The 274,961-nt window shown below is 36.8% G+C and overlaps 1 protein-coding gene and 1 pseudogene across 3 annotated transcripts; both read right to left on the bottom strand.

The window, feature by feature from the left end:
* Positions 1 to 53,165: 53,165 nt before the first annotated feature.
* Positions 53,166 to 54,094, bottom strand: LOC110207051 (small ribosomal subunit protein RACK1 pseudogene; annotated as a pseudogene).
* A 21,256-nt stretch (positions 54,095 to 75,350) lies between these two features.
* Positions 75,351 to 254,692, bottom strand: EPC2 (enhancer of polycomb 2). Of its 3 annotated transcripts, XM_020984745.2 has the most exons (14): positions 254,239 to 254,692; positions 212,851 to 213,010; positions 153,148 to 153,293; positions 119,454 to 119,660; positions 114,670 to 114,818; positions 113,229 to 113,361; positions 109,109 to 109,300; positions 96,177 to 96,266; positions 94,061 to 94,206; positions 93,620 to 93,963; positions 81,774 to 81,910; positions 80,206 to 80,365; positions 77,844 to 78,177; positions 75,351 to 76,615 (listed from the first exon to the last, which is right to left on the bottom strand). In XM_020984745.2, the coding sequence occupies exons 1-14, from the start codon at positions 254,389 to 254,391 to the stop codon at positions 76,543 to 76,545; spliced, it is 2,424 nt and encodes an 807-aa protein (XP_020840404.1). In that variant the 5' UTR covers positions 254,392 to 254,692; the 3' UTR covers positions 75,351 to 76,542. The 3 variants fall into 3 exon arrangements, with proteins under 3 accessions (XP_020840404.1, XP_020840405.1, XP_078002965.1); XM_020984746.2 differs by lacking the exon at positions 109,109 to 109,300; XM_078146839.1 differs by lacking the exons at positions 212,851 to 213,010; positions 254,239 to 254,692 and adding an exon at positions 181,587 to 181,715.
* Positions 254,693 to 274,961: the final 20,269 nt, after the last annotated feature.

The following is a 274,961-nucleotide window of genomic DNA, read 5'->3' as shown; positions in this document are numbered from 1 at the left end:
AAACCTTTGTAGTGCGACTTCTGACTTTTCACCCCATTGAAAGTATTGTCTCCAAAGTTACCAATAATCTGTTAGCTACCAGATCTCTTTGGTCTTTCCTCAGTTCTTATTTTTCTTGACCTAGGCAACTGGTGATGCAGTAGTTTGGAGTCAGGAAAACTAGCTGTGTCACCTTAGGCAAGACTTAACCTCTTACCTTCCTCATTTGTAAAATGGTGGTAATAATAACAACTACTTCCCAGGGTTGTGGTGAGGCTAAAATGAGATAATATTTGTAAAGTCTTTTGCAAATCTTAAAGCACTATATACATAGCAGAACAAAGAAAGATATTCTCTAGGAAACTGTACCTCTCCATTCATACCATTTGCTTTTTGGGTTTTTTTCAAGAATACGATAAATTCCATACATTACTTTCAAAACTGTCTAGCTTATCTAACTTCTGAACTCTCTTCTATTCTCTCTTAGACATTTAAAAAAACAACATTATAATGGCCCTCCTTTTTTGCATCACAATTGCTAATACCTCTGCCCCCATCCTCCATCCCATTAATGGAGAAGAAAACAAAAAACCTTTGTAACAAATAAGCATAGTGGTCATGTCCAAAAATATATATATCTGTACCTTGTGTAACATCACTTCTCTGTCAGGAGGTAGGTAGCATGTTTCGTCATAGGTCCTCTAAAGAAATGGTTGGTCAATGTTTTGAAGAGAGCTCTTAAGTCTTTCAGAGTTATTTTTCTTTACAATGTCATTGTCTTTTAATAAATTATTATCCTGGTTTTGCTCACTTTATACTACCTAGGAATTCTCTAAAAAATAATCTCTTTCATCATTTGTTATGATAAAATAACATTCTATTATATTCATATGCCAGTTTGTTCAGCCATTCCCCAATTGTCTAATGGCAATCTAAGAAATTTCCTTAGATTCTGATTATTTTATTTTCCCCTTCTAATCAACCCTTTGTGTCTAGGAAATTTGTTTTGCTTGTGACTATTTTCTCCCGAGTATTATCCTTCCTCCCTAACTCTATTGTTTCCCAACTGAGTTTGGTTTATTTTTACTCCAAACTCTTGAGTGTGTATGTCTGTGTGTTCTTTTGGGGGGGATCTCTGCTCTTGTTTTTGCCACTTCTCAATACCTTTCCATTTCAGAAAAGAGTAGGGTTCATCCAATGCCCATGTTTTTTCTTCTCATACACCCCCAATTATGAGAAGTAGCAAGTTCCATTCCCTTCTTCCTCCTTTCTACATAAGTGTATTTCTCCTTTTATTCTACCTTCACTTCTGCCTCTTAAAATTTTCAGTTCAGAACCAATTCCACCACACATACCCCCAAGGACCTGTTTTTCTTAATATATTTCCCTAATATCCTTTGAAGACATAAAGGTTCTGAAAGGCTTCCTGTTTTTTATTCCTCTATTAGAATGTTAGTACTAAAGTCATCATGTATGCCTTTCCAATTGCTCAAATAAATTTACCTTTCTAGATTTCCTTGGACCTTTGTGTTTGTATTTCAAAGTTTCTACTCATCTCTGGTCTTTTCATTAGAAATATTTGAAAGTCATCTTCAATTAAAGGTCCATTTCCTAGCCTCACTCCCATTATACATAGCTTTGCAGGGTAAGTTATTCTTGATTGTAAACCAATCTCTTACCTTTTGGTATATTGTATTCTGATCTTCCTCAGTTTTTCGTAGAAGCTACCAAGTCTTCTGTGATCCTGACTGTAGTTCCTTAGTACTTGAATTTCTTCTTTCTAGATGTAGTATTTTTACTTTGATGTGGAAGCTCTATATTTTGCTTATGACATTGGACTTTTTCTTATGGAGTTTCTTTTAAGGTGATCAGTAGATTCATTCTATCTTTACTTTGCCCTTGGATACTAATAGATCTGGACAGTTTTCATTTATTATTTCTTAAAACAGAGTGACTAGGTTTAAAAAAAAACATGGTTTTAAGGGGGTCCACTAATTCTTAAATATCTCTCGACATCCCTTCCATTTCAATTGTTTTTTTAATATCAGTTATCTTACAATTTCTTCTATTTTCCTCAGTCTTTTGATTTTGTTCATATATATACACACATATATATATATTGCTTTGTGGTGAGGCAATCGGGGTTAAGTGACTTGCCCAGGGTCATACAGCTAGTAAGTGTCAAGTGTCTGAGGCTATATTTTAACTCAGATTCTCCTGACTCCAAGGACAGAGCTCTATCTACTGCGCAACCTTGCTGCCTCTTTTCCAGTATTTCTTGTTGTCTCATGGAGTCATTGATTTCTATTTGTTCTCTTCTAGCTTTCAAGAATTCAATTTCTTGCTTCATTTCTTCCTGCTATTCATGTAGTCCTTGTGGAAAATCTTTTTTTTTTCCCTTTGGATCTCTGCTTACAATTGTTATGGAGTTAAATTACAATATTTTTTGATACTACATGGCAGCTTTTTTTTTTTTACTCATCTTTCCAGCCTTAAAAGTTCCTGAATTGGGGCAGCTAGGTGGTGCAGTGGATAGAGTACCAACCCTAGAGTCAGGAGAACTTGAGTTCAAATCTGGACTCAGACACATAACATTCACTAGCTGTGTGACTCTGGGTGAGTCACTTAACCCCAATTGCCTCACTAAAACAAACAAACAAAAAGTCTTGAATTAAGTAACACTTTGTATCAGGGCAAGTCCCCTCCTTTTGCCTCACTTTGGGAGAAGGATGTGGGACCGGCTTAGTTTCTCCTTGGTTCCTCTCAGTTCTTGACCTTCCAAGATTAATTCCTATCCAGGATTTTTGAGGCTCAGAGCAATGCATTTTCAGGGCCTCTCTAGCATCTCAGGACAATGTTAGGGACCTTAGAGCCCCTGGGCCTGAGCTGTCCTGGTCTGAGGACTGTGTACTTCAGAGTGCTCAGGAACTGTGCTGGTAAACACTATGCTGGGCTAGTCACTGCCTGGTGCCCTGGGTTTTCAAAGTCCCCATACTGGGGCTCTCTTAGAGTAAATCTATGCTCTTGTTCTTGCCACTTCCCAATACCTTTCCTCGCAGGTTACATGTGTCTTTTCTCTGGTCATGCTGGTGCTTTCCTTGTTTGGGGACCTTCCTTTCCTATTGCCTCTGGGCTATTGGCTGACTTTTTGTGCAGTTCTGGGGTAGAAGATATCATGTAGTTTCTGAGTTTCTTCATCATTTTGTGTGGTACAAGCTTTAGGGGTTTGCTGTAGTAGGTGTGGGGAGAGTAGAGTGGCTTTCCTACTAATCAGGAAGCATATCAGCAAAGAAGTATCCTCTTGTTTTTAAAGCCTATTAACAGCCTCATTACCTATCACTCCCTTTCCTGCACCCCTATGGTCTAGCAAACTAGGCTTCTCTCTCTTCCTCACATAAGGCAACCCATCTCTTAACTCCTTCTTCACTAGTTGTCTGTCCTCAATACCTTGAATATATTTCCTCTACAATTCTGCCTCATTAAAATCCCATCACTTCCTTTGAGATACAGTTTAGTTAGTCACCATCAGTCTACGCAAAGGCCTTCTTGATCCATTAATTATTAGTGCCTCCTCCCTAACTACTGTGAAGGAAATTAAGATTTTCATATGAATTGATGCAATATGTGTAATAAACATGGTAATGATTTCGATTCCTCAGAATTCCCATTTCACTAGCAGATTCTGGCTTGGGGGTCAGAAGTTTTTGGCACAGCATGAAATGATCAATCAAACCCTTGACAATGTTCCCACAATCACTGCATTCTTGTGCCTGTGCCTTAAGTGAAGCAAATAGAAGATTAGACAACCTATTCCCATCACAGAGCTCTGGTCCTGTGCCCCACCAAGTAATGACCAAGGATTTGAAGCAGTACTGTTGCCACAGGACTCTGGAAATTTTATATTGTGTACTCTGTGGGCTTGTCATGGGAAACCACTCAGGCCCTGGAAATAATTGCTTTTAATCCACCTTCCCCCTCCCTTCCCACTTGTGATTTACCTGGGAGTCCACCTGCCAAAACAAACCCAGGAACTACGTAAACAAAATTATATTTTAAAGTTATACAAGTAAAATCAGATATAAATAATTGGAGAATGGATAGGCAGGGCCAATATAATAAAAATGACACTTTGACCCAAACTAATTTATATATTCATTGCCATCCATTACCAAAAAAGTATTTTACTGAATTAGAAAAAATAATAACAAAATTCATTCGGAAGAACAAAAAGTCAAGAATATCAAAGGAATCAATGAAAAAAAGTAAAGGAAGAAGGATTAGCAGTACCAGATCTTAAACTATATTATAAGGCAGTAATTATCGAACCTATGTGGTGGTGCTGGCTAAGAAATAGAAAGGTAGATCAATGGAACAGAGTAGACATATTGCAGCAGCAAACAAATAAAATAACCTTGTATTTTAGAAGTATAAAGACTTAAGAATTCATTATTGGGATTAGAATTCATTATTTGGTTAAAAAAATTGTTGGGAAAACTGAAAGCAGTATGGCAGAAACTAGGCATAGACCAATATCTTACATCATTTACCAAGATAAGTTCAAAATGAATATATAACCTAGATGTAAAGAGAGATATTACAAGAAAATTAGAAGAACATGAAACATATCACTTATCAGACTTGTAGATAGGTGAACAATTTATGAATAAAAAAAAAAGAGATAGAAAGCAGTTAGATGTAAAATGGATAATTTTGATTACATTAAATTAAAAAGGTTTTGCGCAAATAAAACAAATGTAGCCAAGATCGAAGGAAAGCAGGAAATTGGGGGGGGGGGTAGATTTTTAGACAGTTTCTCGGAGAAAGACCTCATATCTCAAATATATAAAGAACTTTGTCAAATCTATAAGAATATGAGTCATTTCCCCAATTGATAAATGGTCAAAGGATATAAAGAGGCAGTTTTCCAATGAAGAAATCAAAACAATTTATAGTCATATGAAGAAATGCTCTAAGTCATTATTGATTAGAGAAATGCAAATTAAAACAATCTTGAGATATCATTTTATACCTATCAGATTGGTTAAAATGATCAAAGGGGAAAGAGACGAATGCTGGAGGGGATGTGGAAAAATTGGAACTCGAATTAATTGTTGGTGGAATTGTGAACTGATCCAACCATTTTGGAGACCAATCTGGAATTATGCCCAAAGAGTTATTAAACTGCCTATATCCTTTGACCCAGCAATACCACTACTAGGTCTATTTCCCAAGATGATTAGGGAAAAAGAAAGGAGCCTATACGTTATAAAATATTTATAGCAAAGCTCTTGGCAAATACGAGCTCATTTTATCCTAACAATATCCCTGGGACATAGGTGCTTTAATTATCTCTGTTTTACAAATGAGGAACTCAAGCAAATAGAGGTTTAACGATTTGCCCCGGGTGAGCACAGCAGACTACAATAAGTATCTGAGTCTGGATTTGAACTCAGGTTTTATGACTCCAAGTCCTTTGCTCTACTCACTGCTGCCTAGTAGGGGCTTAGTAAGTGACACCACAAGGCCACCAACAGGAACACAGCAAGGAAGTGCAGCTAGATCTAGAAACTGAACTCTGGACTTCCAGGTTCATGGTAGAGTCAAAAAATATCTAATTCCATTCAATAAATAATTATTTCTTGAAACATAAGCACCAAAATACTGTGTGAGGTACTAGTGTTTCAAAGAAAAGAATGAGAAACAATTGCCTCTCAAAGAGAAAGGTAAAGGAATGAGCATTTATTAACCACCTTCTATGTACCAAGCACTGTACTAAGCACTTTATAAATATTATCTCATTTGATCTTCACAAGGTAGGTAGGTGTTATGAGCCCTTGGTTGAGGAAACTGAGGCAAATAGAAGTTAAATGACTTGCTCAGAGTCATACAGCTAATAAGTGTCTGAAGCCACATTTGAACTCAAGTCTTCCTGACATCAGATCCAATGCTCTAACCACTATCTATCACCTAACTGCCTCTCAAAGAACTGACATTCTGATGGGAGATGGGAGAATACAGAATGTACACAAAGAAGGAAATAAAAAATAATATGTGGAGGGGGAGAGCAGTAACAAAGGAGAGGATCCATGGAAGTTTTCTTAGAAGAAGTGACAATTGAGCTAAAGTCTGAAGGAAGATGACAATTCAACTAAGAAGAGAGTGATCTCCTCAGCTTCTATTAGTTCAGTTATAATCTTTATGTGAATAACTTCCAAATCTAGATATCCAGCCTGAATCTCTCACCAGTACTCCAGTTCAGTCTACATCACCAACAGCCTAATAAATTTACCTATCCCATGTCTGGTCAACAATTAGAAATAGGCACAGCAGGGGCAGCTAGGTGGCACAGTGGATAGAGCGCTGGCCCTAAAGTCAGGAGGATCTGAGTTCAAATCCAGCCTCAGACCAAACACTTGACCCTTACTAGCTGTGTGACCATAGGCAAGTCACTTGACCCCAGTTGCTTAAAAAAAAAAAGGCACAGTAGACAGCTTGTGAGAATGCATGAGAATGGGAGATGGAATGACAGATTTGGAGCTAATAGCTAATAGCTTGTAGGTTGTAGGTTGGCAAGCCAAGGGTCAACAAACTATGTCCAACCAGCCATGTTTTTGTATAGCCCATGAGCAAATCATATTTTTTTTTTTGCGTTTTAAATAAGGCAAACTAGATTTGGCCCTTGGATGGTAAGACCGGAATATAGAGAATATAAAGGAGAGTAATGTGAAATAAAGATAGAGAGGCATGTTGGGAGCACATTCGTAAGGCCTTAATGCCAGACTGAGAGGTTTGTATTTTAGCCTATAGGAAACAAGTCACTAAAGGTTGTTTATTTGGAGAAAGGAAGTATTGCAGATTTTTTTGACTTAAGAAGATTACTTTAGCAGCCTTGTGGAGATGGATTATGTTAGGAAGAACTAGAAGCAGACACCAATTAGTAGACTATTACAATAGTCCAGGTGAGAGTTAATGAGAGCCTGAACTAGGATAGTGGCAATATAAATAGAGACAAGGGGTTGTAGAAGAAGAATATCAAGACTTGGCAACGGGTTGTATATAGGGAAGGACAAAAGAGAGAAGATATGAGGAGGATTTTCAGGCTATAAACCTGAGTCAGAGGATGATAAGTGCCCTTGACAGAAACAGAGATACCTGAACATATAACATTTGAGATTCTCATAAGGCACCCAGGTAGAAATGTCTAGCAGGTAGCTGGCAACACGAGACTGGAATTCAACTGAGAGTTGGGCTGGTTATCTAGAATTTGGAGTCACCTGCATATAAATGATAATATTGAATTGGGAACTGATGAGCATACTAAAGGAGAAAATTGAGAGAAAATAGACTCTAAGACAGAGGCTTGGGATATATACATGGTTAGGAGAGGAGGCTAAGAAGGATTAGGCAGATACGTAGTCTTCCCATGTACCTAAATGTAAGCAAACCCTATGTGTGAAAATGCAGATTCACACAAAAATTGGAGGAGAGGATGATTCATGAAATTTAACAAATATTCATCAAGAACCTGCTAGTTTGATTTACAAAAGGATTGATTCACAGCAGCATTCTTTTAAATGAAAAGCAGCTACTGCAAATCATGATTCAATTTACAACAATTAACAATAATACAAGGAAAATACAAACAAATACAAACAATTTCAGGAATGTGCCAATTGTTTAAAGCTGGGAACATCTTTTCTTGCAGTCAACTTGGGAAGACAAAACCAATTCTCAGGGAAAAATGTGAAAATTTCTTACAAAGCTAAAAAGGAAATGCTGAAGCAAGCTAGTTCTCTAGCCAAAGCTGGTCTAGTTCTGGTCCAACCCCACTGAGATAATGACATTCAGGCAAAATCAGAAGAGCTCCCTCTTCATTCCCATTTGCTTTTGTCAGCTGTGGTCCTGGGGACACTGGACTCGATTATTCCTGGTCCTAAAACACATCCATGTCAGTTCAACTCTTCCACCCTCAGTCCTCCATTTTATTCCAGTGAAATTTCATTATGGACCTGGCCTCCTTGGACCTACCATACATTGGAACTTCCATAACCAACTGGAACTGATATGGAGCTGACCCACAGACCTAGGGATGAACTGGGTTTGACCCACAGGGTTCATTCATTCAACTGCATAATTGCAGTTTGCCATGGTCTGTCTCTAGGGCTGCAAATTCACCCTTCCTCAACACATCTACTCTACACTTGATGAGGAGATATGAAACAAGAAAAGGATCCTCTCAACCCTCAAGAAGTTTACAATCCAGCTGGTTAAAGAAGATGTATACTAGTGAAACATATAGAAATAACCCAATGCAGCGAATTATTAAGCAATTCCTCTCCTCCACCCCCCACCCACCCAAAGCACTCCAGACAATGGGACTTCAAAAGACTGAAAGCAAACAATGTGGACTCAATTGGTTGGGGAAATCTTGATAAAGGAGGCAGGCTTAGGTAGGATTTGAATGTGTAGAAGAGAGATCATGAGGAAAACCAGGGAAATGAAAATGAACTTGGCATGTTCTAAGGACAGTGAGTAGCTCCACCTAGCTAGAACAGAGATTGCAGAGATTGGGTAATAAGGTGGAAAGGCAGGTTGAAGACAAAATGCAAAAGGCTTTAAATTCCAAGCTAAGGGTGTTTGGACACTATATTGGGTAGGAACCTTCCCCATGGGATACAGGGAAGAGCTAGAAGAGACCTTAAAAGTCATCAAATATAAGCCTTTCATTTTTCAAGTGAGGAAACTGAGGCCCAGAGAGGGTAAGTGATTTGTTTATGATCACATAGTAAATGACAGAGCCAGCACAAACCTGGGCTCTCTATCTTCACATTTTCTTTCTATAATACTGCAATTGGCAAAGTATATCACAATCCCATGTATCCCATTTGGTGCTCTGTTGCTTTTTCTAGAATGCACTACTTTATTCTCAAATATACTACATGACCCAGTTCAAATATTGTATGTGTGTATGTGTATATATATATATATATATATATATATATATAAAATTACAATAAGTAGTCTCTATCCATTTTTTTCTGCCTCTTACATCTCTCTCCTGCCTTTCACTGCCAAACCCTAGCCCATGTCCTCATCAACCCACCCCTGAATTATTTCAATAGCCCCCTACCTGGTGGTCTTGAATCTATTCTCTCCCCATTTCAATCTTTCCTTCATTTTATTATCATTCAGCTGTTCAGATATGTCCACCTTTTCATAGGGTCATGGGGTTTTCTTGGCAAAGTTACTTGGAGTACTTTACCATTTCCTTCTCCAATGGATTAAGGAAAACAGAGGTTAAGTGACTTGTCCAGAGTCACATAGTTAGGAAGTGTCAGGCTAGATTTGAACCAGGACTTCCTGACTCCAGATCCAGCACTCCATCCACTGAGCCACCTAGTTACCACCTAGTTACCTCCTTCTTTCCTTCATACCACTGCCAAATTAATTTTCTTAAAACACCATTTTGTTTTGCTTCTTCACTCAGAAACTATCAATGACTCCCCATTACAAAGATGAAAATGTTTAACTTCCTAAACCTGGCATCCAAGGCCCTTCATAACTTAGCATTCCAAATATCTCCCTACTGCAACCCTACATGAACCTTCCACTCTAGCTAAACCGCAGACTTCACTGAGTATGATTATTTTTTCCCTCTTTTACTAATTTATGCATTTGGAGCAATAAATTTTCCTCTAAGTACTGTTTTGGAATCATCCCATAAATTCTGAGATGTTCACTATTTGGCAATAGTGTGGTGGAAAAAACACTCCTGCTGGTAATCAAGAGAGGCAGCATGAAACATAGCCTGATTGCCTCAGTAGTCCTCAGAACCAGCAGCACCTCCACAATTCCCTTCCCCAACTTATGATCCCCACCTTACCCTTCCTCTAAAGCTCATAACTACCCTTAGGCTGCATCTCCATTGGTTAAGCAGACAGAGAAGGGATAATTGTCTGGATTATTAAGGCAAAAATAAACAATCTCACTTTCACTTGAATGATTAGAGCAATTGAGGCCAAGTCAGGATTTTTCTCCCCTGAGTTATTGGACTAATTAACCAAGATCTCTGTTTCCCTTGATAACAGGACTATTTGCCAGGAGAACTCTGTAAAACCAGGTCTCCACTGCCAAAAGGAAGTGAAAATGGAAGCAATTTTCTAGATCATTCAAGAAGGAAAAGATCCACCCAATTCTTCTGCCTGAATGGTCCAGGTAATTGCTTCCATTTTCACTTTAGCTCCCTGACTTAGGAAGTCGCCAGGGCAATATTTTAAACTTGAACCCTGGAGCCTGCAGGTAATCCTTTATTTTTATATTTTACCTGAGTGTTCGTAGCATGCTGTGCATTGCCCATAAAACATGTGCTGGGTGAATAAAGAACAAGAAAGGAGGGAAGGTGGGAGGGTGGGAAAGGAGAAGAGAAAAGGTGAACACCTTAAAAAAAAGATACTGACTGAAATTTTTATTTTAAACCTTTAAGAAGGTCATAAAACAAAAACAAGTTTATTCAAGTTTTAAAATGTCCAGATGTCCCAACTTGGTTGGTGGGGGAGGCGTGTGGAACCAAAGAATAGTGGTGATAATGTGATAGCTGGTCTGAAGGGAGGAAGAGTATTTTGCTACCTTTGCATAATAGCAAGTTGCCTGATTAATGCCTTATCAAGGATTAGTTTATCTGATTGAATTCATTACTATCAGCCTCCACTTGCAAGGCCCAGAAAGAATGGCACAGTAGGGGCTGATAATGGTGGAGAAGGGTTAAAGACAGTGCGGTGTGGATCCTAGTGAATTTCTGCAATAGATTACTGCAAAAGCTTCTCAAAGCTAGCTCTGTGTGATTCCAATACATGTTCCCTAGATTAGGTCAGTAGAGAATCATCAGATTTACAGTAGGAAGATACAGATATCATCTATTCCAATTCCCATTGCTTCCAAAAGAGGAAACTGAAACCCTTAGCTTATCACTTCTACTCCAGAATAACACTAAGGAAACCTCTAAAACAAAGCTGGTCACGTCTATGGTACTTCCCATTAAATAAATAAAATTTATTTTATACATTTATTTATAAATTCTATTTTATTTTAAAAATTAAATAAAATTTAATTTATATTTCCTTATAGAAAAGGTACTAAATGTATAATGTGAATATTAGATATAGAATAGAATTTTTTCTTCTGTATATCAGAAGATGTTTAAGACACAAAAGAATGTGGATTAACAAATACAGAAAGCTATACAACCCTTCTTATGCTCTCCTGGGAGAGAAAGTTAACTTTGTGGGACTGCTGAACAGACATTTAGGGTATTTCATATTCACCTCAGATCTGCACCGTTCAGGAATTTCACAAGATCTGATGTTCTAGTTAGCCCCAGAGCATGATTAGGGCTTTCTTTTTGGTCCTTCCACTTCAGAATCCTATCAGCCTTTCTCCCCTGAGAAGCAGTGATGTTGTAGGCATCATTTTCCACTGGACAGCTGACACTTGAATCAGAAACTCTCAACCACATGAGATTATTTCAAGGGCTGGAAAGTCCATTTATCAGAAGACAAAAGAAAGCAGCCAGCTCTTCAGACTCAGGTTAGCACATGTTTGCTATGTGCTTGTAGTCACCATTGCCGCTGGGTGGGAAAGGGAGACAGAATACAAATCTTCTTCCCTCTCTATCCAGAGCTCTTTACTAGAAGTCCAAGGGAGAGAATGGCTGAAAGAGTTCCCAGAGGGGGCAGCTAGGTGGCGCATTGGATACAGCACCTGCCCTGAAGTCAGGAGGACCTGAGTTCAAATGCGGCCTCAGACACATAACACTTACTAGCTGTATGACCCTGGGCAAGTCACTTAACCCCAATTGCCTCATCAAAAAAAAAAAAAGAGTTCCCAGAGAAGCAAAGCTAGCTGTTTTCTTAGTACTACTCTACTCACACTTCCAATGAATGGTTCCTCCTGACTTTGTGGCCAGTCATTTTTTTAAAAAAAATTCTTATTTATCATTAACATTCTTTTATTTTTAAATTTTGAGTTCCAAATTCTCACTCTCCTTCCCACCCTCCCCCACCCACTCTGAAGACAAGCAAAATAATATCAATTATACATGTGAAATCCTGCAAAACATATGTTCACATTAGCTATATCACAAAAAAACTAAATTAAATTTAAAAAGAGAGAAAGAAAATTGTACTTCAGTTTGCACTCAGAGTTCATCAGTTCTCTCTGTCTGGAGGTAGATAGCATTTTTTCATTATGAGTACTTAGGAATTGTCTTGGATCATTGTAATGATCAGAGTAGGCAACTCTTTCACAGTTGATCATCATTACAATATTGCTGCTGTGCACAATGATTTCCCAGTTCTTCTCACTTCACTTTGTATCAGTTCATAGAGGTCTCACCATGTTCTCTTCTGAAACCATCCCCCTCATCATTTCTTATAGCACAGTAGTTGTTGTTGTTCAGTTGTTTCAAGTTCAACTCCTTGTGACCCCTTTTGGAGGTTTTTGTTGAAGATACCAAAGTCATTTGCTATTTTCTTCTGCAGCTCATTTTTACAGACAAAGAGTCAAAGAAGGTAAAGTGACTTGCTAAGGGTCACACAGTAAGTGTCTGAGACCAGATATGAACTCAGGTCTTCCTGACTCCAGGCCCAGTACTTTATCCACTGTGCTGCCTAGCTCCCCTTTACTCCATCACAATCACAAACTACGACTTGTTCAGCCATTCATTCTTCAATTGACAAGCATCCTCTTAATTTCCAATTCTTTGACACCACAAAAATAACTGCTATAAATGTTTTATGTATACATCCTTTTCTTTTTTCTTTGCTCTCTTTGGGGTACAGAGCTAGTAGTGATATTGCTGAGTCAAAGCGTCTTATAGCCCTTTGGGCATAGTTCCAAATTTTTCTCTAGAATGGTCAGATCAATTTACAACTCCATCAAGAGTTTATTAGTACATCTATTATCCCTTCTAGCATTTGGCATTTCTGATAGGCATGGGGTGGTATTTCAGAGTTGTTTTAATTTGCATTTCTCTAATCAATAGTGACTTAGAGCACTTTTTCTTATGGCTATAGATAGATTTGATTTCTTCTTTTGAAAACAGTCTACTCATATTTTTTGACCATTTATCAATTGGAGAATTGCTTTTATTTTTTATGAATTTGACTTAGTTCCCTATATATTTGAGAAATGAGACTTTTATGGGAGAAACTTGTCATAAATTTTTTTATATCTCTTCATTGTCCATGATATAGTTTAGCAAAATGTGGTTTCCCTGTGTATCTCTTTTAATTAGGTCTATTTTTGCTTGTATTTGTCTGAGACCATGATTATTACCCCTTCCTTTTTTACTTTTGCTGCAGCATAACAGATTCTGCTCCAGCCCTTTATTTTAACTCTCTGTGTGTCCTTCTGTTTCACATGTGTCTCTTGTAAACAACACATTGTTGGATTCTGGTTTCTAATCCATTCTGCTATCCTTTTCCATTTTATGGGTGAGTTCATCCCGTTCACATTTATAGTTAGAATTACTAACTGTGTATTTCCCTCCATATTATTTTCTTTTGCTTATCCTTCCCTGTCTCTTTTTCTCCTATCTCTTTTATCTTCTTCAAAAGTCTATTTTGCTTTTGACCACTGACTCCCTTAATCCATCCTCCCTTATATCATCCTCCCTAGCCCTTTCTCCTTCTATTTTCCTATTGGGTAAGATCAAGGATGTGGAACCTTTGGCCTCAAGGCCACATATGGCCCTGTAGGTCCTCAAGTGTGGCCCTTTGACTGAATCCAAACTTCACAGAACAAATACCTCTCCCTTCTCCTCTTTCCTTCCCTTCACTTTTTTTAAAGAGATCATCCCAACATAATTGACTCACACACACCCTCTGTCAATATAGACTCCTTCTAATTGCCCTAATAATGATAAAGCTCTTGGGAGTTATATGTATCATCTTCCCATATACAAGTGTTGTTTAACTTTATTGAGTCCCTTATGATTACTCTTTCATGTTTACCTTTCTATGCCTCTCCTGAGTTTTTTATTTGAATATCAATTTTTCTATCAGCTCTGGTATTTTTTTATCAGGAATTCCTGCAAGTCCTCTATTTCATTGAATATCCATTTTTTTTCCACCTGATGGATTATACTCCATTTTACTGAGTACATATCCTTATGGAATATTGTATTCCAGGCCCTCCACTTCTTTCACATGGAAGCTGCTAAATCTAAATCTACAAGATTTGAATTGTTTCTTTCTCACTGCTTGGGACTTGGGAGCTCTGGAATTTGGCTATAATGTTCCTGGGAATTTTCATTTCAGAATCTTTTTCAGGAGGTGATTGGTGGATTCTTCCAATTTCTATTTTACCCTCTGGATCTAAAACATGGGGGCAGTTTTCCTTTATAATTTCTTGAAATGTGATATTTATGCTTTTTATTTTTACCGTGGCTTTCAGGTAGTTCAATAATTCTTAAATTATCTTTCCTTAATATATATTCCGGGCCAGATGTATTTCCAATGAGATATTTCACATTTTCTTCTTTTTTTTTTCATTCTTTTAACTTTGTTTTGTTGTTTCTTGATATCTCATGGAATCATTAGCTTTTACTTGCTTAATTCTAATTTTTAAGAATTGTTTTCTTTAGTGAGCTTTTTTTTTTAACTTTTTCATTTGACCAATTCTGCTTCTTAAGAAGTTCTTCTCTTCATTGCATTTTTGTGCCTCTTTTACCATTTGGCCAATTCTGTCTCTTAAGTTGTTATTTGCTTTAGTATTTTGTGTGTGTGTGTATGTGTGTGCCTCTTTTTTACCAAGTTGTTGATTTTTCTTCATAATTTTCTTGCATCATTCATTTCTTTTCCCAATTTTTCCTCTACCACTTTTATCTCTTTTTTGAACTCTTCTAGGAATTCTTATTGGGTTTGGGTCCAATTAACGTTTTTCTTTGAGGCTTTGGTTGTACCCCTTTTCACATTATAGTCTTCTTCTGAGCTTATGTCTTGGTCTTCTCTGCCACCATAGTAGCTTTTCTGGGTCAAGGTGGTGTTGTTGTTGTTGTTTGCTCATTTTTCCAGTTTTTGTCTTTGAACTTACATTAAGGTTAGACTCTGCTTAGCTTGGAGTAGAGAGGCACTGTCTCAAACTTTAGACTTTTTTACGCTGCTGTTTTCAGAGCTAGTTCAGGGGCAGGGGTTGTCTTCAAGTTTTTGGTGCTTCTGAGGTGATATGATCCAAAGAGAGGTGTGGCCACTGCTCTTCTGGTCTGTGCTCTGCCCTTTACCCAGGAAAGGCCTTGCTCTCCTCAAGCACTAGCACTCCTCTTGGCCCTAGAACTATGACCACGTATCCTGTTCTCCTGTAGATACAAGCACTAGCACTCCTCTTGGCCCTAGAACTATGACCACGTATCCTGTTCTCCTGTAGATACAAGCACTAGCACTCCTCTTGGCCCTAGAACTATGACCACGCATCCTGTTCTCCTGTAGATACAAGCACTAGCACTCCTCTTGGCCCTAGAACTATGACCACGTATCCTGTTCTCCTGTAGATACAAGCACTAGCACTCCTCTCTGCCTTGGAATTGCAATTAGGGATCCTGCTCCCTTTTGACCAACAAGAAGTGCTCCTCTCTTCCCTGGAACTGTGACCCAGAACTGTGTACAAGTGATAGAATTGCCAGTCAGCACCAGCTGCACCTAGTGCCAGCAAAGGATCCCCTATCCTCACTTTCTGACCAGGTTTCTTGCCCCCTTACCATCACCTCTGGGCTGAGATCTGTTGAAGCGGCTGCTTCTGTTGTCACAGCCAACTCCAAGGCCTGCTGCTGCTGCTGGTTTTGCCTGCTACTGCATGTGCTCTGGGCTGGCCCACACCCCAGAGTCACAGACCTCTCTTGCCAACCTCCTAAGTTGTCTGAGGCTGAAAAAATGTCTTGCTCTGGAACCTTTTGTTGGCTCCCCAAAATTTGATTTGAGGAGTGACTTTATTTTTTTTAATAATTTATTTATTTTTAGTTTTCAATATTCACTTCCATAAGCTTTTGAGTTTTAAGTTTTCTCCCCCTCTCAAACTCCCTCCCCAACACAGCATGTAATCTGATACAGGCCCTACTTATACATTGATATTAAGCATGTTTTCACATTAGTCATGATGTAGAGAAGAATTAGAACTAATGGGAGGAACCATAACAAAGAAGAAATAAAACAAAACAACAAAAGGAAAGCAAATAATATGCTTCCATCTGCATTCAGACTCCATGGTTCTTTTCCTGGATGTGGACAGCATTTTCCATCATGAGTCTTTTAGAGTTGTCTTAGAGCCTTGCATTGCTGAGAAGAGCTAAGTCTATCAAAGTCAGTCATTGCACAATGTGGCTATTACTGTGTACGGTGTTCTCCTGGTTCTGCTCATTTCACTTTGTATCAGACCATATAAGTCTTCCCAGGTTTTTTTGAAGTCTGCTGCTTATCATTTCTTATAGCACAATAGTATTCCATTATATTCATATGCCACAACTTGTTCAATCATTCCCTAATTAATGGGTATCCCCTCAATTCTAATTCTTTGCCACCACAAAAAGAGCTGCTATGAATATTTTTGTACATGAGGGTCCTTTTCCCATTTTTATTATCTCTTTGGAATACAGAACTAGAAGTGCTATTGCTGGTCAAAGGGTATGCACAATTTTATAGCCCTTTGGGCATAGTTCCAAATTGCTCTCCAGAATAGCTGGATCAGTTCACAAATCCACCAACAACCATCTTCTTCAACATTTATAATTTTCCTGTTTTGTCATGTTAGCCCATCTGATAGATGTGATGTGGTACCTCAGAGTTGTTTTGATTTGCATTTCTCTATTCAATAGTGATTTAGAGAATTTTTTCATATGACTATAGATAGCTCTAGTTTCTTCCTCTGAAAACTGCCTATTCATATCCTTTGACCATTTATCAATTGGGGAATGACTTGTATTCTTATAAATTCGACTCAGTTCTTTATATATTTTAGAAATGAGGCCTTTAGCAGAGACATTGGCTATAAAAATTGTTTCCCAGCTTTCTGCTTTCCTTCTAATCTTGGCTGCACTGGCTTTGTTTGTGCAAAAGCTTTTCAATTTAATGTAATCAAAGTCATCCATTTTGCATTTCATAATGTTCTCTGTCTCTTGTTTAATCATAAATTCTTCCCTTCTCCATAGACCTGATAGGTAAACTATTCCTTGCTCTCCTAGTTTGCTTATAGTATCAGTCTTCATATCTAAATCATGTACCCATTTTGACTTTATCTTGGTACAGTGTGTAAGATGTTGGTCTATGCCTAGTTTCTGCCATACTATTTTCCAGTTTTCCCAGCAGTTTTTGTTAAATAGCGAGTTCTTATCCCAGAAGCTGGAGTCTGAATTTATCAGATAGCAGATTACTATAGTGATTGACTGTTGTGTCTCGCATACCTAACCAGTGGAATACCACTGATCCACCACTCTATTTCTTAGCCAGTACCAAGCAGCTTTGATGATTGCTGCTTTATAATACAATTTAAGATCTGATACAGCTAGGCCCCCTTCCCTTGCATTTCTTTTCTTTAGTTCTCTTGATATTCTGGACTTTTTGAGGAGTTACTTTAAAGTTGCTTGGAAGAGAATGTTGTAAGACTTAAGCAGGGTTGCTGCCTCTCCTCTGCCGTCTTGGCTTCACCCCCTGGCAATCCATTTTTGATGCAATCCTGTAGTTATGAGAATCACAAATGAGTTACTACTGTGTCATCTCAACAAGGGATATATTGCTCAGGAAAGAAATAGAGAGTATGTCCCACTCCAAGAATCATCCCTATTAATCTCTCACCCAGTTAAGTTATTTGCTATCCCCAGAAAAACAATTGGAGTGCTTTGGGATTTTGGGACCATATTTCCAGTTCTGCATAGTTCTCTGGGGAATCTTGAGGAATCTCAACCATTGTCCTTTTGAATATCTTCCTCTTTGCCTTGCACTAAAGAGTATCAGCAAATTTCATGTGTACAAACGTTAGACAATTTGATAACTAGGAGTCATTTATGAAGGTCCAAACCTATAATAGCTGGTGGTCCTGGAGATTATACTCATATTCACACACACACACACACACAAAATGTGTTTATGTATAGAAACAAACAACATTTTGCAAAATCCTCATAGGTTACCTTCTATCTTGGTATCTATAGAGTCTGGCTCCAACCCAATGACAATAAAGACATGAAAAGGAGGGGAAAATGAGCTTCCTCTCTCAGAGGTAAAGTATAGTTCCATATGAGCTCTGGGAGCATGTGAGGCTTTTTCAATAGGTATTAGGGACCTTAGGTGAATTGGAAGTCACCCTTGTAGCTTAAGGAAAACAATAACAACAATAAACTGTCCTGAGTAGAAATCCCTTTATTTTATAGGAAGTCCCAAAATTTTACCAATGGGTCCCTGCAAAACCATAGAGTGGTCCGAATGCTGATACAGATAAATATTCCTCTAATAGGTCTCCACAACACATAGGGCATCCCAAAATTCTCATTGGAACCCTGAAATACAGAAGCTATTCCAAATAGGGGTCCAAACTGCAAGCACAAAGCAGTCTAGATTAAAAGAAATCAAACTCAGAAAAGCCCCAGAGATATGTGTGACTCCTGAAAAAGGATGAAGTACTTGGCTCGATTACTTATTGTTTCTAGGTCAAGAGGCTGATTTTAACCTAAGGACTTTTAATCCATAATGATAAAGTTATCCCTTTAACTAGAAGTCCTTTGAAGGGGGTTTTAGATGCATTGCTAGGCACCAGTATTCCAGGGCTGCAACATCCATGCTTGTAATAGACACAACATTACAATAGACATCAGATTTTTTGTAAAAGAACTAGCAAAAACTGACTCTCATTAGAGTCTGAAGACAAAAGTAGAAAAAATGCTTAATTTTATCCAGTAGAATCTTGTGATATTAAGGTATCTAAGGAGGATTCCAGGTAAGAATCTCTCTCCAAAGGGACCCTAGAAATATATAGGGCCCCCCAATGGTATCAAACCAGCCCCACAGTGTAGCACACCTTTGGGCTCCAACTTACACCTTCATTTTGAGTCTCCCAGGTTCAAGTTATTTTGTGGGTCCATACTCTTAAAATTATATAGCTTATGATCCCTTACTTACTTGTTTACCTTTCAGTTTTCTGAGGACACAATTAGCTTGAAGCAAAAGCATCTATTTACTAACGTGGCCCAGGAAACTTAAACCACCTATGCAACCAAACTTCTAATGTCCTCTCATGATGTTATCATGCTGCTCCTCATTAGAGCATGGTATCTCTGCCAAGCAAGTAATTCCACCAGACTCCTGCTGCTGGTTGGTGTTCATAGCTCTTATGCTTGACTGAGGTCTCCACTGTCTCTGGCCCTGGGCTCAGTTAAAGTCTTCCTTGGGTTTCTAATATATATTCTTTGGAAGATGAAAAAGTCTATACCTAGCCAGGAAGAATCTTAGCTCTCAGGCCTGGCCTGCTATCTCCCATACCAGAGCCCAGCTCTGAATATCAACTTCTTGATTTCTCTTGCCAACTAGATTCAACTTTATAGCAGTACCCCCTCACCATTGGACCCATCATGAGTTTCTGCTAAAAGATATCATCTCTTATGTTGGTGGGAAAGAGGAGAGAAATCCTTTCCTCTACTTGCTGCATTCTCCAAGAGGTACAATGAGAAAAGATGAAACTCTTCTCCCAAAGCTGAATGATTTAGCTCTCTGGACAAATGCATCAATTCACCTGTTTGAGTCGGAGGAGAACTTGCCCATTCCCATGGGCAAGAGCATAGCCTCTGTTGAATTTTTTCATATATACTAGGCTACTCAAGGGCTCATGCCCTTACAACGTACAAATGGGCTATGAAAAGGCTTAAGCTCTTATTTGCTTTCTTTCAGCGAGAGAACTGTGGGGACTCAACTACCATACACAGTAACATATATTTATATCCCCATTCCTGGCACCTAATGGGCTTTTGACAAATATGTGTTGAATGGAATGGAGCTGAAGAATACCTAATGGCAAATACAAAGATAAATGAAATAAAACAGCAAAAGAAATACTGCGAATCCACATAGGCTAAAAATAGTATTGCCAGAGAACATCACCTGCATTCTAAAAAGGAGATGCATAAGGGATCTTTAAGGCTCTAGAATCTAAGAAGCAGACACAAACACAGAGGCTTTGCTTTTCCCAGTCAAGCAGAGTCAAACAGATGGCCCTTCTCTGCTGAACAAGATTGTGATGAACAGGTCCAGCTGTTTGGTTTCCTTTGATTGCTGACATTTGAGGACCAGTAGGGTGCTAGCTAGGAGCTCTAATAGGGAAGGAGACTGAATCTGTTTGTTTTGATTTATTAGAGCCACCAGAATTATCAAAGGGGCATAAGTAGAAGAGGACTAGAGGGTCAATCATGTGGAGAGAATGAGAAATAATAAATGGACAGCCTGTGTGTTCCATAGATATCCACAAAATATCAAAATATGATGAAGGCTCCACACTCTTGAGGATTTATGGAAGGACGTGAATAAGGATTAGGAGGTGAGACTGGTTGGCCACTGCACCATTGGAAGAGCTTACCTCGATGATATCTTAGATTCCTCAAAGTACTGAAGATTAGTATGCAACTCATCACCAGGCCTTTGTTGGTGCCTAATCAGGGCACTAATTAACAAACAACATAGATAATGAAAGATCTCATCTTTCCTCTATAAAATAGATCTTCAAATTTTTCTTGGTAAAATAAAACTCGAGCTCATAAAATACAATTTGATATAATATATCAGTTTATTACAGCTTATTACTGTCAGATAGAGACAGCTAGATGGATCAGTGTGTAGAGCTCTGGGCCTGGAGTCAGGAAGAACAGTTCAAATCCAGCCTCAGATACTTATTATCTGTGTGACCCTGGGCAAGTCATATAACCTCCGTTTGCCTTAATCCACTGGGGAAGGAAATGGCAAACCACTCCAGTATCTTTGCCAAGAAAACCCCATATGGAATCATAAAAGGTCAAACGTGACTGAACGACAACTGTCAGATTGAGCTATACCACATATCAAATCATGCTTTGCTCTTCACAAAAAAAAATAGCATGCCATAAAAGCATGATCAAATACAATTAATAGGTGGCCAAACGTTTACGGTGTTGGATTTAAGATCTGATGGTGCTGGGGGCAGAGGGGAGGAGTGAGCCAAGATGACAGAGTCACGAGAGGAAGTAAAGTGAGCTTTCCCTTCCCTCCCCTGAATGCTTCCAAACACATCTAGAAAACATATCAGAATCTTGATCCAGAAATCCAAGCAAAAAAATCATGAGTCATTTTTCCCACCCAGAATGGTCTACGGACATCGGTACTGGGGTTTGGCCAAGAGCATTCCAATATAGGGAGAGGTTGTATACCAGGGCAAGAAGTCCCAGATCCACCCGGACCAAACTTCTGTAGGATTCAGGGACATGTGCCAACTGGCAAATCTGTCACTTGCTACTCAGCTCTGGGTCACCGATCCAGAACAGTCTGAGGAAGGGACTTGCATCTAAGAGAGGCAGTCCAAGGTATGGGTTGGTCATAGGTAGAAAGCTGTGTACCTAGCAAGGAGCAAGCTCTGAGGCAAGCAGCAACTGTGTGGCTCAGACCCCAAGAGCAGAACAGGGTCTCAATTGCAGCTACTAGCTCAGTCTGAAGTATGCAGAGGAATAACCAGAATAGGAATCCCAGACCAAAAGGAAGCCTTCATACAGTTCTGTCACTCTGAACTAGCATGATAGTGCTAAGTCCAGCAGCAGTCTACCAGAACTTCAAGTGGGGCAAGCCCATAGATGTTGCTCAGACCCAAACCTAGGTCAGGTACTTGCAAAGCTCAGACCAGGCTTCGCACTGGATCAGATCACTGTGTGTTCATTGAAAGTTTGCAGGTCCCCAGCTTGAGCTGTAACTAACATCCTAGAATAATAAAACACTCAAAAGAGTGGCAGCAGGATCAACTCAAATATTCTCTCGAGAAGTACACAGGCCTGGTGTTCACATAAAATCCAAAGTCAGGAAGTAAGCTGGAACGATGAGCAAAGAGAAAAAAAGAATCCCACCATAAAATACTATTATGGTGAAAGGGACGCTTAAGACACAAACCCAGAAGAGTATGATTCCAAAACACCTATAAGTAAAGCCTCAAAGTAAAATAAAATTTAAACTATAATTCTTGGAAGAGATGAAGCAAGAGATTTAAAAAAGTTTAAAATGTTTTCATAAATCAAACGAGTTACTGGAAGAAACAGAATTTTAAAAAGAAATGAGAATGAAAAACAAACAAAAAAAGCTCAATCCAGAGGACTGAAGATGAAACATGGCACCTAATGGACTTAAAATGTAGGATGAGACATTTTTTGGAACGGCCAATGTATGGACTTATTTTGCTGAACTTTATATATTTGTTATGAAGATTTTATTTTCCTTTTTATTGTCCAATGGTTGAAGAGAGTAGCAATGGGAAGAAGAGATAATAAATTCTTGTAAAAATAAATAAGTTTTTTTTTCAAAAATGAAATGAGAGCTATGAAAGAAAGAAAGAATCGGAAAGGGAATTATCATCTTGACACAAGAGGTACAAACCTTTGCCATACAACTGACTTCCTAAAAATTAGAATGGACCAAATAGAAGCCAATGATTCCACACCAAAAAAAAAAAGCCTGAGGGGGAAAAAGGAAGAAAATATAAGGTATCTCCTAGCAAATACAACTGACCTTGAAAGCACACTGACGAGAAAAATTTAAGAATTGTTGGACTACTTGAAACTTACGATCAAAAACAAAGACAAAAAAAAAGAGCCTACACATCGTTTTTCAAGAAACCATAAAAGAAAACTGTCCAGATCTCTTAGAACCAGATAGCAAAATTGAAATAGAAAAGAATCTGATGTCAATTCCTGAAAGAAACCCCAAAGTGAAAACTCTCAAGAACATAAGAGTCAAAACCCAGAGTGTCCATGTCAAAGAAGAAAATATTGAAAGCAAACAGAATTCAAGTGTCAAGAATCCACAGCCAGAATCACATAACTTAGCAGCCATCACTTTAAAGGAATGGAGAACTTAGACAATCATATTCCAGAAGCAAAAGACAGAAGTTTGTAACCAAGAATAACTTACCTAGCACAACTGAATATAATACTGTAGGGGGAAAATATGCCTTTAATGAATGAGAGGACTTTCTTTTTTTTCATTTCATTTATTTTATTTTTATTAAATTTATTTTATTAAATTCATTTAAATTTTATTTATTTTATTTTTAATTTATGGAATATAACAAGCATTTCCACAGCATAGTAAAAATTTTTAAAAAGATGATTGCGCATGAAACTGCAAATCTGTACAACTTGCTATTCCTTTTAAATATGTAATAAAGTTGTCATGTAAATTTCTTTATCTTCCCTCTTCCTCCTACTCTAGAGGTGGCTACACTAGATGCAAATGTGTGTGTGTGTGTGTGTGTGTGTGTGTGTGTGTGTGTGTGTGTGTAAAATCATTCTATACATATTTCTATTTATCAGTTCTTTTTCTGGATCAGTTTCTTTTCCTTTATATGTCCTTTGTAGTTAATTTGGGTTGGCTGAACTAGAGGACTTTCAAACATTCCGGATGAAAGGGCCAGTGTTTCAGAGAAACTATGAAACACAAAGGAGTCAAGAGAAACATAAAAAGGTAAACCTGAACAAACAATCATATGGGATTAAAAAAGGATAAACTATATACATTATAATATGGAAAGATTATACACATCCTCTCCGAACCCTCTCATCACCATAGGTCATAAAGGAAGTCTAAGTAGACAAAGGGCCTCTGAGTAGTTACATTAAATCTTGATCATAAAAAAAGAATGGAAAGGGAGGGTAAGAAGAATATACTGGGGATAGGGGAAGGGAGAGAAAGATTAGGGGAAATTATCTCACATAATCAGACTGCTCAAGTGGAAGACTATATAAACAAAGAAGAAAGGGTGGAGGGAATGGGAAACAGTTCAACCTCATTCTCTTATAACATGGTCAAAGCAGGGAAGAATAACCACACACAGTTGGGTACAAAAATGCATTTCCCTAAAAAAGAAACATGAAGAAAAAGGAGGAAGGTAGAAAGGGGAACAAGAAAGAGGGTAGATTATGGGAAGGATTAGTCCTAAGCAAAACAAACAAAAATATTTATAGCAGCTCTTTTTGCAGTGGCAAAGAATTGAAAAATGAGCAAGTTGCCCATCTATTAGGGAACAGATGACCAAGTTATGGCATACATATATACATACATACATATACATATATACACATACACATATATATACACATACATATGAAACAGAAGCCTTTCAAACATTCCTGATGTCAAAATATACATATATACCTATTTGTATTTATATGTTGTATATATGTATACACATGTGGACATACACATACCTACATATACATTTGTGCATGTATGTATGTATGCGTATTTTATATATATATGTATATGTGTGTGTGTGTATATATATATATATATATATATATATATATATATACACACACACATAAAATGGAATACTATTGTGTTATAAGAAATCATTAACCATGATCCTAGAGGACTCAAGATGAAACATGCTACGTGATCACCTCTTACTAGAAAAGTAAAGGACTCTGTGCAGAATGAAATATTTTTGAGGGACATGGCCAATGTAGAAATTTGTTTTCCCTGACTATATGTTTTTTTGTAAACAAAGAAATTGCTTTTCTTTCTCATTTTAGGTGGGTAAGGGATGGAAGAGAAAGAAGGAAAATTTTTGTTGAATGAAAAAAAATTTAAAAAGAAGCCTCTTAGCTCCATTTCTAGAAATTGTTGTAATAATTTCTTTTATAAAACCACAAAGAGTATCACTAAATCTTTAAAAAAAAATCCATTGAGCATTTGTTTGGGTTTGAAATTCTTTACTAGTAATGAAGATTACTGGTGGCCCAGTCAATGGCCTGGGGTCAAGATTCAAACCTAGATCCTCTGACTCCAAGTACAGAACTTTTTCCAACTCCAGGTTTCCCTTTAAGGGGAAAGGAGAAGAGAATAAGCATTTATATAGTGTCTATTATGTGCCAGGCACTGAGTTGATCAATTTTTTTACAAATATTTTCACATTTGATCCTCACAACAACCCTTAGAGGTAGATGCTATTATTATCTCCATTTTGCAGTTTAGGAAACTGAGGCAGACAGAGTTAAAGTGATTTGCCTAGGATCACACAGTCAGTAAATGTTTGAGGTGGAACTTGTGTCTGAGATGGAATTGGAACTTAGGTCCTCCTGACTTACTGACTGTATAACCAAGGTCAGGGGTATATGGGTGCTCAGGAAAAACTAGTACTTCAGGTGTAAGGGCTGCTTTTCACCTCTGGTGTCCACCTGCCACCCAACTCTCACCTGTGGCTCCAAGGTGTAACGTGTGCAGTGGCCACACCCTGGTAAACCATTTTGGCAGACAGGTCAAACCAGGTTGAAGGTAACCAAGGGACCTCAAACCCATTGGTGAAGTCAGAGGGGTGTCTACCCCAAGCATGTGAAGATTTTCTCCAGAAAACTGGGCAGGTGAGAACAATTTGTGCCAATGGCCATGAAGGTGACTGAAGCAGGCACAGTGGAATGTCTAGAGCTTGGTTAGATATCAAAGACACAAAGTCATCCACTGTATCCTGAGCCAGGCATCTTGACTTTTGTTTTGCCAGTGGACTCTGACGACTCTGGAAGAGAGAGTGAGGCTTCGTGCAACTCTGCCTCACTTAAATCCAATTTATGCCTGAGTCAAAAGATATCACCCATACCATTTTACCATTTTTACCTACCTCAAAGTCCTGTGGTGATGGGCAAGTGACAAAGCAGTGGGTGCAAATACACTGGGAGCTACAGTCACAATTCTGCACATAGGCAGCACAGGTCAAAGTGTAGTCTTCTCACTGGACTGAAGCAGCAGTGGAATTCAGCAGACCCCCAGTATCTGAGCAGGCTTTTTTAAGGACCACATTGCTCACCTCCTGGCATGAGGAAGGGGCTATAAAAAGGTACCCTAAAAATTGTCTGCTTCACCTCATCTAACCCTGGCATACTTACCACGGCAGGGAGGGATCCCACCCTTTGGTTGAAACACATGCACAAAAAAAAAATGTACAAAAACTTTTATGAAGATGATTCCAGGGGCAGCTAGGTGGCGCAGTGGATACAGCACCGGCCCTGAGGTCAGGAGTACCTGAGTTCAGATCTGATCTCAGACCAGACACTTGACACTTACTAGCTGTGTGACCCTGGGCAAGTTACTTAACCCCAACTGCCTAAAAAAAAAAAAACAAAAAAAACCCAGGAAAACAAAACAAAACAAAAGATGATTCCATTCACATTGGTACATGGAAAGTGTGCATGCTTATGGGCAACATGAAAGTAGACCTGAAAAATGAACAGCTCGTGCTGGGACAGAACTCAGAAGATATTGCAACCAAATAGCAGCCCTAAGTGAAACCAGAAGAGCAAATGAAAGCCAGCTGACCAAAGTCAGAGCCGGATGCATGTTTTTCTGGAATGGCTGAAGTGATGGGGAACACTGTGAAGCTGGCATAGGTTTTGCAATCAAAACTAATCTAGCCAACAGGTGTGTATGCCTCCTAACAGGAATGAATAACAGGCTCATGACAATGCAAGCGCCACTTGTAGGAAAGCACCATGCCCCCATCATCAGTGCCTATGCTTCCACCATGACAAACCGTAATGAGGTCAAAGAAAAATTTTATGAAGACTTGCAGACCCTTATCATCAATGGGCCAAAAGAAGACAAGCTTGTAATTGTACGTTGTAATTACAACTCTTGTAATGCCAGAGTAGGCACGGACTATCAGACATATCAGGGAGTCCTTGGGAGGAAGGGAGTTGGAAATGACAACAACTTATTACTGAAGACTTGTGCAACTCATGGCCTTCTCATCACGAACACTATCTTGCCTTTAGCTAAATCCAATAAACTTCATAGATGCACCCTTGCAGCAAATATTGGCATTTAATAGACTATGTTATTGTAAGGAAAAGAGACAGGATGTGAGAGTGACAAAGAGTGATGTGTAGTGTGGAGTGCTGAACTGATCATAGACTTATTCTCTCCAAATTAAACATTCATGGTCATCAATAAAAGCAGCAGCCCCAAGGCAGGACAACTACCAGAAGAATCAATGTCAACAGATTAGAGCACTTCTCCCTGTGTGAACAGTTTGTTAATGACTTGGAGGGAAAGCTGAGCCAACACAAGATTGGCAATAGTGGAGCAGAAAAGAAGTGGGCAGGTTTCAGAGATCTGGTGTACAGCACTGCACTTATTCATCTGGGCCAGAACAGTTCACAAACATCAGGACTGGTTTGATAAAAACAATGGGAAAATTCAGAAGCTACTGAATGAAAAACGAGAACTCCACAGGGTTTACCAGCAGGACAATTCATCCATCTCTAAGAAGGTGGCATTTAACTCCATCAAAAGTAAAGTATAAGCAAAGCATAGAAAAAGGCAGGATTCTTGGCTCAGTAAGAAGGCAGATAAAATTCTGTTTTACGCTGATAGTAACAATCCAAAGCATTTTTATGATGCCCTGAAGGCTATTTATGTGCCAAAGACCTATGGTGCATCTCAACTACCCAGCATTGATGAAGCCACATTGATTAGTGATAAGGATATTATCCTGGAGAGATGGACTGAACATTTCCATAATCATCTCAACAGACCATCATCAACCAATGCTGAAGCCATTGATCATATGCCTTGAGCTGAAGTCCATCCCTCTCTAGCTGAACTTTCAACTGATGAAGAGATTTTGAATGCCAATAGACTCCTCTCCTTGGACAAAACACCTAGTGCTGATTCTATCCCAGCTGATATTTACAAGGCAGAGGGTCCACTGGTCATACAGAAGCTCACTGAAATCTTCCAGGTTCTATGGCAAGGGGAGGTTATCCTCCCAGGAATTCAAGGATGCCTTCATTGTCCACCTCTATAAAGGAAAAGGAAATAGGTTGTCCTCTAACAATCACCGGGGCGTGTCGGGGGAGGGGGGTGTTTTCTTTTGTCATTGCCAGCACGACTCTTGCCAGAGTCCTCCTGGATAGGTTGATCCTACACCTGGAAAATGGTCATTTACCCAAGAGCCAGTGTGGCTTCAGATAGGGCTGAGTAACAATTAATATGGTGTTTGCGGCCAACAATTCCAGAAGAGATGCCAGGAACAGAACAGAGGTCTATACATGATGTTTATTGATCTGACCAAGGCCTTTGATACTGTCAGTTGTGAGGGCATATGGAAGATCATGGCAAAATCTGGTTGCCCCAAGAAGTTCATCAGTATTTTATGCCAATTCCATTATCACATGTTTGCACGGGTTCTAGATAATGGATGATGTTCTCATGTCTTCTTAGTCACCAATGGAATGAAGTAGGGCTGTGTACTTGCTTCCATGCTTTTTAGCATGATTTTTTCAGTGCTGTTGTTGGATACCTTCAAGAAAGATAAAAATGGCATCAAGGTCAGCTACTGCACTGATGATAAATTATTTACTTGAAAAGCCTATAAGCCAAGACTGAAGTAGAGGGAGAGTTGTTGTGTGACTTTTTATTTGCAGATCATTGCTCTATTGCATCTCAGCCTCAGAGGCTCAGGGCAGCTTCTAAGGCTGAGATGCAACAGAGTATGGATCAATTCTCTGCCACTTGTACTAATTTTGGCCTGGCAATTGACACCAAGAAAACAGAGATTGATTCTCTACCAGCCAGCACCACAGCATCCATATATGCAAACATCGGTTACAGTAAATGGAAAAATTTTGAATGCCGTGGATAAGTTCACTTACCTTGACAGCATACTTTTCAGGGATGTACATATAAATGATGAGATTGATGCACATATTTCCAGAATTAGCTCAGTGTTTGGGAGGCCCTGAAGAAAAATGTGAGAGTGAAGAGGTATTAGACTGCCTACCAAACTGAAGGTCTACAGAGCCCTTGCTGACTTCATTGTTGTATGCCTGTGAAACCTGGACAATGTAACAGCCCCATGCCAGAAAATTGAACTACTTCCATCTGAATTGTCTTAGGAAGATTCAGAAGATCACCTGGCAGGATAAGGCACCAGACACTGAGGTCTTTTCTCAAGCTGAACTGCCAAGCATTCAAACTCTACCACAGAAAGCACAACTCTGATGAATTGGCCATGTTATTTAAATGCCAAACATATGCTTGCCTAAAAGACTATTTTACAGAGAACTCAAACAAGGCAAGTGCTCACTCAGAGGTCAGAAGAAGTGATACAAGAACACTCTCAAGGTTGCTCCAAAGAACTTTGAAATCAATTGCGTGACTTTGGAGTTACTGGCACAGGACCGCCCAGCATGGCATGCCCACATCAAAAAAGGTGTTACGCTCTATGAGCAGTTGGAGTAGCTCAAAGGAAACATGAGATGCACGCGTTTAGAGCCATCTTTACTCCAATTGTTTGTGTGGATTATTTCTACTCAACCTATTGTAGAGCCTTCCAAGTTTGTATTGGTCCGATCAGCCACAGTCTGTACCTTGACACTGATACAATGATGTCATTTTGGTCCTCTTCCAGCACAAAACAGAACAAACAACTAACCCATGACAAGTTATTTACCTACTATGAGCCTTTTGTTATTCATCTGTAGAAACAAGTGAGTTGAACTAAATGGATTCTCAAGGTCTCTTCTGTTTCAAAAAGTCACATTCATTCTCCACCGGCTTTCTAACGCATTTTAAACCATGTATGATTTTGGTGATGGCAGTGAGGCGTGTGCTGTTGTTGCTGATGTTGATGTTGCTAATGTTGTTGCAAAGTCATGGAACGCATTCTTTTATCATCCAAAAACATTAACCCTTCTCTGGGGTCTTGCTAGGTCTGTGCTATCCCTACAGGAGACTTTCAGGGATGTGAAGATAGTCAGTCAATATTAACTATCATTTATGAAGCTCTTCCTGTGCGCCAGGTATAAGGGATATGAGGATACAAGGAAAGACAAAGGACAGGCCCCTATAACCAATTTCATTTTTTTCCAAGGTCTATTCTCTTTTGTAGAAAGGAAGGATAAGTAACTTCAGAGACTGAGAAACCTTTTAACAGGATCAAAAGGAAAGGGCCTTGGTACTTTAACAAAATCCATCAATAGTGATGAACAAGTGCCACATGCTGCTTTTATAACACAAAACTGTGGAAAAGATCAGCTAACCCACTTGGCAACAAAATTTTCCAGTCTTATTCAAAGATCTTCTCACTCCTACAACCAATATGCTAACCAACCTTAGACTCTTACGTGGGTTTCATAAAAACTAACAGGATTAGGCATTTTCTGTCCCCAAAATACAGCCCTACATTTCTTGGTATAAATGAGGTAGTATAAAAGAGGGGCAAAAGGATGAAGTGGAGAGGGGATTGAATTTAGTCAGCTCTGTTACTTCTTTTTTTTCAACATTCACTTTATAAGATTTTGAGTTTCTAATTTTTTTTCCTGCCCTCCTCTCCCTTCCCCTCTCCCCAAGATGTCAAGCAACCTGATACAGGTTATACATGTATAAGCATATTAAACATTTTCCCATATTGGTCATGTTGTGAAAGAAGAATCAGAACAAAAGGGAAAAACCAAGAGAAAGAAAAAACAAAAACAAAAAACAGGCTAAAATGGTATGCTTCAATCTGTATTCAGATTCCATAGGTCTTTCTCTGGATGTGCATAGTATTTTCCATCATGAGTCTTTTGTAATTGTCTTAGATTGTTGCATTGCTGAGAAGCTGCTACTTACTTCTTGTATGACCATGGATGGGACACAGCCTTATGAGGTCTCATCCTTTTTCCCTCTGTCGAATAAGAGGATTCAATCAGGTGATTTCTAATGTTCCTTCTAGCTCTAAATCCCATGATTTCAATAGAGAGCAACCCTGCAAAAATTCTAGCCCTCATCCTCATCTTCAGAATCAATCTTACCTTATCTTTGGTTGGGTGAAAGGGTAGTCAGTCAGCATTAATGAATAGAAAGAACAGTACCGTGCAATAAAAGTTACAAAAATTATAATACTGCCTTCGAGTCCGGAGTACCTGAGTTCAAATCCAGCCTCAGACACTTAACATTTACTAGCTGTGTAACCCTGGGCAAGTCACTTAACCCCAACTGCCTAAGCAAAAAAAAAAAAATTATAACACTGGTACCATCTTTTGCTATTGTTTTATCTAACTCTTCATAATACCATTTAAGGTTTTCTTGGCAGAGACACTGGAATAGTTTGCCATTTCCTTCTCCAGCTAATTTTTATACATGAGGAAACTGAGGCAGGCAAACATTAAGTGACTTGCCCAGGATCACCCAGCTGGTAAGTATCTGAGGCCAGATTTGAGCTCAGGAAGATGAGTCCAGGCCCAGCACTCTATCATACTCTGTGCCACCTAGCTGCCCCATTGCTACTATTTACATAGTACTTAAAGGTTTGCAAAGCACTTTACATATATTATTTCATTTTGATGCTCACAGCAACCCTTTAAAATATGTGCTGTCATCACCCCATTTTACAATTGAGGAAATTGAGGCTAGAGGAGGTAGGAAAGGGGAGGGAATAAGATATGTTAAGTGCCTACTATATACCAGTCCCTGTGCAAATATAATCTAATTTGATCCTTATAACAACCCTTGGAGGTAGGTACTATTAATATCTTCATTTTACAGTTGAAGAAAGTAAGGCAGACAGAGGTTAAGTGACTTGCCCAGGGTCACACAGCTAATAAGTGTCTGGGGTTGGATTTGAATTAAGATATTCTTAACTCAAGGCCCAGCATTCTATATACTGCATCATCTATCTAGAAATTAAGTGATTTAACTAGGGTTCTGTAGCTGGTATCTGAAGTGGGATTCAAACTCTAAACTTCCTGTCTTCAAGACTAGCACTCTAATCCCCATGCCATTTATTTGCCTCAAAATTAATTATATTGTTTGAGCCAATAATTTTATTGTTGGTCTTATACTTCTAAACTGTTATATAAACAGGCTTCCAACCGGGTGTGGAGAATTTTGAATGCTGCTATTCTGTTCTGGTTTGTTTTTTTCCCTTCTTTTCAGAAGGAAACATGATTCCCAATTGGTGCAGAGAATGCTGGGCAGCTACAGAACTGTACAAGGGGAGAGAGCCATGTGCGATTCTAGAAACTATGAGAGAAGGACAAGCAAAAAGACTTTGGAAGCTGCTGACATGCAGGGCATGTGGGGCAACAGGTTCTTTTCTCCAGATTGGCTCTGTAGAGGCTTTCCCCTTAAATGAGAGTAGTACCTCTCTTTATTGAGTGTTTATGGTTAAAAAAAAAGTTATCTGTTCAAATATTTTCAAATGTTTCTCATAGCAGCTTTATATGTAATTGTAAAACAACAACAAACAAACCAAAAAGCATCCCAAAGTTCCAACAATGTGGGAATGGTTAAACAGGTCAAATAAATCATGGTTCATCAACATAACTGAATACTATAATGCTAACAAATATGAAGAATACAATGACATGTGGAAGAATCTTTATGAAATAATGCAAAGTGAACAAAGTAGAACCAGAAGGATGTGGTAGACACTAATTATGCCCATATAAACGAAATGAATAAGAAAATGAAGACTTAGCAGGATTAGCTGAAAAATTCTAGTTCTATAAATATGTGAATGAATTAATTTAAATATGATTACTAAGCAAATTAAAGTGGTTATACTGATATTCAACACTGTTTCATATAAAACATTTAACCAAAAGAGAAAGGGAGGAAGGGAAAAATGAAGGAAAGAAGAAAGGGAAGAAGGAAGGGAGGGAGGAGGGAGGAAGGAAAGAAGGAAGGAAAAAAGAAAGAAAAAACAGGACTGAATATTAAACTTTATGTTGTAGTTAGGTAAGACATGACAGACATAAAATATCCATTTCACTAAAAAAATTTTCATAGCCATTTTTTGTTTTCACATTACATTCATTTCTAAATATTTCTCTCCCTTCTCTTCTCCCCAGAGAGTTATTCCTTGTGACAAAGAATGGGGAGAAGGAAGGAGAAAGCAGTTTTTTAAAAAAGCAACTCAGCAAAACTAACCACCATATGAATCAAATCTGACTGTATATATTTAGTGTTTCACATCTATAGGTTCCTACCTCTGCAAAGAAGGGACAAAGATACATTCATTTCTTCAGAGCTAAGATTAGTCATTAAAATTACATAGCATTTAGTTTCTTGTTCTTTCCCATTGCATTCTTAAAGTCATTGTATATATTGTTTTCCTTGTTCTGCTTACTTCAAAGTCACATAACTCTTCCCAAGTGTCTATGGGAATTCTTCATATTTGTCATTTCTCAGTAATATTCAAATATACACATGTACCACAACTTGTTTACCTGTTCCCCAGTGAATGGGCTTCATTTTGTTTCTAGATTTTTGCTATCTCAAAAAGTGCTGCTATGAATGTTTTGATGCATATGAGACCTTTCTTTCTGCCCCCAACCTTCTAAGGGTATATTCCTAGCACAGGAATTTCTGGATCAAAATGTATAGCACAATTCCAAATTGTTTTCTAGAATGAGTGGCTGAATGCACAGCTCCACCAAAAGTGCATTTGCATGTTTATCTTTCCAAAGTCCATCCAACATGGATGATTCCCATCTTTTCAAAAATCTTTCCCAATTTTCTGTGTATAAAATGAAACTTCAAAGTAGTTTATATTTCTCTTGATATCAGATTTATATTTCTCTTAATATCAGAGAGATCTGAAGCAATCTTTCACATGGTTGTTAATAATATGCAGTTCTTCTTTGAATGTATTCATATCTTTTGACTATTTATCCATTGGGAAATGGCTCTTAGCTTTATGTATTTGTTCTAGTTTCCCAAAATAAGACTCTTAGAGATATTTGTTTTAAAATATTTTTTTCTAGTCAAGTTTCCTTCATTATCACAGTTGCAGTACTTTTATTTCATGAAAAAAATTTTCAATTTCATGTAATTCAAATTATGTTTCTCTAGAGTCAGAGAACCTGAGTTCAGATCTCAGCTCTGACACCATTTTTATAACCTTAAACAAGTCACTTAACCTTTTAGGGCTTCAGTTTCCTCTTTTGTAAAATGATGGAATTCTAGTAGATACCTCTAGATCTGTCCCATGTTTGGTTGAGTACTCCTTCCCAAGCCATAGCTATAAAAGGTATCTGATTAGGTTCATTGTTATTTTTTGTATTGTGATCTTTAATCAGGTTGCAGGTCCATTGAAGCAAATAATGGTATATAGTGTAAGGTCACAGAATTAGGTCCTGAAGGAACTGGCAGATATGATTTCTGAACCCCTTTCAGGGATATTTGAAAGATCATGGAAGACAGGGGAGCTACCATGATATTAGGGAAGGGCAAATGTGTCAATTTTCAAAAAAAAAGGGAGAAGAAGAGTGTCAGTGAGCTGGACTTCAATTCTTAGGAAAATTCTTGACCATGTCATAAAAAACATGGTTACCAAATATCTGGAAAGAAAAGTGGTGATGATGATGACCAAGAACCAGCAAAGCTTCATCAAGAATAGGTTCCACCTAACTGAGCCATTTCCTTTTTTGACAGGATCATGAATAAGGAGAGTTCAGTAGATGTAATTTTCCGGGATATTAGCAAAGCTTCCAATGAAATATTTGTTGCTTTTTTTGTGGAGACAATGGAAAGATATGCATCAAATGATAACATAATGAAGTGAAATGGTGGAATGTCTAGACTCAAATTGTTAATGATTCAATGTTAACCTGGAAGATCTCCAGAAGAATGCCACAGGAATCTGTGCTTGACCCAGAGCTATTTAACATTTTTCATCAGTGATGTGGCTAAAAGCATTGATAAAAGCTCATTAAATTTGTAGATGACACAAAGCTAATTCAAAGGATAGCTACTACAGAATCAGGATACAAAGTGATCTGGTCAGGCTAGAGCATTGTGCAGAATCTAATGACATTTAATGGGGATAAATGTAACGTCTTGCAGTTGGGTACCCAAAAAAAATCAATTTCCCAAGAAAAAGATAGGATGGCTATGGTTAGACAGCAGTTCTAGGGGTTTTAGAATTTAAGTTCAATAGGAGCCAGTACTGTGATGTGACAGCCAAAAACGTTAGTGCACTTTTCAGCTTCATTAAGAGAGACATAGCTTCCAGGAATAGGGAAATGCCAGTTCCACCATATTCTGCCCTTCTCATACCTTATCTGGAGAATGTTTTCAGTTTTGGACATCATAGCAAAAGCAGGACATTGATAAACTGGACATTTTTGGATTAGAGAAAAGAAGCCTCGAGGAGGCTTGGATGATTAGATATACAGGATTTGAAGAGTTGCCTGTGAAGGAGAGGTAAGACTTGCATTATTTGGCCCTAGAGGACTGCGCCTGGAGCAATGGGCGTAAGCTGCAGAGGTCAATTTAGCCTTGACACCAATAAAATCTTCCTAACCCTTAGAGCAATCCAACAGCAACAGCAATGGCCTGGAGAAATAATAGGTTCCCTCTCATTGAAGGTCTTTGAGCTGAGGCAGGACAATAATTGGTTGGGGATATCATAGTGAAAATCCCTTTTATATATTCATTGAACTGAGGTCCCTTCCATCTCTCATATTCTGTGGTTCTGTGATAATTGCTTTTCACTGTTCTATTTTTCTTTTTTAATTAATAACAAATATTTACTACATTAGAATATAATTTCGGTGATGAAAGTGCTATTCCCCCTGCATTCCTACTTTTTTCATTATTTCCTTGGATATTCTAATACAAATAGTTAATAACATTTATATAGTACTTTAAGTCTTGCAAAGTATTTTGTAAATAGTGTTTCATTTAATCCTCACAACAACCCTAGGAGATAGGTTCTATTATTATCTCTATTTTACAAATGAAGAAACTGAGGCAGACAGTGGTTAATTGACTTTCCCAATATCACACAGCTAAGTATATGAGGCTAAATTTGAATTTAGGTCTTCCTGACCCCAGGTCTCACATGACTCTATTCAGTATACCACCTACCTTTCTCTAGACTTTTTGTTCCTATAAATGAATTTTATCTAACTCCATGAAATTTCTTCTTGGTACTTTCATTGGCAGTGGGCAAAGTCTATAAGTCAATTTAGGTAGTACTGTAACTTGTATTGTATTGACATTTTGTCTAGCCCCAAGCCATAAAGAAACCTCCAACTATTTAAGTTGTTCTTTATTTATTTGAAGGGTGTCTTAAAATTGTATATTTCTTGAGTGTGCTTTGGTAGATTGATTCCCAAGTATCTTATGCATTTTGTAGTTATCTTTGTTATTGCTATACAGAAATGTTATTAATTTTGTAATTTTATTTTTCATCCTGCTGTTTTACTGAATGTATTCATTGTCTCAATTAGTTTATTTGATAATTCTCTGGAGTTATCTGAGTAGACAAATAGGAATAGAATCAAGAAAACATAGATTTAAAGTTAGAAAGGACCTTAGAGGCCATCAAGTATAACTCCTCCATTTTATAAATGAAGATATCGAGGCACAGATAAGTTATATGATTTACATGTGGTCATACAGCTCATAAGTGTCTGAGGCAGAATTTAAAGCCAGGCCTTCCTGACTCCAAGACCATTACTCCATTCACTATGTCATGCTGTCTTAGTATTGTCTCCTCTTTGCTCATCTTTATGCCTCTAATTTCTCATTTTGTCTTATTGCTATCAGTATTATTTCTAGAACCATATCAAATAAGAGTAGGGAAAGGAGCATCTTTGTTTTACTCCTACATTAATTGGGGAAAATTCTTGTGTTCTCCCATTGCAAATAATGCTAGCTTTTGATTTTCACATATATTCACATCCATACATACATGCATACATATATGCATGTACATAAATATACTATATAAACATATACATACTACAAATATACACAGATACATGGCTGTTTACATGTATATATACAGGTATATATAATACATATTATCATATTAAGAAAAGTTCTCTCTATAATTATGCTTTGTAGTAGGGTTTTAGCATAAATGAGCATCATACTTACTCAAAGGCATTTTCTGCATCTATTGATATAATCACGTCATTGGATTGATTATTCTGTCTTTAATATAATTAATTTTGCTAATTGCCTTCCTAATGTTAAACCATCTTTGCATTCTTGGTATAAATCCAAACCAATCATGGTGAATAACTTTTTGAATAGATTGCTTCTGGTTTTTTGGCTAGGAATGTTTTTAAATTTTAAAAATCAATATTCATTAGTGAATTGATCTATAGTTCTCTGTCTTTGCTTTAGCCTTCTTTGCTTTAGGTATTAAGACTATCTTTGTCTCATAAAAAGAGTTTGATACAGTGTTTTCTTTCCCAATTTTGAAGATAATTTGTTTAACACAGGAATTATTGTTCTTTAGACTTCTGATAAGAATTTGCCTTGTAAATCTATCTGGATAAAAAGATGAAAAAACTATTTTCAAAGACCTTCTAAAGACTCATAGATATAAGTGGAGATTGATTTTTGTTTTAAGTCAGTTCCCAGTTGTCTGAGAGTGAACATCTGGCTGAGCCTGCTAACAACAGAAGTGAAACAGGAAGGTTTTGATGCTGAATCAGAGAAGAAAGTTATGTCTTGCTGTATCCCAAATAGAAATTATTTGAGGATTTTCCATTTGCAGCAGCAATTAAGAATTAACTTGTGCAAACTGAATGTAAATGAGATGAGAAACAATGTTCTAGTTCCATCATCAGCTTTCAGACTCAGAGCCAATCTTATAAGTAGGCAGAGTGGGTAGCAGCCTACACGAAGTGATATAAGGGATATCTACAGATCTCCTTGTCTGAAGTAACCTCTTCCACTGTCCCTGCCTCAATGACTGAAATTCCCACATCAATTACTCATTTGGGTTAAGGTATTGAAGGACTTCGTTAAACTTAAAGCACCACCTTGGAGAGAAAATACATTAAATATGTAAGAAAAAACATAAATTGTAATAAGCAGAAAAGGAATGTCTGTAGGTAGAAATTCCATCCTTAGAATGTGAGAGCTGGAGGGGATCTTAGGGATTTTCATCTCACCATATTATAAATCCATAAATGGAGGCTGAGAGAAGCTAAGTTAGGGACTGATAAGGCCATTTACTCAGGTAACTTAGGGCCATTGGCCAGTCTGGAACCCAATTCTCCTAACATCAATCCCACTGTACTACACTGACATACACACAATTCAATAGCTGACTAAGACACTTTCAGTGAGTTGCCCCTCACTGGAAACCCTTAACTGGAGACTAAGTGGTATCTTGACTTCCCAGTTAAAGATATTATAGAAAAGATTCCTGGGTCATCATCCATACTTTGAGATAGATGTGTGAAATTGGAGATGCAAAATTAGGCCAAATCATAAGAATCAGGGACTTTAATCTCCTTACAGAGATTTGTCCTAATGAGGCATTTTGCCAGGGTGAAGGTGAGATTTTTAAATAGGACAAAGAAATATTCCTAGAACAGGCAGTTCATGAGCTCATGGAGAATGAAAACATTCTGGGCTTGGTTCTTACTAATGAATAGCAGCTGATCTAGGAGGGACAATCAGTGAATCACTAATAGTCATCACAACAAACAGTATTAAATTCACTATTCTAGTGGGAGAGCAATAGAAAATGGGTGAGCTGTACATTACAGCTAAGCTCCCTCAGCATCGAATCTGGCATAAATCTCAATGGCTGGAAATAGAACAGGGAGCAAGACAGGACTCCAGCCTCAGTGGGCCTAGCTTGGCTGCTCTGTGCTAGAGCAGAAACCCCAAAAGCCTATCACACTGTTCTTCAGTTTTAAGAGCATTATTACAAAATGTGGGCATTAATTAGGAAACTATTGAGAGGCAGAATTTAGAAAGCCAATAACTCACAAGAGGCTTGGAACTATTGAAAAACACCTGATTCAAAATGAAAAAAAAAATGCATGCCAACAATTAAGATAAACAAGCTAATAAATAAACAATTTATTTGTTGAGAACCACTCCCACACAATACCCTCCCACCTCACCTTTACACCCTTACCCAGCCAACTGGAAGAATCATAGTGCTTATTTTTGGGGCAAACTAGATTGGGGGAGTCCAGACTTGTGATTTAGTTGGTGGTCTGAACCCCAAGTATGTAAAGTCCCTCCATTAATGCACATGGGGAACCCCTCTCTGAATTAGTCTTAGAGAGTTGCCTGATGATACTGGGAGGCAGCCAACTTGCTCAGTCACACACTACAATATGTTGCAGTCAGCACTTGAGCTTGGGTTAGCCCGACTTCATGGCCAGCCCTCTATTCATTCTACCACGTTGTCTCTCCTTAGAAGCAAGACAGATTAAAAAAAAATCCTACTTGTTGTGCTTGTCTCCAGAATGCTAAAAACTAGGCATGGAAGTTCCAGAGATGGATGGAAGTTACTGGGAGGCAAATTTTGACTCACAATAGGTTAAAAAAATCCTTCTTAGTAATTAAAACTGTCCAAAAGTGAAATGGTAGCAATGAGTTTCTTCTCACTGGATGCTCTTAAGCAGGGTCTGAACGACCTTCCACCCTCCTATCTGAGGATGCTGTAGAAAGAATTTCTTCCCTTCCCTCACCCCACCCAAGGAAATTGGGATTAAGTGACTGGCCAAGGTCACACAGCTATTAAGTGTCTGAGGCCAGATTTGAACTCAGGAAAATGAGTCTTCCTGACTCCAGGTCCAGCACTCTGTGCACTATGGCACCTCCTAGCTGCCCATTCCTCAAACAGTTCCATCCTCTATAAGATCGCTCTTCTCTCTGAACTCTTCTACTTCTCATTTATAATTTTCTCAGACACGTCCTTTTACTTGTTTATTTTTTTTAATCTTTGGAAATGTATGGCCTATCTCCCAAGTAGACTATTGGTGCTTTGAAGGGAAGAGCTTCATTTCAAACCCAAAGTTTGAACATTGACATTACAATACCCAATACCCAATACCCAATACGTAACACTCCCCGGTTCTTATCTATACATTTTAGTGTCCACCTACCTCATAGCATAATTGTGAGACTCAAATGAGACTATATAGAAAATACTTTGCAAAGTTTAAAGTACTACATAACCTTTGCTATCGTTATTAGTCACTGCATAGTGCTAATTGCTTGGGATACAATGATAGGAAATGGAAATGAATACCCAATAATGAAAGCAGAGAAGGTCTACAGAAGGGTAGCCTAGATCAATGGAAAGTTTGGAGAGGGTAGAGGGAGTCTACTATATGAGGCTAGACTAAAAAGGTTAGGACTTTTGAGCTGGGAGAGACAGAGATTGAGAAAGGAATAGGTAATGATTTGCTCGGTCCCCTTTCTTTTCAGTCTTCAAGTGTCTAAATCACTCAATCCCCACTTGTGGGTTCAGCTCTGCCCCAGACTCAAGGACCAAGTCTGGCCCTGGGCAAGGGAAATTTAAGGAGAAATAAGTTCAACACCAATTGATTCTGGTAGTTAGCCCTACTTCTGGTCCTAGTAAAAGGGTTCCTGTCTTGTTTCCTATGACTAGACACAAGCATTGTGTTCCAAATCTATTAGCTATATTCCTATCTTATTATCTTCCTTCCTTTCATCCCAAAGCTGAGCTTTCTTGGCATCCTTCCATTACCTGAACTCTTCTAGGGGTAGGCTCCTGCCTCCCCCTGATCCTCAGTCCCTTCAAGGTCAGGAGTCTAGCCACTGAACACTAATTTCTGTGGCTGTTCCTTCCAGACCACTCCTGTATCAATTTGTTTCTTCATCATAAAATGGAGAGAATGATGCCCGTAGTATTTAGCTCACAGGGTTATTATGAAGGTTTCAAACCCAAAGTTACTAAAAAAAATACTGTTTTTCATTATTATTCCTGCCTGGACTCTGTTGCCTGCTGCCAATTTCCCACTAGTTCCCCGTGGAGACCCCCACTCTGTGCTGTATTCTACCTAACCACCTACCAAGCAAAGTTGTCAGTCCTGGATCTCCCTGACATCATCTGCCAGTCCTCCTGGTGTAACCAAAGGGGTGCCTTCCAAAGAACCCCAATTGGCCCTGTTTCTTGCTGTCTGGGAAAAGTAAACCATACCCCACTATCACTTGCTGCTGGTACCTTCTCCATCCTTTGCCCCTGAAAGTCATTCCCAGCTTCTAGTACCTTCCTCTCTAAGATCACCTTCTATCTACTCCGTAAGGAGCATGTATTCTTTACATGTTATTTCCACCATTAGAATGGGAGCTTTCTGCGGCAGCTAGGTGGTTCCATGGATACGGCACCGGCCCTGGAATCGAGAGGACCTGAGTTCCAATCCAGCCTCAGACACCATAACACTTACCAGCTGTGTGACTCTGGGCAAGTCACTTAACCCCAATTGCCTTGCCAGAGAGAGAGAGAGAGAGAGAGAGAGAGAGAGAGAGAGAGAGAGAGAGAGAGAGAGAGAGAGAGAATGGGAGCTTTCCAAGGTCAAGGGCTGTTTTTGCATTTCTTTGTATCCCCAGTGCTTGGCACATGACAAGCACTTAATCAATGCTTGTTGACTTGACATAATCTTTCCAGAAGCCAGTTATATTCTAGTTATACTGATAGGCCATGACTGAAATCTTGAAAACCATTGAATGGTGGTGTTAAAGTAAAATAAACTATTAAACTAAATTCCCAAATAATAACTTGAGGCAGCACCCTTTGTTTTGTTTTGTTTTGAATTTTTAATATTTTGTCTTTTCCTTAATTATGTGTAAAAACAACTTAATATTCACTTAAAATTTTTTTGGGTTCCAAATTTCCACACTCCCCCCTCATTGAGAAGGCAAGCAATTTGATATAGATTATAAATGTGTAGTCACACAAAACATATTTCCATGTGATTCATGTTGTGAAAGAAAATACAGATTAAAAAAAGAAAAAGAAAATGCTGCAATCTGCATTCAGATTCCATCACTTCTTTCTCTGGAGATGGAGCGCATTTTTCATCACAAGTACTTTGGAATCATCTTGGATCACTATATTGCTGAGAAGAGCTAAGTCACACCTGATAATTATACAATATTGCTGTTACCGTATACAATGTTCTCCTTGTTCTGTTCATTTAATTTTGCATCAGTTCACATAAGTTTTTCCAGGTTTTTCAAAGAGCATCCTGCTTGTCATTTCTTAAAGTATAATAGTATTACATCACAATCATACACAACAGCTTGTTCAGACATTCCACAATTAATGGCCATCAGAGGGGCACCCTTTGAGCAAGGCATAGGACAAACAAAAAGAAGGGTTGTTCATACAGAAAACATTTATGAAACTGAATATACCAACAGATAGGATTGGTCAGAAACCTATACTCAGTAATTGTTTAAAGAAGTTGTCTGAACAAGAAAGGCTCCTGTGTAGCTGGAACATACATCTATTTTAAGGTTGATATCAAGAAGGACAATGATAACTTACATGAGGTATCCTTCAAACCTCTATTAGTAAAAATGCCTAGGTTAGATGGACCACTCATTCAACTATAATTTGTTAAGCTCCTACTATGTAGCAGGTACTGTGTCAAAGTGCTTGGGATACAAAGGCAGACACAAAAAACAAACCCTGCCCTCAGGGAGTTTTCATTTTACTGACCATGGCTCTGAAAGCAATTTCAAAGTTCCAAAGCTATTGGCTAGAATTAGTTTATTAAACTTGCCAATAACCTGAAGAAATTTAAACACAGGAGACAGAACTTTTTGATAAAGAGAATGGTTAAAATGAAGGCCCCATAGAAAACTGCCTTGTACGATAGTCCTGGAAATACCTTCTGATGGATGTCTGGAGAGAAAGTAATAATAATAATAATAATAACAATAACAATAATAATAATAATAATAATAATAAATAACAACTCAATTTAAGGTTTGCAAAACATTTTACAAATATTATTTCATTTTTATCCTCACAACAATCCTGGGAGGAAGATCCTATTATAATCCCCCATTTCATAGATGAGGAAACTGAGGCAGAGAGAGATCAAGTGACTTGCCCAGAGTCACATAGCTAGTCAGTACCTGAGGCCGGTTTTGGTCTCCTTGACTCTAGGCCCAATATTGTACCCACTGTGCCACCCAGCAGCCAGGTACCAAAAACAAGGAGGGCCACCTAAAATAGAGAATAGAGAGAAACAAGGACAACTTATACAATTTTACCCAGGTGCAGCCCTGACTAAACCCACTCCTTTTTTTTCTGTTCCTCTAACTCTTCCTTTCAAGTTTATTATAAATCTACCAGAATGTTTTGCTTCTTCTTAGGCTTTCCCAAGTTCTCCTTTAGCCAGAATTCCATTAAGCCAGCCAACATTTTGCTTTCACTGACATGATTCCTATCTCCAATATCATTATTACTGCTGAAACCACAGAGCTACTTTTGCTTTAGGCATTCTCCGGGACTGGGGGTGAGGATCAGCAGAAACACCTGCTAGCTAGCAGCTTGCTAGCAGCAGACCAGGAGTTCTGTTCTCCCCTAGCCTCTCCTTGCTGGCTCACAGAATGCCTCCTCTCTCACCTTTTCCTTCTGAATTTGCACTCAAGAGAATAGCAAATATTCAGAATAAGGTGTATCCTGAAACATACTCCTTTCTCCCTGGGTAGACCTGCTCTACTAAACTTCCTCCCATGTCCATAACTATAGCATTGTCTGTACCTTCTCACTCTCTCCCTCACCTCCCACATCCAATCAGTTGTTATATCAGGCTGTTTTTGCTTCAGCAATATCTTTGGCATTCAGGCCCTCATCACCTCTCACCTAGATTCTTGTAAGAGCCTCCTAATTCGTTCCCTTGCCTCAAAGATCTCTACTCTGCGTTCTCATACGTGAGCTTTTACCTTATCTTTGCTGGAACAGACCTCTTCATCACTTTATGCTACCATTTGCAAAACATGCCATCTGCACTATGGCTATCATCCTTATTCCCCTACACACACACACACACACACACACACACACACACACACACACACACACACACACACACACACACACACATACAAAATGCAAAGTAGATTCTGAAGATGTGGACTTCCACAAAGTGCTACATTAGGTAAGAGGAAGCAAATCTTTTTAATACCCCTAGAGATTTCCCACAGAAACTTCAGAAACTTCTGTTTTCAGGCAACTGTCATCTGACAGCTGCTTAATACGATAACAGCATGAAGTATTTTTTTTTAATAGATCTGATCGCTCACTAAACACACCACCAGGTAAGTCAGAGTATTTCCTTCAGTATTTCATTCAGCTCATGGAGCTCTCTCTCCTATCTGCCTCCAGTCCCAGAAGTTCACAATTACCCTGCATGGAAATAGTTAAATTACATGTAGTCTCATGATGCCATCTTCTGGTGTCATTGACCAGCTGTGGAGAGAGACAGAATACCTGGCTAAGACTAGAGTGCAGACTAGATATCTTTTGGGTTTAATTTAGGAAACTCTTCCCCCCCCATCCCCTACTCCCAAGAGGGGCAATGTCTCACAAATTGAGCAAATATTCTTGAGGCTTCAAGTAACCTGGGGAATCATCCAGAGTAAATTCACAGGCACACAATCACAATTCTGAAGCAACCACATGGGTTTCAATATTGAATGCAAATTGCCCTATCTTAATGACAGACAATTTCCAACCTGTCATCTCTTAATGAGTCTCTCTGATCACAGAAGCAAGTTGGTGTGCACTTAGGGCCCCATTGTTTTTTCTTTTTAGAAGCAATACAGGATTTCTTGAAGAGTCTGTGTCTTTATTCTGTAATGACACCTGTAGTATCTACCTCATAGGTTTATTGAGAGGCTCAAATAAGATAATGTGTATAAAGTTCAAATCTTAAGTGCTCTGTAAGTGACAGTCATTCTCTTTATCCAATCGAAAATATGCAGTGGTGGGTAGTGATCAGTTTCTCTCTGGAGGAAAGCTTGCCTGATTTTCTTCCTGTGTTAAAATATTAAAAATGCCTGGGATGCTTTCAGCATTACCTCCCACCCCACCACATCTTATTCTCTGCCTATTTGAATTCTTCTCCATTCTTTAAAACCTAGCTCTAATGTCATTTCTACTATGCAGTCTTCCTTGATTCTCAAGTTATGTGGGATTCCTTCTCTTTTTGTCCCCTGGCACTTAAGGTCATAGGATCATATCTATGATTCTAAGTGTTCATGGACCAGGAAGCCAACTAGTCCAACCTTTTCATTTTTACAAACAAGGGAACAAAGGCCAAGAGAAATAAAGTGGCTTAAACCTGGTCACACAGGTAGTAAATGGCAGAGCTGGGATTTGAACCCAAGTCCACTGATTCCAAAACCAATGTACTTTCCTATATAATCCACAGTTGAGTACCATATTCCATTGTGTACTACAATCATTGGCATGTATGTCATCTTCCATATTGGATTCTAAGCTTCCTGAGGGCAGAGACCATCCTTTGTATATCTTTCTATCCCTAGAACCTACACAGAGTAAGTGCTTAATAAATATTTGTTGTCATTATTGAAAAAACTTTCATAGAATCAAATTCATCTTTTCAAAAAAAATTAAAGTAGAAAAGCATAATGTGACTGTTGGACTTTGTGTCAATAATGTACCAAATATGTTAAGTTAAATCTCATCTCTATCCAATAAGCTGATCTAAACAATTGTGAGACTTACTATTGTGAAATAAATCAAAATGGAGTAAAATACGCTCACAGCACCTGAGGCACAGTTCTTGTGTTGGGTTGGTGATTCTGATAGGAATACCTGAGAGGCTTTCCTCCTCTGTATCAGTGGTTCTTAACCATTTTTTTGTCATGGATTCCTTTGGCAGTCTTTTGAATCCCAGAGACTTCTTCTCAAAATAATGTTTTTAAATAATTGAAGGACATGTTAAGTTTCAGCTAGAGTTGGTGAAAATTAAGATGTATCCCACCCCAAAAGAAAATATTTATCCACAGACCTCCTGGGGATGGTCTTTCAATTGTGGTTTAAGAATTCCTGCTGTACACATTCTCCTTTGGCTATATCATCCACTCCCACACTTCCATTGTCATCTCTATGCAGATAGTTGCCATATTTACATGACCAGCCCCCATATCTCCCTTGAGTTCTGGTCCCACATCTGATTGTCTGCTGATCATACTTCCACCTGAATGTTCCATCTAAACCTCAAGCTTAACACATCCAAGGTTGAACTTACATTCTTTTCACACCTGTGACTCCTTTCAAAATCCTTGTTTTTATTGATGGCATAACCCTTTTCCAAGTGACCCAGGCTGGCAACCATGAAGTCATCTTTGATTCTTCCCTCACCTTCATTCCCCATACTCAAATCAATTACCAAGTCATGCTAATTCACAATAGCTTTCCCACCTATCCATTCCTTTCTATGCACACTGTTAACCACTCTAGTTCAGGCTTTCATCATCTCTTGCCTAGACTACATTAATAGCTTCCTAAGAGGTTTTCCTGACTCTAGCCTCTTCCTTCTCCAACTATCAGAGTAATCTTCCTAATGCATTGTTCTGATCATGTTGTTCCCTTGCTTCAAAATCTTCTATAACTCCCTAGGGCATGCAGCCAAAGGGCAAAATACAAACTTCCAGCCCTGGAATTTAAATAAATCAATTTATCTTTTCAGCCTTATTTCACATTATCCTCCCCCCATTTACATTTCAGTTAGACTGAACTTTTGAGTGGTCCCAGACCTCACCCTGCTCTCTCTTTCTTGTGGCACAGCTGTGTTGGCTGGCATTCTTGCCTGGAGAATCCTCCCTTCTTTAAGACCCAGTTTGTGTGCTGCCTCTCCAAGAAAGCCTGCCCTTATCCTTCTAGTTGAAAGTAATCACTCTCTTAGCTTCCTCTAAAGCATTTTTTTTCCTGAAATTTTCTCCTTACATCATGAATGTGTCATGTTATACATTCTGCATATCTCCTATTAATAAAAATAGCAAACATTTATATAGCACCTTAAGGTTTAAAAAGTCTTTTAAATATGTTATCTCATTTGATCATTAAATGTTACATCATTTAGCCCTAGGAGTTAGGTGCTGTTATTATCCCTATTTTATAGATCAGGAAACTGAGGCAGATACAGGTTAAGTGACTTGCCAGGATCACACAGCTAGTAAGTGTTTGAGGTCAGATTTGAACTTAGACTGACTCTAAGCCCAACAGTTTATCCACTGCTCTATCCAGCTGCCAGAACTATTAGGATGTTACACAATGAGATCCCTGAGGGCAGGAGTCTGTGTTATCATCGTTGTATTCCAGTACCAAACACAATGCCTTGCACATAGTAGATACTTAGTAAGTATTCACTTAATTAAATTGAGTAAGAGATATTAATTTAGGCAATCTGCTCCAAAATAGTTTGACCAGAGAAAGTGAAATTGTACCTTTAAAGTTACAATAAGCTATCAGTATTCATTTATTTCTTCGTGTCAATCAGTATATTGTCTCTTTTTTCAAGAGGAAATTTTAATGGGAGCAGTTGGGGGGGGAAGATCATTCAGCCTTTGGAATTAGAGAAAGAAAGGTGTAGAATGAGAAGGCTATGGATACAGAGGACAAATTTTGCAGACTTCACAATTGTCTAAGAATAAATTCTTTTGTAGAGCTTCATTTCTCCCGGGGAAGAAAAATGTTTTAAAAGTGTCTAGCGAAAGAGCAAAATATATGAGAGGTCACGGTCCTGGATCTTGTTTCTTGCTGAGTGGTGGACATGCTCAGAACCTTGGTTTAGTCTCTGTGCTTCCAACTACCTACCTTTGAGAAGGTACCATCCCTATAAAGCTCCTAGGAACCAGGCAGGCAATAGAGTCAGTCTGACTTCCTAGTTTGATGAAGAAAGGCAATTATGTAAATCAGTCATTTTATGCTAACTGGAAACTATTATGTACATATTGCCACCCAGAAGAAAAGCTACCTGGGATCATAGATTTATAGCTTGATTTCTAAGACATTTTAGCCTAACCCCTTACAGATGGGGAAATTGAGGCCCAGAGGCCTCATGAAATAACCAAAGTCTTGCTGGTAGGAAGTAGCAGATCGTGGATTTGAACCCAGGTCTTTCGACTCCAAATCCAGCACAATTTGCACTATGACATCATCATGGAAAAGTTATTTCTGAGAAGAAAAACAGTTACTGAAAATTCCTTTCCTTGGTAACTGACACCCCTTTGACATAAGACTCAGAAAGATTTGCAACGTTTTCTGACAAATACGGTGAAATCCAAAGCTCATCCCAGTGATCAGTAATTCTTTCTCCAGCCCTTTGATGTATTTGATGAATGGCAGAGACTGGACTAGAGAAGGGCAAACTGTTGGGGCATAGGAACAAGTGCCTTCAATGTTGCTGGGCCCCAGCCCACTGAAGGCTTGCTCCAGTTTCAGGGTGTTCTTGTGAGGGCGCCAATTCAAAGAACAGCATGTTAAATACAGTACTTTTCAAGGTTAGACCTTTTTTTTTTTGGCGACTTCATCCTTATAAATTAACAAGAAAGGCTCTTTGGCCCTGGATGACAGAGCCCTGTTCCTGTAGTCAGTGGGCGGGGAAAGCACTTATTCAGCTAATGGTGGTGGTACAGAGCTGCCAAGGCTCCCTAGGGTCTAATCCAAAGCCACCTGGCTAATGGAAATCCTGCTGCTGTAACAGTCAGCCTGTCCTGTCAGGGCGGAGCTGAGCAGCGGAGCTGTCCGAAGTCGGGAGGATCAGCATTCAAAAGCATTTTTTATTTACTGCAACGTATTGGAGACCATACTAAGTTTGGAGGTCAGTACCTTTAGGTAGGAGGGAGGAAGTGATCAAATTTCTTAATGGGGTGGGAGGTGGGGGGCAGTGGAGAGGGAACATTCATTTCTCTGGGAAAGATAGAATTATTTTAAATAGAACAAATTAGTTAATACACCTTTAAAAACCATTTTCTCTCTTTGCATTGGTAGAGGCAGGTCCAACATTAAAACTGAATATAACCATAAGCAATAGCATTAGATATTAATTAACCCTGCCCTAGAACACGTGCCAAAAAGCGATCAGTTCAAATACACTTTCCTTCTCAGTCTGACTCGCTCCACAAGGTACAACTGTAATGAAAGAAAACAGAAATCACCTTCTGAATCATTCACTGTCCTGACACAGAACGCCTTGGGGTGGAGGGTGCAAATAGACAGCTATGTCCAAGGATAGGTTAACCTCACCTAAGAAATTGTTACAGCAAAAACTAGAACCCTTTGACACTTGACCTTCCCCCCCCCCCGACACTGAAAGGGAGTGGAATAGAGACTGTCTTTATCCAGATGTTTATAGTACTTTGAAGTTTGTAAAGCACTATACATACATACATGCATGCGTGTGTGTGTATACACATGCGCACACACACAAACATACATATATATGAAATTTTATCTTCACAACAACCCTGGCAGGTAGGTGATATCATCATTCATATCTTAAGGGTGAGGAAACCTGAGGCAGGCAAATGTTAAGTGACTTGCCCAGGGTCACACAGTTACTCAGTATCTGAGGCAGAATTTGAACTCACATCTTCCTGACTCCAAGACCAACACCCTGTACACTACACCATCTGTATATAAGAATGATTTAGTATTTTTAATAAGCATCAGATGACCTAATTTTTGAGGCTAGAATTTTCACACATGTAAATATGTAGCATTTACAAGCCGAGACCTTTTTTCTGGCTAATAATTTCTTTTCTTTTGATTTAGGCTTTGATTCAAAGTACATTTAGTTTATTGAGCAATAACTTAGTAATTACTTGAGGAATGTGACAATTAGGTCCAATTAATTCTTATGTACAAAAAATTCTGTATCTGAAACCTTTCCATTCCTGCAAATGTAAACTTTCCTTCCATTTTCAATACTAGGCCAACTTAACAAGAGGTGGGAAGCACCAAGATTAAATTCAGTCAGCCTTCATGCTTACCATAGAAATCTAGCTTTCTTCCTAGCTCCTGATACCAATGACAAAAAGAAATGGATCCTTTGGTTTTCAGAACCAGCTTGCAATTGTGGTATTCCACCCCTTCAGCTGTAAAGGGAGTTTGGGGAAGGGGGAGGTGGTACAAAGGCCAAGGAAAATACATTTTTTAGGAAGCTTCTTCACTAGTTAAAAATCTCTTGGGATCCTTGAAGGGAACATTTTGTACCAGGACAGGTTTCCTGTTTTCTACCTAATTTGGCCAACTTCAGCCCTGTGCTAAATTTCATGTTTATTTTGTTCTGTTTTGTTGGCCTTTGACCTGCAACTTCTTTGGTGTTTAGAATTTCCAGTAAAGAAATTCCCTTTCCCAAATATTTATTGGGGCAGCTACATGGCACAGTGGATAGAGCACCAGTCCGGAAGTCAGGAGGACCTGAGTTCAAATCTGACCTCAGACCAAAGTATTTATAGAATTAGAGAGCTCCCTGGGACCCTAAAGTTAAATCAGTCAGTCAGTCAATAAACATTTCTAACTGTCTACTATGTGCTAGACACTGTGATAAGTTTGGGGGATATCAAGAATGGGAAAAGCTAATTTAGTGGGGAAGATAACATGAAAAACAGCTATGTACGAACATGATATATACAGAATAAATTAGAGGTAATCAACAGAAGGAAGGCACTAGAATTAAGGGGGGTTGGAAGTCAGGTAACTTCAGAAGTAGAGATGAGGAGGGAGAGAATTCCAGAGTGCAATACCTCACGTACAGCACAGCAAAGAGGCTGGTATAACTAGAACACAGAGCATGTGTCAAGGAATAAGAAGATTGGGAAAGTGGGGGAGGGGTAAGTTATGAGGAACTTTGAAAGCCAAATTGGGGCTTTCATATTTGATCCTGGCGGTGACAGGGTGCTACTGGAGTTTATTGGATAGGAGGATGACATGGTCAGACTTATGCTTTAGTAAGATCAATTTGACAGCTCTGTAGAGGATAGATTACAGTTATCTCTTCCACATCAAGACTTTCCCTAGCAATTTCACTATATGACCAGTTGGCATAATTAAATGGGAACCTGGGGGGAGTTTTACAGAAACCACAGATGATAGATGACACAGAGCCTATAACCAAATACCCCGAATTTTACAACAATGTATTATAGACACCACCAAAAAGAAAACATTCAGACTTCTTCTTTGGCATGAAGGGAGGGCCAAAAAATTTTATGAGGATTACAGGGGCACCGTGGCCCTGAACCTCATGATGTGGAGGGGATAACTATAGAGTAGGGGAGAGATTTGAGGCAGGGACACTTGTCCTGGGTTGCATAGCTGGAGTGTGCCAGAGGTTGGCCTGTATCCCAAGTCTTCCTGACTTGGAGGCTGGCTCTTTATCTACTACCCTAAGCTGCCTCTTGGTATCAAAGTAATAACTGGCATTTAGTTAATTAACTGACTTTTAAAGTCTGCAAAATGTTTTACATATACTGTATCTTTTGAGCTTCACAACAATGTAATGAGGGGGAATGAATGTAGGGTATGATTAATCCCATTTTATAGATAAGGGAGCTTTGGATAAGAGAAATAAAATTCCCATTGCTTGTGGTCATTTAGCTAATAAGATTCAGAAGAAAGATTTGGATCAGGGTCTTCTGGATGCCAAATCCAGGACTTAATGCACCACACCTATTGCAGATTATCTCCTTTTTAATTTTATTTTAATTTATGGAATAAAGCAACATTTTCATAACACAGTAAAATAAAAAGATGATTGTACATGAAATTGCAAATCTACTCTGCACAACTTGCTATTCCTTTCGAATATACTACAAAATGAACATGTAAATTTCTCCTTTTTTCTTCCCTCCTCCATCCACACCCTAGAGATGGCTACCATTAGACACAAATAGGTATTTATCTATGTATCTATCTAGCTATCTATGAGTGTGTATTGTAAAATTATATATATATGTATATATATATATATATATATGCATATTTCTATTTATCAGTTCTTTCTCTGGATGCAGATAACATCTTTCTTCTGATGCCCTTTGTAGTTAATTTGGGTCTTTGTAATAGACAAAATAACTTACTAGCTCAAAGTCATTCTTAAAACAATGTTGTTACTGTATGTACTGTTCTCTTGGTTCTGCTCATGTCACTCTTCATTATTTCTTACAAGTTTTTCCATGTTTTTCTACAATCATTGAGTTAATTATTTCTTATAGCACAGCAGTATTCCATTATATTCATATACCACAACTTGTTCAGCCATTCCCCAATGGATGGACATCTCTGCAATTTCCAATTCTTTGTCATCACAAAAAGGGCTGTTATAAATTTTTCTTTTTAAAAAAATCTCTTTGGGATACAGACCTACTAATGTTATTGAGGGGTAAAAAGGTATGCACAGTTTTATAGCACTTTGGAAGTTGTTCCAAATTGTTCTCCAGAATGGCTAGATCAGTTCACAATTCCACCAACAATGCTTTCATGTCCCAATTTTTCCACATCCCCTAGGACATTTGTCATTTTCCTTTTCTGTCATATTAGCCAATCTGATAGGTATGAGGTTGTACCTCAGAGTTGTTTTAATATGCATTCTATAATCAATAGTGATTCAGAGCATTTTTTCATATGACTGTAAATAGCTTTGATTTCTTCATCTGAAAACAGCCTGTTCATGCCTTTCTCCATTTATCAACTGGGCAATGACTTGTATTCTTATAATTTTGACTCTATTCTCAATATATTTATGAAATGAGACCTTTATCAGAGAAACTTGCTATAACTTTTTTTTCAGTTAGGATTATTATATATTTTCCTTCATTCTATTTTCCCCCCTATTTATCCTCTCTCTCTCCTTTTACCCTGTCCCTCCTCAAAAGTGTTTTGCTTCTGACCACCACCTCCCCTAATCCACCCTTCCTTCTACCAGCTCTCCTCTCTTCTCTTTTCCCCTTCCCCTTCTACTTCCCTGTAGGGTAAGAAAGATTTCTATACCCAAGTTAGTATGTATATTACTCTCTCTTTGAGCCAATTCTGATGAGAGTAAAGTTTGTACATTGTCCTCCACCACCACCCCATCTTCCCTTCCACTGTAAAAGCTCTTTCACATTTTTTTTCAGAAGGCAGAAATTAAGGTCTTTATTTCAAAATCTTAGTTACAGTTGATCCCTTTACTGAATGCCAACGGTTACTTTCCACATCCATACCAAGTTATCTATGTATCCAGCAAATAGAGTCTGGCTATCAGCAGATGAGGATAAGGAAGTGCACTGGAGAGGCTCAGCCTTGCTGCTGGTCCTGTTCACTTCTTGCTTAAGCGCATCCACAACGATTTTGCCCTCTAGATCCCAGATCTTGATGCTGGGCCCATTGACAGCACAGAGCCAGTAGCAATTGGGGCTGAAGCAAAGGATATTGATTATGTGTATAGAGTATAGAGATGCTTACCCTCGTTGGCCTGACCATCCTTGCCTCCAGAACCACGGAGAGAGACATCAGAAGAAACTATAACTATGTTTAGGTAGCCTGTGTGGCCAATGTGGCTTGTCTTCAGTTTGTAGTTGGCCAAGTTCCAGACTTGGACCAGCTTGTCCCAGCCACAGGAGGCAATGATGACACTGCTGCTATTGGGTGAAAAATAGATATGGGATACCCACTCTGAGTGGTTCTCAGCCTGCACAGTGTATTTACAGACACCCAGGGTGTTCTGCAGCTTGATAGCCTTATCCTAGGAACCAGAGATAATCTGGAAGTTGTCTGAAGAGAAGGCTACACTCAGCACATCCTTAGTGTGACTAACAAAGTGCCTGGTGGCAGTGTTAGTTGTGAGATCCCACAGTCTTAGTGTGCCATCCCAAGAGCCTGAGAGTGCAAACTGGCCATCAGAGGAAATGACCACATCACTAACAAAATGTGAGTGACCCCTGAGGGCATGATAGGGAATTTCATAGTTTGTTTCATATCTGGTAAGCTTCGAAATTATAATAGTCTTATCTTGGGATGCTGATAGGATCATGTCTGAGAACTGGGGATTCATGGCGATCTGGGTCACCCAGACATTGTGGCCTTTAAGGGTACCCCAAAGGGTTATCTGTTTCATTATGATGACAAGACCTCAGTGGATCACTCCAGGAGGAAGGATAGATAGATACAGATTGCATGGAGAGAGACCAGCTGGGTCTCTCACACCAGCAGCCCAGCAAAAAAATGCCATGCATCTTTTATGTGAGATAATTTACCCTCTTCTGCCTCTTCCTTCCCCTTTTCCCAATGCATTCCTCTTTCTCGCCCCTTGATTTTTTTTTGGATATCATCCTATGTCAACTCACATCCTTGCCTTCCATCTATGTATATTTCTTCTAACTGCCCTAATAATGATAAAATTCTTAGGAATTACACATATCATCTTCCCATATAGAAATGTAGCTTAATTTTATTGAATCCCTTATGATTTCTCTTTCTTGTTTACCTTTTTATGCTTCTCTTTAGTCTTGAAAACAAACTTTCTATTCAGCTCTGGTCTTTTCATCAGGAATACTTAAAAGTCCTCTAGTTCACTAAATGTCCATTTTCCCCCTGAAGGATTCTACTCAGTTTTGCTGGGTAGGTTATTCTTGGTTGTAATCCTAGCCTTTTAGTCTTCTGGAATATCATATTCCAAGCACTCTGATCCTTCAACATAGAAGCTGCTAAATCTTGTGTGTTCCTGAGTTTCACTCTACAATTTTTGAATTCTTTCTGGCTTCTTGCAACATTTTTTCTTTGACTTGGAAACTCTGGAATTTGACTATAATGTTCCTGGGAGTTTTCATTTTGGTATCTTTTAGGAAGCAATTGCTGGATTCTTTCAATTTCTACTTTACTACTGGTTCTGGGACATCAGAGCAATTTTCCTGATAATTTCTTCAAATATTATGTCTAGGCTCCTTTTTTTATCATGGCTTTTAGGTAGTTCAATAATTCCTAAATTATCTTTCCTTGATCTATTTTCTAAGTCTGTTATTTTTTCCAATGAGATATTTTATATTTCCTTTTATTTTTTTTCATTCTTTTGATTTTATTTTATTGTTTCTTGATGTTTCATGGAGTCATTACCTTCAACTTGCCTGATTCTAATTTTTGAGGAATTATTTTCTTCAATGAATATTTATAGATCTTTTTCCATTTAGCCAGTTTTGCTTTTTAAGTTCTTCTCTTCATTGGATTTTGTTCCTCTTTTACCATTTGGCCTTTGCTGTTTTGTAAAGTATTATTTTATTTAGTATTTTTTTTGGCCTCCTGTACCAAGCTGCTGACTCTTTTTTCCTACATCACTGTCATTTCTGTTCCCAGTTTTTCCTCTACCTCTCTTATTTAATTTTTTAAAATCTTCTTGAGCTCTTCCAGGAATTTTTTTTTTTGGACTTGAGGCCAATTCATATTTTTCTTTGAGCCTTTGGATGTAGCAGTTTTGACTTTGTTGTTCTGACCACCCAAAAATCATCTTGGGGCAGAGACTTAGGCTGAGATTCTTTGAGATTCATCCCCCAAAGAGACCACTATCAAAGAGGAGTGAATCACAAGCTCAGAAAGTGAGTAATCAGGGGAAATAACAGAAAGAAAAAGAAAACTTACCAAAGATCTCAGGAAGAAGAAAAGTCAAACATAAGCAGATAAATCAACAGGGAAATCATCAACAGCAAAAAGAAATATGTCCTCCAGATCCGGTAATTAAGTTCTGACATCTATGGACAAATACCAAAAAACAAAGGAAAAATTATCTAACACTTAATGAGACAGAGGACCCTGTGGAATTTGAGAAGAACATGGATCCACAACACACTGTTCCTGAGTGATTGGAAATAAAAATGAGAATTATGGGAGAATTTATGGCCTGCACAGGATGGGTAAAAAAAGAATAGAAAAACTGGAATCTGTGAAGATAGGTCTCACCAAAGAAACAAAAGTGTGAACAATAGACTAGGAATGCAAATACATGGAAAGATACTGACAGAAATCATATATGATTAGGGAAGAAAATAAGCATTTATCAAACACTTAGCACTTACTAAGTGCCAGGCACTGTGATAAATACTTCACAAATATTATCTCATTTGATCCTTACAACAATCCTAAGAGGTAGTGCTATAATCATCACCATTTAACAGTTGAGGAAAGTGAGGCAAATAAAGGATAAGTGATTTGCTCAAAGTCATATAACTAGTAGGTGTCTGGGACTAGATTTGAACTTGGATCTTCCTGACCCTAAGCCTATCACTCTATGCACTGCACCACTTAGATGCCTCTCTAGAAGGTATGTAGTTGTTCAGTCATTCGCTTGTGTCCAATTCTTCATGACCCTATGAATCATACTGTCCATGAAGTTTTCTTGGCAAGGCTACTGGAGTGGTTTGCCATTTTTAATCCAGTGGATTAAGGCAAACAGAAGTTAAGTGACTTGTCGAGGGTCACAAAGTTAGTAAGTGTCTGAGGTCACATTTGAACTCAGATCTTCTTGACTCCAGGTCCAGCACTCTATCTACAGAGTCACTTGATTGGAAGCAGCACCAGTGGAGGGGACATATTCATTTATTAATGAAATCAAATTATGGGTAGAAAGAAAAACCAGAGCAGGAATATGTCATCTATGTGTTGTTGGATATAAAATTGGTGATTGTTGGAGATAAAAAGTGGTAGTTTTTTAAATGCCTATAGTGTTGACAATGTGTTCTAATACCATGGCACTGAATTATATAACATCTTGAGGTAAAGTGGACGTACAGCTAAATGGCAATGCCTCTAAGTCACATGTGTGTGCGACAAAAATGCTTGCATTCAGTTATGAAAGCTAAATATGGCCACACTAGGTAAAATTGTTATGTTAAATAAATGTCACCAGTGTTCCGTCTCATTATTCTCTGGTCAGTGACCAACTCTCTTATCCTTCAAATACCTTCTCCTTCTAGTATTCTTCTTCCTATCCAAAAAAGGAAGAGTCTGATTTACTCTTTATTACTAGATTGATTTTTATTTTACTGTGCTAGCTAGACCTGGCATTTGTAGTTTAAAATATTTATCTCTAATTGTGAACTTCCTCTTCTGCCTTCTCCCTCATCTCATGTCTTCTCATATATCTTCTGCCACTATCTTCTCCTTTGCATTTATGTAATACTAAAGGAAACCAAATTATTTTAAAATACAATTATCAGAATGATTTTGAAAAACAAGTTTATATAGCCCAGGTTAAGAACTTCTCTCCTAGGCGGCAGCTAGGTGGCACAGTGGATAAAGCACTGGCCCTGGAGTCAGGAGGACCTCAGTTCAAATCCAGCCTCAGACACATAACACTCACTGGCTGTGTAACCCTGGGCAAGTCGTTTAACCCCAATTGCCTAAAAATTAAAAAAAAAATAAAAAAAGAACTTCTCTCCTAGAGTGATGAGATTGAGTCTTAGAACAACCATTTTTATAAAGCATGTAGCTTGGGCTCACAGTACTTCAACTGTAGTGTCAACATAGACTAATATTTTTGGTCAAACAGATCCCTCTCCTCTACCCAACTCCAGGATATGTGTCAAGCACAGCCGCAGAAGAATAAAAGGGAAGGGGGCAAGTGGTAGTGTGCCTTCTTTCTTCCCTGCTTCCCCTCAGTTACCTTCTCAAAGGGTCACTTACTCTAAAGGCAGAGAATTGTTGATGCTTTAAGGCAGAGGTTCTCAAAGTGTGGTCTGAGACTCCTGGGAGTTCCCAAGACTCTTCTAGGGAGTCTTCAAAGTCAAAACTATTTTCACAATAATATTAAGACAGTTTAATTTCCCATATGGCAAATAACAATAGATATGACCAACATAAACAAAAGCTCTTTAGGGTATCCTCAATAAATCTTATGAATGCAAAGGAGCCCTAAGACCAAATGTTTGAGAACCACAGCTTTAAGGGAAGACTATCAGTTCCTCTCTTCATAAAGAAGTAAAATCTGTCCAAAAGCCAATTGCAAGGGGTACAAAAATCAGTGCTTGGGGGCATAGTAGAGAAAGTAGTAAGGAAAATCAGGAGTGAAGCCTGGAGAGTAATTAGGCATCTTCCTTAAAAATCATCTTCCTTAATCAGAGGGAGAGGCCATAGAGATAGAGAGTATTTCCAGTGTGAACAGTCTAAGAGTAGAGTGAACTTCTAGAATGAAGAGGTTTAAGTAGCATGGCAGAGAAAATTTTGAGTCAAGAATGCAACCTGGAAAAAAATGAAGACCACTGGTTCTCACACTTTTGAATCTCAGGACTCTTTTACAATCTTTTACAGTCTTTTATTAAGTTTTAATCACTGGATGGGAGTTGCCTCCATCAAACTGAGACCTGTTAAATACCTTAGCTTGAAAAGACCAAGGTTTCACGCTGCATACTGGGCCATTTCCAGTTGTCCTGATCTATATCTGGCCACTGGACTCAGGTGGCTCTGGGGGAGAAAGTGAGGCTAGTGACTTTGCACAGCCCTCCTTCATTTAAATCCAATTCACTTGCATGTCATGACATCATCTCCCTGATGTCATGGTCCTCTTTGAGAAGGAAGGACAAATAAACAACAGTCGTAAAAACTATTGAGGACCCTGTCCCTCAAAGAATTTTGTGTATATGGGTTATATGTGTGTTCATGGGTTACCGTATTAGAAATAAAAATATTCTAATCTCCTTATGAAAATAGTTTTAAACTCAAGGACCCCCTGAAAGGGTCTGAGGGACTCCAGGGGTCTCTGGACCATACTTTAAGAAGCTCTGCCTTAAAGTATCAATAGCTCTCTGCCTTTACAGTATATCATCCACTGGGTGATCAAATGCCCAATCAATCCCCACTCTGTCACTTATTTTGAATCTTTTTATCTACTGGCTCCTTCTCCACTGCCTATAAATATACCCATGTTTCCCCATCTTGGAAAAAAAAAACCTCATTTGATCCATCCATCTCCATGAACTATTGTCCTATACTTCTTCTATTCTTTGTAGCTAAACTCTTTGAAAACACCTTCTACAATAGGTGCCTCCACTTTCTTTCTTCTCACTGCCTTCTTAACCCCTTCCAACTCAGTTTCCAATCATATCATTCCACTGAAACTGCTCTCTCCAAATTCACTAACATTCTCTTAGTGGCTCCAACCCAAGGGCCTTTTCTCAATTCTCATTCTCCTTGACCTCTCTGCAAGTTTTTGATACTGTTGATCACTCTTTCCTCTTGATACTCTCTTCTTTCTAGGTTTTCGGGCCACCACTCTCTCCCAGTTTTCCTCCTACCTAACTGACCTCTTCTTCTCTGTCTCTTTTGCTAGACTCTCCTCTAGATCCCACCCTTTAACCTTAGGTGTCCTCTGGGTTTTGTCCTGAGTCCTCTTTTCTTCTCCCTCTAAACTACTTCACTTGGTGATCTCATCAGCTCTCATGAATTTAATTACTATCTCTACGCTGATGATTCTCAAATCTACTTATCCTGCTCAAATCTCTCTGCCGACCTCCAATCTGCCCTAGTGATTCAGATGACTCAAAGTGGATATCCGGTAGACATCTTAAACTGAATATGTCCAAAACAGAGCTCATCTTTTCCCCTAAACTCTCTCTGTCTCCTACCTTCCCATTAGTGTAGAGGGCAAAGTCATTCTCCAAGTCTTTCAGGCTCACAATCCTGGATTCCTCACTATCTCTCAACTTCATATCCAATCTCTTGCCAAGGCCTATCAATTTCACCTTTGCAACGTCTTTCCAATAAGCCCCCCTTCTCTTCTCTGACACTGCCAACACTGGTGCAGGTGCTCATCACCTCATGCTAAGACAATTACAATAACTTTCTGGGGGTTTTGCCTGCCCCAAGTCTCTCCCTCCTTCAACCCATCCTCCATTTAGTCACCATAGTGATTTTCCTAAAGTGCAGGTGAGACCATGTCACCTCACTAGTCAATAAACTCCAGTGGCCCCCTATTGCCCCCAGGATCAAATACAAAATGTTCCCTTTGGCACTCAAAGCCCTCCACAACCTAGCCCTCTCCTACTTTTCTAATCCTCTTATACCTTCATTCCTCCCCTCTCTCCATGTACTCAGATCTATTGACACTAGCTTCTTTACTGCTTCAAGAGTAAGATATTCCATTTCTTAGCTCCCAGCATTTTCTCTGGCTGTCTCCCATGCTTGCAATGTTCCTCCTCTTCATCCCCACTTACTGACTTTCTGGCTTCCTTTAAGTCTCAACTAAAATCACATCTTCTACAGCAAGCTTTTTCCAACTCCTCTTAATTCTAGTGCCTTTCCTCTTAACTATTTCCTATGCATTCTGTATGTAGCTTGTCTGTAGATATTTGTTGATTGCCCCTTTAGACTGTGAGTTCCTTGAGGGCAGCGACTCTTGCCTCCTAACTATATTCCCAGTGCCTGTCACAGTGCCTGGCACATTTTAGGTGCTGTTTATTGTTGTTGTTCAGTTGTTTCAGTGATGTTTGACCCTTTGTGATCCCATTTGGGGTTTTCTTGGCAAAAATAGTGGAGTGGTTTGCTATTTCCTTCTCTAGTGGACCCAGTGGATGCATTTTGTCGGGCTATCAGAGGTTAAGTGACTTGCCCAGGGTCACACAGCCAGAGTGTTTGAACCTGTCTTTGAATTCAGGTCTTTCTGACTCTAGGCCAGTGCTCTATCCATTGAACCACCAGCTGTCTCTAAAAAATTGTTGTTGTTTGATCATTTCAGTCACATCCAACTCTTTGTGACCCTATTTGGGGTTTTCTTCGCAGAAAAGCAGAAGGGATTACCATGTCCTTCTCCAGCTCATTTTACAGAAGAGGAACTGAGGCAAACAGGGTTAGGTGACTTGCTCAGGGTCACACAGCTAATAAGTGTCTGAGGCCAGATTTGAACTCAGGAAGAGGAGTCTTCCTGACTCCAGGACCAGCAATCTATCCACCTCACCACCTGGCTGCCCATTTTGGTGCTAAATAAATGTTTATTGATTGATTGAGTTCCCCGAGGGCACTGAGAGATTATATGACTGGCCCCAGGTAATACAGTAGTGTCAGGGATGGGACTAGAATCCAAGTCTTTATTTACTGCTCTAAGTTGGATTTCAGAGATATATAGCTAAGGAAAAAAAGATGGACAGGTCACATAGGGAGAAAAAGTGATGGACAGCCAACCTCTTCTATAGGTTTCCATGAAACATGAAGAAATGTAGAGGAAAATCCTTAGAACTGTTATCATCTTCTGAGGAGAACTGGGCAGGGGGGTGTGTGGAAAATCAATGGACAAGAATTGTACAAAATGTGCAGGCATGAATAGGTTGTTATCTGTATCAATAGAGAGCATTCACACAGATGAGATGAAATCACAGATCCATCAAAGTATCAAGTATGTGCCCAAAGTATATTATTTCTTCTTGTAACAGTGAACTTTTTTTTTTTCGCTAGGCAATGGGGTTAAGTGACTTGCCTAGGGTCCCACAGCTAGTAAGTGTTACTTGTCTGAGGCTGGATTTGACTCAGTCCTCCTGAATCCAGGTCCAGTGCTCTACTCACTGCGCCACCTAGCTGCCCCAACAGTGAACTTTTTTATGTAGGAATTTTGTTCCTAGAGATTTTTATTACAGCCACTGATTTTTCTCCCAAACATATATTGCACTTTTCAGTCTTTGGGACTTTTCTTTTGTTATTAATCTATCTGAAATGCCCTATCCTCTCCTTTCCAAATCTTATCTGTCCCTTGAGATGCAGATAAAACCTCCATGACACCTCCTAAGACCACTGTTCTCACTGTTCTGAAAGAAGCAGAATGGTTTAGTAGAAAAATAATGAATTAAGTGAGGGAAAATCTTTGTGGTAAATATTTAGGAAAGGCTTGTTGTCGTTCAGTTGTTTTAGCCATGTCCAACTCCCTGTGACCCCATTTGGAGTTTTCTTGGCAAAGATATGGAGTGGTTTGCCGTTTCTTTCTCCAGCTCATTTCACAGATGAGGAAATTAAGGCAAACAGGGTCAAGTGACTTGCCCAGGGTCACATAGCTAGGCTGATTTGAACTCAAGAAGGTGAGTTTACCTGACTCAGGGCCACCACTGAGCCACCTAGCCACCCTGAAAGGTTTGATATCCAAGGTATCAAGAAAACTGATACAATTATGTAAGATCATGAGCCATTTCCCAGTGAGTAAGTGCTCAAAGGATATGAACAAAAGGTTTTCAAAAGAAGGAATGCAAGCTACCAACAATAATATTAAAGAATGCTCCAAATCACTAATAAGGGAAAGGCTAATTGCTATTCTGAAGTTTCACTTCACACCTATCTTCAGATGGGCAAAGATGAACATAGTAAATAGTAATGGGTCCATGGGAAGAGTAATCCATTTTAATTTGTTCAGCTATTCTTGAAAATAATTTAGAATCATTCAAAAGCAGTTATTAAACTGTACATATGCTTTAACGCAGCAACCACTACTAGGCATGTGCCCCATGGTCAAAGACAGAGATTCCACTGATACAAAAATATTTATAGTACTACGTTTTGTAGCAGCAAAGAACTAGAAACAAAGTACATGCTTATGGATGGGAAATGACTGAACAAATTGTGGTATATCCATTTAATTAGTATGTCTTGGGAATAGGGAAAGAGACTAAACCTGTGATTTCACTGTGATACGGAACTTCAAGATGAGGAAATTCTCCTTAACAGTGCAAGTTGCTATCTTATCTGTAAATTAATAGTCTTAAAGAGTTACCAAGAGCACAGAGACGTAAGTAAATTGCTCACAATCATGTAGCAAACATGCATCAGAGACAAGACTTACATTCAGATTTTCCTGGCTACAAGGCCAGTCCTCTTATTCACTATTCCACATTGCCTCTGTTGCAATAAATGAATACAAATAATTCAGAGAGACTTAGAAAGATGTGTTTAAACATAATGCAGCACAAAGTAAGAAGAATCAGGAGAATATTTCACACAATGATTACAATAAAAAAAAATAAAACAACAAAACAAAACACTTAAAGAACTCTGAACGATAAAATAGCCCGCTGATTTCAGAAGATTAAAAATGAAGCATGCCTCCTGACTAATGCGGATTAGACGTGGGAATGAGTATAAATTTTTTAAGACATCACCAATGTGTGGATTTTTCATGTGTGTGTATACATACATATACACATATACCCATACATGTAAAAAACCCATGTGTATATATGCATTTACATGTATACATATACACATATACATATATATGTGTGTGTGTATATATATATATACACACACACATATATATATACACACACATATATATATATACACACACATATATATACACACACACATATATATATATATACACACACATATATATATATATACATACACATATATATATATATATATCCCATCAACTTGATTCCCCATTGAGCTGTTCCAAACAGCTCAGCTGAGGGGAATAGTTTAAGAAAACAGCATCAGGAACTTCTGCTTAAGATGGCACCATGAAAATTATCGAGAAGCCCAACTTTCCCACATATATTCCAAGAAACATCCAAAAGGCCATCAGAAAGATCAATGATCTACAAGACCAAAGAGACATAGCAGTTCTTTCATCTAATACAGGACTACATATGGAAATGTTTATGTTTGTTGATATTTGTCAAGTTCATAACAAAAAAAATCTTTTTAAAAAGGAGCATCAGTGATGCATTTTTTTTTTAAAGAAAAAGCTCTTAATTCATAGTCAAAAGATCTAGGTTAAAAAGTCCTTTGGTTAATATTATTTATATGATTTACTTCACCTGTCTCTCAGTTGATTCCTATAGTCAGTCCTTTCTTGCTCTAGATCCTAGGAAGTCCTGTAGCTATTTTCTGCACCCTTCATTTGGCATTAGGGACATTTCTCAGATTGTTAGATTATTAACTATTGGACTCCCCTTCACACACACACACACACACACACACACACACACACACACACAAGAACATAAGCACTGTCTTTGTATTCCCCCAAAGTACTTAGTCATTTGCACATGATGGGCATTCAACAAACACTTATTATTGATTGATGTTTAATAAATACATGCATATTACTATGAGAATACTTACAACTTTGCTATAATGCTATCTTTGGGCATATCCTAGGATGTAAACTCTAGGCCTTCATTATACATGAAACACCCTTATAATGCAATCTTTTTAGTGTTTCAATAAAACTTCAACTGTTTTCAATGAGGCACAAGACAGTTCTTTCTTAATTTTCCTTTCTACCAAAAAAGAATTTATTGGAATTCCATTTATGCTATAAATGTGTTGTTTTTAAAATGGTTACAGGGACAGCTAGGTGGCACAGTGGATAGAACACCAGCCCTGGAATCAGGAAGCCCTGAGTTCAAATCTGATTTCAGACCAGACACTTGATGCTTACTAGCTGTGTGACCCTGGGCAAGTCACTTAACCCCAATTGCCTCGCCAAAAAAAAAAAAAGGTTACAAACTTGTACCATGATCTATATGAAAAGGACACTCTAGACTCTAAAGTTGCAAACAGGTGGCCTCACTATAAAATAAGCATTTATAAAGTGTCTTATAAGGTAGGTTCTAGATGCCAGGCACTATATTAGGCCCTAGGAATACAAAGAAAGATCAACTAAACAGTCCCTGATCCCAAAGAGCTTACATAAGTGGGATTGCACTATGTTTGGCTAATATGAATTGCCTTACTTATGTTGTTCTATTCTCATTATCCTTTCTCCTCCCCACCTACCTCCTACCCCTGGCCACATCCCATGCCAATTTTCTCATCATCCAATAACTTCCATGGTAAAAGTCAAGGTAGATAGACATAATAATTGGCATGAGCACACAGAATCTAGGCCTAAAATAAACAAAATGCATTAAAAAGTTCAATACTTTCTGGAAATTGTACATTTGTATAGAAACGTAGGTTTGTGAAGTTAGAGTGGTTCCCTTTGACCCCGCTGCACTGCACATCATTCATTATAATGCAGTGTGGGAGGGACCAACAGAACTTCATAGACAATTTATCAAATGTATTTTTTTTAAGTCTTAAAGCTATAATGTATGATTGCTAAGGAAAAGGGTAAGAAATGGTATATTTAAGGTTGCAGAACAAGGATAGGTCATGGAAGTAGGGCAGGGGTGGAAGTTGGGAAAGTTTTTAGCTCCATCACTATGTGACATGAGTGAGAAACTCTAGGGCCCTTTAGGGATTTTCTGCTTGAGCAAAGAAGATGGAGTGTCTACATTATTGATTTTTACATGTAAACTCATTATAACATTTTTGTATGCCTATAGTACTAATTCTTTGAGCTTGGGACTTTTCATTTTCTGTGTACTTTTTCCTTGCTAAAAAAAAAAATTACTGATTTGATGTCTGCAAAATCTGACTTGTGCAAATATAAACTAATATCTGCAAATCCAGTGACTTGCCTGCTACCTCTCGTCAAGAATTTCTGTGGTTAAGCTCAATTACGGTCTACATTTGTAATAGCAACTTGAGCAAACATCCTTAGTAAACATCCCAAAGTAGAAAACGAAAGCTTATGAAAGCTCGTAGCAGTATTGAGAGGTTGTACACAAACAGTACAATGTTGTAAAATCTCTGCATGTGCCTCAGTCATCTTTATCCACATCCCCTAAAACACAGAAATATAGTTAGTTTTCCACAATGTGACATAGCATATGCTCGATAAATGTTTATTATATGAATTGTATAGGCAGAGCCCACTAACTGTGCCTACTACTACTTAAGATCTTGTTAAGATATTCTCAATTAAATTACCTTACATGGGATCATAAATTCACAGATTAAGAAGAAGCCTCAGCATGTGCTTACCAAATGCCAATTTGTGGCATACTCTTATTAGTCCAAATACTTTTACCATTAAAGATTCTTAATCTCTTAAAACCTATAGACTTCAAAACCTGACTTCTCACTCTTCTCCCTACATCTTGCACCTGTATACAGAAGCAGTATTAGATATACAGCAACTATTCCTATAGTCACAATAGGAGAGGATTTTTTCCCTAATCCCTTTTCCTTTCTGCCCAGCTCATAGGTACCATTCTCCAAGCTGTGGACCCATATTTGATCTATTAATGGAAGAATCTCCTAAAACACTATTGTGAGCTTATATATAAAATTGTTAATGTATACAACATATCTTATTCTGAAGAATGCTCAAAAAGAAAATCCCCAAAGGGCCCTACAGGCCTTCACTCATGTCATAGACTAGTTGAGCAAAAAGCTTTTCCAACCTGTTTGACAGTGGTCAAAATCTCTGCTTAAATACTTCCAGTAATGAACTCACTATCTCATGAGTCATTAAATAATTTAGACTTCTGTGCACTTTTTCCTTGCTAAAAAAATCACTAATTTGATGTCTGCAAAATCTGACTTATACAAATATAAACCAGTATCTGTAATCCAATGACTTGCTTAACTGCTACCCTTTGTCAAGAGTTCCTGTGGTTAAACTCAATTATTGTCTACATTTATAATAGCCAACTTGAGCAAATGTAATATAATTTTAAAAAATTAATGTAATTTAATAAACTGTATTTCTACCTGCATAATAGTAATCTTAAATGCCATCTTAATAGCAGACATAATTTAAAATTACATATCATATTGCATTAAAGCATACATTTAGACAATACAATGAACCTATGTTATGCAGGTGATTTACATACGCAGTAAATTATTTAAATGCTAATTAGCAATATCCCCATGCTTTTTAAAGAACTGCCTTAACTATTTTCATATAGGGATTGTTTCATTTATTCTACTTGTATCCTCAGAACTTAGCACAGTGCCTGGCACCTAGTAAATGCTTAATAAAGCCTTGACTAACAAATACCATTGGCAGTATTAATTACTAAAGATGTAATATATGAATGAAGCCTATACACACAGCAGGCAACACAGAATCTCCTCCAAGCAGTAGGTGGCACTGAAGTCTACCACTGGGAATAATAAATAACAGCTGACATATAGTAAGGAATATAAATCTGCAAAACACTTTGCATATTATTTCATTCAATCCAATGGTATTATAAAGTAGGCATTATAGGTATTAGTATTCCCATTTTGTAGTGGAGAGGAAAACAAAGGTCAAGCAAGGCAATATGCTCTATTTGTGGCCAGAAAGAAGTTTTTAAGTTTTACTCGCTAGCTGCTCTCTTTGGTTTTTACATTTTGGTTTTTAGAATTAATATTGCCTTTTTTTCCCTTCTATTCTTCTTTTCTTCCTTCCATCCATCTACCTTACAGCATCAGGTTGTGTTGTACAGCTCTGTTACATCAGTGAAAGAGTAAAATTTTAAGCCCTGTGCAATTGGTTAACTCTGGTAACATTAACTCCTCTTCATCATCTTCAGGAAACATTATTTTACCTCTCGTGGAGTTTTGAGGTGCAGCTCTCCTGATGAATCTTAACAAGTGGTGTATAAAGAACAAAATAAGATAATTAAATTTGTTGATATATAATAAACTTTACAACTTTTTACATCTTAAAAAACTTTTAATGTGATATATTCTCTTTTTTGCTGCAATCACTCATACATGACTCGGCAGTACTTTCACAAGATTTTGATACATATTCTTTAACCCACCATGAAACCACACTTTTATCACCATATTGGATATTAAGTGTATCTTTAAAGAACAGTTAATTTTTCCAAATCTATCCTTTATTATAGAACATATTTTTAAGTTTAAAACACTGAACTTAAACACCAAATAAAGAACATTTTCATACAGAGCAGAGGACAAAAAGATTCTATATTAAACCGTGAATCACCATTTCACATTTTTTAATGTAATAAATTCTATATTACTTTCCAAACTGCTCCTTCTGTTCTCTTCTGTGCTTTTAAAAAAAGTATCAATAGTCTTTTTTTTCTTTTTGCTGGCCCAAATATTTTCAGTGAGTTTAAATCAGATGACTTCCCCGGCCATTGGGAAGCATGTATATGTCTCTAAACCTTTTGTAACATGTGGTATAGTGCAAAGCCATTCTACAGTAATCCATCTCTACTTGGGAATTTTTGTTGACTTTCGAACAACTTCTGCTTCTGAGGATATTGATATATTTATTAAAATTCATCATTACCTCAATGGAAATAAGACTTTCAGGCCCACTGGAAACGAAAAATTCCCAAAATATTTTTGGGGTAAATGTTTCACAATCTAATGAAGATGTTTAGATCTTATTGACCTTAACTTCTTCTGAAAATACTTTTGGTATATAGCTTTGAATTAAAAAGTGAGTTTCATCAGTAAAAATTACTTTTTCCAATTTTCAGCATGTCATGAAAATATTTATCATCTCGATGGTTTTTTTCTTCATAGCTATGGTTGGCAACTAGGTTTTCTATTTCTATTGGTCTTCTTGCTCATGCAATTTTAAGAAGCCTACACTGCAGAGGAATCAATAGCATCCCCTCCAGCTGTTAAGTCCCTTTAAAAGTCTTTTCTTGTTTTCTGAGAATTAATTAGTTTGGCAGAAATAACTGTTATAGACATTTTAAAAAATCTCAGCCATGTTTACTTCCCCATGTCAACAGGTACTGCAATACCTCTAACAGTTGTTGAAGTGTGCTCTTCAAGTGATATAACTTTTAGATATTTCCTTAAGTAATATTCATTTTTTAAAAATAGAACTGAGAACACAAGAGAGCAATGAAATGACATAAAATGCAGCACTCAACTACCAGAAAACCAACTAAAAGGGAAATCAGATTAATCCTGTTGTATCTGGTCAAGGTTAGAACAGTCTGGTCTAATTAGTGACAGTAGAAGAGTGTTCATAATGATAAAATGAAGTCAAATAAAAATTATTTTTTGCCCCAAGTAATTTGCAAAACACTGTACTTGAGTATGCAAGAGCTCTCTCCCTTTCCTCCCCTTAATTTAGGCAGAACCAGGGTTTATATGAAAACTAATAAAACCAAAAATTAGTGGAATTACAGGTGAACAGAGCAGATGAAGAAAATACCAAAAAATATTTTTATGAAAAAAAGGTGCTAAAGTGCCAAAATTCAAATCTAGAAATCATTCCTCATTTGTGAGACTATTTCTTTAAAGTAGTCAGAACCAGAATAATTAAAAGAAAAAATTAACCATATCTGATACTGAATGGGTGTGCACCACAAACTATTTGCTACAGTTGTTGTTTGGCAAGTTAATCATAGCATAGTTAATAACAGAGCACTGAGCTGGCTGTTATGGGAAAGACTGAGAACCTTATCTCCAGTGATAGGTCAAATAGACAATTCTACTGAATACTTTCCCAGGTTCCTGACATCTATGGAAAAATTGCTTCCAATAAAGTGGCAACCCCAAAATAAAATGCAGATAGAAAACAATGATCTGTCATAGACACGGAATTTTTAAAAAATAGATTTTATTGATATCTTTTATTTTTACATCATCTAGATTTCCCCCTGCATCCCTTCCCTTACCCCTCTCAGAGAGCCATCCCTTAAAACAAAGAATGTTTTTAGAAAAGAGAAAAAAAAACCCAGTAAAATTGATCAATACATTTTAAAAATCTGACATTATACACAATGTTCCACACCTGGGGACACCCTTCCCCTACCTCTGCAAGGATGAGGCAGGTAGGTGTTTTCTCATATTTTTTTTAGGGTCAAACTTGTGTTTTTTTTTTATAATTTTGCCATTCTTTTTTTCTTTTTTAAATTGTTTTGCAGTTGTTCTTTCCATTTTACATTATTGTAGTTATTGACTATATTGTTTTCCTGGTTCTGCTTACTTCACTTTGCATCAGTTCATTTAAGTCTTTTCATGCTTTTCTGTGTTTGTCTCATTCACTGTTTCTTATAATACAGTAATATTCCATTACATTCATGTACCACAAATTGTTTAGCCATTCTGCAAGTGATGGTAGCTAGGTGCCACAGTTGACAGAATGATGGGACCTGAGTCAGGAAGACTCATTTTCCTGAGTTCAAATCCAGCCTCAGACACTTATTAGCCGTGTAACCCTGGGCAAGTCACTTTACCCTGTTGGCCTCAGTTCCCTCCTCTATAAAATACACTGGAGAAGGAAATGGCAAACTATCTCTGCCAAGAAAACCCTAAATGGGGTCACAAAGAGTTGAACCCAACTGAAAATGACTGAATGACAAAATGTTTTTAGATCTTTGCTATCACAAAAAGTTTTGCTACAAATATTTTATTGTATGGAGTCTTCTTTTTGTTAATGACTTCCTTGAAATATAATGTGAAATCTCTAGGTCAACAGGCATAGGAGTAACAAGAATTTTAAAAACAATCACTGATAATAAATGTTATATCCATCAGACAGAAATTTTTTCCAAAGTCTTCTTACTTTTCAATAGAAGGCTAATAGCCCCTTACAATGTGGACGGAAAACTTTGGTTGAAAAAAGTTTTTTCTCTCACTATTTACTCATTATCATTTGTGCAATAAAATGTTCTAAGAATGGATTTTAAGGATTGTAAGATGACAAAAGTTAAATATTTTTAAAAGGTTCTTATAAACAATCTTCTAAAGGGGAACACTTTAATACCATAAACTACTTTAGATTTTAACAACTCTAAGACTGGCAAATAAAAGTTTCACCTTTCACATGAAGTCAACTTGATTAATTTAAACAAAATGCTGATCCATCCTCCTGATACTAAAAGGGATGAAAGAGAAAGGCTGCTACAATAACATGTCAACTATTATTATCTGTAGTTTAAATGTATTTAATGAATTAGCAAACGAGAAACATTAGGGGAAGAGGACATGACCAATTTAGTTTGTTAGTTAGTTCTTTTCTTCCTTAAAAATCTTTAAATCAGGCCTGAAGAAATCATTTGTTGTACTGGATTATTTTGTTGCTAAAAACCATGTCAATGAGGTATTACTTTTATGAGCCACTGAGGTGACATGGGCTTAGTTTGATTTTAGCTTTCATCATAACTAAGATTTTATGTGGAAAATGTGAAGTTCATATAATGTATGAACAGAACAGGTGTTTAATAAATTTTGGCTGAATTGAAGTTTGCATGGCTTAAAAGATAATTTCCCATCTCAAAAACTCTTAATAGTTTCACAAGTCATTAAAAGGGGAGAATATTGGACATTAAGGGCAGGGTGGAGATGGGTATTGTGAGGCTCCAATGAGTTAATGGATGTAAAGTACTTTGCAAACCTTGAACTATTATGTAAATGCCAGTTATTATTATTATTGCTCATTCATTAAGCTTTCTACTGTATCCTATTGAGCTCAAACAATGGTCATAGAGCTATACAGAGTAAATATTTAGCAACCAGGCTGGGGGGAAGAGGATCAGAGAAAAGAGGAATGTATGCACACACACTTTTAAGTTTCATCTACATTATTAACACTTTAACTCTGTATAATCAGCAAAATAATAAATTAAGCTCAGGTTATAGCCAATGCTGATTTATGAGGTGTTAATGCTCAGAAAGTTTAACAGTCTGCCTGAGAATTAGACCTGGCTCCTACACACCGCAGGACCTAGGGTTAATCTGACCTCAGAAACTTCCTAGGTCATGACATCATAGGCAAGTCACAGTCTCAATTTTCCTGTCTGTAAAGTGTAATAAAAATATTTCTCATAGAGTTATTGTGATGAAAGTGCCTTTCAAACTTAAAGTATAATATCAGTGTAAATTAGCATTATGTACTTACATTAACTATAGCACCGATACCATGTTTTTGTGTAACTGCCTCTCAGTGAAAATATCAGAGGGTTTTCTTGTTTCTGGCCCAATGCCAGTTGAGGAGACAGTTTTTTTTTTAAATGGGCAAATGGGGTAGACTAATCAATGTTTATTTTTTGAAAGAGTGACCACAGAATTCCAAAATGAAACATAGCTTTAGAAGAATACACATACATGGCTGGTGAAAAAGTCAGAAAACAATAAAGCTAGAGAAGGCTTTTTTTCCCCAGTATTCATTTATAAGCATAGTCTATCTCCAGAATTGTCTAATATTTTGGAATTTGCCAATTTTGGCAATGCTTTTCAATTTCTACTTAGAAAAGTGTCAGAGAATCCTTTCTCCCTGGGCTTAAGCAGAACAAGGACAAGCTGACTGATTTTCAAAAGACAGCATGCATAATTAAAAGGAGCATGGATTTGGAGTTGGAAGACCAGGGGTCTGAATCGTAGCTCTTCCTGTATGACCCTGGAAGTCACTAAGCCTCTTTGAATGTGTTTCTTCATCTATAAAATGGAAATTTGGATTAAATGGCCTCCAAGGTATCTTCCAGCTCTAAAATTAGATATTGAATGCTGAGTACAGGCTCCCTTCAGGTAAAACTGGAAATCAATCTAAAGGGTTTTGCTACTTACAGAATACAATCTAATGCATGGGTAAAGAAACATTTTTTCAGACTGCTTCTATCTTTTGTACCTGCAGTAAAATGTGTTTTCAAACCACAGGTTCGCCTGGAGGATGGCAAGGCTATTCATATTGTTAAATAACTGTAGAGCTTAAGCTGTGGAAACAAGTTTAGTGTCTTGTAATATTTTTTTAACCCAATGTTACCTCACTGATTCAACTGATAATGGTATAACTGAATGATGTAATAACATGAAATAATACTATGGAAGATATTTCAGGATAGTTGATTTATTATGTTAGTATTTAGGTATCGCATCTCACAAACTGCTTCTGCCTAGGTTTCTGTTCAAAACTAAACATTAAAGAAAATTTAAGAGAAAATTGTAGACTGATGTCATTTATAGAAATTACATCTGGTGATGAAGACTATCCTTAGGCTAAACCTTCCAAATTCTTCAAATGGTCAAGGGACTATGTCATATTGTATCAAAAAACCAGTAAGTGACATAAGAGAATAAGTACAAAATGATGGCAGTCTACTTTGTTAGTGATGGAGGAAGTCACTTCTAATGTTGATGGATTAAAGACACTGATCACAACAACGAAGAGTAGAGTGATTTTCTAGAGGAATAAAGTATCACTTAGGAGAAAGCTATTATTAACTGTGCTGAAAGGCAGGTATGTTACATATCCTAGTCAGTCATGCAAAGCTGTACATGCTTTATTCCACCTATATGAAAAGAGGAAAATAACCGAGAAGGAAACTGACATCAAAAACGTTTTGGAGAACTCAAGTTTAGGTCACTGCTAGGATCACTACCCATTTAGCCTTTTGTTCTATACCATCTACACTGTCATATTCAGTTACACCTATTGCATAACATGATAACTAATGTTCATAATGACCCAAGGAAAGGTTAGGTTATGAACTGTATTGTTTTTAAATAAAAAAGGAAACATAAGTACATTTTATAAAAGTTTCCCCAAATGGCAAAATTATAAAGTTCTAGGACTTACAGCTTTGTGCTGTAAGAAAACTTGACTGCTGAAAATGGCTCATTCTAGGGGCAGCTAGATGGTGCAGTGAATAGAGCACGGGCACTGGAGTCAGAAGGACCTGAGTTCAAATCCTGCCTCAGACACATAACATTCGCTAGCTCTGTGAATCTGGGCAAGTCACTTAACCCCAATCACCTCACCAAAAAAAAAAAAAGAAGAAAAAGGAAAAAAAAAGAGTCATTCTGAGGGCTTAAAGTAGCAGAGCATTTACTGTGAGAAATTCTGATACTAGTTAGAAAATCAACAGGTAATAACAGTTATCCCTTCCATTTCCCCATGGTTTCAATGTATTGCAAGTCAGCATAAGAGATTAAGTGGGAATTTTTTGGGGAGTTTTGCAGAAGCTGCAGACAACATGCAAAGCCCAGCAGACAACATAGAAAAAATTTAGAAACTCAGAAATGCATAACCAAAATTTTACAGTAAGGTAAACATCCCATAACAAAAAAAGAAAAAAAAAATCAGATTTCTTCTCCTTTCTCTGGACAAAAGGAGCGCCAAAAAATTTTATGTGGATTTACTAGATCACTGGGGCACCGTTCCCCTAATCCCCTTGATGTAGAAGGGGCAAGTGTATACTATTTTAAAATGTAGTTACTGTGCTGCACCATCTACCACATTTCATTATCTCAAAATGTAAATAGAATCCATCATTTGATTAGTTTTGAAAGATACTCTACGTATGTAGCAAACAAAAACACTGCCCATCAATCTTCTTTAATTAGAAAAGCTTACCTTTCGGCTTTGTTTTAAAGGAATGAAAATGGTATTGGTATTCAATTCTCTGCCAAAGTCTCACGACAGTATAGTGACAACCCTGGCTTCTCAAAGGTTTTTGCAAGGGGACCTAGACTCTGGTACATCCTATCTAACTGCCACCAAGTATCTCGTGCCAGGCCCAGATAGCCATCACCTGAGAATCAGTCTGGTTAGATCAGAAATCCTGGTCACTAGGTAGATTTCTTTTCACCACAGTAACTCATGAAGACCTCCTACTAAGGAACAGAGACAGTATAATCTGCATCAATGGAGGAAATGGCCACACAGGTGAAAACATGGACCTTTTGAAGTAGTACAGAAATAAGAGAAGTAACTGATACATTGTAGATCTTGGTAACATCCTCTTTCAAATATTGGCAGTCTCCTCATTTAGTAGAATTATGTATATTGTCCAAGGCAAATTACGTTCTTACTTTATTTGATGGGGGGAAAAAACCTTTTTCATCAATCTGTACTATATAGTTGTCATATTCCTTAGCAACAATTGAGACACTTTCACTGAAAGCAGAAAAACAGTCACAGGACATACCAAACCAAAGTTGCTCTGTTATGAAATCAGCAACCAGAACTTAAAAGAATTATGTAAAATGGCAGAAAAGAGTATGGATCTTGTCAGGTCAAACTGATGGAGGAAATTCAATTTATTTTTTTCTCTATTTTTTGCCCATAAATTGTTATACAAATTTAGGACCCAATTAAAATCACTCTCAACAGAAATTTCACCTGCTGTTCTAAAATCTTGGCCTGTTAATTCAACTGACACAACCATTCACAATTTCCAGGACTGTAGATAAAACTGTAAAGTATAAAATCATTAATGTAAGCTTAAAATGTAGTTTTCATCATTTCTCATTTAAAAGTAGTTATATTCCCTCCTCATGTGACAAAAAAACCCTTATAAAGTAACTCTATACTAAACTTTTATTCATAAAGAGGCTCATTTGCAATTTCCAATTTCTATTATACTGCAAATTAATTACGTTCTGTAAAATACTTAAGATCTTTCCATCTCAAAGGTAGCTTATACTGGATTATCAGGAAAACCATAATGCCCAATGATAGGCTTATAATTTTCTTTGTTAATGCTTGAAAAGCACTGTGAAAATGAAAAGTGCTGCTAAGTGCTATTATCTTTCTTAAATTTCCATTTATACTGTTTCATTTTGAAATAAACATATGCAACATGTTCATGTTTTGATATGTATTTTTATTTCCCTGCAGTTTTCACTTATCAAGAACAAGTAACAGGGAAAGTTGTCTGAACTAGTGCATAAACAAACATTCTGAAACACCACTACACATATCTAATTTACAAGAACCGTATAAAAAAAGTCACTAAAACACTACACTACGAAGGTGTCCAACACTTACAGTCAGACTTTTTCCAACCCGTTACTTGCCTTGTAGCCACAGGAAAATTCTCCGAAATTGAAAAGACAATCTTGCCACAACCCTCCCCCCTCCCACCACCTGGGATGGCTCGATATCTAGACATCCAATAATTATTGCAATGATATAATGCAATACATACCTGGTAAAATATTCTTTATGTGGTGTGTTACAGTTTTAAAGCCGTTAAAATATGTAGTCTTCAGATAAAATGTAATCAGTTGAAAAATTTTCTTATCTGCACAATTTATATGTGCTAGATGCATAATTTTTCCTAGTCAGTTTTTTTCTGTGTAATTATTTTTTATAAACTGGTATTATAAATAGAAATATACATTCAAAATATATGGAAAAGTGAGTTACTACATTAAATTTGCATGTATCGATCCATCCCTTTCCCCTGCACAGTAATAGAAAATACTATTTTGCCTTGAACTTCATATTTGACAGTGAAATGCCACTAAAGTATTTACCAAAAAGTCCATCTAGTCAAATTGTGAAACAAAATGAACCAAGTGAAAACTTTACAGTTCCTTTAGAAAAAAATTACAAGAATTTCATTTCCTAGCTATGAATCTTTAACTTTTTAGACACAAAGTTTGATTTATTTGTACAAGATACAAAATGTAAACATGGCAAAATAAATAGTTAAAACAAGTGATGCAGGATCCCATTTCATGCTCATGATCCCATTAAAGAATTATTTTTTAAATCCATTCAGTTGCAAATTCAAGTGCAAAAGCATGATGATGAATATCTACTATTCAAGTAACAGAAATAATATTGATGATACAAATAAACTATTTTACAAGGTAGTGATTTTCCCAATTTTACAAAATGTACATTATATATCGATTTAATATACGATATATTGATAGTTCAATAGGTCCATTTTAGTTCTCTGTGATCCACAGAGTGTTGTATTTTGCATTCATTTGAAAAGAAATTACTACACACCATCAGCACAGGTCAGCGCCACCAGCTGGAGGTTATGTCACTTCCATAGCTACTGTTGTTTCCGCTATTCCATTTAAACCCAATCTTTCTGGTTCATGGTTCTCTCTGAAACAAGAGTAATGATAATATAAATATTAGTGTTTTAAATATGACGCTGACATTGCTTATGTCCTGAGAAACCTTTATATGAGCACTAATTCTGAACACATACAAAACAAAATTAAAAATCAAGTACTGACATAACTAGACTGGAAAAAAGAAAGTATATTTCTTGTCACTGAAGAAATCCCTTTAATCTTCTCATAACTTGACTATGCTGTTATATTAATCAAAATAATATCTTTAGCCAATCCACTGTATTTGTAAAGAAATATTTAATAAAGCTGATGATATGAACAATTTCAATATGTAACATGAGGTAATTGAAAGGTCTTCCGAAATATCTTCTGTGGTCAAGACATATCCCAGAAACATCATGCATAGATTTACTTATAGTCTTTTAAAAATTAGTATGCATGACTGTATGCTTATCAATCTATTAAATATGGCATCCCTGTCTAACCACCTGGCTATCCTCAAAAGTTTCCCATTAATCAACTTAATAAATATCTGAGAATTGTATACTATATGCAAGTTGCTGTGCTGGGGGAAGAAGAATTAAGATATCATCACTGCTTTTAAGGAATTTTGTGTATTTTTAAGAGACATATAAAGAAGGCTGAAAACTTACTCTATAGTAAAAACCAATCAATTAATTAAACAAAAAGCATGTTTTAAATACCTACTATACAGTGGTGGGTACTGTGTCAAATGCTGAGGATACAAATACAAAGAATGAAATGATCCCTGACCAAAAAGGGCTTATTTTCTATAGAGAAAAACAACATATAACTATATAAAATGTTTAAAATTAATACACAGAAAGGGGGAAGGGTAACAAAAGCAGCTGGGAGGATCAGGTAACGCTTATATAGGAACCAGAATGTAGGGTGAGTTTTTTACAATACTAGGGAATCTAAGATGGAGATGAGGAGTGTATTGCAGGTATGGAGGTCCGCTGTACAAAGGCAAAGAGATGGAAAAAGGAATAAGAGTAAGGCCAATTTGTTAGACCAAAGGAAAGAAATGAAAGAAAATAATGTCTAATATGCTAGAAGAGGAAACCTGGTTTTCTAGTATGATTCTGACATTTAGAGGCTGAATGTCCTTATACAAGTCATTTAATTTTTCTGCACCCAGTTTCCTTATCTATACAATGACAGGACTGGAGTATAGAATTTAGAAGGTCCCTTATAACTCTGGAATTTATTCTGTTCTAGACAATGACACATACCTTGCTATGCTGCTGATGGCACTGCTAGGAGTCACCTTTGGCACTCTGTCCATACTGGCAGCAACTGTGGCAAGTTTTAAGGCTGTTGGCGATGGTGCTGAAGTCCTTGTATTGATATGCACATTGACTGGAGAAACAACACTGACATTGTTGAGGTGCACTGCATTTGTCAGGCAGGAATTGTTCATGGGAAGTGTCTGAGGACTGCTTGTGCACAATGCTGGGATTAAGTGGTTTGTGGTGGTGTGGCCAACTGTCCTTACAAGTTGTACAGTTGAAATCCCTGGGCTGGATGATAAAGCCATATTGGTGGAGTACAGAGTTTTAGAGGTTCCTAGGAAGGAAAGAAAGGTCATCTGGTGAAAAGGTGAATGAAATTATTTAAAATTAAACTATAACAAAACAAATATTTATGCTAGCAAATATTTTACTAGGATTGAAAAAAATCAATATCTTTATTAATGAAAACGTAAATTTTTTTAAAAAACAGGAAATGAAAATTTTATCATTTCTATAGTGAGGCTCTGAAAACTAGCAAATTATATTTAGAATTTTGCCATCTTTTCATTTTCATTATCTAGAAAGAGCATACAAAAAGTGAAATGCATATTGTGGGAAATTCACATTCTGTTGAAAATGGGTAATTATAATTAGATGAAGCAATGCACCCCCTATTTTAGGGGTATTTTGATAAAAATGGAGAGGGGAAATTAACCCATATTCAACGAACAGACATCTAAGACCGAATAAGGAACAAAATTAAATAAGACAAAAATAGCCTGCCCATTAAGTGGCCTACTTTTAAGTACTATTCCTTTCATATACTGGTACTAAATGTTTGCCAAGGAATCTTAGCCATCGTTCTTAACTACCGTAAACTCACCCAAAATTACTCCTGCCCAATCCTTCCTAACACTGTCACCCACCATTTTTCAAATGGCCTCTATACCCAATTCTTCTAACTTAGGCAGGCTGACAAAATGTTTTAAATTATACAGAACTAACCTAATCACCCAAACTGTGTTTATGCCCACATCTGACCTCATTATTCCCATCATTACCACCCTTCATTGCTATGTTACTTCTAAAGTAAATAAACATCTTTGCTACATGTAATACATTCACCTCCCACAAACCTAAAACTCACTGAAGGGAACCATGGAAGACACAGCTTCCAGTTGCCCTCAGTATTCTAGTAAACTAGAGAAAGTGGTATGTAAATTCTAGAAGTCGAGAGCACATTTTGGAGACTGAGGCAGATGGAAATGACAGTTTGCATTTTATTACTGTTCATGGAAGACCTGGCATGGGTACCAATATGGATGTATAATCTGTAATAAGGAATTCCATCAAATAAACAGGAAAAAGTTTTGGTGTTCTAGCAGATAGACAGAACATTAAAGGGTGACAGATGCAAAAATAATAGTCTCTGAAGACCCATGGCAGACTGGAAGGACAGCCAGGCTTCCATATCAATACTGATCAGGGTAAAGGTGAGCCACTTGTATACACAGATATTTATATATTCAAAGACTGGAGGTTTAGAACTGATTTCACCTCTCTAAATATCTCTCTCTTCAATTGTGGCTGATACATCTGACATTTATTGTCCCAAGTGTAATGCAGTGTTGACATGGTATATAAGCACAATGGGTTAGATAAATGGTGATGAGATTGTCAAGAAACTAGGAGGAATAAAGAATAGTAAGGATAAGTACAGAAAAGATTAGGCTAAATCTGAGTTCTAGGGAGAAGAAAAGAAGAAAGGAAGCTATAATTTTCTTTTCTTCCATCTAGAATACCAAGCTACTGACATTCTTCTCTATCTCATTATCTCCCTCCCACAGGTATAAACCTAATCCTCAGAAAATACCCAACTGAAGTATTTCAATTTTGTGACATTTCTCCTAGGTTGATAAATTAAATTCACATCACTAAGAGGCAGGAAGAGTATAATATTTCAAATTGTGTTAAATCTTTTAGCTAACTTTCGGACACTAGTCAATTACTGACCATTAATTATAACATGTATAAAAGTGGAAAAATTATAAATGATACGAACTATAAGATTTATTTTAAAAAATATCTCTGTGAATAAAGTTTTAATATATAATCTTTTCCATTCTATTGCCATAAATGTCATAGGATATTAACAAAGAGGAAATCAAAATCTAACTTCGTGAATAACATGACTGGCAATGTGGTACAGTGGAAAAGGTGTTGAACATAGGGTCATAGGATGTAAGTTTGAATCCCAGGTGTGCAACTTTACTTGGCAAGTCATTTATCCTCTCTGTTTCTTAGCTCTGGGTCTATAACCCTAAGTTGTTCCAGTCAAGACCATTTGAAACGTCAGCCTTACCTGAAGGCTGGACAACACCATTTATATTACTGTGGCTAGTGCTCTGTTCCTTGGTCACCTCACTGCGAGTTGGAACTGGTGCACTGACCACTGCAGATGCAGCAAAGTGGGCGCTGGCTGAGTCAAGTGTTTTAGACATACAGTCAGAGGTGCTTGAGCCCTACAAAATGAACAAAGTTAAATTCTTAATTCTCTGCTTGTGACTTCCAAAGCACACTGAAGAATGGGATGGCCCTAATAGGCTGTTGCCTTCCCCACTCTGGGACCATTTCAAAAATCATAAATGAAAACATCTAGATTCTGAGATCCCTTGAAATTCTCAGGTTGCTGGACTTAGGACCCCACAACCAGTGCAAATACTTCATGGAATAATACAAGTCCTTTTAAGAAAATACTGAAACTCCAGTCAACAGTCTTCATTATATGAAGATCACTAAAGGAAGTAACAGTCCATACAGTGGACAGAACTTTTGCTCTAGAACCAAGGACCTGGGTTCATATTCCAATTCCTTGTGATACCTACTATCTATGTGACCTTGGTTACATCACTTATACTTCCTGGGACAAAGTTTTCTTATCAGTAGGAGAAGGAAGTGGTCTGTGAAGTCCCTTTCAGCTTTGGATATAGGATTCCCCCAGATAAGATAGAAACTGTTGCTGTCTGAAAACCATAGTCAGCATCAATATGGGTAGATCCTACTAGGTTTGTCAACCAAAAGATCTGGATCCAAGATCATGATAGTATACAGCTGAAAGAGGTCTAGACTCAGATGTTTAGAAATATATTACAGCCATTTTATTTTCACTGTTGGCCAAAGTTCATAATCAAATTAATTTGTACAATTATCTTGGAATACTGACCAAAATAATGATAAAGTGAAGATGAAATCTGAGCAATTTTATTTCAATATGCAGATAATAAAACTTAATAAAACCCATATGTATTACTTACATTAAAACATCACAGTGATTTCAAATTTGAGGCATATGAGGGAAAAACAGTCCCAGTATTCTTATTTTTGTCCCTACTATATAGGCATATAGTCTTGTCTATGACTTACTAAAGACCCTAATTTCTGGTGACAGTAGATTCTGTTTTGCAAAGGACTCCTCATTCCTCCAGGGAAGGTATAATGACAGACAGAAAGGCAGCAAAACAGAGTGAAGTGACTGGTTGGTTCCTTTGGAATTATTGAACTAAGGCATAATAACCTTTCATTTAAAATGAGCATAACAATATAGTGTTTGTTTAAATAATTATTAGAAAATAATAAAATATATCAGAAAAGTTCTATTTCTGGATAAATATTTTCAGTTATACACTATCCTAACATCTTTAGTATTCTTAGAGTTTTTTTCCTCATCATGAAAGCATTAAAAATATTATCTGACTCAATGAAAAATTCTAAATATCAAGAATAAGTAAAGGAAATTTACTTTTTCAAAACATACAGATTAGTTGAAATTTAATGTCCCTTCTAAATCCTAGAGCAGCAGTATCACAGTAGTCTTTATGCTAAACAGAAGTAAAAACTTAGACAAAAAAGGAAAGTCATAGAATGATTTACCTGTGCTTTTGGATGTGTCTGTTGTGAGGAATGCTGAGATTGCTGTTTCTGCTGAAGCTGAGCAAGTTGCTGCCTCTGCATTTGAACTAACTGCTGTTGATGTGTCTGAAACTGCTCCTCTGTGATACCCCCCGTTACTGTGAAAAAGACATTAATTTCAGAAATAAGTAAACCATAAGAGGTAATTTTAAAAATATTCTCATAAAATAATCATAAATCAGAGTAAAAAAGTGAAATGATATTAAACCTTTATAATGAGATTATAAGCATATACAGGGCATATATTATAAGCATATACATTTATAATGCGAATATAAGCATATACAGAGAACACAGTTAAGATGAATCTTTTGAAAAAAAGCTTATTCAAGGGCCATAATGAAGTTTAGTAACAAACTTCCTAGATGTAACTATACTTACTGTTTCATCACTACTAGACTGCAAACTCCATGAAGGCAGGAACAATGCTGTATTCTTCTTTGTATCATCCCCAGTGACTATTACTTCATCAAGCAGGTGCTTGCTAAATGGTTACTGAATTACAACTCTATGATGTAGTTTTTACCTTTTGAGGTTAGTAGTTAATTCTACATTCTGTAAATAACTTGCTACACTTCTAACATTAAATAAAACCACTATGCTCCCCCCAACCCCACCCTCCTTTTTTGGTTAAGAGCTATGATTTCATCAGTGCAGCAAGCTTCTTGTGCAAAAACTCTATAAACCTAGGCAGATCAGCAACTCATCTTCAACTTAAAGAGTTTTTTGAGATTTGCCAAGAACATTTAACAGGCAAATAACCTGTGCTCACACAGCCAGCATGTATCAGAATCCACTACTCCATGCTGCTATTCTAAATTCCCTGTTTAACCAAGGGCAATGAAACAACAAATAAACTATACCTTCGATAATAAAAATAAAGCCATTTAAAAAATGTAAATGGTGCAAATTTGGCTTCCCAAATACTAACAGAAAATAGGCAGCATTTACTGACAAAGTACTTGGATACCATGGCTATTCAAATTAACTCACACTCACAAACTCAATGAATAAAAGAAATCAGATCTAAATCAATAATTCATACAATAAACAAGTTGGAATGTTCTAAAAAAGTGAAAATCCAATCCACTGCTTGATCAAATGTCTCATAGCTACAAAAATAGATGTAAGAAAGGCTAGTGGATCTAAATCAAAAACAAAAAAAATCACCTCCTTCAAATAAAATTCTCAAGATTTTTGTCTGAGGGACCACCTCTGGAAACTTAAACCAAGCAAAACTTCCTGGAAGAAAATGTGCAAATTGTATGTACTTAATGCCTGTTCACTGATAATTAAAACACAAGAATATATATAGACAAGAAGATATATAGATTCTCTCAGAAATGGAATGAGGGAAAACTAAGGTACACAGAAGTTAAATTACTTGCCCAAGGCTATCCAGCTAGTTAGGAACACAGCTGGGCCCAAAATCCTGCCCGCTCTCCTCACCTAAGACTCTGTCCACTGTCTTTTGTACTATACAAGGCTGAACACCCATTTAACACCATCATTTTTAAAATGACTAGACCCCACAAACTTATGACAATATCTACCCCAAAAGCACACGATTAAACACTGAATTTTGTAAAAATATTTTCCATATATATGACATTGGAATTTTTGTTTCACATTTTTTTCTTTATTCCTTCCTTCCTCCTCTTTACTCTTTGACTTGCAATCAAAAAATGAGTATTTGCTAATACTATGTACACGGCACTATATGAAGTACCAGGGGAGACACAAAGAAAAGCAAGCCTTCACTGAAGCAGTATAGTTGGTAAAATGACATACATACATACATCTATGTCTGTATATGTGTGTGTGTGTATATATATGTATGTGTGTATATAAATATATATGCATGTATCTATATCTATATATAGATGTGATATATAAATATAAATGTGTATCTATGTGTGTATATAGTGAAAAGATAAATTTAAAAACATGACAATACATGAAAAGTGACAATCAACACAATTAACTATATAGATTACTATCTACTCAACTTAGGCTAGTACATCCTGAATGCTTGCCAATCATTCCTATATCTACCACTGTCTATTATAAGAATGAGCAACAGCAGCACAAAGCAAAAGTTGTGTGTCTTAGTCTCCATTTTCATTAAAAGCATAGGCTTTTCCATTCCGTGAGTTCTATAGGCTCCAGATCTGGGTCAATGCTATTCTAAAGGGCAGATTTAGAAAATCTAGCCTCAGATTCAGTTGAATCTTTCTTTAATGTTATCACATCTCTAGAAACCTACAATACTATTCTAGAACATTCTCAACAGAATTTTTATTGAAAGATGATGGGAAAACAACTTTCAGGTAATATTTTCTATTTTTTAAAAACTCAGCAATCTGAGATTATAATACTCACTATAAAGATTTAATATCCACTATTTCTGTAACACATCAGTCATCCTTATGAACTATCAACAAAATGATTTCTTCATATCTTCCTTTTCTGGAATCAATGCAAGTATTAACATAAAAACTTTAAAACTACAACAAAAATAAGACTTTTTAAAATTTTAAATCCAGGACCTTGTAAATCAAATGGAAATTTCAAGTATACATAAACTTCCATGAACTTGGGAAAAAAGGTTTGAGAAATAGATAAACATACATGATATAAAAAGTAAACTTTTAAGTTACATTGAAAAACAATACACATAACCAAGGCCTAGAAAGGAACCTAATAAATTTTTAAGAAGTGTATTTGCAAGTGTGTCAACATGCATTCCCCTAAATACAATGCTTATTAGGTCTTTCCACAAACGTGCTCTAAGTTGTCACTAAAAAAGTGAGAAAGTATAGTTTGTCTTCTTTTGAGGATTGAATAAAGTAAGTAGGAAATGAAATGTACATTCAATGAATAACTTTAAATCTAAAGAAGAAGGAATACAAAATACATTTTTATATTTAAGATTTATATTTTAATAGAATTTTTTTGAGGGAATAAATTAGGATATCAATAGAATTTTCTTCTCTTTCCATCTTCTAAAAATGGGAGTATAGTAAAACTTTGCTAATTTGGAAAGAGGATAGAAAACTGAACTCTAACCTCTATCCAAATGATCATAGATTCTACATATATAAAAACTCAAATTGTTTTTAGGCTATCTCTGAAACCTGGCTTTTCTTGAACTAGGAATCTATCCACTTGGGATACTGTATTATTACTTTCCTCAAATTTTATTACTACAAGTAATTTGGGGAAGCGGTGGATCTATGATTTCATTTGTGTAAGGACCTTCTGGTGAGAAAACTCTGTTCAACAATGCATTTCAGCACCTGTTCTTCAACTTTGAGGTCTAGACTAGGTGACCTGTCCAGTCATAAAATCAGTCATACGACTTATGCCAAGAGCTTCTTAACTTTGAGGCTAGCTCTCTATCCTTTATACCATGCTGTCTGTCACTTTTAAGGAAAAAATGCTGAAATCCCTCCTCAGATAATTGCTTGCCAGCTATGTTATCCTAGGCAAGTCATACTACCCCTTGAACTTCAGTTACCTTATCTATAAAAAGAGGAAAAGAACAGCATTGTACCCCATAGGGTTGTGGTGAAGATCAAATAAAATAATATAGGTAAAAGTACTTTGTGAATCTTAAAAACTAATATAAAGATGAACTATTAGTATTATAATTGATAGGAAACAATAATTAGTAACAATCACAAAATAAGATATACACTTTCATCATCCTAGGATAGGAAAAATGAGAGAAAACTCTCCAGTGCTTACTAATCAATAATTCATTAAGAACATAGGACTTAGAGCTGGGCTTTTATGCAGAAATTTACTACTGGTTGTTTTTTTTTTTAACTATTCTTTGATATTCTTTCCTACCAAGGCAGCAATAGTTGGAAATGTTCTCCACTCCTACCATTACAGAATGATTGCTTTTAAAGTTTCTTGGTCTTTAGGTATTGCCCATTACAGGATAACAGAAGTTCCAGACTGAGATAGAACCTCAGAGATTGTCTAGTCCAATTCCTTCATTTCACAGGTAAGGAAATCAAGATGCAACAAGGATATGACTTGGCCAAGGAAGTTTATGTAGTAAACAGAAGATTCAAGCTTCAAATCCAATGTTCCTTCCACTACAGCATGGTTGTTTCCCATGCTAAAATAACTCTTTTATCAGGCAGCATGCAAACGGTCACTGTCTTAAGATCATGGCTGCTCTTTTCAATGGGCATTCTTTTGTTAGTTTTTTCCCCCAGAGAAATTTATGCCACTTGCCATAATATTTCTATTTTCTTTTAGTCAGCTTTATTTTGCTGGGCACGGCTTAAAGACAATCAAAGTAAAATATGTTTATTACATATCTGAGTACTAAAACCCTAATTCACTAGCATTTGTATGGATGTCACAGCAACTGAATTACTAACTACTAGCCTGATAAGGAAAGTGTAAAGGCACTAAATGATTAAGAAACACAAATACCAAAAAGACATTCAAATTTGGATGTTGGCTGTCTGATCATGTTAACATGTTTACACTATTCCTTTGCAAAGTTTTACTAATATAAGCAATTTTGCTTGTGTTACCAACATGAAACCACCTGTATGTTTCATGTTAAAATTGAAATTGAAATTATATGACTTACACCCTATGGCATAAAGAGAAAAAATTCTCTATGGGAGAAACTAAAAAAGTGATATAGGTTATGTTTGAGGTCTTTAATCAGTGTCATATCACAGGAATAATGAAGCAATTCTATTTTGTTTTCTTTCTACTTTAAACTACTGTCATGATTACCCATTTTGGTAAGTGAAATTACATATTGAGTTTTTACAGAAGTAGCAGCATCTAGTCAAAAAACTGCCAATTAAAATGGAAAAGGTTTTCCCCCCATTCTGTATCCAAGAATTTGCTTGGGATATTGCACTGAAGACATACCCATCCTAAACACATCAGACCCTATACTAAGCAAAATGCAAAAAACATTCCCATATATGTTCATGGCATGGATCAACCAATTTAATTAAATACTGGAAAGCTGCTACACTTCTGAAACAATATTAAATCTACATTTATATACTTCATCGGAAAAGGTCAGAGATCCCTTCCAGTTTTAAATCTGTGATCTTATGATTTCTTTCATGATTCAAACTATAACTCAAAACTAACAAAAGGGTATTAGCACCCCAGGTCACTTACAGAGTATATAATATTTTATTCTATTTATTTTTTTAAAAGTCCATGTCTTTTCTCACAATACCTCAAGAAAATATTTTTTTTAACTTATACTAAAGAAATTTAAATAATTTCTCCCAAATCCAAGGCAGAAAGGGCTATAATATAGATCTTGTTTCTAATTTTCATGCTAAGAGTTTAAGTTCTAATTTTCAATGGATGACATGTTCCCATATATTATCCTAAAATTTCTGAAATTAAAAACCTGGAAATAGCTATTCTGTATGAAAATTTATCCTATTTTTAAAAGATCATCCTCTCCTGGAAAAGGCTGATTTTATACCTCCCTTGATACTTCTTCTAGCAGTTAACTGTCAGGAAATATTTCTTTTCATTGACTAGAAAAAAAAATCTATCTTTTTATATGCCAATATCATAGGAATGTTTTCTACCTTAAATGTACTTTATATTAAATTTTATTCTTATTTGCCAAAGTCATTTGGTATTCTGAGCCCATTCTCCAAAGCCTTAGATACCCCTTCATCATCTAGCTGAAAGATATATTTAAAACAAACAAACAAAAAAGAAAAAAGCATTTCCAAGACAGCTTGGTTTAAATGCAAATACTTACTGGCTCTGGGACTGAACATGTTCCACTAAAAAAGGACTTTGCATTCCTTTAGTCAGTTTTAAACTAACTCAGTCTAGACCAGTTGTTCTTAACCTTTTTTGTATTATGGACCCTTTTGGCACTCTGTTGAAACATATGGAATCCTTCTCAGAATAATGTTTTTAAATGCATAAAATAAAATACATAGGAAAAGGAAATACAAAGGAAACTAATTATATCGAAATACTGTTACTGAAAGGGGTAGCTAGTGGGCTCAGTGGATAGAACACAGGGTCTGGAGTCAGGAAGACCTGAGTTCAGATCTGCCCTCAGAAACTTACTAGCTGTGTGACCCCAGGCAAGCTATTTAACCTGCCTTGATTTACTGGAGAAGGAAATGGCAAACCACTCCAGCATCTTTGCTAAGAAAATCCCATGGACAGTAATGGTCCACAGGGTTATAAAAAGTTGGGACACGAATGAACAACACTTATTAAAAAAAAAAGATTTGTGAACCCCATGTTAAGAACTCTTAGTCTAGTTCAGGGGTGGGGAACCTACAGCCTCGAGGCCACATATGGCCCAAGTGTAGCTCTTGGACTGAATCTAAACTTCAGAGAACAAATCCCCTTAATAAAAGGGTTTGTTCTGTAAAACTTGGACTGAGTTAAAAGGCCACACTCAAGGATCTTGAAGGCCACAGGTTCCCTATCCCAGGTCTAGTTCAAGTTTACCAGTTTAATAATAGATATCATTTTATAGTACAGAATTTCCTACTGTTGAAACAGATATAACAGGGAGAGAGGAAGGATAGTGTAGTGTAGCACAAAGTGTGTTGAAGTCAAAGAACCTGGGTTCAAGCACTAGCTATACTACTTGCTGCCTGTGTGAATCTGGACAAAACAGAAATTCTCTGGGGTTCAGTTTCTCTGTCTATAAAATAAAGGGGTTAGAGTATGAGATGATTGCTAAGGTCCCTTCCAATTTAAAAACTATGATCCTATTATACTAATCATTGACTTTTTTTTCCCCTGGATTTACCAGGCTTGTCACTATAATAGGATAGTTTGTGTTAGACATTCTTAAAAAGTAATGGCTATGCTAACTGAGACCAGTTTTCTGTTCTCTATGGAGTGTTTACAAATTTATTTTTTCATTAAAATATGGTCACAAGGATAGAGTCTCTTTACTGTCATAAATAAGACTGCATTGTTTGGCTCAATTTCAAACCTTCTGGTTCAGTGTCAAGAGCAAGGCTAAAAAAATTACTGAGCTAATGTGAAGGCCAATTCACATTAAAGGTTGCTGATTCCTTAAAAAGGAATTGTAATATATCTGTTACAGATAAAGACCAGAGTTCAACTAATAATAAAAAGTAACTGGAAGAAGAGAACTAGAAAACAAACTGGTTCTGCACTATTTTTTCATGCCAAAAACAAATGGAATATTTGGTTCACTGAGAACCTCTACATAGTAATAAAAGTTCTGCCCAGCTCCCCCGCTGCTCCCTGCCCATTTAAATAGTGAGTCATTGTTCCAGCCTACATTTGTATACAAATATATCTATGAACACTGGAGATAGGGTCTGGCTGGGAGCATAGAACACTCTAGCAAAGAAGGCAATGCACCATATCCAAAAGGAGGTCCCAGGACCCACGCAACAGGAATAGGTATCATCTGGCAGCTTTGTCACCCGCTACGTCAGTCCTGGGTCAAAGATTCAGAGCAGACTGAGAATGGGACTGTGCCCACAATGTCATTACAGGGTAAAGAGACCTGAGGTATATACCAGAAATTCAGAAGCAAGCAGCAGCTGTGTGACTCAGACCCCAAGAGCAGAATGCAGTCTCAGTTCCAGCTTCTAGATTAGCCTGAATCCTACAGAGGAAAAACCAGGGTAGGAATCCCAGACCAAAGGGAGCCCAGAGATCTGTATTTCTGAACCAGCAGAATTTCCTAGGTGGCTGACAAAGGCTGAGACCAACAGCAGTTTATTAGTGCTTAGACTCAAACTCAGGTCAAAATTTTGCAGTGGAAAGGGGGGTGGGAGGGTGGGTAGAGGGAAGATGATCATACTTTGTCCTGAATCAGACCATTTCAGGGGCACTGGAGGCCTGCAGGTCCCCAGCCTGAGCTGAGCTGTCCCTGAGGTCCTGGAAAAACACAACTCAATACCCAAAAAAGCCAATGACAAGATCAGCCTAGACCTTCCTTCCAGAAGTACTCAGAGTTTAGGCTTCACATAAAGTCTGAAGTCAGGAAGTAAGCTGGAACAATGAGCAAACAAATAAAGAATCCCACATTAAAAAAAACCAAACTATTTTTAGTGACAAGGACGCTTAAGACAGAAGCTTAGAAGAGAATGACTCCAAAACACCTAAAGCAAAGCCTCAAAGAAAAACACAGCTTGGCCACAAATTCAACTAGAATTCCCAAGAATTTAAAAACTTTCTATAAATGAAATAAGAACACTAGAGGAAAAAATTGGAAAAGAAACAAGAGCTATGGAAGAAAGAATCAGAAAGAGAATTATCAGCTTGGCAGAAGTACAAAACCTCGTCCAAGCAATAAGCTCCTTGAAAACTGAAAGGGGACCAAATAGAAGCCAAGTATTCTATGTAGCAACAAGAAACATTAAAACAAAATCGAAAGACTGAAAAACTAGAAGAAAATGTAAGGCATCTAAAGCAAAACAACTTACCTAGAAAATACATCAAGGAGAAAAAATTTAAGAATCACTGAACTCTCTGAACAACATAACACAACACAACACAACACAATACAATACAACATCATAACAAAAGCAAATAAGCAGAGGCAGCTACATGGTGCAGTGGACAGAGCACCAGCTCTGGAGTCAGGAGGACCTGAGAGTTCAAATCTGGCCTCAGACACTCAACACTCACCAGCTGTGTGACCCTGGGCAAGTCACTTAACCCCATTGCCTAGCCAAAAAATAAAAAAAAGGCAAAAAAAGAGCCTAGCTATCCTTTCTAGAGACTGTGTAATGTGAAAAGAACATGGGACTGAGAGCCAGGAAGCCTGAATTCTACTTGTCTTTGCCACTGAGTCATTGTATAACAAGCCACTTCTCCTCAGTTTTTTTTACCTATAAAACGAAAGGGTTAGACTAATTGATCTCTAAATTTCATTCTAGCTCTAATATTCTATGATCATAGTACAAAGATGGTTCCAGAAAAACTTCCAGTACCTTACTGATCTTATACTACACATACTTATACAATGCTTTATACCTATGATTAATAATTAACAGTGTCCTATGTTAAGGCTTATAAAATGCTTTCTTCACAGTAACTCTATAAGGAATATAATGAAAAGTATTATAATCATCATTTTCTGGATCAGGGCACTGAAGCTCACAGAAGTTAAACTACTTGCTCATAGTTAATGGCTCTCCTGTCAGCACTGCCATTCAGACCTAGGTCTTCTGAATGACTCCAGTGCTCCATTCCCTACAGAAGGCTGTCTCTTCTGTCTAGTATTACCTTAACTTGAGAGCTAAGGAAACTAATTCTTGGAAAAGATTAAGTGCTTGAGCCAGAAATTACACCTGGGTGGGTCTTCTGACTCCTACTCCAATATGCTTTCCATAATCCAAAGTTTATTTACCATTTTGCCGGGCCAGTTTGTGTTAAGGGGAAAAATAACTTACTCTACTGAATAGTAAATGGCAAAAAAGCTTATAGTTGAATCTCCCGACAAAAATATAACTTGCTACATCATGTCATGCAATTATAGTAGTATGCATTAGCTTTGTAGTTCTTGAGGGAAGCACAAAATCACACTGTTTTTAAGATATAGTACATATCATCTAGAAGAAAAAAAAATGGTTGTTCTGTCTAGTAGGAAAGATAAAACCTCTATTAGTCTATGATGCATTCTTTCACTTAAAGAAACATTAACTGCTGAGAAAGTTGGTGAAATTTACATTTCCTGAAAAGCACACATATACACACAAACATATGTGACATTTATAATTCTCAGTTCATGGTGGTACGCAATTAAATAGTACCTTAGAACTTTAACGCTAAATGTTACTTTTTCTACAGCTCAAGTAATCTCTTTTTCCTCTGAAATAGCATAGTAGCACTTTATACTTATCTTACTACACATTCAAGTCTATCTTACATTGCTGTTATTTGTAAAAAACTAACAGATGAAAGCAGTCTGCACCAAGAACCCTTGATCATCTTCCACTACACCAGGTTTCTTTCTCAATTAGGCTGTAAACTCTACAATGCCAAGAAGCTTGTCTTATTTTCCTATGTATTCTAACACTGACTAGTATACAGAAAACATTTAATAAATATTTGCTAGGTTAGTACTATGCAGGTTTAACATTTATTAGAAATGGACACTGCTAAATAACTGGTAAAATTATTAAAAGTATGTTCCCACAGTAAATTGCATTGTACTAAAAAAATACTAAGCTGCATTTTTCTGGCATAGTATAATTTCTTTACAAAACAGAGTTATAATACTGGTTAAACCTGATTACATTAAATATCCTTGTAAGACCAAAGCTTTTCAAGCTCTGCTAATGGTGATATTATATCGAAACACCATTTGATGTACTGTGGAAATTATAACAGTCCCTTGGAATTCAATGAAAGTAGATTTGACCTGTATTTAAAATAATACACTATACCTTCTTACTATATTTAGGTATTTTAAAACAAGATTGCATAAACCAAAGGCAACCTTATATCATAAAATGAAGCATGCCTATTTCAACTTCAGAATCTTATTATTCACTAAGTATATATTCAAACCTTAGGTGAGACAAGAATAATTCGTGAGGGTTTAAAAAAATTTGGACTGGCCATAACTTTATTAATTAATGGACTTTATGTACCATAATGTCATTTCCCCCCCTATATTCACTTAGGAGGGAAATAATTAATTTGAAGAATAATGTGCCTACTTTAAATTACTAAAATCCAATTTTTCATGAACATTTTAAAAGAAATACTTCTCCACCAAGTTTTAAATGTAAGTAGTTCAATGATAAATGATTGAACCCTACTGAGATCAAATTTCAAGCTAAAATGATTTAAGTCAATTTCAAGCAGTTTAATATAATGTTGCATACTAAAATGCACCATCACGTTAATAATTTAAAAATACAGGTACATATATGTTTCACAGAAACACAGTATTCCCACAGTATAAGGCAAGCCACAACTACTATAATCTCTGGATATCATACATTATTTACAATGTACATATCATAAGAATATTAATAAATTACACATACACATGTCACATAAAGAGGTTATCTACAGATGAAACAAAATTCAAGTTACATTTTTGAAGTCTTTGGATACCATGTTATTTACAAATGTACACAGCAGGTATAGTAAAATAAAACTGAAGAGCATACAGCTGAGCAACGTCTGAAAATTAAAAAACACTATTCAAAATTAGGTCAAAGGAGAGAAAATACTTCAAATAAAATTACAATCTTTTGCAGATTTCAAAAAAAGCATGCAATTTTGGGGGAATTAAAATATAATTTCTATGTTACTCACAAGGAGCTACATTCTGCTTGCAAATTTAAGCAATGTAGTATGATAAAAAGTTAACGGAACCCCAACAAACAGGTCAAAAGTATCTAGTTGTGTTGAGCTCCATGACTGGTTCTCCTATAATGGATCCCCGCTGGACACTACTGTATGCTGCTATACCAGGTAAGCATACTCAACACACAATTCATTTTGAAATCATAGCTTATAGTACACGTTAAAATGATTGGTCTCAATATGCTTATTTTTTTAATCTGGTTTGAACAGTAAAAGATAAAGGAAAAACATGGATCAAAATAGCATTTTGCTAGTAAGTAGGATTCAACAACTATATCTTTATATGAATAGTTTTCTTGGTACAAAGGAAAATGCAAAAATAAGCAAAGAAATATTTTAAATACTGGTTTGGAGCTTGTATTCCTTCAACAAGAATCATTATGCTAATACTGTAGGCACCCACTTCAAGCTCCACAACTCACATTCTTAACAAATTGATAGCCTACCTGATATGCCATTCCTGCTGGTGTTCAATAAAGCTACAGATGCTGCAGAAACTCTTTTATTGTTCACAGTCTGCCCTGGTTTCCTTGAGGTACATTCTTCACTATCACTGTCCTGTAAATTTAGTAGCCTTGGCTGGAAACACTGTAGTCGACATGATCTGATATTGCTTAGTATTTCAGAAAGGGACAGTCTGTTTTCACAATGTTTATTGGAAGCATTGGTCCATGAGAAATTAGAAGAAAAGTCTACAGTTTGGGAAGAGCTTGAAAAACCATTCAGCATTTCAGGGTCTAGCTGTTTCAGGACAGGGTCATGTTCTGTGGATATCCGGTCCATTATGACCCTGAAAAACAATATATGATTAATTACTAACTATAAGAGCTTCATAAATATTTTCTTTATTTTTCACTGCCTGAACAGATTGAAAACAAATAGTTTACCTTCCACCTCTGCCAATTCTCCTCCTTGCGAATCCTATACATCTTCTTGGGACAGTAAGAGTTGTAAGGCAGTGCCTATATCTCAACTTATCTAAATCTGCCAGTTCTGAATTGTCATTTGAATGGTTAGTTTGGTCCAAACGAGGCTATAACAAAAAGAAAAAAATAAAATGAAACATATAGACTAAGATGAGAAACAGTCAACAGTATGTTAAAAAAAAAAAACCTAATTTTAAAAACCTCTAAGTTTAGTAGCATTTAACAACCAAAACCTAAACAAAAGGTTGTTCTAAGCAGCTCACTGCATTTTTTGGACAGCTCTAAGTATTAGAAAATTTTTCTTTATCTCCAGCCAGATCAGCAACTTCTGAGGCACCTAGGTGGTGCAATGGATAGAGCTCAGGCCTTGGAGTCAGGAGGACCTGAGTCCAATCCAGCCTCAGACACTTAACATTTACTAGCTGTGTGACCCTGGGCAAGTCATTTAACCCTATTTCCTAGCCACAATTAAAAAAAAAAGACCTACAAAAAGACCTACAACTTCTGCTTATCATTTCTACTTTTGCGTTCTTGGGCCCAGTACAGTAGAACAAGTGTAATACCTCTTCCACAAGATAGATCTTCAAATATGTGACGCTAAATATCTCTTCCCCTCCCACCCACCTTAAATCATCTTTTCAGTAAAAACATACCCAATTTCTTCCATAGATCCTTATAGTGAATGGTCTTAAATTTACTTATCATCCTGATTCTTCACACTGGAATAGCTCCTGCTTGTGGGTACACTTCCTAATATATGCCACTCATCCCCATATACATTAAGTTTAATTAATGAGAAATGTAATTACACTAGTTTTCTTGGTTGCTATACCACACTGCTCATTTACATTAAGAAATTCACAGAATTAAATGAAAAATGCACTTACTAAAAGCCTCTACTTTGGGCTAATTATTTTAGAAGATACATATTTTTAAAAGACTAAGATGGTTCCTGATATTGAGGCCAAAGTTTGGGAGTAGTGCTATCACCAGATTATAGATGTCGTGGTTTAGGAAACTAGACAGAAAAGAATTTAATTTATAATTTATAATAACTAGGAATAGTCCTTGAAGCAGTAGCATTGGTCAAATTTAAGCTTTCTATACATTTACCTTCAAAACAATGATCCAACCAATTGCTTTTCAGTTCCTATTTCCCTTCACTAAAAAGACTAACCTCCTGTTATCCTCTGCCTTCTGTTCCTTTAAAAAATAATTTTTGTGTTACTGCTGTGGCTACCTCAATAAACAATTCCCAACTACTATCTTTTAAAAAATTTTAATAGGAGAGACAAACATTATGTGTGTGGGGCTGAAGATTACTGAGACTGACTGATTTTTCAAAAAGCACTTGAGAACTAGTCTAACTACCTTAACAGTCAATCATACCTTAAACATTAATTATATTACTTAAAATTAAAGCAACCAGAATTTTGGGCTGACTGGCAGGTTTTTTGCATCTTTTGTATAATTAATTCTTTGGGGTTATACTAAATGTATTTCAACCATTTTACCTGTTAGCACAAACTCAACAACACATGAATTTTATCTAAATACACACACACCTTCAATAGACAAACTCCTGTCTAGTTAAACCAATTAGCTAACCGAATGACTAGATAAAATACTGCCATGTAACAGCTTTAAAATTACCATGGTCACATTTGACACCCGAGTGGATATGCAGATTAATATCTTGCATAAGTCAAACAGTTTTCCAAAAGTGAAATGTTTTAAAAGTATATTGATGCTTTTTGTTTATGAAGTCATTTTTGAATATATAATAGCACTACGCTCACCCTGAATTGAACCCTAGAATTGAAATCTTCGATAAATTCTCCGCAGCCAATAAATCCATAGTTAAACCAAAAATGTAATGAATATAGATGAGAATCCACAAATAAAAGTGCCTGATGAACTTAGGAATGACTGACTTACTATTTTTTAGCTTCTCTTCTTCACCCAGTAGTTGCTAAATAAATATTGCTTACTAACATCCCACTGCCAGATCAAGAGAATGGTACCCTGATATGATTCTATTCCAGTTCACAATACCACACAAAAGTAAAATTCTTACAGCAAAATACTGGCATCCTGCCCTCCTCCTGAAAGCACAGGGACCATCAGGATCATTTTCTTCTTCAGGTTCTGAAACTGGTGATGGTACCTAAATGGAAAACACATTTCATTTTTAGGTAAGAATTCATTTCATAGTTCTATCTTTAAATATTTCTAAAATCAGAATTCTGGCCATAAATAATGATCACAAATTATAAAGACTTCATTTCTTCCCAAAACATTATTTAAATGCTATTATTTTGGTTTGAAATGTCATCCACACTCTTCTGAAATCTCCCAGATAAGTACATCAAGAAAAATAAAACATTTTAAGACATGTGATTATTTCTTACTAGCCTGAATAAAAACCTAGTTCATCTCAAGTGACTGGTGCTCTGTTGTTGTTGTTGTTTGTCCTTTGTTCTGGAATAGGACCATGACATCAGCATGATGATGTCATGACCTGCTAGTGAATTGGACTTAAGTGAGGGAGGGCTGTGCAAAGTCACCAGCCTCATTCTCTTCTCTGGAGCCATCTGGGTCCAGTGACAAGATATAGACTTGGCTGCAATAAGAGTATTTGGCCTTTTTAAGCTAAGGTCTTTCCCAGATCTCAATTTGACTGAGGAAACTCTCATTCAGCGATTAAGGCTAGGTAAGAAGTGAGCAAAGAATGGCCTCTTTACCTATTAAAAAAAAATTAATCTGGGAAGGGAAGACCCTGAGGGTTTCTATCCAAAACAGAAACAATTGCTATTTACATTCACTCTGAGCCATCAGGACCCAAACAATGACCACTAGTGGGGCTTGGGCTGAGACCTACTGTTGGCCAATCAATGTAAGCCAGAGTGAATTGGGTTTAAGGAATGGTCCTTAAGAAAGAAATCTAGCAGTGAACCCCCAGATATCTTGTAAGGCTTCAACCATCAAGATTTATACTCCTTTGGGCACAGCTGGTGCTCTGTAGGGAGCAATTTATATAGAATGGGCTATTTTTATATAGAATGAAGTGAAGGGTGTCAAAAAGCTTCCAGGCACCAAAATGTTCCTACCACCAACTTCCCACAGTTAATGACCTTTAGAACCCTTCTTTCAGGGTGACATTATCTTCAAAAGATTCCTGTTAAAATATGGAGTGACATACTGACTTTGCCACCTGTTAATGCACTGCTTTGTGAGGTACCGTGAATGGAGGGTTGACTTTAGAATATGGGAGACTTGAGTTTAAGTCTTATCTCTGGAACATTTTAGCTATAGGATCACAAGTAAGTCACTTAGTATTAGGCCCCAGGCAACTGTCTAAGACTATAAATTACAGACAGGTTGCCCATCTCTATGTTGGAACATATTTCCACACTGCTGAAATTAGAGGCTTAGCCTCGGCCCCATCCAAATTTAAACAGACAAGCTAGTATACAGCTGGGTCCTAGAGACACAGGACTGAAATGAGGAGTGGGAAAGGGCTGAGAATGAAAATGTAGTCTGTTGGTTTACGTAGTAAAAAGCAAAGAACTAAGGGCCCAAGTATGGCACAACGGGTTCTTGAGGAGCTCAGAGGAACAAAAAAGACACAGGGAATATGTTAGCGAGATAAAAAGCAAAGCCAAATAGGGAGCCCTCAGAGAGGGGACACGGCCAATAAGGCACTAAACAAAGAATCTGAAGGCCCAGGGTTCCAGGATCAGCTTTGCTAATGTGTGACCTTGGATAAGTCACAAACTGTACAGTATTCACATCTTTAAAATAAGTTAATTAGATGGACTAATACCCCTTCAAGTTCTAACATTTTGTGACTTTCTAACATATCCAAACAAATGTACTTTAAAATGTAAATATTTAATAATTTTAACAACACCTCATCTATCCAACAATCTCACTTGCCTAAAATACAGCCAAGCACCAGGAAGTAAGCAAAAAGAGGCCTCTAAGCAGTTAAAATAGATGTAATAATGTATATGCACTGAAGCTCATGCACATTATTCACAAGAGAGCTCTTGGCTCCTCATTAAGTATTATTTACTCTTACTTGACACAAAATTCGTGCAAACTTGGCTATCTGGTTTTCAAGCCCACAGATGAGAAGCAGAAAATAAGGAGTCTGTTAAGGACTGTGAAGCTGATAGCAAAAAGAAGTGACAGCTGACAAAAAGGTTTTAGATAGAAAACCTACAAAAAACACAGTAACCTAGGGATATTTAACATAGGACAAATGGTCCTGTAATAAACAAGTTGTCAAGGAAAAGTTAAATTACAAGTATACATCATTTTAGAAGACAATAAAGTATATAATACATTTTAAGAATTATATCCATAATGGTCACAACGAAGAAGTTTGTCACTTAGAAGACTATCAGTTATCTGGAAAAGTTATTCATTTGCAACACCGATGTTAGGAAAATGAGGCATTACTGTATCATATTTGCTTGAACATTTTATCAAAAAGCTGTATTCCTACCTTGAGGAGGAAATCAAGAAAAAAAATTTTTCCCATATAATGTTACCTTTTGTTTTGTCTGCCACTCCACCTTAAAAAAAGCAATTATGACTTCTACCTGAGCCTCCTAAAAAAAATTAAAGAACATTAACTAGTTGAATGTGTTTCTTTACCAAAGCAGGCAAAGGATTAAAGGAGCAACAGGGGAAATATAGGTGCTTATTTTCTGGCTAGAGGGAGGGAAAGGTGCCTCAACCAGCTTGCCTGGGAAAGAACTACTGTAAGTAGCACTGAGCAGACTCAGTTTGAGAAGAAAGGTATCTGTTTGAGGTGCTAATGTACCTCCACAACCCCATGGGGAGCCAGTGAAGCAGTGAGCTGGGGCTGCAACAGCTGCCTGGTTCTTCTTCCCTGGGGAAAAGGGTACTTAAGCCCCAAATCTGAAACTTGAAAGGAAAGGAAATCCCAAATGTGAGTATCATCTTTTCAGTCACTTTGCACATTATCTCTTTCTCCTTCTCTTCAACTACCCCCATCTCCAGTAACCTCTTCTCAGTTCTATCTTTTTGTTCTCCTCCATACAAGTATCTATACAAAGGAGCTATTATTAAGACTCTTCCCTAAATCCCTACACAAAATGTTTATTTCTTGTAAAATTTTTCAGGAACCAGAGTAGAACAAAGAGGAAGTGATGTCAGGATCTACAGGGCAGGAACACAATTCTGGGTACTAGTTCCAGTTCTTACAATAACAATATGGAATTTGGAGTCATGTTAAATTATATCTACAAGTTCTAGATAAATATCACAAAATCAAAACACTTTAAAACAGTTACTACTAATTGTTGTTTAACTTTGGGTGATTCATTGTCCTTGAAAAACAGAATCTCAAAATATTTATTAAAGGTTGCCATTACCAAGAGCCAGTGATTTGTGCTACCTTATATTTAGAACGAATTTATGATGAGAAAGAGTAAGAGAGAAATTATGTGAGTAAATGTAGTTAAGCAGAAATAGTGATTCTGAGATACACTAAGCATGAGAATATTATCATACTAAGTAACATCCATGTACTATTCAGCCCTGTACTCTTATCTAACAATGAACTCAAGAGATGTTAGGGAAGGACCTGGCATCAGTGGTAAACAGTTAAGGATGTACTTCAAACTGAGATGTCTCTCAGATTTTCCTAATTCATTATGAATCTACCACACACAAATTTATCTAATACTTCTTGAATCCATACAGCCAGGCTGAAATGCACAAACAAGTTATATCTTAAAAATTCATTTATTAAGTTTGTTATTTGCATAATGAAATATGTTTTCCTACAAAAACAAATTATAAATAGTTGTTAAGTTTCTAGGCTAACCCAACTAAACCTATTTAATCCACTGTGGTACTGTGCTGTAGTCTGTCACAACGTTTCTAGGGGTAAATGTGTTTAGCATTTCAATTTGATATTTCAGGTGACACTTGCTCAGTATAGCCCTTACAAGTATGAAGTCCATTTTTTATAGTTCAAGCTACCTTCCAGGAGGTGATATTGGTAGCAGAGAAAAAGTCAATAGACCTGCTTCTAAGAAAGTGACCTAAGGATTATCAGTCAGAAGCTGTCTAACAAACAACACCTGATAATCTCTGGCCTGCAGGGTTAGTAATTAACTACTTTTCTATTTCAGAATTTCTGTGGTAGTAAATCACTGGTATTATCTAGTGAATTCAATTCAATTCAATTCAATTCAAAATAGGATGGACCTGTAATTTCACTAGCATAAGGAAATCCTAGATGAGGATCCTTCTACCAAAGCATTGCAATTTGCAGTCTTAGAGCTTTACTTAGGATTGTTATTTGATAAGGATCTCACAGCCAGTATGGGATTTAAAGCAAGGTCCACTACTCTATGTTGCCTATTCTATGTAAAGCATTAAACATAATTATGCAAGAGCAGCTTAAAATGTACTTTAGATCAAGAATTAGCATGAAAAAATGTCAGCAGGGTTTAGCAAACCTGAAGATTCAATATAAATCAAGTTATAACGCAGTTGGGGGGCAAAGAGGCAACACATCTACAGTAAGTACATTGACAGTTCTACTGTACTCCAGACTAGATCAAATGAGATTAATACTTGTAAAAAAAAAGTGCTTAGCACAATGCTTGGCACAAAGTACATTCTTAATAAATGCTTACTTCCTCATTCCCTTTCTTTACGCTGATAGACTTCACTAGCATTGTCTTCAGTTCTGAGCATCCCATATTAGGCAGAACATTAAAAAACTATACAGTATGCCCAGAATAAGGTAACTAGAATAATGAGAGAACTGAGGAGTATGGCATAATAAAGCTGCTTCAAGGGGCAGCTAGGTGGCACAGTGGATAGACCTTTGGCCTTGGAGTCAGGAGGACCTGAATTCAAATCCAGCCTCAGACACTTGACACTTAGTAGCTGTGTGACCCTGGGCAAGTTGTTTAACTCCAACCACCTCACCAAAAAGCAAAAAAAAACAAAAAATAAAACAAAAATGATGCCTCAAGAATCTAAAGAAAACACGTAAGCGGATGTCACGATATGAAGTGTTCTTATGTGAAAGAGGGATTATTAAGACTTGTTTTTTGTAAACCCAGAAAACAATTTTGCTTTGCAGAGACACAGATAATGGCTTGATGTAAAGAAGAAACTTTTGATTACAGTGGTTGTAAACTACACACACACACACACACACACGCACACACACACACACACACACACACACACACACCCCCCAAACAAACAAAAAAACAGAACAAGCAGCTTCTGGAAGTAATGGATTCTGCTTTCCTGCACATCTTTTCAAACTTGAGAACCATTTATTTCTTTCATTAAAAAAAAAAACTTTTAAAAAAATTTCTGTACTTAAAAACCACCTTCCCCACCCCTTGGCCCCCCCAAGGGTGTTTTCATATGTACATCAGAACAACAACAAAAAAGAAGTCTGGTATACAAAACTGTAAATCTTTTTCTTACTGTTTGCTTTTATTATAAGTATATAATAACATTCAATACTTTGCTTTCAAAACCATGCTGACTTGTGCTTCCTTCTGAACTGCCTTATGTTCTTTTCTGTATATCTACTCTCCATTCCCTGCTCCCATTTAAAAGGGAGGGACCACTCTTTTAATAACCTAGTATAGTCAACTAAAACAAATTCACACAGGTGCCAAGTCCAAAAATGTATTTTTCTTCTGTCTACACCTTGCAGCACATCACCTCTATCTAGAGGTATATAACATGCTTCATCACAGGTCCCATGGAGATGTGGTTGGTCGTTGCTCTAATCAGAGTTCTTAAGTCTCTTAAAGTTGTTTTTCTGTATGATGTTGTATAAACTGTTCTCTTGGTTCTGCTTACTTCACTCTGCATCAATTCACATTTTCCAGGATTCTCTGAAATTGTATCTTTTATCATTTCTTATGGCACAATAATATTCTACTATATTCATATACCATAATTTGTTCAGCCATTCTCCAAATGATAGGCAACCAAAATCATCACTTTTCCAGTGCTTTGTTTGTTTTTTCTTTCTTTCTTCAAATCTCTCCTTCAGGATCAGGAAATTTGCTTTGCTTGTTCCTATTACTTCTCTCATATTAACCTCTCTTCTATCTCCACCTATTTCCCTGTTGAGTTTGATATATCTCTGTGGGTGTGTTCAACCATCCTTTGTTCAATTCATAGAGCCCCTTCGAATTGTTCAAATAAATTTACCTTTTTGAGATTCTCTGGTCTCTTGTATTTGTATTTCAAAGTTCCTACTCACCTTAGGTCTTTTCACTGGAAATGCTTCAAAGTATGCTATTTCTTATTAAAGGTCCATTTTTCCCTTCTAGGATTATGCTCAGTTTTGCAGGGTAAATTATTCCTGGTTATAAGCCTTTTACTTTTGGTTTTTTTCAAATATTGCATTCTAAGATCTCTTCTTGTTTTTGGTAGAAACTGTTAGGTCATGTATTATCCTGACTGTAATATCTTGGTACTTGAATTGCTTCTTCATGGTGGCTTACAGTACTCTTCTTTTTGATGTGGAAGCTTTGGATTTTGGCTATGGTATTCCTGGGATTTACCATTTTGGAGTTCCATTCAGGAAGTGATTGGTGAAGTCTTTGTTTCCACTTTGCACTTTGGTGCTAAAAGATCTGGGATATTTTAATTTATGATTTCTTTAAATAAAGTATCCAGACTTTAAAAAACAAAATAAATTATTTCAAAAGAATTCAGTAACTTGCAAGTTATTTCTCCTTAACCTCTTTTCAAGATCAGTTGTGTTTTTTATATCACAGCTTACATTTTCTAATTTTTAAATTCTTTTTATTTTGTTCTCTTTCTTTTTTTTGTCTTAGTTTTTTTCATATTTTCCTTTTACATCACCTATACCTCCTCTTATAAACACCTTCTAAGACGTATCTCCATCTCTAGGAACAAAGAATTTTTTAATAAAAGGAAAAATGGGGAAAAGAAAAAATTCAGCCAAACAGATCAATATAGTTTAAAAATCTGAAATTATATGCAATGTTCCACACTCATCAGTTTTTCTGATTGCTCTTCTTTCACTTTTCTTTTTTTTTAAAAAATTCTTTGTGGTAAGAAATAGCACTGTGGAAGATGGAATAAAAAGGAGGACAAACATATAAACAAAATGTATATTTTTTAAAAAATGTTCCACACCCAGATACTTCTTTTTCCATAAACAAAGGAATAGGAGAAGTATCTTCTCATATCTCTTCTTCGGAGGTGAAGCTGGTTTTTTATTATTCTTCAACATTCATTTTCAGTGGTTTGGCAGTCGTTTTTTCCATTTACATTGTTGTAACCCTTGAGTATACTGTTTTCCTGCCTCTGATTGCTTCACTTTACATCAATTCATATCAGTCTTTCTATGCATCTCCGTATAGTCATTTCTTGCAGTACAGTAACATTCCATTACACTCATGTACCATAATTTTTTTTAATCTGTTCCCCACTTGATGGACACGTAATATATTTTGTTTCCTTCCTTTTTCTCTGCTACAAAAAGTGATGCTATGAATATTCTGGTGCCTGCGGAATCTTTCTTTTTGTCAACGACTTCCTTGGGATTGTATATCCAGGGATGCAAACTTTGGGTCACAGAATGCAGACATTTTAGCCACTTTAAATGGAAAATTCCAAACTGCTTTCCAAAACAACTACAAACACTAAGAGCTTCACCAACACACCAGTGTGCCCATCTTCCCATGAGCCTTTTCACCACTGACTATTACCCATCCTTTGTCTTCATCACCAATTTGCTGAGTGTGAGGTAAAACTTGAAAAACTTGCATTTTTCTTATTAACAATGTCTTAGAGAATTCCTTCATATTGTTAATAGCTTGCAACTCTTCTTTTGCTTAGCTTAATCATGTCTTTGATCATTTGCCTCATGACATATGATCTTATTTCTATTAGTTGCTTCTACATTTTAGATACCAAACCCTTATCAGAAATATTGATAACAAGGATTTTCCCCCCAGTGAACAGCTCCCCTTCTTATCCTAGCTATATGCATTAATTCTGTTTGTGCAGAAAGTCTTTCAATTTCACAGAATCAAAATGTTCAATTGTATCTTTTCATAATTGTCTCTATTACTTGTTAGGTTAAAAAAAAATTTATCTCCTACCCATAGATGTGAAAGGTCTGTTTCTCGTCTAGTGATTTTAATGATATAATTTTTAATATTTAGGCTGTATATTCATTTTGAACTTATTATGGAATATAATATAAGTTATTTATCTAAGCCTAATTTCTTTCAAACTGCTTTCTAGTTTTCCTAGTAGTTCTTCTCAAATAAGTAGTTCCTTCCTAATTAATTGATGTTTTGGAGGTTTATGGAACACTGAGTTAAGTACCATTATTTCTGATTCTCACTTTTTAAAGCTTTTTCATTAATTTACTTTACTTTTTAAACCAACCCTACTGCTACTTTGTTCTATAGTTTGAAGTCTCAAAGTGCTATTCCCTCTTCCTTCCTACTTATTGATTCTGTTGATGGTCTAGATCCTTTGTTATTTTAGATGAAACATTATTATTTTATCTACCCCAGTGATGTATCCCTTCAGAACTTTGATTGGTATAGCATTAATTCTGTAAATCAATTTTGGCAGTAGTCATTTTTATTATATTGGATATTCCTTTAGCTTTTTAAGTATTTTTTTAAGGATCCTTTTGTAACTGAATACACAAGTATGGAATATGTTTTAGTAGAATGACTACCAAATATTTTATGCATTGCATAGTTATTTTGAATGGGAATTTTTCTATTATTGCTTCTTAGACTGTTGTTACATAAAAATGCAGGTTTTGTGGGTTGCAAGATATAAAACAAGTAGATTACAACTTTTGCTAAAACTATTAATTACCTCAGTTTCTTTGCTTGTTCCCTAGGATTTCAAAACATATCTTACACCTTGATGTGATCAATGAAAGAAAGAATAATTTTGTCTACTATTTGCCAATCTTTATGCTTTTAATTTCTTCCTCTTCTCTCACACTGCCATTGTCAGCATTTTTAGAACATCATCAAATAACATCGGAGTGAAGGCACCATTGCTTTGTTCCTGTATTAATTGGAAAAGGTTCTATCATATAACCATTGCATATGATTGCTTTTTTGAGATAGATACTTCTCATGTTATAAGAAAGGACCTCTCTACTTTTAACCTGTAAGATATTTAGAATAAATTAGCTCTTTTTCTTTTTTGTATAATAATGTTGAACCACTTACATCCCTTTCTATAAATCTAACTTGGTCAAAATGAATGATTTCTTGACTAAATCACTGTAGTTTGTTTCAAAAGAGTTTATTTAAAATTGTAGGTAGTAGGACTATATTTTGAGTAGCAACTGTTCTTTAAAAATGTGACATAATTCTCCTGTAAATTCATCCCTCCTCCTCTTCCCCTTCCATTTTGGTAGCTCCTTCAGAGAGGGCTCTATTTCCCTTTCTGAAATTGTATTATTTAAGATCTCTCTTTGGTATTCTTAGTTTGGGGGATTTATATTTGTGTATATAATCCTCCATTTCTTTTGTATTCTCAGTTTTGTTGTCATATAACTGTGCAAAATAGATTCTGCCTAAGTCTTTTTATTCTCATGCTTCTGTTGTGATTTCACTTTGTTTGATTTTATTTTGTTGATCTATTTTTCTACCCTCTTCTTTTTAATTAGATTAGCTAAAGGTTTATCAATTTTTTTAGTCTTTTTAAAGAACTACTTAGTTGTACTGCCTTTTGGTTTCAATTTATTTCTCCTCTAATTTTCAAGATTTCTCCTTTTATGCTTAAATTTTGTGTTTATTTCTTGGGTTTCTCATTTTTTAAAAAATGTATAACTAATTCATTAATGTCACCTTTTCTTTTTTGCTTATGTATATTTTTAGGCATATAATTTTTTTCTCAGGATTGCTTTGGATTTTGGAATTTCTTAGATTTACTATAATTCTTGATAGTAGTTTATAACTTCTTGTGTTATTCATCTCTTTAGCCTTAGTTCCCAAATTGGTGCTTTGGGTCAGGGCCTGGCTTTGCCCCATACTGTATTTTTGGGTGGAAGTGGTAGGCCCTGCTTCATTTAATCTGGATTACTATACTGACCATTTCTCTGAGGTTCTAGAATGCTATATTTTTAGAGTTTTCCACAGTACCTCTGGACAGTGGCTAGGGACCTTGAGACTACTCAATGCCATTCCTAGCCCCTTCCAAGGTCCCTGTTAAAGAGGATGAAAGCCCTCTCCTCTAACTGCCTCCAGAAATAAAGTAGGGTACAGGATTCTCTGACCATTCTCTGCTGCTGAGGGAGGCTACCATCTTGTTTGCCTGCTCTGGTGTTGGCTTTTCAAGCAGCTCCTTTTCCTATCTCCTGTGGAGTTCTTGGTGACATTTTGTGAAGTTCTAGGGAGAAAGAAGTCTGTTACTATAGTTGCTGATTTTATTTCTTGATCTTTATTTGGTCAGGTGGAATTTTTAGGTTTTTGACGGGATAGATATGTGGGAGCTAGGCTGGTAGCTGTCTTAGCCATAAGTTCTTAAGTTCCACTTCTCAGTTATTTTCTAAAAGGAATTCTTGGTCAGGTACAGGTTAGACTAGATGACTTCTAAGGTACCTTCCAATTCTGAGATTCTATGATTTGAAGAGCTGGAAAACAAAGGGTTTCTCATGTAAATGAGCTGAATCACTATGGATTATTAGGAAGGGTACCTTTCCTTCTAAGTGTGTGTGTGTATGTGTGTGTGTGACTTACTCTACGTGGCAGCTCTTGACATGGGAAGATACTAAGAAGCTTTGTACTTCGCTGGAGCATGATTGTGGAAGAATCATTTGTCCTTGTCTTTCCCGGGCAAAGAATCTAGGACTTTATATAAACAAGGATTTAGGGTGAACTGACCAATGATGAGATAAATGCCAGAGAACATATACTTGTAGGAAACTTCCTATTAAAGGTGTACCAAGGGTATGCTTACTTATGAAACTTAAGTCTCAAACAAGTGGTATATGGATAAACCACAAGGACATTTCTGAGTCCAACTGACTCTACAAATGCCTTCTTTCTTTTTTTCCCGCCATAGACCCAGGGATTTAAACTTAATGCTCCTCATTCCATAAATTTCAATTAGTGCTTTTGGTCAGGATCTCTCTATACCTTGGGCACTTTATAAAAGAATGAAGTTTCATAGTTTTTCTCCTACTTGTCTGTTCTTGAAACATGCACGCTAATGTTCTGAGGTTTTCTAACTATAAGTTTTACCTCTACTAACAATGAAGAAATAGAAGATGGGGAAACAGAATAAAAGCAAAAAAGAATAGGTTAAATGGGTGAAATGTGGGGAAGGAGGGGGCTGAGGCAGTGAAATTAGGTGAACAAATGTCATTAAGCAAAATATCCATACCTTTTTATCATTTTAAAAGGTATAGCTACAACCACTTCTCCAGCCTTCCCAAACTAATGAAGGTTAATTTTTATTTGTCTTCATATATTGGCCCTTCTAGCATCTTAATAAAATTTTCATTGTATTTCTCTGACATAAAATTAAAATTATTAAAATAAATGGCTCTAGACTGAACTTTCTTTTTTAGTTGATTGCTCAAGAATATTGGTGAGCCTCCATTTCCTCATACATAAAATGAAGGAGTTGGACTAGATGGTCTCTGAGGTCCATTTCAGTTTTAGATCTATTATCACATGAACTCAGAATGACAGAAAAGGTCAATACTACCTAAGTTTATTTTCTGGTTCTTGAAAAGTTACATTTAAATCAGTATTCCATAAATCAAATTATTTTAAATATGATACAGTAACTACTTTTAAAACCTCTATGAGTAACAGTTATAAAACAAAATTTTATTCTGTAATATATGAAGAATCATTTAAAAATTTTTATGTTCTTTAGAATTTTTTTAACCTCAAAGAATCTTTAAAATATCAAGATTATTATCTGTGTCAAAATCTGGTAGGCAAATTAATTTTGGGCAAAAATTCATTCTGTATTGTATTGGGAAGATGCCTAGTCATTAATCTCAACCTTTCAAAAACATTACAGCATGACTTAATTACTCCAAATCTCTCACCATTTTCTACAGAATTCCTATAAAGTTTTCTACCAAAATTCTAAAATTCTTCATTTATCAGGTAATTAAGTAGTCATGGCCCTAGCACATGGATATTCAGTGTATTCACCACATGGGGCCCTACTAGACAAAAACCTGTAGTAAAATAATCTTCCTTGCCAGTTTATTAGCAGGGAAGGAGGAAGCAGAGAAATAGTGATCCGTGTGTTAAATTTAGTATTCTCTAGTTCTGGATTGTTGAGTAAAGACTTTCCTTCATTCTGTTAAGAATCTCTTTCCTTTTCATTTCTAAGTCTAACAGGTGACTTAACAAGATATCCCAATAATTGCTGCCTCTTCTGTCTTACATCAACTGGAAAAGGTAAATATGGTGAGTTAAATATAACAAAATTCTCAAGCATTAAAATCTTTTAAAATATTATTTCATCAGCTGATATGAATAAAAATTAACTACTCAAAAACTGTAAATAATTTATGCTTCACCATTGTTAATGTGCATATATTAAAAAAAAAAGTCAGACTATTTGAAGGTGGAAAAAGGTGAAATGAAGCATAAATGGAGCCCAAAAACGTGAGCAGTGAAATTAATGCAAGGAAAAGGAATTTTAAACTAATTTAGTAGACACATCTTCTATAATATATTAATTTTTAAAGTACACTTTTTGAATAAAACCATTAAAACTTTTAGCGAATTATTTTTACAATTGTACCTTATGGCTGAAAGTTATACCAAAAACAAAGGAAATACCTTCTATAAGTTCTATAAATGCTTCTTTTATCCAAGAATTTGAATAACAATTTTTGGCTGAGCCAGAGGTTTTCTACTTGTGCCAACTAGAAATTACAATAATGTTGACATCAGTGACTAGATCTTTTAAAATAAAGTGTAAATTAAGTACCTGTGGGAATTCATCCTCATCTGAGCTGTGGAAGTCATATTGTTTAATATCACTCTTATTGATCACAGGTAATGTCTCAGTAGTGGGCTGCTGAGGAGTTATCAAAGTCTCTGCTTTTGGCTTCTTTGGGTACTTCTTCTTTTGACGAACAACATCAGGTGCCTCTTCTTTTAAAGACGAATGATGAGGGTGCTGTTTGTTATAATTTTGCCCAAGATGAAAGGGAAAATGAAAATATTTTATAATTCAAAGAACCTAAGCTGCTCTATGAAAACCAAAAGTTTTATTTAGAAGTTATTTTATTTATTGTTTTGAATATGGACATGCCAGGAGTCATTCTACTGTCATCTACTTCAATGTATTTAATTTCCCATTATCTACAATAAAAATCAATCATGGGACTTGAATTTATGTTTTGTTGATGATAATAAACTAAAATTAATAATGTGACTTTGGGGATTATTCAAATGTTTACACTCCAAACACTACAAAGATATTTGTATTATCTTTCTTTTTTTTCTTTCATTATGATTGATAGGCAATAATAATGATAAATTTTAGTTCATATTATAAATGAGCAATTAGTTCAATTCAATTTATGAATCATTTGTATGCCTGTTTAGTAACTCGATTTATTTGGGAACAATTTTTTTAAAATAAGGTTGATTAATTTCAATGAAAATAAACTTTCATTATTTTAAAATATATTTATATTCTTAATCATTTTCAAATACAAATCTACAAATCTTAAGCTGATGGCGAAGTTATACACATGGAAAGGTAACAGACATTATAACTGCTTTAGAACTAAAGATATTTCATATCACGAAAATCAATTTAGTAAGATATAATGGGAATGAGAAGCAACAACAGAATAAGATAAAAACAATTTCTAAGAAACCACATATATATATATACACACACATATACACACACACACATATATATATATATATATATATGCCTGAAATGTGACAAAGAAGTTAATATACTTTCAAGTAATTAAATTTGATGTGGTAGGCATAACCACATATGTGGTGTATAAGAAAGAGTGGGAAATCATTACCACCAGCTATATCAACCTAAACAATAAAAATGTTGATTACAAATGAAGGAACACATACATACATACTTGCAAGATTCAACATACTCTAACTCTACACTGATTCAGGTTTATATTCTTACAGAAAGAACATGAAAATTTTAACAATCAACACAAAAAAAAATTAGCACTGCTGATAGTTTTTGAGCCAAGAAATGAAACTTTTAAGTGCCCCTTTCAGATTTACAGAAAGATGTGAACAACTATTATAAATGATGTACAAGCACTGTATGAGATGCTATCAATCAATAAGCAACAAATATTTATGAAGTAACTACTATGTTCCAGGCCTGTTAGAAGTGGTGCCTCAATGGAGGGAATAAATACCCATATATTAATGAGATCATACTTCCAGCAAAGTGACCGCTCTCATTATCCTAGGATAACTATTAAGCCAGATTAGTTGGACTATAAAGCATGCCGATTTATTGCACTACATGAACTAATGCAAGTCCAAAAAACAAATCTGTTGCACTGGCAAAATGTTCTCTACTTATAGATAATGTAGAAGTCATTCTGCTTGGAGACAAGGAAATACACTACATGAGCTCTACTTGAGATCTGTTAGTTTATGATGCCATGATAACCAGTAAAATATTTTACTATTAGTAGTGAAATAAATTAGACTGCTAGTCTTCCTTCACTGACAGAAAAAGCAAAAGAAGAAATTTAATGATTAACAGACTTTTAAATGACAATTTTTAAAACTCCAAAATTATATCAATTATTACCAAAAATTTAAATTTTTCCTGTAATTTACTTTCTGTAACAGAACTCTTGGTGACATACTCTACTTTTAAAAAGGGTTAAAGCATCTTCCTGAAGTTTATACAAGTCTTGAGTACACGTGAAAATTGAGTTAGAAGAAGAAAGTATCTCTAAAAGACAGGTAGGAAACTAAAGATGAAAAACCGTGTGTGTGTGTGTGTGTGTGTGTGTGTGTGTGTGTGTGTGTGTGTGTGTGTGTATGAGATCAACATCTTACCTTTACATTCTTCCTTGATAAAAATAAAAGTTACAGAACTACTAGCATAAAATATTTTGCTCTAATCTTCAATCTGAAGAAAAATATTCTAAGGTAAGAACAGGGCTTTTATTCCCTATAATAGAAATATAACATGAAGAGTAGTACCAACAATATAGTACTCTTGGCTCGCATGGACGCATAATACAAAGAGAAATAGTGTGGCATGGTGAATAGTAGTTAAATGACATGGGTTTTAATTCTGGCTTAGGACAAGTCACTTAATTTTCTAAGCCTCAGTTTAGTCATCTGTTAGATGAGAGTACTGAATTAGAATTAACTATAAGAACCCTCCTAGTACTAAGATACTATTTAATCTAAATTTATAGCTGCCCTTTTTTTTTAAGTAGGCAGTATCTAAAATTCAGGTCCAATAAAGTCAAGACCTCCATCAATTTATGACTTGCGAACTGATTTCTTATTAAGTGCAGCTGAATAATCATTGAACAGGGATGGGAAGGGATTTAAGATTCAGGCATCTCTATCAACACTAGAGTTCTATGATCATACACATTTTTATTTGTTAACTAAAACAAGAAGCACCTTTCCCCCACCTCCGCATACACCTTGATCTTTGTATTCTTCATTGCAAAATTCTTTTTTGTCCTTGCCTAAGGGAAGGGTATTCCTTCTTGAGGCTGTAGTTGTTCTTTGGCTTTCAAAGACCTTTATAACCTGGCCTCCTCCTACCTTTCCAGTCTCCTTACACCTTGTCCTTTCCACATGCTCTGCCATCCATTGACACTGGAATCCTTGCTTTTTCTTACTCAAGACATTCCCTGTCCAACTGGGCTTTTTCATCCACTGGATGTTCCCTGCCATGATTCTCCTTATCTCACCTCCACCTCCTGATTTCCCTGGCTTCCTTCAAGTCCCAGCTAAAATCTTTTCTCTAATAAACCTTTTCTTATCATCTTTAATCATAGTACCTTCCTTCTGTTGATTATTTCCAATTTATCTTGTACATAGCTGATTTGTAGACAGTTGTTTGCATATTGTTTCCCCTATACTTAGAATGTGATGGCAAGGACTGTCTTTTGCCTTTCTTTTTTAATCTGTGTTTACCATAGTGCCTGGCACATAGAAGGTGCTTAATAAATGCTCTTTATCTTGAACTGGCTTTACTGTTTTGTCATACATTTCAGAAACACACCCACAACAAATGAGGGTTTACTATACAGCATTTCTAAAATAGATAACTAACATTTTAAATATGTAAAACATTATTTTCAACTGTAATTCCTAGGGTTTTGGTAGAACCAAAGAATGGGGCTAATCTTAACTTCAACCATTCTTCAGGTCACATAATGGGTCAGTAATTCAATTCCTGAAACCCTAATATTATTTATATGGTAAAGTTTTTCTGTGTAACTCGCTGAAGTACTTTATGTATTTGAGTAAATATTGTGGGGTTTTTTTTAATAAAAGCTCCCTAAAGTAAGAAAGTCATTCAAACAATCAATAAACATCTATCAAGTACCTAATATGCACCAGGCACTGAGCTAAGTGAATATAAATAACATGGAATGAAATGAATCCATAACCCCATCTTAATGTGTTTTGAATGGTGACACACACCTAAGTAAGCAATGAACAAATATAACCACAGAAGCTTAGTGTGGGAAAAGGAACTTTAAAATCCAATTAATCCAATCCCTTTGTTTTATCAATGAGAAAACTGAGGTACAGAGAGGTTAAGTGACTTGCCTAAAGTCATACAGCCTAAGTAGTACATAAATCGTGATGATAATAATAAGAAATAGTCTACCTGAGAAAAAATTTAAATTTTGATGTTCATCTTTTAAAATTTGCCACAATTAACAAAGGACACTACAAAAGATAGTGATTATAAACACATTATAATTACTTAAAAGGATACATTCAAAAACTCAATTTATTTTTCAATTTATACTTACAGACTTAAGTACTGCAATTAACACTTACTTGACTCTGGTCAAATTAATCAGATGTAATTCTCTTCAAAAGTTATTTACCTTAGTTTTACATTCTTGGACTTTGTGATGATTTCCATTATGAAGAGTAGCTGGAGTGGCATATATTTCTTTTTCTGGTCTATTAATTTTCACTTCATTAAGGATTTCACCACCATAGTCTCCCAAATGATATCTTTAAAATATAATAACAAGCAATGCTGTGTATTATATACAAACACAATTACAACAGAACCTCAGTAGGCCAGAACCAACCAAATGTATCAAGGAAGTTTTCTTTGTATCCCTTTTTTAAAGAAAAAGAAAATGACTTTATATTGAAGGTTTAGTGAAAAAAAAATATTTGTCATGGCATGTTAATATATATACAGCCAACTTCTAAACTTTCTACACTTTACATGGGAAAGCAGTATTCAGAATGTTCCCCCTGAGGTACTAAGATCATCATTTATTAAGTATCAATTAAGAAGAACACTAAAGCAGAAAAGAAAATTAATCTATCTTAGAAACCCTTTCATCCAGTAAAGCTGAAATAACAGCCTTTTCTGCTTAATCCAATATAAAATGAAACTAATGTAAGACTTAATTTTTCTTAAATTCTGGTTAAGCTTTTAGTTTACATGTACTGACCATATTATAAAAATATTGATCAGTATCACTAAAAAAAGTACATTTCAAGTTTAGTTTATTTTAAGCTGCATAAAAACAAAGACCCACAAATTTGAACCTTTTTAACATTATACAATATTTTATCATTTTTAATAATATTTATACTTACTAAAGTGTTACTCTAATGCTACACCACAGCACAGAGGGGACCTTGGTTCATGAAATCTATGCCAGTGGAACACAAACTTTGACAGGTTTTACTAAGATAAGAAGTATAAGAGTATGGGTGTAATGAGCTATATATGTTAGTTTTCTAAAGAGCAGCTTAGTTAATTTTGGAAAAGCTCAAATCAGGGATTTGAGTAAAGGTCCTCTGATTGACTGAATATCAAATATTCTATGGACCCGATAGCTTAGCTAATTTTAGAAAAAAGCTCATTCTCACAGTGATTAATTTCACAGCTACCATAATTCTTAAGGATGATATATTAAGTGATAGAGGAGTTTCAATGGTACTCATAAGGGCAAAAAATATGTTGAAATGCTAGAAAATACTAAAGTGATAAAAGTGCTATTCCAATTTCTTATTATTATGGCATGGAGTGAACCATGCATTCTTGAAGGCTTTGACAAGATCTGATATGACTTACACCAAGCCTGAAAGGCATAGTTAAATTTAAAAAGGCTTACAACTAGAATAGTAGCCATAACTTAAAAACACAGTCTAATAGAATGGTTTAGATCTATATCTATAGAGGATATACATATGCCAATGAAATCACAAACTCTTGATGGACTGAAGCAGTGACTTTTAAAAACTCATGACACAAATGCTCATCTAACTATCAGTGGTATAAAATAGTATTAGAGTTACCTTTTTTCAACAACTTCTAATGTTAAGTGCAATAATTCCCGTTTTGTTTTTTCTCTTCTCTTAATCATTTCCAAAATAGTTATGGCTCTGCTAAATTCTCGTCTTAATTTCAACATCTTTTCATATGAGGCTTCATCATTTTTTCGATTCTATTGAAAAATGACAATTTTAAGATTATAATTGACAACAAAATGCTATTTTTCAATCTTAACACAGAGACAATAACCACAATGAGTCCAAACTATTACTACTATAATTACTACTATTGAAGACTGACTGAAAGACTTCTGTGAATAAAGTCAATAAATCAAAAAATGTCACTTAATTTTAATAAAGTATGTAAAGTCCAAACATCTAAAAATTACCAGAAATGGAACATTTCTTTTCACTGTAATTTGGGACAAAAGAAAGGTAAATAAAAATGTAAATAGTGAATACGCTTTACCCAAATGATACTAACAAAGGGAAGCAAAAAATTAAATGTTTAATTATTAATATCTTAATGTGCTATGAATCTGAACTAAAGCAAATAGGTGAATGACTGACAATGATATGGTGATAGTAAAAATTTTGAATTTCAGATTCTTTTATAAGAAACAATACACTTTCAAGTAGTTGTAGGAACTCAAAATTACTGCTAAAAATAGTTACAGGTAGAAGTCAAATAGGCATTGGCACCCACATTGGCCCAAATATAGGCCATTCACTGTTCCTAAATTTGGCTTCAACAACCAAAAAAAAAAAAATCTAAATTCAACATATAATCACACTTTTAATACCCTTGGAAAAAAAACTTGTCGGGGTAGCTAGGTGGCGCAGTGGATAGAGCACCGGCCCTGAAGTCAGGAGGACCTGAGTTCAAATCCGGCCTCAGACCAAACACTTGACACTTAACTAGCTGTGCGACCCTGGGCAAGTCCCTTAACCCCAACTGCCAAAAAACCCCCCCAAAAAACAAAACAATAACAACAAAAAAAACCAAAAAAAACTTGTCACTTTAGACAAAACCCCAAGAGTTAGGAGTAAAACTATAGCACACTTTGGTAATTTTTCCAATATTGTGAATGTCTTTTAAACTTCCCTAGTCTTACCCATGAAGCGTTTCAAATAGAATAAGTCTAAAGATGACATACTAAAGGGATAATGGAAAGAAAATAGTAATGCCTAAGCTGATGAAGAAAGTGATAATAAAGTATCTTTCTATGAATTGAAAGGTTTAAAATAAAAATATTCACAATAATTATTTTTAATATAGTAACAGCATAATTTTTTTGTTATACATCTATATATTATTTTCCTTTCAAAGAAGTTTTGTTTTAGAAATATGCTCTTTATTCAGGGGCACTCTATAATTAAAGTAATGCAGCTATTAGCACTATTTGCAAATGAAAAAATAATCATTCTAAATTTAAAAATTTTGCTCATCCATTTATCTACTTTGTATAAAACTCTATATTAGTACTCTGAGGTTCCACTGCACATTTATCAGATCAGCAAAGATAAGAAAACAAGAAAATTTGTTCAAGAGGATATGAAAAAATAAACATAGTACTGGATTGTTGGTGGAATTGTGAATTGGCCCAGGCGTTTTAGAAAGCAATTTGGAATCATGTTTCAAAACTCATTAAACTATGCATAGCCTTAAGACTTATTGAGACCAATACTAGGTCTATACCCCCCAAACATAGATTCTTTATGGACAAAAACCCATATATATGAAAACATAGTTGCTCTTTTTGTTATATCAAAGACCAAGAAAAAAAAGGAAGTGCCTGTCAATTAGGTAATGGTTGGAGAAAGTATGATATATGAATGTAACAGAATAGTATTATACATAAAAAAAAGAGATGGTTGAAGATAAACCTGGGAAGACTTCTATGAACTGATGCAGTGAGCAATCCAGGAAAACAATTTATACAGTAACAACACTGTAATGAAAAATAACTTTGAAAATTAAGAACTCTGATCAATGCAATGACTAGTTATGACTCCACAGGATCAATCATGAAGCACTGTAACCCATTTCCAGCCAGATATCAGTCACGCAAGAAGCACTTATCAAGCACCATACTATGTGTCTGACCTAAGTATTAGGTTTACAAAGAAAAGCAAATGACATTCCCTGCTTTCAATGGCCTCACAGGATAATGGAGGAAATAACATTAAAACAAGTAAGTACAAACAAGATATATAATAGAATAAATTGGGGTGCTCTGAGAAGGAAGGCATTAAAATTGAGGAGGAACAGAAAAGATTCTTATAAAGGTGGGATTTTATCTGAGACTTGAAGGAAGCCAAGGAAGCAAGGAAGTAGAGATGAAGGTTGAGTATTCCAAGTATGGAAGACAATGAAAATGCCTGAGATCTGGAAAGGAAGTGTCTTAGAGAAACAGGAAGGGACAAATGTCCCTGGATTGAAGAGGATGTTGAGGGAAATAAAATTCACTAAGACTGGAAAGGTAGGAGAGGGCCAGGTAGTAGGCTTTGAACGCCAAACAGAGGGTTTTTTATTTTATCCTGAAGGTAGCAAGAAGCCCCTGAAAGTTTACTAAACGGGTAGTGGGTGGGAGGAAAAATGAAATGATAAGAACTGTGCTTTAGAAAGATTAATCTGATAACTGAGTAGAGAATGGATAGGAGTAAGGAGAAACTTGTTGCAGGGAGACCAACCAGCAGACTGTTGCAATAGCCCATGTGAGGTGATGAGGGCCTTATACCAGGGTGGTGGCAGCATCAGAGAGAAGGGACACATATGAGAGATGTTATGATGGTAAAACTGACAGGCACAGGCAACAGACTGGAAATAGAGAGTGAGAGAGATTAAAGAGTCAAGGATTACATGTAGGTTAGGAACCTGGGTGACTGGGTAGTGCCCTCAACAATAACAGGGAAGTCTGGAAGAGGAAGGGTTTGACGGGAAAAGATGAGTTCAGTTTTGGACACGTTGAGTTTAAGATGTCTACAGGACAAACCAATCTGAGGTGCCTAATAGGCTTTTGGAGATAGAAGTCTAGAGGTTAGGACAGAGGTTAGGGTTATATAGATAGGTTTGTGAATCATCAGCATAGAGATGATAACTGAATCTATGGAAGCTAATAAAATCAATAAGTGAAATAGCATAAAGTGAGAAAAGAAGAATACTCGCTTTTAACTGGTATGACCTGAACAAAGATCCAGCAAATGAAAACTGAGAAAGAGTGATCAGACTGGTAGGAAAAGAACTAGGATGGAAGATTAATGAACCCAAGATGAAGAATGAAACATATATTTTTAGGCATGGCAAATATGTGTATTTCCCTGCTTGTTTGGTACAATGATTGTGCTTTTCTATACAAGCATAAAGAGTTTCAAGAAAAATCTATCAATCTATATGTAAAGGCTTAGCATCCCAGCTGTTAATAAATAAAATACAATACTTGCTGTATCTTCTGAAAAAACAACTTAACAAAGCATATCAAGCAAATTCTTAAAATAACATTTAAATCAAATTTTTGAACACAAAATTTCAAAAATTCCAAACAAATATATCAGCTTTTTTTCTTTTTTTTAAACCCCAAAAGACTTTTCCTTTCTCCCTTTAGACCTCTGTGTTTCTAAGCAAAACCTAGAACTAACTTTCAGGAATTACTCAAACAGGTATTAATAACCATTCAAAAAAAAAAAGAAAAGAAAAGAAACACTATTATCATCATCAAAACAAACATGCAGTGCTTACAGTATGTTCATGGCACTGTACTTTATTAGATAACATGAATTAAAATAGGAATAAAAGATGGATCTTGTCCTGGAAGAGCTGACAATTTAGTTGATGAGACAGGATATTTAAGAAAAAAAAAATAACAGGGCAGTTTACACTCAGTAACAAACGTATGCTAACATTAATATGAAGGGGTAATTACTATGAGTTGTCTCTGTCTGGGAATGGCTCACAGAGGAAAGAGATATGAGGTGGGTTAAATAAATTATATTATATATTATATATTAACATTTATATAGCACTTACTATGTGCCAAGTACTTTATAAATATTATCTCCTCACATACTTAATCCTCACAATACCCCTGGGAGGAAGGTGTTATTATCCTCATTTTAAGGTTAAGGAAACTGAATCAGACAGAGGTTAAGCGGCTTACGCAGGCTTACATAGCTAGTGAGTATCTGAAGCTGGATCTGAACTCAGATCTTTCTGACAGCTCAGCACTATATCAGTATCACTGAACTGTCTTTAACTCTGACATTTCATTTATAATTTTTCCAACTATGGATCATGGTAGAGGATGGGTTTATGTAATTAATGCTAATAAGAATATGAAAATTGTGGCTCGTGGCATTTTTTACTAAATCTTTGAAGTCAATCATTCCGCCTAACCCTCCAAACCAAAAGAAAGGTGAAAAAAGTCTTTCCAAATCAATTCATAGCTCTAAACCCGTTCCTCTTTTTGAAACTGAAAATATTCTTCACCTGTAACCAACTGAGATGGAGAATTTATATTTATTTGTGTAGTCTAGACAGGGAGTAACAGGGAGTAAAGTTCACACAAGACCTCCACAATTGTTCAATGTAAAGTACAAGCTGAAAATGAGACACCGTTACTCAAGAACTACTGAAAAACAGAATTTCAAATAAAGTTGTCAAACAGTTTTTCTTTAAGAGTATTAAATTCTATCAATCTCTAAATTATGTTCAAATCATTCAAAACCATTTAAGTTATTAGCAACAGAAAAACCAAATTTGTCCTAAACACCATTATGCTAAACGCACTTAAATTCAAATTACAAATTACCTTTCGAGTCTGCATTTTCTCTGTCCTTCTCCGAAAAGCAACATAGGGGTCATTGTTGGTGGAGCCATCTCTTTTTTCTTGTTTTATCTGAGGAATGAGGGATGGCCCCCTGCAGTTTTTGCGTTTTCTCACCCAGTAGTCATATACAGCCTTAATAAGGTAATCATCCTCATTCAGCAGAAGTTTTGCCTCTTGGAGTGTTACAAGCTAAATGAAAATATAAAATGCCATCAGTGACAATATTTGAAAAGGAAAAAGAAAAATGCTAATAAGATTAAACATTTATATTTTCATTTAAACTGAATAATTAAACTACTACCACCACCAATTAAAATGACACATTAAAACTCAAGAATGTAAATATTAGTTTTAATATTATGATAGCTCTTTTCACACCACTTAAGAGACTCTGTCAAAGGTAAAAAAGAAAAATTGTTTTGAATCTATTATTCTATCCCTAAACAAGACAAACTAACATGGCAATAAAAGTGCTAAACTTGTTTGTTTTGAAACTGATGAAATAAGGAAAAATCTGAGTACATATTATATGATTATTTGTAATATTAGGTTTTGAAGTTTCCTATTTTATTAATTGCTTTATCAAAGTACAGTGGATTCTACCATCACAAGCATGGAATTGCCAAGTGGCTCTGACAATTTTTTTGCATAGCATCTGCTTATCAAGTACTAGTACTCTGGTGGGGCTTTCTGATTTTTCTGCTTTCTTGAGGAAATTAGACATAGACTTCATGGGGAGAGATGCCAATAGATCACAGGCTAAAATGAATATATATATTCCTTTAAAAAGTATTTACTGACAACTTGTAGAATAGCTGAAAAATAAAGTATGAACCACTACTCTTACACTACAATGCATTAGCTGTACAGGTATTAATACCTTGGTATCAAATTAAAAAAAAGAATAAACAGACGTTAAATCATTCATTTTTCATGTTTGCTTACTAAATGCATTAACCATAGTTATGCATATTAATAGAGGATAACAATGGTATAAATTGAGTGTAATATCTTTATCATTCACACTTAGCAATATTTATTTTAAGTAAATATTAAGTATTAAATTTATTAAGTAAATATTAGTCTCACAGTATATATAAACAAAATATGAAACCACACTGCCTTGATATCACTTAGAAAAATCTAGCAAATTTATGTAAATTTTCATCCTTTCTGCTTTTAACTTCATCACCTCTAATCTGGCCTTTTCTCTAACTCACACATTTCCTAGCGCAAGGAAAAGAAGTAGTTGTATTAGCTGCAAATATTTAACTTGAACTCAAAGAGGAAGAAGCAGAAAAGGGAATAGAAAGGGTAACCCCACAGGATATTAATACAAACACTATCAGAGTTCTGACAATTTTGAGAACTTAAAAAATAAGATTTCTTACCTAGAAAGAATAATATATGTGCAAAGACTCACAAAACTCTTTTCTCTGGTCATCAGTTTTGAGTATTTTTTAATGAAGGTTTTAACATCAACTATAAAAATAAGCATATTTCTTACCGTTTTGATGGGCACTAATGTTTTATGTCTGACTAAATGGGCTCCCCTCACACTCCAAAAAAGTACTTTCCAGCAAGTATACGAATGAAAGTCAGTTTTCCTGGAAAATTCATGACTCATGGCAATGATACATTCCAACTGGTAGTTCTATATTTCTCTGGGGAATATTTAAAGACCAAATTGAGGGAAGGTTTCATATACCTGTTATTACGTTTTGTACTCCTCTAGCTATCTATAAGAAATGGAGGCATCTTTTTCCTTTAGAAATAAATTGTATACTATTTTGTAAAATATAAATCTAGTTGTCTGATTTCACGTGCCTGCGCGCACGCACACACACACATACACACACTGTTGAGAAATGGCTATAGAAACAAATAAAGAGGCTCGTATTATACCAATTTTAAATACAGAAGGTATATACCAACCACCTAACTTCAAAATCTATTATATTTTAATGATACTGCTTTATACAGAAACTCAATATGCAAAATATTAACAATAACTTAAAAGGCAAATTTGTGAATATTCAAAATATGATGAATAAGCACTTCAAAATCCTGCTCTGAAAGCTGAGACCATTGAGGACTATTAGAAGGTACATATTAATAAGCAAATAAATATGGAGAATTAACTAAGAGACCCATTTAATTTTAAGACTTTAATTTTATATTTCTAGCTATATATTTTAGAATATTTTCAAACAATTTGTAGACATGTTAGGTATTTAATATAGTAATAATAATAACAAAACTTAAGTTACAAGCAAATTGCAGGTTACATAAGTGTCATTCAGTCAACAAACATTAATAAATATTTTACCAGAAACTGTGCCAAGTGATGGGAGATACAAAAAAAGGCAAATGACAGTCTTTGCCCTTGAGAAGCTCACAATCCAATGTGGGAGACAATATGCGAACAACTACATACAAAAAGATATACACAGCATAAATAGGAAATAATTAACACAGGAAAGGGACTACAATTAAGAGAGACTGGAAAAGGCTTCCTGCAGAAGGTTGAATTTTAGCAGGCAGTTAAAGGAAGGCAGGGAAACAAGGAAGGAGAAATGAGAAAGGAAAGCATTGCCAACTTTAGGGACACTGAGATAGAATGTTTGGAGTCAAGAAATGAAGTTTGTTGTGCGAGGAACAGAAAGAATGCCAGTGTCTCTGCATCAAACAATATGTGGTGATTGAAGTACAAGGTATAAGAAGACTGGAAAGGTGTTAACTATAAATGTAAATTGCTGGTGCCAATTTCATGAAAGAGGTGAAATGGTAGCAGGATTGTGCTTTGTTTTTAATTCCAAACAAAGCTAGTAGAGCTTATATGTAACTAGAAATAGCCTTGTTCCCAAAATCATAAACAACTCCTGACATACTTGGTCAAATTTTTTCATAATTTTCTTCAGTAAAACAATTTCCTTAGTGGAATACAGAGAAGATCAGAATGGACGAAAAGAAAGAAAACTATACTGACCTCATGTAACTATCAGGAACCTGTGCTATAACAAAAACTGTATGATGTGGGTAGATATCTAGCACTCTTCTTTAGTAGCAAGCTGTGTACATCTGAAACAAACTAACAAACACCCCCTACAATTTGGCCTCCACTTCTACTTGGAATGAGATTATGAACTTAGAACACGTCAAAATACAAATGAAATCATTATTTCATTCTTTCATTATCCAACATGATTCTTTTGAAATTTCAATATCTTACTTTCTTCTCCTTAGACCCAAACAAAGAAAGCCCAAGATCCTGTGACCAATAGCCCTGGGAATATCAAGGCCCTCCCCACCTCACTGACCCAGCTTTAGACCTGAATCCTCAAGCCATCTTTAAAGAGGGTAACCCTTGTGAAAAAGTAATTAAACATCCCCACAACCACCAACACAATCCATTGATCAACTTCAAACAATGGGTAGGTAAGCCCAAGAACTGTGGGAACAATAGAACTACCAACACTCACAGGACTACTTTTTGGTAGGCCATCATGGAAGGGAACAATGCATGTAGAGCGATAACCTGGCTACAACCTCCCCAGAAGTCATAAATACTAACGATCTAGAAAATAAAATTCTAACAACCAAAGTCCTCAGAATTGTCAAATGGTTCCATGCCAGCAAAAGATATGGTTTTGTCGACCAAAATGACACTAAAGATAAATTAACATTTGCTATGCACCCTGAGGATGCTGAGGCCTTTCTTTCCATATGACTGAAGCAAAAACCTCCTACACATACTTTCAATTAACGTGGGAACTCTTTAAGAGCAAGTATTGTCTTGCTTTTCTATTTGTATCCCCAAGACTAAGTACAATGCTTTGTACATGATAAGCACTTAATAATGCCTTTTTTCATTCACTTATTCATTCTCTTCTGATGAATCTGGACTAATCTGAGAAAACATTACTGTTTTATCATGGAGCCATTAGAAAGTGAGTTTGTATTCGCCTCTTTTTTCCTTAGGTATTATCTGTAATTTTCTGATAAAATTTTTGTTGTTCAGTTGTGTCCAACTCTTCGTGATCCCATTTGGAGTTTTCTTAGCTAAGATAATGGAATGGTTTGCTATTTCCTTCTCCAGCTCATTTTACAGATGAGGAAACTGAGGTAAAGAGCAGTTAAGTGACTTCCCAGGGTAAAACAGATAATAAGTGTCTATGCCCAGATTTGAACTCAGGAAAATGATCTTCCTGACTCCAGGCGTGGAACTCTATCCACTGTGCCACCTAGATGCCTCCAGAAAATTATAAGAACAGGTTATTGTTGTTCAGTCTTTTTTCAGTGGTGTGCAACTCTTTTTGACTTCATTTGGGGTTTTCTTAGCAAAGATACTAGAGTAGTTTGCCATTTCCTTCTCCAGCTCATTTTAGAGGTGAAGAAATTAGAGACAAATAGGATTAAGTGATTTGCCCAGGGTCAACTAGCTAGACTAAGTGTCTGAGGCTGAATTTGAACTTAGGTCTTCCTGACTCTAGGCCTGGTGCTCTATCCACTGTGCCACCTAGCTGCCCAATAAAACTACAAATAACCAAAAGAGTAACTGAAAATTCTATTAGATTGCCAAATAAAAGGAATAGACTTTGTTAAAGTTCTATATTCTTTGCTCTCACTTGTTTTCAATATCTTGCTGTCTACTGGCTCCTTCCCTACTGCCTATAAATATGCCCATGTCTTCCCCATCCTAAAAAAACAAACAAAAAATCCTCATTTGATCCTTTTATCCGTGCTATCATCCTACATCTCTTTGCCCTTTGTACCTAAACTCCCTGAGAAGGCCATATACAACAGGTGGCTCCACTTACTCTCTTCTTAACTCCCTACAATCTGGTTTCTGACATCATCATTTAAAATTGCTCTCTCCAAAGGTATTAAAACTCTCCTAACTGCCAAATCCAATGACCTCTCCTTAATGCTCATTCTTCCTGCCTTTGACACTGTTGATCACCTTCTTCTTGATAATCTCTTCTCTCTCGGTTTTCGGGACACCACTCCCTGCTGGTTCTAATCCTATTTATATGATCTGCTCTTTCTTAATCTTCTTTGCTGGATCCAGGTCACACACACCCCACTAACCATGGGTATCCCACAGGGTTCTGTCCTAAGCTCTCCTCTCTTCTCACTTTATACTATTTCATCTGGTAAACTTATCAGCTCCCATGAAAGATTATCATCTCTATGCTAACGATTCTCATCCACTACTAACGTCCCTCCTAATTGCGGATCTAACATCTCCAATTCTAACATCTTGAACTGGATGTCCAGTGGATATCTTCAACACATGTCCAAAATGGAACTTATCTTTCCACATAAACCCCCACCCCCTCCAAACTTTCCTCCCAGGCGCTCTCAAGAGCTAGCATGAATTGAAAAGGAGGTGAGTCAGTTAGGTAATATTATGTAGTAGAATAAGAAATAGCCAGTAGTCCAAATGCTATAGCTATGACCAGGATATTTAAAGAACCAAAGGAAGGCCTCCAGTGTATTTGATATATGGAAGATTTCTGAATACGGAACTCCTCAGGATAAGATAGTAATGGATGCCTGGGATTTATCTACCTTTGATGGAAAGGGAAACCACAGATGGATCAAAATTATGAAAATCTTACGTTTGAGTAGGAAGGTGAATAGCTTAACACAAGTTTGGGATAAACATATCTGTTGAGCAAGGGTTCTTAACCTTTTTTTGTATCATGAAAACCCTTTAGCAGTCTGGTAAAGCTTATGGACCCTTTCTCAAAATAATGCTTCTAAAAGCATAAAAAATTCAAAGGAAACCAATTATACTGAAATATAGTTAGCAAACTTAAAAAAAAAGTTCATGGACACTAGGGCAAGAACCTCTGCTCTAAAATCAGACTACATGGACTCAAGTCTAGTCATTCTCATCACCTACAGGTCCCTTAGATTCCCTGTTCCTCAATTTCTTTATTTGTAAAATGAGGGAACTGATTAGGTAGGATCCCTTCTATCTCTAGACCTATGACCATATGATTTTGTTCATTAAAAAATATTCTGTATGTCACTTCTCTCTTAGATTATTCCAAAAGCTTCCTAACAGGTCTCTCTGCCTCAAGCTTCTCACCACTCCACTCCATCCTACTACTGCTGAATTAATTTTCCTTAAGTAAAGATGCAATTATGTTAGACTCAATCAACTCCAGTGGTTTTTGATTACCTCTAGAATAAAATATCAAACTTCTCTATTCTTTTAAACCTTTTGTATAACCTAGAGCCATCCTATCTTTCTAGCCTCATTGGATACTTATTCCTTCTTCCATGCTCTGCACTCTAGCCAAACTGGCCTTCTCTCTGGTCCTCACACACAATTCTCCATCTCTTCCATCCCCATTACCGAAATGCAATCCTCCTTTCCTTCTATCTTTTAAAGTAGTTCAAACAACATCTTCTGTATGAAACCCTTGATGATCTCTCCAACTGCTAGTGCCTTCCCTTTCAAACTACCTTGTATAATTTTCCCAGGTTCCTGATGCCATGGTCCTCTTGAGAATGAAGGACAAACAACAGCAACCACCTTGTATAACTACTTTCCATGTATTTATTATCTTTCTCTTCAGAATGTAAGCTTCTTGCAAGCAGAGATTTAACTCTTTGTTATTATATGTATCTTCAGCATGTAGCATATTGCCTGGCACATAGTAGGCACTTTTAAAATGTTTGTTGTTGTTGTTCCATAGGGCTGCTGACCACAGGGTGATGTCTTGACTGGCTCATGAAATGGATTTAAATGAGGCAGAATTGCACAAAATCATCAGCTTTACTCTCTCTCCCAGAGTCACTGAAGTCCAGTGGTTCAGACAAAAGTCAAGACAACTGGTAATTGCCAGGATGCAGCAGATGACCTTGGCATCTCTGATGTCTGACTAAGCTCTTTGTGCTCCACTGTGCCTGCTTCAGTCACCTTTATGGCCATCGGAACAAACTGTTCTCATCTACCCATTCTACTGGGGGATGTCTTCACATGCTTGGGGTAGACATTTTCCTAACTCACCAATAGGTCTGAGGCCTGTTGGTTACTCTCAACCTGGTTTAGCCCTTCTGCTGATATGATTTTACCAGAGTGTGGCCACTGCACATGCTACAGCTTCTTGGAGCCACAGGTGAGAGCTGGGTGAGAAGTGGATAACAAAGGCAGATAAGCAGCCCTGAAGAGGGCTCAGCAAGCCCTCATGCCAGAGGTGCTAGTCCTAATGGTTAATGGATATGCAGGATTAAATAAGATTCAATGTTTTGTCAATGATACACAATACTCCATAATATTTTAGTTTACTGTGCTCAAGATAAAATCTATGTGGTAAGTGAAAGTGAGGTACCAAAGCATTTGCTCCTCAAAGATAAAATTCCCTCTTTCAGGAAGCTCACCAGCAATTTTTACCTCTCTTTTTCAAGGTTTATGCTTCATCTTATGGAAATGAATCACAAAAGATCAAAACTATGAACTAGCACACTTGGTACAAACTCTGTATTTTACAAGAAACAGCTTCCCCATGGAGCCTTTCCCTACAGTTATCTCCTATGTATTCTGCATTTATCTTTTATTTACATCTTGTCTCTCTCATTAAAATATTAGCTTCCTGAGGGCAGCAGGTTGCTTTTTCTTTTTCTCTGTTTTGTATAAAACTCTTCCTCACTTAAACGCAATTCATGTACAAGTCAAGACATCACCCTGTGATGTCACTGGTCCTCTTCAAAAATGAAGGATGAACAACAAACAACCAACAAATCTCTTAGCACGAAGCATCAGCATAATTCATGGTACATAGTAAAAGTTTAATAAATGTTTACTGATTGATTAAAATGCAAGCTATTAACATTTAAAAATACTCCAAATCACAAATAACAAAAGAAATGCAAATTAAAATAACTTAGGTTCCACCTAATACTATGGAAGACGGGCTGTGATACAACACAAACACTAATGTAGAGCCTTTAACTTGTTCAACCATTCTGGAAAACAATTTGGAATTTTACTTAAAAAGACACAATTTTGCAAGTAAAGGGGTACCACTACAAGACATATGTGTAGGCCATTCCTCAATTAATATGTGGCCAAAAGATATGAACAAATAGTTCTCAAAAGAGGAACTGCAAACTAAAACTATATGAAAGAATGTTCCAAATCACTAATAATAAGAGAAATAAAAACAAAAACCAAACCCAGAAGTTTCACCTCACATCCAGCAAATTGACAATGCTGACAAAAAGTGAAAATACTAGATGGGTTGGGGAAGGACAGGTACACTAAGGCATTACAGGTAGAATTGTGGATTAGTACAATCATTCTGGGAAGCAATTTGGAATTATGCTAAGCAAATGACAAAGATATCTGTACATGCCCTGTGACCAAGAGACTACACTTCTTTTACTCAAAAGAGGTCAATAATAAAAAGGCCTCATATTCAATAAAAAACTTGTAGCAGCACTTTTTACGACAACAAAGAACCAGGAACAAGGCAGACTGCTATGAACTGGAGAATGACTAAACTAATTCAGATTATCTCTTGTTGTTCAGTCATTCCATCATGTCCAACTTTATGTGACGATTTGGGGTTTTTTGTTTGTTTGTTTGTTTTTAGGTAAAGACACTAGAGTAGTTTGCCATTCCCTTCTCCACTGTGTTCCCATGTTACAAATGAGAAACTGAAGCAAATAGGGGTCAAATGACTTGCCCAGGGTCACACAGCTAAAATTTTCTGAGGCTGGATATGAAACCAGCAGATCTTCCTATCTCTAGGCCCAGTACTCTATCCACTGTACCATCTTGCTACCCCAATGGTCTATTACTCTGCTATTAAAAATGATGAAAAGAAGAATCTCAAAAAGCATAGAAAGACATGTGAACTCGTGCAAAGTAAAGTAGAACTAGAAAAACAATTTGCTTTACTTCAGCATTGTAATTAGAAAAAACAAAACAAAACAAACGAATGCTGCAAAATTATAAGGTCTATCTTGGACCCAAAGAAGAGATATAAGAAACCATATTCTCTCACTTCTTTGCAGTGTTGAGGCACCATGGGCCACTTTTCTGAACTGATTTCCAGATTTTCCAAGTCTCTCAAGTTTTGAGTCCCCAAACCGAATCTAATAAAAGTACTGAATATGAATGGAAAATGTCTATAGAACTGACTCTAAATTTAATACTATGCCTATATTTCTAGTCATAATACTTATGGTTAAATAAAACTTATCTCTTCCATCATTCCTAAATTATTTCTCACTATGCATAAATGCGGATATGATCCTCAGGTTTATATTTATGCATATTTTCCTGCCCCGACCATACTTTTCCTGTATTTGTATATATCAAATCTAAGTATTACTATGTGCTAGGTACTGTAATGAGGATATGAAGACAAAAGCAAAATGGTTTTTGTCCTCAAGGAACTTATATTCTAATAGGGAAGTTGACAAGTACAAAAACAGGTATATATTAAACACACACACACACACAAAAATAGACACAAGGTCACATGTGGAGGAGGACACTAGCTGACAGGAACCAGCAGAAGCCTCAAGAAGGATGTGGCACATATGATGGTTGATACAGAATGTAAAGAAATAAGATAATGGCAGTTAATATCAACAGCAAGGTCACTGGGTGAGTCTGGGTGAGTCACTCTAGTCTAGATTTATCTTAGGAAAAAAGAAAATTCTGCCTCTCATTCTCGATTGTGGTTCTAATTCCTTTGAGAGGAACAGGCCTAATTTTAATCAACCCAGACTCCTCCTAGAAGACTGCAAAGACTAAGACATGACAGTATAGAAACAATATTATCCTCAAAGGAGCAATGACAGTTTCACAAAGACGAATTTAGGCTTCATGTAAACAAAAACTTGCTAACAGAGCTTTTCAAAAGTGGAATGGGTTACCCTGGATGTGGTAAATTAAACTGAAGGCTGAATGATTATCTGTCTGGTATTTTGTAGGAGGAATTCTTTTTCAGGTATAAATTAAACTAGATAGCCACTGAGAGATTCCATCTAACTCTTAAACTCTGTGATTAATCTGCAAAAAGCTTTTTCATGTTTCCAGAGCCTGCCCAAAGCACTGAAAGGTGTTAATACCTAACTGTGAGGCACAGTCACTATTTAGGTTGCTCTCCCTGTCAATGTGGGAAATCTCTTCCAATGACTATCTTTGAGAATGAAAGACTGATTCTCAGAGAATGAGAACACAAAGTAAAGATCTATCCTAGGCTATAGATACACCATACTACGGTGCTCAGTACTTTGTTTTATAGTAGCAAGATAAAACTTTTTTTCTGCAATGATATGAACAATCACGTCCAGTTTTACATCTATTACCCGTGAAAGGTGTGGTAATATACAGTCTTAAATATGGTAGTGCCGAGAAATGAAATGTGTGGTAGAGTATTTCATGAAATCATCATGGTTATGCTGCACATAATAAATAAAAGTAACTTTCTATGTTTAGCTGTTTCAGGAAAAAAACAAAGCTAGTATCTCATTAAAGGATATAAAGGTTTTCTAAAGGCAACCTTACCACCAGGCTTTATCTGCCTCTGGCTGTGGTTGTGATAGCAAAAAATTCATTCCACAACAGTACCTGATACGATGAAATACAAAAGCACTGCTCTAAAATCACTACATTTATCTGGCAGCACATCAACACTGTCAATAGTTTTGAAAGTCCTAAAACAGAGCTGTGCTGTCCAAGGTCTGAAAGTCTATGTGTTGTCTGCAAGTAAACAAGGAACTACTTCCTAAAAGACAACTATGTACAGGTAATTGGCATGGCTCTGGCCTCATTCTTCTGGTAATGATTCATATGGCCACAGTTTAAAAGCCCAAAGCTTCACTGGTTATCTTGTTATGAGGCCCTCAATTTTTTTTCCAGAAATTGAATGGGCATAGCTGCTATGATTATCTATCATTAGAGAACACTTCCCAGAAATCCTTACTCAGACTACTTTGATAACTGGGACCTTTTAAGTGTTAGGATGCCATGGGGAAGAGGACAGTATACAAATTGGTAATGGTAACTGCCTCTTTCTCAGTTTCCAAGTAAATGTAAGAGAGTCTACTTGTATTGATCACCTCATCAGGCAGTGACCTGAAATAGTAGCAGAATGTGTTGAATGTGTCACAGAAACAAAAACTAACAAAGTTGCTATGCTGGACAGCAGGATTTCAGTATACTACTGATAAGCAAATTTGGTGATTCAGAATTGAACTGCTCTCACATCAAAAAAAAAAACTATCTTTGAAGTTTATCAATTGATTGCTCAGTCTAGCAAACGCATCATCATTCAAGAACAGAATATACAATCCAAAGATACTGTGGCATAGTCAAGATAGCTGCCCTGGAAACCAGGCCTGGATTAAAGTTCTACCTCTGACACAATCTGACTGTGTGACCTTGGGGAAGTCATTTAATTTCTCAGTGTTTCAGGAAACTCTCTAAGGCTATTAATTGCAGAGAAGACGTTGAACTACAGGGGCAGAATTAGGTTTGGTTTTTTTTTTTTACCTATGAGGATATATAGCAAAGAAATCACAGATCTGGTCCCTACTCCTAAAAGGTGACAGTACCATTGAAAGACTAGATAGATCACTTCTGAAGTTCCTGACAGGTTACTTAAAATTCTATTTTAGAAGCTATTTTAGATCATTCTATAAAGCTCCTTTCTATGCCACGTACTTGATTCTGATTATAACCCTTATGTGCCTTACCCTGTGTGACTATTTTCAATAACCTCCCAGAATTCCTTCACGGGGGAATCAATGTGGAATGGGTCCTTCCTCTAAAATCTCTTGACATTACAGAGGTACCATTTCTTATGCATAGCTCTTGCCACATGATCAACCTTGTCCAGTTATACATTTATCTAGTGGAATTTTTTTAACACTATGTGTGGGGAACAATTATTTACTGGGAGAATGCTGAATCCTATAAACAACCCCCTCCAATACATTTTTCCATTGTCCTTTGGGTTATTTGCAACTTTATTTCTTACAGACTGTAGAATCTCATGATTCACAGCCATATACCATTACTGAAAGAAAACTTTATGTTAAAGGACATTTGTTTCAGGGAAAGACTTAGGATCACTAAATGAATTGCATAATTTCCCAAATGCAATGCAGCCCACTCTCTTGCTCTATTTAATGCATTTTAGGCTCAGTTCATTTTCAAACTTCAGTATCTGTCCAAGAGAAATACAGTAATGAACTGGTTTTATAGATAACCATCCATTCAATGGCATATCAAATCTTCAACCACTTGGTTCCTCTGTTATGGATAACTATGAGTCTTAATAAGAAGGCAAAACAACATTCAGGGAGTTGATAAAATCAATACAATGTCATCCACAAAGAGGAGTATCTGGAGGACCTCTACAACCACAGGGAATCTCTCTTCCAGGTGTACTCTGAATTTAATATCCAGTGGTTTAAATCAATGAAAATGTATTAAATGTTTGCGAAGTGCCTAGCACTGTGGAAAACAGTAGGACTACTAATATTAAAGCTACATAGTCCCTGCCTTCAAGGAGCTTATATTCTAAAATGGAATGGTGGAAATAATCCAAACATAAGTGGTGGGAAGGAAAGGAAAAGGAAGTTGCTATAGGGCAGCTGAATGATATGCCCCCCCCCCCTTTTTTAAGGCAATTGGGGTTAAGTGACTTGTCCAGAGTCACACAGCTAGTACATGTCAAGTGTTTGGTCTGAGGCCAGATTTGAACTCAGGTCCTCCTGAATTCAGGGCCAGTGCTCTATCCACCGTGCCACCTAGCTGCCCTGGTACGCCCTTTCCAAAAGCAAGGGTGGTACTGATTTGACTACTGTAACCAGAGGAGAAAATAGAAAAGGGGTGGGTGGAGGCATACTCTCGGTGGAAAAGGGTGGAGAGGCCAGAAAAACGGATGGGAAGATGGCCTAGGTGGACAACTCTACTATACATGAAGCATGGTCATCATCATATGGAGCTGCCTAGATGTGGTAGACTAAGTGAGTTTGCATTTACTTACTAACCAATTAAGGTAGCTCAGCCCCAGGGCTGGTAATCACCTTTGGCAAACATACCTATCTGTGCTCTTATGACCTACTTGACACTAATCAGCAGGAGAATGAACAAAATTATCTCAGTTCTGGAAACAGTAATCTGCAGTAGGAAGAATTTCAATTTAGTTGGAGAACTTGAGTCCTGAATATCAACTCTGTTGATTACTATCTGTGCAGCCTCAGAGCACTCACAAAACCTCTTTGGAACTTGTTTTCCCAGAAGGTTGGGAATGTACTAGATGCCTGTTAAGGTTCCTTTTAGCTCTAAATCTCTAGTGTGTGGTTTCTTGAGAATCTGATAAAAGACATATGGATAGAAAAGAACTCACTCTCATCACAGATCTCCCTTCCCTTTCTCATCAAATTCCTTCAAAAAAGTGATTATATTCAATGCATCTACTTTCTGTTCTCCCTCCTCAAGCCTCTGAAATCTGGCTTTCAATTTAACTACTCAACTGAAACCACTCCATCCAAAGTTACCAATAACCTCTTAATTGTAAATTTTGATGGTTCTGAGATTCAGTCCTAATGCTTCATTTCACATTGCTAAATAGCCCCTCTTTCCCTAGGGACTCTCTCCATTTTTGTTTTTTGTGATACTATTCTCTCCTAGTTTGCCTCATACCTATCTTGATCTCTTTTGCTGGTTCAGGATCCAAATCATAGCCACTAAGTGGATTTTCACTCCCCAAAGATCTGTCAAAACTGAGTTTTCTTTCTCCAAAGCTGTTTTGTTTTTTTTTTCAATGTGTCACAGATCCTCTTCTTTTCTCCCTCTGTATTATCTCTCTTACCTCACGTTAATAGTTCCACAGGTATAACTACCATCTCTATTGAGATGACATAGACACGTACATACATATGTATGTATACATATGCAGTGTTTGTGCATATCCAACCCCACTCTCCAAGCTTCAGTCTCCAGTCACTCATTGTCTATTAGACACTTCAAACTGGATATCCTATAGACATTTTAAACTCAACAAACACGTCTAAAACTGAACATTTAACTTTCCATCTAAACTTCCTTCTTTTTTTTGACCACCACTATCCTTCTAGTTTCTCAGGTTTGTAATTTCAGCATTATCACTGACTCATCATTCTCACTCATCCCACATATCCAACCAGTTACCCAATCTTACCATTTCAACCTTCACAACATCTCTAGCATCCAACTCCTTTTCTTTACTCACAGTTACCACCTTACTTCAGTCTTCATCACCTCTGACCTAGATAACTCCAACAGCCACATTGGTCTTCTTGCCTCAAGGCTCACCTCACTCCAGCTCATTCTTCATCTGCGGCCAAAGTAATTCTTAAGCACAAATCTGACTACTTGACCTCCCTACTTGACCAACTCCAGAGATTACCCTATTGTACATACCCTGTAATTACTCTTCAATCTAACTTTTAAAACCCTTTACAAACTAGCCCCAACCTAACTTTCTAGTCTCATAGGACAATGAGCCTCCTCTTCCTCCTCTCTGCCATTCAGCCAAATTGATCTGTCTGTTCTCCATTTAAGACACTCCAATTCCCAGTTGTATAGCCTGGCTTTCTATCCTACATACCTAGCACACACACCTTCATTACCTATACCTCACAGGGTCTCTCTCTTCCTTTAAGGTAGAAATTAGGCACCATCTTCTGAATGAAGCCCTTTTTCATCCCCTAACTACTAGTGCGTAACCCCCCCCACACACACTAAACTACCTTGTATTTACTTTGTAAGTATTTTGCATGTACTCTGTATATATTAAATTTATTAACTTTATATTTATGCTATGTATATATATATATATACACATTTGTTTTCTACATGATTAGAATATAAATTCATTGCAAGCAGAGATTGTTTCATTCTTTGTACTTTTATCACCAACACCTAGTACAGTGAATGCCTAGCACACAATAAAATATTTGCTGAATTATATTAAATCAAATAATTGTTAAGAGCCAACAAACAATACACATAGTGGGATCTTGTATTCTCTGCAGCTTTAAGGCAGCAGTGTGACTGTAAATATGTGATCCAGTAAAATACTAGAAGCTTGTCTGTTCCTTCCTAATACCCTTATCAAAGACGCCCAGGATGTAGCACACATTAATCTCATAAAAATTTTATAGAATTGGAAATGTAGAAAAACGTGTATGCAATTATTAATATTTCCTCAAATGATACTTAGTGGTAATAGTTAATAATCCTTTCCAAACGTTTGGTACCTTCCTTTCTTTTAGCTAGCTTAAAATTTTTTTTATTTAGTACCTGCAAAACTGTGTTGTTTCTACTATAACTTTCTGACTTAGCTGCCCTCCCGATCTCTGTTTTCTTAAGTGCTATATCTACTTTTTATGCTACATTGGAGGCTAATGTTAAAGATCCATACATGCCGGCTCCACTTTCACTGACGTGAAAAATATTTTGTTATAAAAATCCTGAGTTTTTTTTTCCATGTTTTTATAGTTTGTAGACCTCTTTAAATGATCTCTGAATATCTGCCTTGCCACCTGTGAACTTGTTTTCCTCACCACATCTTCTCATTACTCATGAACTTGAAGTATTCTTCTACTTAGGATTTTACAAACAAATTCTAAGACTTTAAATTTATATCCTAAAATAGTATTACCTCTGGCTACCACATGCTTTTCTAGGTTCTTTTGGTTCCCTCAACAGAACAATTAGTTTACACTGATTAAACTTCTTTTGGAAATGGTGACAGTGTACGTTAAATGTCTATTCCATATATTTAACTTTTGAGGGGCACCAATAATTTATTTTAAAGGTCAGGATGGAAAGGCTTTAGCTGCATGCCATAGCCTCAAAGTTTTATCCTTTCATCTATTTTGGAATGAATTCCAATTGCTGTCCTAACAATTCAGTGGTTTGCTGTTACATAGACATTTGAGAAATGACTCCACTTTTGTTTTGAAAATTTTCTTTATTGCAAACTTTAACAAACAGAAACATTTCAACATACAAAAATGAACAAGAGACTTTCACAAGAAACCGCAAACTTCTATTACATACAATTTTTAAGACATACATACATATATACAATATTTAAGTAATTTAACAAAATACTAAAAAAATTGCTCTATTTACGTCTACTGCATTTTTTAATTTTTTCTCTCTGCATTTAAACATTTTTTTATTGATGCTCTTATATTTGTAAATCTATCACTATAAACTAATTTACTTCCCCACTCTCTCATCTGAAGTAAAAACCATCTCTGGTGATAAATATGCAAACTGTAGCAAATGAAATATACATATTGGCCATGTTAGAGAATGCGAATCTCATCTTGCCCCTTTAGTCTAATAACTCTATTAAAAATTCTCAAAAAAAGAAATGTTCACTTGATCCATACACTACTACTAGCAATCATCCTCCATCTTTCTGCCCTCTGGTGGCTGAATTCCTTAGGAGGGCCATCTACAATTGATACCTTCACTTTCTTTCCTCTCACTTTCTTATTAATGCTCTGCAATGTAGCTTTTGACTTCATCATTGAACAGAAACCATCAATCAGTCAATAAACATTTATTAAGCACCTGTTATGTTCCAGGAACTGTGTTAAGCACTGAGGATACAAAGAAAGGAGAAAGACAGCCCCTACTGTCAAGGAGCTCATAGTCTAAAAAGGAAGATAACACGAAAACAACTATGTACAAAAAAGCTATATACAGGATAAATTGGAAATAATCAGTGGAAGGAATGCATTAGAAAAGGAAAAGGTTTCCTATAATAAGTGGGATTTTATCTGAGACTTGAAGAAAGCCAGGGAAGCCAAGAATGAGAGATGTGGGAGAGAATTTCAGGGAGAAACAGCCAGTGAAAATGCCTAGAGTTGGGAGACAGAATGTCTTGTTCATGGCAAAGGAAGGAGGCCTGTGTCACCGGACTGAATACTAGGAGGAAAAGGGAATGGGGTGGGATGGGGAGAAGGGAAAGGAAGGAAATATAAGAAGACTAGAAAGGTATGTGTTGGGGGTGGGAGGTGTCCTCCATAGGGTTATGAAGGGCTTTTGAGTGCTAGAGGATAATAGATTTAGTTCTGGAGGTGATAGGGAACCAGTAATGTTTATTTGTGGGGGAGGGAGTAGAGAAGACATGTGTGAGCCATACAGGATAACAATGACAGGGTCAGACCAGTCCATTAGGCTGACAGCTGAGTGAGTAAAGGATGGACTGAAATAGGTAGAAATTTGTAGCAGGGAGACCCATCAATAGGTTATTCCAGTAGTCAAGGTATCAAGTAACAAGGGTTTGCACCAAGGTGGTGGCAGTGTCAGAGAAGAGAAGGGGATTGTACAAAAGGTTCTCTCTCCAAAAATGCTAATAATTTCTTGTCAAATCCAATGATTTTTTTCTTGATCCTTAGTCTTCTTGAAGCCTTAAGTTTTTGATGCAGTCTTTTAAACTCTTTTCTTCATACAGTGCTCTATCATGAGTCTTTTACTACCTGTCTGACTACTCCTCAGTCTCCTTTGCTGGATCTTCATCCAGGTTGTGCCTGCTAACCATAGATGTCACTAAAGGCTCTGTCCTAGGCTTTTTCTTCTCCTGCTATATTTTTTCTCATAGATGGAATCAAGCTTCCACGGATTCAACTAGCATCTCTATGCAGATGATTCTTGAATCTATTTGTTTACCCCTCATCTTTCACTTGAACTCTAGTCTTTCATCTCCAACTGCCTACTAGACATCTTGAACTGGATGTCTCAAAGATATCTTGAATTCAACATTTCCAGAACTGTGCTCAATATCTTTTCCCATAAAAACTTACTCTTTTCTTTGGAGGGGGATGGAACCTCAGACTTTATTTTATTTTTTTTTAAAGTGACAAAGAACATGAGTTAACTGCCAACTCATATGTCACTTTCCTATCTCTACAAAATAATCTACACACATACATCAAGGGCATCATTGACGATGGTCTGGGAAGGAAACAGTTGGTATTTCACAAAGGATATTCTATATCAGACAACATTTACAGTCATGGAGTTGCCTGAAAGTTGTAGAGAATACAAGAACCCGCTGTGCTTAATGTTTGTTGACTATAAAAAGCATTTGATTCAAAAGGGCAAAATGTTGCCTTAAAGGCTCTTCTCCAACAAGGTGTCTTCCATGCCCATTTAGATGTAACACGAAGGTAACTTTTTTCTACAATCCTTTCATTATTAAGCAAGGTGTCTTTATGCTCACCAAAGGTGTTAGAACTGCTATGGAGGATGCGCAGCTCTGTCACTCAGCCTTACAACTTAGGTGCTATCCTGGATTCCTCTCTATCTCACCCTCTACATAATAACCTTTGCTTAAAACCTGTTGATTTTACCTTGAGATCATATCTTACATACACTTCCTTTTATCCTCTGACATCACCACCACCCTGGTGCATCTCCAGTTGAGATTTTTGCAAAAGCCTGTTTTGTCTCCCTACTTCAAGTCTTTCCCCACTCCCATCCATCTTCTACTGAGTCATCAAACTGATCTTCCTAAAATGCAGTCTGATCTTGTTACTCCCTTTTTCAATAAATTCTAGTTGCTTCCTATCATCTCTAGGATTGAATATAAAATCCTCTGTTTGGCTTTTTATGCCTTTATAAACTGGCCCACTTTATACCTTTCCAGTCTTCTTACACCCTACTTCTTCCTATCCCCAGATCTGTAATCCACTGATCAGTCAACTCAATGTTCTTGAACACAAAACCACCTCCCTACTCCATTCATTTTCACTGGATGTTCCCCTTATCTGGAACTCTCTCCTTTTTCGGTCTCTAACCTTCCTTCAAGTATCAACTAAAATTTGATCTTCTACAAGAAGCCTTTCCCAGGTATAACTTAATCTTGGTCCTTCTAAGGTCACAGGAATGACATCCTAGAAAGTGGAAAGAACAGGAAGAACTAATCTCACAGCCACTGGCAGTAACTTATGAAAAATCATGGACAACAGGAAAAATAGCAAAATGTGTTGTTGTTGGGTTTTTTTTTAAGGCAGTTGGGGTTAAGTGACTTGCCCAGGGTCACACAGCTAAGTAAGTGTCCAGTATTTGGTCTGCGGCAGGATTTGAACTCAGGTACTCCTGACTTCAGGGCCAGTGCTCTATACTGCACCACCTACGTGCCCCGAAAAATAGCAAAATGAATCCACCACAGTGCATCAGTGATTTCAACAAGGTGGGTATTAAATCAGTCAGTCAAACAAGTATTAAGTACTTACAACATGCCAGGTACTTTGTTAGGTGCTAGGCATACAATACATGTAAAAAAACAATCCATGCTCATAAGGATATGAGGTACTTAAAACAAGAATTCAACATACAGACCTATATAAATCATCTGAATAGATAATAAGTCATAGGAGCTAATGGAGTCACAAAGAGAATACAGACAGAGGAAAGCACTGGGGAACACTCATAGTTAGGTAACATGACATGGATGATAAGACAGCAAACAAGATAGGGGGGTGTTAGACTGACATGAGAATGAAAAGATAGCTGCGTCAACAACAACTACAAAAAAAACACAAAGAAAAAAAACCCAAAAAACAAAGAAGAGAGAGTATATCAAAAGGAAGAATGGTCAACTGTGTCAAATATGGGGAAAAGGTCAAGGAGAATAAGGATTAAGAAAAGACTTAAAGATTTGGCAATTAAGAATACCCATAATTTTGAAGAGAAAAATTTCAATTAAGCAATGATACTGGAAACCAGATTACAAAGGGTTGAAGAGTAACTGAGAGTAGAGGAAATATAATAAATGAATGCAGACTATTTTTTCTAGGAATCTAGCTGAGAAGGGGGGAATGATAACTTGAGTGGTTGGAAGATTTCAGTGGTTTTTTTTTAAGGATAGATGAGACTTAGACATGTTTGAAGTCAATAGGAAAAGAACTGATAGAGAGATGATGAAGACCACAGAAGGGAAGATAAACGATGAAGACTAGTCAGACATGGATGGAGTGGGGTTGAAGACTATGGAGATGACAGAATAGGAAATAAGGAGTAGAGACAGTTTGTTCCTTGGTGTGATCTGTGATTGAGTAATTCAGGGATGGGAAGAATAATATGTGATGGAAGATTGTTAGCCAGAGAGATAATAGTGGATAGTTGATGAATAAATAATACTCACAAGGCAGTTGCACCAGGACAGGGGCAAAGAGCATAGACTATTAGTCATTCTGGGACAGTTGAACGAAAAAGTGGGCTGTGCTACAGCTCAGTTCACCCAAGAGTATGCTGGTAAATATTTAACAACCAGCTCTTCAGAAAAAAAAATGTGCATAGGACACATTTTAATTTTAATCTGCATTATTAAACATACTTGCTTATGCCTGGTTGATCAACAAATCCAAGTTCTCATTTGTAGCATTTGTCAATTTCTAAGTATAACTGCTCACGATGAATATTTAACAATCAGCTTATTAAGTGGTAGAAGCTGGCTCAGCATATCTCTGAATCCATTCCACCTGGCAGAGGGCAGTGCACAGGGCCTGAATCTGGATCTCCCAGCATATCAATAAACATTTACTGAGTGCCCACTATATGCTAGGCACTTTGCTAAGACTGGGAAAACAAAAAGAGGCAAAAGGCAGTCTCTGCTCTCAAGGAGTTTAGAATCTAACGGAGGAGACAATAAACAAATATGTATAAACAAACTATATACAAGACAAATGAGAAATAATTAACAGAGGAAAGTCAATGGATTTAAGAGAGGCCAGGAAAGGCCACTTGCAGAAGATGGGATTTTACTTGGAACTTAAAGTAAGCCAGAAGTCAGAGCAGAGGAGGGAGAGTATTCCAGGTAAGAGGGATAGCCAGGAAGCCCATGTCATACAGTAAGGTAGAAGAAGACTGGAAAGGTTGGAGGGGGTTGGATTATGAAGGGTTTGAATGCCAAACAGAGGATTTTGTATTTGATTCTAGTAGCAATAGTGAGCCACCAGAGTTTACTGAGTAGAGGGGTGACATGGTCTGACTTGCACGTTTTAGGGAAATCACTTTGGTAACTGAATGGAGGATAGATTGAGTGGGGAGAGACTCAGGACAGGCATATCCACCAGCAAGTTATTGAAATTGTCTTGGTATGCACCAAGGGCCTGTACCAGAGCGGTGGCAGTGTCAAAGAAGAGAAGGGGACATTTTTGAGTGAAACCAACAGGCCATGGCAACAGATTTTATAGGGGGGTAGGGGGAAGGCGGGTGCTGGGAGATAGGGAAGGATGACTCCTAAGTTGTGAGCCTGGAGGAGAGGATGGTGTTGCCTTCTACAGCAATAGGGAAGGTAGGAGGGGAGGAAAATTTAGGGGAAAAGATAATGAATTCTGTTTTAAATATGTTGAGTTTAAGATGTCTACTGGACATCCAGTTAAAAGATGTCTGAAAGGCAGCTGGAAATGTGAGAAACATGAGAGATTGGGGCAGGACAGCTGGATGTGAGAACTGCGAGCAGAGTGAGATGCTAATTAAATCCACGGAAGCTGATCAAATCAACTGAAGTAGTATATAGGAAGAAAAGAAGTAGAACCAAGACAAAATCCTGAGGGACATTTACAGGTAAGAGGGCATGATCTGGAAGAGGAAGCAGCAGTCAGATGGGTAGGAGAGGGTGGAATCCTGAAAACCTAGGGAAGAAAATATCACAGAGGTGAGAGTGAACAATAGGGTCAAAGGCTGCAGGTCAAAGAGAGGCTGACAATGAGGAGTGAGCAGTACCAGATCTCAAACTACACTATAAAGAAGTAATCAACAAAACCAGTTTGGTACTGGATAAGAAACAGAGTGGTTGATCAATGGAACAGATTAGTTACACAATATATGGAAGCAAATACAACCTAGTTCTTGATAAACCCAAAGAACTAGCTGTTGGGGCAAGAATTCATTATTTGACAAAAACTGCTGGTAAAACTGCAAGGCAGTCTGGCAGAAACTAGGCATAGACCAACACCTCACACCATATACCAAGATCAGCTCAAAATGGGAATGTGATTTAGTCATAGAGAGTAATATTAGCAAATCAAGAGAAAACAAAAAAAATTACCTGTTAGTTGTACAGAAAAGGGAAAAGTTAATTACCAAACAAGAGTTAGAAAAGATTACAGGCTGCAAAAGGAATAATTTTTAGTAAATTAAATTTTAAAAGGTTTCACATAAGCAAAACCAATGCAGCCAAAATTAGAAGAAAAGCAGGAAACTGGGGAAAAAAATGTATACAGCCAGTTTTTCTGATAAAGGTCTGATTTCTAAAATATATAAAGAACTTAGCCAAATTTATTTAAAAAAAAAAAAGAGCCATTCCTTAACTGATACACAAAGGATATGAACAGGAAATTTTCAGAAGAAACCAAAGCTATTAATAGTCAGATGAAAAATGCTCTAAACCACTAATTATTAGAGAAATGCAAATTAAAACAATTCTGAGGTATCACTTCACATCCATCAAATTGAGTAAGATGACAGAAAAGAAAAATGACAAATGCTGGAAGGGATATAGGAAAATGGGTACACTAATATACTATTACTGGAGCTATGAACTAGTCCAACCATTTTGAACTAAGTCTAAAGGACTATAAAATTGTGCATATTCTTTGACCCACCAATATTGCCAGTTAGATCTATACCCCAAAGACATAAAAGGAAAAGGACCTATAAGTACAAAAAACATTCATACCAGCTTTTTTTGTGGTGACAAAGCATTAGAAACTGAGAGGACGGTCATCAATTGGGAAATAGATCAAAAAGTTATGCTATATGATTGTGATGGAACACTAGTGTAGTAAGAAATGATGAAAGAAATGGTTTCAGAAAAACCTGGGGACTTTTATGAACTGAAACAAAGTGAAGTGAACATAACCAGGAGAACGACGTACACAGTAACAGCAATACTGTAAAGATAATGAACTATGAAAGACTTAGCAACTCTGATCAATACAATGATCCAGAACAATTTCAAAGGACTCATGATGAAAAAATGCTAACCATCTTCAAAATGAGAGCTAATGGACTCCTGAGTGCAGATTGAAGCATATTTTCTTTTCTTTTTTTCCCCACAATATGTCTAAAGTGGAAATATATTTTGCATGACTTAGCATGTATAACAGGTACTATATTTCTTGCCTTCTCAATGGTGGCAAACTTAAGTGTCCTAGGGAAACTTGCCGTAGTCTCTTAACAGTGCAAAACACTAATGGGTTATAGAAGCTATCCACTAGTCATCTCTCCCTCTCACGAGCTGCCTGTCTTTTGTTCAATGATATTTTTCTTTGAGAGTATACTTCAAAGTATGCCACATTTCCTACATAATTTTTTATTTATCGAATGTTATCACCTACATGTGTCCACCATGTAACTATTTCATTTTAATACCTTTATCAAGCATGCCCTGAATATATGTGCAGTTTCATTTCATAAAGATTTTACAGAGAAAGGAAAGTAGGTATATGAGTTGGCAGTCTTTGTTATTTTATCAATGATTTTTTTTTTGGGGGGGGTGTTAATCCTCATGGATTCAAATTATTACTATGTAGATGATTCTCAGATTTATTTGTTCAGCCCTAACCTCCCTCTCTTGACCTCCAGGCTCATATCTCCAACTGCCTACTGGACATCTAGAACTGAATGCTTCATAGACATAAACCTAAATTCAACACGTCTAAAACTGAACTCATTATCTTCTCCAAAAAAACCCTAGCCCATTTCTTAACTTTCCTATTACTATACAAGACATCACCATCTTCCCAGCCACCTAAGCTCATAAGTCTTTCCCCTGCATAATCAATCATGTGCCAAGTTCTATTGATTATATCTTCATAATATCTCTTCTATATTCTCCCTTCTCTATCTTCAACAGCCACCACCCTGGTGCAGGCCCTCATTACCTCATGTCTACACTATTGTAACAGTCTGCTGGTTGGTCTCCCAGCCTCAAGTTTCTACAGTCCATCCCCTACTCAGCTGTCAAATTGAACTGATCTTCCTAAAATTCAAGTTAATATTAAGAGATTCATGAAACAAAATTGCTGTCTCTGTTACATTCTTCAAGGACTTTATATAATTTTGATATGAAAAACCTTGTTGAAGGAAAGTCTTTAAGGTATTACTCTGTTCTACCAAACATAATACTGTTAACTTAACAATAACCCCACTAAGATCTTTTACCCCACTGAGATCTTTTTTCTCCACAACTTTGGTCATGATGATAAAGACGTAAATTATAATTTATAAAAATCTACAACTTCATCAAGGATACCATTAATGAATTTGTACATTATTCCCACAAACCTTTCTAGGTGAGAAAGGCATGTCGTTGGGTATTTATGTGTTCTTGGTTGTATTTTTTTAAAACTAATAATAATGTCCAAAGATACTTTAATATTTTCTTCTTCAGGTTCCTACAGAATCAATCCATTGATGCTCTCAAAATTATATTATCACTAGGATAGACTAGCTTTTGATACACTCAGTAGAATCAAGCTTATCTGCCCATTTTTTATTTTCTTAAATGCCATTTCCACATTTTCTATAAGCACATGTAGGACTTGGATGTTAAGAGTCCAAATGTGATAGCTATCCTTGACTGTGGAAAAAGAGTTTGTCATAAAAATCTTAGGCATTTTTTTCCCCTTCTTTCATCTGTTTGTGGTCTTCCCTCTCCAGTTTCATCCTTAAATGTCATCATCATAACTCTGCTTGGTAAGTTCTCATTAAGCTTTCAATTATCTGTTTTTTCCTTCCATTACACCCCACTGTCTTCTATAGCAATATTGCCCCAAATCTTTTGTAATTCTCTTCAATATAATTTTATATTCTAAACTAGTTTTGCCTTTGTTACTCTGTCTCTTCATCTAGCAAGTGGATCAAGGATTTACTAGGTGTTACTAGAGTCTCTTGGTCTCTCATGATGGACAATGACATACATCAGTCAAACTTTAGGAATAGTTTCAATGTCCTTTCCTCTGTCCAGTTCCCATTTCATTGTTGATCCCTAGAAAAATTCTAGAACAGATTATTAAACATATGTTTTATTTAGAAAAGATTTTAGAAATCACTATGAATCAATACGGGTTAAACATTAGTAATGTCTAACTCAAACTCATTTCTTTTTGTGACAGGAATACAAGCTAACAAAAGCAGGTAAATGCTTTAGGCATAGCATATTTTGATCTCATCAAAGCATGTTTCAAAATAAACCTCCCATAATGAGTCATATGACATAATGGTAAATTATACACTGATAAGCACTACCGTATTGATCAGAAGAGCACTGATTGATTGCTAAGTTACCCTCACGAATGGAATGCCACCATCATTGGACCTATTTCTTTAAATATTTTTACCAATGACTCAGATGGTAACAAAAGGCATGATTGTCAACTTTGGAGACAATAGGGGCAAAGTTAAGAAAGATAGATAATATCACGGAAGACACATCTAAGATTTAAAAGTATCTAGACAGGAACAGCTAGGTGGCGCAGTGGATAGGGCACTGGCCCTGGAAGTTAGCAGGCCTTGAGTTCACTTACTAGCTGTGTGACCTTAAGCAAATCACTTAACTACAACTGCCTCGCCAAAAACAAAAAGCATCTAGACAGATACACAGACACACACACACACACACCCCCACCCCAGTTTGTCGTACTCTGGAATTTTCATTAACCAGATGCTCACGAGATGTGTAACATAAGACAACAATGTGATTTGGCTATGCACTAAAAATACTTCTACAAACTTAGGCTTCTTCAACAGATGTATGGTGCCCAAGTTTTAAAATTTAACAATCCCAGTGGAGGACTCTATATTGATTAGACCATATTTACAATTCTTTTGGAACTACATCTTTAAAAAGGCAATGATAAAATTGGAATGTACATGAGAGGGCAAATAATATTGTGAAATATCTGAAAAATAATGTCATATGCCAGCTGAACTATAGAATGGTTAGCCTGGAGAAACAATTGAGAACTGACATAATTTCCTGCAAAAATCTGAAAAACTGACATGTCTTTTATGATTTTGTGTTGTTTCTTTAGAATTACTAAGATCAGGAAGGAATAAGGCTTTGAAGGAATAAGATTTTGGTACAACACAAAACAGAGTAAAAACCAGACAAGTCCTAAAATGAAAGTCTGCCTCCAGAAGTGATGAGTTCTGAGCTATGAAAGGTATCCAAAAACAGAATAAATGATCATCTGTCAGGTATGTTGTACAAGGCATTGCTGCACTGAATAAGGCTGAACTAAACGACCCTAGGGTCCTTTCCAAATCTAATAGTCTAAGATTTTATAATTCTGTGCTATTTCAGTCAATTAAGAAGGTAGAGAGGGAGTCAAGAGAAGGGACAAAGGGAGAGAAGTAGAGTAAGAGAAAAAAAACAGATGATGTAAGGAGTAATGATAGATTGAAGAAATGAGACAACAAAAAGGTAATTCAAGATAGATAAAGGCATTCCCCAATTGATAAATGGTCAAAGGATATGAACAGACAGTTCTCAGATGAAGAAATTAAAGCTATCTATAGTCATATAAAAAATGCTCTAAATCATTATTGATTAGAGAAATGCAAATCAAAACAATTCTGAGGTACTACATCACATCTATCAGATTGGCCAACATGACAAAACAGGAAAATGATAAATGTTGGAGAAGATGTGGGAAAATTGGAACACTAACACATTCTTGGTAGAGTTGTGAAATGATCTAACCATTTTAGAGAGCAATTTGGAACTATGCCCAAAGGGCTATAAAAATGCACATACCCTTTGACCCAGCAATAGCACTTCTAGGGCTGCATCCCAAAGAGATCATACAAATGGGAAAAGGACCCACATGTACAAAAATATTCACAGCAGCTCTTTTTGTGATGGCAAAGAATTGGAAATTGAGAGGATGCCCATCAACTCGGGAATGGCTGAGCAAGTTATGGTATATGAATGTAATGGAATACTATTGTGCTATAAGAAATGATGAACAGATTGACTTCAGAAAAATCTGGAAAGACTTATATGGTCTGATGCTGAGTGAAGTGAGCAGAACCAAGAGAACTTTGTACACAATAACAGCCACATTCTACAATGACTAATACTGATAAACTTAACACTTCTCAGCATTACAAGGATCTAAGACATCTCCAGAGGCCTTGTGATGGAAAATGCTATCCACATCCAAAGAAAGAACCATGGAAGTTGAATCCTATCATTTTTTTTCCTCTTCTGTTGAGTTTTGTTTCCTCTTTCTGATGGTTCCTCCTATTGTTTTAATTTATACTTACAACTTCACTAATGCGAAAATATGTTTAATCGGAATGTAAGTGTATAGCCTATATCAGATTGTGCGCCATCTTAGGGAGGGTGATGGGGAGGAAGGGGGAGAAAAATTTTAAACTCAAAAGCATATGGAAGTGATTGTTGATAAATCAAAATAAATTAATAAAATTTTTAAAAGATAGATAAAGGCAAAGGGATGCACGTCAATTGGGAAATGGCTGAAGAAATTGCAGTAAATGAATGTAATGGAATATTATTGCTCCATATAAAATAACAAATATGAAGACCATAAGAAAACTTGAAAAGACTTCTAAGAACTAATATAAAACAAAGTAAGCAGAACCAGAAGAATCCCTTCTATAAAGACCAAAGTAATATAAAGGAAAACAAAAGATATTAGAACTCATTAATGCAGTGACCAATTGTGACTTTAGAAGACCTCTTGACAGAGAGGTGATGGACTACATGAGGGCAGAATGAGGCGTATGCTGTCAGATATGACCAATGTGTTGATGTGTTTTGTTTAATTATACTTCATTGTTACAAGTGAGGACTGCACTGAGAGGAAGAGGAGTTACTGAGAAGTATATCAACTTTTTAAAGCATCAATAAAATATTTAAGTTTAAAAATCTGTTAAGAATGAGAGGAAATGGGGCAGCTAGGTGGTGCAGTGGAGAGATCACCGGCCCTAAAGTCTGAGTTCAAATGCAGCCTCAGACCAAACACTTGACACTTACCAGCTGTGTGACCCTGGGCAAGTCACTTAACCCCAATTGCCTAAAAAATAAGTAAGTAAATAAATAAATAAATAAATAAAAGAATGAGAGGAAAGAGTTACAAATACAAATGCATAAAAAGAGTGCTAGAAAGAAAACAAGGAGAAAGAGGGGTAAAGGTTAGTGACAATAAAAGTAGAAGTCAGCATCAATAAGTCTGACGTGAGCATAAGAGAGCATTCTTTTTTGCTTTCACTGTGGATATCTAAGTGTTATTAAACTCACTAGGAACAAGACAGTTTCATTCCTTGTACTTCTAAGTCCAGTTATAAGTGTGGCAATGACTCACACATGGTAGGTGCTTAATAAACATTTGATGACTGATTAACTGCTGTAATTTCAAAAGATCCTAAGACTTCAAGCTGAAAAGAACCGTAGTATCTAATGTCTTCATTTCAATGAGGAGGAAAACAGGTCAAGAAAGATTATATGATTTGTACAAGGTTACACAGAAAGTAACAAGACCCAAGATGAACCCAAATCCTTTAACTCCAAAATGCAGTGCTTCTTGAAGAACACTAAACTACCTCTGAAACATTCATTAACTGATTAACTCTTCTGATTCACTAATCTTTAGATCTTCCAACTATTCTAATCCTTAAACCTATCTAAACTCCCCTTCTTAAAGGGATAATAATGACTGTCTAAGCTCCAGAAGGAGTGAGGAGGGAAAAAATCATCTTAAAATCCTGGATCTGATCCCTTGAACTGAAGATTTCTGATACCTAATCTGTGGGGGAAAAACAGCAAGCAAAATTTCAGCAAATAGATGAACAATAACATTATATTCATTTTCTAGCATTATGCAATCCAATTTAGTTACTACAATCCAAAATAGTTATATAAAAATATATATAAGGCCTTAAACAATAATCACTAGCTTATTATTCATAATTAAATTGGTGGGTGGGGGAAGGTCAGAAATAAAGAAAAGGCAATGGGAATGAAATCAGCAACTATCACATGTAATAAAATTTAATTCTGAGGCTTGCACAATCCTAGAGTCACCATGGAATCGGATAATGATAACAATACCGTAAGTTTACGGAGCCTATTTTTTTTTTAACCAATGCACTAGGTTAATCAGTCAGAGAGATGGGACCATATGACAAAATGGATCTCAAAATGGCACCACTTCCGGCATCCAAACACAGAAAGCTAAACAACTCGTACCATTCTATGGACACATGGGTAAATTAAGCTTGGAAATGATAGATATAAAGTGAATGGGGTAGTAAAAACAAACAAACACAATACTTTAAGACAAGAGTAAAAGAGGCTTCTTAAGGAAACCTGGGAAGCAATTTAACTTTTGCTGCTACTCACAGTGCCTTCCTTCAATACCTGCTATGGTGACTTGCACATAGCAAATATTTAAATAGTTTTTGAACTGTTAAATAAAATTTCAGAAAAAGTATGAGTACTAATTATAATACTAATTTAATTTATTGAAAATCTTCTACCCACAAACTACTATGCTAGGCACTCAAGAATACAAAGATTTAAAAAAAGATCCTTCCTATCCTCAAGGAGTTTAAAATCTACTAGGGAAGATAAAACATGTATACAAATAATATAAAACGATAGACAAAGGATTAAACTCCAAGTTAACAAGCATTTAAGTATTTACTATGTGCCAGGCACTGGGCTAGGCACCAGGGGACACAAACAGAAATAAAAAGAAAAAGTCTCTGCCCTCAAGGAGCTTACATCAAAATGAGGGAAAACAGCACATAAAAAGATGAAAAAAAGGAAGACAGAATGTATACCTAAGCAAAAAGTCCAGAGAGTCAGAATTTTCATAAAAGATATGCCAAGTGCTGAGGCAAGAGAGATTACTTGTGCTTGAGTAGGAAGATTTACCAGGACCACAAATTTTGAGCTGCAGGGATATGAAAGTTCAGCTATTCCACTGATACTTATTTGATAGATATCTGAGCTGGAGTTGATGATGAATGAGTAGGAAGTCAGTATAGGGGAAAAAAAGAATAGGTTATTTCTCAGAGAAGAACAAGTATTAGAGTGTGGTGACAAGTCATAGGAGACAAACAGGACAGCTTTGTGGCGAGCTTTGAAGAGCATACCATGGAGTTTGGGCTTAATTAGCAAACAATAGAGAACTAAGTTTTTGGGGAAAGAAGTGAAATTTGATCATGGGGCAAGTAATTTAACTCCATTAGACCTTGATTTCCATCTTATGTAAAATGTGGAGTTTAGCCTAGAAAATCTCCACAAAACTTTTAACCTGAGATCCGAAATCCATAATCAGAATGACACAAACTTCCTCCAAATAAAATTATGTATCTAAAAAAGAAGGTAATTTCTTCCCCCAAAAAAATGTTGGGGGAAAAAGATGGGGCTTGACAAAAGCTGCATTTGACTAAAGAGATGAGTAGACAAATTTATACTTCAGAGAAAAGTGTTCAGGCAGTAAGGAATTTTGAAAATCAATACTGAATAAAAAGTGACAGGACCCTATAAACTATGAATGAGTTAATTAAAATCTGCTAGTCTGAGGAACTAATTTGACAGGCTGATGATAAAACATCTGAAAGTGCCTGAAAGGACAATGTAGTGAGAACACTGAATTTAGACTCAGGAGTCCTGAATTCAAGTCCTATTTATTTGATTTTGGGCAAGTGACTTAATCTTTCTAAAAACTGGAAGATATTTCACTATACACATTAAAAGGCTATTGTAAGAAGAAAAAAATAAAGTACTATGTAATTGTGAATTATTATTAGCATCAGCGAAGGTAACATATGATATAATACCTTAAAGTGACAATTCTTTAATATCTATAGTCTACAGACAAATGATAAGAGCCCTAACCTCTCTGCTGACCTTCAGTCTCGTATTCCTAACTGCCTTATGTATTAGACATCTTCAACTGGATGCCCTATAGACATCTCAAACTTAACATGTCCAAAACTGAACTTTCCCCCAAAAACCCTACCTCCCACCCCCTTTCCAAACTCCCCTATTACTGATGAGGGTATATTCATCCTTGTAGTCCCTGATGCTTACAACCTAGGTGTCATCCCTGACTTCTCATTCTCATTCATCCTCCATATGCAATCAGACCTTATAGCCTGTCAATTTCACATTCATAACATCTCTTCGGTATCTCCCCCTTCTCTTTTCTGACACTGTCACCACCCTGGTGAAGACCCTTACCACTTCATGTCTGGAATACTGAAAATATCCTGCTGGTTGATCTTCCAGCCTCAACCATTTTGCCACTCCAATCCATCCTCCACTCAGTTGTCAAAGCGATTTTTCTAAAGCACCACAGCAACTATGTCATCCTTTATTTCAATAAAGTTCCGGTGGCTACCTGCTACCTTCAGAACCTCTCCCCACCATCACCTAATTTATGATCCACTGACACTGGCCTCTTTATTGTTCCTTGCTAAGAAACTGTCTCCCAATTTCAGGCATTTTCACTGGCTATCTCCCATGCTTAGGACTCCTCATTTCTGTCTCCTAGCTTCCGTCAAGTCTCAGTTAAAATTTCTTTTACAGGAAGCCTTGCCCAATACCACTGGATTCCAGTGCCTTTCCTCTATGGTTATTTCCAATTTATATTATATATAGCTTGTTTGTAGTACATAGTTATTTCTATGTTGTCTCCCATGTTAGACTGTGGGCACTTTGGGAGCAGTCATTGTCTTTTGTTTTTCTTTGTATTCCCAGTGCTTAGCACAGGGCCTGGGACATAGTACACACTTACTAAACATTTATTGACTGACTCAGATGATTAAAATGTTTTCCTTTAATTAAAAGTTTAATGGTATAGCATAAGCTTCTTTGCAAATATAAAGGCAGTTGGAACTAAAATTATAACAATAGCTCTAATTAGCAGATTCTTCAGTTTCAGGTTCATCAGGATCAAATGAGATAATATTTGTCAAGCATTTAGAATAGTGCCTGGCACGTCAGCGGCTTAGTAAATGCTCGTGCCCTACCCTCTTCCTTCAGAAATCTAGCTATGTCTCCTTTAAGACAATGGGAAGGGAGAGAGAAAACAAATGAGTCAAGAGTATAACTCCACTTTGCCACAGGATACCTTATCTCAGTAGTATCTGATCTTCACACCTCTCATTTAACTTCTCCATTAACCTGACCAATCTGTTTTTAGTTCTGATTTTCTCTTTGATATCTTGCTGTCTTTTCTAGGTTTCACTTCATGGTCAGCTCTATTCAGATTCTTGCATTTGGAATATCTGCATCCTTCCAACCTGACACCTAGTTGCTAGACCTCCAGGGAGGGACAACTAGACATACAGTTCCTCTGACATCTAAGCACAAATGTCAGCTAATCTACCTATAGTAGATCTGACTTAGACCACCTACTTTCTTTTTGGCCCAGAGTAAGAGCTGATAACATGCACTGCCCTTTTCTTCTTTGCAGAGGTGAAAGACTATGGGTATGGAATACTGCAGATACTGTCAGACATGGCTGATGTGCTGGTTGGCTTTGCTAAAGTGCTTTTTCCCCCATTATCTTTTTAAAGATTTATTCAGTAGAAAGCTCACTGGTGGAGAGAAATATAAAGAAATAAATGTGAAATAGAAATGAAAGGTATCAAGAGAAATAAGATTACATTTAAAATAGTAGTCAGCCAAGTAGTACAGTGTATAGAGTGTTGGACTTGGAGTGAGGAAGACCTGAATTCAATTCCTCGCTCACAAAATTATAAACTGTGTGATCCTAGCGAATTATTTAGTTTGTTAGCCTCAGTTTCTTCATGTTTTAAATGGGGACAATAACAGCACTTACCTCATCAAGTTGATGTAAGAATCAAATAAGAGAATATATTTAAAGCATTTTGCAAAATTTAAAGCATTATAAAAATGCTGTTATTATAAATTAATAAAAAATAGCTTAGTGAGTTCCTCAGCAAAGTTAAGAACAAAGGGAATAATTATCATTTCATCCATTCTTTCAAGAAATATGTAGATTGACAAATACAAGCTTTTCTTTAAAAGTAAGGTAAGTGTGTTTAGCAAATATTAGAAAGAATATTCTAAATTCAAATATTCCAAAACTATGACAGGGACTTAAAAAGAGCCATCTGTATTGCATCAGTACTTCTGAAAGCTTTCTTCCCCACTATCAACTCACCACTGAGAAGCCAATAACTCACAAGAGCATTTATTTTGTTATGGTGACTCATCTAGGATTCCTCAAGAAGCAAACATTGTCAACACTGCCAGTCAGTGGGATAAGAATGGCAGAAACTATTAGCTTCTTTACATGAGACTGTGTGGACTAGCTGTGACAAGGGCTAAGCAATCTAACTTCTTACCTCCTGCTACTCTCCAAATCAAAATAGTATATATCTACAAATGTCTCTCTCAAATATTTTCAAAGGGCAGGATGAAGTCTGAACTAACAGCATATGTTGAACTCAAAGGATATTATAAATGGAAACTGCAGAGTATCAAACACAAGAAATCCAAAGAAAAGCAAATGAATTTTTTTAAACAGCCAACAAAACAAAAAAAGAGTTAATTGTTCATTAGATTACCAACAAAATAAGATAAAATTGTATTTTTATTCAGTACTATACCTGATTAGAACTGGCTTTTTCAAGCCTGTCAATCATAATTTCAAACTGCAGAGGCTTAATTTCCATCTTCCTGTTGAGTCTATTTAATAATGTCTCATCCTCAGAATCCATATCATAATCTGGTTGTTCATTGTCCAGATTAAAAGCTAGGAAGAATTAAAGAGAAAGAGAGTCCTTCAACTCAAGGGAAAGTATAAAGTTACACAATACTAAACATCATCAAGAATTAAAAATAAAGTTCAAACAATGCAAAAGCACAAACCACATGAGCAATGTGTTTTTAAATATACATTTCTGTTACAGAAAGGAATCTCAGTAGTTGCCACTAGGAAGTAACAGCAATGTTTCTTGTTATTCAATCTTTCTTTTTTTTTATTGTAAATTCAACAATCAATAATCACAGATACTTTAAGTCACAAAGGACAAGAAAAAGGATGTGAATTCCTATCAAATACTGCAAACCTTAAAGCACCACATAAATAGCAGATATTATAATCAGGATTTAAAATAAATATATGTATGTATATGCAAGCTTTAAAAGGTGGTAACAAATTACTGTTTCTCTTTACGCACTTCCCCTCCCTTGTTTCTGTGCACCCTATAAAATGACTTATTAGTGCTCTTTTTTCCCATATGCATCATTCCCTATCAACTCACATTCCTACCCAGAGATTGTCATTGGAAAGTAATACTAATAATTTTTTTAAAAAGAAAAAGAAAAAAAGCTAAATAAAACCCTTTTAAAGTTTAAAGAAAAAATACTAATTGCAATAAAATTATGTAATTAAATGTATAAACATGACCTCAGCTATATTAACTCTTTAAATAAAAACATTTCTCAGGCTTCAACGGATCCATAATCTAAATCAGATTTATACAAATTTTCTATAAGGCATATGTATCTTAAACCATGAAAATGTCTAAGGAAAATTTTTTGCATTCTGAAATTATTTTATTTTGAGAGGCTTGATATGTATAAATAAAAGTAGTTCTAAACAAAAAAGTTTACAGTAAATGGTGAACAAAGGAAACAAGTTACTTTAGAAGTAACAGAAAAACCAATTATAATATTCGAAAGATAAATAGAAATTAAAAAATTCTTAAGTCAACTGTCACAAAAATATTTCAAATGTACACTTACATAAAGTCTAAATTCTTTGCATCAAACAGTAAGACATTTATGCTTAAGCAAATACTTAAGTTTTTCAGGGCTACTCTAGGCTCCACAGAGGAATATAATATTTGGTTTATACTGAATATTAATCATAACAGATACATGAGGACAGAAGAACAAACATTCTGGAAAGCACCTAAAATATACCCCAAAAACTATTAAACTGTGCATACCCTCTGACCCAGCAATAGCCTAACTAGACCTATACCACCAAACAGATCAAAAAAGAGGTAAAAGACCCACACATACAAAAATATTTATAGCAGCTTTTTGTGGTGGCAAAGAACTGGAAATTAAGGGAATGTCCATCAACTACGGAATGGCTTAAAAAATTAATGTTAACTAATTTGAAACACTCATAATGGAACACTATTGTGCTATAAGGAATAATGAAGAAGACAGTTTCAAGAAACCTGGGAAGAACAGTATGAACTGATGCAGAATCAGTAGAACAAAAACAAACAACTTCGAAAGACTTAAGAATGCTGTTCATTGCAATGATCAACCATGTTTTCAGAAGACCAATGATAGTGCATGATACCCCACCTCCTGTAGAGAGGTAACAGATTGAAGGCACACATTCAAATGTACATTTTTTGGACATGGCCAGTGGTGAACTTTGTTCTGATCAACTATGTATATTTGTGATAAAGGTTTCAGTCTTTCTTTGTCCAATTCTCCACCCCAAAGAAATTATAGATTTTTGTTCACTGGAAAAAATTGTTTCTAATTTAAAACACGAAGAGAAAAAAACACACAAATAATAGAAGCCGCCTACATGGATAAAGGACTGGCCTTGAGATAAAAAGACATGGGTTTAAGTTCTGCTTCTGACGTACACTGTCTGTGTGATTATAGGCAGATCGCTTAAAACTCTCATGACCACCAGATGATTTTTTAAAACTACAAGTTATGGATAAGCTGTAAATCAGAAAGTAGAGAGAATTTCCACAAAGGGAGTTCCCCACAAAGAATCAGAGAATCAGAGAGTTGTAAAGGAGCTAAGACAGCCCTCCAATCAAGCCACAAACAAAAGAAATTTCCATTATAAAATACCCAACAAATGGATGTATAATCACAAGTTCAGACACCCAGCACTATTAGCACTGTGCTAACAGAAGTTTTGGGCAGCTAGGTGGTGCAGTCAATAGAGTACAGGGCCTGGAATCAGGAAGACTCTGAGTTCAAATCTGGCCATAGTCACGTACTAGCTGGGTGACCCTGGGCAAGTCATTTAACCCTGTTTGCCTCAGTTTCCTCATCTGTAAAACAAGCAGGAGAAGGACATGGCAAACCACTCTAGTATTTTTGCCAAGAAAACCCCAAATAGGGTCACAAGGGTTCAAACACGACTGAACAACAAAATAAAAGTTTTAAGCAATAGATACTTTATTTGTGCTTTCAGTTCAATTGCTTTTGATTAATTAGACAGTTTGCCTTCAGCCTGCTTTCTTTTATACCTGATTGCAAGATAAAGAAAAGTCAAGACATTACAGAGAACAAACTACAGCCTCTGTGTTTTGCCAGGAATCCCAACTTGAGCAGAGAAAAACTATCCCTAGTGAAAATAATTTAAACATGAGATAGGGAATGTGAATTTTAAATGTTTGGAGGTAAACAACATTACAGTCTGTCTTGGGGGAGGGAAAACCAGATTTAAATACTACTTTCATATTAGGTTACACAAAGAATTTATAAAAATTCACTCATTAAGCACCGCCTCCAATTGCAGAACACCAATTCAGGAAGGATGCCTTCTATCACTGAAGATTCTCAAGTGTGTGCTGTCTACACTGATAGCATATGCTAGCATTTCCCAAACTGTGTTCCACAGAACCCTGTTGTTTTGGATGATCTGAATTGAGGTTCTATGTGAAAACTGTTATGCTAACAAAGGTGACCAGGAAGTTGAAGACAACAATGTCACTGTCTAGGTGCTGGAGGTGAACCCTAGCACTGGCATTCCTCATCCTGTTATCTCAGTTCCAGATGTGAAAGAGACATTTCTGTACACCACTTCGTCCTGATTTCTTCATATTGTAAATGCAATCCCTGGCTACCCATCCCTTTTCCGCAACCCACACAAACATGAAACTTCGTACATACCTATGCCACCACTAAATCTCCTTGTGCTTTCGCTTCCTATACTTATCCCAAACTATCTCCTCCCATTTGTAACAGAACCATAGCAAAGCCTTTCTCTCTCCACCTTACCCCTACACCGTCAGGGAAAGGAAGGGTAGTAAGCATTTATATTGTACTTACTACATGTCAGGCACTATGCTAAGCACTTTTAAAAAAATATCGCATATAATCCTCACAACAACCTTGCAAGATATTGTTATTAATCCCATTTTGCAGTTGAGAAAACTGAAGCAAACAGATGTTAAGTGACTTGCCCAGGATCACACATTTAATAAGTGTCTGAGGCTGAATTTGAACTCAGGTCTTCCTGATTCCAAGCTCAACACTTCATACACTGCGTCACCAGCTGCCTCTATACCACCATCCCTTCTTTACTACCCAATGTCTAATTTACACATCTACTATCTTAATTCAGAGAAGAAGCACGGTAAGGGCAAAATATCTGGAATACGGGGCAGCTAGGTGGCACAATGGATAGAACACGGGCCCTGGATTCAGGAGCACCTGAGTTCAAATCCAGCCTCAGACACATAACACTGTGTGACCCTGGGCAAGTCACTTAATCCCCACTGCCCATTAAAAAAAAAACTGGAATGAGGAAAAGAATGTCATTCTATTTCCATCTCTGACATTTAATATCAGTGTGACTATGAGGAAGTCAATTAAACCTTTTTATCATTAGTTTCCTCATCTATAAAAAGAGATTTACCATCTACACGGTAAGACTGTCATGAGGATTAAATTATGTAATACACATACATACATACATACACATATATAAAGTGCTTAGCAAAATATTAAAACCGTATCAAAATATTGACTATTATCATCAAAATTATTCATACCCTATACCTACATAAAATACCTGTTTAATGAATACTGTACTATCTCTGTCTCCTCACACTTTTACTCACATCTTCTACTATCTATTGTCATGCCTCTACTTTACCAAGACTACCTCTTCTTTTTCTTTTTAATTTTATTTAATTTGTCCAGCATTTATTCTTCCCTCCCCTTTTTATCTTCTCTTCTCCAAAGGAAAAATAAAAACAATAAATGGTGAAGATCAATCTCAACTAATTCTGATACATTAACAATAGTATGTTTACCTGAACCACAGAATACCCACATTGTATAGAATTCACTGCAAAGAGAAAAATGTTATCTCAAAGAACCTCAAAATTGGAAGAAATATGAAGCCATATTGTCTAACTCTTATATGAACACAAATCCTTTTAAATGGTCATTTGGCCTTTGCATGAATACTATTATTTTAGTGAGGGGTAAACCTAATATGTACCTCCTGTATCTGCAGTCCATTCTACTTTTGGATAGTTTTACCTCTAGAAATAACAGGAAAATTTTCTTTACCGTTGTTCTTAATTCTGTTTTCCTGGGACAAGCAGAATGAATCCAGTCCCTCTTTCACAAGATTGCCCTTTAATGAAGAGACATCATGTTTGTTTTAAATTTCCTCTTCTCCAACATAAACATCCCCCAGTTGCTTCAAGTAATCTTCGCATGTAATGAACTCAAAGCCCCTCACCATTTTTCTTGTCCTCCTCCCAATGGGCACTGCAATCAATAATCAAGCATTTATGCTACAAAATGCTATGTGTCAGGTACTAGATGCTGGGGATTTAAAGGCAAAAACAGACCCTGCCTTCAAGAAACTTACATTTTCCAGCTTATTAATATCTTTTGTAAATATGTGGCACCCAGAGCTGAACATATAACTCCAAATGTGGTTTGGCCAAGCCAGAATACACTGAGATTTTTACCTCCTTGCTCCTGAACACTAAGCCTGTCTTTAAGCAAACTCCAGTCATTCTAGCTTTTTTGGTTGCCATACTGAACTACTGACTCCTGTTGATCACATCCACTAAAGTGCCTAGATCTTTTTTTCAGAAATGCTATCTAGCCAAGCGTGTGTCTGTCTGTGTGTCTGTGTGTCTGTCTGTCTCTCTCTCTCTCTCTCTCTCTCTCTCTCTCTCTCTCTCTCTCTCTCTCTCTCTCTCTCTCCATCTCCTACTTTTCTCCTGGTAAAGTAACCAACAGATTGAGAGAAATACAATATTAGGGCCTCTCCCCTCTGACTGGAGTGGGTAGAAGTGGGACATAAGAGAGTTCTTCCCTAATTCTCTACCACTGCATGGAAAGATATTTGTAACTCATGACACCTTTGTCAGTATTAGGGTAGTTGGAGGGGAAAAAATTATATGTATATATATAGATACACATATAGATAGAGGGCACAAGGCGAGCTGAAGATGAAAGGGTCATATCTGGAGAATAAAATTAAGGGGTGAGAGAGGATTATATTGGGAGGGGAAAGGGAAGGTAGAATGGGGTATATTATCTCACATAAAACAGACAAGAAAAGGTTTTTACAGTAGAGGCGAAGTGGGGGAAGATGAGAAGGAATGAGTGAATCTCATTCTTACAGGATTTGGCTTAAGGAGGTAATAACATACACACTCAATTGGGTATGGAAATCTATCTTACCCAAAGGAAAATAGGGGGGGGAAGGACAAGACAGCAGGGGGATGATACAGGGGAGGGCAGATTGAGGGAAGGGGGTAATCAAAAGCAAACACTTCTGAGGAGGGACGTGGTCAAAAGAGAAAATAGAATAAATGGGAGGCAGGATGGGATTAACGGAAACACAGTTTTTACAACATGACTACTATGGAAGTGTTTTGCACAACTACACATGTATAACCTCTATCAAGTTGCCTGCCTTTTCAATGAGGGTGGGTGGGGAGGGAGGAAGGGAGAAAATTTGGAACCCAAAGTTTTAAAAACATGTTTTAAAAAAAACCTGTTTTCACACTGCAACTGGGAAATAAGAAATACAGGAAATGTGGCATAGAAATCTATCCTGCCCTATAGGAAATTAGAAAGGGAAGGGGATGGGGGGGGAGATAGAAGGGAGGGCAGATTAGGGGAAGGGGTATTCAGAATGCATGCCATCTTGGGGTGGGGGAAGGGGTAAGATGGGGAGAAACTTTGGAACTCAAAATCTTGTGGGGGTGAATGTTGAAAACTAAAAATAAGTAAATTTTTTTAAAAAAAGGAAAGAAAAAGGAAAAAATGTTTCCATATTAGTCATATTGTAAAAGAAACAGGCAAAAAATGAAAAAAATAAAATGAAATAGTGTGCTTAGATCTGCAAAAAAAAAAAAGGTAAGAAATTATTTATGATCAATGTCAATTTGCTTACATCAAAAATACAATATCCGATCAAAAAATCATTCATCCAAAAACAATACATACTCTACTGCTTCCAAGAAGCTTATATTCTAAAAAGTATGTAATATTAGAACTGAAATGAAACTTAAAGACTGTCTAGTACCAACCCCCTTATTTTACAGATGAGGAAACTCTGATCCAGAGAAAAGAACTGAATTTCCCAAAGTATCACAGAAAATTAGTAGCAAGGTTAATATCTATATAACCCAAACTTCCTGATTCCTAATCTACTAATTCTTTTATACTACTAGATAAATTATACTGCTAGATGACTTTGTTACTCATAAAATCTCAAAGGTGAAAGAGAACTCAGATACCATATAGTCTAATTCATATCTGAATGAGAATTTCTCTATTTAATATAAACACATTTACATGATTTATCATTAAGTGGGATTTCCTTCCAATGGCATAAATCACAATCCATACACATTAACTTGTCCTAGAAGCATGTATGGATATATAGATACAGATACAGATATTGTACAGTTATTTTAGTTCTATCCGACTGTTGGTGACCCCATTTGGGGTTTTCTTGACAAAGATACTAGAATAGTTTGCCATTTCCTTCTCCAGCTCATTTTACAAATGAAGAAATGAGGCAAACAGGGTTGTGACTTGCCCAGGGTCACACAGCTAGTAAGTGTCTGAGGCCAGATTTGAACTGAGGTCTTCCTGACTCCAAGTACATATAGACAGATAGATATGTGTAGTACATTTGTGCCCTCCGGGTTTCTCTCCATTATCCTCTGTCACGCTCAATTTTGATTCTTTAGCAATTCTTGTATTCCACCACTTTCAGCCTTATAACATTGCCAAGAACACTGACCTTTTAAAAAGACAGCATTTTCTGTCAGGGAACAGCTTGGGATTATTGAATAAACTAAGCAACTTCCCCAATACAAATCACACTGCTCTCTTACCTATATCCAATTTTGGGTCCTTTTTGGCACTGTCCACCTGCTGTGGACATCCAAGATATATGGATTAACTTAATGAAATTTCCTTCAAACTGCACATTGAAGGAGGTAATAGGCCATCTTCATCCACTTGGTTTGTATTATGAGGATCCTTAAATGGAATACCTTAGAGCAGACATGGATCTCATTTTAGAAAACCTGAACTACTTGCAGGTGCTACATCATTATCAAGTAGGAACATCTGGAGGATCTTACCAACTGTAAGGAATCCTGTTTGCATCTCATCTAGAAAATCTCCACAACCGCGGCAAAAAGGTTTGCCAAGCACACACCTCCACTATATCTCTTAATTGATTATGTTACAGATAATTGGTATCATTTTTCTTGGCTTCTCAATGGGTGTGGGAGGAGTGGAGGGAGGGAAAGAATTTGGAACTGAAAAAACATAAACGAATGAATGAATGAATGAATGATATTTGGGGGTGATGACTAACAAACATCTATCATTATAGCTACAAAAGAATATCATCATGGGAGAACTAAGTCAAATTTATAAGAATACAAGTTATTCTGCAATTGATAAGATGATGAAAGGATATGAACAGGCAGTTTTCAGATGAAGAAATTAAAGCTATCTATAGTCATATGAAAAAATGCTCTAAATCACTACTGATTAGAGAAATGCAAATCAAAACAATCCCTATCAAATTGGCCAACATGACAAAACAGGAAAATGATAAATGTTGGAGAAGATGTGGGAAAATTGGAACACTAACACATTCTTGGTAGAGTTGTGAAGTGATCTAACCATTTTAGAGAGCAATGTGGAACTATGCCCAAAGGGCTATAAAAATGTGCAAACCCTTTGACCCAGCAATAGCACTTCTAGGGCTGTATCCCAAAGAGATCATACAAATGGGACAAGGACCCACACGTACAAAAATATTCACAGCAGCTCCTTCTGTGGTGGCAAAGAATTGGAAATTGAGGGGATGCCCATCATCAACTGGGGAATGGCTGAACAAGTAGTGGTATATGAATGTAATGGAATACTATTGTGCTACAAGAAATGATGAGCAGGCTGACTTCAGAAAAACCTGGAAAGAATTGGATTGACTGATGCTGAGTGAAGTTAGCAGAAACAAGAGAACGTTGTACACAGTAACAGCCACGTTGTGAGATGACTAACTTTGAAAGACTTGGCTCTTCTCAGCAATGAAAGGATCTAAGACATCTCCAAAAGTCTCATGATGGAAAATGCTATCCACATCCAGACAAAGAACTATGGAGTTTGAATGCAGATTGAAGCATACTACTGGCTCTTTTTTTTCCCTTCTGTTTTGCTTTGTTTCTTCTTTCTTGTGGTTCCTCCCATTGGTTCTAATTCTTCTTTACATGACTAATGTGAAAATCTGTTTAAGAGGAATGCACATGTAGAGCCTATATAAGATTGCAAACTGTCTTGGGGAGAGAGGGGGAGAAAATTTAAAACTCAAAAACTCATGGAAGTGATTGCTGAAAACTAGAAATAAATTTTTAAAAGAGTAAAAAAAAAAGAATATCATGGGATAAATTTCAAACTCAAAGGGACCTTAGAGACAGCCTAGTACACTCCCTCATTTTACAGATGAGATTACTGAGAACCAGGTAAGTTAAATGATTTGCCCACGATCACAGAGACCGTAACTACCAGAAACAGGATTTGAACCCAAGTCTCGTGATGCCAAGTCACCAAGCACTAGATGACTTCTAAAGTTCCTTTTAGCTATAAACCTGAGTGTATGTTATTTCTAATTAACTGCCCCAAAAGGCATAACTAGGAAAAACAGGCAGTTGTTACGGAGGGGCCTAGGTTAGATGTAAAGAAAAAAATTGCTAATTATATATCTCTACCACTTTGTGGAGGTGAAATGGGATTTCCACTATGAAGAGACATCCAGGTAGCTCAGTGGATAGAGCAATGGGTCTGGAGTCAGAGAGACACGAGTTTAAATCCAGCCTCACACTTACTAGCTGTGACCCTGGGCAGTTCATTTAACTTCTATTTGCCTTAGTTTCTGCATCTGTAAAAATGGGGACAATACCAGCACCTAAGCACTTCCCAGTACTCAAATGATATAATTATAAAGCACTTAGCATAGCACTATACAAATGTTAGCTACTATTAAGCAAAGGCTACATGACCCTTTTTTTTTAAAGTACTTTCTACAAAGAACTGGAGGCAGCTAGGTGGGTTCCGTGGATAGAACACTGGGGTGGAGTCAAGAAGACCTGAATTTAAATCCTCCCTTAGATACTTACTCTGGGTAAACCACTTAACCTGTTTGCCTTAATCCACTCTGACAAGGAAATGGCAAACCACTCCAGTATCTCTGCCAAGAAAACCCCTTACAGGGTCATGAAGAGTTGGACACAAGTGAACAGCGAAGAATTCTCAGTCATGTTCAGGACAGACTAGATGGCCTTTGGGGTTCCTTCTAACTCCGAGGCTCTATGAATTCTCCACAAATAACAGGAAACAGTACACAAGGGGAAGTGAGGCTGTGATTTTTTGAAGTTTTCTTTTTTATATAAAAAAAGTATCTATAGGAAATTTCACACTGATTTGTGTGACAAAGGGATTCATTTGACCACTATGTGACTAAGTTTTTCCAATTACCACTGTAACAGTTAATTTTTTTTTAAAAAGGCTTTATAGGTTTTATAAGAATTTTGGGAAATGCTTCAAAATAGGCCTGACTCAGTTAAAATATAACCTCTTTGAGGGTAAGAACTATTCTCTATTTTAGTACCCCTTTGGGCCAAGCCAAGCTCCTGGCACATAAGGAGTGCTAAATAAATGCTCATTCAATTATTTAATTAAACTCAGACAATAAAGTGGTATAGCAGAAAGAAGGCTAGATTTAGAGTCAGAGGACCTTGGTTCCAATCACAGTATAACAACCTGTTACCTTGGACAAATCATGTAAGCACAATGAGTTTCCTCAATTTTAAAATGAGAACGCTAAACTCTAAAATAACTTCCAGCACTGACTATAATCCTATTATCTTAGGAGTAATTTCTTCAATTGAAGGACTTTATATTCTCAAGGAGCTCTGGGGGGAGAGAAACACAAACAACCCCCACACCACACATAAGTACAACATGTATTCAGGATAAATACGGATAAATTTCTAAAGGATAAAGAATGCGAATAACTTTAGGTAGACCAAGAAAAGCCTTATGTAGGTAGTGGCACTTGAACTGATCCTAGAAGGAAATTATGGATTCCAAGAAGCATAAGGAAGGAAGAAGGGCATTCCACACATGAGAGAGAGACTCTGGCAAGGCACAGAGGCAGGAGATAAAATGTCATGTGTATTGTCACTGTGGTTGAAAACAAGAATATTAACAGGGAGGTATGTGAAATCATTTTGGGAAAAGGTTAGAGAATCATATCGTGAAAGGTTCTGCCAAAGAAAGACTGAGGCAGCAGTGAGACCTGTAGTTCAGGAACATTAATTAGGTGCCTACATACAGGACAAATTAAACAAGGGAAAGGCTGGAAACAGTGATCTAATTGCTAAGCTCTTACACTAAACCAGGAGAGGTGATATGGACTTGAACTACAGTAGTGGTTCTGTGAGTCAAGAGAAAGGGACATGATATCTTGTGGAGATTTGGTAACTGATTAGATTAGAGATTGGAGGGGAAGTAAGAAAGAAGGACAGTTGTCTTTGTTTATAGACTAAACCCATGTATATATAGTTTCCTTTTAAATCGAGTAGTAATGATGCATGGTTCAGAACATGACACGTGTTATTAGTTATAAGCTGTAGAAGATTTTTTTGTAGTATGTTTGCTTTATATTTCTTTAGGGATTTGAAACACCCTAAGAGTAATCATCTGTTGATAAATTCTAAGTGTTGTTTTGGTTAAGATAGTCTAGATGAGTAAAGTATATGGAATAGATTCCACAAATCTGGAAGCATTTGGGAAAGGAAGGAAAGAGCAAGAGATTATTAGGGAGAACAAAAGTTTATCCTTTATCTTCATGCCTCTAGATTTCTCTTCAGTCCTTAGGCTCTGGATTTCACTTTACCATCCCAAAACAAAGACAACATTCAGAATCTCTTAGCAAATAATTACAAATCAATGCCTGGAATACTTTAGAAATATTGCTAAGTGGGAGCCAACATGATGGATTAAAGGCAACCCAGCTGAACTCTCTCAACATTCCCCTCCCAATAACTTTAAAATAATGCCTCATATCAAATTCTGGAGCAGCAAAGCCAACAAAAAGTCGGGGTAAGATATTTTTCTGGCCTAAGAAAATTTAGGAGGTTGGCAAAAGTCTGTGACAATGGACTAGAGGTCCAGAGATCACACATGCGGCACCTGCAACAGTGGCCCCAGAAGTAACAGCACCTTTGGAAGATCTCAGCCTAAAGGTGGTAAGGAGTTCAGACAACTGGTCAGAAAAAGATTACAGGGATCCCTTAGCTGGCACTGAACAGCAACTCTATTGCCAACATGTAGTTCTGGGTCACAGGTCCAGGGTGAAGAGTAGTGCTTCTTGTCAGTCACAAGGAAGCAAGGACCCTGGTCACAGTTCCAAAGCAAAGCATTAGCACTTGTAGCTGCAGGGGAGTAGGGACCCTTCCTGGGTAAAGACTAGAGAGCAGACAAGGAGAGCAATAACAACACCTCTACCTGGGTCACACCACCTTGGAAACGCTGGAAAAATCAAAGCAAGAAAAAGCCTAAAGCTTGGGACAGTGCCTCTCCACTCTGAGGTGAGCAGAGCTCAACTTTATCATAAAGTTTAAAACCAAGAAACAGGCTGGGAAAATTAGCAAACAGCAAAACAAGATTCTGACGACAAAAAGCTACAATATGGCAGGGAAATGCCAGACATAATACTCGGAAGAAAACAACAATGTGAAAATAGCTACCAAAAGCCTCAAAGAAAAATGCTAATTGGATCCAAGCCCAACAAGAATTCTGGAAGAGTTAAAGAAGAGATAAAAGTAGTAGAGGAAAAGTGGGGAAATGAAATGAGAGTGATGCAAGAAAATTAACAGTCTGATTTTAAAAAAAAAGGCACAAACAAAATACTGAAGAAAATAACACCTTAAAAAACAGACTGACCTAATGGTAAAAGAGGCACACAAATTCACAGAAAAATTAAAATGCAGAACAGGCCAAATGGAAAAGGAAGTAGAAAAATTCACTGAAGAAAAGAACTTCTTAAATAGCAGAATTGGCAAAATGGAAAAAGAGGTACAAAACTCACTGAAGAAAATAATTCCTGGAGGCAGCTAGGTACTGCAGTGGATAGAGCACCAGCCCTTAAGTCAGGAGTACCTGAGTTCAAATCTGGCCTCAGACACATAAACACTCACTAGCTGTGTGACTCTGGGCAAGTCACTTAACCCCAACTGCCTCACTGGAAAAAAAAATTCCTTAAAAATTAGAAACAATAAAGCAAAGTCAAAAGAATGAAAAAAAAGAGAGGAAAATATGAAATATTTCAGTGGAAAAACATCTGACCGGGAAAATAGATTGAAGAGAGATAGTAGGACTATCTGAAAGCCATAAAAAAAGAAAGAGCCTAGACAGCATCTTTCAAGAAATTAGCAAGGAACAGTGCCCTGATAGCTTAGATCCAGAAGGTAAAAATAGAAATTGAAAGATACCACTACTACTGATCACCTCCTGAAAGAGATCACAAAATGAAAACCCCCAGGAATATTAAAGCCACACTCCAAAGTTCCCAGGTCAACAGAAAATACTTTAAGAAGCAAAAATAGAAGGGAAAAAAAAAAGCCACACACCACCATTCAAATATTGTGGAGCCAGAATCAGGATCCCACAAGATTTAGCAGCTTCCACACTAAAGAAGCAGAAGGTTTGGAATATGATATTCTGTAAGACAAAGGAGCCAGGGTTATAACCAAGAATAAACTACCCAGCAAAACTCAGTATAATCCTTCAGGGGAAAATGGATATTTAATGAAATAGAGGATCTCCAAGCATTCCTGAGGAAAAGATCAGAGCTAAATAGAAAATGTGACATTCAAACACAAGACTCAAGAGAAGCATAAAAAAGTAAACACAAAAGAGTAATCATAAGCATCTCAATAAAATTAAACTGTTTACATTCCTATATCAGAAGATGACACATATAACTCCTAAGAACTTTATTATCATTAGAGCAGTTAGAAGGAGGATACATGACAGAGGACATAGATGTGAGGTATGTTGGTATGATCTCCAAAAAAATGAAGAGGTGAGAAAGAGGGATGCACTGGGAAAAGGAGGAAGGCAGAGGTAAAATAAGGAAAATTTTCTCATGTGAAAGAGGCATGTATGGAAAAGCTTTTACAGTGAGGGGAAAAATGGGGGGGGAGTGGCAGGAAATGTTTAAATTTCATTCTCATCTGAATTGGTTCGAAGAATTCAAATTGGTTCAGTTGTGTTTAGAAAGTAACTTACCCAATAGGGAAATAAGAGGGGAAGGCAATAAGAGAAAGGGAGGAGGGAGGAGAATAATAAAGGGGAAGACAGATTAAGGGAGGCAGTGGTTAAAAGCAAAATAGACTTTTTAAGTGGGACAGGATAAAAAGAGAGAAGAAAAGACAGAATAAAATGGGATGGAAGGAAATACACAGTAATTACAACTGTAAATGTGAATGGGATGAGCTCATCCATAAAACATAAGCAGATAGAATGGATTAGAAAGGAGAATCCAGCAATATGTTGTTCACAAGAGACACATTTGAAACAGAAAGACCCACACAAAGTTAAAATAAAGGGCTGGAACAGAATCTAATAAACATTAGCTGAACTTCCCACCCCCACCCAACCCCCTACAAAGGCAGAGGTAGCAATTACGATCTCAGACAAAGCAAAAGCAAAAACAGACTTAATTAAAAGTAATAATTAGGGAAACTACATTTTGCTTAAAAGGTACAACAGATGATGAATAAGATAAAAATTTTACAGCAAGTTTCTCTGATAAAGGCCTCATTTCTCAAATATGTACTGAGTATAGAATTCGGTCAAATTCATAAAAACAAGAGCCATTCTCCAAATGATAAATGGTCAAAGGACATAAATGCAGTTTTCAGAAGAAGAAATCAAAATTATCTATAGATATATGAAAAAATGTTCTAAATCATTATTGAGCAGGGAAAGGCAAATTAAAACAACTTTCAAGGTTACAATCACAACTATCAGAAATGACAAATGCTGGAGGGGATGAGGAGAAAATAGGTACACTAATGAACTGTTGATGGAATAGTGAAGTAGTCCAACCATTCTGGAGAACAATTTACAGCTAAGGCTATAAAACTATGGATATAGGGCTATAAAACTGTGTATACAATACCACTATGAGGTCTATATTTCAAAGAGACCAAAGGAAAAAGACTGCTTTTTGTGGGGGCAAAAGAATTGGAAATTGAAGTGTGCTCATCAATTGGGGAAGGGTTGAACAAGTTTTGGCATATGATTGTGATACAGTACTTGTACTATGGAGAATGATGAGGGTGTGGTTTCAATAAAAACATGGCAAGATCTATATGAACTGATGCACGGCGAAGTAAGAACTGGGAGATCATTGTCAGATCAGTTAATAGCAACGTTTTACCAACGATCAACTATGATCATTGTTTTAACAATGATCAATTATGAAAGACTTGGCTACTATGATCAATACAAGATCCCAGACAATTTCAAAGGACTCATGATGAAAAAATGCTATCCATCTCTAGAGAGAGAATTGATGAACTCTCAAGTGCAACCTGAAGTATAATCTCTATTTTTCTTGCTTTTTTCCTGAAATATGGCAAACATGGAAATATATTTTCATTATTCCACATTCATAATTAATATATTGCTTGCCTTCTCAGTGGGTCAGTGAAGGGATGGAAAGGAGGGAGAGAATTTGGAACTCAAATTTTAACAAGAAAATGTTAAAAATAAAACAAATTTTTAAAAGTGCTGGTAAGCACCAAGTCTCACATTGTTTTAAAAAGCCTGTCATGTCAGACTATTTCTCCAAACACCAATTTATATTTGGCCAATGATTCACTGCTAGGCCCCTTAAGTCACTTATAGCTTTACTAGCTATTAAGCCAAAAGGAATTATTTATAAGTAGCATAGGATCTCGAGAAATAAGAGCTGGAAGGGACATCAGTATGTAGAACTATTCACTAGAACTTGAAAGAAACACAAAAAACACCAATAATGTGCCAACAAATTTGGAAAAACAGTGGCTACTGGTCTGGAAAACATCAGTTTACACTCCAATCCTAAAGAAGTATAATGCCAAGGAATGGTCAAATTACTGAACAATTGTATTCATTTCACAAACCAGCAAGATTATACTTAAAATTCTGCAAGCTAGACTTCAGCAATATGTGAGCTGAGAACTACCCAGAAGAGCAGGCTGGGTTTTGTTTTGTTTTGTTTTGTTTTTAAAGCAATTGGGGTTAAGTGACTTGCCTAGGGTCACACAGCTAGTAAGTGTCAAGTGTTTGGTTTGAGGCCACATTTGAACTCAGGTACTCCTGACTTCAGGGACGGTGCTCTATCCACTGCCACACAGCTGCCCCGAGCAGGCTGGGTTTTGAAGAGGCAGAGGAATTAGAGACCAAATTGCCAACACTCACTGGATTATGGAGAAATCAAGGGAATTCCAGAAAAACATTTACTTCTGCTTCACTGACTACAGTAAAGCCTTTAACTGTGTGGATCACAACAAAATGTGGCAAATCCTCAAAGAGACTGGGAGCATCAGATCATCTTACTTGTCTCTGGAGGAACCTGAATGCAGTCTGAGAAGTAACAATTAAAACCAAACATGGAACAACTGATTGATTTAAGATTGAGAAAGGAGTACAATGAGGCTACATAGTGTCACCTTATTTAACTTATATGCAGAGTATATCATGTGAAATTCGAGGCTAGATGATCAAAAAGCCAGAATTAAGGCTGCCAAGAGAAATAACATCAATCTCAGATATGCCGACAATACCACTCAGATGGCAGAAAAGTGAAGAGAAATTAAAAAGCCTCTTGAAAAGAGCAAAAGAGGAGAATGTAAAAGCTTGCTTGAAACTTAACATCAAAACAACTAAAATCTTGGCAACTGGTCCCATCACCTCCTGGCAATTAGAGGAAGAAGAAATGGAAGTAGTGTCAGATTTTATATTCTGGGGCTCAACAATGACTACAGATGGTGACTGTAGCCATGAAATTTAAAGACACTTGCTCCTTGGAAGGAAAGTCATGGCAAATCTGGACAGCATACTAAAATGTAGAGCTATCACTTTGCTAGCAAAGGTGTGTATACTCAAAGCTATGGTTTTTCCAGTAGCAATGTACAGCTGTGAGAGGTAGACTATAAGGAAAACTGAGGACTGCAGAATTGACACTTTTGAATTGTGGTGTTGGAAAAGACTTTTGCGAGTGCCTTGGACAACAAGAAGAACAAATCAGTCAATACTTAGAGAAATTAATTCAGGCTATTCACTGGAAAATCAAATACTAAATCCGAAGTTTAAATGATCTGGCCACGTGAGAAGATGGTATTCACCGGAAAAGACCTTAATTTTGGTAAAGACTGAAGGCAAAAGAAAAAGTTAATGGCAGAGGATAAGATGGATAGTGTCAGGAAACAATGAACATGAACTTGAACAGAGTTCCAGAGACAGTAGAGGATAGCAGGGCATGGAGTGCTATGGTCCATGGGGCCACAAAGAGTTGGACATGACTGAACAGCAGCAGCAACAACAACAAACCTGGACTGTGGAGGCTAAGGGTGATTAATTCTAGCTGCATTAACCTCCAATTTTTTTTGGGGGGGGAGGTAGTATTTTATATTTTTCCAATTATATGTAAAGATTGTTTTTAACATTCACTTTTATAAGATTTTGATTTCCAATTTTTTTTCTCCCTCCCTCTCTTCCTCCTTCCTCAAGACAGCATGCAACCTGATATAGGGTATACACATACCATCATTATCATATTTCCACATTAGTGATATTGTGAAAGAAGAATCAGAACAAAAGGGAAAAACTGAGAAAGAAAAAACAAACAAAAAAAGAAAATAGTATGCTTTGATCTGCATTCAGACCCCAGTCTTTCTCTGTATGTGGACAGCATTTTCCATTATGAGGTTTTTTTGGAATTGTCTTAGATCATTGTATTTCTGAGAAGAGCTCAGTCTATCAAAGTTGGTCATCGCTGTTACTGTGTACAATGTTCTCCTGGTTCTATTCCCTTCACTCAGCATCAGTTCATGTAAGCCTTTCCAGGTTTTTCTGAAATCTTCCTGCTAATCATTTCTTATGGAACAAGAATATTCTGTTACATTCATATACCAAAACTTGTTCAACCATTCCTGAATTGATGGGCATCCCTTCAATTTTCAGTTCTTTGCCACCACAAAAAGAGCTGCTATAAATATTTTGTACATGTGCACTTTCCTCTTTTTCAGGATCTCTTTGGGATACAGACCTAGTAGCAGTATTGCTGGATCAAAGGGTATATGCACAGTTTTATAGCCCTTTGGATCAGCCCCAAATCTTGATATTATTTCCTTGGTTTAGACCCTAAGTGTTCCAAACTCTCTGTGAAACAAATTTCTTGTCTGTAAAAAAGGGGAAAATATGTATTTAAATGTATTTCAGCTATATTTAAATTGATTGTTATTTACACTAAATAATTTCCTGATGTCATCTAGAAGAAAACAGAGATGTACCTTGAACTAAGAGAATAAGAACTGCTCAAAGTTGGGGTTTCTTTATCCTAGAGATTTGTAAGGTAGGGGAGAGCTGTACCAAGTATAAGCTAGAACTAATACAAAGAATATCATAAGATCATAGATTGAGAGCTGAAGGGTCCTGAGAGGTCTAGTTCAATTCTTTAATTTTATATGTGACAAAACTGAAGTCCAGAGAGGGCAAGTTACTTGTTCAGGGTCTTAAGCATAACAAGTAGCAAAGCCAGGAGTAGAGTTTCAGTCCCCTGACTCTAAAAGCTGCTCTTTTCCTATTGTTCCAAGTCCTGAAAGGGGAGGAGGCCAGGAAAGGAGATAGGTAGTGAGTCATAACTGGAGTTACAGAGTCTAAGTCAGAATATGTGATCAGAGAGCTCCAGAAAACGGTAAACAGGAGCTAAAGTGAAGAAATCAAACACAAGGAAGTTGCTCACATGAAGGTATAAGATAAAGGCTCTGGCAATTCCAATTCGTATGAATGATTTTCTAATTTCATTCACAAATCTAGTCCACAACTGGCACCTCCCTAATCCTCTATACCCCTGTCCAAGATATTTCTTATCAACTGTGGGTCTTATTTAGCACTTTGTTATTTTAAAGATGATTGTTTTGTGTTTCTGTCTTTCAGAAGTGTACTCTTCACCTGGATTTCAGGTTAAATCCCATTTCAAAGAATTTAATATTGTTAAAATGAAAAACTCATAATGCAGCCAAGTCATAGCAGCATACCGCCCAACTATTTTAAACTGCTTAGTTGTTTCAGTCATGTCTGACTCTTCATGACCCCATTTGAGATTTACTTGGCAAAAATACTGGAGTGATTTGCCTTTTCCTTCTCCAGTTCATTTTACAAATGAAGAACTGAGACAAATAGGGTTAAATCACTTTCACACAGCTAGTAAGTGTCTGAAGTTAGATTTGAACTCAGGAAGATAATCTTCCTGACTTCAAACTGCACACTCTATCCACTGGGCCCCCTAATCACCCTCTATTTTAAATAGTGGTCTATACAATAACATTGCAGCACAATGTATTTATGAACCATCTTAAAGTTCCAACATAATGAGATTAGCTTGTATAGACTGGAAGCTAATACCATTATGATTGATTGTGCACTTGTCAAAGTTTTTGCCTACTATAGGTATTTTCTTAATAAATGTTTCTGGCTAGTACATCTTACTAACCTCTGACTTCCCCTTCTATCTCACTCTTCTCCTCATGTCTATATTCTAATTTTCACCTTTCCTGAAATCCATTGTCATCATCTCCACTCAACTCCAAACTGTGGCTTCAACTACACCCAATGACGAACTGAATAAAGAGAAATATTCTATTCTCTACTTTGTGAACCCAGCCAGAACATTTCCTAGCTCGCCCTCAGTTTCCTCATCAGTAAAATAAGGGCATTTAATGAAATGAATAAACTCTTAAGCTCCTTTCTAGCTCAACTAAAGGTCCACATTAGGTTAGTAGTAGTTAGAGGCAGCTAGGTGGTATAATGAAGAGTGATGAATTTGGAGTAAGGAAGACCTGAATTCAAACTATCTCAGACACTTACTTAGCTGTATGACACCGAGAAAGTCACTTTTACCTCCCTAAGCCTAACAGATGAGTTTCCTCATCTGTAAAATATGAAAATAATAGCAGCACCAACCTTAGTGTTGTTATGCAAGAGCAAATAAAATATGATATTTAAGGTATTTTGCAAACCTCAAAGCACTACATTAATGCTATCACTGTAATTATTTTTATTATGAGGTACAGCTGACAAGAGCTGATGACTAATTAAAAACAGGGAAGAAGAAAAGAATAAGGATAACACCAAAGTTTTCAAAACAGCCAACTGCATCAAGTGATATTAATGACAGATATCTTCAAGTCACAAGGAAGAATACATTTGGGATAAAGATAAAAGCTCAGCTTTTGATACGCTGAGTTGGAGGCACTAGTCAGTCATCCAGGTAATACATATCTATTAGTAACAGGAAGATGGAAATGCGGGTCTAAAGATCAGAAAAGAGGCTGGGGCTAATGATATAGATTAGAATAACAACTCACATTGCTTTTATGATTTATAAAGTACCTTTGTTACAAAAGCCCTGTGAAGAAACTGGGGTTTAGAGAGCAATTTGTCCATATTCATACAGCTAATATTGTCAGAGAAAGTATTTGAACCAATGTCTGGTTCTCATTTGATTATACCATGCTATGTCTTGAAGCTATATGCATAAATGAGAATACAAAGGAAGAAAGTACAGAAAAGAAAACAGGCTAAGACTCTAGGAAAGATCAGGAAAGAGAAGATAAGCTTAATAATTATGTACTACATTGCCTCAGAAGTAAGAGGAAAAGACTATGTAAAAGCAGGGGATAGTCAACTGTTCCCAAGGATTATAAGCAAGTCCAAAGTCAATATGGTAATAGTACAGGGGTGAGGAACCTTAGCTCTCGAGGCCACATGTGGCCCTCTAGGTCCTCAAGTATGGCCCTTTGACAGAATCCAAACTTTAAAGAACAAATCCCCTTAATAAAAGGATTTATTCTGTAAAACTTGGGCTCAGTCAAAAGGCCACACCCAAGGATTTAAAAGGCCACAAGTTTCCCCCATTCTCCCTCTCCCCTCCCCCCTCCCCCAGTAGAAAAGAGGCTAACTTCAAATCTTTTTGATTTGATTTGATTTGATTTTGATGCTGAGACACTCAAGTGCCCATATGACTATGAACAAGTAATTTAACCTCCCTGGGTTCAATTTTCTAATCTGCAAAATTAGAGGATTGGACTTAATTATCTCAAAGGTTCCTAAGGGATGAAAAGAAAAGACCATTGGTTTAAAAAAAGAAAATTACACACACACATACCCCAAAATCATGCTTTTGTTTGAAGAAAATGGTTTCAGTAGAGCAATTAGGATGGAAATCTAATTGTAAGAGGTTGAGGAGTGAATGGATATGGAAAGAACATGAAATGACAGTATCAAATTTGAACTGCTTTTACAAGAAATTTAGAAGGAAAAATGGGGCAGTATCTCAATGGTCTTAGAATGGTCAAAAGAAAAATGTTCTTAGGATTAAGGATACTTGAGCATGCTTTCAGGCAATTGCCAAGTGGAGATAGTGAAATTGCAGATGTATGAGAGAAAAGGGATGACTGTTAGAATTCAATTCTGGAAAGAGATGAGGGGAAGGGATTGAGGATGGAGGTAGAGACGGATCAGCCTTAGCAAGAGTAAGAAGAAATTGGATAAAAATATCCACATTTTAAGACATAGGAGAAGGGAGGAAAAAGAGCTGCTAGATTATCAGCATTAAGAAGTCACAGTAGGGGGCTTGAGGAGAAAGGAAAAAGTTTGGGACAGTACCATGGTTTTAAGTTTAACCTTTTAACCACTGATGGAATCCATTCTCTACTTGTAGACTGAGAATGTTAAATAATTGGAAGGGACCTTAGAGACAGTAATATGGTGCAGTGGAAAGAGGTCAAGAGACCAGGGTATAAATTCTATGTCAATCTCCGGTTCAAAAACCTTAACTGGTTCCTTATGGAGATAAATCCAATTTCTGTAGCCTGGCAATCATGGCCCCGAATAATCAGACTTACCTTTTCTAGCCGTATTTCACATTACCCAATGTAACATGCTATTTTGCAAGTAAACCAGCTGTTCTCCTACTTTACATTCCACCTCTTGCCTCCATAGCTAGAATGTCCTTCCTCTTCTCCACCTCTCAAAATCTTCATTTTCCTTCAAAGCTTAGCTCACATATTATCTCCCTTGTATTGTCTTCCTTCTCTGCCTTCTAGTCTCCCTCATTAGTCATTAGTCTCAATCTTCAAATTTCCTTATGTTCTACTGGAAGAAAAACATAAACAAGTATGCCAACATGTAAATTTAAGCTCCTTTAAGGTCAGGGACTGTTTTGTTTTTGTTATCTGAAGTGGCATTGTCACTGTTGTTAACATCATTATTGGTGTAGTAATAGTGGGAGTAATTGGTTGATATGTATTTTAAAGTTTTCAAAGGAATTTCCATTCATACTGTATTTGAGCCTAAAAAATAACCCAATGAAATAGATATTCTACTTTATCTATTATCTAATCCATGCAGGTATTCCCTCTAAAGATGAACAGGGTCACCCACCTATGTCTGTCCATCCCGTATGATTCACTTCCATGTCATCTCATAAATTTACCATAAGAAGTTGACCCATTATGCTGGACAAGAACTTTGCTGAGTTCTCTTAATACTGGATAGATGGCTCAACATTTACATATCACTTTACCTCTTGCAATGAACTTCATATATGCTAGAAAGGAATTAAAACCTAGCTCTCTAACACTTACTAACTCTGTAATCAGGAGCAACAACAACCCCATAAAGTACTATTATCCCTATTACACACATGAAGAAACAAAGGCTCAGAGAGATTAAATGACTTACTATCTCACTGCTAGTAAGCAATGTGAGTCAGGATTTAAACCTATGGAGTACAAAAGCTGCCCAAGAGCTATCTCCCACTCTTACTAACTACATGACCCACCCATAATTTCTTATAGTTATATATTTCTTAAGACATGGCATAAAGGAGGGAAGTAGGCAGGTATTATCCCTATATTACAGAGGCGGCTACCAGAAACTTGGGCTAAATTATTTGTCAGTGGTCATTCAACTAGTAAGGATTTGAAACAGGTGTTCCTGACTCTCACTAGGCTGCCTCTCATATCATACAGGCCTAAATGTTTGTTGAATTAAACTGAATTAAATCCTAGCTTTCTAATTATCTAAGCTCTGACAGAGCTTAACTCTCTGACTAGAGGAAAGTGATTTAGCCTCTCTGTTCCTGTTTTCTGTAAAGTGGAAATAATAATATTTCAACTATTCACCTCAAAGGGTTATTCTAGGGAAAGCCCTTTTAAACCTAAACAGACTATTTAAATTTAAATTATTAATATCATCCTTCTACCCCTTCTATTCCTTCATTTTAGAGATGAGCAAACAGAAGCAAGAAAAGTCTAGACATGTCAAAAGTTCACTCAGCAAGTTAATATACTGAGATTAGAAAACAGATATTCCGTGTCCCAGCCCAATCTGTCACTGTTGTTCAGTCATTTCAGTTATGTCCAACTCTTCATGACCCCATTTAAGGTTTTCTTGGCAAAAGTACTGAAGTGCTTTGCCATTTCCTTCTCCAGCTCATTTTACAAATGAGAAAATTGAGGCAAACAGGGTTAAGTGACTTGCCCAGGGTCACAGAAGCAGTAAAGTATATGAGGCCAAATTTGAACTCAGTCAGTCCTCTTGACTCCAAGACTCTATCCACTGAACCACCTAGTTACTCAATTTACACTGCCTCTAGACCATGTTTCCTTCTGTCAGTCAACTTGCGTTTTAACATTTTCAGTGATCAGGTGATCATTACCACAAATAACCTAGTCTACAAGTATATCTGTCATACAGTTCTTTCTTAGACTTGACTGAAATCGATCTCCCTATGCCCTCTCATACTTCCTTTCAAAAGAAAAATTTAATTCTCCTACCTAATTCATGAAAATATTTTTTCTGCTTGGAAATAATACCAAATTGCAAATCAACTGCATTGATTATATGGAAATTTCATAACTGAAAAAAGTTATCCAAATAAGAATACAGCAATTTCTAGTTTTAAATGGTTTAGCTTCACTAAAACTTAATTCTCATTGGGAAACACTTATTGCAAAGTGGAACTAACTTTATTCGGAATGGAGCAAGAAAAGAGACAGTTAACAGCATCTGACTGCTTGTCACTCACTGGGGGTGTGAAGCTAACAATACGGATTCATTCTTCTATCACCAACTTCCACCGAGAAGATACTCATTTTACTTCAACTTTATCATTATCTTCAACTCCTCCATCCCTCCTCTGGATTGGGGTTGCAAAAATTCTAGGGCATTTCATAGCAGCCAGTCCAAGGGACAAGGTAAATGGTTATTCCTTTGGAATTCTGAAGTTCTAATGCAAATCTAATCATATGCATGTCCCTTGGCATGAGCTAAGTCTACAATAGTTAATCATTACACTCCTTTCCCTAGATCAAACATATACAAGCTCTGCCCACCCCACCCCAACCCCCCTGAAAAAGGAATCCTATAAAATGTAAGCTCCTTGAGGCAATGACTCTTCCACTTTTTGTCTTTGTATCCTTAGCATCTAGCACAGTGCCTGGCACATGGCAGACATTTAACAAATGCTTATCAAATTGAATTTAAATTCTAAATGTGATACTATCCAATCATTTTATCTAATCTCACACAAACAAGCTGAGACCCCACTATAATTTTTTGTTTAAAGCATTTTTTTCTAAAAAGCACTTTCCAGGAGGTGAACTAGGATAATCAAGGAAACATACTAAGAGGTTCAGATTCTAATTAATTTTGCCCAAATTACAGAACAATTTTATTTCTTTATTAAATGATATAAACTCAAAATTAATAGTTCAAAGACTAGCCGAAGTCAGTCAATAAACATTTATTTAGCAAATGCTAAGTTCCAAGCACTGTCTTGAGCACTAGGAATACAAAGAAAAGCAAAAAGATAGTCCCAGGTGCCACAGTCTAATGGGAGAGATTACATGCAAACCACACACAAAAAAAGCTATACAAAGGATAAGATGGAGATAATTACTGACAGAAGGCACTACAACTACGAGAAATAAGGAAACAAAGGCTTCTTGAAGAAGGTGAGAGTTTAGCTGAGACTTGAAGGAACCCAAGGAAACCAGTAAGTAGAGATGAGAAGGGAGAACATTATAGGCAAGGAGGACATCTAGTGAAAGTGCCTGGAGTCAGGAGATAGTGTCTTGGGTGAGGAACAGCAAGGGGGCCCAATGTCACTGGATCACAGTCTTTGGCAGGATGTAAAGCGTAAGAAAAGTAAAAAGGTTGGAGGAAGGGGAGGGAAAGAGGCTATTAAGGGTTTAAAAAGCCAAACAGAAGATTTTATATTTGATCCTGGAGGTGGCAGGGAGCCACTGAGTTTGCTGAGTAGACGGGTGATGTGATCGGATTTGCCCTTCAGGAAAATCATTTTTGACAGCTAAGTAGAGGAGAGACAGAAAGGAAGAAGAAACTTGTGCCAACTAGCAACGGTCCAAGTGTGAAGTGATGAGAACTAGCACCAGGGTGGTAAATATCAAAGAAAAGAAGGGGCAAATGCAAGAGATGTTATAAAGTTAAAAATCAACAGGCCTCAGAGCAAGAGATTTATTATTGTGACTGAGAAAGAAAGAGAAGTCAAAGATGACACCTGGGTTTCAATCCTAGGGGAATGGAAGGATGTATATCCTCAACAGTAACAGGGGAGTTTGAAGGGGAAAATGGTTTGGCAGGAAAGATAATGAGTTCAGTTCTGGACATATTGAGTTTAAGATGTCTACTGGATATCTAGCTCAAGATGCAAAATAAGCAATGGAAGATGTAAGACTTGAAAGTTAGGCAATGACTAATATAACCCAGAAGTACAATTATATGATTTTTTTAAACTAAACATGAGGGAAGTAAATTATGCAATAAAGCATCCAAATAAAAAAAAAATTCTAGTTCAACAAAATAATTTGAAAAATCTCTTGACTGTAATAATTCCATTCAACATGGCAGCTAGGTGGAAGCCAAGGTTAAGGTAATCAATAAATCAACAAGCAATTAAATGCCTACTATGTGCACTGTCCTTGAAATGTTTATTCAAGTAGTACTATTTCCTGATCTCTCATCTTGTCTCTTTCACCCTCCTCTCCTCTCTGATAAGCCCCAGTTCTCCATTACCATCTACCTACAGGACACCTCCACCTGAATGGCTCCATATCTCAAACTCAGTATGTCCCCAAAAGAATGTGTTAAATTTTCTGTTAAATGCATCATTTCAGAGCACAAACTTCCCTGACTCTTCGCTATCCCCTATAATTAATGAGTTGCCAGATTTCATTCTTAATACCTCCACATCTCTCCCATTCTATCTGCCCATAGTCACTGACCTAATTCAGGCTTTCATCAACTCTCAAGAGATTCCTGTTACCAGAGTCTCTCCTCTACAATAAATCTTCCACATAGCTGCTGACACATTCTTTTTTAAAACACAGATCTGACACTCTTACTCCCCAATACAAGAATCTAAAGTGGGCCCCACAGCTTGGAGGATAGAATACAAAGTCCTTTTGGCATTTTAAGCCCTTCATCATCTAGCTCCAACCTTGCTCTTCTAGAGAAGGAAATTCCACACCTAACCTCATTACCATTACATAAGCTGCTTCCCATATCCCCACAGTTCTTCCTTCTTATTTCCACTTCTCAGAATCCCTCCCTTCCTGCAGGGCTCAGCTGTGCTATCACTCCTCAGAAGTGTTTTCCTAATCTCCCAGGCTGTAAAGTGCCCTCTGACTCATGGATTAGCTACTTATTTTTTCTTTATTTAATCTCATATCTCATGGAGGGAAAGCTTCTGAAGTATTAAGTTTCAACTCCTTTTAATCAATTTCTATATTTTTTATTTTATTGATCTTGCCTCATCACACTCTTGTTCTGCTTAGAAGTATCAATTCCTGAAAGAAGTAATGATGTTCAGAAACTCTGCAGCATCATCTGGTTTTACTCACTGTCATCTACCCCCCCCATTATCTTTTTCTTTTTCAAGGTCATGTCTTGTCATCTTTGGTTCTACTCCCTCCCCACAAATCAGGATACCAGGAACTTACACAGTCCTCCTAGGCCAGAATGTTGCCAATGTAGGCATAATACTCTCCTTGAAAAAAAATCTCTACTCATCCAAATTAAACTTATCATGAGGTCTCCATCTCTCAACCATGTTCAAATATCTCTCGCCCCATGACAATGTTCTTTAGTAGGACCCTATCTGCTCCTACCAGAGTGAAGACCTCCCCACAAACACTCTCCCAATGGAAACAGACACCTTTTGGTTTCAAGGGCATAGGAATAACCATCCCTTCATTATTCACCCATGAACTTGGTGGAGTCTATCACCCATTTCTTATGCCCCTCACTGTCTTCTCCCCATTTACATATCCTCCCATTGTGTTAGTCTGTTCCACAAAATACACCGATTTACCTGTAGGGGAGTTATCAAGTTTAAATCTTTGGTGCTGCAACTCTGCTCCTCTATCTTCACTTGTTTCTTTAAATTCTGCTGCCATCTTTATTAACTTTTGTCCTTTTTTATACTTTGATGATCCCTCTTTTTTTAACCCTATAGAACACAGTCTGTGTTTTTTTCTTTTTTAATAATGTCTAAACACAATATGTTTGATTTCATTACTTACTCAGTTACTTGGAGTATTTACATGTCAAATATATTGCACGAATACCTCCAATGCCTCTCCACTATTGAATATCAATTTTTTTCCTTAATAATGAGGATTAAGTTTTAGCAGGATATGTTCTTTGGGGTTACAGCAAGACATCGGGGGGAGGGAAATACATTTTTTAAAAATGTTTATGCAATTTGCCATAATTGTTGATTAAATCTGCCTTATTCCTTTTGAAGTATTTGAAAGTCTTTCTCCTGGACAGTCGAAAAATTTGTTGTCACTAAAATTGATAAATTTAACTATTGTGTGTCTTGGAGTTTGATGCATGGGTTTATTCTTCTGGAGGTATTCTGGAGAGTCTGCCATTTACCTATATTCAAAAGCTCTAGGAAAATTTCTTGTATTAGGTTTTGCATTAAAGTTTTCAGGGTTTTTTTTATCTTATTCTTCTAATAATCCTATAATCCTTAATTTATATCTATTCATCCTGTCTTCAAGGTGAATTACTTTGTATTACAAAGAATTTATGAGTTTTTTTAATGCTGCCTTTTTGCTTTTCTGCAAGATTTTAATATACTTCAGTATTTTTTTGTGTTCCAAACCTGATAATATCACTTTTACTTTTTTAAAGAATGAGTTTTAATCTGCTAATTGAGGAAGTGTATGTGTTTAACATTTTGCACTAAGAGCTCTAAATTCTGATCTTATATTCATTTCCTAACATGTTATTTTATGTATATTATTTCCTTTTTGAACTATTCTGGAATTTCTTGTTGTTGTTCCATGCTCTCTTGGGATTTCACAGGAATCTATTTTTTCATGAATACTAATTGGTTCACTTTCTTTTATCTTTTAATATTTGTTAAAAGAATTTAATATTAAGTACTCACACTTCCTTCTAGTTTTAGGATCCTCTCGGTTGATTTGTTTGCCTGGATTTTACTGAAGATTTTTCTCTTGAAATTATATTTCATTTGATTTTTCTCTTGAAATGATGTTGTGTTTGATGTTTTGGCCATACAAAAGAGTAAAACAATAACAGTAACACAAGAATAGTAGGAGACTTTAATATTCCTCTCTCACAACTTGACAAATCTAACAGAAAGACACAAAAAAATGAAAATACAGAACTGAATAATTTGTTGGAGAATTTAAAGCTGAAAGACTTACAGCATCTTCTGAATGGGAACATTAAAGAATATACACATTTCTCAAGACCACATGGCAACTTTACAAAAAAGAGACCAAATACTTGAATGCAGAGAAATTATAAATACAAAAAAGCAGAAATATTAAACACATATCTTATGAACCATAAAGCAAAATAATGATAATATTACAGGGGCACAAGGAAAAAATGTAGTCCTAAATGAAGACAATGACAACATTCTGTAGAATCAATAGGTTAAAAAATTATAAAAAACAATAACTATACAAAAGACAATGATAATGATAAGATCACATACCAAAATTTCTGGGATACAGCTAAAGCAGTCCTCAGAGTAAAAAATTATATCCCTAAGAATACACATTAACAAAATAAAAAAAAAAGATAGGGTTAATGAACTAAATGTACAATTTTTAAAAATCAGAAAATCAACAAATAAGCAAGCCCAACATAAGCACAAAAGAGGAAATGTTGAAAATCAGAGGAGAAATAGATAAAATGAAAGACAAAACACTACAAAACATAACAAATAAAATTTAAACACTAGTTCTTTGAAAATACTGATAAAATTTATAAACTATTAGCCAACCTAATGAAAAAAGAGTAAGAAAAAAGAAATGTACAAAATTTAAAAATGAAAAGGTTAGAAGACAAAAGAAATCAAAAGCATTTTTAAAATCCTACTACACAGTTATATACCAACAAAAGTTAGAATTCAAAAGAAATAAAGGATTATCAACATAAATATATGTATATAAAAAATAAGCTTATTAACTGAAAACCAATAGAGATCTTAAACAATTCAATTTCAGAAAAGGAAATTCACATAGATGTAAAGGAACCAACAAAGGGGAAGGGACCCTCATCCAGATGAACTTTCAAGATAATTCCATAAAATTTTTAAAATAAGAATTAATATCTATACTACACAAATTAATCTCACAAACTGAGAAAGAAACCACTCTACCTGTGAGATAAATACAGTCTATCAACCAATTTCTTTAAAAAGACTGACATCAACCAATTTCTTTAGTGAACATCAGTTCAAAGAAATTTTTAAATTATAGCAAAAAGATTACAGAAATTTATCCAAAGAATTATTCATGAATGTCATCAAGCTAGATTTATACCAGGTAGTCAAGAACGGCTCAACATTAGGAAAAGTAATTAACATAACCACATTACAACATTCATTTGTATTTTTTAAACTTTACAAAACATTGGCATGGAATGTTTTTAGTATAAGAAAAAAGAATCTAAAACTCAAAGTTAATATGATATGGAAATACTGAACCACCAAAAATAAAACAACGATGTTCTCACCCTTCACTAGTTATTATCTGCCAGTTTTGAAATGCTAGCAATAGTAGCAGAATAAGAGAAACTAAAGGCATAAAGAGGCAAAACCATCCCTTTCCCCTATATGCTGATAAATAGATGACTTGCTTAAGAAATCTTAGGGAATAATAAAAGAAGTTAAATCAGACAAAAATAATTTCAGTAAAATAGCAGGAACAACATAAACCCACAAAAAACAGTAACATTTGTATTGACAGAAAACAAAATCCAGTTAGAAAAAATATAAAGTGAAGTGCAATTCAAAACAGAAAAAAATACAAAACACACATAATACCTAAGAGTCAATTTATCAAGACACAGTCAATATCTATATAGAATCAATTACAGTACTCCTTAAAGAAATAAAGAATGTAAAATAACCAGGACATTCAGTACTCATGGCTGAATCATGCCAATATAACAAAAATGACAATACTACTTAAAACTTTCAATGGAATACTTTACAGATCCAGACAAAATAATAAAAAATTTTATTTATAGAAATAAAAAAGCTAAAATGTTAGGGGAGACAATTTTTTTAAAAGAAAGAATAAAAGGAGAATAGCATTTTCATGACTTTAAACTATATTATAAAGTACTAATCATCAAAATTATCTGGAATCACTTTTGAAAAAAGTAGATTAATGGAACAGACTAGAGAATCTGAAATAAATCACCCCAATAACCCAACATTCAATTAACCTTAAGATATGGAAAAAATTCTCTATCTGACAAGACTTACTAGAAAAACTAGAAAGCACTCTAGCAGAAATTAGGTTTTTAACATTATCTTATACCAAATACCACAACAAACTTGAAACGGAGAAATGATTTGAATAGTAAAGATTACACCACAAAAAAAAAAATTGAGAGAATCAGACAAGGAACCTCTAATGGCTATGTTTAGGTGATAAATTAACCAAGCAAAAGTTAGAGGTATTTACAAAAGATGAAACATATAATTTTGGTTACATAAAACTGAAAAGTCCTACATGAACAAAATTAATGGTAGTAGGATAAATAAGGGAAGTAGTTGACCAGAAAAAAATCTTTGCATGAAATATCTCTAATAAGTGTCTGACAGGAAAAGTATGTAGGAAATTAACATAAATATATAAGACCCAAAGCATTTCCCAAGGGATAAGTTAGCAAAGGATATAAGCACACAGTAACCAAAAGAACTGGAAACTATTAACAACCATATGAAAAGAATGACCATGATCACCAAAAATAACAGAAATGCAAATCAAAACAATTCTGAAGTTTCACTTCACACACAGTAAACTGGAAAGGATGAGATCAGCTGATGTTGAATGGGTTGTGGAAAGATTCACAGTTTGGTAGAGCTGTTGATAGGTCCAATTATTCTAGAAAGTAATTGGGAATTATAAAGAAAGTATCTAAAATGTCCATGTCCTCGGACTCAAAGATTCTGCTAGCCATATAAACCAAGGAGTCAAAGGCTCCATAAATAACAAACTATTTATGGCATCTCTTTGTAATAGCAAACAATTGCAAAGATCACCATTACTTAGGGAATGGCTAATTAAACTGTGATACATAAATGTAATGAAACACTATTGCTCTGCAAGATACAATAAATATAATCAATCACATGGAAACTTGGGAAAACACACATAAACTGATGCAAAGTGAAATAAACACAATTCAAAAAACCAAAATACACAACTACAACGTAAGCGGAAAGAGTAACAACAAAACAACAAATACACAATGCAGTGACATTATAAAGAATAAGCTTGGTCCCAAAGAAGAGATATGAGAATATAATGCTGCCTTTTCTCAAAGAATTGGTCAGTTTTGCTGAAGTGTTAAGAAATAGCTCTCTGAGAGGAGGAAGAGGTGGAGTAGAGAATTAATTGTGAAATGTAGGTGATGTAAAAATAAAATACATATTGGTTTGTTTTTTAACTTCCTTTAGCAAGTACAAGTAGTCAAACATTTTTTTTAAAGCATAAGAAAATAGAAAAATAAGCACACGCACTGAAATAAACAGAAGCAAATGGCCACTAATCCATACAGAGGGATGCCTGTGACCACATAGTGACTTAGTTTTTAAAATGTAGTATTTTCTATGTTTTATTGTATTTTTATTTATTTTGTTAAATATTTCCCAATTACATTTTAATGTGGTTCTAGCCACACTCTGGAGTGTTTTGGATTACACTGCCAATAGGGTGTTTGACATCTCTGTTGTAGATAATCGGTTTATCAGAATAAAGGAATCCATTACTTAGGAAGAAAAATGTATCATACAAGAGCTCTAAATTCTTTTTACAACTTGAGAATATACTATTCAGCCTATTCTAAACCTGAAGACTCCAGTCACCTAAACCAGGTGTGTCAAACCTGCAGTCTGGCCACAAAACTCTGAGTATAGCCAAACCAAACTCAAATATAACTGGGAAACGTTTTAACAAAATAAATAAAAATACAACACAGATAATATTAACTTGGAGGTTTCTGTTTGTTAATTGCTTCCCTTCTCACTCTATGAAATAGCCAAGTTGGCCTTCTTGCTATTCTTCACACATAACAATTTTCTCTTACCTGGAACGTACTGCCTCTTTAGCATTCCTTGTTTCTTTCAAGCCTCCAATTAAAACAACACTTTCTACGTGAAGCCTTTCCTTGTTTCAGCTGGTGGAGACTCACACACACACACACACACACACACACACACACACACACACACACACACACACACATCCAAAGCTGTATTATACAAATGGTTTCTACCCTGTAGAAAATAGCCCCACAAGACTACTCCCTAAAGCAAAGTTCAACTGGTACAATGTAATTTTGTTTTAAAAAATGAAATACATAATCTTTTCTGGAATACATATGTTGTACAAAATGAAGCAAACCTAAACAATTCTCAGAAACAGCATGTTACCCCAGCTATCTCTAACACAGTAGTTTCAGTTAAAGATTTAATTCTAAGCCCTGAATAGGAATCAGCAAATTCATAAACTGAATTCCTATTTACATTTCTAGTCTCTATGATAATTAAAGCAGATTTCTGCCTTGATTGGAACTGTGATCACTTCCATTTTCCTAGGAGCCTTCAGGCAGCTCTTAATTAAATATTTGCTTGAATAAAGGTAAAGAAATTAAATATGGAGCTTCCCATGAGCAGTAAAGGATAGAAAAAAGACTACTAATAACTTGGAGGGGAGCGCTTTGGAAAATAAGTGAGAATGTGGTTTCCCTGCCTCCTTTTTTCTGTTAGACCTCCATAACTTGGAGGTGAAAAACAGTTCAAAATAAAGAATTCAGATGCTTTCTACATGAAAGGACACACGCAAAATGTAAAGGGAAATATAGACCTTGGGAATTCTATCAGTCATCTCACGTTTTATCAATAACACTACAAAACCTACTAACACAAAAGCCCCTCAAGTACCAGATATTCAAGTGAGAATAACTGCCAATTTGGTGACTAAATAACCTTAGTTATGATTCTATAATCAAAGGTAAGGTATCTGATTCCCCTTCCCCCCACCCTCAAACCCCTATGCCCACCACCATAAGAAATAACAGCCATATTGTCTTATCATCTAACAACTTACTAAATATTCCTGGATCTAAGGTAAAAAAAAATACCTTAATCACTCATGAACATGTATCATTGAGGAGTGAGGTGGGGGAGGACGGCAGGGAGGGAAACACACCCTACTTATTCCAGCAATGCTACCATTACTGAGTTCTACTTTTCCCATATTCATTTTAGAATATATCCCTCCCCTATTCTCCTACCAAGGCAACCAAAGCTTTTAAGACAGAAAAAGAGAAAGAAAAAAACAGATCCACAAAACCAATTAAAACATAAATGAACTTGACATTATGTAATAATCCACACCCATAGTCTCCTATCTCTTCAAGAAAAAGAGTGGCACATTTCCTCATATTTTCTCCAAGGCCAAGCTTGCTCTTTATAATTACTGTGTTTATATTATTGTTCATTTTGTTTCCACTACTGTATTTCATTGCATATACTATTTTCCTGGAACTGCTTAATTCAGAAAGCGTTCTAACGTTTCTATGTGTTATTTCTTACAACAGTAATACTTCCTTAAATACACATACCACAATTTCTTTAGCCATTTCTGAATCAATAGACACTTATTCTGTTTCCATTACTTTGCTACCAAAGGCAGCTAGGTAGCCTAGTGCTGACCTTGGTGTCAACTAGGTAGATAACTTACAATTCTTTTTTCTCTTCTTCTGACTGTCCATCTTGCATTTTCCAAATATGCTCAGATAAGATTATTCAATAAGCATCTAGATATCTTGATGGAACTTCAAATTCAGCATGTCCAAATCTGTACTCATCTTCCTCCCAAGCCTTCATTACTTCTCTGACTCTGCTGACAGCGCAAACATCCTAACAGTCACCTAGGCATAAAACCTCAAAATTCTGTTTCTGCCCTGTATCTCATTCAACCAGCTGCCAAATACTATCAATGCTACTTCCTTATGTAGTGGGTCCTCTGCTTCCCAAACCCATGTCTTCCATCCTAATTCAGTTCCTCATTATCTTTCACCTATACTACTATAGAAGCCTCTAAATGTACCTCCCAGCCACCCAGCAGCTCTCAGAGGAAGACAAGCCGAAGAAAGCAAGAATGCCCCAAGGTTCTTGGCACTCTGTTCTGAGATGCTTTAAAAGGCCTTGAATATCCAGCATTTTGAACCTCAACAATCCAGTGTCTTATCCTGGGAAGTGGAGGTCAGCAGAGGAACCCAGATAATGCAGGGTAAGATCACCCATCCCATCCAAAAGCAGCAAAGGGCAGTTGTTTCCTAGCATAGAGTCTCAATTCAGGAATAAAAGCTGGAGAGATAACGTAAACCAAAGAAGACACCAACTAGCACAAAAAATTACTGTAGATCTTGAGATACCCAAAAATCCTGCCTAGAACAAACTCCATTAACCTGAATTCAAAGGAAAAAAAAGTTTTTTCCATAAAGATTACATAAGTACCTAATGAAATGAAGCAAGAGATAAAACATGAAGTAAAATCACTGTAGGAAATAACTAGAAAGTGAATAGTTTAGAAGAGAAACTGGTAACGCCCATCCAAGTAACAGACTCCCTGAAAACTAGAACAGACCAAATAAGAGTAAAAAACAGTATAAGAAAATCAAAAGGCTGTTTAAAAACAAAATTTAGACATCAAAAAACAAATAACCTAGAAAACAGATGAAGGAGAAGTAATTTAAGAATCATAAAACTACTAGAAAACCATGATTTTTGAAAATAAAAAAACACGGACACTTTTTTAAAAAATCGTTAATGAAAACTGCTCAGATATGTTAGAACTGGGAGGGCAAAGTGAAAATAGAAAGGACCCATCAATCACCTTTTCCTCAGAAGAAAATGTCCAGCAATATCATTAACCAGAATCCAGAGCTCCCATGTCAAAGAAAAAAAAATATTTCAAGTATCTAGAAATAAGTATGTCAAACACCAAAGAACCAAAATTAAAGTACAAGACTTAGCAGTTTCTACTAAAACAGGTATCTTGAAATACAGTTCAAAAGGTAAAAGAGAGAGACTTTTATAATCAAGAATAACTTTCCCTGTAAAGCTAAGGAAGGGGAAATAAAGCTTTAATGGAATAGAGAACTGTCAAGCATTTCTAATTAAGGGGGGGAAAAAAGACCTGAGCTGAGTTGGAGTTTGGAAATCCAAACACAAGTAAGGAGAAGTCTAGAACAGTAAATTTACTGAAAAACTGGAAGAGGCTATATAATGATGAAGTACTAAAACTCTAATAAGGAAGAAGAAACAAGTGTCCTTTCAGGACCCTAAAAGCTTCAAAGGGTTTAGAGGAAGCTGACTATGAAGAGATGAGTACTTGGGGGTGGACTAGTTATGTTCTAAAGAATTGGGAGGGGGGAAAAGAAGATAAAGTAAAAGTAATACACTAATGTAAAAATGAGAAAGAAGAAAGTAGAACTTGCTATTTTTTTTAAATTGAGGCATATGAGAAAAAGGAAGAAAAGGAATAGGCATCAAATGATCCTTTTATCTGAAACTGACACAGAGTTTGGTGTAAAAATACATCAAACTCAACAGAAAAAATAGGAGAGAATAGGGAAAAGAGGAGTTAAGAAGAACAACAATACTAAAGAGAAAATAGTCAAAAGCAAAACAAACTTTTTGATCTTGGTGGAGCAGCAGGGGCAGGAACTACTAGAATCTAACTGGGAACAAGCTGAACAAACTGTGATAAATGAATGTAATGAGTTTATTTTTAACACCATGAGAAATTATGTAAGAGATGGTTCAGAGAATACTAGATAGTATGAAATGGTACACAGTGAAGTGAGCAGGGCCAGAAGAAAAAAATTTTACATAATAGAGAAAAAGAATTTTGAAAGACTTAAGAACTCTAATCAATATAATGGCCCTCATGTCACCAAAGGAGTTATAATAAAGCATTTCACCCATCTCCTGACAGATTAGTGGTGGACTCAAGGTGCAGAAAGAGATGTTCATTTTTGGACATGGCCACCATATGGTTTTGTTTTGTGACTATGCTTGTTTGTTACAAGGAGTTTTTCCCCTTCCTTTTTTAATTGGGGAGAAAGAAAAGGAGGAAAGAGGAATAGTAAGAGCAATGCTCAAAAAAGGAGGGCCAGCGAAACTTTTTTAAATGTACAAAAGAGAAAGAAGTTCAGAAAGAAACACATAAGAGCAGGATAGTTTTTAAACTAACTGTGAAATTTTATACACACACACACACACATATATACATATTTTAAAGCAAACTATGAATTGAAGATTCATGGTTTCATACAAAATCCCTTTTGTGTTCTGTTTTTGTTGCTGTCTAAGTTCATAATTTTTTTAAAAAGTTAATAAACTATAGACAAAGTAAGGAATTTACTTGTGTCTTGAATTCTGAATGGTATTTCAATAGGCAGACGTAAGGCAAAGCAGACATTCCAAGAACAAGATAATAACACTTTAAGGCAAAGTGCCTTACAAATATTATCTCATTTAAGCCTCAAACCTGTGGAGTAGAAATTAACAGCATTACCCTCACTTTGCAGATGAGGACATTGAGACTAAGGGAATTTGTAGGAATTGATTGTGGTCACACAACTAATAAATAATGAAGGTAAAATTTGAACTCAGATCTTCCTCACTCCAAATCCAAAATTCTATGCATGCTCTCTCACCTTATAGAGAAAAGAAAGCAAAAGAGGTGGTTAAACATTCAGGTGACAGCAAATTCAGTGAAAACAAAGGGAGAATAGTATGACATTAACAATCATATTAATGGCTATTCATAAAGAAGTTTTAGTAAGTGCCATTATGAAAACAATTCTGTGAGAAAGGCAGTCTTCAATTATAATGGAAGCAGAATTTTGGGCTGGGCTTTGATGAAAGCTGGGAATTCTAAGAGGCAGAGACAAAGATGAAGAAAGTATTTCCAAGTATGGAAGGACAGACATCCTGTTCAATGGCAGGGAGATAGGAGATGGAACCTCAAGCAAGCCAGCTTGGCTGGAAGACAAGTGGCATGAAGTGAAACAATTAAAAATTGTTCTAGAAAGATTAAATTTGTATCATTAAAGGATTTAAAAGCCAATCAGAGATAAGCACATGACCGGGAAAAAATGGAGTAACTATTTTCTGCAAAACTCTTCAACCCCCTCCACCCCACTCCAAGGAATCAGCCACCAGATCTAGAGTATTACAGCCAAATTCAAAAGATGGGAAGATAGAAACTACAAAGTAAAAATATCATGATTAATAAAGCAGAACTTAATACTCAGAGCTCCCATTCAACACTTTCACCCTCTAACCAATTCTGTGTACCCATAGTGGTTACTGCAAACAAGCTTACAATCATGTGATTCAAAGTCCTGCTATAGGCATCACATAGGATAGTGATACGGCCCAAAACTCTTTCTGATTCTACAAGAAGCAACAGATGGAGTCTGCCCAGCCAGATAAAAGGAAAAGAGCAAAAAACTCAAGCTAGGTGGGAGCTACACAAGATGCTCAAGTCAAAAAGGAAAAAAGATTCAGAATTGAGGAAAGGAATTAGAAAAACATCTGGAGCCAATCCTCTTTCCCATTCCCTGCCAGGTTACTCATGACTGGGACCTTCTTATCTCCCCATATGAAGAGGCTGTGTTACAGAAAGAGCCAAATGTTTGGGGGGAAGGAAGACAGGAAAGAGTAGGAGCACAGTTTCCCCTCAGTCTGTACATAGATGAGGGAAAAGCCAAAGAGTGAGGAAAATTCCCAAAGGCTAGTTATAGGAAATACAAGAGAAAAGCTGAACGACTAAAAGATCAAGAGTGAAAACTTATCTGAATAAAAAGCTAACTAAAAAGCAGAGAGAGATCATTAAAAAAGAAATGAAACCTCAAAGGGAAAGCAAAGCACTTTGAACAAATATCAGAGAAAGGAAAATGAACCATTATTACCTGATGAAAGACTGGGACCTCACCAGAGATGGTAAAATAACAGTAAGAAGCTCAAAAACGGTACAAAAGAAAAATTCTTAAAAGAAGAAATTATTAATGAAATTAAAATATTCATTCCAGTATTTAGAAAACACAAATATCAAGTAGGAAAATTTTAACAATGCTCAAATATCTCTCAAATAAGTATGTGATCTAAAAAAAATTATAACAGATTTAGAACACAGTGGAGGAAAATTAGGCAGAAAAGAAACAAAAGGTAACATTAAAAGACTATAAGATAATCTCTATAGAAGGCAAAGAGACTAATCTTAAAGAAAGCATATGAAGAGAACTTAAAAATCATGTCTTCCAAAAGAACATGGTAAATCAAAAATTGTGGAGAATTTAGTACAAGAAAAAATGAAAGAATTTTTCAAGAACTTCTAAATATAGACAATAAAGCAGTGATCCAGAGAATTCCTAGATTACTGCCAGAAAAACAAAAAACTATCGTCAAACTACAATGCCAGTAAAACTTAAATTTCACAAATTTCACAATAAATTTCGTGAGAAATAAGAAAAATTTTCAAATACGAAAGAAAGGTAACTCAAACTACATAGGATCCTACCACATTCACAAGAAGTCTTAGAAGAGAAAGAAATAGTACATTCCAAAAAGCAAAGATGAGAGTGCAAATTCAAGTAACATAATCCTGTAAATCTAATCCAAATCATCAATGAAAAAAAGTTACTCAACAGAAAGAAGGAATTTGTGGCATTCTTGCCCTCCCAAAAATAAACTAAAAAAAAGCTGTATGAGGTCCCAAATAGAAACACAAGAAAGGTAAGTTATATAATCAAGAAAAGCCTATGTAATAAAATCAATTCTTGCATGTTTGTTGGTTATTGCTAGAAAAAAGAAGAAAAAAATAATCAGATTGATCTCAGAAATTTTTTTTTAAAAAGAACAAGATACATCACCAAAAGAAAAAGATTCTAAGGAGAATGGTAACTTTAAAAATCTGAAGATATAGTAGAAGAGCTGAATTACAACTTCATAAATTACATACTCTGAACCACATTAAATGAATCAAAAGCGTTTGTGGGCTACAATAACAAAGTGCAAATAAGGTAGGTAAAGGTCAGGGAAGTGAGTGATAGTCTTTCCTTTCTTATCTCAAAAAAGTGCATTGGGCTGCAAAAGGACTTCCACATAGGAAATGCAAGGGTGAGAGGGGGCATATCAGAGAGGGAGATTTAGTAGTGCCACTAAAGAACACTGCCATGATAGGTGTAACAGTGAATAGAGCACTGTGCCTGGGAGAACCCAGTTCAATTCTGGCCTCAGATACATACTAGCTTTGTGAATCTGGGCAAGTCACTTAATTTTTCTTTGCCTCAGTTTCCTCAACTGTAAAATAGGGATAATAACAGTACCTACTTCGAAGGACTGTTGTGAGGACCAAATGAGATAATATTTGTAAAGAGAAGGAAAAGGAGAACAAGGAGAAGACTTACTTAGCACAGTGCCTGGCACATAGTAGACACCATATAGATACTTATTCCCTTTCTCCCCCTGCCCCACAATTGGAAGTATAAATTTATAGCGGCTTCATTACAAGTTTTGTCTAGGGCTAGGGTTCTTAACCCAGGATTTGGAACTTTTTATTTTAACATTTTGACAACTATTTCATTACAACGGGTTTTCTTTGCAACCCTGTGATTTTATTTTATGTTTTCAAAAATATTATTCCGAAAAGAGGTCCAAATAGGCTTCACAAGACTGCCAAGGAACTCTGGACAAAAAAAAAAAAGGTTAAGAATCCATGGTCTGGGGAAAATTTGTTCAACAGAACATGACTGAGAAAGAGTTGTGCCTCCCTTGATGGCATCTCCAGAGAAACAATGCATGAGATCTGCCTTTCACCACCTCACCCCCTCAGCCAGCACCCACAGTGACAGGGAGTGTACACAGAATGAGAGATAGGATAAAATGGCCTTAAGAATGGAGACTGATCAGAGAGGCTAGTTCCGCTTCTGGGAGCCAAGATGGTGGAGTGAAAAGGCAGTCAACCTCTGAAAACCCAGAAAATATCACCCCAGAAAAAAAAAAAACAAAAACCCTGGAACACCTGAACTAGAAGAAAGACAAGGAGCAGCAGTGCAGTAGCCCAGCAAACGGGTCTCCCAGTGCCTCAGCAAAAACAAGGGGCCCCAGGCGACATTCATCTGAAAGGAGGTGAAGAAAACAACCTAAAGGCTTCCTAAAGCCCCGGCCTTGCTGATTCCAACCCAATACCAGGTGAGCTGTAGGAGCCCTGAAGCCCCCAATTGTGAAGATCCTGAAGCCCAGGTGGTAGAGCAGGCAAACACCAACACCTGGACCTCCGAGTGCCTCAGTGAGGGCAGGGGAACCGGTGGAAACCAGCTCAAAAAACCACGAGGAGCCTGCGCAATCCACCGCAAAGGAATCTCCTGGTGCATTAGCAGAAACGAGGGAGACAACACTGCAGGGGCCCCAGGCAGATAAACACCCTGCAGCAGCCATCTAAAAGGAGCTGAAGAAAGCTAAAGGAAAGGAAAAGCAGGCAACCTAGAATTGCCTGAAAGTTCCAGCCTTGCTGATTCCAGCCCAAACAAGGTAAGCTGCCAGAAACCTACAGCCTCCAATTCCCAGCATAAGAGGCCCCAACACGCAAAGCCAGTGACCAAGACCTAGGCTCCCAACACAAGAAGCTTGGGTCAGTACCCTCTGTTCCCCAGCAGGAGAGCTCAATCTCTTTAAAGGCCAGGGAATAAAGAAACACCATGAGTAAAAAGAAACGTACCATAGATTCATATTATGAGAAGAGTGAAGATCAAGACAGAAATTCTGAAGAGGACAACATTGTCAACAAACCCACATCTGCAACAACAAAAGGGAATATGAACTGGTCTGAAGCCCAAAAAGCCTTCTTAGAAGAGCTCAAGAAGGATTTTAATAGTCAAATGAGAGAGGTAAAAGAGTCCTTCAAAAATACAATTGGCCAATTGGAAAAAAAATACACTGAAGAAAACAAGTCCCTAAAAAACACAATTGGCCAGTTGAAGAAGGAAGTACAAAAACTAACAGAAGAAAACAATCTGTTAAAAACTAGAATTGGACAAATGGAAACTAATGTCTCTATGAGAGAGCAAGAATCAGTCAAACAGAAACAAAAAAATGAAAAAATCGATGAAAATGTAAAATACCTCATCAGTAAAACAACCGACCTGGAAAATCGAGGAGAGACAATTTAAAAATTATTGGACTACCTGAAAATCATGATGAAAAAAAGAGCCTGGACAGTATCTTTCAGGAAATCATAAAGGAAAACTGCCCAGAAGTCCTAGAACCAGAAGGGAAAATAACCATAAAAGAATCCACCGATCACCACCTGAAAGAGATCCCAAATTGACAACACCAAGGAATATAATAGCAAAATTCCAAAATTACCAGATGAAAGAGAAGGTGCTGCAAGCAGCCAGAAAGAAAGAATTTAAATATCATGGAACCACAGTCAGGATTACACAGGACCTTGCAGCTTCTACATTAAAAGACCACAGGGCATGGAACATGATATTCCGTAAGGCAAAGGAGCTTGGAATGCAGCCAAGGATCAATTACCCAGCAAAAATGAGCATCATTTTTCAAGGGAGGAGGTGGATATTCAATGAAATAGGAGACTTCCAAACTTTCCTGATAAAAAGACCAGAGCTCAACAAAAAATTTGATCTTCAAGTACAGGACTCAAGAAGGACATAAAAAGGTAAATGGGACAGAAGATACAATATGTTGTTAATAAGGGGGGGCTGTTTAAACCCCTACAAGGGAATATGAGACTTGCAACCCTTGAGAACTGTATTGTTATTACACCTTGTTAAAGGAGTATACATAAAGAGGGTGGATATTAGTTGACTTTGATGTAATGATAAAAAAAATCTAATCAAGTGGGTTAAATGGATCCAAATAAGTGGATCAATCTGATCTTAGAAAATGTACTGAGAAAGGAGGAGGCAGACAAGGGTAAATTACATTACAGGAAAAGACACAAAATCCTATTACAGCGGGGGGGGAGCATTGTTTGAACCTTACTCTCATCAGATTTGGCTCAAGAAGGGCATAATATAATCAGTTAGGTATAGAAATCTAACTTGCCCTATAGGCAGTAGGAGGGAAAAGGGGAAAGAAAAAGGGGGAAAGAAGGGAGGGAAGCAGCAGTAAGACTAAAGGGAAGAAAAGGGAAAGGGATAATAAAAGGGGAAGGGACTGAAGGAGGCGTGGTCAAAAGCAAAACACTAGTGAAGGGGAGAAAGGAAAAAGGAGAAAGAAAAGCATAAATGGGGGAAAGGATGGAGAAAAAGACACAGATAGTAATCATAACTGTGAATGTGAATGGGATGAACTCTCCCATAAAACGGAAACGGATTGCAGAATGGATTAAAAACCATAATCCTACAATATGTTGTTTACAGGAAACACATTTGAAAAAGAGTGACACATACAGGGTAAAGGTAAAAGGCTGGAGCAGAATATATTATGCGTCAGCTGAAGTAAAAAAAGCAGGGGTAGCAATCCTGATCTCAGACAAAGCAAAAGCAAAAATAGATCTAATCAAAAGAGATAAGGAAGGAAACTACATCCTGCTAAAAGGCACCATAGACAATGAAGTAATATCATTACTAAACATATATGCACCAAATGGTATAGCATCCAAATTCTTACAGGAGAAGTTCAGGGAGTTACAGGAAGAAATAGACAGCAAAACTATACTAGTGGGGACCTGAACCTCCCCCTCTCTGCACTAGATAAGTCTAACCACAAAATAAACAAGAAGTTAAGGAGGTGAATAGAACATTAGAAAAGTTAGGTATGATAGACCTCTGGAGAAAACTGAATGGGGATAGAAAGGAATATACTTTTTTCTCAGCAGTACATGGCACATACACAAAAATTGACCATGTACTAGGGCATAAAAACCTCACAATCCAATGCAGAAAGGCAGAAATATTAAATGCATCCTTTTCAGATCATGATGCAATAAAAATTATATGTAATAAAGGGCCATGGAAAGATAGACTAAAAAATAATTGGAAACTAAATAATCTAATCCTAAAAAATGATTGGGTCAACAACAAATCATAGAAACAATCAATAATTTCATTCAAGAGAATGACAATAATGAGACAACATACCAAAACCTATGGGATGCAGCGAAAGCAGTTCTTAGGGAAAGTTTTATATCTCTAAATGCTTACATAAATAAAATAGAAAAAGAGGAGATTAATGAATTGGGCATACAACTAAAAAAACTAGAAAAAGAACAAATTAAAAATCCTCAACTAAACACCAAATTAGAAATATTGAAAACCAAAGGAAAAATTAATAAAATTGAAATTAAGAAAACTATTGAACTAATAAATAAAACTAAGAGCTGGTTTTATGAAAAAACAATAAAATAGATAAGCCTTTGGTTAATTTAATTAAAAAAAAGAAAGAAAACCAAATTACTAGTATCAAGAATGAAAAGGGTGAAGCTACCACCAAGGAAGAGGAAATTAAAACAATAATTAGGAATTATTTTGCCCAACTATATGCCAACAAATTTGACAATCTTAGTGAAATGGATACATATTTACAAAAATATAAATTGCCCAGATTAACAGAAGAGGAAGTAAAATACTTAAATAACCCCATCTCAGAAAAAGAAATTGAACAAGCCATTGATGAACTCCCTAGGAAAAAATCTCCAGGGCCAGATGGATTTACATGTGAATTCTATCAAACATTTAAAGAACAATTAATTCCAATACTATATAGACTATTTGGGAAAATAGGTGAAGAAGGAGTCTTACCAAATTCTTTTTATGATACAAATATGGTGTTGATACCTAAACCAGGAAGAGTCAAAATAGAGAAAGAAAATTATAGACCAATTTCTCTAATGAATATAGATGCAAAAATTTTAAACAAAATACTAGCAAGTAGATTGCAGCAACTTATCACAAGAATAATACACTATGACCAGGTAGGATTTATACCAGGAATGCAGGGTTGGTTCAATATTAGGAAAACTATCAGCATCATTGAGCATATCAACAACAAAACCAACAGAAACCACATGATCATCTCAATAGATGCAGAAAAAGCTTTTGATAAAATACAACACCCATTCCTATTAAAAACACTAGAAAGCATAGGTATAAATGGAGTCTTCCTTAAAATAATAAATAGCATATCTAAAACCTTCAGCAAGCATTATATGTAATGGGGACAGGCTAGAAGCATTTCCAATAAGATCGGGGGTGAAACAAGGATGTCCATTATCACCACTGTTATTCAATATTGTACTGGAAACCTTAGCTTTAGCAATGAGAGAAGAAAAAGAAATTGAAGGCATTAGAATAGGCAAAGAAGAAACAAAGCTATCACTCTTTGCAGATGACATGATGACATACTTAGAGAATCCTAGAGAATCAAGTAAAAAACTACTTGAAATAATAAACAACTTTAGCAAAGTTGCAGGCTATAAAATAAACCCACATAAATCATCAGCATTTCTATATATTACCAACAAAGCCCAACAGCAAGAGAGAGAAAGAGAAATCCCATTTAAACTTACTGTAGACATTATAAAATATTTAGGAGTCTACCTCCCGAAACAAACTCAGGAACTCTATGAACACAATTACAAAACACTTTTCACACAAATAAAATCAGATCTAAATAATTGGAAAAAACATCAGTTGCTCATGGTAGGCCAAGCAGAAAGAAGGGGGATAGATACAAGAAATATTGTGGTGGTAGAATTAATAAGATTTGTCAATTGATTGTATATGTGTAGTGAGGGAAGAGCTGAGGATAATACTGAGGGTTATGAACCTGAAAGACAAGGAGGATGGTGGTGCTTTAAATAGAACAGGGGACTTTGGAAGGGAGTTTGTGGGAAAAGATTATAAGTACAATTTGGGACATTCTGAGTTTGGATGCTTCCAGGACATCTAGGTTGAAATGTACTATAGACAACTGCTAACACAGGACTATTGCTCAAAGAGACTGGGAGATGGATAAAAAGAACTGTAAGTCATTTGCATAGAGACAGGTGATAGTTAAACCTATGCGAGCTGATGAGGTGACTGGTCACCAGAAGAGAGCAGAGGGGAAGAGAAAACAGGACCTAGGACAGAGCCTAGATTATTTTTTTTTCCGAAACACACCTATAGGAAAAAGACTGATGAAAAATTCTAAGTATCTACTCATAAAAAAGAGCGCGAGAGAGCGAGCGAGACAGAGAGAGGAGTAGAGGGCAAAATCAGTTTAACAAAAACTTATCAAGAGATTCTACTAAGTCAAGTCACCCCAAGACCACTTAATTATAAAATGGAAAATACTATCAAGAACAGTAAAGCCACCACACTCACAGGCTAACAACATAATCCCAGATGTACTTAGAAAAGAGATAGAAATGGCACTAAAATAAATAACTACCAGAAAAGAAGGTGAATTCAACCAAGCATATATAAAGAAGATCTCTGATGGAGGCATCACAAAAAAAACTCAGACCTTATTTGTACTGAAACAGTGACTGAGAAAACATCAACTTCCAAAATACATGCCTATTTTTTCCATCTACATGGCTTCAATCATCACGTCTATGCAGATGACTCCCACATCTATATTTCTAGCACTAAACATTCTTCTAAGCTCTAGACCTTGATTTCCAACTATCTACCAAAACCTTAATGTCTCATTGATGTTTTAAACTCAACATCTCCAAAACTGAACACTTCATTTTCCTCTAATCTGCTGCTAATTTCTGGCCTCTCTATTTCTGTTAATGAAGCTACCTTTCCTAGTCACCCATGCTCATAACCTTACATTCATTTTTAATGTTTCCTCTTTCACTGATTTTCCATCTTCTAACACCTGTTGGCTGTGTGTGTGTGTGTGTACAATACCCTGCCCTGTTGAATACAATTATAGTAACAAATAACTTTATATATATATATATATATATATATATATATATATATAAAATTTCATTTTATCCTCAAAACATCTCTAAAAGGTGGGGGCTGTTATTATCCTCATTTTACAGATAGGAAATTGAGGTAGAGAGAGAATAAGTGGATAAGATCACAAAGGGGTAAAATGAAGAGTAGTGCTCAACCTTTTTGTGTCATGGACCCCTTTAACAGCCTGGTAAAGTCTATCGGCCTTTTCTCAGAATAATGTTTTTCAATGCATAAAATAAAATATTACCATACTGAATTACATTTATATTTAAATCATACTGAAATACACTTGTCAAAGTATATGCATTATTCTAAAGTTTATTGACTCCTATATTAAGAATCTGTGAAGTAAAAAGAAGGCCAAGAACAGAGTCTTAGACCAAGAGTACACAGGGACTTGAAAGAAAAGGAAGACAAGGCGAATCCAAGATGGCAGAGCAAAAGCAGTGACTTGCTTGAGCTATTCCCCCAAACCTCTCCAAATACCAAAAAAAATAGTTCTACAAAAATTCTAGCACAGCAGGACCCACAAAAAGACAGAGTGAAACAAATTTCCAGCACAAGACAACCTAGATAGTTGATTGGAAAGGTCTATTGTGCCAGGCTCATAGAGGAACAGAGTTCATTCAGCATGGGCACGCAGGCAAAGACCAGGCCTCAGCAAATCTGAAGCAGTGCTCAGGTGACTGAATCACTGGCAGGTGTGATGGTTTCCAGACCCACAAACATCAAGGATAATTTAGAAGGTTAGTAGGAAAAGTCTGTCAGACCTGGGTGAGAGAGGAGTGTGGTCTGGCCCCGGTCCTCGGACAGCCCCAGGATGCTGACTGCTTCCAGAGCTAATGGCCCACAGACTGAGGGGAAATCGAGTGGCTGATCAGAGGCAGATTGCAGGGATCTCTTTGCTGCCACTGAGGCAAGATTCTCTTGCTTTGCCTATGCTTTGATCTGGGTTGCGGTCCTGGGGCAAGGAGGAACACTGGCGTGGCAGAGCTTGTAGTGGCAGTGAAAAGAAATCCTCCTCATAGTTCCAAGGCAGAAAAGAGCACTTTCGGTCACTCATGGACCAGAGCGCAGGCCAGGAAAGGAGTAAACACCTCAGCCTTGATCATAGCACCTTGGAAGAACTGAAAATTTATAGGTCCCTAGAAGTATCTCTGAAAACAGCTGCACAAAACCCCCAAAGCTTGGGACAGTACATTCTCCACACTGGAAGCAGACCCCTCCCTTAACAAAGAGTTTAAAATTCAAGTAATTGGCTGGGATCATAAGAAAACAAGGGTGCAAAAAAAGTCAGACCATAGAATCTTTCTTTGGTAATAAAGAAGATCAAAACATACAACCAGAAGAAGACAACAAAGTCAAAGCTCCTAGATCCAAAGCCTCTAAGAAAATATCAATCAGTCCCAGGCCAAGGAAGAGCTCAAAAAGGATTCTGAGAAGCAAGAGAAGTAGAGGAAAAATTGGGAAGAGAAATGAAAGTGATGCAAGAAAATCATGAAAAACAAGTCAACAGCTTGCTAAAGGAGACCCAAAAAAATACTGAAGAAAATAACACCTCAAAAAATAGCCTAACCCAAATGGCAAAAGAGGTCCAAAAAGCCAATGAGAAGAATGCCTTCAAAAGCAGAATTGGCCAAATGGAAAAGGAAGTCCAAAAGCTCACTGAAGAAACTATTTCCTTAAAAATCAGAATGGAGCAATTGGAAGCTAGTGACTTTGTGAGAAATCAAGACATTGTAAAACAAAACCAAAAGAACGACAAAATAGAAGACAATGTGGAATATCTCACTGGAAAAACAACTGACCTGGAAAACAGATTCAGGAGAGATAATTTAAAAATTATTGGATTATCTGAAAGCCATGATCAAAAAAAGAGCCTGGGGCAGCTAGGTGGCGCAGTGGATAGAGCACCGGCCCTGGATTCAGGAGGACCTGAGTTCAAATCGGACACATAACACTTACTAGCTGTGTGACCCGGGGCAAGTCACTTAGCCCCACTGCCTAGCCAAAAAATGAAGAAATTTTGAAAAATTTGAAGAAAAAAAAAAAAGAGCCTAGACATCATCTTTCAAGAAATTATCAAGAAAAACTGCCCTGAGGTCCTAGAACCAGAGGGCAAAACAGAAACTGAAAGAATCCACCAATTACCTCCTGAAAGAGATCCCCAAAGGAAAACTCCAAGGAATATTATAGCCAAATTCCAGAACTCCCAGGTCAAAGAGAAAATACTGCAAGTAGCCAGAAAGAAACAATTCAAGTATTGTGAAAACACAATCAAGATAACACAAGATTTAGCAGCTTCTACATTAAGGGACCGGAGGGCTTGGAATATAATATTCCAGAGGTCAAAGCAGATAGGATTACAACCAAGAATCACCTATCCAGCAAAACTGAGTATAATCCTTTGGGGGAGGAAAATAGACATTCAATGAAATAGAGTGCATTCAAGCATTCTTGATGAAAATGTGAGAGCTAAATAGAAAATGTGACTTTCAAATATAAGACTCAAGAGAAGCATGAAGAGGTAAACAGGAAAGAGAAATCATAAGGGATTTCCTACAGTTGAACTGTTTACATTCCTGCACGGAAAGATGATATTTGTAACTCATGAGACCCTTTTCAGTATTAAGGTAGTTGGAGGGAAAAAAATTATATGCAGATAGATAGATAAATAGATAGATGGAGGGAAGAGGGTGAGTTGAAGATGAATGAGTGATATCTGGAGAATAAAATTAAGAGGTGAGAGAGCATTATACTGGGAGGAGAAAGGGAGAGGTAGAATGGGATAAATTATCCCACATACAACAGACAAGAAAAGGCTTTTACAGTGGAGGGGAAACAGAGGAAGGTGAGAGGGAACGAGTGAATCTTATTCTCATCAGATCTGGCTTAAGGAGGGAATAACACACACTCAATTGGGTATGGAAATCTATCTTAACCTACATACAGGAAAACAGGAGGGAAGGAGATAAGAGAGCAGGGAGATGACAGAAGGGAGGGCAGATTGGAGAAGGGGGTAGTCAGAAGCAAACACTTTTAAGGAGGGAAAGGGTCAAAAGAGAGAACAGAATAAAGAAGGGGCAAGATAAGATGAAGGGAAATATAGTTAATTTTTCACTACATGATTCACAACTATGGAAGTATTTTGCATGACTATACACGTATAACCTGTATCAAGTTGCCTGCCTTCTCAATGAAGGTGGATGGGGAGGGAGGAAGGGAGAAAATCTGGAACCCAAAGTTTTAAAAACAAATGTTTAAAAAAAAAAGTCAAAAATGCCCCAAATTATCTAATTTATTCATTTATTCTACATGAACAAGAATGGATTAGATCCTTTAAAACACACACACACACACACACACACACACACACAAAAACCTGGCCTAGACAGAATGTGCCATTCTGAGGAGATATACCTATTTTAAAACACAAATGCTTTAGGTATAGAATTCAAGGAATGCTTTCTCCAGAAGACACTTCCTGTTTACATTAAGTTTCATTTACCTTCTCTGATCAGCCTTTCGCTAGGAATCATTTATTGAGCAGACACATAACATTTGTTAGCTATTATTATTATTATTCATGGATAGCATATCGCTAGAAGGTTAAGGGAAAGCTAATAGTTGGCTGAATGGATCATTGGTCAGATATAGTCTGGATCAAGGTATTTGGAATTGAAAATGACCAAAAGATTTAGAAATGTGAAGGGGACATTAAAAGTCACTTGACTACTCTAACACTTGGTTTTCTTATCTGCAAAAATAATGATTAATAATACTTGCCACACCTATCTCACGGGATTGTTGTGAGGAAAGTTCTTCATAAATTTTAAAATATTACATAAACTCAAGCTATTATTATTAAAACAACCATCACCACCAGATTCAATTACTATTTGTACCACCACGACCATTACCAGGTTCAATTACTATTTTTAAGTCAGCTTTTTTGAAACTCAGAAAATATTTTCTCATAGAGCTTTCTTCTTCATATTGTGGTTAGGGTCTCAGGCCAGTCCATAAACGTCTCTTCAATCAACAGTGTAACTACAGGATAATTTAACACTGGTGCACCTAACCACCATTTCTAAAAAGATTTCTGTGGGAAAATGCATCAAGAATCTAACTCAGAATTCTGAGAACAAGCTTACTGCTGCTGAAGCACTGTAATACATTCATTGCATGCATCCTGCTACAGCAGAAAACTTTTCTATCACTAAGCCACTAGGGATGACTATTATAGACTTTGGAGGACAGAAGATTCAGCAATGTGGGAGAGATGGGAAAAGATCAATGAAAAGAAAATTTTATGGGATTTCTGGGAGAAATCGATGTAAAAAAAATCCCAACAAAATAAAAAGATCAATAAAATTCATTTAAAAAAGAAAAAGAAGACAAAACCAGTGAGATAAGTTCTCCTAAAATTCTAAAAGGATGCTCTAAGTATCTCAAGGGTCAGAAAGTTGAAACATACTTCCTATGTGAGTTGTATATGTCCTAGAAAGCTGTTTTGTCTAATCTGAACTTTAAAATTTTTACTATTAACTGATAGTGATTCATATCAAAGCATTTCCCATGTTCAGTCGTTAATCCTAAATTTCTCTTTCCTTCTCAAACTCCTTCAAAAGTTATCTACATTCATTAGCTCTACTTCCTTTCCCTTCCCTTTCTTCTAAATGCTCTATACTTTGGCTAACTTCATTAATCAATAGAAACTGCTCTTTCCAAATTAACAATGATCTCTTAACTACCAGTCTTAATGGTCTTTTCACAATCTTCCTATCCTTTTTTACCTCTCTACAGCGTCTGACACTGTTGACCACAACCTCCTCTGGGATACTCTCTGTTCCATAGGTTTTCTGGCACTGCACTATCCTGGCTCTCCTACTGATGATCTTCACTAGATTATCACCCACATCACGCTCACTAACTCTGTGTATAACAAAGTCTCTGAAGGCTCTGACCTGGATGCTCTTTCTCTTTTCTTCTACACTCTGTCACTTGGTAACCTCCATCAGTTCCTGGAGGTTCATTTACTACCTCTATGTAGATAACTACCAAATCTTCATTTCTGGCCTAGACTTTCCACTGATCTCCACTGCCTACTGGACATTTCTAACTGTAGGTACCACAAGCACTTCAAATTCAACATGTTCCAAACAGTACACAAGTTCTTTCCCACTAAACCTAGCACTCTTAGGAAATTCCCTATTTCTGAGGACAATGCCATCCTTTCACAGTCACTCAGGTTTACTCTCAACTGCCCACTCTCTCATTTAACTCCATATACCTAATCAGCTGACATTTCTACTTCTACTTCTCTCCTATATGTCCCCTTCTCTCTTATGACTTCTCTCTGTACTAGTTCAGCACTTTATTATCTCTGACTCAGACAATTACAAAAGCCTCCTAGTTGGTTTATCTGCCTCAACTCTCTCCCCAGTGCATCCTCCACACAACTAATGTGATTTTCCTAAATCACCAGTCTGACCACATCACCTCACTACACAAAATCCAGGGTCTCTATATTAATCTATAAATCCTTCTGTTTGCCACTTAAAGCTCTTCACAATCAGGTCTAATCCTCACTTTCCAAACTTGTTACACAAGACTCCCTTCCATACAGGTACAATGACTTTCCTTGCCTTACTATAGGTTCCTCACATACACCACTCTTGCTCTTATCTGTATGCCTTTGCACTAGCTGTCCCCAACTCCTGGAATGTTGTCCATACTCACCTCTAACTCTTAGAATCCCTGGCTTCCTTTAAGGCTCAACTCAGGTCCAACTTTCTGAATGTGGTCTTGCCACCCTGCCCCACCCTCAGCTACCTAGTTCCTTTCCCCAACATCTGACTTGAATGTACTTGCATAAGTACATATATTGTCTCTCCTGTTAAAATGCAAGATCTTTTAGAATAGGTACTGTTTTGTTTTTCTTTTCAAATCTGTTAACCCCTAGCATAATGCTTTAATAAATAAATTCTTATTGGTTGAGTGATTTAGCAGTTATTTTTTAAAAACATGTGGTATCTTTTTTTCTTATCTGGTTAAAATATAAGTGGCTCAAATTTGGAAACTTTGGTTTGAGATTTGTGTTTGTTTTGAATGTTGACTGAGTTATGTCTACTACAAATATCGTGTTTATGGTAATGGAGAAATAAGCTTTCACTTTTAATATTTTAGACCACAGATGCTGAAATTCATTAGAAAATGTAGTCTTTGTCCACACAGCCATACTATATGATCCTGAACAGGTCATTTCTTTGCAGCTCAGTACTATCTTAACACTCAGGACTGCTATACACAAAATGAGTTTTCAAAATGTATTTGTTACAAAAAGACCTATAGAATAAAAACATTCTTTATAAAATATTATGAATGTTTCATCTCCAGCATTTTCCCCCAGGAACAGGATGATGAGAAGTCCCACAACAATTTTATATAAATTTTCCAACTTAATATTAATAAACCAGATACTTTTTTTTACATTTAATTTAGGAGGGAAATGTTTTTCTTACAAGGTCTTCACAGTTATAGGTCTCCAACAATCAGGTGACAAAGTAAGATACTATATTTTGTTTAAAAACACTTCAACAAAAATGCGCAGAGTTTAAAATTCTGCTGGACTCTATTATAATGTGCAGTGTTTAAAATTCTGCTGGACTCTATTAATGTGCAGCGTTTAAAATTCTGCTGGACTCTATTAATGTGCAAAGTTTAAAACTCTGCTGGACTCTACTGAGTTTTTGTTTTGGTTCTAGGCTCCTAAGAAGGATTTGACTATCTCTAACTTAAGAAAAGAAAAAACAAAACAAAACCTTAAATTACCAATCCTGACAAAGAAATGAAATGATGAAACTCTTCAAAGAAAGCCTTAACCAACATAATAAAACAAATGGAAATACTATCTAGCTACACTATACAGAAAGAAAACAGGTTTCAATAAAATAGAAGTCTTCAATCAAAACCAAAGAGCTTACATCTGCCTGATTAATATAAGTGAAATTAACCCAACTAATTACTTAGATGACAATAAAAATCAGAGAACACAACAAATCATAAGAAATTCAATTTTTTTTCTGAAAGAAGGAAGTCTCTGGGAAATAAATCCTAACATCCAAGGATTTTTAAGTAGTTTTTAAGAGATAGCTTTTCTGAATAGCATAAAAAATGTCTCTAAAATTCACCCCTAACATTAGATTTAACGGAAAATGAACCTTTAAAAAATGTTTACAAGTGCTTTTTTCCTCTCCCCAAAGCTGTAGAAGAAAGTCTAAATGAAATATCAAATAAAACCAGCAACAAGTTCTAAACGCCACATAAACATTAACCTTTTACAAGTCCTATCAGTACTCAGATGAACTCTCAGAGGTGAAGCCTCCTCAAAAGGTCAATAATTTTTTACTATTATTTTCAAAATCCTCCCCCACTCAGACCCTGTTTTTAAGCACTTAACAGAAAGAATAAGCCTTGCCCCACCCCCAACCTGAGCTGTTTGTCCTTGGCTTCCCGCCTCTTTCCTTGTCTTTGAATTTGGGGCCTGGAATGTAAGCCCCATCTCCCAGTTAGAATGTAAGCCCACCCCCAGTTAAGGGGGTAAGGGATAGTGGTGGGTGGAGATTTGCTTTTATCAGGCAGCCCCTGTTATGAGCTCTCGCTCTCTCTCTCTCTCTCTCTCTCTCTCTCTCTCTCTCTCTCTCTCTCTCTCTACGTGTATTGAAGGAGCAGACAGCCATCTCGAGAGATTGTAATAAAGGTAACCTTTGCTTTCCACCTTGAGAAGTCTCTAGTTTAATTTGGGTTAGGGTCGCAGTCCCACACAGCTTTGGAGATCCCACCAAGATTTCGCCCATCTGTGAGGGAGACTACCGTCTGGACCCTGGGGGTCAGGGCGCCCTCGGAGATTTCTCTAGCAACCCTCATACCAGACTTAGGGAGCCTCCCTCCATTTGGGTAAGGTCTCGAAGAGAGACGCTTAAGGGGGAAAACAAAGGCAGGGCAGCTATGAGATTGTGTGAAGCTGGCCGGCCGAGGTGAATAGAGTGAAATAGAGTGAAGAATCGGATCAGTCACATGAGTTGTATACATACAGTCCGACAAACACAGCTCTCAAATGTCCCCTTTATTCGTAGGTCCCTGACCTGGAGGGAAGGTGACGACCCTCAGCTAAATTAACTAATTGCTAAGTCTCTGACTTGGGGCTGGGGGCAACCCCACCCAAATAAATTCTGGGGACAATGAGAGAGCATTCGGGTGACTGTAAGGGGGGAGGGCGACCTCTTCTGTTAGTTAATCATTGAGTCACTAACTCAGAGAGAAGAGCAATCTCTCTCAGCCAAATTCATTTGTGTAATTGCACATAGGTAAGAAAAATTATGGGCAAACCACAGTCTAAAGTAGTAAACCAGAAGCTACCATTTGATATTCCGGAAGATAGTCTTTTAGGGAGTAGACTCCAAGACTGGAACGAACTACCAAAATAAAATGGGAAAGATTAAAAAAAATTTTGATTAAATATGATGTGAGGACTCTGCAGCAATTTGTTGTATGTCTGTTTTGTGCTCCTGTTTGTGTCCATGGTATGAATGAGAGTGAATACAGGGTTTGAGAGTAAAAGGTTTGGAAACTTTTGGAATAAAATAAATAAATAATTTTTTTTTTGGTAAGAGCAGTGAATTGTTCAGAATGCATAGTGAGTTGTAAAAGCAGTCCAGGAAGAGAGAGGGAGGGCCCTATTCAATTATCTATAGAGGGTTACGTCCTGTTCAAATTGCTGAAGCCTGAGATTTTCAGGAGGGAGGTTCCATCTGATAAGCCTCTAAGAAGCAGAGGGGACTTTTTTCTCAGTTCCCTTAAGGAATTAGGAAAGAAAAGGAGGATTTTAGAGCAGGAATTGTCACAACACATCTCTTCAAGGGAATACATAAATTTGTGGAGGATATTTCCTTTTAAAGGGCCAAGTGTATTGGATTTAAAACAAAAATGTTTTTAATTGTTTATTATTGATTATAAATTCGTATCTGATTGGATTTAAGTTTACTGTTAAAAAATGGCTGTTATGAGATGTGGCATTATTACTTAATGTAACTGTTAAAAGTACTAAGAATAATAAGATTGATAATTTCTACTTCTGATAATCTGGAAATGCAACTGACATTATCTGAAGTTTATTGTTTAAGTTACTACTATGCTTCTAAATTGTATTGTATTTCTAAAACTCTTAGATTGTAAAATTTGAGGAACCACTGTGAGGTAGAAATGGTGTTTAGGTAACTCCTGAATGGGTCTTTTAGTGATAAAGATGAGATAATCGGAAACTGTTAAATACCTAGTGAGGTATATTTGATTATAAGACTATGATAGGAGATTTTCGTTTAAAATCTTGACTGTTATAAAAAAAATATATATGGTGGTTTAAAGTTATAGTTTCAACATATTAATGATGAGATGAATTATTCTCTGGTCAAAGTGACTGGGAGTGCATTCATCTAAATTGATAATAGGTTATTTCAAAGTTTATTACAATTTTGGGAATAATTTTATAATGTATGCCCTGTGATACAAACATATTTTACTGTAAAAAAACTTATTGATATGTATTTGGAATTAATGAGGTATTCTCTCATATTAGGGCCTCAATTAGAAATTGGAAAAATTTTTTTAAAAACCATATATAGTTTTCAACCCAGGCCTTCTTTAGGCTAACTATTGGGTTTGTTGGGGGATGGGCCATGTGGGCCAGACTCTTAAGGCAGGGACTAGTGGGCCTGGGGGAAATCCAGGCTGCCAGCCACCAAATTCCTAATTGGGAGTGTCACTGAGGTTGAATCAGGATGTGGCCCGAGGATATTGGACCAGTAAAAAAGACAATGATGGGCTAGTGTAGATAATAAAGAAAAGCCAGTCTAGGGGGTGGAAGTGGCCCCCAGGAGACTGGACCTGGTGAAAGAATTCAAAAAGAAAGATAGATCTTTACTGGGTCTGGTTTAAGTTTTTAATATACTGCTCACATATTTCTGAATGTGATGTAATCTAGTAAACAACTGTATTAGTTATGTTGTTGGAAGGGCAATTTACTTTATAACCCAGAATGTTAAATTAAGAATTGTGCCTTCAGAGAAGAGAGAAAAACAGGGCTGTTGGGACATTCTATATGGTCCTGTTTTGTAACATTTCCTTTTAAGTATTGTAATTTAAGAAATGAGAACTTCTAAGTTTTATCTCTGTTTAAAGGGAAGTTTTAGCTGGGATTATCTGGCTTTCACTTGTGAAGCTTAAAATTGTTAACTAAGCTATTTGGAGTTATTGTTTAAGCCAGGCACTGGTAAAAGTATTTTGTGTGTGTGAAGACAAACTTGATAATTATGCAAAAAACAAAAACAAAAACATGCGATTTTGTAAAATCTCATAATTCTCATACAGACACCTTTTGACTAGAGAATTTAGGTAACTAAGAATTTTATGGTAATTAGAAAATTGTAAGCTGTTTTTGAGAAAGGGAGATACTATTACAAAAAATGTTTTGAAATCTTTCATACTTTTTAGAGAGCCTACTAAATTTCTATTTGCAAGAAAATTATGTCCAAACCTACTATGAACTTAGAGTTTCATTCCTGGGTTTGTTGTATTCTTGGACTGGACTTAACTGGGTGCTTTTAGAGAAACAGTCTCAATGGGAGCAGTGTCAGAGATCTAAAGCTAGTGATTAATACTAAAGCATCTAAATTTCTGTAATAAACTGTTAAGTAGGAAAGATCTTACTGTTTTGATCTGAATTCATTCCATGGCCTAGAAAGAGCTAAAATTACTATTTGAACTTATATGTATAAGATTCGAGTCCTGAAAGCATCTCATTCTTTCAGATTAAGGATGATTAGAGGGATAGATAAGCTTGAGAAATAGAAAGGCAAATCTATTTAGAGTAGCAACTTATAATCTTAATGGAAATTTGATTTTACTTCGGATGTTATTAGGAACCATAACATGTGTAGGAAGTTATGCAAGCTACTTAGAGCTCACTTTGGAGATATTCCCTAATCAATGTGAGACTACAGTCACACTTGAAACTCTGATAAGGGGAATTTGCTATCTAAGACCTTGGAATCTGTTAATGAACTATTATTTTGAGTCTAACTCCAGGTATGGTTAACAAAGAACTGATTGAGCTACTGACCCATGATGTCAGCAACCTGCAAAGAGGTTTGTGAGCTGCACCTACGAGCTGCAAGAAGGTGTTCTCATGGGAAGGTCGGGAGAATGACTTTTCTGCATGGCTGAGGTAGGACTCTCCTAACTCAATTTCCCCACTTTGACACCTGGCAGACTTTAAACCTGGCTCAATGCAGTTGGTTATTATATAACTTCTGCCTGGAGTTGACATGAATCTAGGGAAGCATTGTTCCCTTTAGTTATGTTCTTTCATGGCAAATTCCTACATTCATAAGTTTGTAAGCATAACTATCAAATCTATTAAGCAATAGATTGATGCAGGAACATCTGAGGTTATTATAGTAAGATACAAAAGATTGAGTTATCTGGCCTAGAATTTCAGAATTAAGCATATTCCTGTATAAGTCAGGATCCTTTAATTTCTCATAATGGTTATGATGAGGTCTGGAGGTTTGGGGGTGCTGGGACTCCAAGGTCACAGCACAAGGGTCCCTCCTGAAGAAATTCAGCCCAGGTCTTTTCAGCCAGGGGGAAGTCTGTTAGAAATAAACATATAGGCCAGGTGATGCCCATAAGGAAGAGCAGGCGTGAGAAAGTCACTGGACGTGAGAAAGTCTCTGGATCTTACATACACTAAAGTAACTTTGACCAGAGGAGGGGCTGAGAAAGAGGTCTATGAGAGAATTCTGATTGGAATGTCTGAGAGATTGAATAGACAATGGAATATATAATGAAGGGAGAAGTTTGAAAGGCATCTGAATAAGATCAAAAAGTGGGGCCAGGGCTTTCAAAGGAAGATGGAGAGCTGGGGCCTTAGACAAATGAGAACCACATTCTTTCTGGAGCAAGAGGCAGGGGTCTACTTGGACCTTACCCATCATTAGGGATAATTAGGCCAGGAGATTGTGGAACGAGGATATTATATTCTGTTACTTAGTTAATACTTAGTTAATGTTAAAGTTATCTCAGTTTGTTACAATTAATGTTAAAAGAGGAATAGCTTATGGCTTATCTTGTAAATGCCTTGAAAGAAGCATCTATTTTAATTAAGGATTATTTATTTGTACATGACTAGAAGTTGAGATTGTTTTGTTATTTGACATGTACTGGTTTTAAATTAACTACTATGTATTGGAGTGTGTTATTAATTCCTTAGTGGAATCTCATCCTCCTGATGGGGAATATGAATAGGAATGAATAAAGGTATAAAACTAGAAGTAATGCACAGTGTAGGACTCGGTTCTGATTTTTTTAATTTGAGCATCCTGAAACATGACAATTGGACAAAGTTCCAATTTTGATCTGGTAATGGTAAAGACATAGGAGTTGAGTTAATTTTCATTATTTGCCCTGGTTATTGGCAAGGTAATTTAAAATTGTGTTGAGATCAATCTTGTAGGAGAGTGGATACAAGAAGGAGTATCTCTGCAGGAGGGAAGTAAGAGTCTGCTGGACACTGCTTGAACAGCACTTAGACAAGAAGACTTCACCAGATGATGCCCAGTGTCAGACAGTGGTATGAGAAGAGACTTCTGAAGCTTTAAATGGAGACTTTATCATTATTTTTGGGCCTCTGTATCTGTAAGGTATAATATTTGTGAAGAGGCTTCAAACTGTAAGAAGTGAGAAGGGGAAATTGTGAGAGATGAACTCTCAGAGGTGAACTCTCCTCAAAAGGTCAATAATTTTTTATTATTATTTTCAAAATCGTCCCCCGCTCAGACCCTGTTTTTAAGCACATAACAGAAAGAATAAGCCCTGTAATAAAGGTAACCTTTGCTTTCCACCTTGAGAAGTCTCTGAGTTTAATTTGGGTTAGGGTTGCTGTCCCACACGCTTCAATTTCAAAAGCAGACAGAATTCCATTTTTTAATTTATGTTTGTTTTAACCAAAGTGTACAGGTAAAAACTAATTCAGAAGAAAGGGAAAAAAAGATCTGATAAACTGAAATTGCAAAAAGAAAACAATGACTCAACAAACTTACGCTGAATATGAATGAACTGTTTCGGTTGTTTAAACTCTCCTTTGTACAGACGATTATAATAGATGACGTTGCTTTCTGCCTCAGGAACTGGAATGACCATGCTCTCTTTCTTTTCTCTAAACACTTGCTGCGCTGAAATTGCTCGCTGTAAATGGTGTTCCTGGAAAAGTAAAGTGAGCAATTTAAGTTGTGTTAATAATCAAATTCAATGTACAACTATATTTAACATTTGTTTTGTACATTACGTGCCAGTAGTTTTTAAAAACCCAAATAACTAGGGCTTGAGTATTTTTTCTGCCACTAATTATCAGAGAACAAGAGGCAAATCATAAAAATTCTGGTATCATTAATGCATTAAAAAAAAATAATTTTCAGCCTGAAGCCTAGGGTAAGCATACATTCAGACATCTCTTACATCTTTTACTTTAACATAAGAACTAAACCATTTGGAAATAGATAGCTATTAAAGATGAAGAACTAGAAGAATGGTATGAAATTCAAATAGAAATAGATCCTTGTGAGCCAAATATTGATTTAGAAAGCCACAAATTAACATTATCTATTTTGTATAATACTTTTATTTATTTTATTAAACATTTCCTAGTTACATTTTAATCTAGTTCAGTCTCCACTTAGTAGTTTTGCAGGTCCCTTGCAGTGCACTAAGTCTGACACCTCTGAACTAGATGATGCTAATTTTTCCAGAGATTCAATTATGCTCAATATTCCCACAGCAAGGAAGGCCTTTGAAAACAAAAGTAAAGCCAAAAAATACTTATCTGATAACCCTGAGTTAACAGTAACAAAAAAATTAATGACTATAAACAGTAAGTGTAATTTCCACAGATTTTGGTTGATTTTTTGTTTAGATCTTTTGGTTTGTTTATATATGTATGTGTATGCATATGCATCTTTTAACAACTACTTCAAATGGACAATGAGCTAGACCAAGATTTAAACACAAGAAGAAGCAAAACTACCTTTGAGAAATTGCAACGTTTATTTTTTTTAATGATCCCAAATTTATCCCTGAAATAACGTCCCATTGTTTAAATATTACTATGATACTGGTGTAATTACTGTATTGCTACAAGTCATGGAAGCCCTATAGTCTTTTGAAGCTTCAATACTTTTTTCTAAGGGAAGGAAGAATGCAACACTCACACATAACACTCACTACCTTATCTTTTGTGTCTGTGTCTTTTCACTAGCTGTCTTCCATGCCTGGCTGGCACCCCTCCTCAATTCCATTTCTTAGTTTCTCTCTCTTTATTCAAGGCACAGATCAATCACTACCCTCAATTGTTTATGCCTATCTCTCAAACTATCCTGTATTTAACCTCTTGGTATTTATTAATATTTTTCTTTTTATAGTTATTGTATATGTACTTATATTCCCTTGCAGTCTCCAAAATGAGAATACAAGCTCCCCACTCCCAGGTGATAAGAACCTAACTCTAACATAAAGTCCAAAGTTTATTTCTTAAAGACTGGAAAAATGAGCAAACCATTTTAAAAAAAAGAACAGAACCATAAAAAGGTACTATGGTGACAGGGAAGATCAAGACACAAACGCAGAAGATGACAATATTGGGGCAGCTAGGTGGCGCAGTGGATAGAGCACCGGCCCTAAAGTCAGGAGGACCTAAGTTCAAATCCGGGCTCAGACCAAACACTTGACATTTCCTAGCTGTGTGACCATGGGCAAGTCACTTAACCCCAACTGCCTAAAAGCAAACAAACAAAAAAAAAAGATGACAATATAAAAATAGCTACAAGCAAAGACTGAAAGGAAAAAACTGCAAATTGGACACAAGCTCAACAAGAATTCCTGGAAGAACATTTAAAAAAGAGACAACCATGGTAGAGGAAAAATTAGGAAAAGAAATGAGTAATACAAGGAAAATTGTAAAAAACGAGAATTAACAGCTTATAAAAGAGGCACAAAAAATGCTGAAGAAAATAGCTTCTTAAAAAATAGAATTGGGCAAGTAGAAGCTAATAACTCCATGATGCATCAAGAAACAGTAAAACAAAGTCAAAAGAATGAAAAAAAAATTAGAAAATATGAAATTTTTTTGGAAAAACAACTGACATGAAAAACAGATTAAGGAGAGAGAATTTAAGAATTATTGGACTACTTGAAAGCCATGACCAAAAAAAAAGAGAGAGGAAGGAGGAGCCTAAACTTTGTATTTCAAGAAATTATAAAGGAAAACTGCCCCAATACTTAGAACTAGAGGGTAAAATTGAAATGGAAAGAATCCACCAATCACCTCCTGAAAGAGATCCCAAAATGAAAAATCTCAAGAATATTATAGTCAAATTCCAGAGATCCCAGGTCAGGGAGAAATTATTGCAGGCAGCCAGGAAGAAGCCATTCACATATCAGTGGAACAGTCAGGATCACAAAAGCTTCTGCTCTGAAGGAGTAGAGAACTTGGAACATATTCCAGAAGGCAAAGGAGCTAGGATTACAACTAAGAAAAATTTACTCAGCAAAACTGAGTATACTCTTCAGGGGAAAAAATGGATATGTAACGAAGTAGAGGACTTTCAAGCATTCCTGATGAAAAGACCAGAGCTGAACAGAAAATCTGATATTCAAATAAAAGACTCAAGAGAAGCATTAAAAGGTAAACATGAAAGAGAAAACATAAGAGACTTACTAAGGTCAAACTGTTTACATTCCTATATGGGAAGATGATACATAACTCCTAAGAAATTTATCATTATTAAGGTAGTTAGAAGGAGGACTATACAGAAGATATGGGCGTGAGTTTATTACATTAGGATGATCTCAAAAAACAAAAAATTAAAGGGTGAGAAAAAAGGATGCACTGAGAAAAGGGGGAAGGGAGAAGAAGAATGGGGGAGATTATCTCACATAAAAGAGGGAAAAATGGGGAAGGGTTGGTCAACCCTTATACCTCACTTTCACCAGAACTGGTTTAAAGAAGGGACACACACACACACACACACACACACACACACACACACACACACACACACACACAGTTGGGTACAGAAATCTTTCTTACCCAACAGGAAAGTAGGAAGAGAAGGGGAAAAGCAAAGGGAATGGGTGTGATAAAAGGGAGGGCAGATTTAAGAGAGTCAATGGTCAGAAGAAAAATAGAATTTTAAAGAAGGACAGGGTAAAAAGAGAGGGAGAATAACAAACAGAAGAAAACAGGATGGATGGAAATATACAGTAATCACAACTGTGAGTATGATTGGGACAAACTCATCCACAAAACAGAAAGGGACTATAGATACCAGAATCCAACAATATGTTGTTTACAAGAAACATACTTCAAAAAGAAAAACACAAGAGTTAAAATAAGGGACTGCAACAGAATCTATTATGCTTTCAGCTGAGGTTGGGGGGGGGGATTAGCAATCACGATCTCAAAGCAAAAATAGACCAAATTAAAAGAGATAATCAGTGAAACTACATTTTGCTAAAATGGACAATAATAAAACCAAAGACTAATACTAATACACCAAACAGCAGAGCATCTAAATTCTTAAAGGCACAAACAAAACCAAAGCAAGCAAAATTAGAAGGAAAGCAGGAAAATGGGGGGGGGGGGTCAGCAAGTAGTTCCTCTGATAAAAGTTTCAATTCTCAAATACATAAGGAACTGAGCCAAATTTATAAAAATAAGACCCATTCCCCAACTGCTAAATAAAGTCAAAGGATGTGAAGAGAGTTTTCTGAAGGTGAAATCAAAGCTATCTATAGTCATGAAAAAAAAAATGCTCTAAATCACTATAGATTAGAGATACACAAATTAAAACAACTCTGAGGCACTACCCCACACTTATCAGATTGGCTAACATGACAGTAAAGGAAAATTACAAATGCTGAAGGGGATATGAAAAAATAGGGACACTAACAAATTGTTGATGGAGTTGTGGGGACTTGTGTCCAATTACTATGGAAAACAATTTGAAACTATGCCCAAAGGGCTATAAAACTTTGACCCAGCAATATTACTACTAGGTCAGTATCTCAAAGAGATCAAAGAAAAACTAAGAACCTATAAGTACAAAAATATGTATAGCAGCTCTTTTTGTGATGGCAAAGAATTGGACATTGAGGGGATGCCCATTAACTAGAGAATGGCTGAACAAGTTGTAGTATATGATTATGATGGGGCAGTATTAAGAAATGACAAAGGGGAATGGTTTCAGAAAAACCTGGGAAGACTTATGTGAACTGATCTAGAATGGAGTGAGTAGAACCAGAAGATCATTGTACATAGTAACAGCAATATTGTAATGATGCTCAATTGTGAGACTTAGCTACTCTGATCAACATAATGATCAAAGACAATTCTGAAGGACTAATGATGAAAACTACTATCCATTTCTAGAGAGAAATGAGCTGAGTACAAACTGAAGCACAATTTTTTTCACTTTACTTTTCTTGGGGTTTTTTTGCAGCATGGAAAATATAGAAATATGTTTTATATGTTTTCATATGTATAACTGATATATTGCTTGTCTCTTCAATGGGAGGGCAAGAAGCTGGAAGGAGATAATTTAGAATTCAAAAAAAATTTGTTAATGTTAAAAATAATTAAATTTTTTAAGGGTACAGAAAAAAAGACCTATCAAGAAATCAAAAAATTAAATTTAATAAGTTGCCATCAAAATAATTTTACAGAATGCTATAATTTTATAATCATAAAATCAAAACTATTGAAATACCCTTCTGGTTGGTCTTCCTGCTTCAAGTCTACTCCCACTACCATCCAACCTCTACTCAGGTTTCAAATTAATCTTCCTAAAAACCAGATTTAACCATGTCACCTCCCCACACTCCCTGCCCTTCAATAAACTTCAGTGGTTCCCTATCACCTCCAGAATCAAATACAAAATCCTCTCTTTGACATTCAAGGACCTTCACAACCTTGTCCTCCTCCTACTTTTCCAAACTTCTTATACCTTTCTACTCTAAATACACTCTGCAATCCAGTCAGTGACACTGGCCTCCTTGCTGCTCTTCACACAAACCACTCCATCTCCAGATTGAGCATTTTTACTTGCTATCCCCATGCCCAGAATACTCTGCCTCCTCATCCCCACCTCCTGTTTTCAACTCAGCTAAAATCCCACCTACTACTGTAAACCCCCAGAAAGAAGGAATTGTCTTTTGCCTCTTTGTAAATGCTACTGCTCTTAGCACAGTCCCAGCATGAGTAAAAAAGGAACAAGTCAAAATATTAACAAAACCCAACAGCATGGAAACATCCACAGAATATAGAAATAAAATCACAGATTCATTGAAAAACAGACAAAAAGGTAAAGACAGGAGAACAAACAGTGAAACAAGGTCAAAAGGCAGCTTACCTAGAATAATGCTTAATAATTTTACAGGGTGATGAAGATGTAGCCTTTCTTGCAAAGGATTATCCTTCCACCTGTGCCCTTGAATCCCATCACCTCGAAAAACACAGTGCTATTAGAACTGGAAAGGCCCTTAGAAGCCATCTAGTCCAACTCCTTTGTTTCATAAATGGGGAAACTGAAGTCTAAAGGGTGACTTGACCAAAGTCACACGGAGGTAATTTATCAGGTTCCCTCATTTCAGAACAAGCACTCTTCTTACTGCCTCACACTTCTACAATATTAAAGACCTTGCACTTACCTCTCTTTTTTTCTCAGCCAAGTGTCTAAAGAAGTTGTCTATACTGTTTGACTCTTCTTCCTTATCATTCACTCACTTTCCAACCCCTTACAGTGATAAGAAGAAAAACATGGACAACCATGATGCAAGATGAAAAGGCACTAGATGGGTTTTAACCTGCACTAGGTAGGGATGAGACAGAGATTTATCAAATTACGCATAATCTAAGACTTAGAGCCTTACACAGGAACTCACAGAATTATCAATCTGACTTACAAACCCATATAATGTAAAATAGCGCACTCTCTAACATCCTTCTAACACTACCCCACTCTATCCTCAAAAGCAAACATGCTTTCCTGGACCACTGACAGTACCTGATGGTCATTACTAAGCCTACCTCCCCCAACACCTATTTTCTTGCCCCATAAGGGATACAGGTCTCTTGCCATGCTCCCTCCCTTTTCTCCACTATTCACCAGCTCATGGTTAAGTTAATGACAATTCAGGCAATCTCTCATTGCATAACTAAGTCCTCTTGAAACCTCTACTTCTTTACTTATCTTTTCCAACTCTTACAAAGTTACCATTACCACACAGGGAAATTTCCTTTTCTTCTCTTTTTCTTCTGTTTCATTTGTAAGCAAAAAGAAAGAAAGAAAGAAAGAAAGAAAGAAAGAAAGAAAGAAAGAAAGAAAGAAAGAAAGAAAGAGAAAAAAGAAAGAAAGAAAGAAAGAAAAAAGAAAGAAAGAAAGAAGAAAGAAGAAAGAAAGAAGGAAGGAAGAAGGAAGGAAGGAAGGAAGGAAGGAAGGAAGGAAGGAAGGAAGGAAGGAAGGAAGGAAGGAAGGAAGGAAGGAAGGAAGGAAGGAAGGAAGGAAAGAAAGAAAGAAAGAAAGAAAGAAAGAAAGAAAGAAAGAAAGAAAGAAAGAAAGAAAGAAAGAAAGAAAGAAAGAAAGAAAGAAAGAAAGAAAGAAAGAAAGAAGAAATCCTAATTACTGCCAATAAACTTAAGGGCAATGCTAATAATATCACTGTCAAGGTAAATAAAAGCAAGTTTAAGAAGAACTTAATGAAAAGAAAGCATCAACAACATAGAAATCTCCTGAAAATACCCCAAAGAAGATACATAAGAAAACACCTCTTCTCCTTTGCAGAGATGGAGATTGATAGTGTGAAATATGGTACATCACATCATCAGATTTTTTCACTGTGTTGACTTGTTTTGCTCAAATTTTGTTCTCTTATTCTTTTTTTAAAAAAATTATGTTATAGAGGCAGCTAGGCGGTGCAGTGGATAGAGCACCGGCCCTGAAGTCAGGAGGACTGAGTTCAAATCTGGCCTCAGACCAAACACTTGACACCTACTAGCTGTGTGACCCTGGGCAAGTCACTTAATCCCAATTGCCTAAAAAAACAAAAAAAACCTGTTATAAGAGACAGTACTTTAGAATAGGAAAAGACTAGAGGGAAACATAGGTAATGTAAAAATAAAAGATACTGAGTCTTTTTTTAACCCAGAATTTTCCTCCTCCAAAAATTCTTCTTTTCCTCTATACTTGCTTTTATCAAAGCACTAAAGTTAAATATTATACTAATACTTATCCAATTAAAGTTTTTGTTTATTATTCCTACTGTAAAAGTACATTTTAGCTCTTTCCATTCATTCTACTCTGACTTAACTAATCTAAGGACCACTGGCCTTGCCATCTCCTTCCCCTGTACTCCCCTCTAACTTAGGATTTCCAGGCCTTTCCATTCTCCTGAAAGTGTATCTTCCTCTTCACGTGCCTTCTCCTATTAGAACATGAGCTCCTTGAGATCAATGACTTAGTTCAACTCCTGGTACAGAATAGGCACTTAATCTGGATCACTGACTTTCTCAATCTTTCTATTATTACTCAGCACAGTACTTAACACATAGGAAACAATTTTTTTCATTCATTTATTAAATATGTTTTTGAGTTAATCTTGAACATTATAAATTATAAATTTTATGGAAAATGCATCTCAAATTTTTTTCATTCATTTATTAAATGTTTTTATGGGTTAATCTCAAATATTATAAATTATAATTTTTTATGGAAAGTGCATATCAAATTTTTTTAACTCTTACATGTCTGTATATCTCCTGATAAAATGCCTTTATGGATAAAATTACCATTTTTCCAAACAAGTTCTGCATTATATTGAATCTAGTAAATCATCAGCTATGTAAGGAAGATACGTGAACTTCTGATATACATCCTAACTCCATCTTGAGCAATAACTTGACATTTTTCTTAATTTTCCCTCAGGAAAGAAATATAAGAGATGAAAAATAAGATCAGATTCCAATTGCTATTTCTAGCCTACAAAACATTTCACAAGTTTTCATTAATTAGGTTATGGATAAAGAAAAGGGACTCTCTCATCTACCTGTAGGATCAAATGAAGTTTCTTTTTGAAACAATTACAAGATTCTGTTCCTTCCATAATTTTTTGTGGGGTAAATTACTAATCCTACCATGTTCCCCAAACTGAGGACTTATAGCACTATGAAAAATGTTTTAAAAATAGCACTGAGGCTGTAAAGACATTCTCAGCAGAGACAATTATTATTCAGTCACTTATTCCTTCTGTCTCTGGTTATCACATCCTATTGACACAGAAAAAAAAACTGGCATATCTCAGTCCTTGCTGCACTCCTAAGGAAAGTTATGTCGGGTATCAATTATCATCATGCAAACAGCCAGATGATGATGATGATGACATGCTCTCTAAAGTCAGTTAAAGAATATAATATTCTTAAACAGATATTAGAAATGTTTAATAGGCTGCACACTGAAAATCAAATCGTAATATGCAGTTCAAGAGCTTTGGTCTACTACTTTAGAGACTAAAAACAAATAAGCCTGTAGTTCCAGAAGACAGAAAAAGGACCAGCTGACATAAGCTACAGAAAGTGGATTTCAGCACAGTACAAGGAAAAATGTAACAACTGGAACTTTCCGACAAAGGAATATACTGCCAATCTCTAAGAGATATTAAAGAAACTATTCCTTCATAAAAAGATCTTCAGCATTCCCAATCCAGTGTTTAATCAAATTCATTAAATACGTATTATACCTAAGTGCAAGAATCTATGTTAAGGGACTGTCAAATATTCAAACGGATCTGATCTTAAAGACTTCCATGTTTCTTCCAACAATGCAGATAAGCAACTACACCTGCCCTTACCACTAAATGATTATCTATATTATAAAATAACTTGACTACCAGATACCCAATGTACCAAAGTCTTCCTTGTTTTCTCCTAACAGACTGAGAATACTTGTGAAGGATGTAGATGCTCTATCATCCTTCACACACACCAAGTGACCAGCCCATCATTTTTTGTCTGGCATGCATTTTCCTAATAATACATATAAGACTCAGTTCCCCATCTGTAAAATGAGCTGGAGAAGGAATTGGCAAACCATTCCAGTATCTCCGCCAAGAAAACCACAAAATGGGGTCACGAACAGTCAGACATGACTGAAATGACATACATATACATATATGCATATGTGTGTGTATTTATTACAGCCTGTTCACACCCACCATATGTGATATCCATTTTTCAATTCTTTGGAGACTATGTGTAAAAGCAATATAACAGCATCCATAGAACATTAGTCTTAAAAAGATGAACTGACACTGGAAACAACCTGCACACAGCTATGTGCATATAAGACATATACAGGATAAACTGGGAAGAAACTCAAAGGGAAGGCAGTAGCATTAAGTGGGAATTAGGAAAGGCTCAAAAAAAGAACTATGTGAAGGTCTCTCATCCCACCCCTTTGTAGAACTTCGAGGTCCACAAATATGATACAACACATATATTTTCAGATTTTCCTAATGCATCAATGAGTTAGGCTGATTTTTTCCTTTTTTTTTCTTTTTGTCTTTAAAAATATTACTGGCTAAATGGAATGGCTCTCTGGGAGGAGGAGGAGAATGTGAGGGGAAATTATGCTGACACAAAAAAATGGCATAAATAAAATTTTTTTCAAAAAAAAAGATTTTGCTTTCAGAATAAGTCTGGGGTCATTAAAAGAGCCCATCAACTGCCTGAAGGCAATTCAGCCTGGTCTCATCCTCCCATTTAATTGTGGACCTAATTAGATATACTGGTGAGATATAAAAACTGCTCCTGACTTCAAATTCTATACTGAATTATATAATTATAGGTAATATATTTATAGAACACTTTAAGGCTTACAAAGTGCTTTACAAATGTTATCTTTTTATCCTCACAACACCCTAGAAAGTAAGGTGCTATTATTATACAGTTAAGAAAGTTGTAGGAGACAGTTTAAGTGACTTGCCCAGGGTCACACAGCTAGTAAACATCAGTCGATAGATGTGAATTCAGGTCTGCCTGACTCCAGGTCCAGCACTCTATCTCTGGACTGCTTAGCTAATGAAAAATGGTAGTTAATCCATAATCATTTCTATTTGGCTCTGAAATTTGACTTTGTTGCAGATTTACCATTTTTTAAAATCACCTTTTGATAAGTATATTAATACTACTCAAAATTTCCTGAGCACTGACAACAGGGGAAAGCAACCCATTCCACAAAGTAATCTAGTGCTAACTATAAAATTATAAATGGAATTAGATGTTACTTTTGAAAAGTACAGACCAAAATAATACTAAGCTGTCATTTCAGGCCACCTAAAGTCCTTCATGTGAGAATGAATGAGAAGCAATGCCACAAAGATCTTCTCTGAAATGCCTATTGTGTTTACAGCAGTTGTGGAAAATGATTGCACTCCTATCAAGGCTATCAATCTGAACTAGGTAGATACCTTTCAAATGAAATAAACCCTGGGCTGTCCTGAATGATTAGGAATACTAATTAATCAAATAATCTGTTTAACAGAATTGCTATGTAGAGCAATTAGTTGACCAATTTTCAAAGAATCAGAAGACAGTATACCACATTAAAACTATACTACAAATAACTTACCCTTTTTAATGATCCAGAAAGCACACCAACATAAAAATTAATTATCATAGTATTGCAGGTATGAAGAATTGACAGTTAACTGCATTCTAAATGACAGAATACTGGACATCAGCTATTAATATATGACTCAATATCAAACCATCCAGTGATTTGTGCTAGTTCAATAAAGTGTCAAATATATCGGATATGGGGCAGCTAGGTGGTGCGGTGGATAGAGCATTGGCCCTGGATTCAGGAGGACCTGAGTTCAAATCCAGCTTCAGACACATAATACTTACTAGCTGTGTGACCCTGGGCAAGTCACTTTACTCCATTGCCTAGGCAAAAAAACAAACAAAAAAACCAAATATATTGGATATGTTTTACATTTACCACTAAATAACTACTTTGGGTACCACATTTTGGAAAGGACATTGACAACCTGAAAAACATCCCAGAAGAAGTAAAACAAAGCTGGTAAAAGTCTTGAAATTATGCCAGATGAGGATTAACTGAAGCAATGTAAGAAAAAAAAAGATCTGAGGTTTTTAGAAGACTGCAGGCTCAATTTGAACAACAGTGTGATCTGGCAGCATAACGTGCAGGAATAAGGGAACACAGTATTCTGTTCTGGGCAAATTTTAGGAAGAACAAAGAAAACTTTGATATCAACCAAAGAAGGGCAAATAAATGATGTAGAAACTGAGGTATTGTTTACAGAAGAGAAGCATCAGGTGGAACATGATAGCAATCATTAAGATATATGAAGATTTACCATGTAAGGGGAAGAGAGTTGGCCTTAAAAGGCAGAATAAGAAAGCAATGAGAGAAGTTGCAAAAAAGCAGATCTGGGCTTCAGAGTTCTCCTAAAACACAATGAATGAACTACCTGAGAGGCAGTGTGACTGCACCTCACTGGTGAAGTTCAAGTAAAGATTAATGACCAATCTGTATTGTAGATTTTTTTTCCAGGTACAGGGTCAATCAATTGGCTCTAAAATCTCAGTCAATTCTCATGTTCTACATTCACAGACTGTTATACAATCTATTACTCTAGGTTCCATGAGGACAGGAACTGTGTCGTGTTCTTTATATCCCCATAATGCCTTATACTGAGGAAGTGCTCAACCAATATTTGAATGATGAAAAAACTAGACTGGAAAGGGAATCCCCACTCCACAAAAGCTTTACTTCCATGTTTCTATATAGCACAGAGGATGACTCTGGGCTCTTCCATACCAGCAATGTACAAAGTCTTATTCTAACAAGCAGGAAAGGTGTTCATTAAATGCTGAACTCTATCCAACTCAACCAAAGTATAGAGAGGTTCATTACCCAAAGTCTGGCCACCAGATGATGATTCTACCAAGGCTATTCATAAAACAGATGATTAGAAATGATTTGATAGTTATCTTTCATCTTCTAGTATAAAGTTTTTAACAACTACAAATCCTTAGGACTGGGGCAGCATCCCCAGTTATCCACACCATTCTTTTTCAAGGATATAAAGGACAAACTGGATTAGAGGCATTTAGACGTGATGTTGCTAAAAGTACCACATTATCTATTACATTCTACATGCCAAATATCTAGTACAATCTTATCTACTATGATAACTGATCCCATATTAGAGGATATCATTTAAAGAATATCCAAATAAAATCAAAGTTCATTGAAAATGACTTAGCAAAATCTCTTAATCTGATATAGGCTCTAATGGAGGACTAATGTCTTTAGATTTTTTTTTCAAACACATTGTCTTATTCATGTTTTCCTAATTTCCAGAATAAATTACAATTAAATCAACATTTATTTTCCTTTTAAAAATCTGCATGCTAAATCAAAACAACTCTGAGGTACCACATCACACCTATCAGATTGGCCAACATGACAAAACTGGAAAATGACACATGCTGGAGATATGGGAAAATTGGAACACTAATGCATTGTTGGTAAAATTGTGAAATGATCCAACCATTATGAAGAGCAATTTGGAACTACGCCCAAAGTACTATAAAAATGTACATATCCTTAGCCCCAGCAATACCACTTCTAGGACTGTATCCCAAAGAGATCATAAAAATGGGAAAAGGACACACATGTACAAAAATATTCATAGCAGCTCTTTCTGTGGTGGCAAAGAATTAGTTGTATCCCCCATCAGTTGGGGAATGGCTGAACAAGTTGTGGTATATGAACGTAATGGAATACTATTGTGCTATAAGAAATGATGAGCAAGCGGACTTCAGAAAAACTTGGAAAGACTTGTATGGACTGATGCTGAGTGAAGTGAGCAGAACCAGGAGAACACTGAACACAGTAACAGTCACGCTGTGCAATGACTAACTTTGACAGACTTATTAGCCCTTCTCAGCAATGCAAGTATCTAAAGACATCTCCAAAAGTCTCATAATGGAAAATGCTATCCACATCCAGAGAAAGAACTATGGAGTTTGAATGCAGATCGAAGCATACTATTTGCTCTTTTTTTCTTCTTCTGTTTTGTTATTTCTTCTTTCTTGTGGTTTCTCCTGTTGGTTCTAATTCTTCCTTACAACACGACTAATTTGAAAATATGTTTAATGGAATGTATAGGTAAAGCCTGTATCAGATTGCATACCGTCTTGGGAAGGGGGGTGGTAGGGAAGGGGAGAAAAATTTAAAACTCAAAAGCATATGGAAATGATTGTTGAAAACTAAAAATAGATTAGTTTAAAAAATAAAATAAAAAATCTGCATGCTTTGACTAGTTTAAAAATGCAACAGAAAATTTCTATTGGAAAGTACAAACACAAGCAAAAAAATTACCTCAATTAACAAACATTACTGCAAATCTATCAGTAAAGCTGAGTGCCCTGGGAAATGCACATACAAGACATGTCTAGAAGAAGCTCACAAGGTATAGCTGGGCAGATGAGATGTGTGTGCACATACATACATACATACATACATAAACAAAGAAAATAACTAACATTCATGCATGTGTACAAAGTACTTTGCTTATCTCATCTGATACTCGAAGCAACCCTCTGAAGTTAGTGCTATTTTTATTCCCATTTTACAGATAAGGAAACTGACAGCATTTAAATGACATGTCCATAGTCAAATAGACAGCAAGTGTCTGAGGCAGAAATTGAATTCAGGTCGTCCTGACTCTAAGGCCAACGATCTATGCTAACTATTGTTAATAAAGCAATATACCAGAACCAAATTAGCAGACATTAAGTGCTAAAGGAGTCTAGAAAAGGTTTCACAGAAGTGACTGAATTCAGTTAGGTCCTAAAAGATCTGTTCTGCAATCTTTACTACTTATCAATTGGCTTTTGCATACAATTTAAGCATGTACTTCAGACCATAGATTCTTAAAGTGAGAGTATATGGCAATGTTCCCTCCAAGTTTTTCTATCCTTTTTGGGGGCTGGATTAATATTCCAATTAAGTAATTAGGAAGGCAGCCAACCTATTTCACTATGGCCACAACCAGAAAATTATAGTTTTTGCAGAATAGGCTTTATATTACATAAAACTGTCCCAAAGACTGCAAACACTATTAGCACTGCCTGTTCTTTCTAGTTTGCTTCCCCATTTGTCTTACATTTTTTCCACCACCTGCATCTCCCCCAATAACCTAAGCCTCTATAAACTCCAGTACGTTAAGATATATTTAATGGAAATTTGATCATTTCTGTAACAAACAAAAACAAAGGTATCATTGATACTGTGACTCTTGTCAACATGAAGTCAGGTCAAGAAGCATTCATTAAATACCTACTGGACTGTAGAGTACATGGAGTGAAATAAGGTGTAAAAAGACTGGGGGGCCAGATTATGAAGGGCTTAAAATTCCAACAGCGTTGAATTAATATTTGGTCCTGGAAGTGATAGGAGCCATCGGAATTTATTCAATTACTGGAATTTATCCAATTACTGGAATTTATCCAATTTATTTACATGGTCATACTTGTGCTTAAGGAAGATCAATTTAACAGCTGAGTAGAGGATGGACTAGAATGGTATAGAGGCCAACCAGAAGGCTACTGCAGCAGTCGGAGAGTGAGGTGAGTAGAGAGAAGGGAACATATACAAGAGATGTTTTGAGGCAAAAGGCAGGTTGAGAGGGCCAAAAATGACACTAACACTTATTTTCTGGGAAAAATCTTTTAAGTATCCCAGGTGTCACTCCAAGAAACTGCTTCTGTCTCAGACATTTGGTAGATATAAATGTAGCCTTGAGATCCTGCTTGTGGATATTAAGTCTAGGTGACTGGTAAGATGATAGTGCTCTACACAGTAACAAGAAAGTTCAGATGAGCTGAGGGTGTGATGAGAAATGTTTAACAACCGGCTCTCTAAGAAAAAAAGCATGCATACATAAGTTTATTATAAATTTTAATAATATAAAAGATGTGTAGCATACAACTTACAAATAATAATGAAATATATAATATTCTTTATGTACATTTCATATAGTCAGAATTTTTTAAATGATTAACTTATTTTATTTCAGATATTGAATAGTCAAGTGATAATTACAAACAATGATTTCTGAAGTGTCAAATGATGATTTCAGAAAATTTTTCTAGCAACGTCACAGCTTCTTCAGACTTCCATCCCAGCATTAGTACCATCAGAACAAAATACAATTAAGTTTATTTTTTAAATATTCAATATTAAAGCCACAATCATTTAAAGTAGACAAATTATGTGTTGCAAATATACTCTGCTAGGATTGACATCAATTCTTTAAAAGCAATAAACAACATTGTCATTAGAGATCGCTGAACCATGCACTGGCTGTATTTAACAATCAGCTCCTAAATTTCCTGAAATATTAACAATTAGCTCTCCTAATCTGGCATATGTCAGCTCCACAAACCACTGGTCCGGAAGGAAAGATAATGAATTGTTTCAGACATGTTTAAGATATCCAAGGAACATCAAGTTCAAGATGTCCAATAGGCAGGTGGAGATGCAAAACTGAATAGGAGCTGTCAGACAGGCAGGAGAACCAGAAGAGAGGTGTCACAGAAAAACTAGTGAGAAGAAAGTGATTAGCAATGTCAAAAATCACAAAGAAGTCAAGAAAGATGAGATTAAGAAAAGGCTATTAGTTTGGGCAATTAAGAGATCACTAGTAACTTTGGACAGAGCAGTTTCACAGTTGAACGATACAGAAGAACAGCAATCAGGGATGGAAGGGTCAAGCAAAGGGGGGTTTTTTGTTGTTTTTTGCTTTTGGTGAGGCAATTGGGGCGAAGTGACTTGCCCAGAGAGTCACACACCTAGCAAGTGTTATGTGTCTGAGGCTGGATTTGAATTCAGGTCCTCCTGACTCCAGAGCTGGCGCTCTATCCACTTCACCACCTATGTGCCCCCCAAACAAGGGTTTTTTAAGGATGAAAGAGACATGGGTATGTTTGTAGACAGCAGAGAAGCAGCCAGGAGACTAGGAGAGACTGAATATTTGTGAAGAGTATGGAGATGAAAAGAAGGAGCAATCTACTATAGTTGAAGACCAAATGGAATGGGAGCACTTATACACATTAAGATCCTACAACACTTTCTGCCTTCTTTTGGGAAGGGCGGCGGTGATAGATTACAGAAGAAAATGTTTGAGAATTGCTGTTTATTTTCTGTTAATCCCTCCATACCTTTTTTTTAAAACTAACAACTGACAAAAATTTGAACCAAGATATCATTGTAAAGTGAGTTAGCAGCTTAAAGAAGTATATAATATCAGAGCAACTGAGTTTTCTAGGGTTTTTTTATTCTTATCTGTATCTAAACTAACTTCACATTGACCTAATTTAACTTTTCAAGTTCTAATTTTTTTCTCCTCTTTGTTATAAGATCTAACTTCCTCAAAGGTTTTATTTTTCCAATTCTTCTATCTCTTCATCCTGTTTAAATTCTCTACATTTATTTGTAGAGTTCATTCAGAACACTAACAAGGGTTTAAATAAAACCCAATACAATAGAAATGATTACTTCACCTCCAACATGTTCTTCACAGATTTCAATAGCATTTTAATACTTATATCAAAAAGCATGTCAGACATTGTGCTAATCACTGAGCATACAAAGACAAAAGCAAAATAGTCTCTTACCTTCAAAAAGTTTGTAATCTAGTAAGTTTGAGAAAAGAATGCACTAGTAGCTGGAAAGATCAGGAAAGCCTTCATGCTGAAAGTGGCACTTGAGCTGAGTCTTGGGGGAAAAAAACCCAACAGATCTACAAGGCAGACGTGAGGAGAGAGGTACACAGTAGGCATGGAAGACCACCAGTATAAAGGAGATAAAATACTATGCATTCAAAATAGTAAATAGGCCAGTAGGTTTGACCATAGGGTCCACAGAAGTGGGTTTCTTATGAGAAGACTAGAAAGGCAAATGTCAAAATGCTTGAGAGGTTAGGAAGGATGAGGGCTGGGAAGAGACAGTTAGGTTTGGCAAATAAGGTCACTGATAAGGTTGGATGCCAGGTTGCAGGGCATTTAGAAAAAGTAAAAGAAAAGGAAAGGAAATGGGATCACAGAGTACAGATGGCTATATGAAAGATTTTGGCTGAGAAAATGAGAAGAGATTTAGGACACTAACTAGCCATGAATAGTAGGATCAAATGAAGGGTTCTGGAGAATGGCGTAGTCTTGGGAATGGTTTGAAGGTAGCAGAACAACTAAGACTTGACAAAATAATGCTAACAGATCTCAGATTTGTAATTCAAGAAAGGTATACAAGAGTATTTTCCCTTAAGGCCTTTCACTATTGGTCCCAATAGCTGTTGCCAACATTTTTATTTTCAGGGAATGGTAACCAAATGTCATACAGGTTCATAACCTCAGGGTCATCCTCCACTACTCATTCACCCCACATTTCCCATCAGTTGCCAAATCTTGTAATTTCTACCTCTACATTTAAGTCCTTCTCAGTTAAAATATTCATTCAGACTCTCACCACCTTTTGACTGGTTACTTGCAATAATGTCTAAACTGGCCTCCCTGTCTCAAGGCTCTCCTCACTTGCCAAAGGAATTTTCCTACAGTGCTAGTCTGACCATGTTTCTCCCCATCCAAAAACTCCAGTGGCTATCACCTATAGGATTACCAAAGAAACTCTCCCCTAAAGGACATTTAAAGCTCTACACACCCAACCCTCAACTTTCCTTTTTAGCTTTCTTATACACTACTTCAGTGATTCTCAAAATCTGGTCCAAGGACCCCTTGGAGTGCATCTCTAAAACCCTTTCAGGGGGTTCATGAGATCAAAACTATTTTCATAATGACACTAAGACATTATTTGTCTATTAAAATACTCCTCCCTTTCCCAACTAAATATTTGTCAGACCAGATATTTTCCACATACTAGAATCAAAACAACATCACTAACAGATTGAATGCAGAAGCATATATGAGAAGGGAGCCATTTTTTATTAAGCCAGACATTAAAAAGAGACTTGCAAAAATATGTAAAAAGATACTACTCTTCTCACTAATTTTGTTTATTTTGGAAAAGTTATTTTTCATAAAATATAATGTTTATGTCACCATGTGATGGTTTTATTTTCACAAAATTAATGTTTTTTAAATGTATCCATTTTAATTTCTAATAAGGTAAACAAAACAAAAACATTAACAAAAGCTCTTTGGGGTGCTCAATTTTTAAGTGTAATGGGGTTCTCAAAATTAGAAGTACAAAAGGGTCCTGAGACAAAAAAGTTTGAGAACTGCTGCTCTTCTCTATCTATACAGATCAGCCAAACTGGCCCTACTGTTCCTCATACATGACACTCCATATCCCTTATCTATGCTTTTGAATTAGCTGGCCTTCCAACTATGCTGCCCTCCCTCCTCACATATCTAAGAATCCCTAGTGTCCTTCAAGATCCAGCTCAAAAAACCTTTTACATGAAGTCTTTCTTGATGATGCTATTCCCAAATGCCTTCACCCCCAAAATTACTGCTTCTCCATTCTGTATGTACCTACATATGCACACTTTGTCTCCCCCACAGAAAGTAAACTCCTCGAGGACATAGAATGTTTCCCTTTTGATTTTTATCCCTAGTACCCACCACAGAGCCTAGCACATACTAAATATTTAATAAATGCTTCCTGATTGAGGGGTGAAACTTTTCTAATACAGTAATAATTTAAGCACAGAATATTTTACTGGCTTTGCCATGTTTATGTCTATAATATTCCAACTGACCAAATACTATACAAACAATGTGCTACGTACTGAATCCAAGTTCCCTCTTAAGATGTAAAAAAGGCAAAATCCATGCACTGCCAGAATTATTGCATGCTGAATTATATCTCTACTGCTGTCCTATATATTTAAGACAGCATCTTAGAACTACTATTTTCTATTGTGGCACTGAAAAACAGTATGCTCTAGTGGAAATGCTATACTTGGCATCAGGAAAAACCTAGGTTTGGACATTAATTAGTCATGTGATCAAGGGCTCTTATTTAAAACAAATCAAAACAACTCTACCATATCACACCTATCAGATTTGACTAACATGACATAACAGGAAAATTATAAATGCTAGAGAACATGCAGGAAAACTGGAACACTAATGCATTGCTGGTAGAGTTGTGAATTGATCCAACCATTCTGGAGAACAATTTAGAACTATGCCCAAAAGGCTATAAAAATGTGCATAACCTTTGATCCAGCAATAACACTTCTGGGTCTGTATCCCAAAGACAGCATAAAAATGGGAAAAGAACCCACATGTACAAAAATATTTATAGCAGCTCTTTCTGTAGTGGCAAAGAATTGGAAATTGAGGGGATGCCCATCAACTGTGGCACAATGGCTGAACAAGTTGTGGCATATGAATGTAATGGAATACTATTGTACTATAAGAAATGATGAGCAAGCAGACTTCAGTAAACCTGGAAAGACTTGTATGAACTGATGCTGAGTGAGCAGAACCAGGAGAACGTGGTATACAGTAACAGCCACAAGGTGTGATGTGGCTGACCTAGACAAATGGTATCATTTGGGCTACTGGTTAAAGCAAAGGTAACCAGCTCACAGGGATGAAATACATGAAATAACTGGGCCCAAATGAAACATGACAACACAATAATGCTACCTAAGTAAGTGTTCTACTGGTTTTATTTTCTCTTGGTATATTTTCCTCTCTATTCTAGTTTTTCCTCTACTCAACACTGCAGAGAATGTTTAAAAAATACGTAAGGTGTGGTCTTAGCAACACAAGGATCCAAGACAACTCCAATGGACTCATGATGGAAAATGTTGTCCACATCCAGAAAACAGAACTATAAAGTCTGATTGCAGATCAAAACATATTATTTGCTCTCTCTTTTTTCATTTTTTTTAATTTCTTCTTTCTTGTGGTTTCTCCCATTGGTTCTAATTCTTCTTCACAACGTGACTAATGCAAAAATAGGCTCAATATGAATGCAAAGTAGAGCCTATATCAAATTGCACACCATCTTGGGGTGGGTGAAGGGGAGATATGGGGAGAAAATGTGGAATGCAAAATCTTATGGAAGTGAACGCTAAAAACTTAAAATAAATAAATAAAATTATTTAAAAATACTGAAGAAATGCCACCTCCCCCCAAAATAAAGAGAAAGCTGAAGGGTAGTTAGGCGTATATATAGACAGAGAGCATAGGTGTGAGTTGAATATGAAGGAATAATACCTAAAAAATAAAATTAAGGGGTAAGAGAGGAATGTACTGAGAGAAAGAGAAAGGGGTAGAATGGGGTAAATTATCTCGCCTAAAAGAGGCAAGAAAAAGGTTTTTAACAGTGGAAGGAAAGGGGGGAGGATGTAAGGGGGAGTGAGTGAACTTTACTCTCATCAGAACTGGCTCAAAGACGGAATAACATTCACACTCAATTGGGTATAGAAATCTATCTTACCCTACAGGAAAGCAGGAGGGAAAGGGGATGGGGGGGGGGATTAATAAAAGGGAGGGATTAGTCAGAAGCAAAACACTTTTGAGGAGGGACAGGGTGAAAGGTGAGAGAATATAATAAATGGGATAGGATAGAAGGAAATACAGTTAGCAACAGTAACTATGAAAAAAATTTTGAAACCAGTTTCTCTGATAAAGGCCTCATTTCTGAAGCATAGAGAACTGAGTCAAATTTATAAAAATAAGATCCATTGGGGCAGCTAGGTGGCGCAGTGGATAAGCTCCAGCCTTGGAGTCAGGAGGACCCGAGTTCAAATGCGGCCTCAGACACTTGACACTAACTAGCTATGTGACCCTGGGCAAGTCACTTAACTCCGACTGCCTCACCAAATATATATATATACATATATATATATATATTATATATATATATATATATGAAATATATATTACATATATATTATATATATTACATATATTATATATATTACGTGTGTTGTGTGTGTATATATATATATATATATATATATATATATATATATATATATAGTATGAGACAAATGCTGGAGGGGATGTGGGAAAAATGAGACATTGATGCACTATTGGTGGAGCTGTAAACTGATTCAACCATTCAATGCAGCGATTTGGAAATATGACCCAAAAAAACTATTGCTATAAAACTATGCACATACCCTTTGACCTAGCAATACCACTATTATGTCTGTATCTCAAAAGAGACAAAAAAAATCAAAAAGGAAAAGGACCTGTACGTACCAAAATATTTCTAGCAGCTCTTTTCTGGGGGTAAAGAATTAGAAATTGAGGGAATACCCATCAACTGGAGAATGGCTGAACAAGTTGTGATATGTAACTATGATGAAATACTATTGTACTATAAGAAATGATGAACAACAGGATGCTCTCAGAAAAACCTGGAAACACTTGCATGGGCCGAAGCAAAGTGAAATGTACTGTGTACAAAGTAACAGCAATATTGTAAGGTGATCAGCTGTGATTAATTTAGCTATTCTCAGCAATACAACCAAGACAATTCTGAAAGACTTATGACGAAAAATGTTATCCATCCCCTGAAAAAGAACTAATAGTGTCCGCATACAGATTAAAGCATACTTTTTTTTTAACTTTATTTTTCTTAAAATTTTTTGGTCTATGTTTTCTTCTACAACACGACCATTATGGATATACTTTGCATGACTACACATGTATAACATATCAAATTGCTTGTCTTCTCAATGTGCAGGTAGAGAGGGAGGAAAGGAGAGAATCTGGAACTCAATGAATGTTAAAAATAGTTTTTACATGTAGCTGAGGAAAAACAAAATACTAAATAAAAGCTAAAAAAAACAGAAAGCTGAGTAATCCTTAATTATGCCCCTTCTTCTAGGCATAATTCTTTCATAATAAAAGTCACAATACCTAACTTGTTTTGTTGGTGCTTAATAGGAAGTTTTGCACAAGCACCTGTTTCTATAGAAATATAATGTGCATGCATGTGAAAAATCTGATCATTAAGCAAAATTTACCTCAAAGTAATGTAAATAAATCCACAATTTTAATTGGCTTTCTTAAGGCAGTCCAAAATCTTAACACAGTATAATATTGTATATTGTGCATAGATTGCCAATAATAATAATCAACAAAATGGTGAATAAAGTTGGAGAGGTAGGTATAAAACTACATGGTCAAGTTTATCTACTAAGACCCTCAATGATTAACTAGGATTTAAATCAAATCATTATAGTATGATAGAGGAAATAGTTTTCATTCATTTATACTTTCGCCAAAATTTGGGGTATAGTAAAGATAGTCTGGATAATAAACTCTACAAAGACATCTAAATTGTTGTACTGGTATAACTATTTTTTAAATAAATCCACTGCCAAAATGACATGTAGTCAAAATGTTTCCTCCACTAGACTGTGAACTCCTTGAGAAGAATGACTTGTCTTTCGCCTCTTTTTTGTATCCTCCAGTATTTATCACCATAGCTGGCACATAGAAGACACTTAATAAATATTTACTGACTGAGTGGTTAATTAGTCTGAAGGATATGAAGCTGAAAGAGAACACTTGCTCAGCGTCTCCTTAGAAATAGGAATGTCCTAGATCTCATTTAGCTCAACTTCTAATTGGGAGAGACCAGCACACACAGAAGGATTCAGCTACAGGGAGAATGGCAAGATCCTTAATATTTTAGGGTACTCATCACAGAATTGGGAGCCTAGGGAGGTCCATTCTACCACCAGTGAGAAGGAAGGAGTGAGCAGGAAGTATGAGTTCCATTTGGGAGAGAAGAAAATTTTCGGGGTGGGAGATAGGGCAAAGGTCATATGACCAGGAACAGAAAAGGATAAGGGGACACTAGCAGAAAGGTTGGGGATGGGTCTAGGTAACCAAGATGAAGCTGGGCAACCCACTTGGCACTAGCTCTGTAGTATTCAGAATTACTGATTCAACCATACATTTGTTATGTGGCTGACCTAGACAAATGGTATCATTTGGGCTACTGGTTAAAGCAAAGGTAACCAGCTCACAGGGATGAAATACATGAAATAACTGGGCCCAAACGAAACATGACAACACAATAATGCTACCTAAGTAAGTGTTCTACTGGTTTTATTTTCTCTTGGTATATTTTCCTCTCTATTCTAACTTTTCCTCTCCTCAACATTGCAGAGAATGTTTAAAAAATACGTAAGGCAGGCATCTTGGTACAGCGGAAAGTATGCCAGCACTAGCATCAGAGGATGTGGACTTGAATTCTGGCCCTGTTTATTACCTCCATGATTTTGGGCAATTCACTTAACCTCTCTCAGCTTCAATTCCTCATTTGTAAAATGGAGAAGATAGACTAGATGAGCTCTAAGTCTCCTTCTAAATCTAAATAAATCTATAAACAAGCCTAAACATTTTCTGGTTTAATTTCCTTCTCAGTTTGGGAACTGCAGCTCTGACCAAATGTGATAGTAGTAGTATATATTTTATGTATACACTGAAAAATTTTCCTCGTGAGGAGACAATCCTTGGTATTTGGTTGGTACTGGGGCACTGCTTCATGATTACCTGAGGTAAAAAAAAAAAAAAGGCAAGCCAGTGGCTAGTTCATACAGCAGAAGTTTAGCATAATTCCTACTGCCTAGTAGTGATACTCTCCTGACCCAGCAATACAGGTAGAGGCATAGGAGAACAGTGTCCTTAGCTAAGGGGATCATAGGGTCCCATACCCACTACAACACAGCGTCAGGATCCAGAACCAAAGAAGAATCCAGTTCTCATTCTCATAGGGCAACAATCTGACGACTCAATTCAACAAAGAGCTAACATTCCAAACAAATTTATGCAGCAGGAGAGCAAAATTCCTTCACTGGTCCTGACCCCAAACAGAATTCATTTGGTTGTCTAGTTCTAGTCTCTCCAGGTTCCAACTCGGCCAGACTTATGATCACAACCAAAAAAACAAGAGAGATACAACCATTTGGGAAAGCAATCTGAATTTCTACAAATAAACTTACTGAAATGTCCATATATTTTTTTTTACCCACAGATTCCACTGCTAGGCTAATAATCAATAACCAATGAGGTTATTGAGGAGATGTCTCTATATACACCCAAATATTTATACCAACACTTTTTGTGATAGCACAGAATTGGCGGGAAAGTAGAAACCCATCAATTGGGGAAGGGCTAAACAAATCTGGTACACAAATGTAATGGAATAATACAGTGCAATAAGAAACTATGAATATGATAAACACAGAGAAGCATGGCAACACGTATGCAATCTGATGCAAAGTGAAGTGTAAGGAGAGCCAAGAAAACAATATATACAATGACTATAACACTACAAATGGAAAAACACAAACACACAAAAAATCAAGTGAATGTTGCTACATATTCAGCCATATCAAATCATACTACCAAAAAATTATTTTATAGAGCTGGTCTTGAATAACAAGTGATCAAGAATATGAAGGAACTTAATAAAAAAGAAATGTGAAGGAAGTTGGCCTAGCCATACCAGATCTCAAAGTGTATTACAAAGCAGTAATCATCAAAATAATCCTATACTGGCTAAGAAATAGAGAGGTAGATCAGTAGACTAGATCAGGTATACAATACACAGCAATAAACAACATTTATCAGGGGCAGCCAGGTGGCACAGTGCACAGAGCACTAAGCTTTGAATAAGGAAGACTCATCTATTTTCTTGAGTTCAAATCTGGCCTCAGACACTTACCAGCTGTGTGACCCTAGGCAAGTCACTTAACCCTGTTTGTCTCAGTTCCTCATCTATAAATCAAGTTAAAGAAAGAAACGGCAAACCACTTCAGCATCTTTGCCAAGAAAACCCCAAATGGGGTCACAAAGAGTCAGACACAACTAAACAACAACAAAGGAAAATAACTAGAGAAATCCTGTGTTTGATAAACCCAAAGATCCAAGCTTTGGGGATAAGAACTCACTAGTTAACAAAAACTGCTAGGAAAATTGGAAAGTAGTTTTACAGAACCTAAGTATAGACCAACAACTCATATCACATATCAAGAAAAGGTCAAAATGAGTACATGATTTAGATAAAAAAGACTGATACCATAAGCAAATTAGGTTGAATAGTTCACCTGTCCGATCTATGGAGAATGGCAGAATTTATGACCAAACAAGAAACAGAGAACATTACAAAACGTAAAATGAATAATTTTGATTATATTAAATTAAAAAGGTTTTACACAAACAAAGCCAATGCAATCAAGATTAGAAGGAAAGCAAAAAGATGGGGAAAAATTTTTATAGCAAATGTCTTTGATAAAGCCCTCATTTCTCAAATATATAGAGAACTGAGTCAAATTTATAAGAATACAAGTCATTCCCTAATTGATAAATGGCCAAAGTATATGGACAGCCAGTTTTCAGAAGAAGAAATTAAAGTTATCTAGTCATGTAGAAAAAATGCTCTACATCACTATTGATTAAGGAAATGCAAATTAAAACAACTCTGAGGTACCACCTCACACCTATCAGATTGGCTAATATGACAGAAAGGTAAAATGATAAATGTTGAAGGGATGTGGGAAAATTGGAACACTAATGCACTGTTGGTGGAACTGTGAACTGATCCAACCATTCTGGGGAGCAATTTCAAACTGTGCCCAAAGCACTATAAATTTGTGCATACCCTCTGACACAGCAATACCACTATTAAGTCTGTATCCCAAAGGAAAAGGATCTATTTATACAAAATTATTTATAGCAGCTCTTTTTGTGGTGGCCAAGAATTGGAAATTGAGGGGATGCCCATAAATTAGGGAATGGCTGAACAAGGTGTGATATATGATTGTAGTAATAAAACACTATTGTGTGATAAGAAATGATGAACAGGATGATTTCAGAAAAATCTATAAACACTTACATAAACTGATGCAGAGTGAAGTGAGCAGAACGAGAACATTACACAATAACAAAATATTATAAGGATTATCAACTACAAATGACTCAGCTATTCTCAGCAATACAATAATCTAAGACTATTCCAAAGGACTCATAATAAAAAATGCTATCCAAACCCGAAGAAAAAACTGATGGAATCTGAATACACATGAAAGCACTCCATTTTTCACTTTATTTTTTTTTTGCCAGTGTGTTTTTTTTCACATGACCAATATGGATATATGTTTTACATGACTGCATATGTATAACCTATATCAAATTGCCTGCCATCTCAGAGAGGGGGGAGTGGAGGGAGGCAGGGAGAGAATTTGGAACTCATTTTCTTTAAATGTTAAAAATTGTTTTTACACGTAACTGGAGAGAAAAATAAAATATTATCCAAAAAAAGTGAATGTTGCAAAATTACAAAAAACAAACATGGGTCCAAAAAAGAGATAAAAAAACACATGCTCACTTTTGCAATTAAGAGGCCCATTACTGTGGTACACTCATGTATTTTTAGACTCTTTTGACGTATTGATCAGTTCTGCTAATTTTTTTCTTTAAAAAAATATTATTTGTTATGTGGGAAAACTCTTAGGGAGAAGAGATATTAGGAGAAATTTTGGTGACATAGAAAACAAAAGCTATCAATAAAAATATATTTTTTAAAAAATTAAATCAATACAGATCAAGATTTGTCTCCGCCTTCAATGCTTTCTCACATGTTCACCTGCTCACATGCAGCTCAAAATTCAGTCCATTGGGAGAAACTGCTAGCACTTCCATACCTTGAAGCATCAAACCTCATTACTAAATTAATAGCCACTAAAGTCCAATAGAACATGCCTCTCTCATAGGGGGCACAGTAATCACGAAAAATGGTAATCTTCAAGAACTAAGTCTTTGGAGAAAGTGTGGTGAAGCACTGGGGCTGGGATCTGGAGAGAATGTAACTGGCTCAAAATTTCACTTATGAATAACCAATAAATCCAATACAACCAACTCAATTTTTCTGGACCTACTTTTCTTGTTTATGGATTATCTACAATAATATAGTTCTCCTTTTTAAAGCCTGAGATTTATGTGGGACTTTCAATTTATTCATTGTCATTCCTAAATGTCCGTGGACAAAGGTAACTGAAAACTAGAGCAAAAATAAAACAAAAAACACAACAACAACAATAACAAAAACAGTAACTACTGGGCACTCTCCATAGAGAAATTGAGTAACAGATACACAGGTACCACAGGAAGTACAGGTTTAGAATTATTTGTTTGCGAAGCTCTTTGTAATCATTGTTAGCTCTTCTGTCCCATAAAAGGCACAAAAGAAAAAGCTTTAATCCTTTCTGAAGTGGAAGAACATGGATGTAGAACTTTGGATATACTGTCAGTTTTGGATGAAATATTGGTTAAGTTCTACTGGACTGTTTTTATTTTTCTCTTTTTAAAAAAAAAATTAAATTTCAAAAAAAATTATTTGTTCCAAGGTTCCAAAATTATTTGTTCTCTAGGTAGGGAAAGGGGAGAGAGAGATTTAGAAATAAAGGTTATATTAAAATAAGAGATGTCCATAAAATTTTTTAATTGTTTGAAATAAAACAAAAGAGTTAAGAAAGAGTAGGAAATGAGTAGATAGAAAGACAGTCAAACATATGCTTAAATAGCCATGTGGTCTTCCTGCCTCCTGTTAGTTGGTCTCCCTGTCCAATCCATCCTCCATATAGTTACCAAATGGCTAAATCTAAAACACTGATATGACCATGTAACCAAGTTAGCTTAAAAAAAATTTTTTTTAAACCCTTTAGTGGTTCCCTATTGCCTTGAAAACAAAATACGAACTCCTTTGTTTGGTATTTCAAGTCCTCCACAATAAGGCTCTCAACTACCTTTCCAGCTTTATTCCAGTCCTTCCCTTTCACAATACTATATTCCAGTATGTAAGGGACATATGGGGTGTTCAAAGAGGACTAGCACCTCCATTTTGAGGGCTAGCTGAGCCCTTTTCAGGGCTACTCATCCACTTTGGTGTCTACTTGGCACTCAACTGTCTCACCTGTGGCTTCACTCCAGTAAATCCTCAAGCAGATGGGCTGAACCAGGCTGAGGGTAATCAATGGACCTAAAAGCTGTAGGTGAGTTACCGAGGGTTTCTATTTGTTTCTATGTGAAGACTTTCCCCGCTGAATGGGCAAATGAGAACAATTTGTTCCCAAGGCCATGAAGGCAACTAAAGCAGGCACTATGGAGTGCTTAGAGTTTGGTTAGACATCGAAGATGCCAAGGTCAATCAACCAATGCATCCTGTGCCATCTCCACTCATACTTTCATCTTGTCACTGGACTTCAATGATTCAGGAAAAGATAGTGAGGCTGAAAAGTTTGTGCAATTCTGCCTCACTTAAATCCAATTCTGCGAAGTCACTGGTCATCTTTGAAAACAAAGGACAAACAACTATATTCCAGTCAAAATGGCCTGTCAATGTATCTCATTTCTACATAAGTCTAGGATATATTTTTCCATTTCCAACTAGTAGAATCCTTACCTTACTCAAAGCATAGTTTGGATGCCACCTCCTACAAAAAGACCTTTCCTGATTCTTCCCTAACCCATCACTAATAAGTATTAACACATTCTCTCCTTGAAATTACATTGTATATACTTTGCATTTACTTGTATTTATTTGTATTACAGTGTGTTCTCCTAATAGACTATAAGCTCCTTTGAAAAGAGAGAATGACAGTCTTTGTATCCCCAGCACCTAAAACAGTACCTAAGTACATAGGAACAGAGATAGGGATTGGACCTTTAAGAGTGAAAATCTAGATAAGGAAAGATACAGAAAAACCCTTCACTAATGCAGGTCAGGTCAGCACCTTCTCTGAAACTTCTATGGTCTCAAAGTTGTGTAGAGAATTGAGATTGGTTAAGTGATTTTGCCTACCTCCCAGCCAGTATGTGAGAGAAAGGAATGAAACAAAAGGTCTTCTGGCTCTGAGGCCAGCATTCTCTCTATAACACTTCAAAATTTTGAGCATGATGAAGTACAGCCAAGGCTATGCCTTTGTTCTTCTAGAGCAGAGGTTCCCAAACTTATTTGGCTTATCACCCACTTTTCAAAACAAAAACAAATTACTCAGCACTCCCCCGGAAATCTATATTCTTTTAACTCTTTAATGGTTTTAATGTGTGTCATTTCAAAATATTATAAAATATCTTTTAAATGATGCATCTTAAATTTAACAATTTATTTTAAGTTCATAGGTTTTTTCCTGCATTGAAATTTTGATGCCACAATATTGCGCTTTGTAACCACATATTGTAATCAACAAATACACGAACGTATTCCTCCCCATGCATGCTAGACTTCCCAAAAATGCACTACACACTCACCTGCCAACACTTGTTTGTTAAGACCTGTTGTCGGACTTGACCACTGATCCATTATAACTTGCATTTTGTGTTTATTTGGAAAATAATATAATCACTACAACTTTAGCTCTATTACACAACAGATGAAACACGTATGAAGTTTTTCAAAATTTTCTTCTCTTCTTTATGCTTCCACCACCCCCTCATTTTTATTCAGTGCCCCCTATTTGCACCCAAAGCTACTACCCCCCCCTTCCTTAACATTGCAGCACCCCACAGGGGGCAATAAGGCCCACTTTGGGAACCTATGTTCTAGAGCAAGGGCTCTTAACTTGGGACCTTCGAAGTAGCTTTTTTAATATTTTGATATCTATTTCAACATAACTGGTTTCCTTTGTAATCCTCTGTATTTCATTTTATGCATCTGAAAAATATCTGAAATGGCTTCATTCCAAGAAATAAGACTTCACCAGACACCCAAAGAGGTCCATCACACACACGCGCACGCGCAGACACACACACACACCAGATTAAGAATCTATTCTAGAGGACTTTTCTAGATTTCTTCTAAATAAGATAAAATTTTAAGATTTTCTAAAATGCTTTAAGGCTATTTTGTTGCCCCTCATTTTGTTGTTCCTCCAGACACTTGCACATATTAAGTACTAAAAAAAAAGTTCTTCGGTTAAATTAAACTGTTTATTCCTCTCCTTTCTCAATAATGCTAACTTAATGACAATAAGACAATTTCCACCATGGACGAATAGGAAAACAAAACAGTGTAACAGGCAACCTAGAGGCAATTTTAAAATCTAGGTTATGATCCACTTTCAAAGCAGACAGAGAACTGGAATTATATGATGGAATATCTTGATCTGGAATTTGTTCAACTATAATGTAGGACAAACATATAATAATCAAAGATCAGGCTTCACAAAGGCTTGATCAATTATATTTGAAAAATGTTTAACAAGGTATTCTGTATCTCACACCCCTCTTATCACTATTCATTCTCTAGTCTTCTCCAGGGCCTCAGCCCATGAAGCCTCTCCTCACTACCAACCACCAAACCATTAGTAATACACTCCCTGCTGCACTCTACCTATCTAAATACTACTCTTCTTTCAAGATCTAAATTAAATTATACCTCTCCGAAGTTCTCAGGTCACACCGATTTTTCCATTTTTTAACCTTCCATACCACTTAGCTATTTTAGAACTTAACTATATTCATTCTCATATTTTAGCACTTTATTATATTTACTCTCATATAGTACTCTAAATATTTCCTATGTATAATCTCTGGGGGCAAAGGTGCTGTCATTCACGTCTTCTGTATCCTGCACAACACTAAGAATAGATTTCTTCCTTAAAGTATTTTTAGTCTGGACCTGTGATTTGAAAATCCATTGAGAAAACTCCCTCTAATAAGGCAGGATCTGAAACAGTTCAGAAATTTATAATCTTAGAGAGTTTCTTAGGATTAGCAAAAAGACGTAAACCTAAGTCACACTGACTACTACATGCTGCCTCTAGCTCAACTGCTATGTGTATAAATTGTACATTTTAAACAAATGTATAGAATCATATTCATTGCTATGTTGGTTTCGATGTTAATTATATAACCTACCAGTTTATCAATGCCTAATTTGGTGCTACAAATTCTATTTTCTACTGCCCCATTTTTACACCAAATTTTTCCCCAGCTGGTCTTCTACACAGCAAAAAATGTGAGCAGCTATCCATCAACTTATATTTTTAAATTGCTAAAATCAAATCTAAATGAAATTTGATCCATATTCATTTCTTACTTAAAGCAAAGCAAGTTTTAAGTAACAATGATACACCAGGGCGTTAATGGTTTTATGTCTTAGAAAGGTAAACTAACTGAATTTAACTGTACCTTGTTCTTCATTCTAGGTACAAGCAGTAAAGACATACCATATGTCACTTAAAGATGGGACAAAAACAACACCTTATTATAATAAGCGATCCACTTAAATAAGTATGTTTTGAGCTTGCAGTATTCACCAAGGATTGTGCTAAGTACAGGTAGAAATGACGAATGAGACATAAATCCTGCCTTCAGAGAGATTATTATTTATTTGGAAAAACAAGACTAACACACATGAAACAACAAACACCACAAAATAGCACATGATTAAGTGCCATTATTATGTGGTACAAATTTATAGTGCAGAGTAGCAAAAAAGAAAGAACAACAGCCTAAAAGTCAAAAGACCTGAGTTCCAGTCCTGGCTGGGACACTTACAAGTCAATTGGTCAATAAGTATTTTCCCCAGTTGTTTACCTAGTTTTAGCTACACACTGACATTATGCAAAAACTTTTAAATTTTATATAACCAAAAATCATCCATTTTATCTTCTCATGATCCTCTCTATCCCTGATTTAGCCAGTAAATCTTCCCCATCCACAGATTAACAAGGTAATTTCTTTCTAGCTCTTCTACCTTGTTTAAGATGCCAACCTTTATTATGTCTAAATAATGTATTCACTGAAAGCTTATCTGGCTATACTGTGTGAAATGTTGGTCTGTATCTTACTCCTGCCAGATTATTTTTCAGTTTTACCAGTAGTAATGGTCTCTGAGTTAACAGAAGACCAGGTGCCTATTTATTTTCTTCTGCATGTTTCTTTTCTACTGAGGGACTTGTCTATTTTTTTTTAGCACCTAACTTCTTTAGACCTATTTCGTCAATTGCGAAATAAATGTGTTGATCCAGATAAGTGTTTTCCAATATTTCCAAGTGTGAGGACCCCTTTATAATATCAAAACTTAGGTGGACCTCTAGTTCAGTGCACTGTTACAGCCTTTGATTGAGAAAATAACAATGATGAAATACTTCTATTAATTCAATAACTTGTAGATGAATTTGTATTTTACTAATCATAACAGTACAGGCATTTTTAAAAGTCATATATATATATATATATATCTATGGGCTACAAATATTTTACTGAAGGTATGTATGTTTGCTTAGTTCTGCACTATAAATTACTATGTAAACAAAGTATTTAATGTTAAGTTTGATAACACTTTAACATTTAATAATAAAGTTTAATAACTTTAAACTAAAACATACTATATGTTATACAAATGAAAATTTTAAGATACATTCCACTTTTAGGAAAACATAAATGAAAGTCTAGACTTTTACCCTTTATCAAACTTTTATCTAAACAATAAATGATGGAATAATGATATTCCAAAAAGGGAATATGCAAAATACAAGAATTTTCATTAAGTCTCTTCTCTCATCAATAACAAATCATTCCAGGGGCAGCTAGGTGGCACAGAGAACCTGCTCTGGAGTCAGGAGGACCTGAGCTCAAATATGACCTCAGACATTTGACACTTAACTAGCTGTATAACCTTGGGAAAGTCACCTGAATGCCTTGTCAAAAAAAAAAATTCCCCTACATTTACAGGATTAAATATTTTCCAACCTAGGATTCAAAACCCTTCCCATAAGCTACCTGGCACCCAATTATTTAATAAATATATAATAAATGCCTTCTATGTACAAGGCATTTTTCTAACATTATCTCCCACAATTCTCAAATACAAAACACTCTTCCATCTATGCTACTCTACAAGTTTCTCCTTCCATTCTACAACCATACTAAATTGTGGGGCAGCTAGGTGGCACAGTAGATAGAGCACCAGCCCTGAAGTCAGGAGGACCTGAGTTCAAATTCGGCCTCAGATCAAACACCAGAACTCACCAGCTGCGTGACCCTGGGCGAGTCACTTAACCCCAATTGCCTAAAAATACAAAAATACTAAATTCAGCTCAAGACCTACTTCCTTGAAGCCTTCCCTGACTATACCAATTCGTAGTAATTTCAATTTCCTCAGAACTACTTCAGTATTTCTTTATTTTATTCACAGAATCACAGAATGTTAGGGTTAGAAGAGACCTCAGCAGGCCCAGAATTAACTCCCATATAATAATACCTGACAAGTCATCAATTCAGCCTATGTTTGAAGACCTCCAAGAAAAGGGAACCCACCAACTCTCAAAAACTGCCTATTCAATTTTGGCTTGCTCTAAATTGTCAGTAGTTTTCCTGATATCAAGCCTAAATTTGCAGTTCCCACCTCACCTAGTTTTGTCCTCTGGAGAAAAAAAAGTTGTAGCTCTTCTGCATGACAGCCTTTCAAATACATGCTTGAAGACAGGTATCATATATTCTCCCTTCCCCCCCAGGCTACACGGCCACAATTTTTTCAACCATCTGGGTAGCCCTCCTCTATACTACTACTTTGTATTTTATCTGTCCCATTTCTTTATATCACTAATTAGACTGTAAGCTCCCTGAGAATGGCAAACACCAGAAGCCATAGTTTAGAGAGTTGATATCCCATATAAAAGCCAATGCAATCAATCTTAAATATAGAAAGTGCTGAATAAATGATTGATGTATTCCAATGAATTTAAAACATTAGTCAATTTTTAAATAGCCATTAACACACAAGTTTTCAGGAATATCTCTACTACGTAAAGTTATACTATATTAAATGCTACAATCAAAACAAAAGATATTCAAAACACTATATACTTTTCCTAAAAGTATGAATTTGAATATGTACTTAAAAATGTAATTGCATAAAATTTTGAATTGTGAGGCCCATAACTCTAAAAACGACTCCTGGCTAGCATTGTGACAGGGAACATGTTTTGGAATTACTCAGCTAATGTTCCATAAACGTACTGCCTCTCTGCTTTAGTAAATAAAAACAGGAGTATTATTCTAAGTGGCACAGTGGATAGAGCACCAGGACTAGAGGAAAATGTCATTTCAAATCTGACCGTAGACACTTAATAGCTGTGTGACCCTAAGCAAGTCACTTAATCCTATTTGCCTCAGTTTCTTCATCTGTAAAATGAGTTGGAGAAGGAAATGGCAAAGCACTCCAGTATCTTTGCCAAGAAAACCCCAAATGGGGTGACAAAGAGTCAGACACGACTGAAACAAATGAAGAACAACAAATTACTCTAAGTAATAAAAGAGTGTTTTCCTCACACTTCCTGTATACTTTGATATGCACTTCGAGACATACTAGCTAACAGTTACTCATATAACCACGATGTTGCCAGTACTGGGGAGAAACTACACTAATAAGGATCGATTACTTCTCATTGCTGGCGTTGTGTTGCTAAGAAAATAGCACTAAACAACAAAATGTCACATATTCAGAATCAGTTCAAGGTAACTGAAAAGATTGATGTAAAGTTGGCCCACACAGTGTAAATTTTTTCTTAAAGAATTAAAACACAACAAAATACTTAAGACTAAAACTATAGAAAACAATTTAATATCCACCTGATTCAAAAGGCAATTTGGGAACCTTGCAGTGCCTAGGGACCATTATTATGAATATCAGTTACTACCGCACAGCAACATGAGAAAAAGAAACATGGAATAAAGTGATATAATGCCATGTATGCAGGTTTTGAGTCTTAAAAAAGAAAATCAAAAGATTCAGGAGACTCAAAATCTCCATGCTAAAACTTACAGACAAATAAATCAATTGTCTTAAGTTATTTAAAGTGTCCTAATGAAATTTGTATAATTTTTTCAAAAATACCTACAATGACTATGTAGAATCTATATTCTCCTGCAATTTCATATAAAATAAACTTTACTGTGAAAGACAAATGTTATTTAGTTCTTATTCATTAGAAATAGTTATTAAACTGGGCATATACTGCACCTATTCTTATTCATTAGGCATATTATGAAACTAAATATATAAGGCACCTACATGCAAAAAACAAAAAAAATCAGTAAAATTATAAGGGTTATGCTTATAATTCTATTATAATAGGCACATATTTGTAAGCTTATGATCCTACAACTCATTTATTAGCATATGAATTGCAAGCTAATCATGTGGTAAAAGTGAAGGATGAGAGAGACAGCCAGAGAACTCTACTGGTACTGACATATGATTATTACCTACAAAATGTAAAAAGACCTAAAAAAAGACATCCAACGCGAACCCCGTGAAAAACAATTATCAAAAGATATGGGCAAGGATCATACAGAATCAGAAGGCATGGCTAGGTTGGGATCTGAACTGATGAAGAAAAGTATGCACATGGATGAGAGCATGGATCCCTTAAAAATTCTGAAGCAAGTTGTCTGCAATGCAACAAACATGTAATTCTAACACATGCAAAAATCTACATCATTTACTCAGACATTAAAGCAACAATGACTTTTATAAAAGCAGGGGATCATATTTAAAATAAATAAAATTATTCTCCTTGCTAAAAAAAAAGTATTAAATTTTCTAGTTAGTCTTCCTGTATGGGTTTTCTTCATATACACATGAATAATTCTAAGAAAACCATTTAGTACCTTGTTCTGCAATAGACTTCAAGTATGTAAAGCAGAAAGCATCAAATCTATTACTAGTAATCACATCATACATTTTTACAGGATTGTAGAAAGTACTTTGACATAAATGATCTCATTTTATCTTCACAACAACTTGAGGAATAAAAGAACACTAGATTAGAAAGAACTCAGACACAGGCTCTTTCGTGTGATAGTCACATGACCTTGAGAAAGTCACTTAAAAGTCTCTGGACCTCAGTTTCTTAATCTGCAAAATAAGGCAAGTGAAAAATAGGTGTATTCTAAGGCTTCTGCGAGCTCTAAAATTCAATGACTAGCATATTCTTTGGGAATATAATTTAAATAGTCCATTCTTTAAAGTACCAGGGTAGTTATGCCCTGCTCTTCTGGAATACAGGGTAAGGAATTTACAACCAACTTCAAATCCTGATTCATGCAAACTGCCAAGTAGCCAAAAGTCAGATTTTTAGGGACAGTGGATGCAGTGGATCCCCATTTAGGGATGGTAATGAATATGCACATACGGTCATAGCTAAAATGCCAATGACAACCACAAACCAGCTGCTTGGCAATCATACCACAGAATCACAACCTCTGCTCTTCTGAAAAGGTTAAAAAGAATTTTCTGATACTGTCATTAGGAGGCACAGGTCAAGTACTTGAAGATATGGATCAATACTTACATATGAATTTAATTGCTAAAGAAAGAAAAAAATCCCAATACAGTCTATTCCTCCTTCTCTAGCAGACTGCTCCCCTCATCCTTATTCTCTGACAAATCTTCAAACTGTATCATTGGCTGCTTTCCTCCTGCCTGCAAACATGCCTATATCTCCTCCATCTTAAAACAAAACCAAAAAAACCCTCCCTTAATTTATCCATCTACTACTAGCTACTATCTACAATCTCATATCTCTCTTCCTTTTTATGGCTAAACTCCTTGAGAAAGTCATTTACAATAGGTGCCCCCACTTCCTTTCCTCTCTCTTCTTAACTCTCTTTATCTGACTTCCAACCTCATCATTCAACCAAAACTGCTCTCTCCAAAGTTACTAATGATCTCTTAAATGCCAAATCCAATGGCATTTTTGCAATCCTCATCCTTCTTGACCTCTCTGCAGCCTGACACTGTTAACCACCTTCTTTTTGATACTCTCTTCTCTCTAGGTTTTATAAGCACTACTCTCTCTTGGTTTTATTCCTATTCGAACACACTTTCTGTCTCCTTTGCTGGATCTCTGTCCAGGAAATACTCGAAACGTTAAAGGTAGGTGTCCTCCAAAGCTCGATCTGGGCCCTGTTCTTGTCTCCTTCTACACTATTTCACTTGGTGATATCATCAGCTCCCATGGAATTAATTACCATCTTCTATGCTGATTCTGAAATCTACTTAACCAGCTTTACCCTCTCTGAGGAACTCCAGTCTTGGCATCTCCAATTGCCCACTGGACATCTTGAACTGGATGTCTCATAGATAATCTTAAACTCAACATGTCCGAAACTGAACTAGTTATCTTCCCCCCCTCCAAAAACCCTCTCCTCTTCCTAACTTCCTTATTCATGTTGAATGTACCTTCATCCCACCAGTCACCCAAGCTCACAACCTAGATGTCATCCTTGACTCTTCCCATTTTCTCCCTCCTACTCCTTTATCCAATCTGTTGCCAAGACCTACTGATTTTACCTTTGAAACATCTCTCCTATGTCTCCTTCTCTTCTCTGCTGCCACTATCACCCTGGCCCAAGCCCTCATCACCTCACACCTGCACTATTGCAATAACTTGCTGTTGGCCTCCCTGTCACAAGTCTCTCCCCAATCCAGTACATCCTCTACTCAGCTGTCAAATCCTGAGTTTGACATTCAAAACCCCTCATAATCTGCCCCCTACCACCACCACTACCACCTCTCCAGTCTTCTTACACCTTACATCCTGCCATGTATTTTGCAATCCAGTGACACTGGCCTCCTTGTAGTTCCTCCAAGACACTCATCTCCAAACAGAGCATTTTCAGTGGCTGTCTCCCATGTTTAGAATGTTCTCCCTCCTAATCTCTGCCTTCTGATTTCTCCCTTGCTCTCTCCATCCTCTAAAATCCCATCCTCTACAAGAAGCCTTTCCTAAATCCCCTTAATTTTAGTGCCTTCTCTCTGTTAATTGTCTCCAATTTATCTTCTACATAGCTTGGTTTGTATGTAGTTTTTTGTATGTTATCTTCCTTACTAGACTGCAAACTCCCTGAGAATAGGAACTGTCTTTTGCCTTTCTTTGTATCTCCAGTGCTTAGCAAAGTGCCTGGCACATAAAAGGTTCTTAATAAATGCTTACTGACTGACTAAAGCAGTAAGCCATGAATCAGTAAGTTATTTGCCACTGTATATAATTAACTGGTGAAAAACTACATGACTTAGTGGATTGAGAGCTGGCCTTGGAGCCAGGAAGACCTTGGTTCAAGTCCCCTCTCTGACATATACTTGGTGATCCTGAGCAAATCACTTAATCTCTGTGATCTAAGTAACTAAGACTATAAATTGCAGAAAAGGTGTCTACCTACATTAGTGGAAGATGTTTCTCCAACCAGTAGTTTCCCATGAAATGGTAGGTCCAGTTCCTATCCTATAGTTAAGTAGTTCTAAAAGAGATTGCTCTTTTTTTGGGGGGGGGGGGAATTTCACATTTTAGGAAGGAAGTTAATAAGCTGGAAAGCTCTGATGCATCAGAAATACAAAAATAATAATAATAATAATAATAACCAAAGTATTCACTGAGTTGCAGACTTTTACAGCTGAGAATGATCTTTTAGATATGGCATCCAAACAAATTGTGCTATTAGGCTGCATTAAGGCAGGCAAAATGTTGACTGTAATCAAGGACTGCTGAGTCCTTGAGGCAACTCTCTAAGACTATGCAACCAAAGGAGGTGACAATCTGCATTGGCAGAAGAAGTTTCCTGCAGTCAGGGGGGAGAAGGAGAGGGACAGTATTAGAAAGGAAAAAAGAGAAAAGGAGGTGGAAAAGGAGGAGGAGAAGATCAATAAGTGCTAATACAACACTTTAGGAAAGATGTTAATAACCTATTGAGTATCCAGAGGAGGGCAACAAAGTTGGGAAACCACCAGGCTACATGAAAATCAATTGAAGGCTAGGGTATTTAGCCATTAGAAGAGAATACTTAATAGCTGACACAGGTAGATGATTTCAAATGAAAGGTTGTCATGGAGACAAGGGGTATGCTTATCTTCTTTGTCCCCAGAGAACAGAAATGGATATAAATTGTAAAGGGACAAATTTTGGCTTGATTTAATGAAAAACATTTCAACAATTAGAGTTATTCCAAAGTGGAGAATTTCCCAACATGAGGTCTTTAGGCAAAGCCTGACCACTTCTCAGATATGTTGTAGGAAAGATTTTTTTTTCAGGTTGACCTAATGGTCTCTGAAATACCATAAAATAATCTTTGCATGATAGAATCAGGATCCCAAAAGATATGGACAGGATAGAATGAATAAGCTGATTCTAATATCTAGTACAAGTCTCTCACTTTATTAAAGAGCAAAAGTGAAACCCAAAAAAAGATAAGCAATTTGTCCAGGATCAGACAGCTATAATCAGTATCATCTCCAGACTTTGAACTCAAGTCTCTTGAATTTCAGTCCAAAGCTCTTTTTACCACACTAATTATATCCAAGAGTAGATGGATTCATTTCATGCCTGTCTTTTTGAAAGTCTAAAAATGTGTATATGATATCTATGGAAATTTAGTGTTATAAGATCAAAATTATTAAAAATTATTAAAATCAAGTTTAATAAAATATGAGGCAGTAGGGTGTAGTGGATAGGGAGTGAACCAATACATCAGCAAAACCTGGAATCTTGTTCTGCCTCTGATGCATATTGGCTGTATGAATCTGGCTATGTCATTTAACTTTTTTGTGCTCTAACCAACTCTCTAAGACTACATATTGCAGAGAAAAGCGACAACTTTAATTGATAAAAGGAATTTCTCACCTGAGAGTTCCCTATACTTGGAACAGATCAAAAGCCTATCACGGATAAAAGAGAATAATCAAAGTAATTCTTCATCCAGAATAGAACTTTGTTATTTTAAATGCTAGTCCCATAAGCAACTATTTGTTACTGGTGCAATGAGTTCAAAACATTCAAGAAATTCCTTCTATTCAAGCACAGACTTCATCCATAAATGTTACTTTTTACTCTAGCTTTAAAAAAAATTTAAGAATTTGATCTCCAAAAGTCTTGGAAAACATATTCTCCAAGATCACAATGGAAGAAGGAAAGTTGTATTCAGAAGTAAAAACACCACCATGTTTTCAAGTGAAAGGGTAAGTCAGTAATTCAAATTTTAAAGGGAGATGTGATTAAATCACAGCTGGAAAGTAGTAATAAGAGGGCAATACAATGAGGTCAGAAGCATGAGCAGCCAATCAAAGACATAAAAGTGTTTCCTGCAATATTAATAGTCAAAGGAGGAAACCAATCACAGAGATGCAAGCCTTCTTTTGACAGCCACAGAAGCAGGAGAACCAATCCACACACACCGGGGGTTGACAATAAGGCGGGGAAGGAGGTTCATTGAAGAAATTCTTGAGGGTGCAGTTACTACGAACTCCGAACGCAAGTAAAACCACTCGAGGGGTCATAAACACCCAGCATCAAGCCACCTGAAATTCAACCGGGTGCAAAAGTCACCCCCCATAACAAGAAAAGCATTCCATCGCGAAAAGGCCCTGCAACAATCCACAACTTAGAATTCCAGACGAAATGGATCTTAGCACCTTAAATGTCAAACCTTAAAATGAAAAGAGCAGCGACCCTCCCTGACAAGTACCATAACTGGTCGCATATATCCCACTGAAAAATGCAATGTCTCGTATAGAAGGATACAACAAAACAACTACGTGCACCTTAAGGTACTGGGAAGGCAACACTACAAAAAAGGGGGGTCTGCTTTTGCATGCTGACCTGCTTAATGCAATACTGCAGGCTGCAATGTAGTGGTCCCCGTGTCGTCGTCGTCGTCCCGTCTCCCCCCACCCCCTGCAATGCTGCACTACGGAATGCTTATTCCTACCGCACCGGGGATGGGAGGATGGGGGGAAGGGGGAAGACTGAGGGGAAGAACAGGAGAAAGACTATCTTGCAGGGACAAACAGATGTTTGTTTTGAGATCGTTCTACTTCCCCGAAGTAATTTTTAAAAAAGAAAAGGAAACCCGCTGCAACAACAACCAAAAAAAAAAGGAAAATAAAAAGGGGGGAAAAAACAAAAACACCCGGAAAAACAAACCTTTCTGGCCCCAAAGGCCCCCTGTGCACAAACGAGTCAGAGGCACTACGCCAAAGGCGGCCAGCGCATCCCCCTGCGCCATTCCTAGACGCCGCTTACGGCAAGGCCCCCATACGGCAGCGTAAGCGCCGCGGCGAGCTAATCACAACACTGGGACGCAACAACATGGCGGCCGCGAAGGGCTCTGCGCTGCCGGAGAGAGTTTACGCTACTCCGCCGGCGTACGGTCCCATGCGGCGGAGCAGCGGCTGCGCCCTCCAGCGTGCGTAGAGCGCTCCGTGAATGGCGATGCCCGACTGACAATGGGGAGGGGGGAGGGAGGAGGGAAAGGTGGGGGGGATAATAAACACTCGAGTCCCTACCGATTCCTCCTCCTTCTCCATCCCGGTGGGCATCTGGGGCACGGCCCTGTTGATGGAGACGCAGTCGTTGAGGTCGGGCATGTCCTTGCCGCGGTAGATGGGCAGCGGTTTGGCGGCGTCCAGCGCCCGCGCTCGGAAGGAGAGTTTACTCATTGTCTCCCCGCCTCACAGGAACAGCCCGGGCGGCGGCGGCGGCGGCGGCGGGGCGGGCGAGGGGGGGGGAGGGCTCCCGCCGCCTCCTCTCCTTCCTCAGTGCAGCACGGCCGGCCCGCTCCTCCTCCTCCTCCTCACTGCCCCCGTCCACAGCATGGGCGCCCACCCCGCCCGAGAACAACCCACCGCCGCCCGCGGCCGCTTCCACACACTAGATCCGCCGCTCGCCCGCCCGATCCGCTCCCTGCGCCATGGCCAACATGGCGGACATTACCACAGCGGCGGCGAGCGATCCCGGCAGCCCGCGCGAGGGCGCGCCCCCGCCGCGGGGACGCGCCTCGTCCTCTCCCTCCCTCCCCGCCGTCCCCTCCCTCGCTCCCTCCCTCCTTCCTCTCCAGTCGGCTCCCCTCCCCACCCACTCTTTCCTCGGCGCGCCCCCGGCCCGCGGGAGTATGCGCGGGCCCTAGGGCCTCCCAGGGTGAGAGGACTGGCGAAAACCCTGCGACCCACCACCAACCTGACTGCTGTCAGGTGTGCGTGGGTTGCCATGCACCATAACATGTGTTCCCTGCCTCCTCAACGCATCCCATCCGTGCACACCACGGGGGAAGGAGGACTCCTGAAAAGTGCATGCTCACCCTTAGCTCAGCCCATGGGTGCTTAGGCGAAGTAAGAGAGTAAAACAGTCATCATCATAATACCCTATATTTAAACAGTGCTTATCTCCAAGCAGCCCAGAGCACTCTTAATTCAACCTCACTAAGTGCCCAGAAGGTGTGAAAATACGATAGGATTGGTCTACACCGCTTGGTAACAGAATTCCAGTCGAGTCTCCGCTGGCTGGAGCCAGTTTTGCTACCCCAGACCTCTTTTCCTGCACTATTTTCACCTAAAATATTCCTGAAAGAAAGCTGTCCTAGGGAAGCGACCTGCCATTGACACTCGCCTTCCTTGGGGCAATGCCTAAGGCAGTAGTGCTACCGAGGTGAGGGGATTCCGGAGCTATAAATCAGGTCAAGTGGAGCAAGTGCGCTACTCCTTTCACCAAATCCTAGCATCTTAGAGTGTGCAGCTTTTGATGTCACCAGCGCTATCCGAAGGACTTCGAAAGTCTGGAGGATTTTTTTTAAGCTTAAACAAAAGTATAAACCAACTTGTATTGATAAAATGTATTCATGCACAAGGCATTTCACTAGTTGCTGGTAGACTAGAGAGTTGTTTAAAGACATGGTGGTCCCAGTTGGGTTCTAGTTAGGAAGCAAAATTAAGTCCATTTTATCTAAAATTATACAAATTTATGAAAAGCAAAAACAAAAGATGTTTGGTACTCAGTTCTGGAAGGGACCTTAAGGATCACCTGATCCTATCCCTTCATTTAACTGAGGTTAAGGACCCACGATTGCCTAAGTACACTGTAGAAGAGAGAGACGATGTCAAAATGCAACAAATGATTACATGCCAAATAAACTGTACAGAAAAATAATAGTTCAGTTAATAAGAGGAAGAGATCACTTTTAGGCTGGAGTGTTCAAGGAAAGCTTAGAGAAGTATGATTTGAGCTCTATCTTGATGACAGTATTCTTGGCACTTACTTTAGCTGGAGTATCTTGATTAATCTTTAAAGAATTACATAATCCTAACAAAATTCCTAGGAATTCAGTGACAAGTATTATCAAACCTTAATAATTAAGGAAGTAAGGAACAGAAACATATGAAAAGTATTGGGATTGCTCAAGGTCTGATAAGGAAAAGTGAAACTCAATGGTCATTTGTCTGACTCCAAGATTTTTTTTAACAAACGTCTATAAACATTTCCAGTTCATAAATATTTATTAAGCACCTACTGCGTGTCTGTCATTATGGTAAGTGCTAAGATATAAAGAAAGACAAAATCAGTCCTTGCTCTCAAGGAGCTCACAATCTAATGGGGGAGATGACATGCAAATTATGTACAAACTGTATACGAGGTAAACTAGAGAAAACCAATAGAGGGAAGGCACTAGCATTAAAAGAATCAGGAAAGGCTTCCTGTAGAAGGTGGGATTTTGCTGGGAAGAGTGGATAGTCACATTGGGTAGAATAATCAAGCCAGTTTAGAGCACAAAAGCAGTGTCTTAAAGCATTAATCTTTTTTAAGGGGAGGGGGAGGCAATTGGGGTTAAGTGACTTGCCCAGGGTCATGCAGCTAGTAAGTGTCAAGTGTCAGGCTGAATTTAAACTCAGGTCCTCCTGACTCCAAGGCTGGAGCTCTATCCTCTGGTCCACCTAACTGCCCCAAAGCATTAATCTTGTAGCCAGAAAAGATATGGGTTCTAATCCTGCCTCTGACACTCACCATATAATCATGGGCAAGTCTCTTAAAAACTCTGGTTGCGTCATCTGTGAAATGTGGATAATAATACCCATTGTACCAACTTCATAGCCCCATTGTGAGAATCAAAGAAAACAAGGCATGCAAAGGGTTTTGAGAGTCTTAACAACATTATACAGTGTCCCAAAAGTCTGGGTGCAGTTTTAAAGGAATTAAAAGCATAAAACTGCACTGACTTCTGGGAAACCCTGTATGAATGTCAATTATCATTAAGCAATGATGTAATGAGAAGAACACTGGACTTGGAGATGGAAGAGCCAGATTCAAATCTTGATTTCAACCTCTGTGACTTTGGCATAGTCACAAACTCCCTGGACCTCCATTTCTTTGCTCATCTATAAAATGAGGGAATTGGACTAGCTGGTCTCTAAGGTAATGTCGGTCTTTTCTAAATCTAAAATCCTAAACATTTTCCTTGGAAGATGTTTTAAGTAAAAAATGGGAATGTTTCAAACCGGAACTTTTCTTAAGCTGATCTGACTGTGAACACTGCTCTCTGCAGGAATCCCAGGGGTGCAGAAGGGAAGGCATAAAGAAAGGAAAAAACCAAGGAGTTGAGGGTTCAGCACAGAACTGAATATGAGTAATATAGGGAAAGAAAATGCAGTAAGTGGGCTACTAGGATTTTTCCCTGGGTCCCCAGAAATTTTCAAGTGCAAGTAGTCTTGTGCTTCACCAGCAGCTCTGGCCACCTTTCCTGCCCCCCCCCAAATCTCTTTCCCCTCCCCCACACTTCCTCTTCCCTTCCTTTATTATTCACCTTCTTACTTGGGAAAATGCTTTGGATTGCTGAGCATTCCAGGTTGTAAAGTTTCTAACCTAAATGCCCCAAAGATCCCAATAAAGACTCATAACCCATAGCCTAGAGGCTAGATTTAGATCTATTCCATTGTGGATTCTGTAATGGAGGCAGGGGTGGAGGTGAATAAATGGGGAACCAGGACACTTCCTACTCCAGGCTGAGCTAGAGTTCCTCACTGGTCTCTTACCTGAATTCAATTTGGTTGTCCATGCATGTTCCTGTAATGACCCACAGCATTTCTGGTTCCTCAGCCCAACATTTATGAGCCAATAGCAATTTGGGAAGCAAGACAACACATTACTATAAATCATATTAAACTCTGGTATATAGTAATAAGAACAGATTTTTTTTTCTATTAACTCTAAGAAGTTTCCCATCATTATGAATAAGAGGTACTGGACTTGAAGACTGGAAGCCCTAGATTTGAATCCTGCTCCTCAAACTTCCTAGCTGTGTGACTATAAGCAAGTAAGGTGTTTAAGCCCTCTATACCTCTGTTCTCTCGTCTATAGAATTGGGGTAATGAGATCTTTAGTACCTACTTCACAGGGTTATTGTAAGGCCCAAATGAGCCAGTGCATTTGTAAATGATCATGAAACCTTCGTCCACTTAAGTTTCTCACTTAAGTCTCTCTTCTACTGTTGCCATATGGGCAGTTATTATTGAATTAGGAATAAAGAGTTTGAAGGAAACAACACAATACATATTTATCACAGGCAGTCTGTGTTTTCTGACTTCCAGTTCATTACTCAAATTAGTATTTGACTCTTGTTGGTGTCTGGAAAGTCTTTCATTTGTACATAAATATTATTTCTTATTCAACTAAGCCTTTTTCCTAACATATTTGTTGTATTTCACCACTATTCTTGCTGCATAAAAAAGCATATGATTATGGTCTCAACCTCTGAGACTGGTCCTCTTACTAAAAAAAAGTTGCCTGTCAAAAAGAATTTTGAAAGGTTCGGAATAATTATAACACATTCTTACTGATCCGTTCAAATACGTTTTTCTCTTGACCCACAACGAACTGCATACATTTAACCGAAGAAACATAATATGAAGAAAGATGAGGGGATCAGAACTGGGTTTTAAAGCAATATTAAAAATAAAACAGCTGTATATGTGTAATTCCTTAAGGCGAAAAATAAGGAAAGTGAGTCACACAAATTGACTATTCAAGATCAAACAGCAATTTGTTGTGAAAGCCAGAATAGAAGCTCACTGTGCATTTCCCACTCCTGTAACAGGCTTTTTCTAAATAATTGACAAATAACTTTTAAAAATCAAACAATCTGGTTGAGAAAAACAAATAGTCATAGTCGCTATTCAACTATTTAAGAGTTTTGCAAATGTCACATTCTTTCAGATTGGCTCAGTATTTCAACAACCCAATTTAAAGTTAATTAAGTTGGTATGTGGATTTCCTTCCTGCCTCCCGACCTCCCTACATCCCCCAACCCTCACTCCCCAGTTTTACTGGAATAATCACAATCATCAGTGAAGTTCAGTTCTTATCTGTGAGTAATCTGGACATAATGTTTACTTTCCTTATTATAATCAATCAGAAAAATTTCCTAGCTCCCCACATGCCTGTACTGTGGCTGCTCTCAACCCCTGGACTCACTGAAGAGGATGCTATTCATAAGTGTTGATGGGCATTGTCTTATTCGTTTTCTGTTTTCTCTACAGTTAGAATGCCAGGTGGTAAATTCAAGAATGTGATTCAGTCTCTTCTCTCCATCTCTCCTCTCAAACCTGGCTGGTATCACAGGGTGCCACCTTGTGTATAAGCTGACAATTTACTTTTCCAGCTCCATAAAGGATGCAGAAAGCCTCCGAAATTGAACATTCAGGAATGCTCCATGTTTTCTTTATTAAACAACCAAAGGAAGAAAGAAAGAAAGAAATGGGTAATGCAGACTGTTAAAATGTCTCTCCAGAGTTCACATCATAATTTACTGGATCCTCTCCTTATTCTGAAATCTCTTCCTTGCTCCCTACTACTGCGCACCCCATTCCCTTCTTTCATGAAACAAATTGTAACAGCTCACTCAGGCAATTATATATGTGTACACCAGGAATAGTTTACTTAAGTGAATGAGCTGGTGACTATGAGAGACAACTATGATTGGAAGAATTTCTGTATCCAAACTGCAAGAAAGTACTAAAGATCTACAGGCTTAGTTTCAGAGTTTTGATTCAAGAATTTGGGTTTACAGCAGGACAAGTGATATAGTAACAATGATAATAACTGCCACTTCTTAGTACTTAAAACTTGTCAAAGCACTTTAAATACATGGTCACATTTCAGCTTCAAAAAAACCTAAGAAGAAGATATTTCAGGTGTTATTATCCCCATTTTGCAGATGAGGAAACTAAGACTCTGAAAGGCTGTGACTTGCCTATGGCAATAGAGTAAGCAATAGAGAGAGGAAGAATTGGATTTCAGGTCTCCCTGATTCTAAATGCAGTTACTCCATCCCCAGATATAGAATCAAAACACTAGAGTCCAAGTTCTTCTTCAGCTAAATCATTTCACTTCTCTAGCCCTCAGTTTCCTCATCTGTAAAGGGAGGAGGTAGGACTAAATGATATCTAAAGTATCCTCCAACCCTGATCCAATGCACTGCCATTCCTGACATATGGATTATAAGAAGGTAATGAACAAGGAGGGTAGCTAGGTGCCCAGGGGATAGAGAGATGGTACTGTAGTCAGGAAGACCTGCGTTCAATTTTGACCTCAGGAACTCACTAGCTGTGTGACCCTGGGCAAGTCACTTAACTCTGTTTGCCTCAGTTTCCTCATTTGTAAAATGAGCTACAGAAGAAAATGGCAAACCACTCCAGTACCTCTGCCAAGAAAACCTAAATGGGCCATGAAGAGTTGCACACAACTGAATAACAATGATCAAGGAAGGTCCTCATCCTTTCAGCATATCTGAAAAAATGATGTGGCATTGAGAAACAAACAGAGGCTAAGTTTAAAAGGGGAAAATAATCAATGGACAAGTGTTTATGAAGTGCCCCCTAGGGAGCTGGCATTGTGCTAGGCTTTGGGAATGTAAGTACAAAGAATGAAACAAACACAATTTAAATTAGCAAGTCTATCTGAAACAAGAGTTCATCTTAAATGACTGCCTCCTCTGCTAGAACTTTGAGAAATATGAATCTTAAGGAAACCAGCTCTGAATCCATCCATCTACAATCAGGACTGGTCCAGTCAAGACACTTTACTTTTCCATCACACCACTAAAGCCACGCTTGCATTTATTATACATGTATATCTGTGCCTGTCAGACCATTTTGGAGAAAGGATTTGGAGAACGGTTACCTCGGCTTAGAGTCTGACAGTCTAAAATCTGCTACTGGTTCAGATCTCCAACTTTTTTTCCCATCCTGATTCCACCCAGCCTCCCTCTCTCATCTACTCCCACTCCATATCCTGTTTTCTTCAAGTATCTTTGGGAGGGGCTGGTAGCTTGCCAACCTCAATGGTGGTCTCTCTATTCCCTCAGGAGGCAACTCAGTCCATGTTGACTTGTTGCCAATATTTCTGGTTGCTTTCTCTCCCATCATGGAGCTGAAACAGGTGCAGAGCTAAAGCCTACTTAAGCTGTTCCCCTATATACTGTTATGTGTGTGTATATACAATATATGTACCCACATGCATATATTATATATATATATATATATATATATGTATACTCATATGTATACATACACATGTAGATATTATATATATATGCCTATATACACACACAAATAGCCTATTTTTCATTTCCTCCCCAAGAAAAGATGTACATGATTACAACATAGATTTGTAAATAAAGCAAGCTGTGAGAATATGACTAAAAACAGCTGTCAGCATCCACCCTCGAGGAATTTAACCCTATAACAACAGCTTGCATCCCCCCATAAGTAATAAATGCTCTGTTTCCCAAGTTAAAATCCTAGGATTATGGGTTTCCTAAACCTCTGAGTCACCTTCCTTGAACTTCCAAACACTGTTTGTGAAGCACAAGGAAAGGGACAATTTGGTCTATAAATTAGAGTAGTTTGCCAAGTTAGTCAGATTTCAAAGATACCTTTTGGCTAGAAGAATTGGAAAACATTGAGCTTCTGACTAAACACACTGATTAAAGTCTACTCATAAACAAGTTGTACATGGATGTGCTAGCTATTCAGTGGTGTTGATGATGGTGATGGTGTTGATATTCATATGTTCATCTGAGACTGGAAAAAAGAGGGTGTTTTAAGTTATCTTTTTCACATGCTCCATGCTTTTCCACTTCCAAGGATTTATTCCTGTTGTTTTCTTCATGTGAAATGCCTTTCCCTTCATCTTTGCCCATCCAAATTAGCCATCTTTCAAGGCCCAGGTCAAACACCACCTCAGCCACAAAGTCTTCCATGATTCTTCAGGTCAGAACTGATCTCTCTCTTTCCTGAACAAATGAAGCACTTTTCTTAAGACACATATTTTCTGCCTTGAATTATCATTATTTGCATCCATTCCATTTCCCCAGTTAGATAATAAGTTCTTGCAGGGTTGGGCTTGTGTCTTATTCATCTTTATATCACTCATAGTGCTTAGCCCAGTGTTTTCATATGTTTTTTGATAAATGGAAGTAATTTATGGGTGGAGTAAGCACAGATGTATGGGTGTATAAAAAGAATAGAGAAAGAGAGAGAGAGAAAGTAGATTTACCAGATAGCAGCTAAAGCCAGTATCTATAGGGAACACTTATACATATGCACACATATGTAGGTGTTTGTATACATATATGTACATGTGTGTATACATGTATACATATGTGTGCTTTTTTATCTGTTTAGTCGCATCTGAATCTTTGTAACCCCATTTGGGGTTTTTTGGCAAAGATAATGGTGTGATTTGCCATTTCCTTCTTAGCTCATTTTATAGAAAAGAAAACAGGGTTAAGTGACTTCTCCAGGGCCAGATTTGAACTCAAGTCTTCTTGAGTCTAGGCCTAGTGCTCTATTCACTGTGCTACCCTAGCTGCTCTTCATATATGTATACATATATCTAGAAATGTTTATATCATGTATATATGTAGTATATATGTGCATAAAGTATATATGTATATTATATATGATATATAGATAGATAGGCAGAGAGAGATAGATAGATAGATAGATAGATAGATAGATAGATAGATAGATAGATAGATAGATAGATAGATAGACAGATGGATAATTGGACTTAGCTGCTCTCTGATAAGTCTATTTTCTGGCATTTCAGGTTCTTGACTACTCAGTTCTAATCATCCTCTCTTTCCAGACGTATTTCCTATTCTTCATCACATACTATACATTCCAACTAATTAGGACTATAACTTGTTTTTTGTTCCCTTCTTTACTTTTTGCACTGCGGTGCAGTGGAAAGAGGGCAGGATTTGGTGTCAAAGTGAGTTGGGCCTAAATCCAGGATCTGCTACTTAGTACCTGTGTGACCTTGATCGAGTTATTTAACATTTGTAGACCTCAGTTTCCTCAACTGTAAAATGAAAGGAGTGGATAAGATACTGTCGAAGGTCTCTTTCAGCTATAAATCTATGACCCTCTGATCCTTCTTTGTGCTCTGTGTATTCATCTTCATGAAACCTTTCCTGATCCCTACGACTGCTAATGCCCTCCCTCCCAACGTGTATATTTTGCAACTTTGTATATATTTGTATTTATTCACTTTTTATTTACACCAAACATATTTATATCTATAATTATAATATATCACTATTTATATTTATTATTATGTTTATATATGTATTTATTGTCTCCCCCATTAGAAATGTACACTCACATGAGCAGACATCATTTCATTCTCTGAAAGTATATCTCCAGCATCTAATACAGTGCCTGGCATACAATAGGCACTTAATAAATGCTTGTTGATTCATGTATTGATTCATTCAAGTTGTCCTCCATGCCTGAAACGTCCTTGCGTGGAGGACAGCTTAAGTGCCACTTCCTCCACGAAGTCTTCCTATATCCCCCTAGGTAAAGGCGATATCTCCCTCCTCATATTTCTTATAGCACTTTGTCCAGGCCCCTTTGTAATGGTGGTCAGCTGTATGCTCAGATCCTATTAGCTTGCTCAACTTGTGCAGCCTCCTTACGTGGAAGACAATGAGGAGATGGCTTCCAGGAGAATCATGATGATGCATGGCAAGAATATGGCATACATGTAGACATTCTGTAGCTGGTCACAGTTGGCTAACTATGTTTGGGAGGGGCCTTTTCAAATGAAGGCAAAGGTGAGTCAGCTTTGGTTATCTCTTTGCTTCATGAGTTTGAAGACTCTTTTGCTCATAGCATCTGGGGAGAGACCATGTAATAAGATGCACAGCCATGGGGCCTTCATCCCTTCTGAGGCCATATGGCCCAGAAGAAACAGGTCTTCATCCTTGGCTTTTTTTATTTGTCCTTTTTCTGTTCTAAGTGAAGGGAGAAGACATTCACAACCTAATGAGTTTGAAAGGTCATCAACATCCAGCCTTCAGGCACTCCAGAGCCTAGGTTCTAAGGGCTGGTATTATACTCAGCCAAGCACTAATGATGACCCTGGACACGTGCCAGCAAAAGCTGAAAGGAGCACTCAGCTGGCAGTAATGTTGCCTTTGGGTGGAAATGTAGTGGGACCGATGCTACATAGGATTTGAGCTATACTCCACCAGACTCACCCCTATGCTTACAATCTTGCTGAAGAGGAAGTAGAAAACAGGACCAAGAAGGCCAGCCTGACCTTTAAGAGGCAAACTGACAGACTGTGACATTGGCGTGCCATCAAGCTGTAGCCTGAGCTAAAGTTCTCCAAAGCCATTGTATAAAGTTTCAATGGAGAGATGGTCCAGTATGCCCCAGAAGTATTTAGGTGGAAATGTTTACATACGTATATGAATGAAAGTTAAATGGAACTAGGATGTTAATGGAGGTCTCTGCATCCCTTGTTACATTTGGAGAGGCAGCCTTCTTTGATTGGCTGCCTGCATCATTAAAGCTTGTGAGACTAAGCCAATCATGACCCCATTCCTTTTTTGGCTGCATTCTTCTCAGCAGCTCTTATCTGCTACACTGAGTATGGGTGCCATGACAGGTGACAGGGGAAGAGCTCCTTCTCTTGCTCTCCCTCTTTCACTCCAGCTCCAAGAAATGGGCTTGGCAAAGGTTGGTTCTATTCAGTGTTATTTATCCGTCTAAGTTTCAGGTACCAGAGGCAAACCCCACTGACCCAGGAGTTCATGCCATGGTGACCTTGTGTCAGGATTGCAGACAGGATGGTACAGCTAGTCAGCCTGACATGGAAGTCCTGAGAAGCTGTCATGCCTAGAATTTAATCCTCTGTGGGATTTTGGACTTGGAACTTGAACTGTACTCTGTACTCTATACTGTATTTTATAGGAACCAAGCTAAGCTATAAACTCTTCCCCTTCCCAGAGACTGAGGTACAGGGGTGAGATTATGTCTCTCACATGTTGGGGAAATAAATTTGTATATTTGTGTTTATACCTTCTGTGTAAAAGCCAATCTGACAGTTGATGGCTAATGGAACTGGCATGTAGGCTCCCCCTTACAATTGAAGGAACACCATCCGTTGGCAGAGAGACAAGACTCCCTCCCAAGTCTCCTTAACGGTAACCAGGGAACCCGAAGGCTAGAATGAAATGTAACACACCTGGCCTTCAGGCAGTAGAGGCCAAAGTAATCTGTGGTACATTTACTAAGGCTAACTCTTGATCCCATCTTCTCCCATCTCCTCCAGGATTTCAATCCCCTTGACTAATGAATCAAATTGAAACCTTCACTTTTTCTCTTACCTTGAATCTCTCCTTATCCAAAGCTCCCTCCCTGCTTCCTACAAACAACAATAAAGGAGACTGAGAAGGAATGATGGATAAAAGAAGAACCAAGAGAGAACAGTGTCACGGAAGCCTAGGGAGGAGAGAATGGAAGAACAAAATGATTGACAGTGACAAAAGCTGCAGAGAAGTTTGGAGAATGAAGACTGAGAAAGGTCGTTGCCATCACTAATCAGTCCAAGGCTCACAACTCCATTGAAACTTTATACAATGGCTTTGGAGAACTTTAGCTCAGGCTACAGCTTGATGGCACGCCAATGTCACAGTCTGTCATTTTGCCTCTTAAAGGTCAGGCTGGCCTTCTTGGTCCTGTTTTCTACTTCCTCTTCAGCAAGATTGTTAACACAAGCCTATTCCACTGTGGTGGACTAGCCTTTAAATAACTTGCCTCAATCCCTGTGTAAAATACTTCCTCTGATTTTAAACTTCATCTACATTGTGCACGGGAATCTAACCAAAGAAAGCAACATTAAAAACCCATTTTGAAGAATTAATATTGTTATTGTTTCCATAACATGAGATCACATACCTGGAACTACATAGAAAGCACACTTAGGACAAAACCTGGAGTTTCTGAGGTATCCGAGGTCCATTTAAAACATTTAAGTATAAGCCAGGCTGAAACAGAGCAGGGCATTTTTCCTTTCTCATTATCACCTTATTAAGCTATGCTGCTTTGGTCTTGCCAGTTACTAAGGCTTGGAATTAAACTGTTATTCAAATTGTCATGACTATAGAACCCCGCTAAAGAGCTAACATTAGATACTTCAGTAGGTGGACATTATAAGTCTATTAAACATGAAAACATCTAAGTAATGAATACTTAATTGGAATTCAACTTTTTCATAAAAGTCAGATACTTCATACTTTGATTATAGAAGATATTTAGAATGATTTATAAGTATTTTTCCTAAAGATATAACTCAATAGCCTGTTAGTCAAAATGAGAAAACTTTTCTTTCTCTTTGTTTTTTCCTTCCTCCTTCTCTCTTTTTCTTTCTTCCTTCCTCCCTCCTTCTAAATCTTCCTTCCTTTTCTTTCCTTTTCTTCCTTTTTTCCCTTCTCTTCTTCCTTTTTCCCTCCCTTCCTTCTTTTTCTTTTCTTCCCTCCCTTCTTTCCTTCCTCCCTCCCTCCCTTCTTCATTTCCTCCCTTCCTTTCTTCCTTTACTTTCTTCTTTCCTACCTTCATTCCAACTTCCTTTTTCCTTTTTCCTCTTTTCCTCCTTATTTTAGAAAGAAGCAAGTTGCAACCTGAGCAGCATCATGAGTAGCTCTGGTTCATAACCACAACATGATAAATAAATCAATGGACAAGTTACAGTTTCATCCAAAAGCAATTGTGGAAGCCTGCATTTGTTCTTATCTGTTAAAAATAAAAGAGCAACTTTCACTACAGCATTATAAGGATTCATATCACATCTAAGATTTTTATAAGAAATGTATGTATATATGTATGTATATGCATATATATATGCACATGTGTATGCATCAGCTAGGTAGTGCAATGTATAGAGAGCTGGACCTGGAGTCATCCTGACTGTGTGACCCAGGCAAGTCACTCAACCCTGTTTGCCTCGGTTTCCTCATCTGTAAAATGAACTGGAGAAGAAAATATCAAACCACTCCAACATCTCTGCCAAGAAAACCTCAAATGGGGTCATGAAGAGTTGTATATGACTGAAACAACTAATAGCAACTCCACCCCTCACTAAAATCATATCTGGAGGACAAAATCCAAGAGATAATTTTTTCTGAAAGAGTGGCTTCAGAAATAATTTGAGAAATGGCAGAATTATTAGAATAAGAATAGAACCAACTGAGGTTAGTCTACCAAGGTCCCTTCCAACTCTCAAATTATGTGATTCTTCGATACTTTGAAAAACAATACTCATTTGGATATACAGTTTTTTGAGGCAATCAGGGTTATGTGACTTGCCCATGATTATATAGCTAGTAAGTGTCTGAGGACAGATTTGAACTCAGGTTCTTGTGACTCTAAGACCAGTGCTCTATCCACTGTACCACATAGCTGCCTCTGGATACATAGTTTTAGTGTACAAATTAAAAAGTAGTTTTCTTTACTCTGAAGTCATGGTCTATAATTTTGTTTTATTCTTTTTTTTTTGTCTTTATGTTCATTATTATCTTTCAGATGAAAAGTACTGAGACACCAAACTTAAATCCATGGTTTCAGCAATCCTTTTGGATCCTGGAAGATGAGGAAATTCTCTGGATGTATAAGTCGGGGTGTACTGAGGCTGGTTCATACAGTCTTGTGAGAACTAATTGTTAAATTTTCAATGTGAGCACTTACACCTTGAAAACGGTAAATGCTACAAATCAGGGCTTGATTAAGAAATTACTTGGGAAAGTGATGGAGAAAATGTTAATGATATAGATTAAATTTTTTTAATTGTTTTGCATATACTTCACCTCCATACCAGAGCCAGTCGTTAAACATTTATCAATATGACCCTGGTAATTGGTGACAAGAACATAATCAGCAAAGGATCACTCATACTCTCAGACAAAATACTTATTCCTTGCAGTTATTCATTTTTTAAAAAATTAATCCCTGAAGTGTGTGTTTATCTTGTTAAGAAATAAAAGCATTTTCTTTGGATGGAGTATATAACTTTCCTGCTTATTTCTCCTTGGCAATATTAGATGGGCCTTTAGTCTAGTACATAAGAGCTTTTCACCTTTTTAATATTCACCCTATTCTTGCTACACATCGTTTATCACTATATGCGATGATAACAGGAGAAAAATTGGTCTAAATGTGTTCAGGATTAAGAATGTCAAGTCCATTTCCATTTTAAAACTAAAAACTTGTTTTCCATTACTGGAGTTGATGATCTCACTCAATAGTACAGCTAACAACCCGAAACATGCACAATTATTGGCTGCCCTCCTGCCCTGTTTCCCGATCTATAGCAGTAAATTCCCAGGGTGGCCCTGCAATTACACACAATGTGATCACTAACGCAGCAGGCCCAGCTAGATGTGGACACAGAACATGATCACTTACCCCGTTGGCACAGTTCGATATGGTTAGGCAAGGGGATCACTTACCCAGCAGGCACACTTCGATATGGATTCCCAACATGACTATGACTAATACTCTACAAATCTGACACACAACCAACATCACAGCAGGCAAAGTTCCATAAGGACAACTAATATAATAACTAACCCCATATGTGTCACTTGATGTGGACCCCCTACACGATCAGTAGCTCAGCAGGTTCATCCATAGCTTCAGTACAATCATGAACGCAGCAAGGATAGTTAAATGGTTAGCTAGGGCCGCAGCGTATGAGCCTTCATACAGAAAAAAAAAGTGGGAGATGGTCTCACAATGCAGTCACAAGTATATCTGGCAATATTTTGGCAATAGCTGAATGTTAGTAAGTTTTGAAGCCTTGTGAAAAACAAAAGAATTGCCAGTCAGGAGATCTTCATGAGGAATATATTTGGAAGTAATTAAGACATACATTCTACCATCTATATACTACATACACATGCTTTTCTATACGCATGACACAAACACTTATGTCAGAGCAGAAATTACTTGATGTGATCCTTCTCTGCATGTTATAGCAGATTCTTTTGATAAATGATAATGAGACTATGAAACTGCTTTGATGTGCTGGGCATAGTAAGGGGCAGCTAGGTGGCCCCATAGTGCATAGAATGCCGGGCCTGGAGTCAGGAAGACTCATCTTCCTGAGCTTAAATATGACCCCCAGACACTTACTAGCTGTGTGACCCTGTTTGTCTCAGTTTCCTCATCTATAAAATGAACTGGAGAAGGAAATGGTCAACCACTACAGTATCTTTGCCAAGAAAACCTCAAATGAGGTCACAAACAGTCGGACGCTATTGAAAGGACTTAACGACAACAAAACTGGGCATAGCGGCAAATGTGGGTGATCCTACTCCTAGAAAGGCTACTGGTTGTTTTAGCTTGGAAATTCTTAACTATAGCAGGGATAAAGTACAGGGTGTGTGGACTAGGTACATGGTGAGCCCCCAGGAGTGGGTTGGGGTATACCAGGCTCCCTAAAGAAAGTCAAAGTGGTCAGGTCAGAAAAATGGAGCAGAGCTAAGCTTCCATAATAACCAGTAGTGGGATTGGGCCCATGAGTGGTTACTGCATTTCCAGCCTGGGCAAGATAGGGAGACTGAGGGAGAAGAAGAAGAAGAAGAAGAAGAAGAAGAAGAAGAAGAAGAAGAAGAAGAAGAAGAAGAAGAAGAAGAAGAAGAAGAAGAAGGAGAAGAAGGAGAAGAAGAAGAAGAAGAAGAAGAAGAGGAAGAGGAAGAAGAGGAAGAAGAGGAAGGAGGAGGAGGAGGAAGAAGAAGAGGAAGAAGAGGAAGAAGAAGAAGAGGAAGAGGAAGAAGAGGAAGGAGGAGGAGGAGGAGAAAGAAAGAAAGAAAGAAAGAAAGAAAGAAAGAAAGAAAGAAAGAAAGAAAGAAAGAAAGAAAGAAAGAAAGAAAGAAAGAAAAGGAAATTGCTTTGATGTAAATAGAATCACAGTAACTTGTTTCCTACTCTGCTTTAGATACAAAGTAACATTACCAACTTACCTAGAAGAAGAAGAAAAAGACCTCTTCAGGCACATAAATGGAAGAGCTGCTTTCCTGAACATTAAAGACACAAATGGTTTGCAATTTTAGTCTTTTCATGTTAGTTAGAAATATCTAACTAAACAAAAACAAAAGAGGTTTGATTATTTTATCACAAAGCTTTTAATTTACTTTTTAATATGAAAACACATATTTTAAATTATGCTAATGTGTCACTACACGTTAAAGACATTAAGTTGAAAGAGGTGCAAATGAATCTACTTGTCAAAGTTACTGAATCAGATTTTTAAGTTCTTGGCCCTAGGTCAACTTAAACACAACTCCCCCATTAATGTTCTACTTTTTAGAACATTTTTAAGAGTCAGTATATTAAATTCACCTGTTGAGAATAAAAAATTATTTAATTATCATTTATCCATGAATTTATCCATTCATCCAATAGCTTATTGAGGCACCTACTACCTATTAGTTACTGTACTCCCAAATGAGGGGGAATCAGCATGCATTTATTAAATGCCTGTTGTATACAGGGCATGGTGCTAGATGTGCTCTGCCTCCAGGCTTCCTTCAAATCTCAGCTAAAATTCCCACCTTCTTCAAGAATCCTTTCCTAGCCGCTCTCATGTTATATTGTAGTGTATTCCCTCTAAGGTTCCCTCTTTGATTTACCTGTCTTACCCTATCTTGTTTGTGCATAGCTGTTTACATGTTGCCTCCCCCATTAGAATGTGAGCTCCTTTAGGACAGGAACTGTTTTTGTCTTTTTTTTTCTTTTTTTATGTCTCTAGCAGTGAACATAGTGCCCTAGTACACAGTCTGTGCTTAGTAAACGCTCATTGGATAAGACACACAGTACTTGCCCTAAATAAGTTTACTGCTCAGTAGAATATCACAAAAATAACTAGCATTTGCATAGTGCTTTAAGCATTTTTCTTAACCCCTGAGAGGTAGGTAATTCTAGTGTTATTAATGCCATTTTACAGCTAGGGTCATCCAGCTAGTTAGTAGCAGGACCAGGCCTAAACCCAAAGCTTGTTCCTACAAGACCCAATGTTTTTTTTTTCCACTATACTCCACTGACATGTATGTGATAAATATAATAATAGAAAGAGGTAAATGAGAGTCTGAACTAGGCTGGTGATAGGAGGAATGGAAATGAGGGTAGAGATGAGAGGGTGATTGCCAAGGGAGAATTAATAGGTCTTGCTGAAATGATTAAATGTGGAAGGTGAGAGCGTGGGAGGAGTCCAAGGACAGGCTCTGAGAATAGATGACTGACTGGAAATAGTTTTATTCACAGCCATAGGAAAATCGGGAGGTGGAGTTTTGGGGAACAAGATGATAACGTCCCGCCTGAGGCATGTTGAACTTGAGGTGCTGCTGGGATACTAATGTGGAGATATTCTACAGTACAGTATTTAGCAATGAATGAGTATAAAGAAAGTGCAGGCACCAAACATTGATTGTGCTCTAAAAGTCTGGCATTGAAAGGGAAGAAAGGGGTCAGGGATCCAGTAGCAGGATTTAAGGAAAGAGAAGGCTTTTTTCTTTCAAAGGATAAAGGGCATCTGAACCTGTTTATATAAGCGGGATCAGAGGAGCCAGCTTTGAAAGCCACAGGTGAAATTTATATACTTAAAAAGAAAGGGTGGAGTAAAAGCAGTGACTTGCTTGAATTCTCCCCCAAACCCCTCCAAATACCTGTAAAAAATGGCTCTAAACAAAAAGAAAGGTAAGCTATCTATGACATTGATCTGCAGTTTCACGTACAATCTTCCTTTCTGTTCTACTCTGAATCTTGAAATGCTCGTTGTATTGGGGGTTTGGTGAGTTCAGAATAAAAGTAATTTTTTTAAAAATGAGGGTGTTGGACCAGTTGATTACGAAGACTTCTTCCCATTCAAAAATTCTATTTTAAAAAATTGATTCAGTCCCCTGCATAAAAATCCTAGGTATAAAGGGAAATTCCTTTCAGTGCTTTCAGTGTACCAAACAAATTATCATAGTCTTATAAAGAAAATATCTATAACCAAGTTGGAGGCCTGGACAAGGAGGTATTGGCCTGTTGGCATTCCCAGAGGCAAAAAGGTGCAGGGTGGGGCAGTCTAGAAATCCTTTTAAATGTAAGAGCCCTTTTTATATATGAAGTCAGGTGACTGTCTAGCCATGTCTGTACCAAAGCCATTTGGTTCCTTCCATGACAGACAGATTCCCATTGACTTCAAAGTTAGCTCTCAACCCAGAAGAAATCTACAGAGAGGAGGATAAAAATCAGGCCAAGTGGATCAGATCTTTTTGATGGGGAACATTTTGAGTGAAACTCTAATTCTATAAATAGTAATACTTAACGGCCTATGCTCCGACAATGGAACTCTGTATGTAGTAATAACCCATATGATGTAACATGGACATGAAAGAGCAATCTTTGGGCTGCTCTATGATTAGCCTATGTTACCCTCCCCCATAAAAGTTAGAAGCAGTTGCTTTTCAAGTGTCAATCAGCAGCTGGCATTAACACCAACAGGAAAGGGTGTCCGTCTACCTTCAGAAGTAATAGCCTGCCAAATTTCCTATTGTTAAAAATAAGTTGTCTTTTTCCTAAAGCATTATGAAAAGGTGTCTGAACTATAAAAACATAGGCATATTTTAAAATAGACTGTTGAGCTGGATTAAGCCACTAGTTTCTTAAACTCCATTATCACTAAAAAAAAAAAAAAGACTTGTGTGTACTTATTTAATCCTGATAGCCCTTTAAACAACCTAAAAGGTAGCTTTTAAAAATCAAATTTATTGGAGTGCTTTAAAACACTGGATTTATAATCCTGTTGTTCCATCGTGTCCAATTATTCATGACCCCATTTGGGGTTTTCTTGGCAAAGATACTGAAGGTTTGCTATTTCTTTCTCCAGCTCATTTTACAGATGAGAAAACTGAGGCAAAGAGACTAGGGTCACACAGCTAATAACTGTCTGAGGCCAGATTTGAACTCAAGGAGATGTCTTTATGACTCCAGACCCAGCATACTATCCACTGTACCACCTACCTGCCCTTTATGATTCTTATAACCCACTTTTAGATGTTCATTAAATCAAGCAACTTTTCAAGTTGGATCAGGTGCAGGACTTTATTTTATTTATGACAGTCGTGCCTGGAGCCAGTGGACGAAAGAGCAAATTGTGCCTCTTTCTCTCCAGTTTTCAACTTCTAGACAGTCGAGACCTATACATGGGAACTAAAAGATGAAAAAAAAAGGAATAGTTATTAATGAGAGATTAATTAATAGGGATGAGAAATAGTAGTATAAGAGGAGAGGAACAAGGCTGAGATTTGTACATTGGAAATGAACTTTGGCAGCTTCTGCCTGAACCTGAGTTAAAGAGAGACTATTTAGGTGGGGTCAGAGTGGGAGGATAGCACGGGTATACAAACGTCAGAACAGCCCGATTTTGGCACCATTCACCGTGCAGTGTGGAGGGGACAGTATGGGAGCAAATATGTTGCCAGGTAAGACTTGGAAGAGTCTTTAACAATTGTGCAGTAGTCTTTCCTGTTTCCTTCTGTGTCTGGTATGTGACACCTGGCTGCCCTTGAAAGAGGTCATCAGGAGTCCATGTGGTACATTTATATTACCCAGGTGGTTTATGTGGCTCCTTTATTGCTCCAGAGACTAGACAAAGAGGACATTGAAAAGAGGGTCTGAGTGATAAGGGCATGTGTCACAGATTCAGCTTAAAGCCACATATCTGATCCCTAGCAGTTAACCTCAATTCCCCATCCCTAGGGAAGCTGTACCTCGTTCCAGGATGGGAGGACTGGGACATGACATTAGAATTGAAGAGGTCCATGTTATTTCTGATAACAGTGAATAAAGTGAAAGGAATTCTCTTCCTTCATCTGGTTATTTTACTTGCCCACATGTGATATCAGTTACAGATTTTGTCTTGATGCTCTTGATTTTAAACACATATGAACAATATGAGGTCAGAATACAAGAAGTCATAGCAACATTCCTAGTTACATATTCCTAAAAATAAAAACGTTTGGTTACTACCACCATTCAGTAGTCCTTGATCCTGGCTGGAAGATTTATGACTCATTGACAATATCTTCCATTTGTCAGTATCCTGAAAGACATAAAAAATATCTTTCTATATCATTACATTAGTGGGCATGGAAGGGAATAAGCATTTATACCATTCCTACTGTGTACCAGTCACTGTGCTTAACACTTTTATTAATATCTCATTTGAACCTCACAACAAACGTGTGAGGTGCTATTATTATCCTCATTTTACAGTTAAGGAAACCAAGACAATCAGAGGTTAATCAGACCTGCCCAGGGTCAAATAGCTAGTAAGTGTCTTAGGCCAGATTTGAATTTAGATCTTCCTGATCTCAAGCCCAATTCTCCCCTTAATTAAAGGATTTATTCTGTAAAACTTGAACTCAGCCAAAAGGCTGCACCCAAGGACCTAGAAGGCCACATGTAGCCTCAAGGCTGCAGGTTCACCACCCCTGAGAGCCTGAGAGCTAGAACACCCCCTAAAACAGTTTATTTGGTGATCAATTCTATGAGAAGGCAGGGGGAGGGTTCCAATCTACACCACAGTAGGAAGAGTACCACATCAGTGGATGTACCACAATAAATGGACCACAGATCCATTCAACATCACCAATGAAAATCTCTGAATTCCATGTAGGGTAGGGGAAAATGAATATTCCCAGGACAGTCCTAAAACAGAAAGTTTCTGAGGTAAATTTCCTTTATCCCTTTTCTTGGGTAATTTTCTGCAGCTAAACCCCCAGGGTGAATTTTTCCTCCAAACCCCAAACCCCAGGGAATTTGTACTTGTTCATCCTTCCTGCTGTATTTCCTCCCTTCCTCCTCTCCACTTATTCCATTCCATCCCTCATTCTTCCATAGCAAAG

Source organism: Phascolarctos cinereus, unplaced genomic scaffold, assembly GCF_003287225.1.
Source record: "Phascolarctos cinereus isolate Bilbo 61053 unplaced genomic scaffold, phaCin_HiC Scaffold_726;HRSCAF=1367, whole genome shotgun sequence".
Taxonomy (NCBI): Eukaryota; Metazoa; Chordata; class Mammalia; order Diprotodontia; family Phascolarctidae; genus Phascolarctos; species Phascolarctos cinereus.
Note: the sequence above shows the minus strand (reverse complement) of the source record. Positions and strands in the feature narration are given on the sequence as shown.

Excerpts from the sequence above, each read along its gene's own strand:
- EPC2 (XM_020984745.2), bottom strand. The coding sequence starts at position 254,391 with ATGAGTAAACTCTCCTTCCGAGCGCGGGCGCTGGACGCCGCCAAACCG. Across the intron at positions 153,294-212,850 it reads ACAGTTCATTCATATTCAGC|CTTTTAATCTGGACAATGAA; the intron begins GTAAGTTTGTTG and ends AATTCTTCCTAG. Across the intron at positions 113,362-114,669 it reads TTAGAAGTTGTTGAAAAAAG|ATATCATTTGGGAGACTATG; the intron begins GTAACTCTAATA and ends TATATTTTAAAG.